This window comes from Dipodomys merriami, unplaced genomic scaffold (assembly GCF_024711535.1).
Source record: "Dipodomys merriami isolate MVZ:Mamm:240054 unplaced genomic scaffold, mDipMer1.0.p SCAF_8, whole genome shotgun sequence".
NCBI classification, from domain to species: Eukaryota; Metazoa; Chordata; class Mammalia; order Rodentia; family Heteromyidae; genus Dipodomys; species Dipodomys merriami.
Window position 1 is genome coordinate 28513215 of NW_027206401.1, and position 288358 is coordinate 28801572.

At 37.8% G+C, this 288358-nt stretch overlaps 4 protein-coding genes, 1 long non-coding RNA gene and 1 other non-coding gene across 17 annotated transcripts; 2 read left to right on the plus strand and 4 right to left on the minus strand.

Moving 5' to 3' along the window:
- Nucleotides 1–2451: 2451 nt before the first annotated feature.
- Nucleotides 2452–43901, minus strand: Trmt11 (tRNA methyltransferase 11 homolog). 3 transcript variants are annotated; one of them, XM_070010848.1, is made up of 13 exons: nt 43801–43901; nt 41391–41456; nt 38850–38923; nt 36434–36515; nt 36250–36342; nt 35859–35993; nt 34760–34916; nt 28796–28876; nt 25569–25733; nt 22892–22964; nt 22644–22775; nt 16449–16569; nt 2452–2895 (listed from the first exon to the last, which is right to left on the minus strand). In XM_070010848.1, the coding sequence occupies exons 1-13, from the start codon at nt 43870–43872 to the stop codon at nt 2764–2766; spliced, it is 1383 nt and encodes a 460-aa protein (XP_069866949.1). In that variant the 5' UTR covers nt 43873–43901; the 3' UTR covers nt 2452–2763. The 3 variants fall into 3 exon arrangements, with proteins under 3 accessions (XP_069866949.1, XP_069866950.1, XP_069866951.1); XM_070010850.1 differs by lacking the exon at nt 16449–16569 and having other exon boundaries at nt 2775–2895; nt 43801–43872; XM_070010849.1 differs by lacking the exons at nt 38850–38923; nt 43801–43901.
- A 2985-nt stretch (nt 43902–46886) lies between these two features.
- Hint3 (histidine triad nucleotide binding protein 3) lies at nt 46887–57627 on the minus strand. The gene is made up of 5 exons (XM_070010794.1): nt 57281–57627; nt 55176–55293; nt 54548–54617; nt 51448–51574; nt 46887–49611 (listed from the first exon to the last, which is right to left on the minus strand). The coding sequence occupies exons 1-5, from the start codon at nt 57479–57481 to the stop codon at nt 49579–49581; spliced, it is 549 nt and encodes a 182-aa protein (XP_069866895.1). The 5' UTR covers nt 57482–57627; the 3' UTR covers nt 46887–49578.
- A 115-nt stretch (nt 57628–57742) lies between these two features.
- LOC138819336 (uncharacterized) lies at nt 57743–78111 on the plus strand. Of its 3 annotated transcripts, none has more exons than XR_011369404.1 (7): nt 57743–57891; nt 59329–59424; nt 59968–60053; nt 61043–61103; nt 72883–72966; nt 77343–77371; nt 78029–78111. It is a non-coding gene; the product is annotated as an uncharacterized lncRNA (long non-coding RNA). The 3 variants fall into 3 exon arrangements; XR_011369405.1 differs by lacking the exon at nt 57743–57891 and adding an exon at nt 57907–58137; XR_011369406.1 differs by lacking the exon at nt 59968–60053.
- On the minus strand, nt 73128–196157 carry Ncoa7 (nuclear receptor coactivator 7). Of its 6 annotated transcripts, none has more exons than XM_070010788.1 (16): nt 195736–196157; nt 170634–170747; nt 134771–134991; nt 118531–118610; nt 116073–116180; nt 113420–113533; nt 112716–112841; nt 112164–112348; nt 108788–109839; nt 107388–107556; nt 89213–89360; nt 79679–79804; nt 77999–78151; nt 75985–76080; nt 75540–75613; nt 73128–75180 (listed from the first exon to the last, which is right to left on the minus strand). In XM_070010788.1, the coding sequence occupies exons 2-16, from the start codon at nt 170681–170683 to the stop codon at nt 75045–75047; spliced, it is 2838 nt and encodes a 945-aa protein (XP_069866889.1). In that variant the 5' UTR covers nt 170684–170747; nt 195736–196157; the 3' UTR covers nt 73128–75044. The 6 variants fall into 6 exon arrangements, with proteins under 6 accessions (XP_069866889.1, XP_069866891.1, XP_069866893.1 ...); XM_070010790.1 differs by lacking the exon at nt 195736–196157 and adding an exon at nt 195026–195368; XM_070010792.1 differs by lacking the exon at nt 195736–196157 and adding an exon at nt 195022–195367 and having other exon boundaries at nt 108788–109806.
- Nucleotides 196158–207758: 11601 nt separating this feature from the next.
- Trnae-cuc (transfer RNA glutamic acid (anticodon CUC)) lies at nt 207759–207830 on the plus strand. Its single transcript has one exon. It is a non-coding gene; the product is annotated as a tRNA-Glu (tRNA).
- Nucleotides 207831–222769: 14939 nt separating this feature from the next.
- Hey2 (hes related family bHLH transcription factor with YRPW motif 2) lies at nt 222770–233990 on the minus strand. Of its 3 annotated transcripts, XM_070010124.1 has the most exons (6): nt 233948–233990; nt 233641–233750; nt 231591–231669; nt 231377–231460; nt 228930–229011; nt 222770–223598 (listed from the first exon to the last, which is right to left on the minus strand). In XM_070010124.1, exons 2-6 carry the CDS (start codon nt 233721–233723, stop codon nt 222910–222912), a joined length of 1017 nt encoding a protein of 338 aa, XP_069866225.1. In that variant the 5' UTR covers nt 233724–233750; nt 233948–233990; the 3' UTR covers nt 222770–222909. The 3 variants fall into 3 exon arrangements, with proteins under 3 accessions (XP_069866225.1, XP_069866224.1, XP_069866227.1); XM_070010123.1 differs by lacking the exon at nt 233948–233990 and having other exon boundaries at nt 233641–233921; XM_070010126.1 differs by lacking the exons at nt 233641–233750; nt 233948–233990 and adding an exon at nt 232689–233228.
- Between the last annotated feature and the right edge of the window lie 54368 nt (nt 233991–288358).

Consider the following 288358-nt stretch of genomic DNA (forward strand, 5'->3'; position numbering starts at 1 on the left):
GCAAGGCAAGCGCTCTACCACTGAGCCACCTTCCCAGCCCCCCACTGAACATTCTTGAAGGGCAATTAAGATGGTAGAGAAAGATCACTTCCTGAAAAACTGACCTTCAGTTTTTAAGAAACATTATGTTTATTCCATATCTCTCTGGATAAGCAATATTCGGTAATATTTCCTGCATATTGTTAGCAATTCATCTAACAGCAGACAACTCAGGCATTTTACTAAAGAGGCAGATTGGCATCTAGAAAATTCAACCTTAACATCTAATCTTCTTGTGTTTAAAAAAGTCAAACCTGTTTCCTTCATAAAACATTATCTTTTAAGCCATTTCCATGTTTCAAATTTCCATAGCATGTTTTCTAAAGAAAGAAACACACTCACTACAATACATCTATTGATGTTAGCTCATATCCTATTTCCTCTACCAAACTTGAAACAAGGGTTTTTTGTTTGTTTTAAAGCTGGAACTACCCCTTGTTTTCAAGATGAAGAGAATCTCATATTTGAGGGTTGTTTTTTTAAACAAAGAAATAATGGTAACACTTTCCTCCCAGAACTTCAACAGTTTGTTTTATTGCTTCATTCTTATATTTAAGCGGTCATAAGGAAGTTGGTGGTGAGCTGGCTCAAAGCTGGGTCACGCTGGGCAGGAAGTGGCTGAGAACATTTTAGCAGATTTTGAACTTTTTTAATCTGCTTGCCACTTTGGCTAAACATATCCAAGACCACCTACTCCACTTTTTCCTCCTAGCTATCACAGCAAAAAAAGAGTGCTCAGCAGAATGGACAGGAAGGAGGTACTTCTGATGTACTACCACCGAGGTAACTGTCTTGGTTTTATGGCTCTATAATGTATGCCAGAGACAAAATTATACATTCTGTCATATTATAAACATTAAATAGGCCAATCCACAGACCACCTAGAGCTCCCTCACAGATTACAGCATGAATTTAAAGTACAGGACAATGTGAAATGCAGACATCTTGCAAGGTGGAGTGCCTGCTAGTAACTGCAAATACAGAGAGGTCACATGGAAACTACAGCAATCCTGGAAATGACCGCTTGTCACTTACCCAGAAAACAAAACGGCCACTGTGCCATAAAATAAGAATCTCTCTTTTCAGAATAAAAGAGCCTTGAGACTTATATTCTAAACTCAAAATTGGTTGAAAGTAATTGAATTTCTCTCTCATTTCTGAGTATCAAACTTTTAAAAAAATACACGGATTCACACTCTGAATATGGTAATATTTCAGGAATATGAACCTTAACTCATTGACAAATATGAAAATAAAGCCACAACAGGATGAATTTTAAGAGACAAATTACTATTAATAAAAATAATTTGAGGGTTTTAATACATTGGGTAATATCTAAAAACAAAGTGACTAAAATTAATGTTGCAAATTTCCAGAACATTACTTGGACTAATTTATCTAACAATCCAAAAAGTAGCTAAGTGAAAAAATTTCATATTCCGATTGAGTCAGCTATAGCACTTTATACTTACCCCCCCATTATAACCCCCCAAAAAAGTTAAATAGGATGGTTTATAAGAGAAATATTGAAAATAAATCATCTTTGGATACTTTTAGATTTTTCCCCAGTGTACCACAAATCACATCCAGAAACCCAAACAAAACTTAATCACTGAAATGTTTGAGATCTGCTGCTGAAATCTAGAGCTGCAAGAGAAGAAAAGGAGAAAGAAGCAGATAGTCTGACCTCTCATTGCTGGAGCTCTGCAGCCATGTAAGTTAATATTGTGAGTTCATAAAAATCACCAGTAACACTAAAATAATAATAATAACATAAATAAAAATAGGCTTTGGTTAGGGAAAGAGGATCCGTTTACTGCCGCCCTGCTGAGGTACATTTGACCACCGAAGGCAGAAAGCTATTAGCATCCAGAATTAATGGGTATAGTGGTTTTCAAACAAGATATTTCCATGATGGACACAATGTAGACTCAGCAAAGTTTCTCCTTCAAGAAAAATACAGCTTGTATTTCAAAGAACACTGATTAGGCTTAATACCATTAGGGAACCATCAAGGATTTGTGCTGTTGTTACTGCTTTTAACTATGTGACTTACTAAACCAAAAATTGAGGGTAGTTAACTTGACCGACAGTCAAGATTTAGGAATGCAAGAGCAAATCCAAGGTACAGATGAGCTTCAGATGTACTCAGGCCTCAAGGAGTTTAGAATCTTTTGAGATTGTCAGGTCCTAGCTTTTCTTAGCATCACCATCGTCACTGTTAGTACTTGTCTGGAACAAACTGGACAAATATTCATTTACCTCATTACACCTCCCCAGAGGAAAAGAACTAAATACTACATGATTTTAGAAACTCTCTGTGAAGTTTATTGGTAGCAGTGCAAATCAATTGTAAGTAAAAACAAATTTAACAAATAAATAAATAAATTCTTAACTACTATTAATTGCCCATAACATATCTGGTAGATATGAGTCAATATATTCTTTGTACACTAATTGTAAAAAATACACTGTTGAGTCAATTTCCAATAACACTTGAAAGTACAAATATAAGTTAAATAAGTTTTAAAAGACCTTACAACACATGCAACAAAAGTCTATAGAACAAAGATAATTATTAAATTCTCTATTTAATTTGTAATATTTTGTTCCCTATAAAAAATTTCAAACAGCCCATGTATCTATATTATACACAAATACCCATAACCAGAGTTCTTTCCCATCATATGTGCAATCCTTCTTCATTGCTCAAAATCTTAATTTTTATTCCTGATTGGATTTTTCTTCCTTGGCAATTCTTTTTGTTACTCCACTGAAATATTTCTCACGGAAGGAATTATGGCCTTGGTAGAGTAGAAAATGATCATTTAGCAGATGTGCATACTGGTCCTGGTTCTAGTTGGTAGGAAAACAAAATATAAAGATGTTTAAGTTACTTCTTTTGTTAGCCTGCAATCAAAATAGCCGTTTTCTCTAAGAAAGTTACATTCTGATATACATTTGATCTTCATTATTACCTGAATTGGAAATACATAACTATTTTATATGTGTATCATACTTGGATGTTCAAAGTGTCTTCATTTGCTTCATCTCACTAAATCCTTACAATAATACTATGCATAGATAACTATTCAGATATATTTATAAGATATCTCTTTGTTGCTTTGTATGTCCCTCCCCTACGGTATAACCCCTGTTTTCACTGTATTTGATGTTGGTATAATTTGTGGAGGGGAAGGGAAAAAACAAATTGTTTAAATAGGGATACAGGTGGACCCATTGCAACAATGAGATGTACAAGACATTATGTCGAAAAATGAACTTTACAACTTTGGCTGGGGTGGTGGGGGGAGGGAGGGAAGGGATGGTAGGGGAAACAGAGGAGGAGGCAACAATGCTTGATAAGAAATATACTCATTACCTTGCTCAAGTAATTGTAACCCCTCTGTACAGTATTTTCACTATATATATATATATATAAATATATATATATATATTTTCACTATATATATATATATATATATATATATATATAGTGAACTGTAACAACTTCACTGTACACCAAATTTATCTGAGACTAAAGATGTGAATGATCAAACCAAGAAGCTTCTACCTAGTCAAGGTAAAGGTAATATACAAAATTTATGTCATTTGTTTTATGTCATATAACCACGTACAACTTTTCAGGGCTATATCCATCTTCTGTTAATGTAATAGAGGATTTCCAGAACAGTAGAAGACAGAGACTAAAGAAGAGACAGATATGCTTTTAGACTTTCAGACCAACACTGGCTGGTGCTCAGATTCACTCTCAATGGACTCGGAATAAGTCAGTCTTGGTTAGAATGTTAAAAATAGTTTGGCTTAGAAAACTGAGGGAAGAAAACATGAGTGGCAAGACACACTGAGATATCAACTTCTCATCCAAATTCAAAATCCATTTCAAACTGAAAAAAAAATCTGATTAGAAATAAAATCTTATTTTTTGATGTTTGTGTAAATGTGATTCTGAAGAAAGACATAAAGACTCCTGGGAAGTATGATGCCTAGTTTTTTAATCCTAATTTCAGTATCAAAATGGTAGACAAAAATAATAAAATAATCTTACATATTTCTTTATTCCTATGTAAAATGGGTATCTTCATTCTTCCCTTAACCTTAATCAAATCCTATGCTTAGATCAAACAATGTTGACTCAATTGTTCATCAAGAAACTATTTTTGTAGCACTTATTTCTTAATTATATATAAAACACTTATTAAAAATAATTGCTGGAGATCTAGCTTAATAGTGGAGTATTGGTCTAGCTGCACAAGTCCCAGGGTTAGATACTTTGTAAAATCAAAACCAAAGCAAAACCAAGTAAAACATAATCTGGGCTGGAGAGGTGGCTGAGCACTGGCTTAGCATGTGTGAGGCCCAGTTTTGATCTCTAGCAATGCAACAAATAGATAAATAGATAAAAACAAATACCTGGATTTCTTGATATATCAAAAATAAACAGGTGGCTACTTAAATTCTATGCACTAAGTATGCTACAGTTCCAATTCCTGCAAGCACATGAAATCATGCCAGATGACTGATGTTAGGCTACATAAAGTTTAACCTGTAGAAATCCAATGAATGACTAGTAAATGAAAAGTAATTTACATCTCCTAGGTATTTATCATGGGTCCCAAAGCATACTAAACACTTTATACATACTATCTAATAAAACTATTACCTCTAAATTATATACACACTCTCATCACTATTTTGCCTATGAAGAATTATTTACAAGTACAGGCTTACACTACAAAGCTGGAAGTAGCAGAGCTAGGGTTTGGACACAAATCTGTTTAATGACAGATTAACAAGAGAGGTGTTTCCCAACTTAGGAAGCAGCGATAGCTCTGGAAATAAACAGGTAATAAAGCACCAGCAAAAACAAAAAGAACAAGGAATATAAATATCATGTTAGAGAAGGAGTAAATAGCAGTCCTGACATCAAAAATAAATAAGTAAAACATTTAAGACCTATGCAAATGGTTAACAAAAAAATCATTATCTATCACATTCTTTCACTGAATAGCTTAAGACCTCTCAGCTCCCTCAGAATACAGTCCAGGCAAAATACGCTGTGCTCAGTAGCACAGACACAGTGGCAAAGTCATACATATTACTGATGACTTGGAACAGTGTGACCTGAGAGAATCTCATTTTCTTCTCTCTGGAAGAAAATGCATATGAAGTGTGTTTGGGCTCTGTAATGAAATGTTTCCTTCTACAAGACCAATTGTTCCCTGATTGTGAAACAGTACATTCATAACAGAAAATCCTAGAAAATCCCAAAGCTCCAAATCCCTTGTATAGCCAAGGAACTGGTTGGAACCATTCTACCACCTACAGTTAAGTGATGCTTCAGGATAAACCAGATATGCCAGAGACTTCAGCTACTCTGTTCAACTAGGTGGAAAGGTTCCAGTTCATAAAATGGTCCTCAGGAAACATTTGGTGTGTCTTTGATCACATTCATGCTCTCAAACATGTAAGTATATAGCTACAAACAACACACATTTAAGATGCACTCAGTTCTATGAACTGAGTGCTACATGTAGTACTCAGAATTTATGTTATCAGAAAGCTAAAGAAAATGGCAAATTCAATTTTTTTTTTCTTTTGCTCTCTCTACCTATCTTCGGTTCACTTCCACAAGACCCACACTTTGGACGATGATGGTAAACTCTACAGATGCTTCGTCACCTTTCATCACTCTTCTCTAGTCACATTCCCTCCCCCTCTCCACCAGAAATATCTGTAGTTTTAAAATTCTGTATCTCAAAGGCCAAAAGTATTTACTTAAAAAAAGAACAGCATAAAGTTGTCATGTCGAAAACGAGCTTTACAACGTTGGTGCGGGGGGGGGGGGGGGGGGGAGGGGGTAAGGGGGGCGGATTGGGTGGGGGGGTGGGGGGGGAGGTGGGAAGGGATGTGAAGGGTAAACAAAGGAGGAGGCTGCAATGCTTGATAAGAAATGTACGCATTATCCTGCCCATGTAATTATAATCCCTCTGTACAGTATGTTCACAAATAAAATTAAATTAAAAAAAAAAAGAACAGCATAGTCAAGCAATATAGTGTTTCATCCTCCCTTCACTCAAGCATGCCTGGCGTTTCTGAATTTGCTTTCTCTAATATTTCTGAGTCTGTCTACCACTATCAATTCTAGTTTTATTTATATATCATAAAACCTGAGTTTCACACATTTTTAGTAAACAAAAAATGCTTGATTTAAAATAAAGCCAAACAAGAAGTAGAACATGTCAAAAGAGAAAACTATGGCGGTAAAAGATTAAAAACTGGTATACCTTTCCTAAATTTCAGGACTATAGTAGTAATAAAGGAGACAAAAAAAATGTTGATTGATTATACTATTGCCTATCATCCTTCTTTAACCAGAAATTAAGTTGCTATAGGAAAATCTGTCCTAGCTACGAATTACTACATAATGGGTAGAATAGCATTTCATCGTTGAAGAACGCCAGTAACTATAAATATTACAAGAATATACACAAGTTTTAATCCAAGCACTAGTAGCTAATGCTGATAATCCTATTCAGGTGGCTGAGATCTGAGGATCACAGTTCTAAGCCAAACTGGGAAGGAAAGTCCATGAGACTCTTACTTCCAATTAACCACCAAAAAGCCAGAAGGAGAGCTGTGATCCAAGTGGTAGAGCACTAGCCTTGAGCAAAAAAATCTCAGGCATAGTGCTCAAGCTCTGAGTTCAAGCAAGCCCCAGGAGTAGTACAAAAAATTACACACGCATGTACACAGAAAATGTATGCATATATAGAAGTATATACATTTACATGTATGTGTATATGCGCACACGTTTTGATTCAAAAGAGAAATATATTTGCTTTCAACTATGTGATTCACATAAGTTAATTATTTAATTTAAGCATCTTTCATAGCACATTATCTAAATTTTGCAGATGGAGAAACAAAGGTTCAAAGAGTTTAAATTATCTGCCGCAAGTCACACATCTAGTATGCAGCACTGTCAGAACTGTGGCCTAAATCAGACTTCAAAAGCTCATGCTTTTTTCATTATCTTTCTCTCATTTTTAAAGCACAAATGACATTAAACAGTGGCTAAAGAGTTAATGTTCCATACAGAAGATTAGTGGGTCCTTCAAAATAGAGTTTGACATTTAGAGGACATTGCTCACTGAACAGTAACATTATGGAAGAACATATTTCAGATCTAAACCTCTAGACAGAACCTCTTAACCACTGTCCCACCCAACCAATTTCCTGTCCTATCAGTACTGCTAATTCTAAACATAAACCACTTTAGGAATTCTAACACACCCGCCAAAGAATCCAAAGGAAGCTTCACAAATCAGTAGTTCACTTTTATGTGCACACCACCCTCTGCTGGCTGAAGCAAAGCAGACCACTGCCATGTGTCACAACAGTCACAGCACTGTCTCCTTAGCTGTTTTTCAGTCCCACCTGCTGTAACCATCTTGAATCGCACAACCTCCACATAACCAGGACAGCTTTTTTCTCAGGCACCATCAGCATTTATTCATGCCACTTAAGTTCTAAAGAATGATGCACAAATAAACAAATATATTCACCTTGGTGATTCTAAAGGGTATATCACTCATCTGTGTCCAACTTCTAGAACAAGACAAGTACATAAACAAGTACATAAAAAATTGCCTATATTCAAGTTAATCACACATGCATACACACTTTAATTTTTTTCTGAGACAAGATCTCTCTCTATAACACAAACTGGCCTTGAATTCATATAATGTCTTTTTGCCACTTGTGCCTAAGTGCTGGGATTACAGGTAGTCCTTACTTTGTATAATTGCATTTATAAATGCAGCACCAAAAAGAATGAAAAGGAAAGTACTTCAGCCATTTGTAATTTCATAAGCTTTAAAGGGGAATAAATCCTCAAGAAAAGAAAGAAAAATGTATGCTTGTAGTAACATTGAAACTGACATTTTAGTGGCACTAATGACACTGAACTGTACAATGAGAAGTGCTTCTCAAACTATGTAGGGTAAATTACTCAGACTATAAAGGAATTAACAATTCACTGAACAATCCATGTAGGGAAAACTATCTCCTCTATTACTGACTTCTCTCAGAAACATGCCACCACAACCTCCCTGTTAAATAAGGGGAAATGATAGGATTTCCACAGTAAGTTAGGTAGTTGCTTTTTTGTTGTTTGATCCTTATGGGAAATGAGGCCTAAGGAATCACAGGACTGACATGGTTTCATGAAATGGGTGCTGGTGGCTCATGCCTGTAATTCTAACCACTCAGAAGGCTAAAATCCAAACATCAAGGATCAAAACCAGCCTGAACAGATAAATCCAAAAGACACTTATTTCAATTAAACAGAAAAAAAAAAAAGCCAGAAGTGGTGGTACAGCTCAAGTGGTAGAGTACTACCCTAGAGCAAAAAAGCCAAGCAAAGGCATGAAAGATCTGAGTTCAAACCCCAGGACTAGCATCAAACATAATAATAATGGGCCAGGTACTAGTGACTCATGACTATAATCCTAGCTACTCGGGAGGCTGAGATCTGAGGATCACAGTTCAAAGCCAGTTTGGTCAGGAAAGTCAGTGAGTTTTTTTCCTCTAGTTAACCACCAAAATGCCAAAACTGGAGCTGTGGCTTAAGTAACAGAATGCTAACATTGAATAATAAAGCTCAAGGACAGCTCCCAGGGACAGGCCCTGAATTTAAGCCCCAGGATCATCAAAAATAATAATAATAATTACCATTATAAATTATAAATTATAAATGGTTTTGTGTACAACTCCTTAAGGTGTAATATTAGGGTAATGACAAAATTTCATGTATTTCAAATTTCTGGCTAGTAATAATTATCTCATCTAATTATTCCTCCAATAGATAGTTTAAATACTGTTGACTACGGTTGCTTTTATTGTAGAAGGCCCCAAAACAATAGTTGCACAATTATTATTCACTTCTTAGATATTTACGTACTGGTAAGCACGAGTCAAGGGGGGTGAGCTCACAGCACTTGTTTACTGGTGGGAAATACAAAACACTATATATCAAAACACAACCAGCCCAACCACGCTTACTTCAGTACTATTCACCAGAGCCAAAGTATGAAATCAACACAGATGCCCTTCAACAGACAAATGGATCAAAAAATGTGGTACATATAATGGACTTTTACTCATGTATTAGAAAAAATGATATTGTACCATTTGTAAAGAAATGGAAAGATTTGGATAAAAGTTTGTTAAGTGAAGTCAGGTCCACAGAGACCAAGATCCATGTTTTCCCTTGTATGTGGAAGCTAGATTTAATTTATGAAACTGCTATGTAAGGTCCTTCAACACTGGGCATCCCTTTAGTTTTCCAGGTCATCTCCAGCTGTTCATCTCCCAGATGATCAGGATTCTAGTAATGCTGAAATATCCAGAGTTCCCCATATGTCCCACAACTCTTTTCTTTCTCTGTACCATGCTTAATAACTTCCCTATAAAATAACCCACCTCTTTTGCCTCAAGTACCAAGAGCTTTTTCATATTCATGCAACAAATCACTACAAAACCCTACACATTGTGATGGAGTGTTCTGGGTGATCTATGAAGGAATGGTCTGAGTATTTCTCTTGATGTACAAGTTCTCTAATGGCAAGAACCAAGCCTTGTCAGTTTAGCCTCAAAAGTTAATAAAAAATGGTCTCAAATATGTAAGTGGAGAAAGCCATGGCTTTTCCCTTGCGTAACATGAAACCTAGTCAAGGAACGAGAAATGTACAAAAATGGGAAAAATATATAGCTATAGTGTTGTTAAAATGACTTTTTTTTCTTCTCACTTCTCAGAACATCTTTTCTCATTTCATCCGTCTTTTAAATCTTACAATCCCTGTTTATCCACTCTCAACAAAACTTACAGTAATCAGATACAAACATTCCCAGCCATCTCCCCATTCCAGCATCCATCCCACTTATCTAATTCTAGAACTTCCTCTGTTACCACTGCACACCCACATTCTGAATATAGCCAAAAGTCTACCTCATTGTCTTTCACTACCAAGACTTAATTTTATAGAATCCCTTAGCTAAGTATGAACTTACAAAATTACTGTTCTGTACCAATAAGAGATCTACATTTAACAAAAGAAAACATGGCTTCTATTTAATTGGAGGACAGGTTTAAGTTGTGTAAGTTGTTCTTTTCTCACTGACAGGTCCTCATAGATTTCTTCTACCTCGCTACCATTAACCTATTTATATTCCATAACCTATTTATATTCCATCTGAGTGGAAATGGCTTCACAAAACTTATTCCATGGTAAATCACAACCTTAGTGAAAGCACCTCACTGAGTGTGCTCATCTCTCTCGTCATCAAAAAGACTTTAGGATTCATGGAACATATTTAAGCTCTGATACACATACTTAAAGTAGGAGGACAAAGGTAAAAAGACGGAAGAGAAGAACAGCAGGTTGATACCGTTTCTTCTAATCAGAAAGACAGTGAAATAAAAGGTAAATGACAGTGCTGAATATAAAGGGCCTCAGTTCAGCTTCAGGGTAATAACCCATGTCCTGTGTTTGCTTAAAAATCCTACTCTCCTTATCAAAGCTTCCCACTGTTCTACATCTGGTACTGAGCAGTAGCTATAGAAACCACTTGTGCTGAAGTTATATAACTACAAATACCCTTGGGCTATTCCCAACCCAGGACTGGTAGGTCAAAAGTCTGGCAACCAAACCATCAAGAAAAGGCTATCTCATGATTCTTTTATTTTTTGGTTAATCGTGGGTCTTGAATTCAGGGCCTGGGCACTGCCCTGAGCTTTTGTGCTCAAGACTAGAGCTCTACCACTTTGAACCACAGCATCACTTCTTACACCATTGTTCTTAATGGAAGCAAAGTAAGGGTTGAAATCTTCACCAAGTTACTTATATTTTTTTCTGCCCTTTAAAATATTTTATTACTCTGTAAAATATTAAGTCAACAAAAATATTTGAATGCATATTAAAATTTTGATATCTAGTCTGAAAGTAACAATTTATAATTAAACTTTGACAAAGAGCACTCAGCACACAATTTTGTTCTAAGTCTAAAGAGAACATTTTGATATTTATGCTTTTCATGATAATATTGAAGTGTTAGCATTTTCTACATGCTATTTGTTAAAATGGATGGCTTTATAAAAGTCAAAACTCAATCTGAAATATTAAGAGAATGGAGCCATCATAGTAGATAAAACTTTGATAGTTACCTGTTAATTATTGTATCTCTTATTTAATTAAAACTACCCCAAATCTTGCTTACCTTCTTAAGCAGTAAAGGATGAATAATAGATGAGAACATACATAGGTATATACACTCACACATCTTCTGCTTTCATTTGGAAACTATTCCTTTCATAACTCACTTTACAAGTTTTCTAAAATGTACTAAAAGAAAAAACAGTATGTAAGGGCTGGGAAGGTGGCTCAGTGGTAGAGCGCTTGCCTTGCATGCATGAGGCCCGGGTTAGATTCCCCAGCACCACATACACAAAAAGAAAAAAGCCAGAAGTGGTGCTGTGGCTCAAGTGATAGAGCACTAGCCTTGAGCTGAAGAGCGGATAGCGCCCAGGCCCAGAGTTCAGGCCCCACGACCGGACCCCCCAAAAAACAAACAAACAAAAAAACAATATGTAAATGTATTTTTAAAAGATGCAAAACTATTTTGCTTAGGGAGAAATTTAATAGTGACAATATTATAAATGAAAGTAAAAAATGATTAACACAAAAGTCAGAATAATATTTAAACCTTTGTGATCACAGATGACCACACAATGGGGTTGTTTCTAGGGTACTGCATTACTGTGTAATTTTATCTGGTGGTTGTTACACAGATGTTCACTTTATATTATTCATTTACCTGTGCATTTGCATTTGGGTTAGAATCTCAGAAGATCAAGCAATAAGATACAAGTACATGCTTGAATTTGAAAACACTCAAAAAAAAAACTCTCAAGTTAGCCAGGCACCAATGGCTCATGCCTATAATCCTAGTTACTCAGGAGGCTGAGATATGTGGATGGCAGTTCAAAGCCAGCCGTGGCAGGAAAGTCCGTGCGACTCTTATCTCCAATAAACTACTCAGAAAAAGTTGGAAGTAGAGCAAGTGATAAAGCACTAGCTTTGAGCAAAAGCAGCTCTGGCAAAGGAGGAGGTTAACAAAGCTCGATAGGAAATGTACTCATTACCTTACTCATGTAACTATAAGCCCTCTGTACAGTATCTTTACAATAAAAAATATATATGAAAAAAATTAAAAAAGAAAAAAAGAAGAAGCTCTGGGACAGTGTCCAGGCACAGAGTTCAAGCCCCAGGACTGGCACCAAAAATAAGTCAAGTCACATATCTATATGAGAAAAAAGAAAAAAAGAAAAAAAGAAAGAAGTAGAACAGATACTCCAGAAAATTATATTGATTCCACACTAAAATTTCCCACTTCTCTAACCAATCCATTCTTCAGAATTCCCTGAGTATATTTATATTTTATAACTGTTCTATGCCTAAGAATCTGTTACAATAAGTTTTAAAACTATTTTATTATCAATGCTTAAAAATATAAGTGTTAGAGCTGGAGCCATATTTCTCTCTGCTGTCAAAGAACTGCTATTCCCACAAACAATATAGTTACAATGAAAAAGCATCCATCATCTACTACATGACCCAGATACCTTCACCCTTTCCTGTAGTTGCAGATTTTCCTTTCTCTTGATCCACCAGAAACAGTAATATAGTTTGAAAAAAAATAATTTTGTTACAAAAGTACAAAATGAAAAAATGAGGACTCTTCAAGACCTAAACTTAAGAAAAAGTAGCATTAGCAGCAAAAGCAAATTCATTTGGAACTAAGCAGATTTTAAGAATCTGAAAAGTGTACTCAGGCAGCAGCACCACAGTTGCCATCAACTTCCAAATTCCTCAGAAGGAAAAATATATACGAAATACAAGTTTCCTTCTGACTTCTTATGCATTTTTTAAGGTTCTTTATTGCTAGGCACCAGTGGCTTACTCCTGTAACCCTAGCTACACAGAAGACAGAGATTCGAAAATCAGTTAGAAGCCAGCCCAGCAGGGAAGTCCATGAGATTCTTATCTCCAATAACCACCAACAAGCCAGAAATAGGGGTGTGGCTCAAGTGGTGTCATACTAGCCTTGAGCAAAAACGCTTAGAGAGAACATCTAGGCCTTCAGCAGAAAAGCCCCAGGACTAGCATTAAAACAAAGTTCTCTACAATTCTCACTTGAATGATGTTAATGAGTATTGTAGACCTACACTGGATTTATGTTCAGTTACTATGTTCCCATATAGTATCCTCTTGCCTTATGTTTCTCATCACTAAATAAATTATCATCTATATCCTACCAAAAACATTAGCTTCATAATTCAACCTAATCATTACCTTTTCATAGATCTACTCAAAGAGAAATATAGTCCTTAGAAAATATAGGCAAAAATAAAAAATAAAAAAAAATTTCAGAAGCAAAAGACAATCAGAAGAAACTATTTCCAAAGCATAGCTAGAATAATGTCTAATGAAAATAGGTGAAAGTATTAAGTCAGTAAAACACAAGTTTATGATAGAAACAATATAATTAAAAAATGTAACCCTATGCTCATAAAGAATCATTTCTCCACTTTATGTCACCCTTAAATCATTTTATCAGGGTCCATACTCTACCCTCCTCAGTTGAGTATTGGATTGTTTTCCCTTTGCATCTTTATTTTTATTTATTCATTTTTGGTGCTAGTCCTGGGGCTTAAAGTCAGGGCTTGGGCCCAAGCTTCTTTGCTCAAAGCTAGTGATTTACCAAGTGACTTCTCTACTACTAGCTTTTTGGTGCTTAATTGGAGATAAGAGTCTCAGGGACTTTCCTATCCAGGCTGGCTTCAAACCACGATCTTCAGATCCCAGCCTCCTGGGTAGGTAGAATTACAGGCATGAGCCACTAACACATAACAAGTTCAATATTTTTTTATTTTTTTTATTCAAAAACCCTCAATTCTAGAATACTCATACTCATTAATGTATTCATCACCTCCATGATACTAGATACTTTTATTCAAACCAAAATAAAAAATGAATGAACTTTCATCACCTGCCACTATAAGAGGATTAAAGTCCAGGCTAGCTAGGAAATATGAGACACTATCTGAAAAAATAACTAAAGCAAAAACAGCTGGAGGTGTGGCTTATGTGGTAGAGTGCCTGCCAAGCAAGCTACCATCACATTGATTAGAGAGGACAGGAGAGAGGAAAGAAAGGAGAAGGGAGAAAGGAGAGAAGGAAAAGAGGAGAAAAAACAGTAATGTACTAATTAAGAATATTTACTTTTTACTTACTTATATAATTTTGCAGTGCTAGGGATTGATTAGACCTAGGGCTTTGAACATGATACCTAACCATATTACCACCAAACTATATCGCCAGACTATAGAATATATAACTTTAAACACTGGCATATTCTGAAGGTGGAATGTTTTGGTAGAGAGAGAAGAGGCAATATGATAAGAAAAAAGATACTGAGGACTGAGAAAGTGGCTCAGTGGTAGAGTTCTTGCCTAGCACGCATGAAGCCCTGGGTTTGATTCCTCAGTACTACATAAACAGAAAAAGCTGCGAGTGGTGGTGTGGCTCAAGTGGTAGAGTGTTAGCTTTGAGCAAAAGAAGCTCAGGGACAGTGCCAAGGCCCTGAGCTCAAGCCCCAGGACTGGCAAAAAGAAAAAAAGGCACTGAATTTGAAGTACAAAGCAGTTTTGCTTTCAACTCTGCTTGCCATTTACTATTTAAATAACTGGGATGGGTAAAGGCCACTTGCTTAACTCAAAAATGGGGGAAAAAGTTTGTAAATAATTAAGACCTCTTGGAGTGTTACTTTTCCTTTATTTAGTTTCCAGAATATATCAGTGGAAACAATGACAAAAATAATCTGGCTTGTCTTGCCACTGTGGACATCCACAATGTGAACATGGTTGTCAGAATTCACTTCTTCACTATTGCAAAAATACATCCAACAATGTGAAGATGAAGAGACTGTATAAAATATCCATATTCTCTAGATACTTTTTTCCTAACTTATGCTTATGTTTTAAAGGGGGGGGGGACAGAAGATACTTGGTAACAATATATATCATGTAGACTAGTTAACCTAACAAGCAACAAATTGAAAGTGAAAAAAGACAATGTACAAAAGTATAAAAATCTGAAACTAATAGTCTTCCATTGCCACGGTCAGCAATACTGAACAAATCTATGAGTAATCTGTTAGCAGTGTGTAAGTGCTGTTTGACAGTGTCATGTCATTACCTGCACTGTAAAGAATTGCAATGCTACATATTTATCTCCCTATAAACAGGGGGGAGAAATAAAGTAATCAATTAACAAATAAACATGGTTAATAGGATCAGCCACAGCAAATTTCACAGCAGTTCAAACTACTTAATGTTTCTTACAAAGTAATACCATTTCCAAAAATCACTTGGACAATATACTTTTTCTTTTTTTTTTTAAAGTAAAATAAAAAAAAGAAAACCCAACAAAACCAAGACTACCTTTCCAGGTTTAAAAATACCTACAAGGAAAACTATTATTTATCATGCTAATGTAGAATGAAAACTCACAAAAGCTTATTTTTCCTCAACTTGAAAATCAATTTGCTTACAAAAATATCATATGTTTGAAAGAAAAATACTACACTTTCTTAAAAATTAGAAGCAAATGGGGAATTAGTCCATAATAAATCTTAACCTTTAAAAACATTTCCATTAAAGTAGAAATGACTACCCAGGTGTGGCTTATGCCTACAATCCTGGCTACTCAAGAGACTGGGATCTGCAGGATTACAGTTCAAAGGCATTGTTGGCAAAAAAAAATCTAAGAGACTATGTCTCCAAAATAACTATCAAATGAAACAGGCTGGAGGTATGACTCAAGTGGTAGAACATCAGTTGAGCAAACAAACGCAACAAAGAGTGGAAGGCACCAAGTTCAAACCTTAGTACCATCAAAAAAAGAAAGCTGATTTAATATTTGCTGTTATTAACTATAACATCATTTCATTGTCTTTGCCTAATTCTTTGGAATACTGCTTAAAGAAGCATGCTTGTGGCTGGTGGTCAGCAGTGGGTTACATATGTAATGCCAGCACTCAGATGATTCAGGCAAAAAGATCTCAAGTTCAAGGCTAGCCTGAGTTAATCACTGAGTTTCAGGCTAGCCTGAGCTATACATAGATTGCCTCAAAATAAATTTAAAAAATAAAAATAAATTGACAAACTGAAGTATTAATATTTCCACACTCCACTACAGAAAAAAATAGAAAAATTTAGTTTTGATTCTTCCAGAATTTATTCTAAAAACACTTGAGCAATTTACCTCAAATTTCATCACCTTCTCCATTGTGATCAAGCGTCTTGATGTGTGACTGGAAAGCTTTTGCTCGCAGTTACTAATGAGTTTCAGACAAGGGTGCCAGGGCACCATCTCTTCAGTGTATCTGGAAAAAGTAGAACTGGGCGTCACCAACATTCTCATGTACAGACACACAGGAGCAGAGGGCTAGCCAGTGATGATGCACATAATCCATAAATAGCCTACCTATATTTCAAAGGCAAAGTATTTTAATATTCTCATATTTTAAAAAATGAAATTTTTAACCTTGTAAACCACAAAAATACAAGATTCTACCCTGAAGGATCCCAAAAGAGCAATGGTACATTCTACAAGATTCATGCCCCTTTCAATTACATCTTGAAACTTGCATTAAATGTGTAAGTACAGAACTAAAGTTATTCACACAACTATTCAATTATAAAACAACCACTAGAGATTATATCCACTGTCCTTTCACATCAACCAGGAAGTATACGGAAGCTGTATGGAGACAGCTGCAGTCTTAACACAAGTACCACATGATGGAGACAAAGACACCTAGAAACAGAAGATTCAGGCTCATCAGTTAAGAACCTGGTGTCTTGGCAGAAGTCATAGGTGACAGACATTAGGGAAATGGCTCTGATGCAGAATGCAGAAGAGAAGGGAAGGGGCTCGCTCGATATGGGTACCTGTAGAACATTGTTTTAATTTTCCTTTGTAAATCTTTGTCTTTCTGGATGGGCATTTTTTTTGTGGGTCATTTTAAAGTTCTGTTCCAAAATGGGGAGAATGCTGATGAAAAACCACAGGGAGGCTAGCTGTTCTAGGTTTTTGTTTTTGTTTTTATAAAATTTGGGATTGAACCCAGGGCTTTGTGCATGCTAGCCAAGAACTCTACCATTTGAGCTACACTTCCAACCGAAACTGGCTGTTCTATTGTGTCACCAATGTGTTTACCGCCATTCCTACTGACTTTCCTAGGTCTCTCTGACCTTCAGAAGCTCTTCTTCACTACCTTAGCCACATACTCAGAACTTTCACCACTCACTTACCAATGTTCATACTACACTTCACTGGATTATCAGTGGAAGGAATTCTCTTGAAGTCTTTCTCTGCTTCCTTCCTTACAGTTTTCCAACAAGCAATAGCCACTTAGGCTTTCCCTCCTCTAATAATTGTGTAATGTACATTACATAGTTAGAAATATATTTCTTATAAAAATAGTTGACATTTAATTTGGATTTTTTTGTATCATGAATTTGTAACATGAAGGTGCATATATTACACCATGATAAATACTAAAATAAAAAATGGAAACAGAGAAGACACAGCTTTGACTTTAAGCTTGGAAAGAGCAAAATCTGTGAATGCTGAAACAATGCTTGTCAACGTTAGAAATGCACCGTGGGTGATGAAAGAGAAACAGAGTCTCACTACACGCTGTAGTCCTGACTAGCTTTAAATTTGCAATACTCTGGACTATATATATATATATATATATATATATATATATATATATATATATATATATATATATATATATATATATATATAATGTAGATAATATAATATACATATTGTGTATAATATAATATATATAATGTATATAATATATTATATATAATGTATATAATATATATTTTATATATGTAAAGTACCTTATATATAAGTGCCTTTTATAAGTATATCCTATACACAAGTCGAGTAATGAGTATATTTCTTTTTGAACAGTGTCACCCCTTTTAAAGAAAAAAAAATCTCCTAATGAGTCTGATGTATTTTTATTAAAATATCACTTAAGCAAAAAGATATAAATTCCTTCTACATTGATATCCTTTGCAAAAATAAAAAAATTAAAAGCACAAAATCACTATGTTAAATAACATTATGATATGAATGTGGCCTGTGCTCCTGCTCTTCCTTCCCCCACCCTTCTTTCCTTCCTCACTCACTCCCTTTCTCCCTTTCTCTCTTTCTTTCTTTCTTCTGGTCCTAGGATTTAATAAACTCAGGGCCTGGACATTGTCTCTGACCTTTTTTATGCAAGGCTAGTCTCTACCACTTGAGCCATAGCTCCACTTCTGGATTTTTGATGGTTAATGGGAGGTAAGAGTCTTGTTGGCTTTCCTGCTTGGGCTGACTTCAAATCATGACCCTCATATCTCAGTCTGAGTAGCTAGAATCATAGGCGTGAACAGCCAGCACACAGCTTGGGCCTTCTTTACCTTTTCCTTTTGTACCCCTGGGTGAACATGAACCACAGCATTTGATTAAATAACATATTATCATATTCTAACATATTAGAACATCTTTTTCGTCTGCTCCAGTTTTAAGCATAAAGACACATCATGTGGACTGTCATCACCACTAAGAAACTTGTAATTACTAATGTATTATAATCTCTCTGTATCGACAGAAGATTGATTCTAGGACCCCCCCCCCCATCCCTGAAAGATACAATAATACAAAGATGAACTAAAATGGTAAGGTGTTTGCACATAACCTATGCACAATCTTCTGGATTCTTTAGACCTCCTATAGATTATTTATAATACCTAACACAATGAACATATAACAAATATGGTTGCTATGCTGTACTGTATAAATAGTGGCAAGAAAAAATATCTCAGATCAGTACAGATACAACATTCTCAGGCCTAACTATATTTCCAACCCCACAGATAGGGAAGGACTACTCTACAGTAACAAGTCATAACTTAACAATGTTCCTCTAAATTACTATAAAAAAAATCAAAAAAATCTTAAAATAGTATTTAAAAATTCCTTACTGTGTATTTACTTACAGATCATACCGATGGGGTATTTGCAACCTGTTAGAAGCTATAAATCCATATTATGCCTGGACTATTATGGTATTATCTTAATTCTCTATTTTTATTACTGCTTCCCTAAGTTACCTACTTAAAACTAACATCAGCCAAAACAGGCAAATCTAGAGATGGATCAGTGATTGCCCAAGGCAGAAGAAACGATGACTGCTAATATCTACAGAGCTTCTTTGGGGGTGATGAAAATATTCAGAATTAAATAGTGTTGATGGTTGCACAACTTTGTGAATATAATAAAATTCATGGAGAAGGGGAAATTTCAAGGAATATAAATTGTATCCATCTTTTTGCTTATTTGGTATTTGTTTGTGATATCTCACTATCTACTCTAGGATGGCCCTATGTATCCCAGGCTAATCTCAAACTCAAAATTCTCCTTCCTCAGCCTCCTGAATGCTAGAATTAATGGTATGCACCACTATAATTTGTCTCTTAACTTATTTTTAAAGCAAAAATAACCATAGAGGCCTCTAGCTTTTCATTAAATCAATACAGGTAGTCACACATTTTCCTTTGAACTTTCATGTAATTACTTCCTAAATGACATTTGTCATTTGAGAAACAGATTCTAGGCTGATTGGAACACTTACTGAAAATGGTTTAAGTAATCACTCCTTCCTATTTCCTAGATAGGAGATGGAAAATGTTTTCTTCACTGATCTGAGACATGATCTTCCTACTATGGGGCATGTTACTAGGCACTCTGGTCATGTATTTTAAATTTTCAAATTGGATAATTATGGGGCACAATGTTATGTTTTGATGTATGCAAGTCATTACTTTTACCAATGCTAGCAGTTGTGTTGCCATTAAAGGTCATCTTTCACAAATAAACAGTTTCTAATCAGCTTGAGAGCTATTTGTATGTCATGAAGTCAGGTACCATCGCTCCATGACATAAAACTTGAGCACACAGCTATACACACTCATATCACATGCATGAACCAACTTTTGTCTCTAAGGACAGAACCTAAATGTTCAGAGTTATTTGCAAGGAGACTTACAAAGTCTCTTGAAATGTCTGTAAGAACTACTATAGAGCATGGGGAAAGGACTGATTACCTCTCCTGAGAAGTGGCAGAAAAAGTGCCAAGAGTGATAAGAATTATGCCAGTCCTTGGAAATGATTAGAAATGTACTAGATGAATTAAAAAAGAAAGGCTGAGAAACAGAATAAACAAAGTGGGACAATATAAAGGATACCAAGTATTTTGATAGTGGAAAAAAATCAGACACACTACAAAGTCTAAACTACAAGAACAGAGAAGTTTATAGGTACTTGTTTCTTCACTGTGATTTAAATATCAATGAGAAAATCCTTTAACAATTATCAGCTCTCACCATTTCTCAACTACAACTGAGCTTTTATCTAATTGTGCTTTTAAAAATGTCCTGAGATTAGATTAACTATAGTGGCACTTGATTATAATGTGCAATTATTTTTTAACTTGCATCAATTAACAGGATATGAAGCTGTATTAAGGTACAATTTAAATCAAAATTTTTAATTCTTAAGTTAACAAAATCTACTTTTCCAGTTCAACCTAAGTAAATCCTACACTATTTAACTCAGAAGCAAGAATACCATTTCAAACTTTTGCAGATGATTTTACCCTTAAATTCTTCTCCATATCATGAAGTTGTTTCATTTTGTTTTTGCTTTGAGACAGGATCTCAAGATGTAACCCTGGACAAGCTTAAACCCTTCCTCAGTTTCCTGAGTGCTGGGATCAAAGGCAAGGACTACCAAACCCAGCCTGACACTGTTAATTTAAAAAGAAAAATTTAGGATGGTATACACTGAAAGTGAGTTAAAGGAAAAAGCAGTGGCCGTTGGTTTGTACCTATTATAGTCAGAAGAGAGAAATATAAGGAAGAAGAGATAGCAAACAAATACTAGTTGTGAAGCAGCATTTGGGGAAAAAAAAATGGTGGGTAGAGGACTACAATATGACGAATAGAAAAGGTTCTGTAGATATTAAAACATTTTAGAATACATTTTGTCTAGGATAGCAATTGGTGGGGGCGTTTTCATAGAAATGAACATATATGTGCCTTTCTAAAAATATTAGTAAAATCTCGCCTATCATTTCACACGTCAGTTATGATATCTATCAAACAAGCTGTTGAATTACATGAACATAGCATAAGAAATAAAGAAACAAATTAGCGAAAGCTGGATAGTTTTTAATTTTAGATGAGTCATTTCAGTCTTTGAAATTTATTTTCCTCATTTCCAAAATAAAGGGTTAAAATGAAATTTTCACTGGCAACAAAACTATATTGCCAATGCTGATAAACAAATACATGACTACAGGTAAGCCAGTCATTTCTGAAACAGTTTGTAAAAACAAAAACCACACAGCTTCCAAATGCTGAAGGACCACTCACCACTATAAAAAACGCAGACAATACATCACTGTCCTAAAATGCTTTTGAGCAAGTATAAACAGAAAATGCAGGAATTAACTTGAAAAAAATTTCCAAGACAAATTGAAGAAATTATGTTTGAACTCGATGCTATCTTTACATATCTTGTTCAAGTATTTTATCCTTGACTGCCGATGTACATACCCATTTATTGCTTAACAGTTGCTGAGTCATAAAACTCAAACCAATGTTTGAACTGAATAGGACTTTCATATACCCATAGTTTTTAATTTGGTCTTAGCTTTAAAAAAAAAAGATTTACTGCATTCAAGGTAATTACAATCCCTTACATGCAAACAATATGTATGAAAGTTAGCATTACAAGTAGCTATACACAAAGCCCTCAGCTAAGTTGCTGAAAATTACTTATGTTTGAGATAGGCAGAATAACTACTGAACAACTAGAATATACTAGGCTCTGAACTAAGATTGGGTACAACAAGGGTTGGCAAACTTTTCATGTGAAGAACCAGAGGGTGAATAGTTTAAATTTTTGTGAAATATATATATATATATATATATATATATATATACACATATATATATGTGTGTGTGTGTGTATATATATATATATATATATGTATATATATTCCTGTTATATATTCCTCTGTATAATATGCTTTGGACAACCTTTTAAAAATGTAAAAAGTAATCTTAATTCAAGGACTTTACCAAAACAAGTTAAGAACCATACTTGGCTCACAAGCTAAGATCTGATAATCCCCAAAATAAACATAAATGATATAAAGACCTTTGATAAAAAGGTCAAAACAATTGAGTCAATAAGAGGAAGGAGACTGTTTTTAACATATATGTAAGTAAACAAATGTTATCAATATATATTAAGTACAAAAATAACAATAAAATTAGAGATAAAAATCAGGATGACATTGAAGGAAAAATTAAGATCACGTACTCTGGTGTATACACTGGTAACCAATAGACTAGTCTTCCCCCTAATACAAGGGTCTCAGCGGCAAAGTTCAATAGGTCAAAAAACATATCACTCAGGTGATAACTCAAGGAAACAGGAACGTGGCTTTCTGGACTAATAGAGAAGACAACATTTCAAAATCAGTGAAAATTTTAAGACTGCTTAAGTCAATTAAAAATAAGAAATATGCTCCTCAAAGTAGATTCTTGTCATACTTTCATTTCTCTTACCACTTTTCCATCCCCTTTGGTATTTCTTTCTGTGAACCTGTTCTTCTTGTAGATTCTCGGATACCATATGGAGCTAGACAGAAAACACAATACAGACAGATGAAAGTAACCAAATTTCTAATGAGGGAGCAGATAAACATCATGTAACTCCATATGTGACACCCAGAAGACACAATACTATCCATCTCTACATAACTTCAACTAAGCATACATAACATAAAATGTCTCATAAGCAGGAACTGTATTCTTCAAAAATGTCAATGTCCTAAAAGATAAATTAAGTTTGTGGATGTATTTTAAGGAAGGCCCAAAAGAGGGGCTGGGAAGGTGGCTCAGTGGTAGGGTGCTTGCCTTGCATGCATGAGGCCCTCAAAGTGATTCCTCAGTACCACATAAGCAGAAAAAGCCTCAAGTGGGGTTGAGGCTCAAGTGGTAGAGAGCTAGTCCACAGCTGAAGAGCTGAGGGACAGAGTCCAGGCCCAGAGTTCAGGCCGCCCAAAAGATATTATTACTAAATACAGGACCTGACTCTGGAGTGGATTTTGTACTGAATTAAAAAAAAAAAGTAATATAGACTATTGAAAAGTAATCTAACAAAACTAGATGACAAACTGTAGATTAAAATATTATATCCACTTACTGAATTAGTAATGCACTTTGGCTCTCTAAAATGTTATTCCTGTTCTTAAGAAATACACACTAAAATTATAGGGGGAAAGTACTACAATGTGCTTAACTCACTCTCAATAGAGGGCTGAAATAAAAGGTTTTAACTTTGCCATTATTTAGAGATTTAGTGTCAAATTCTATAGAAAAGGCGGGTCTATTCTTACAGACCACTGCAAAAGCCCAAGACCTCATACAGCATGGAAAAGTAAGTTGTCATGTACTTTTCTGAAGCTTATTGGGTTTACAAGCTCAGTGGTTCAAAAAAAAGCCAAATTTTTTCAAGTCTTTAACAGAGATGCCAGTGAAAATAGGCACTACAAAACCACAAAAGCTCCAGCACTGTTCTTTCTGTTAAGGATCGTTTTTGCTATTCGGGGTTTTTTATTGTTCCATATGAATTTTTAGATTGCCTCTTCTATTTCCTTGAAGAATGAGGTTGGAATATTGATAAGTATCACACTGAATTTGTAGATAGCCTGGAGAAGTATTGCCATTTTCATGATGTTGATCCTTCCAATACAAAAGCATGGGAGGTTTTGCCCCTTTCTAAGTTCTGTTTTGATTTCCTTTTTCAGGTTTTTAAAGTTTTCATCATAGAGGTCCTTCACTTCTTTGGTTAATTTAATTCCTAGGTATTTTATTTTTTGTGAGGCTATTACGAATGGAGTTGCTTTCCTGATTTCAGCCATACTTTTCTCATTGTTGGCATACAGAAAAGCCATTTATTATTGAGGATTAATTTTATACTCTGCTACTTTGCCAAAGTTTTGAATTACCTTGAAAGTAGTATGGAGGTTCCTCAAAAGACTCCACATAAAGCTCCCCTATGATCCAGCAATCTCACTTGTGGGCATTCACCCAAATGATCACAAACAAGACCATACTAAAGCTACCAGCACAACTATGTTTATTGCAGCATTATTTACCATAGCTAAGATATGGAACCAACCCAGATGCCCCTCAGTAGATGAATGGATCAAGAAAATGTGGTAAATATACACAATGGAATTCTATGCCTCCATCAGAAAGAATGATATTGCCCCATTTGTTAGGAAATGGAAAGACTTGGAAAAAATTATATTAAGTGAAGTAAGCCAGGCCCAAAGAAACATAAGTCCCATGGTTTCCCTTATTTGCAATAACTGGTATGTGTCTGAGACAAGCAGAAATGGTCAGATAAGTTGATGATAGGCAAAATGCACCCCAAGATAAGGATTCTAAGGACTCAAATGTTTTTTCTTGCTTGCTTTTGTTTCTAACATATGTATAAGATGATTTTTTTATTGCTTTGTATGTCCCTCCCCCACAGTATAACCCCTGTTTTCACTGTATTTGATGTTGGTATAATTTGTGGAGGGGAAGGGAAAAATCAAATTGGTTAAGCAGGGATACAGGTGGACCCATTGCAACAATGAGATGTACAAGACGTTATGTCGAAAAATGAACTTTACAACTTTGGCTTGGGGGGGAGTGGGGTTGGTGGATGGGAAGGGATGGGAAGAGGAAACAAAGGAGGAGGCAACAATGCTTGAAAAGAAATGTATTCATTACCTTGCCCATGTAATTGTAACCCCTCTGTACAGTATTTTCACAATAAAAAAAAAAAACACAAAAGCTTGCATCTGGAAAAATGTGTGGTATCTGAAACTCTTGAGATTTGATACCATAATTATAAATGACACTGTAGTGCTCGTTGGTATACTAGTAACTAACTGTAGTCAATATAAAAGCAAATATGCATCTCAAAAGATAGCATGAAATGAAAAGAGGGTGGCAAATTAATATATAAGGACATAAATACAAATAGATAATATATGTTAAAAAATAAAGCATACATTCTACTTAAATTAATAACTTGCCTCACATTCATAATTTCCTCCTTTTTACTAAGTGAAGGAGTTGAGAATAAAAGGAATACATACATATACTCTAAGACAGTCTGTATGTGAAATATAAATGACTTCAGAAAACTAATCCCATTCCTACTTTTGTATAAAAATAAACTTACGATCAGTAATAATTGCATCAAAATATGCAAACTTTCTCCAGGAAGGTTTAGCTGCATCTGAAACCAGGACATCAAGGTAATACTTCTCTAAACCATATTGACGAAGGTTTGCCCTGATATTTTCATCTGGTCCTCTCCATTTCTGGTTTTTCCTACTAGCCTTTCCTAAAGAGCAAGAAAAAGCAAGGCAGAGTATTAGATCAGTCAGAACATTTTTATTTCTTGTTGTTTGTCTAAACATAGAGCTTTAATTCACTAAACCCATTTTCATTCACATAAAATTTGCTTTTACTTAAAAGCTTAATTTTGTGAATAAAACAAAATATTTTAAAATTTTTTAACTGCAAAAACAGTTTTAAACATGAAATGTACCGATGTCTAATTGATCTCGTTCCGTCACTTTTCAAGTAAAAGTGTCCTAAAATATTCAATACTTCCTAAGTATAAAGTATTTACTAGGTGAGCAGAACATGGCCTTTTCCTGCAGCAATAAACAGTCCCATGAAGAGAGAGGACTGGATCAGATATATGAAACAGAAATGAAGAAAGCTAACTTGGGAAACATAGCAGCTGTGACCATGAAGAATGCAGGCAAAATGGAAACATTACTGATGAAAAGTGGGGGTTGAGAGATGGCTGAAAAAGTTCAAAGCTTGCAGCTTAGGAGACATAAGTGGAACCCATGATTAGATCAGAGAAACCAGAAGGAAAAACAAGCTTAGGCAAACAGCTTGAGATAATCATTATATACCTTTAGGTACTTTCAGAATGCTCAGATATTCAGCTAAAAGAGATAGAAAATCAGTAAGCTCTGAAGTCTGGAACATATACACAGAGTGATATCAGTTTATAAACAAGTTAAATGTGTAAGAATAAGTGACATTTTTTTTTCTTGACCTAGATGTGAATTACATAAGAACATATTCTATAGTTATTCTTATACATTGATATACTCTTGTATTATGACCTATTTGATGATAAAAACAAAACTTGAAAATCAAAAGAAGAATGATATGACTGAATTGCACATGCAGTCTGATAGGAAGAGGGGGCAAAGACAGATGACTGGAGAGGAGCAGTATGTAAACAGAGATCAAAGGAAATCATAAGTCTTAAGGAGACAAGAGATAAAACAGAAAAGTAAAAGCACCACTTGATGAAACATTGTCTAGGGAACCAAGGTTTATGAAGGTCAATAACTGTTTTCAGCAGAACAGTAGTCATAGAAGCTAGAAACTAATGGTTGAAAGAGAATGAGAAAAAAAAGAGAAATACTAAATATTCAGGAAGCATTTTGGCAAGAGAGGAAAACAAAGGGATAACTAACAGAGCCCTGTAAGATTAATAGAAAAGGCCCTGATCTTCCAAAGTGGAAGAAATATAAAAACATTAGAACATTAGAACACAGGAAGAACTGAGAACTTACTAGGAATACATTGGATATAGTCTGAAGAAATGATCCTAAATCTGAATCCAACCCTTACAGACGGCCTTACAGCAAATAAGCTGCATCTACTAAAAACAGACCTACCCTAACATACTGCATGCAAACACTATCCATCCCTTTCTGGTGAGCCTACTTATGTATACTGTTACAAATATTAACTCATTTTTCCTCCAAATTTCTTAAGGTCAAGGTGAGAAAAAAGGTCACCAGTACAAGTATTGAGTGAAGAATGATTCAAGCAGCAGGCATCAGTGGCTCACGCCTGTAATCCTAGCTATTCAGAAAGCTGAAAACTGAGAATCACAGTTCAAAGACAGCCCAAGCAGGAAAGTCTGTGAGATTCTTAGCTCTAAAGTACCAAAAAGCCAGAAATGGTGCTGTGGCTCAAAGTGATAGAGCACTACTCTTGAGCAAAAAGCTCAGGACAGTGCCTAGGACTAGCACCAAAAAAAAAAAAGGATTTAAGCTACAATATAAAGGAAAAATCTTGGTATTTTGATACGTTTCAGATAAAATGAAATATATAACTTAACTCAATTCCATCACTAGTGAAATCTTTGTAATTTTAAACATTTACTGCAATTGCCTCAAAAGCAAAATAGCTTCTTTCTTATCTCAAGTGAATCTCAGTTAAATTTACTGTCATCTAAAGCATTTCAAAGATGTGTTGGTCGGTTACAAAAATGAAAACTTCTGTTACTTGTCTAGCATGTAGTAATCCAATATGCACTCAGTGTAGGATGACTGACTAAATGGATGATGATAATCTTAAACATACCTTGCCTACTTCATAAAAACAAAACATTTCTTACTACTACTGTAAATAGCTCTGGGACATGGAGGGACTTTTTGTTACTCATACTTGTGTTTTCCCAAATCATTTTGCACCCAGTAGGTGTGGAATGCAGATATTTAATAAAATTTTACTGTAAAAAAAGGAAAACTATATTTACTGTATAGTAAATTTGTGTTTTAAACACTGAAATATCATAGAGAACAAGTTTATGATTTTTATGAATAGTATTTATTGTAATTGTGTTTTTAATATATATTTTAATTGTAAAGATATTGTACAGAAGAGTTACAGATACATGAGCAAGGATGAGTCCATTTCCTATCGAACATCGTTACCCTCTCCTTTGTTTTTCCCCTCCTATCCCTTTCCTCTCCACGTCCCCGACTCCCCTCCACCCCCCCAGCAAACTTGTAAAGTTCATTTTCAACATCATTTGTACATCTCATTGTTACAATGGGTCATCCTCTATCCTCATTTCATTGTTGGTGGGAGTGTAAACTTGTTCAACCACTTTGGAAAGCAGTATGGAGGTTCCTCAAAAGACTCCACATAAAGCTCCTCTATGATCCATCTGGGTATTTACCCAAATGATCACAAACAAGACCATACTAAAGCTACCAGCACAACTATGCTTACTGCAGCATTATTCATCATAGGTAAGCTATGGAACCAACCCAGATGTCCCTCAGTAGATGAATGGATCAAGAAAATGTGGTAAATATACACAATGGAATTCTATGCCTCCATCAGAAAGAATGACCTTGCCCCACTTGTTAGGAAATGGAAAGACTTGGAAAAAATTATATCAAGTGAAGTAAGCCAGGCCCAAAGAAACATAGGTCCCATGGTTTCTCTTATTTTCAATGATTAGTATATGTCTAGGACAAGCAGAAGTGGTCAAAAGCTATGTACAATTTTATGATTTTTAAAGGCGCATTTGATTCAAAAGTAAAAACTGTACCACTGTCTGCAAGTTCTACTCACCCAAGCCATGAACAGTGTTGTAGTCTATGTCTGTCCCATATACATATGCACCAAAATGAGCAGAAGCTATCAGAAGGCCACCTGAAACATCACACAATTATCATTCTGTTAACCAGAAAAGTAACACACTATTGCTTCTTTCCCAATTAAATGATCCAGAGTCTTAAACACTAGCTTCGGGCAGAGCACCCCAAAACAACACCAGTCCCAGCTATACCTTTGTAAGCTTTAAAATAAGAAAGAAGGAATAACCCCCTAAGCTCAACTCACCAAACTGGCTACAAATCAGTCTATTCTAGCACTGCTACTTCACACACACCACATAGAGAACATTAGCTTTTTTTGTTCAAAATAATGTATATTTAGGCATTTTTATTTTATTTTGAGGTTTATGTAAAAGTACCTTTTTTGCTTCCTTCTTTAAAATAAGCATATAAAGCTACTTATACAAAGAGCTATAAATAAGTAAATTTTGATACTTGAGCTCAATTCCCACTAAATCAGTGTTTCAAATAACAAAAGACACCGTAATTCATATGTAGAATACCAGTTCTACAAGTTAATACATGTTCTATTTTTAAATATTTTTATATGGTGAAACAACCAAGTAATTATCTTTGGTAGAAACTAAAATACAAACTTTTAAATAACTATTATCAAACATGTTTTATCATTTGTAAGCATAGAATAAAAACAAATGTCCTAAGACAACTTGACCAATCTTAAATAATTTGACAGATAAAACCAATTCAATCACAAAGTCATAATTTTTAAATGAAATCCAAAGAAATACAATCACAAGGTTAAAATTTTTTTAATGACTGCACTTTTCATTCATATTTTTATTCATTCAAATTAAAATGCTTTTTATTGCTTGAGCAAATCCTAACTAGCTCAATATACAAAGTTCTGTCATCTAGTTGAAGTCAGAAATGTATTTTTAGACTACCGATCTGCATAGATGTGGACAAAGGACAAGGGGTTCTTTTCTTACATCTTTTTGAAATTTAACCTCAGCAGTCCTAAGATGGGTAGTGTGCCTCCGGAGGGTCAACATCTACACATGAGTCATGTTCCTTTCATAGCTACTTAAAGCACCGTCTGGTAATGGTACTTAGAATTACTTTGTTCATAAAAATAATGCAGACTAGTTTTGATGAGAGCCCTTAAGGAAGAGAAATGGAGAACTAAAAGTAGAGCAGAAACCAAAACAGGTTCCTCTCCACCTACTGAGTGCAATCATGTGATCTCATGATTCATAATTCGGGAAGGAGCTATAGATGATGACTTGGAATACTCACAAAGTCATTTCACCCAAATCAGGAATTACTACAATTCTGCCAATTAAGGCAGATACTCACCTAGAAGAACTAGTTGTCAAGGGGAACAGATAAGCTTTCCTGTGCTTCCTTAAACAGAACCTTATCCATTTGGTTACAGTGAGTTTTGAGAAGACCCAATTTACAGTACACTGCTGAAAGGAGACGAATAATCTGTTAGACTACATCTGTTAGTTAACTTTGTGCCTTTTAAGCTTTTAATTTAAGATAAATTGTAATAAATTGGCTTCTCTGAACTAGTAACTGTGAACTCACTGTTAATCATTTAGTAGTTCTTTAAGTTGAAACATTTTTGCATTTCCTTATACCTCAGTTAGAGTTTTCTTAGAAGCTTTTTGGTAGAAAAAGGGACAATAAAACAAGAGGGTGAGATGTTGAGGAGGCAAGTAATGGGTCTCATCATTTCTTCTTATGTTATCAAAAGTAAAAATACCTCATAAGTGATGTAGACTAGCAACTCGTTTCAATAGCTCATTACTTAAAGTGGAATGGAACCATTTTTAGGTTAGGGGAATATCTTATTAGCAAAAAAAAAAATCGGGTAAGTGGACTTTATTTCATGACAAAGAAATTAATTCATGATTTTTATCTTTAGAGAATTAAACAGAAAGATTCAGGAACAGAGGAATACAAAAACTTGCGGACACAAAATGAAGCAGATAATGTTACAAAGACCTACTGAGACACACTAGCCTCTTGTCTTTCCTGTAGTCTGATACAGGACTAAGCCAGTTTCTAACACCTGAGTCCTGTGGCTGTCTATCCATTTTGCAATGACAAAATTCAGAAGGAACTATAAACTCTTTTCCTTATACCTATGAGTCATTTAGAGGTCAAGAAGGCCAAGAAATATGTATTAGTATCCTGAGTATATTCTCATTACTAGAAGAACTGACTTCCTTAAGAGATAAGAAGGACTCAAACCTGTAGCATTAGAGCCTTATGCTACTTAAAACAAAGAAATATTCATTTATGATTTTAAGCCTCAATTTCCTTGTTGCTACACCAGCTGCAAATTATAAGTATTTTTTAAAATTAGCCAAAAAGGAAATTAGAAAATCAGTTCACGGTTTAATTTTTAATCATCATCATTTAGTATTAGCTGTACCTTAGTCTTTTACCAAATAGGAATCTAAGTGCTGAACAAAATAATAGTAAATGATAACTATTGTTTATGAAATGTCTATCATCCTAAAAATGCCAACATCCTAGGAATATTATCTAATTATCTACCTTATTTAATCTTCATAATCATCACAACTGCCAGCTTAAAAAAGATGGAATTGAAATCCAGACAAGTAAAGAATCTTGCCCAAAGTTAAGTATTAGGTGTATGTAAATATGTCAAACCTTATCCTGTGTGATCTTTCTTTATATTATGCTAACTCTTTTGAAGTCAGCACCAACTGTGGTAAGAATTCATTAGCTTGCTTCTGTACTTTGGATATTAAATAACTTCCCCCTACCTGCAATGTGTTAAAGCTTTGTGTCCGCAGGTTGGTGCTAAAACTCTAAGACAGCAAAACCTATAGGAGGTGAGGCTTAGCTAGAGGTCATTGGATCATTGTGGGGTATGATCTTGAAGGGGACTGGGAAACTCTAGCCCTTTCTTCTTTCTCTTCTTCCTAGCTATGAGATGAGCAGTTTGCTCTACCATGTGCTCTGCACACTGCCCTCTGGCACCCAACAAGAAGCAAACAGCAATGTATCCATCTGATTATGGACTGAAACTATGAGCCAAAATAAATCTTGTCTCTTTATAAGTTAATTATCTCAGGTACTCTGTTACAGTGAGAAAAGGCTTACTAACATACCAATTCGATAAACAATAGCAGATTTGATACTAAACAACCTGAAATAAGTAAAACAATAAGTTAGTAACTGTGTATAGCATATCAAGTCTTGTACCATATCACAGAAGGACTAGGCCATTATAGGTATTCTGTACATTCATGATGATTATGTCTTTAGCTATTCTCATATCAGAATAGTAGCATGTTCTAACTGCTGAGAGCTGACCCAATGGTATATATCTTTCCTGTTTGAAAAATGGAGGCATACATTATTTTTAAAAAAAATTACAAGACTGAAATGAGAATATGTTTGCTAAAACATATTTCTGAGGCTCATAATGTCATTCTAAAAACACAGTAGCAAATTAAAAGAAAAAGCAGAGGTATTGAGTCAGGGGATGATTTCTAATTTATTCTATAACCAGAAAATCACAAGCATTGAGTAACCCATGGGTACAACTGAGAGACTGCATACATTTCAACTTTGTACCATCAAGGTAGAAAAGGGATGCCAGGAGCTGATGGCTCACGCCTGTAATACTAGCTTCTTAGGAGGCTGAGATCTGAGGATCATTGTTCGAAGCCAGCCCGGACACAAAAGTCCATGAGACTCTTATCTCCAATTAACCACGAGAAAATCAAAAGACCTCAGGGACAGCACCCAGGCCCCAAGTTCAAGCCTCATGACTTGAGAAAAAAAAAGAAAGATAGTAAAAAGGAATAGCTATATTTGAACTTAAAAAATTCTTTAAAAATAAAATAAAAAGTAAAAACATCATCAAATATTTTATGATAACCTATGGCCATGAAGGAGGGCAGAGAGATATTTATTTCTCTAATCCTTCAGAAGGTACTATCTGTTTGTGTTTGTATGTGTTTGTATCAGTTTCTTAACAGAAAAACTAAGACTCCACCAGAAAACAGTGAAGATGGGGGGTGAGGGGATAGGAAGAGTGACTCTCTTTTCAGTGCACCTTATTATACAGTTCTACCTTATCGAAGCAGTTAACGTTCTATATACTTAAAAACAGAATAAAACAAAAACAGGCAGGAGATTAATAACCTAAAACTAACACCTAAGAGCAAACTGAAACAAATGATCCAACTAAATTTTAAATGAAGAAGAAAAAAAAAAAAAAACAAGAACAGTATTTAGCTTTATAGTTCCTTAGGGTAGATAGTGGAAAACATATTTTGAATTCTGCTTTTTATTTTTGATGGCACAGACAGAAATTCTGCAACTATTTCAGATATATTAGAGAATAGCAGAGAAGTGCTAGTGTGGACAGCAGCCAGGGTTCTTCCTATAGTAGCAGGTACATACAAATATGGGAATGGGGAAAACAAAAAAAGACATTAAGGATCAATATACTTACTAATATTGCAAGCTACACTATAGCTATGTGGAAGCATACATCTATATTTTAAGTAATTTTTGTTGAGATATTTGAGAATGGTACAGGAAAATAATGCTATGTATATGAACAAAACTAGAATAATGAGAAGCAAATGAAGCCAAATGTTAAAAACAGCTTACAGTGGCTTAGACTATATGTGCGCTCTTTCTTCTACTTTCATTCTTATAACTGTTCTATAAGTTTGATGTTATTTCCAACAGAAAACTTAAAATATGGGAGCGAAGACAACACTTAGAGTAATAAAGACAGAAGAAAAAACAAAAACAAAAACAGCATGCTGAGGGTGGGAAATACGGAGATACTAGTAGAGTAAGGTACAGAGACCCCCTACTAAGGAGCTAATTCAACAACCAATACTGAAAATTTTCACACTGGTTAGAAATCTCTTGATGAGAAATAATTTCTTCCTAGTCATCTATGGTCACATTATGATATAAGGGTTGGCAGAAAAAGACCTAGTACGAAAAGAAGCAACACTAAAAAGAGGTTAAGAGTGTGAGTTCTAGTTTGACTACATAAGTTTCAACCTTTGAAATACATATATTGTGCCCCTTGGCCATATCACTTAAGCTCCCTCTCCTCCTTCAGAACATTTTAATAAGTATCTCCATATTAGCTGTCCCAAGAGTTAAGTTAGAGAGTAACAGAGTATACAGCCTAAATTATGATAAATTTGCCATTCCACAAATACTAGCATCGTATCCTCATTGCTCAGAGAAAGATGGCTAGAGGGGGAGAAACATTAACAATTCACTGAATCACCTGGGGTCAGTCAGAACAAACTAAGTATGAGTACTTCTTAAATATGGATAACACCAAGCAGGGAAAACTCTTCAGAGTCAGATGAAGAATGCTTGAAATTCAACATCTTATATACAAACATATTAATCCAATGCAGGCAGAGCCCAGATCATGTTCACAGAAGGAAAGCTCCGGTCCACTAATAACAGAGTCCATTTATTTCCAGACTTAGTTATAAATTCCCAAAATTAAATCAAAGATAAACTGTTTTAACTATTCTCCATCCAAATATATGGTTAGTGTCTTTCTTTCTTAATCTTTTCACTCAACTCTTTATTTCTTCCAAGGCTTTTCCTATTTTAATAACTTCTAAGGCTTTTACAACATTCCTACAAAGTATGCTCCTGAAAGTTTTCTGCTGTAAAAATTATCCTGATGCTCCCTCTAGTGGCTTGCATGGCATAAGACCTATAAGACCTACAAAATTCTAATCAGCATCATCTTTGAAGTAGCAAAAGTGTTTACACACTGGCTATTATACATGTATGAGATTACCTCTTAGTTACTAACCAGTGACAAAAGATGATTCAGTCCACCTAATCTATCACCAAAATATTAACTACTATACACAAGTGAAATCTCTACTATAGTCTAATAATGAATATAAAATACCTGTTCCAACAAATGGATCAAAGACAATGTCATTTTCTTTCACTTTTCCATGGTTGACCATGATGAATGATAAACCAGCATCCATGCTTGTATTTCCAATAAAATGTCTCTTTTTGACACTATATGACTCAATCAGCTCTCTCTGTCCATCCGCAATCTAGACCAAAGATATTTTTCACATTAGTGCAACCACATAAAATAGATTTAAAATAACTGTTCACAACAAAACTACAGCATTGTGCTGGTAAGAACTTCTTTTTAACTTACTACTGCTCTAAATTTCTTCCTTTAAAATAATGTGGTTAAGACAATTATGGATACTTTTTTCTTGCCAGGGATTGACTATAAGCTTTCCCCACCTATTGTTTCCTAATAACAACAATCAACAAGATTAAGTCTCACATTTCACTCACCCACTTACAGCTTCAGGAAAATGAGAACTATTCTGCAGTAATCCCATTTGTTTTCAGGATGGAAGACCTAGACTTGGGATCTAAAGCCTTGATCATAGCACTCTGCCTTCCTCTGCTTTATTTTGAAAAGACAGTCTAGATTTTCTGGGTAAACTGCCCTTTAAATCTTCTCTTAATATTACCATTTAACCTTCTTTCTAGGTTTTACATCTGTAAGACTCATACTTCACAGGAACCTGTGGAAAATGACAATCACATGTTTTTCATTGATTGGAATCCATACAAGAATTTCAAAATTTTAGCTCCTTTAAAATCATACATATAAAACATTTAATTTTGTTATTTTATTTCACTTTTTATTTTATTCTGTTCTATTTTACAACTCTGAAGACTAAGCCTAGAGCCTCATGCATGTTAGGCAATTGCTGTACCACTGAGCTATTTGGCTTCTTTTCTCCTGGACTGAGGCTTGAACTGAAGGTCTCACATACTTGTTCAGCATTTTCACTCACAGCTCAAGCTCTATACTTGAGCCACACCCCCAGTTCCAGCTTTTTGCTGATTAATTAGAGAAAAAGAATCTCCAGGAATTCTTTTACCCAGGCTAGATAGGAGCCACCAGTGTCCAATCACATTTAGCTTTTAAAGGAACAAAATGAGATAGGGTAGAAATAACACTTGCTTACCCATCTACCAAAATAAATATTATGTGGATTCTCGGGTATGCAATTTGGGTCCAAACCATAGTCCTCTAAAACAGAGAAGATATGTTGTGGTTTCTTTAAGTCTACTTTTCCTTCAAATGGCAGAAATTCAAGTGCCTAAAAAAATAAAAATAAAAATCATTCTAATGTCCTATGAAAATTTACAAGAAAAATAGTGTTTTATCTAACAATACCTACCATGTACACCTGGTGTCAGCATTAAGTAAAATAAAACATGCAAGTGCTTAGTACAAAATATACATACTTCACAGACATTTCATATTCTCGTATTTTGATAAAGTATTCTGCTAAATCAATAATATCTAGACTACATAAAATCTGTAATTTTTTTGGTTTTGCTAAATTCACTTACATCTATTCTTTTGATTTTTTCTTCTTGTGTCAATGTTTTATTGAATGTGTGAATCTTTATCTTATACGTAGAATCTGAATGTAGATATGGAACCTAAAACAGAAATAGGTTAAGTTTTTTAACCTTAGGAATTCTACAGAATCTACACATTTATGCCCATATAAAACCACATTTCACTACACACCATCTTATCCACAGGGTAATTTTTAAGAGACGTATACAGCTCCTCGGGAGATTTTCCATGGCCCCACAGTTCAAAAATAGACCTAGGAAATAAATAATTGGAACCTCAGTAAAGAAGTTAGTTTGGGCAGTAATATATAACAATTATTTTACTAGCTCATCATGCTTACTTAACTAAACAATTATTACTATGTTTCTAAGCTGTAAGTGAAAAATACATATCCTGGAAACAAATATAACAAGTCCCAGCTACACAAAGAAGTTGACTCATAAAAGAGGGACATTCAATATAAAATTGCTAGGGAATAAGCCCAAGGTAGATAGGCCCATCACTGTATTTTTGCACTAGATTAAATGTAAAATCACAAGGTGTTTTAGTAAAATGGATGAAAAGTTACAAAGAAGTCCAATTTTTCCTCATAAGACAAAAAGGAACCATAAAAATGGCACAATTAACATTTATTATTATTTGCTAATACTTATTAAGTAACAAAATATTGAGATCTCTAACAAAGGTAGGTACCTAGAGACTCAATTCTCAGTTTCTATTCTATCATGAAAAATTCTCAATTTAATGTTGGAAATCTATGCAAATATAATCTTGAAAGTGAATTCCCCTTTTTCTTTTTTTTTTATTGTGAAAATACTGTACAGAGGGGTTACAATTACATGGGCAAGATACCCTCCTCCTTTGTTTGCCCTTCCCATTCTCCCCCTTCCCCCCCTTCCTGCCCCCCCCCGCCCCTTTTTCTTACTATTGTGGGACAAAGACCTCCATAGTTGTACTACATTGTTGTTCCTTTGTTGTATATATTTTAGATAGGCCTTACTATGTAGCCCATGTGGGCTACAGTCCTCTTGCCTCCACACAAGTGCTGAGATTATGGGTGTTCACTATCGTGTGATACTATGTTTTTTGGGGTTTGTTTTTTTTTTTTTGGTCCATCATGGGGCTTCAACTCAGGGTCTGGGCTATCTCTGAGCTCTTTTGCTCAAGGCTAGTACTCTACCAATTACAGTTAGAGCTCCACTTCTGTTTTTTTGAGTGGTTAATTGGAGGTATGAGTCTCACAGGGACTTTTCTACTATGATCCTCTGATCTCAGCCTCCTGAATAGCTGGGATTACAGGTATAAGCCCCTGGTATCAGCAATAATACTATTCTTACTTAGAAATTCTTCATGTATGCCTCAGCAAGACAAGTTACAATAAAGACATACAACAAGAAATCATTATACATGACATAATATTATGCAATTATTAATTCTACTGATCATCAAATATATGACTCAGAAGCCATGAGCTTTAAAAGGACGTAACATATGTGAAAATGGAACCAAATATATTGAGATGATGGATGGGACTGGGACAGATGGGATCAGAAAGATGGAAGGGGTGACACTGATCAAGATGTATTGTACACATAAAATGACATGTTGAATTGAAACTCCTTTGTACAACTACTTTAGGATAATTTAATTTTTAAGTATAAAGATAGTGATTTTTTCTTTGTACTCATATAACTATTTTAAGCCTAACAAGCCTTATCTTTGGAATCACCTCATAGAACATATAAGACATAATAGTAATTAATTATTCAAAGGATATTTTTTAATTACATTCTAGGGATTGAACTCAGTTCTATTTGCTAGGCATGCACTCTACCACTTATGCCCTATCATCAGTCCTCTAGTCATTCTTATGTAATAAACAGACCCATTAACAAAACTCCATTTAAGAGGTAAGATGTGAGGTGGTAGCCAATTTAATAGCATTGTAAACCATTTTAATAAAAGTAGATATATACAAATTCCTACTTGCATTGTATTATTCAACACACTCTAAAGAAAAGGTTTTTAACCATCTGCCAACAGGTTCAGGAAAAAAATAAAAGCAAATATTGATCAAAGAAACAATTTTGAAGGAACAAACAATAGATGTCAATGACAAAATCTAGAATAATGAGAAACTTGATTAATTTATACTATGAATTATCACTGGAATTTATTTCTCTAGCAAAAAAAAATTGAATGTACTCATGGCAGTCGTTGCATTTGTCATCTTACAGTTTACCAATCTGCTCACCCAACTAAAAATGATATTTTTATTCCTTTGGTTACAATTAAATTTAGCAACTAGCCTATGTAAAAATATATTATATATATATATATCATAGTATAATCCTGTTTAAAAGTTCTGAAGACGAGTTTCTACATTTCCCCTCTCACTCTGTTTCAGTACTTAACCCTCCTCCTTTCCCTATCCACAGGAAAGGCATGGGATTGAAAGCTAAACTTATTCCTCTCCATAATCATCCTTTTTACATTGTACTGTATGGGGAAAAAAAAAATTGGGCACAGTAGTTACATGAAGTATGGTATACAAACATGCAGGAGAACATGGTGTAGTTTTTCTTACTTGGCACACACTGTCCGTTTCATTAAATTTCTTGCAATATCTTCAGAGGGAATGTTAAGAATCCAAAATGGAGACTGAAAGAAATAACAACTTCTTTACTTCTTAACAGCTATAAACTTGATATGCTTTGATTCAAGAAGTCAACAGGAAAAAGTCCTATTTTTCTACCTTCATGTAATACTTGATCTGATTCTAATCAAAATTGCAATCATGGACAGTAAAAAGGTAAATTATTTTAATAGGATAATATACTGCAATGTAAGAACCTTTTTTTTTTTTTTGGGTCGGCCATGGGGCTTGAACTCTGAGCTTGGGTGCTGTCCCTGTGCTCTTCAGCTCAAGGAGAGTGCTCTACCGCTTGAGCCACAGCACCACTTCCGGTTTTCTAGTGGAAATAAGTGTCCCACGGACTTTCCTGCCTGGGCTGGCTTTGAACCACGATCCTCAGATCTCAGCCTCCTGAGTAGCTAGGATTACAGGCGTGAGCCACCAGCACCCGGCTTGTAAGAACCCTTTTAAAAATAACTCTATAAGTAAAAATCCTAATAAATTAATTTAAACTTATTTAATCTTAAGGATAGTTTTGTGTGCTGTTAAAAGCTTGGCTACAGAATTAATGAACATTATGCTGCATAGTACAGTTGTAGAATTTTTTTTATCATTGGGAATCATTTCTGACAATGTAGTTGTTTTATTTTCTATTTCTATACTGGTCCTAGGGCTTGAACTCAGGGCCTGGGTATTTGAGCTTTTTTTTTTTTTTTGTAGTTTGTTGGAGAAAAGAGTGTCACAAACTTTCCAGTCCAGGCTAACTTTCACATTCCTCAGATCTCAGCCTCCTGAGTAGCTAGGATTACAGGCATGAGCCACTGGACCTAGCTTATTTTTAACTTCTAAGAAATACATGCCTTAAATTATTAAATGGTCTCTTTTTGTGGTTTGTTTGCTTGCTTATTCTTGGTTTAATTTGGATTTGCTTTTTTGAGAAATAGTCTCTCACTATGTAACCCAATTAACATAGTTTGAAATCACACCTCCTGAGTGCTAGGACTAGAGTTATGTAGCCTTTTCTAGTTCTGGCCACCTGAAAGGTATGTAAGAGGCCTAAGAAACAGAAAGTCATGAGGTCTATTACTATCATTAATTTTTATTATCATTTTGTCTAAGAACAAAAAAGTTCCAGGTGGATTAGGAAGAGTTTCTCAATCATGTTGTCTCAAGATCCAAGAGAATAAGAACTGGAGAGAACTACCCTGAAAACCCCTGCCAAAAAACACAGCCAAGCAAAGGAGTATCTCCACCTCAGCTCATCATCTCATCCACTTATATCTCACTTTTTTCAATAAGGAAGACACTCAGAAATAAAACTGTAACACCAGGGGACTTAAAATTTAGAACTTTAATTAATCTCTGTCATACCTCATCTTTCTTCTTTCAGTATTTACTCTAGCTACAGAAAAAAATAGTAATAATCCAAACAGAAGAAAATGATCACTTTAGTAGTATTTAATTACAAAAAATGTTAATGTAACTTGAATTAAATGAAAAATCAGATAAATTTTATAGATCTAAATATGTAGCCATGTTAGTGATGAAGGCACATGTGCCTATATTAATACTATCAAATGAAAACTGTATATTGCAGAAGTTCACAGTAACTCGTGTTACAACTCACAAAGAATGAAGTACATGACAATGACTAAAAGACAGCAATACCCCCAAAACTATGAGTCATGTCAAAGAGGAAGACATATGAATTTCATTTTCTATTTTCCAAATTTATCTAAAACACTAACAACCTATAATACAAAACAGTAGAAAGCTCATAAATTCACAACCTTACATAATGCATAATTTTAGATTTTTTTTTTTGTAGGTCATGGGGCTTGAACTCTGGGCCTGGGTGTTATACCTCAGCTCTTCAGCTCAAGGCGAGCACTCTACCACTTGAGCCACAGCAACACTTCCAATTTTCTGAATGGTTTATTAGAGATAAGAGTCTCACGAACTTTCCTGCCAGGGCTGGCTTTGAACCACAATCCTCAGATCTCAGCCTCCTAAGTAGCTAGAATTAGAGGTGTGAGCCACAGACACCCAGCATAATTTTAGATTTTTAAAATGAGTCCCAATATAAACCTAAAATTCACCTAAATTCTAATTCTGAACGTAACTCATTAGTGATTGTCCCTTTTTATCTATGAAAGGATATACATTACTGTGTAACTGTTGAATGAGAAATTAATACTGCTCGTTTTGTAGCTTAATTGTAGAGCACTTGCCTAGAATGTATGATGCCCTAGACTTGACCCCAGCAATGAAAAAATAGAAAATAAGAAAGGAATAAATAAATAAATAAATAAGTAAATAAAATGGAAGTAAATCTAAGCTACTTCCCAAAGCCAAAATATTTTCCAAAATAACTTTTTTATTCAATGCCTTTACAGATACAAATAATCCGCCAAACACTAATTTAGGTTTTACAGTTCTCATTAAATCTATTTATAAGTAGACTACATGTGCTCTAATAAAAATTTACCTCACCTTTCCATAAGTTTCCTGAGTATTGGTGAACTGGCCTCCAAAAAGAGAAAGCAAAGACTTTATTTCCTGTGTTGAAAATATGATAGAACATATTATAAACACGAATTCAATATGTTAAGAGCAATAGGTTGAATATAATTAATATCAATCTAATATATATTGACACTGGTATCTACCCAAGGCATTTAGGTTTCAAATCAGGTTCAGAAGTCATTTTATAGTCACAATAATGGTTAAGTAATTTCCGAAAACCTTTAAATAAGAGGGTTGACTTAAAAAAATAAAAAAAAAAGACTCCATAAGTAAATAATCTTCACTTCGAAAAGGACAAAAGAACAGATTACAGACATTATGATTAGTAAACTTGATAATTAACAAAAATAAAATGAAATAGTAAACATGATTTGAGGACATTTAGAAAGGAATCATTACCATAGAGACATTAAGCACAAGTACATCAAGTTAACCTTTCTTCATCCTGCAACTAGAAGGAAAGCTAACTCAACAGGTACTTTAAGTGCACCAGGATTGCAAAGCTGAAATCGAATCAGTGTATTTTTTCCTTAAAGTCAATCATGAAATACTAAAAACATGAGATGACTATACAAAAATACAATTTGTACCACTAAAATTGTCTCCCTAAAAAACATAAACCAAGTAGAATACCATTCCTCTGTACAGGTCTGTGGAACAAGTAACCTAATGCGAACTAAGTATCCCCAGGGCTGGCTGCTAACCATCAAGGAGACTTTATTTACTCCAAGCCCACTGTGAGCCACAGCAACCACGAGAGAGAGTACACTCATGCTACTAAGTTCCCCACTCCAAGATAAAAAAGAATAAGCACCCAACACCACTATTTTTCCTTGGACTACACATCCAATCATACCTTATATTAGAAAGATTTGAATTCAGTTCAACTACACAGACAGTATAGTTATTATCAGTAAATTAGTGAAGATAGCCCAAAGGATAATTTTCAATACAAACTTGAATAGTAGACATTAGGAGACAAATTAATTTTCAGATCAAGAAAATCAACTCCTTTGTAAGTTTTCTCATGTGTAAATAAAAATTACACCTATGTTATGAAGTTAAGATATCTATACAAAATACACAGTCTCAGGCTATTCATTTAAAGAAATCAAGTTGATGAAGAGTAATACCATCCCTCAAGTCCAGTGGCTGGAAAAATCCAGGAAGGCCAACAGAATCATACTTAAAAGAAAAAATAAGGCGGGATTCCTTTTTAAAAAAAAAAAAAATTTCTAAATAAGGTTTTTATTGTGAAAATACTGTATAGTGGGGTTACAGTTACATGAGCAAGGTAATGGCTATATTTCTTATCCAGCATTGTTGCCTCCTCCTTTGTTTTTCCCCTACCAACCTGTCCCTCCCACCTCCTCAACTACACCTCCCACCCCCGCCTAAATTGCAAAGTTCGTTTTCCGACATAACGTCTTGTACATCTCATTGTTGCAATGGGTCCACCTGTATCCCTATTGTCAGACTCAGTGACTAACACTTCAGCTACTCATGAGGCTGAGATCCAGAGGACCATAGATAGTTGTGGGGCAGCCTGGGCAGAAAATTCTGTGAAATCCCATTTCCAAAATAACCAGTGAAAAAAACAAGGCTAGAGGCATGCCTCATGTGGTACACCTGTCAAGTAAACAAGCCAAGTTCAAACCCCAGCACAGTCAAAAAAAAAAAAAAAAACAACTAAAACTAATACATTTGGCACTTATTCAAAAACTAAACCCAGGATCCGGATGCCCATGGCTCACACCTGTAATCCTAGCCAGGAAAAGCTGAAGATTACCCCCCCCCCCCATGCGGGAGGGCGGGGGGGGGGCGGTATAAGAAAAGTTCCACACATTCCATTACAGACATTCTGAAAATGTCACTTGAATAAGGGCACTTCTCGAGTTTTCTACCATCTGAATAACATCGCCCCCCCAGCACCCCACCGAGCTTGGACTGTAAATTCTGACCCTTAAGTCCTGACGCAGAGCACTCCTGTAGGACACCTCCATCCTCCCCGGGCCGCGGCAGGCACCGGCGGGAGGGAGGGGCCCGCACGGTCACCTTCCCAGGGCCGCTAGCAGGGACTCGCGCCGATCAATCAATCGGGTCTCGGTCTCCCCGCACACACCCTCCGCCCAGTCCAGACCCCTCATCTAGTGGTCCAAGGGCGGGGACGGGGGGGGGGGGATAAACGTGTGTATGTGTGTGTGTGTGCGTGTGTGCGTGTGCGCGTGTGTGCGTGTGCGCGTGTGTGTGATCCGATCAAACCAGCGGGGACCCCCAGAACGGCCGTGTATTCGGAGAAGGCAGGTGGAATGCACCCATGACTCCACCCACCCGGCCCGAGGATGACCTCTCGGGTTGGGGAGAGTGCCTCACTCACCGGCAGCCGGAACTCCAGGTGCTCCTGGGCCATGAGCAGAAGATACCTGTTCAGGTGGCAGGATGGCGCCATTGCAGCTGCCAGGGAAGCGCATGCGCGGCGCCCGAGCGGCCCCACCCCTTTTCCCCGCGCTCCGAGTCGTTTCCGGCTGAGGCGGAACCCGGAGAGCCGGAACCGGAAGCTCGGCGAGGCGGGTGGTCCTGGCTTTAGGTGTGCTGGGCGCCGGGCCTCGTTTCTCCAGCCCGGTTAGACGATGGGAGGAGATGGGTTGTTTTAAGAGTAGGTTGGCGGGCTGGGAAGGTGGCTCAAGGGTCGAGTGCTTGCCTAGCCTGGGTTCGATTCCTCAGCACCACTTAAGCGGAAGAAGTCCGAAGTGGCGCTGTGGCTCAAATGATGGAGCGCCCGCCCGAGAAGCCCTCTTCCCAGGGGTATTCCCGACTCTCCTGTGGAGTTGGCTCTTCCACATCTCTTTCACAACTGGACCAAAACGTCAGCTTCTCACCTACCGACTCCTATCCGCATCCTGGGACTCTAGGGCTGACTCGCCTGCACCGTTTAACATGTATATACTTTTTTCATTTTTCTGAAAACCTTACAATGGCATGCGCCTTATGTGGTTGACACACTGGGTCCAAGCGCAGGAAAGAAAGCCGCGAAGGCTAATGAATTATCTTGAGGGTAAAAGGTGAGGTTATTAAAAAAAAAAATTTAACTGCATAACCAACTCACAGTCATTTCTTTCTCACTGTTAAGTTTCAAAACTACCACTGAAGAACTGTGATGGAGGCTGTGTTAGCAATGGGAGGCATATCCAAGGCAAGAGTGTAAAGCCGGATTTGGAATTCCTTACCCAAAAGACCACCAGAGACTGTCACCAATGTAAAAGCAAAGAAGTCTTTATTGCAAGCTTGAGCTTTGCATACATCATAACTTCTTCTAACAAATAACTACAAACTATGGGAAAATCCTCAAACAACTCTATAGTATGATTGGCGCACTACAAAGCGGGAAAGGACCAGAAACAAGTTGTTGGTTAGAGCAAGAGGGCTGACTTAAACTGGTTGGCTTGCACCACAGGGGAGTCTCAAGAGGCTAGGTGCTAAACTGCAGGGTGTCTGGTTTAGATAAGGGTCACCAGACCCTAAGAAGGGCTGTTCAGGAATTTCAGATATTGTAATTCCAGGCATTGGGGCTGAAGTGGGTAAAGGGTTAAGTTGCAGAACTGAGATGGGGGTCTTAAGTGAAATGGAGTTGCTTAGGTTACTCAAGAGAGCATGAGTGTAAGAAAAGGCAGAGAGACACTAGGTTGTGAGAGAATTAACTGATTTTGGTTCAGGTCCTGTCAAGGTGAGACCCTAGTGTCAAACTTTGTATATCTGAGGTTAAACTGCTTTAAGAGTTTGTAGGCCTAAAAGAACACTCAGGCACATCACATTTTATTAATGCAAATATGTTGAGCACACACTAAACAGCAGCACACATAAAAGCAGAGAGATCAGGAGGAAGCTGCTGTTATTGACAAGAAATAACTTGGCAAGATGATAGTAAGTGGTGAGAGGTTCACATTCTGATTATCTTTTGAACAAACTGCCAAAAGTTACATATGAAGTGTGAGAGGCAAAAGTCAAAGATGCTGCCACAATTTTTGGCCCAAGCAACTGACTAGAGCAGCCATTAACAAAGTTGTTGGGAAAACAAAATGGGCTGAAAGAGGAACATTTTAAGCTTAAGATGCACTGTAATACCGTAACTTCTTAGTGGTATCTGGCTTATGTATTGTGTGATTCCTAATCATGGATCCATTTCTTACAAGATTTTAAGCAACTAATCATAAAATGAGGATCTGATTCTCCAGAATCAGAGGTGGTCTTAAGTATTTTTGAGTCAGAGATTTTTTAAACATTTGTATTTCTACAGTAATCAAAAAGTATCATCTTCATTGTAGTGAATTTGAATACATGTATAGAACATATAATAAAAAATAGCCAAAAAATAAAAATTAAAAAAAGAAAAATAGCCATCAACAATTGTTATACATTAATTCTGACATAAAAATCTAGAAGCAATGACTGTTAAAATAATAAAGACTGCCTCTGGATTCTTTTTATAAAAGAAGAGCTGTATCTCCATCTCTTAATAGTGAACCTTTTACAAAATGTGTTGTCAATTTGTCAAGGACTTTTAAAAAAAATTTTATTATGAAAATACCGTATAGAGGAGTTACAATTACATGGGCAAGATAATGAGTACATTTCTTATCAAGCATTGTTGCTTCCTCCTTTGTTTCCCCATCCTATCCCTTCACATATCCCCCACCCAAAGTTGTAAAGTTCATTTTTCAACATAACAACTTGTACATCTCATTGTTGCAATGGGTCCACCTGTATCCTTATTAAAACGATTTGTTTTTTCCCTTCCCCTTCACAAATTATACCAACATCAAATACAGTGGAAAGCAGGGGTCATATCGTGGGGGAAATCATATAAGAAATCATCTTAGAAGTGGTGCTGTGGCTCAAGCGATAAAGCGCTCGCCTTGAGCTGAAGAGCACAAGGACAGCGCCCAAGCCCAGAGTTCAAGCCCCACGACAAAAAAAAAAAAAAAAAATCATCTTATAAATATGGACTTTTTTTTTAACTATGTAGTACTACAGCTTGAGCTTGGTGACCTACTCTAGCTCTCACTCTACACCTAAGGCACACTTCCATCCAGGCTTTTAGTTAGTGAACAACATTCTGCCTAGACTGGCTTCAAACAGCTATCTTCTGGATTTCAGCCGCCTGAGTAGCTAGAATTACAGGCATGAACCACTAGTGTCTGGTGTGTGTGTGTGTGTGTGTGTGTGTGTGTGTGTGTGTGTGTGTGTGTGTGTGTGTGTGTGTGTGTGTGTGTGTGTGTGTGTGTGTGTGTGTGTGTGTGTGTGTGTGTGTGTGTCTGTGACTAGAGTTTGAACTCAGGGCCTCACATCTACTCTGGCTCAGCTGGGGCTCTACCCATGTAAGCCACATAGCTCTTTAAACACCTTTTGTACAAACCTGGTTTTAGTGATTTTAATAAAAGAGTCCAGAGACAAATTTAAGACAGTATTCTTTCATTTTTATTTTATTTTAGTATAAGTAGGCACAGATGAAAGAGTTCATTATAGTAATTTTACAGTTTCAGAATTGTACACATGCAAATTGTCAAAAGATGCACAAATAATGCACTCAATACTATTTTGGACATTCCAATGACAAGTTATGAATTAGCTTTGCTTTAAACTAATGTTACAGATAAGGAATTGCCAAAACAGACTGCCAACAAAAAAGGTTAACTGAATTTTAATTGCAGTGATTTGCAGTAATTTTGTAAAAATGTGTTTAACAAGGGTTTTTCCAACATGAAAAAATTATGTATAAACCTATCTACAGTAAATCAACTAATCCCATTTTCAACGATTAATAAGGCATTTGAAATTCCTTAAATATCTTCCATTTTTATTGTCATAACATTGCCAATTATATCACTGCACATTCACATAGTAAAATATTCTAAGGTGCATATGATGAAGATTCTTTCCTTGAAGCTGGTCATATTTTAACTCAGTTATAGAAAATTACAGTGACTCGTTTATCTTAGTGCTGACTGAGCTATTTTAGAAAGCAATGCTAAAAAGTCTATCATCTAAATTTGAGAGCCATAACAACTACTTGTAAATATCTCTTCCCACCTCAGGGAAATACCCTAAGATTTGGACATCCACATCATTTGTAAAGTAATAATAGAGGCAGAACATATGGAAGGTACATATGTAATACTCAGCCTAAATTGCCACTGTCTACTTGCCTAACAGTCTTGAATATTCAACTCTACTTCCAGCTATTCTCAGAAGTTGTGCTCCTCCACCACCTTTTCAGAACATTACTGTACTCGACACACTAAATTAGCACTTCACAAATTTCTACTCATTGATTTTGTGTGGTGTGACCTATGTAGACTTAGCAATCGTTATTTCCTGATCCTGGCAGTGTCTGGTACAGGTTAAGTGCTCAAGAAATGTTTGCTGAGTGAATAATGAATAAACTAAACTAAATTGATTCTGTATGCCTATAAATATTTCAGAAAGTAGTTCATTATTTGGAAGTATGTATAATATCATATGCAAACAAGGAATGCAAACTTGTAATCTCAGCCTATTTCCAAAAAGCACTCATCTTTCTGATCATTCCTACTTGTATTCATGGCACTATTACACACTGGTATGATACAGGATTAGCTTTAAGTATCTACTTTTCATTCACATTCATTATTGTGACTGTAGATTAGCACCAAAAGACAATTTCTAGGGATACATGCTTCATAACATGGCACATCAGTTCAAGCCCCACAACCAACAAAAAAAAATGACACATCAATAATATTAATTTTAGGTTATTAAATTTTCTTATCTAAGTCTAGAACTATTCAAGGTCAGAGATTTTCATAATCAAAGTTAGATCTAACCACTTTTTATTCTTAATTCTGTTTGGTGCAAAAAATATGCTGTGAGGCAAGAATTTCTGCCAGTCTTACTATATTAATAAAACCATCTTATGCTTTTTTTTCTTCTTTATGTTTTTACAGGTAAAATTCCATTTCAGAATTCTGTTAGCAAAATTGCTGCATATTGAAATTTTCTGTCAGAAATTATAACATAATAGTGATCTCTTATCTAAGGTATCACTTTCTGTGGTTTGCCTTTCCAGTCTGTGGCCAACTGAAAATATTATACTAAAATTCCTGAAATAATTCAAGCATCTTAAATTCCGTGCAATTCTAAGCAGCATTATAAAAGCTTACTATCTTACTCCATCCCACCTGGGATGTGAGTTGACACAGTACACATTATCCACCTGTCAGTTATCAAATGGTCATAGTATACTTATTAAGCTTTATTTTATTAATAATAGCCCTAAAGTACAACAGTGATGTTGGTATTATTACAGCATTTGTGTTACAATTGTACATATTATTATTATTAATATCCTATTATATTTAATTTATAAATGATACTTTCATCATAGATGGATGAGGACAAAATAGAGTATATAAAGGATTTACTATTCGCCTGGGTTTCATACATTCTGAGTCTTGGGAACATCATATCCTGATGGGTAATGAAGTGTGTGTGTGTACCTGCACTTTCAGACCAATTCATTAAAAAAGATACACAAATTGAAAAATACCATCTGAAAATGAGTAAGATGTAATCTATACATAATTGCTTCATCAGCAAGATCAGACATTACTAAGTACTAATACTTAGTATTTATAAATTTATATTATTTAGTATTTGCTTAGTTTTATTACTAAGTATTTGTTTTAAAATTTTATGTGGAAAAACTATAGATTAACAAGAAATAGCTCCTTTCTTTTGCACCTTTTCAGTAATAAAAATTCTAATGAAGTACTTCATTTACCAGCTTCCTCATCATAATAAATCACTTTCAATACTACTGAAAAGTGAGATTGAACTTTTAAGATACATGGAGCCTATCTCCACTGATGAAATTTCTTTTAAATAGAAATTTAGCTACATATTATCATAAACCCTTACAAAAATAACCATCAAAACAAAATCAGTGACAAAGTATTCATATAACAATTTTAACAAATTGTTCAAAAATGATGTTAAGACTCCTCAGTAACAGTCTTTCATAAAGACCAATAAATCTTAAAATTACAATTAAATTTCAAAAGGACCAAAATATTGGTTCATATTGAGCCAAGGTTAGGAAAATCTTCCACTGTTGATATTTTCATTTTCTTAGTTTTTCAATCAAATAATCCGCCTGTAATTTTAAGAAAACACACAAACATATGTTTTTATTCTAGATGCTACTGCCGCTATCCAATAATTTTGTTGGCATCCCTATTATAGTAAGGATTCCAGAAGAACATGGTAATACATATTCTGTACATAAAAATATCTTATAGAGAAAATCATGATGGGTCACACCTGTAATCCTAGTAAGGAGGCTGAAATTGCAGGATTGCAGTTCAAGGCTAGCCAAGGTAATAACTTCACAAGATCCCTCTTAATCAATAAAAAGCTAGATATGGTAAAATGTACAGCTAGATATGAAAATAGGATTACAATCCATAACTGCCTGAGCATAAACACAAGACACTACTCAAAAAATTACTACAAGCACAAAGGCCTAGGATTGTGGATCAAGTGGTAGAGCACCTGCCTAGAAAGTACAAGGCCTTGACTTTAATAACCCTCTAACTCTCAGTATCACTTTAAAAAGGTGAAAATAAAAAAACCTAAATTTTATTGACTACAGTAAAGATACTCTACATTTAATACTGATAGACTGTAAGCTAATTACATACTTAGAAATTTCAATGCAGCAAAGAAAACAAACATAATAGTAATGTTTTAGAAAGTAAACTAGGAAACTTAAACACGTATCACTAAATGAAAGAAGCCAATGTGAAAAGGCTATATACTATATGATCCCAACTACAAAGACATTCAGAAAAGGACATAAACTACAGAGACAGGAATATAATCACTGGCTACCAGGGCCTAGAAGAGGATGGGATGAACAGGCAGAACACAGAGGACTTTTAGAGCAGTAAAACTATTTAGGACACCGCAGTGGGAGAGACACATCTTTATACATTTGTCAAACCCACAGAATATATAACCCCAAGAGTGAACTTTAAAATATACTGTGAACTTTAGGTGAGATGATTGCAAGCGTCCAACTGTGGTGAAGGTGTAACAATGGAGAAGACTATGCAGGCAGGGGATTCATGAAACCTTATACTCTGCATTCAATTTTGCAGAGAACCTAAACCTTCTCTAAAACATAAAATCTATTTTTTAATTAATGTCTTTGAGTTACATCATTTCAGAAAGCTTTTTATAATCATCTTTTATAAGCTGAAAAACGAAGAGATTTTAGAATAAATTTTGGTATCTTTATGTTTTCAGCCTGGTATATTATTGGCAATGTTCTAGATTTAAGAGTTCAGATAATCAAAATGACCCATTAACAGATCATATATTTAAAAAACAATTTTTTTTTGGCCAGTCCTGGGGCTTGAGCTGAGAGCCCTGAGCCTCTCTATACTTAAGGCTCATGCTCTACCACTTAAGCCACAGTGCCACTTCCAGCATTTTTGAGTAGTTTATTGGAGATAAGAGTCTCATAGATTTTCCGGCCTGGGCTGGCTTATTACTATTATCCTCAAATCTCAGCCTCCTGATTAGCTAGGATTACAGGTATGAGCCACCAGCACCCAGCTGATAATATATTTTTAAATCAATAAAAATTTAAAGAAATTCACATTGTCTTTTAGGAGGTGACATAATAAGACTCTGTGGACTCTCTCTCTAAAAAAAAAAGAAACAAATATTGTCTATGGATGTAACTCAGTTGTAGGTTCTTTGTCTAGCATACATAAAAACCTGGGTTTTAGTCCTAGAACAGAAAAAAAGTTCAGTGTGTTTGTCTATATAGGTACAGATATGTAGTAGGTATGTAAATCAGTATATTAAAGCAAGTGGTCACACCTATAAGAATCATAAATACCTAGTGTTGACAACAAATGAAAAAACTACAACCAAAAGCACAAATACATTGGCATGCTGCTGATATAACAATAACACTTACTGTGATAAACCAATAGGAATTTGCTCTATAAATCAACTTTGACAGGAAGCCAAATTGCTTGACTGGCGCCAGAACATGAAGATGTAGGTGAGATATAGTGCAGAATGGTGGTACATGGAATCCCATCCTAAAACAGAAAGGTAAGAAATGACTGACAAATCAGTTTTATAATAGTTTAAAAGTACTTTTCAGGTTATATCATGTAACTATCAAAGATATCCAAAACAGATTACCTCACGTAGCCAGATTATTATTCATAGATCTTTTACTATTTTTCTTTTAAATATTTCAGAATATTAGACCATTCCTCTTCTTTTCGTGTTGAAATTCCCAGTAATAGAAACTATGTAGGAGGATCTTAACAACATATTATGCTTCAGTATAGCTTCCATGAATTCTGATGTGACATTATTTTCTAGTCACTGTAGCCTTTAACATAGTAAGCTTTAATTGTACTAAGATATGCTCCTGCAGTGAGTCTTAAAAAAAATTCACTGGATAGTCATTAAGTAGCATTCCATTATTACAAAGCGTAGCCAGTAGATGGCATACTTTCATCTTTAATGAAGTGCTCAATCTTTTCAGTAGTAAAAATCAATCATATTACCATTTTAAAAAAACCTATCATCACCTAATTTTCTTTACTACTAAGTTAGATAGTAATTATTTATAATTGCTTTGTAAGACACTTATAGACACTTTATAAAACACTTTTAATAGAAAAACAATAAACATTTTAAACCTGATTTATCTTCCTAAAATTCAGTTTACAGTTTTGCAAGTCTGTTTATGATGAGTGGAGCAAAACATATCTGTAATAATAAAACCTTGAAAAATCTACATTAAAACCTAGAAATATTTGCCTGATCAAACCATAAATGTCTGGGAGTGTGGGAAGAAGTCACAGAAGAACTAGAGAATAGCTGCAATTCCCTGGGCCTAACAATGTAGATTCAGATATGAAGAACATACTGAAAAGCTCCTCCTATTACCTAATAGAACAGACTATGAAACAAGAATCATAAGAAATGTAAGCAAGTGATCTGGAAGTTAGGAGAAACTCAATGGTCCACTCAACATTTTCATTTTAAAGATAGGAAAGCAAAGATAAAATGTTTAAGAATTAGGTGTAGTTGTTAAAATCTATAGTCCCAGCTACTGCTGGGGGAATTATAGGGCACTGATTGAGAAGGACTACTGATTGAGTCCAAGAGTTCTCAGGCAATAACAATATCCTATCCAAAAAAAAGTTTTTAAGACCCTGATTCCAATTAATAAGTGACAGAGCTAGGAAGGAAACTCGGGGCTCTTGATTTTCCAATGTGAGTTCTAATAAACACTCTGTGACTAAAAAAGATTGTTGTGCTTCAAGTCAAAAGGTCTCAAATACTATGTTCCTTGTCATAAAACTTGAATAATGCATTAACAGTTTTAAGAAGATTTTCACACATTTATATGTTACAGATAGGTAGGGCATGTATTATCTTAGAGAGGCAAAATAACTTGTCCAAAGCCATTTCATTAATATATATGTTTATATTACTAGAGATTTTTAGAAGATGTTTAGACATGATAGAAAGAAGTGTTATTAAATTCATACTACCAAAGAACTATGTTCTTACATTCAGGAAAAAGTACAAACTATGCAACCATAGCTAGTGCCAAATACAGTATACAAGTGATGCGTGTGTATACATGTGTGCATGTATATGTATGTGTATGTGTGTGTGTGTTGGTTCTATAGCATGAACTCAGGGCCTGGGCAATGTCCCTAAGCAATTCTGATGAAGGCTATACAGAGTGTTTTACCACTTGATCCACAGCCATATTTCCAAACTTTTTGGTAGTTAATTGGAACTAAGAATCTCAGAGACTTACCTGCCCAGGGTGGCTTTGAGCCATGACCCTCACTTCTCTGCTTCCTAAATACCTAGGATTACAGGCGTGAGCCACCAGAGTCCAGCTGTTAATAATCTTCTTTATTTTTGTATATTTTTATCTTTATTTTTGTCAGTCATAGGGCTTGAACTCAAAGCCTGGATGTACCCCTAAGCTCTTTTTGCTCAAGGCTAGTGCTGTACCACTTTAAGCCATACTGCCACTTCCAGTTTTCTGGTGGTTAACTGAAGATTGAGCCAGCTTTGAACTGTGGTCCTCAGATCCCAGCCTCCTAAGTAGCTAGGATTACAGGCATAAACCACTGGCACCTGGCTTAATAATCTTTTTTAAAGAAAGATATCTATATTAATTAAACAGCTAATTGAACATCACATGCTTTTTCTCAAACTTTAATTTCATGCTACAAGTCTTGACTTTTTTTTTTTTTTTGCCAGTCCTGGGCTTGAATAATGGGCCTGAGTGCTGTCCCTGAGCTTCTTTTGTTCAAGGCTAATGTTCTACCACTTGAGCCACAGAGCCAATTCTGTTTTATTTGAGTAGTTTATTGGAATGTGTGTATATATATATATATATACACATTGTATATATGTATATATACATTGTATATACAGTATATCAAATAGAATATATTATATATATTCAGATGTGGGGCTTGAACTCTGGGCCTGGACACTCTTCAATTCAAGGCTAGCGCTCTACCACTTGAGCCACAGTGCCACTTCCAGTTTTCTGAGTGTTTTTTTGGAGATGAGTCTTATGCACTTTCCTGCCAGGGCTGGCTTTGAACTGCGATCCTCAGATCTCAGCCTCCTAAGTAGATAGGATACAGGCATGAGCCACCAATGCCCGACTTGGATAATATATTTTTAAATCAATAAAAGTTTTTAAAAGTTCACATTACAAACAACTTATATGGTTAAACATGTAGAATTAAAAAAAAAAGAGTATCAATAGCTATTTTACCTACTGATTGCATACATACACACAAACACACACACACACACACACACACACACTTGCCCATCTAAATTATAAGTGGGAATTTTTGGAAGTTGTATGAAGTTATACTACCAATGAACTATAATCTTACTTTCAGAAAAAATTATCAACTTTGCTATGACTGCTTCCCTTCTCAATGTAAATTAACATTTCAAAAATCAATAATGTGTATTATTATTTTCTTTCCAGAACATACACATACCTCACATCTGTAAAGTCAGTGAAATTATTCCTTTCAAGAATGGTTTTTCCAACAGCTACCATGCTCTCAACTATAAAACAGGAAAGAAAAAACATTATATTGCGGGAGATATAAAGGTCACTAAATTCCTATTGTGGTTTTTAAGATCAAAAGTCATGTAAAATGGGTAAATATTTAAACCATAGGTTACTGGAAAGTCTGCTAATCAACAACTGAAATGAAGATTAAAATTGAGCAACGTCACAAAATGCTACACATACAAGGCCATTTTGGACAGCTATTGAGAAGATTTGTCAAGCGGCTATTTAAGACACCTGATACCAATGATTCTAGTCAGGAGACTAGCTCAACAAAAAAATAGTTTGAATTAAGAAAACAGTATGTTCACTGCAGTAAGATTCCTAACAGTCAGGAGAGGAGGTTGGTCCAACAACATAAAATTTTAGTTAGATACAATAAGTTAATAAATATCTTACTTTCTTTATTCTTATGTATACTTCATATTTTTTCTAATGGAAAGTTTGGTAAAAAAAATAATCCACCAGATTTTTTTCCTTTTAATCATCAGTGCCATTGCTGATGCAATTCAGGATGGCTTAATAATAAAATAATACTGCCATCATCTTACCCAGTTCTATTTGATCTCTGTTTAGATCTTTGCAACTTCCAATATGCTTCTTTGGTACCACAAGATAATGATGAGTTGTTGCTGGTTTGATATCTTTAAAGCAAACTAGATCTTCATTCTAAAGAGAAAAGGATGTCAGTAAAATTTTAAAAGTTAGGGTTTTGTAAAGCTCTCTTGCCTGATCTAAGTATCAGAGATCTTTGAAAGGGTATTGGTTTCTAGGTTCTAGCCCCTTCTGAACATCTTAGGATTATATATGAATTTCAAAATCAATCCTTAGTTTCTGTCATTAGATGCTCATTTCTTCCAAAGAACAGAAAGCATCTTCTTATATAAGTCTATTTCAAAAAGTAACTAAGAATAAAGTTCATTAAAACTTCATTACCAACAATCAAAGAGGTTTACATCTCATTTTACATTTTCCAATCCCTATTTAAAGATTACCTCACTCTTTGTATGTACTTTTAAAGGCCTTGCAGTAATTTCACAACAAATTACTAAATTCCTTTTTCCTTTAACTCTAGCAAGACTACCATTTAACACATACTTATACAATATTATCTTTTTAAACATTTTAAAGCAATTACATATACTTTTGCTTTATGTATATTTGCCCCTTTCTAGTATTAGGAATACTGAAAAGCTTAAACAGACTCCAGCTTACTGTAATAATTTATGACACCAATCCACATGTGTGGCATCCATTTTCTGGTTGGTAGTAGTCCACACAGGAAAAAGAAAAGGACAGAGAAAAGATAATGTTTCAGCCTATTAACACACTGGAGTTTCAGGTTTTCCAAGAGAAAAGTATATCTTCCTTAAATGACATTAATCAGTATTCTATATAATAATATAGAGTCAAAATTAAATTCAGTGTCAGAAAGCATACTTTCTCTCAGCCAAATATCTTGAGTACAGATGAATATCTTGAGTGCAGATGAATTCCCCTATATTCAAATTAGAAATGACGTTGGAGGCTACTATTTTCCACCACTGCTACAAAATACCACATATAATCAACTGAAAAGGATTTTGCAATTGCAAAATCAAATTCTGATAACCACCATGGTTTAGGACAGTTCACAGTGGGCAAGCTCAAAGGAATTTAATTTTGCTTGTATGCTGGTACTTGGTTTGAACTCTGGGCCTGAGTGCTGTCCCTTAGAGTTTTCAATAAAGGTTGTCACTCTACTTCTTTAGGTAGAATGCCATGCCACCTTTCGCTGATTAACTGGAGATAAGAGGCTGATGGACTTTTCTGTCCAGGCTGGCTACACCCGTTATCCTCAAATCAGCCTCCCGAGTACCTAGGATTACAGGCAAGAGCCACTGTACCCCAAGACTTGATTTATTTTTTAATTTATTAGAACTATACTATCTCTGGAGTTGATTCTCTCAGAAGGTGGTTCCTTTAAAAAACAGGTACAACCATGTGTATGTGTGCCAGATATGTATTTTTGAATATCTGGACAGTCTTCCAATCTGAAAATTTCCACATATCCCAGCTAACACTTCAGTGGAAATCAGAGGCTGGTAAGTAACAGTTCAACTTCAAACCCACTCCTTTCTTCCACCCACTCCAGATGTACTCCCAACTATCTGCTTTCACAATTACTACGATTTACACAGTTTTCTTCCTGGAATCAGTGTGTGCAGAATTTAAAATCACTATAAAGGAGAAAGAAATTGTAAAAAGAGTGAGAGAACACAAATAATAAAATGCTACTTCATGCCTTGGTATACCTTCAAAAGTGGCACAAGTATTTGACTCTAATATTTACCTTTTCTTCTTTCCAAGAGAGAGGAGACACCCCTGTCTTCCAAGTGAAGTCAGTGTCCCTTACCCATCACACACACACACACACACACACACACACACACACACACACACACACACACACACACGCCCTTCCTCCCTCCCCAGAGCCAAGTGAAGTCAGTGTCCCTTACCCATCACACACACACACACACACACACACACACACACACACACACACACACACACACACACACACACACACACACACACACACACGCGCGCGCGCGCGCGCGCCCTTCCTCCCTCCCCAGAGCCCCAGCCCGCCCTCGCGGCTGTCGCCGCCCACCTCGCAGGGCAGGAGCTCCGTGGGTTCCTGCCGCCGGGCGATCCGACAGAACACACAGTTGCCGTCGTAGTCCCCGGTGTCCGGTGATTTCGCGGCAGCGCCGGAGTTCTCCGTGGACGCCGCCACCGCAGGCCCGGCAGGAGCCACCTCCTTAGGGCTGGGAGCTGACTCCAAGCCGGGGCTCACCTGCTCCTCCGCCATGGCACCTGCCCCTGCCGCCCAGGCCCGGATTCTCCAGGACTACTGGGCCTGCGCGGGGCCCGCCGTCCGCACCGCCTCCGTGTCACCTCGAGGAGTCGCCCCCCGCCTGGTGGCGCTGGGGCACGCAGAAAAGGGAGCGCGCTGGCCACCCTGAGCGCCGGAAGAGGGCGGGCGGGCGACGGGTTCGCGGCCGGCGAAGCCCGCGGCCGCCAGGGGGTGAGCGAGAGCGCTCACCAGCGACCGCCCCAAGCGTCTGGTCGGTAGTGACGCACAGCATGCGTCCGCGCTTCGTGATGATATCACCGCGGCGCGGTAACTGATTGGCTGCCCCGTGTGAGTTCGGTAGTTCGGGAACAGACTTCGTCCGGAAGTGCGCACCGTGGTGTGTACGCGAGCCGAGCCATTTACCCGTGAGTGTGCCGATCATTTCCCCCACGGATGGCTTTTCAATAAGCCAACTGTAGATCTACTTGAGAACTAGCTGTTGATCATTTGAAATCCCATCTGTGAAGCTTTAAAACAAGTTATTTGTCTTCCTGTGAAGAGGCTTGCTCTTTCTTCACCTGGTAAATGACTACAGCAATGATGCCCTATGCAGGACTGTGTTGCATGAACAGTCAGATATCAGAGTATCACCTTGTTTGAATATAGAAGGTGTAAGTATTGTTATTAGTAACAAACACGAAGAGCCAAGGAACATCGTTTCCCCATCACTGGCCTATTTCTCTATTCTTTGCAAAGAAATTCCTCAAAAGTATTCTCTGTACTCCGTACTCCCTCAAACGGTCTCCCCTCACTCACCCCAACATGGTAGGTCACTTTTCAGTCTTCATCTTGGTAGTTGACAGTTGTTACTCACTTTCCTTTGTAAACCTTTTTTCTCTTGGTTTCCAAGAAATCAAACTTTTGGAACTCTACCTGATTGGCTCGGTTCATCCTCAGTCTCCTGTGCTGCTGCTGCTTCTTCCAAACCTGTTCATGTTGACAGCTTTGGTAACCAAGTTAGCTTTTCACTTAGGCTCATTCCTGTGGTCATCTCATGCAGTCCAACACAAAGTATTTTACAACACCCAAATGAAAATATGAGGCATAGACTTCAAACTCTAGGCCTGAATATTCAACTGCCTGCTCAACCAGCTCATGCATTTGTATAGCAGATGTTACATTGTTGAAGCTGAGTTCCTCTCCCCTGTCCTCAATAAAATCCACTAAAACCTTAGTTTAAGGACACTCTCTTCTGCTAAATGATTGGGATAAAAAATATTGAAATCCGGGGCTGGAAAGGTGGCTCAGTGGTAGAGCTCTTGCCTTGCATGCATGAGGCCCTGGGTTTGATTCCTCAGCACCACATAACAAAAAGAAAAAAGCTGGAAGTGGCGCTGTGGCTCAAGTGGTAGAGCGCTAGCCTTGACCTGAAGAGCTGAGGGACAGCGCCCAGGCCCAGAGTTCAGGCCCCACGACCAGACCCCCCCCCAAAAATATTGAAATCCTACCTTCTCATATCCAACATATCTAGAAATAAAATGCATCAAGAATCCTGTGTTAATGCAACTTATTATCTGTGCCTGAACCACATTACCCCTCACCTGAATTATTTTAGTGATCTTCTAAGTTCACCATTCTTGTTATTGTCAAATCTCAACATGACACAGTGGTCTCTAAGCCTGATCATGTCACCCTTCAGCTCAATATCCTCCAATGGCTTCCTGTCCCACAGAAGAATAAAAGTTAAAAGTTCCTGTCTGAGAGGGCCTATGAGTCTCTACATTCTATATCATAGATAGCAATTTCCGCCAATATTTCAATCACTTCTGCTCCAACCATACTGCATTCTATTATTTGTATAGACCAGGCATGCTCCTGAATTTTGGCTCCTGCACTGGCTGTGCTGCTGCTTCAGACACTTTACTCTTGAGTCTCGCCCTTTTTCAAGATTGTCAAAGGTAAACACATATAGATATGAGTTAAAGCTATTCAAGCAGATTTTGTTGAGTAATTACTAAAAGTAGGGTAGAATTACCTGAATTCTGACTTGTGCCTAGGAGACTAGGTGAAACTTAATGGTGATGTGAAAACTCAAGTACTCAGAGAAGTGAAACATTACACCAAGTTGTTAAGTAAAAATGGGACTAGGCTGTGTCTACCAGTTGCCACTTATGAAAATTAGGCTCTCTCCTCTTACTGAGTTTGGGAGATGAGGCCCTGTCTACCTAATGATTATATTTCAGAGGAATAACTTCCAAGTCCTTGAGAAAATACTTCAGAGTTATAGGAAATACAGATTCACTAATGGGCTTTTTCAAAGGGGCCTTTTTTCACAAACGGTATAAGAAAAACCTGTTGAAGGGTGTTGGCTAGAACAAACAGTAAGTTCTAGTAGCACTAGATACTAAATTAGCATCTGCAGTAGGGGGCAGTTGCTCTAGAATTGCCTTGGAGATATGTTTGCATACTTCTGTATAAGAGTTTGATTTCTCTGACTACAGGGTTTGTATAGAGTCATTATGGGCCAAGAATTCTACAGTTTTTGATGCTATGCTGTAATATTTCTTCCTCAAGGAAGTCAACTATGGTGAGCATGGAAAACCTACCCTCTCACTTTTATACCTGGTATCCTTCTCCCCTTTGCCTTATTTTATATTTTTTCCGTTGTTATGCTGCTGTGTTCCCCTAAAACCCTAGCATATTACAGAATTGGTCCCCAGCTTGTGGTGCTGTTGAGAGATGAATGGATCATGATGGCACTAGCTTCACAAACATTAATCCTTTCTGTTAATTTCTGGTTTGTCTCTCTTTTTGATCAGTAGATTAACTCATTGAGGAGTTCATAGTTGAATGGGCCATTAGTTAGTAAGGCCTGGCTAGAGGACTTAAGTAGGTCACTGGAGGGATGATGTTAAAGGGTATTTATCTCCATTTTTCTCTTTCATTCTGTGCTCCCAGCCACCATGAGGTTAGCAGTTTCCTCAGCCATGGTGTTTCTGCTTTGCAACTGGCCTAAAAGCAATGCGGCCAGTGACCCTGAACTAAACCCTTTGAAGTCATGACACAAAATAAACATCTCCTGTTCAAATTGTTCTCTCGGGCATTTTGCCAAAGTGACAAAAAGCTGAGCAACACACGTGCATTTTCTTCTACATATTTAAATCTAACAGTTACTATTATATAATAATATCCATTATATTAAATACTACACATTAAACTTAGTATGCTAGTTCACTACCATCTGTTTCATTCTCATTGAATATAATCTTCATTATTATCTTTTGTGCCTGCTTTGTTCATCAGTGTATGATACGTACCTATGCATGGAATATGAGATTCAGATTCACTAGATGCAGAGTTCTGTTGGTCTTGTAGGTTTGGGGCTGGAAATTGGAAAACTCCAGCATTTAACTATGGAAATATGCATTTGACAACTCCAACTTCATCTGATGACATGGACTGAATGAGCAGCCTCTACCTAGCAAGACCCTGTACAGAGGGAAATGAAAGCATAGTGAAACCAATGTTATTCAAGGCTTTGCAATGGTTTGATTGTGGTTTCAATGTGTCTTTCAGATTGACCCTCATTGTGACAGTGTTTAAAGGTGGCAGAATCTTTAAGAAATGAGGTCCCATGGTAATGGAATCACTGGGGGAACTCACTCACAGAGAGACGTAGTGTCATTCTCATAGGGTCCCAATTAGTTCCCAAATGACTGAATTGCTATAAAAAGAGCAAACCTTTCTTACTGCGCCTTTCTTACTTCCTACCTCCTATGTGATCACTCTTACACATGTTGTCACAATTGTAATACTATATGCCCTGAGGCCCTCTTCAGAAATGAGAAGATGCTGGTGCCATCCTCTTGAAACCCCAGAACTGTGAACTAATAAATCTCTTTTCTTTATAAGATAACTACCCTTGGGTAGTTTGTTATGCCAAAAATAATGACTACAACATACTTCAGAAAGAGTTCGTATCACCTCTAGTCACATGTTATTGTCCAAAGCAATTTACAGAGCCAACCCTGACATCAGACCAAAAGGTTAAATGTAATGCTGGCTCTGAAAAAAAGAGAATAAACATCTTTAGCAAAAAAGTTTATTATGGATGCCTATATGACAGCTCAGTAGCAATTTCATAAGTATTGAGTGTCTGACCCTGAGGTTTCATAATTCTAAAATGGAGATACAAATTTTAGAATGGTCAGTGTAAACTATTTACAACCTTAAAATAAGATCATCAAGGGAATAAGCATATATAGAAAGGAGAAAAGTTCCAAGTCTGAACTGGGCTCACCCAAATGTTTTCAAATCAGGGAAACAGTCAAAGAAACGGTCAGAGAAATGGTCAAATGTGAATGACGAGTATCCTGTAACAATGAAGAAAGAACCAGATCTAGAGGCAAAGCAGAAAGTTTCAAGTAAAAGAGAATGCTCAAGTAATAGGATGAGAAACAAGAAGACTGGGACTTGAGGGCCAGTGGAGGGCACTGCAAAGATAATTAATACAGCTACCATCACGGTTGTGCTGGTGGCTTTCTTATGGCCTTGTGTCTGTTGGTAATTAATACTGCTACCATCCCGGTTGTGCTGGTGGCTTTCTTATGGTCTTGTGTCTGTTGGTAATTAATACTGCTACCATCACGGGTGTGCTGGTGGCTTTCTTATGGCCTTGTGTCTGTTGGATAAATGTCCAGGAGTGGAATTGCTGGGTTGTAGAGTGGTCTCTAATGGATAGTTGGTAAAAAAAAAAATCTTCTCCCATTCTGACGGCTTTCTATGTAGCTTGTTAGCTATGTCCTTTGCATGTAGAAACTTAGGTTTGATGCAATCCCATTTATCAAGTTTTTCTTTGATATTTTTTCCTGTTTGTGGAATTTCGTTCAGAACATTTCTACCTGTGCTCAGGAGCCCTATGTTTCCCCTACCCCTTCCTGCAATTGGTTTGTGGCTCCCAGTCTTACATTGAAGTCTTTGGTTCATTTTGAATTGATCAAATAGAAATCAGGAAAGCAACCCCCCATTTGCAATAGCCAAAATAAAACAAAAATCCTGAGAATTAACAGCCAAAGATTTGAGATGTGAAGGAAATCTATAGTGAAAACTTTTTAAAAATGAGAAAGGAAATTGAAGAAGATTTAAGGAAATGAAAAGGCTTTCCATGATTCTGCATTGGAAGAATTAACATTATGAAAATGGGAATAATGCCAAAGCAACTTACAAATTCAATGCAATACCTAGCAAAACCCCAAAAACATTCTTCAACAAGATAGAGAAAGAAATCCAAAAATTCATATGGCATAATAAAAGACTCAAAATAGTAAAAGCAGTCCTTGGCAAGTAGAACAGTGTTGGAGGAACAACAATACCAAACTTCAGACTGTACTAAAAGCCATAGTAATGAAAACTTCTTGTTACTGGCACAAAAATAGGCCTGAGGATTAATGGAACACAATAGAAGACCCAGAAACAAACTCACATACCTGTAGCCATCCAATCTTCTATATTGGAGCCAAAAATCATCTGCTGGAAGATAGCCTCTTCATCAAATGATGCTGGCAAAACTCGATATCCACATGCAGAAAACTTAAGCTAAAGTCCCCATATATCACTTTGCACTAATCCACCAGCCATATTTTTTCCACCATTTTTCTGATTCCATCTTTATCATATACATGCATAGTTTACAATATTTATTTTCTAATGCTTTCATTAAGATATTCCTGAGCTGTTAAAATTAGTCCATTATCATGTGCATTTAGCATTTTTATACTTGTGACAGACTTCTTAGATGTTCCTTGTATGTGTTCCTGCAAATAGGACATGGCCTTTTTTACTGTAACATTCAACTTAGCATCTGGCACACAGCAGGGAACAAAAAAATACTAATTTCTTAGATGAATGGATTTGTATCTTATACACATTTAGCAAATGCGAATTTTCTCAATGGCATCGCTACTTGGATTGTAATCTTTAGTTAAGCTTGCCTTTTACAGATTCTCATTTCTCTCCTTGGAACCAAATGTACAGTCTTGTTATTTAGACTGCTTTAGTGATCAGCTAATATTAGTCTTCTGGATAGAGCTGTTGTTGGCAAACTGCCCAAAACTGAAGAGGTTACCTTGGAATAGGGACCCAGCCAAATTAGCACCAAGTGTTTCTCAATAGCCTCCTAGAGCATGTTATCTGAGAGAGAAGTGCTTTCTAAGCACTCAAAATAGATTCCATACCATAAAATAAATGACCCGTCTATATAAAATAACATTGAAAAAACTATAAATGCCAAAAATCACATTGAAAGACAAATGACAATTTTGTATTTTCAGCATTCATGAGAAATAGGATTCATAATCCTAATATAGGAAGAATTTCTTAAAGTAGAACACATTGAAACCCCCAGTAAAAACAGAAACAAAAACAAAACAATCAACCAAGCCATTGAGCCAGCTTTAGTGGGGGCATGTCTGTTATCCCAGCCTTGGGGAAGGCCAAGGTAGGTGGATTGTAAATTTAGGCTACATAGCAAAAATCACATCACAAATACAAATAACAGCAACAAGAAAAAAATAAAATTAAGCAATAATATGAGAGTAATCTATAAAAGAAAATTTAGACAACAGATATATAAGAAATGTTTTCAACTTTATGACAAATCACATCACATAACAATGTTATGACAGGTTTCACTATCAAACTGACAGATTCCTTTACATAATAGCACTCAGTACTGATAGAATGAAGGTAATAAAAACTTACATACAGAATTAAAATGATATATTCTTGATGACATCATAGAAGACTTGAGGAGTGAGGATCGGGGAAGATGGGTTATGAGAAGCTCAGAGCTCTATGAGAGAGTTGGAAAGGAAGGGCAGCCTGGGATTCTGACGTTTTCTGTGTAGCTGAAGTGAGTAAGGATAAAAGACATAACAAGAAAATTGAAGCAATCAGAAGAGAACAAACACTTTTCAAAATGATGACTCATAAGCTTGGCCTTCCTGACTGTTTTCAAATATAAACAGTCTGTGTTCACATCGAAGTTAATTCCTCCACTTGCATGCTAGATCCTGCCCTCTCCTGCCTACTCAAGAACACCACTGCAAAATCCCCTTGTTATGTCACCAGTCTTATTCCCTTTACTTCATCTTATTATCTACTTGCAAACATGCTATCATTTCCCTAGCTTAAAAAAAAAAGACAATGAGTCAAGCGGAAAAGGTCAGATAATGTGATGTCAGGAAAATGAGCCCTTAGATATGTATTTTAATGTTTTTTTTTCTTTCATGCATGTGTTTCTAACGCATTTATAAGATTATCTCTTTGTTGCTTTGTATGTCCCTCCCCCACAGTATAACCCCTGCTTTCACTATATTTGATGTCAGTATAACTTGTGGAGGAGATGGGGAAAAACCAGTTGTTTAAGGATACAGGTGGACCTGTTGCAACAATGAGAAGTACAAGTTGTCATGTCCAAAACGAGCTTTACAACGTCGGTGGGGGGGGTGGGGGAAGGGGGGAGGAAGAGAAAGATTGGGATTGGGGGGGAGGGGGGAGGATGGGAAGGGATGTGAAGGGTAAACCAAAGGAGGAGGCTGCAATGCATGGTAAGAAATGTACGCATTATCCTGCCCATGTAATTGTAACCCCTCTGTACAGTATGTTCACAAATAAAATAAAATTTTAAAAAAAGACAAAAAAGCTTTTTCTGCACCTACTTTCTCCACCTATTCTATGTATTTCTCTTTGCAGAACATTTCCTTGTAAGAAGAGTCCCTATTACCTCTCCCCAGATTCTTTCCTTAGTTCTCTGGGGTTTTTTTTGTTTTTTGTTTTTGTCAGCCATGGGACTTGAACTCAGGGCCTGGGTGATGTCCCTGGGCACCTTTGCTCAAGGCTAACACTCTACCACTTTGAGCCACAGCACCAGTTTTGGTTTTCTGGTGGTTAATTGGAGATAAGCGTCTCATGGACTTTCCTACATGGGTTGGCTCTGAATGGCGATTCTCAGGTATCATCCTCCTGAATAGGTGTGAGTCACCAGCATTTGGTGCTCAACCCAAACTAACTTTTACCCCATCAAAACTTCTCTTGGAGATGACAAATGAGCACATTGCCAAATTCAGTGACCAATTCTTAGTCCCTTCTTTATTGACCAATCAGCATTTGACACTTTTTATTATTTCCTGTCCCCTTGAAATAATTTGATCATTTTTTTTCAAATCGTGTTATCCTTTTGATTTTCTTTTCTTCCTAAGTTCTTTCTCCATTTTTCATTAGTTTTTCCCCTCTAAACTATTACGTGTTGGACTGTTCCAGAATTTCATCCTTAGTCTTCTCTATACAATTTCTCTTACCTTTTTCAGTCAAAGCTGTCACTCTACTATTTGAACCAAACCTTCACATCTGGATTTTTTTGCTGGTTTGTTAGAGATAAGAGTGTCTTAGATTATGTTCCCAGGATGGCTTCAAACTGAGAATCTCAGATCTCAGCATCCTAAGTAGTTAGGATCACAGGTGTGAGCCACCAACACCTAGTTTGGTTTTTTTCCACATTCAAAGTAGAAATGACATAAACACAGACACAGAGACCTACTTTGGCTTATATTTAGTAAACTTTCTGCTGTTTCACCATAGTCTGAGGAATATTAGATTTTTTTCCCAAGGTGAAAATAAAACAAGCATGAACACATTTCTTCCTGAATAAGTACAACAATAAGGAAGGAACTATTTAAGGCAGTGCTATTGCTTGATACTAAGTACTGTGTGTATATTGGGTCTTATCTGTAGGGATGAGTGTAAAATGTCTGAGTAAAGGGAGGAAATCAAATGCTTATAGGCAAAAAAAGAGAGAAATTTCCAGTTTCTGATTACAGAGCTACTTTGTAAATATTGGCAGGTGGCCTCAAGTTCCAACAGGAAAGTTTTGACTCAGTGTCCTTAAGTGGATGCTATGTAAAGCATTGGTAATGGAGAGAATAACAAAACATCCTTTCTTATACAACTTCCCCATTTTTTGCCTTTTCCCTGATAAATTGTTTTACTTGTCTCTAGAATATAATGCAAGTATTCTGCCTTTTTATATTCCTTTTATTTAAAGGCATGTCTTCAAACAAGCAAACATCGAAAGTAATTCTTTTTTTTAGGTTTATAAATTATTTTTTATTTTTTATTGTGAACATACTGTACAGAGGGGTTACAATTACATGGGCAAGATAATGAGTATATTTCTTATCAAGCATTGTAGCCTCCTCCTTTGTTTACCCTTCACATCCCTTCCCAGCCTCCCCCCACTCCCCACCCAATCCTCCCCCCCACCAAAGTTGTAAAGTTCGTTTTCAACATGACAACTTATACGTCTCATTGTTGCAATGGGTGAAAGTAATTCTTTAAAAAAAACATTATTATTATTATTATTATTATTATTATTATTATCTTTAAGTAGCTGTACAAAGAAGTTCCCATTCTACAAAACAGTATATGAATACAAGGTGTCTGAAAACATTGTCATCCATCTCTCCTAATCCATCCCTTCTCCCACTTTTTTTAAAAAAAATTTTTTTTTAAAAATTTTTAAAAAATTTCACAGTATTGTAGAATAGTGATGCTTATTTAAAGTCACAAACACATTTTAACCTCACAAAGCAAATTATCATTATCATGGTCTATAAAGTTTGTGAATTATATGGGCTTTGACAATACAAATTATTTCTTTCACATCAGGCGATGTTTACATTTCTTGGCTTTTGCTTAGTGTAGGCTGTTCCCTCCTTCCCTCTCATTTCTCCCTTCCCATCACTGTCTTTGGTTGCTTACTTCTTTTTCTTCTATGTCCAGTGCAGCTGATGGACCCCTTTGTTGTATGTTGTTTCATTTCCCACTTATTCTGTTCCTCCTCCTGGCTTCCCTCTGTTGACTGCATATATCTACCATATATATGGTCAGAACATGGAGTCATTTAGTGATGATATGACAAAATGAGTAGCTGTCCTTTGTTTCTTAAGTCCTGTTTACTTTATCATATCTTCTTGCATTTTGGCTTCAGCATCCACATATTAGAGAGACCATGTGCTGTTTGTCTCCTTGTTCTTGGATTACCTCACTCAAAATAATTTGAGTTCCATCCATTTCTCTGCAAATGCTATTATTTTGTCCTTTCTAATGGCTGCATAATATTCCATTGTGTATAAGTACCACAATTTTTGGATCCACTCATCAGTAGTGGGACATCTGGGTTGTTTCCAAATCTTGGCTATTGTGAACAGTGCTACAATAAAAATGGAGGTGCATGTGTCTTTGTATACTGGTTTCTGTTGTTCAGGGTAGATCCCTAGGTGAAAGCAATTCTTTTTTCAAATAAAATCAGGACCAAGGGTATACCTGAATTTTATAGGCTCAGTAAAGAGTTCAGTATAATCAAATTTGGATGGGACTAAGAGTTCAGTATAATCAAATTTGGATGGGACTAACAATATAATAATTCCAACTCACTCTTTCTCTTATATAGTTCTCTAAAGCATTTTATATGGATACACTAATTTGATTTTCATAAAAAATGAGAATACTGTTACTCCCAATTTAGAAACAGAAAAATGTGACACAGGATAAATCAGCTTCATTTGGATAATTTAGATGATGAGGAGTCTGTCTGTCTACCCACACAGATTAGCAGAGAGTTTACTTCCCATATCTCCAAAAGTAACAGGAATCTGCTACTGTATAAGTTAGCACACCTCCCACGTTAGTTGTCTTATTAAATTCACACTGGCATATACTTTCTCATACTCTCAAGGCCAGTAAATCTCTATTCACTTTGGTTCTTACTGGTCCCTTCAAAGTAATACAGTGGGTGCAAAGTAATGCATGAGTTCACATCTCTGTGAGTGGGAAAAAAATCATGGTTAAGAAATGAAAATACCTAAAGCAGTTAAGGAGAGCACAGGAGATGTTTGTGTAGACTACAGAATTCAGAGATGGTAAGATTTCTGAACAAGCTCAGTTTATGGACATAAGCTTCAAGAAGGAAAGGTGGTGTCTACTACTACCACTATTTTGGGTGTGCTTAGATCAAAGTCACAGAGCATGTTTGAAAAGTTAAAATGTCAAACAGGACTACCTTTAAGCATGTCCAACTCTCATCATAAAGTTTAAGGTAAAAGGAAATGAAAGAACACACTTTGAAGGTGTGTTAACCGGTGTTTTGCCCCTAAGGTTGCTTAGCTTGCTTAGGGGTTAGTGAACATATCTAACTTAAGTCTAAACTTCCCTTTGCTTCTCTTTTTCTCAAACTTTTTTTCTGCTAACCTCCTTTGGAACTCTTTCCACTGTAAAACCACATTTTCATTGTAAAGAGTTATCAACATCCTCCTCTTCCTCCTCCGCCTCTTCCTCCTCCTCCTTCTCACATAACCATACATTTATTTTCCTGCTTTACCTGAAATTTGCCTTTTCTCTGAGAACATCATCACTATATGTTGAAGCCTGACAAACAAAAACTGCTTGTTTTTCCCACATCTCAACATACTGAGAGAGATTTGGAAGCAAGGTTGTTATTTTCCTAGCTTCTCTGTTCCAGCTCCAGGTGATTTCATTCCCACATAGGCAAATCCCAATGCCCTGCTTGCTTTTTGGAGCATCATTCTGTAGCATGAAGCATAGTGCCAATATGCACTAACTTTTAAATCATTCTCTGGGGTCCAAATCTTCAGCACCTGACTCTTACCACCATCTTACACAGGCCTAGGACTCCCACTCTCTCAAACATCAGAGTTCTAACACCCTTTGCCGACATGCTTTTCTGATACAATTCATTCTTTTGGCAAATTCCTCATGTTAAGCCACCAAGATTCTTCATAAACCTGAAATTAAGTGACCTTTTACACTTGTACCTGTACTAGCACGTTTATACTCATTAAGTTCCTAGTAACTTTTAAATTCAGTTTTATTTATTAACTTACTTTAGCATTAGTTATGGAGTGGTAGGATTTCATAATTACATTTCTACATAGTTTCCTAGTAATTTCTGATTTTTATCTTTCAACATTTTCAGTTACCCCATTGTCATATTTTTTCCTACCTAGCACACTCAAAGAGCCACCAATTCCTTGAATTGCTTCTGGGAACTCCCCAACCAACTTGTTCTTTACTGTGGTTATGCCTGTGGGTTAACACTGTGGAAAAAGGAATTGGCTTATCTCGATTTTATGCTTTAAGAAAGAAACCATTTTGTAGTGATTCCACCTCATTAAAAAAATAATAGTCATATCTGTCTAGAGATTATCACAAGTTAATATGAAGACTGGCAATATATGTAAAGTGCTTAGAATATCATGCAGTCCCTAAGTACTCAGAAAATATTCCAGTTGCTCTACATGAGGCTGTTGTTTTTTTGCCAGTCCTGGGGCTTGAACTCAAGGCCTGGGCACTATACCTGAGCTTCTTTTGCTCAAGGCTAGCACTCTACTACTTGAGCCACAGTTCTGCTTCCAGCTTTTTCTGTTTATGTGGTACTAAGGAATTGAACCCAAGGCTTTATGCATGCTAGGTGATTACTCTGCCACTAAGCTACATTCCCAGCCCCTTCATGCTGTTTTATTACTTATTTTTATGCTGGTACTGGGGCTTTGACTCAGAGCCTCATTTGCTTAGTTTTTCTATTCATGGCTGTTGCTCTACCACTTGAGCCACAGCTCTACTTTTAGCTTTTTGCTGGCTAGTTGGAGATAAGAGTCTCTCAGATTTGTCTGCTTGAAATGGCCCCAAACAAAGCTGATCATATCTCATCTTCCTGGATAGTTAGGATTATAGTCACAAGTCACCAGTATCCAGCATGATGCTACTTCTTAAAAATAAATCATATAACCAAATAAGTGAATATACTTGTCCATTCTGTAAAGCTAAACCACATTGACCAACTCATTTCATATTTCTTTCCTTACTATAATCACTTTAAGGGAGACAAGACAATACCTTTGTAGAGCCTGAGATCATCTGATATCATGTTAACTATTTCTCCTCTTCAGTTTATAAATAGGATTGATACATTGACTACTGTCTTTTATTGTCCAGAATAGCAAGAATATCATGTGACTGTTTTCAAGCACACAGACAGGACTAGGAGTATGGCTCAATTGGTATTGTCTTTGCCTAGCAAATATGAGACCCTGAGTTCAATCGATAGCATAGCCAAAAACACTAGTAATAATAATAGATCTAAAATTAGGCAGAAGAGAGTAAAAGTAGCAATTCACAGAAGGAGAAAATATGAATGACTAAGAAACATATTTAAAAATGTTCACCTTCACCAGTATTCAAGGGAAGGCCAAAACTAAGAAGTCGTATAGTATCATGAGTGAGATATTTTGGTGCAATTACTTTTGCAAAACATTGTGGTAACATAAGTTAAAACAGCCAGTCACAAAACTATAAGTAACCCTAACCAAGATCCACTTACTTTAGGCTTCCAGTAGTTGGAAGAGACAACAGGCACACATCCATCATGTCCAGATTCCCTCTGTGGAGATGGTCTTGTAGATTTTTCTTTCTGTGCTGGCCTGGAACCTTGATCCTCCCAATGCCAGTTTTCCATGTGGCCCTTGTGTATGAGAAAATAAAAGCACTGCTGCAGAAAAGAAAAGTTACCCCATGGCTCTGGATTGCTTTTCATTGCAACAAGACGATACTGAAAACTTTCTGTATGTGCAGGTGGGTTCTCTGAGTATACATGTGACAAGTGGGTATCTAGCTGGTTAACTTGGCGAGGATAGATATGACTTCCTTACAGAGCTGGAATCTCCAGAATAGGAACAAAATTTGTGTAATGGTTATACAAGGAAAACTTTCTCTGAGACAAGGGGTTACACTTGTCTAAACATGGGCCTTGGATTATATCAGTAATCCTGTAGTAACAAATCAGTATTAATCACTATCAAAGACTCTCAGGCAACTCATCTTTTTGGTTTGCTCACTAAATAGTGGGAAAGGAGGACACACTAAAACCTTAGAAGTGCCAAGCTCCAGGAAGGTCAATAATGGCAGACAAATCAAAGTGCCTGAAACTGAAGTTGTCTTCTACTGAGGAACTCAGAGCTGGAAGAAGTTAAGTCTTGGCATTAACATCTTGACTTAAGGTTGTACAGTTTAATATGTGGCCACTGATTGTCACATGTAGTTACTCAAATTTAAAATGCAGTCACCCAAGGCACATTTTAAGTGGCCAACATATTTATTTGCTAATTTGTGGCTACCATTAAGTACAGTGAAATTAGTGTAAAACTTCCATCATCACAGAATGTTCTACTGGGAAGTGCTCATCGAAAAGGTAAATAAAAGACTTGAAATGTGTCTATTAAGAAGCACTATTGTTATATCTTGATTGACCAGATCAAGAAAGCCCTAAATCTGATACTGAATCAATAGAGATTCTGAAATTGGTTAGGGAATGAGACCTTAGGATTTGGTGTAAATTGTAGGGTTTAATTTTTTCAGTAATGGTGGATCTTCTATTAGGAGGTCACTATGGACAGTGGAGATGAAAAGGATATAGTGCTCAGGGCTAAAGATTCCTATAGATGAGAAAGAAAATCTGCTCCTACTGGGCATCAGGAAGTGGTCACAGATACTTCCGATATTATATAGGGGCAAGTGTCCTTATCTTGAGTTTTCTAGAACTTCCCTGGGCTCCTGACCTCTTTATCTTTTTCTATCTGGCTAAACTGCTGTTTGTGTTAGTTATTTTGAGAATGACATTGATCTGGGAACCACTTTCTGCTTTACTGGATTCTCAATGCAAAAAGCAGAATAGTTCTTTTCTTTGTCTTCTCTAAAACTTAGGAATCAAGAGATCAAACTAAGAACATATTTCACATTGGTTTATGGTCTCCCTGGTAATCTGTAGCATGGGAATGAATCCAAATCATTTTCAACACAGTCTGAACAAACATTTGGTTGCTTTCCCCCACCCCTGATTTTTGATAGGAACTTAAAGGAGTGAGGGATTAAGAAACAATGAAGATCACCTGGCACCTTGATCTGTAGGAGCTAGGTGACAGAAAGTTATCCCAGGGGAAAACAGCCCTCAAGGAAATTGGGAAATAGGTTGAGACAGAAGTAAAAAGGTTAGTATTCATAAAATAGCTAGAAAGATTAAGAACAAAGATGAAACTGGGAGATAAATCTAAACGCTGTCTTTAGCAACTATTACAGGAGCAGTTTCCAGAAACTGACAAGAGAATAGGAAGGTGACTTCAGAGAATGAAGAGAGAGTTTCTGGAGCAGCAAGGAAAACTTAAGCATTGGACTTAGTTTAGTCCTGGGTAGTTCATCACTGTCTCATACAAGTAAAAAGCCCCTCATCTTGGCATGCCTTGTCATACTGTGGCTCATATAACATTTTGCTATTTTTTCATATAAAAAAGGTTTTATGGCAGCCCTGGCTGAAGCAAGACCCGCCGCTCAGATAATCAATCAGCATTTTCAACAGTGAAGCATTTTAAATGAAGGTATGTATATTGTTTGTTTTAAATGTTATAGAATGCTTAACAGACCACATAAGAGTGTAAACATAACTCACAGCAAGCTTTGTCTGGCACAAAGCTTCAATGATTCTGAGGTACACTTGTGCCCAATAAATACATGATAAATGAATCCTTGGAAAAGAGAATCACACTGAATGCGTAATTTCCTTTATTGAAAATATTGGGATAGCACTGCATTACATATAGTCAATATCCATAAATGAAGGGTCACACATTTCTGTTGGACAATACTGTTTTAAATAGAGAACAAAGCATCTGGATATACTCTCATGAGTATAGTATCATAGACTCAACTAGATAAGAGTAAGCTATATGCAAAAGAAATGACCATTTTGTTCATTAATAGCATATGGTTACAAATGGCATAAATGGTAAACATGATCAAGAGATTTCTGGTATCTCCATCAACTCATTTTTTGAATGGCTAGATTAAGGTTAAATTGCCAATATGTTGTTAACCAAAAAAGGATGTTAATTCTCAAAAGGAGAATGTAAGAAAAGTATGTCTGGGCTACAGATTTAAAATTTTATAGCAATGGGAGTGTAGTATAATAATTGTTGATCTGTCAATTGGTTTGTTCTCTTACAAATAGTTTAAAATAGGAAAGTAATCTAAAAGAAATATTCTATGAGTATTTTCTTTTTAAAAATAGAGGTGTAAATGGTCTTCGTTATTAACTTTCCTTTCAAAGATCACTGGGGAAATAATTTGTGATGACTACCAGCTTTGGCTATTATTTAACTTTTTTCTATTAGCAGTCTTTGGCTTTTATAAAAGTCTGACAATTACTGATATTTGTTAAGTTTTCAACAAGGTTTTATTATTTTTTTAACAGAAGATGTTTTATGGTGTAAAACTGGGTTGATATTTGAAAAAAATAGATTTCATTTTGTTCCAATTTGGGATAGAATGTATTTCTTTGCACTGATTTGTCTCAAAGAAGATTCTAGAAACCCAGAAAATTGGCCTAATTTGACATTTATCATTTCAATTTAAAAATGGAGAAATTAAAATACTTAGTTCCTTTTAAGACAGGCCTTCCTACTAATATAACTGCTCGAGGGAAGTTGTGTGCCAAAAAAAAAAAAACCATGAAAATTAAGGTTTTGTTATTAACACACATGATTTCATAAAAAGTGAAACATTTTCCTTTCAGAAGCAGGGCCTGTTCATAAAGGTTTCCATTTCTATAAATACCAGTTTATGATGTGAAAGATAAATGGTATATTCTTCCTTGCACAAATATGTTCAGTGTACCTCTTAATGACTAAACAAGAGAAGCTGGCCTATCAGAGCCAAATCAATAAACATTGATAATGAGCTATATCTATATCTATATGTGTATATATATATATATATATGTGTGTATATAGATATAGATATATTTACTTCCAAAAACCTATCACCCTAAACAATCAGGGCAAAGAAAATTCAATAGAAAACTGTGTAAATCAAGGATTTGTTCCCAAAACATAGCACAAAATTTTTTATTTCAAGATTTGACACATTAAAAGAAAAAAAAACCTACCAACACATTTCTAGCAACATACTAGAAATAATAAATAAAACAGATTTAAAAAAATCATACATTCCCTTTAAGTGCTATGTCCTTTCAATTTTTCTGAGACCAACCTTTTCGTGGCAAACAATAGCTGTACATTTTGGTAATGAAAATGATGCTGATAAATACACAAGGCATGTATATATTTCCACAGTATCTTTTTTTTCACAGTTACCAAAAATAAAAATTGCATTCACCTTATACAGCTATAAACATTCTGAATCTTCACAATATGGGGTCAAAAGAAGTGGAAAGTACAGTCTTTCGACAATCTGGACTTCCAATTCCTTTCTTCAGTGTCTGCCCTCCACATGTAGCTTTCGGAATCTTTCTGCGATGTGATCATGCTCGAAGATGATGGCAGAAAGCAAGCGCTGTGATAGGATGGGACACTTGCTGTGGGGCTTCGTCTTCAGCCAGCTTTAGGAGGGCCGAGCCAACCCAGTCTATTTAATGATATATTTTAAGGCAGTCTGAATTTCACTCGAATGTCCATACCTCTAGGTCCTGAACTATGAAGTCTTCCTTTTTGGAAAGAATATCATTATTAAAAGTGCTGCATGAGTTGCTTCGACCATGGTATAAATCAGCATCTAGCCACAAACCAAATCGTCCCCTAAAAACAAGAAAAAAATGGTTAAATACTTACAACCTCTGAGGGACATCCTTTTGTCTTCCACTGTCATATCTTCTTTCCTTTATGTCACAGACAAACCTCAAAAGTGCTTGCCCAATAAAGAGCATTATTTCTTGCATTTCACTTAAATGACCTACTTTTCCTAAAGATAGTAGTCTCTAACATAGGCACAGGAATAATTTTATCTTTGATTTCTTAGGGTCAAGTGTTAGTTCACTATCCTAATAATTCTATGTACACAGACTAACTGAAGTCAACTATCATTAACGTTTTAATTACCTTGGGTTAAAATAGACATTTTCTCAGGTTAAATGGCAAAAGAGCAACAAAAGTCTTACCCTCCACCGCCAAGTTCTAAAGAACTTATGTCTCCATTGATGAAATATGAGTTTTCTCCACTCCACTTAAAAACCTAGAAACACAAAACAGTGCACAGACATTTCAATCTGGAGAATTAACAAATAGGCCATCTTAGAACTGTTGTATGGAAGGGAACCACCTTTTTCTCTGAGGAAGCTCCTGACTCTCAATCTTAGCCCATACCAGAATGAGATTGCCAAGGGGTAGTAATGTGGGAAAGACCTTTCAGTGATGTCTGACTCTCATCGGCATCCTCTTTCTAAATCCCACGCTAAGCAACTCCTAAGTGGAGACCCTAAACATTTTGTGTGCTATGGTCATATAGAACTGATCCAATCTGGAATAAATGTAGATGAGGTGATAGCATTATTCCTTGTCCAGTATCTGGACATCCTATCCTTGTTCCTTCTCCCAGCTGGGTACCTTGAAATGTGGGCTAAATGTGTAGAGGAATGTTTCGCCTGTGCCATAGTAGTGATCGCTGAACTTGAAAGGATGAGTTGCATATGCTCCAAAAATCTGTTAAAAGAAAAAAAATGTTAAATACTTCCAAACTTTTCAAAGCTTCCCATCGAAAGGCTTTCTTAAATATTTTTGACAGTCTTATTCAGAGACCTCACTGGACCTCTTTTGGCAGACACTATTGATAAATTGAAACTCTCTCTGTGTGTATGTGTGTGTGTGCATGTGAGTATGTGAGTGTGTGTGTGTGTGTGTATGTGTGTGCGTGTGCCAGTTCAGAGGCTTGAAACCAGGGCCTAGGCCCCATCTCTGAGCATTTTTGTTCAAGGGTAGTATTTACCACTTGAGCTACAGCTCTTATTTGGGCATTTTGGTAGTTAATTGACCCTGCCTGGGTTGGCTTTAACTCTGAACCTCAGATCTCAGCCTCCTGCATATGTAGGATTAAGGTGAAAGCCACTGGCACCACTGGAACTCTTAAGTGGAAAGAAACAAGCACCAAACCAATCAACAAAATGTCTCCAGCTCTAATTGGAACCCAAATGGTCAAGCTTCAAGTATATGGAATATCCATCAGAGAAGCTCTGAGAACTTGTTTGCTAAAGGCAATAATTTGTACCAACTTAAAAGTCCATCATGGACATAGGTTTCTTTTGCAACACATTGAAACATTGAAAGACAAGAAGATGCACTTATACAAGGAAATGGCAGCTTGGGAGAACAGTTATATCTCATTGTTTTGTAAGGACAATCATAGGGAAACACTTCCTCAAAGAAAATAAATTTTTCTCCATTCTGATTTGTAACAAGGAAATATCAATGTTTACCAAAATTATAATCTAAATATGACCGATTAGCATATCTGACTTTTAATAAAAAAGTAACTTCAATATTACAAGCTTTTAAATACGATCTTGTTGTGGTTTAAACTAAGGGTTCTTGACTTTTTCTTGATAGGAGGTGGAAAGAGAACCAAGTTATACAAAGAGTAGTGTTTTTAGAACATCAAGGGCCACTGCCTCAGCTTCCTGTCCTGTTCAGATCACAGTCAGTATTTGCAGGGGTGAAACTTGGCTGGGGTGAGCATATACATTTTGAAAATGTGCCTTCATGAGTCATATGCCTTCTGTTCCAAATCCCACTTCAGAAACGTGGCTTTAAATGGAGGCTGTTTGATATAGCTCACATTTTTCTCAAAATTAATTCTAACCATTTATTTTCATAGTTCCTGATACCAAACTTTTCTCTAGAACTGCTAACAATAAAGAAAAAAAGAAAAACTAACAAAACATCAACGTTTCTTTTTCTCTCTTCTATAGATCTTTTGATCAAAACTGAAATAAAACAGGTAGGTATCTACTTTTGAAAGCACGATACTAAAATATGGCAAGAAGGATAATGACCATTGGTAGAAGATGTATCTCTTCCAGATGAATCCATAGGAAAAACTACTTAGATTCTGTATATAATAGTATTTTCTCAGCTAAGCTTTTTTTAAGCTATCATGGAAAGAATCAAAGAATGGATGATACTAGAGAATTATTGTTAGTGTGTTAGGTCCACAGCACTATGATTCTGCACAAAATGTCTATTATCATTTCTTCTATCAATTTACTTATGGAAGAGGCATTAAGCCTATATATACAATGAAATTGTTTAATCTACACTGGATCTCTTAAACATGGACAGACATGAGATGTTGAGGACCTGCACCAAGAGAGAATACACATAACCAAGTGGTAACTTGTGGGAAATAGGTAGAAGAGAAATGATATAGCAACTGGAATTTACCTCAAAATACCATAGCAAAAAAAAAAAAATGCAGTGATAGACAAGATGAAGTAAATGTGGCAGAATCAGCTAGTTCTGGAATCTAGACAACCAGAGTTCATCGCATTACTGTTTTTAATCTACAGTTGAGTAGATTTAAAAATAACTTTTAGAACATGTTCTCCAAGAGAGGAACAGGCCTCACCTGATTATCCATATCTTTGATGACCAACAGGACAGGACTGTCCAAAGATGCTGATTTCCGGTAGAGAGTTTTCAAGCTGGTTCCATGCTCTATTGTGCTGTAGGCCAGTCTCCATGGATACCCCTGCACCCTTGCTGGAAGGCGTCGGGCCAGCTGCCAATCGAAAGAAGGAGATGTAAATAGATAGCTTAACTGCAATCATCATTAACTGGTGGCATAAAAACGGGCCTATGGCTCAGATTCAAAATCATATATAGTCCTCCTCCATACCCCCGTCAAGTATTTATCACCATAAACTGAGTAAGAGAAGGGAAAAACCAATGCTTGAGAATGTTCACATTGGTAATGGTGCTGCCCAAAGCCTGCCTCCCCCACACTGGGCTTATCTTTGGGCTTCTGTGAATTGTACAGTCAGTCATGAGTTGATTTTCAATGGATATATATTCTGAAAAAATGTGGTATCAGATAATGTGGTTATATGAATGTCACAGGTGTACCAATGCAAACTAAGGTGCCCATAATGTAACTAATCTTAAAAAAAAATGTATCCTTCCTTTTTTTGGGGGGGTGATAATGGGGTTTAGACTCAGGGCCTCAAGCTTCAAAACAGAAGTGCTCTACCACTTGAGCCATGACTTCAGTCTAAGGAATGTAATGACACCATATACACAATCCTTCACTAACCAAAATATCATATGCAGCCTGTGACTATACATTTGAAGATAAAGATCAAGTGAAAGTCCTATGAATTAGACACATATACTTCTTCATATTTAATCCGACTTTTGCCAAACACTTCACATTATTTCAATTCTTTCTCACTTTATAGGTTCAAAGGTGCTAGTGACAACTACAGCTTCCCACAGAACAAAAAAAAATATTTTTGGTAAGAAATCAGACTATCTTGAATTTGTCATCTATAGCTATAATTAGCTTAAACTTAGCTGTCATAAATAGCAATAATTTATATCACTTCAAAAATATTATCAGAGGAAGCTATGAGGGGCTAAGTCTTCAGAGTGCTTAAAGTCAGCTATAGCCACTGACAGCATGGATCCTATTTCAATAGCCATATGGTCAAGCCATTTTACCTTCCTGGGTCTTCCCTTACTCATTTGTAAATTGAGGCAGAACCTGATTGTTTTTAGGTTTCTGAAATTCAGATTTCTAAGCTAATTAATATAAGAAGTACAAAAACTTCTTACTAGGGTTCAGATATAATCACATGCTACTTCAAGTTTATTTGAGAGATTTTCAGAAGATATAAGGTACACAAAGAAAATAACAAACAAAAAAAAAGGAAGACTCTTCCTTCCTTTTCTTTTTAGACAAGGTTTCCCTATGTAACTAAGGCTTGAACTTGCCTTGCCACTCTACTGCCTCAGAATCTTGAGGGCTAAGATTATAGATATGCACCATCATCTTTTTCTTCTTTTAAGAAATGGCTTTTTCTTTAGGTTTCTGGATAGATGATACCGTTTGATCAATTCCTCCTATTTCCATGAGAGCTGGTGTAACAGTTCAGAATCAGAGGAGAGATGCCCTTGATTAGGTGACCATGTTCTTCCTTTCTAATCTAGCTCACCTTTTACCTTGAGTGACAAGAGAAAATTGAGGCAAGGATGGGGAACACTTTGTAAGGGCAGGAAGACACCCGTGCTAAGACACAGGAAAACCCACCTGCTCTATGTGCATGTTTTCCAGGAGTGCACTGTGGGGCTGCAGGATTGGCAGCCCCTCATCATCCTCCTCCTCATAGTAACTGCACGTGCTCTTCCTGCGCTTTGCCTCTTCCACAGTGATGATCTAGGGTGAGGTAATGAACAATCCAGGACAAACGATAAGGTTTGCTTTTCCTCAATTACTACAAAATCCACCTCAGTGGTAGGAGATAAATCAAGCAAGACTTTGGAAAAAGCTAAAAAAAAATTTTAAACCATAAAAAATGGAGAATTTAACACATGACAGCCAAGGCATTGAATGTGCATGAATTAAAGTCACCAGTTTTCCAGTTTTGCTATTGCTGCTGATTGCTCCATCCTTGCACGAGAACTGTTTATAACTCCACAAGCAATTTATACCCTTGCAAATGCTCTAAATTATTCTCCTTTAGCCCACATCTAAATTTGAGTTGTCAAGGAAGTAATCAGAGATTGCTTGGTAAGTCTTTATAAATAGGGAGTTTAGAATGATATAGTTTTTAATCAAGGTTTCTGGTGTTTTCTCCTAAGGTTGTGTACTTAGAAACTAAATCTAATAGAAATAATGATTGATAACAGCTACCAGGAGTAATAACAGGAGAAGGAAGCTTTAAATTATGACTGGATAGCTATTCTTTATATATGATTCCGAAATAGCCAAAGTATTCTCTCTAGGCTGACAGACATTAAATTGTACATAATATTTATCATTTAACTGCAGCTATGTTAAAAAACCAACAAAATCTTCAGCTTAAAATCCATTTTTGGATCTTTAAGAGACTCTAAATATATCACTGAACTGCTTTGAAATTTTGCTATGTAAGGCAACTAATTACACCAAAATCACTGGGAACCATTACTAATGACTTCTACAACACATAGAAAAAAAACATATTTAAGTTACAATTAGTGAAAACTATTAGATAAATGCATTAGTTAATTACCAAGAACACACTGACACATAAAAAGAACCTATTGCCACCTGAGCCAGATTACTGATAGGGAAATCAGCAAGCTTATAAACTTTGCCCTCTTCTGATGGAGAACTTACAGAGAGAGAGAAAAACTTGAAGAATCACAAATCTAGCTTTTAAATGTATTAAATAAAGTCACATGTGTTTGGCAAACTCTACACATGCTAAAGGACAAAATGAAGCTGAGAAAGAAAGAAAGAAAGGAAGAAAGCAAGCAAGCACCCGAATTTACAATTCTAGTTCCAAAAGGAAGGGGCAACCACATTATATCCATCTCCAGAATGAATACACTAATCTGCTCTGGTTGAAATGTTAGCACAGTTCAGTCCAATTAGAACGAATTTCAAAACATATGGAGTGCCAGCTTGCTGAGCCTTCACTGCACCTTATCATCCCTGGGGACACACTCCAACATACCTTCACAAAAGGCTCTTGGTCAGGTCTGGCACAATAGAGAATCTGAGTGTCCAATGGTAGTCTTTGGCCTCTCATTTCGACCGGAGAGAAGTGTCGGCTTACTGGCTCACTCTCTAATGAGGAACAGGTTTCTGCTCTAGCTGCTGCTCCCCACACCACAGTCACTTGCAGCCACGCTGAGCTACAACTGCTTTTCAGTATCTCGCTTCCTGCATGATTGAGTTTCTGTTTCCCTCAGGAGGGAGGTTTGGTTCAGCATTTCTACAGGAACACGCCCAAATTAGGATTTAGAGCCAACACACTTCCTGTCAAACACAGCCTCTCCTCGGGCTGTAAAATGACACTTTCACCTTTGCCAGGGTAGTTTCCTAAGAGTACAATAAAACCCTATTGTTTGAGGGTTTTGCTCCCCCCACACTTGTGCTTTTCCTCATAACTGCCCTCTGGGCAACTTCGCTTGTCTCACCATGCCTTTTCGCTTTGCTTCCAGTACCTTCTCTTCCCCCTTCTCCCATCCTCCCCCCTTGTAAGAATTTTTACTATTCTCTTTAAGTAGTTGTACAAAAGGGTTGTATTTAACACGTCAATTCATGAGTATAATCCATCTTGATCAATGTCACCTCTTCTATCGCAATTTCCTCAAATTACCTGGCTCAATTTCACATATGTATACTTAATATTACGGTTGTATTTGCCCACCAGTACTCTTTCCATGTGTCTATCTCCCTCCACTTAATCCCTAACCCACTCTAAAGATTAAAAAAAAAATGTTTCAGCTTCCTAGTATTCATTTTGTTAAACTGTAAGTTAACTGTTCAAAGGAGTTACTCCATTGGGATCCTCTACGTATACCATAATTTAAAGCTGAAGCTCCATTTCAAAATGCTTCTTCTGTGCCTGGCATGTGTTTGACTCTTAAGCCAAGACTGAACACAGACTTTAGGTGAGGGAGGTTCATCACAGTGAACGCTTTCAATATCAATCAGAATTACTGACTGAGGGACATAAAAGGGTAGGAGAACATCTGGTTATATGTCATACTAGATGCATCTTGCAAAAACAGCTGCCCAAGTAATATTTCTCTCTTCACATTTTAAAATTAGCCTTGGCAAATAATGAACATGATGAGCCCTCCTTGCCTCCTCAGATCAGATGTCAGTATGCTGGGAAGAAACGGAGATCCTCCGTGCTGGATCAATTTTCACCCATCTCCCTGGAATTCTTTTAGATCTCAGTGTCATTTCCTTCTCAGCACCATGCCGGAGATCACAGAAATTGCATAGCCAGCATGGTAAGTTACAAAGTGGTCTCTGGCAGACTCAGTCATCAGTCATAGATCTGCCAGAACTGAACCTCCTGGCAGGAGCCTGGGGCAGAATCACTGGCATTCTTTGTCAAGAAAAAGCATAAACAGTACACTATATGATAGTGAGTACCAAGTGCTTTGCCAGGGATACTGGGACACAAAGCAGGCCACAGTCTCCCATGGCTGACAGGGTAACAGTACAGAGAAACCAGAAATAAGTGAATATCGTTCCAGGTGATACAAGTGCTGAAAACTCCAGAAGCACAAAAGAGGTTGGGGACAGCTGGGGTGTGCCAAGATGGCTTGTTCAGGGAGAAGAGGGTGGCTGGAATTGTAAGGAGGGAATGGGAAGTGGGGAGATGTGTGATATGGAGGGCATAGCAAGAATTCAGAGGTAGATTCTAGGGTTGATATGGCTGGAAAATAGAGAGGAAAGGAAGAGAAATGAGACAGGGGGATAAGATCTGTTGAAGGACAAGTTGAGCTGTTGGCGATTCACGCTGGTAACCTTAGATACTCTAGAGCTAGTCTTGGAGGATCAAGGTTTGAAGCCTGTTCAGGCAGAAAAGTCCACAAGATTCCACTTCCAATTAGCAGCAAAATGCTGGACTGGAGTTGTGGCTGAAGTGGTAAAGCACCAGCCATGAGCAAGAAAGTAGAGCAAGCATGAGGCTCTGAGCTCAAACCCCAGTATTAGGGGGAAAAAATCTGTTGAAGGAGTAAGAGAAGAGGACTAGAACTTGTCTAATTGGTCACAATGTCTAAAATGCATCTGTTCTTCAAAATTATCTGAGATGGGTACTTTGGAAAATACAAATTCCATCATTCCTCCTACACACCTGCTGAATTAATCTCTTCTGATAAGAATCAAGTATTCAGTTTGAAAAATAAATCAATTGGCTATTCTAACAAATGAACTAGGTAGGTAATTACTATAGTCAAGGGATAAGGGTACTAAGGGCATTAAGCATGAAAATATATGAGTATACTTATATATTTAAATGATAAATTAGATAGAATAATTTCTGAGAAATTATTCAATAGTGTGGGAGATAAATACTATTAAATTATCACGTATCAAACATCAAAAGAAAATCAACTATAGACTGAGCACAGTTTAATTTGAGATTATAGGACCACCTATAATAAAACCACTGGAAGTAAAGCTAGGAGTGGTGTCACATGCCTATAACCCTAGCATTTAGGAGGCAGAAGTAGAAAGATTGCAGGTATGAGGCTAGCCCACGCAAAGAGAGCGGTGTTATTTCAAAAACAAAATGCAAAATAAAGGGCTGTGAGTGTGGCTTATATTGAGAAGGTTTTCCCAATCAAGCATGAAACACTTGGTTCAATCCTTTGTACTGAAAAAAAATGGAAAAATTAAATAAAATCCATAAATAAAAATGAAAAGAGCATAGTAGTATCTGTTAAAAATAGAAGAGATAGAACTGGGGACATGGCAAGTGGTAGAGTACCTGCCTAACAAGTGTGAGGCCCTGAGCTCAATCCCTAGCAACTCTCTCTCTCTCTCTCTCTCTCTCTCTCTCTCTCTCTCTCTCTCTCTCTCTCTCTCTCTCTCTTTCTCTCTCTCTCTCTCTCTCTCTCTCTCTCTCTCTCTCTCTCTCTCTCTCTCTCTCTCTCTCTCTCTCTCTCTCTCTCTCTCTCTCACACACACACACACACACACAAACAAGGAGCTAAAGAATTACTCGATTTAATTAGCAAGCATTCAGACAGTATGACAGAGCTATTAAGACCCTCTAGGAAAATTAGTCAGTGGAAATGAGCAGCCTGAAGAAAAAAACACGAGTGACTAATACACACACACACACACACACACACACACACACACACACACACACACACACACACGTATATATTTACAATCATTCTGTCCTCAAGGATATAAAAACTAGTCAAGGATATAAAAATTAAGTTATCACATTTTCACTTCAAACATTTCACTTAGCAAACATTTTTAGGGTGGATGAGGGGAATTGTAATGATAACACTTACTGTCAGCAGAAACATAGTGAGAAGGTTTTCCCTCACATTACTGCTGAATTAAGCTGCTATTATACTAGAAACTTGGAGCCTTAAAACACTCATTTCCAGGGGACTAATGGAATAAAAGAGATTGTAGATCATTTCATCCCCGAGAAAAGTGTGAATCCACTTAATGATTCAAAGCAAGCCATTGTTAAATAAACTAAAATAAAAATACAAGGCAATCATGAAAAAAATCCTTAAAATGATACAATCCTCAAAACATATCAGTTATCATAAAGCCAGGTACACAACACAGAGCATAATCTCATTTTATAAAAATAAAAAGAAAGATATATTCTCTCAACATCTAGAAAGCATCCTAAAACAAAATAGAAGCTGGGTGTCTGTGGCTCACACTTATGATACTAGCTACTTAGGAGGCTGAGATCTAAGAGCTGAAATTTCAAGCCATCCCCTATAGAAAAGTTCCTGAGATTCTAAAATAGAAATAAACCCATAAAGAGAAGAAAGTTATTCTAGGCAAAGCTTCACCTACAAAAGATAGAAAAATCAGAGGGAGGGAGGGAAAGTAGGAGAAAATGAGGGAGGAGGTAACATTATTTGACAAGAAATGCACTCATTCATTACTTATGTAACTGTAACTGTTTTGTACATCATCTTTACAATAAAATAAAATACAATTTTGGGGGCGGGGGCTTCGGTTGTGGGGCCTGAACTCTGGGCCTGGGCGCTGCCCCTCAGCTCTTCACTTCAAGGCTAGTACTCTACCACTTGAGCCAGCACCACTTTTGGTTTTTTTCTGCTTATGTGGTGCTGAAGAATTGAAACCAGGGCCTCATGCATGCAAGACAAGAGCTCTACCACTGAGCTACCTTCCCAGCCCCCAAATAAAATTTTTTTTTAAAGCAGAAAATACTGTAATGCTGAGATCACTCAAGCATGCCAGTGGGTGGAGCTTGCTTCTACCTGGGTGTGGACAGCATTTCCCACTCACAGCACTTTTGGACTCTGCCTTCCATGTGGAAGGAAAGCAGAGATAAGTGGCCTAACCAGTCCAGTCACCTCTTTCCAGATATCTTTCCCTATATAACTAGTATTGGTACTTTTCTCCCACATTATAAACCTTGGCAAGAGCACCAGGAACTTAGAAAAGGTCAACTCACTGATTCTTCCTTCTGAACTCTTCTCATCTACAAGCCCAGACACTACCTTCCAGAAGGCTTTGCCTTCTTTCTTTTTCATCTTCCTGGCTGGCCCTGAGAAGGTCTTGGGTAGACTTCTGGATTCTCTCTAGATCCTGAAGAAGACCTTCTCACTCTGCCCTTACATTGGTGTGTATGGCCCTCATCTCCCACAGAAATTGTCATAGCAAAATATGATTCAAAAGGCTGCTTTGACTGAAGATATTGAGGCCTTGTCAGGTAACAATTAAATCCTCCATGGGTCTAAATTGTTTTTTCTAGAATTTTGTATTGGGGTAAAAGTCACATCTCTGTTAAAAAAGACACTTTCCCTGGCTTGGATTTCTCAGTGTTCATATTTCATGAGAGGATCTTGGGCAGGAATATCTAGGTGAGGACAGGAGTTAACATTCTGGTGTCCCTTAGTCAGTCATGTAACCTTTGCCTGAGGGCCCAAAGGGGCCCATCATGAGCTGTGGAATACCATATCTTGGGAGAGAGGGGTACATGGACATGCATACAGAATGATGGTGGAAATTGGGGGGTCCATGGAGACTGTAGAGGTGATTTCAATAGCGATTGGAGAAACTGGACTGCAACATGGTAAGAAATAAAGAGTAGCTGAGAAAATGAAGATAATTAATATGCTTCCATTTTTTAATCAAGAATTTTGATGGTGATAGAAAAGAAGGTAGGAAACAACTTGGAAAAATCAGGTAATTTTAGGGAATGGGTAGGATTGCAGTGGATGAGGGAGAATGATAGGAGGGGTGAAAGAGATGAAGTTGCCTTGTACTCATAAACTGAGAGGCTGAATTGAAATCCCTTTGTACAATTACTTAAGGATAAATAGATAAATAAATAAACAAACAATATTTAACATGAAAGTAGAAAGAGAGCCACTTGGGAACAGGATGGCACCATCAGGTAAGGTGAGTGGCAAGAGTGGATAATGAAGGCAGTGAGTATGATCCAAGTGTATTGTGTACATGTATGAAAGCCATCCTGAAATACATTACTTTGTACAATAAAAGAAAGAAGAAAGGAAAAAGGGGAGAAAATTATTAAATCACCCTCAAGAAACATAAGGAACCATCAAGGAAGAGAAAGTAGTGACATATGTAAGGATAGTAAAAAATGACAGAACAATAGTCAGCCTTTGTGAGGAGAAAGATACTCTTTCCCAGAGCCAAAAATAAATGGTATGATAATAGGTGAATTAAGAAGTGGAAAAAAATCATATTAAATGAAGTGATCCAGAACCAAAGAAATATAGGTCCCATGGTTTCCCTCATTTGCAATAATTACTATATATCTAGAATAATTTTATCAGATGAGCAGAAAAGCTCAAAAGCTATGTACAGATGACCATATAAGATGATGCTAAGCAAAATGAACCTCAAGATATGGACACAAGTCTTTCTTTGCTGTTGTTATTTTTAATGAACTATGTGATTTTTTTTGTTTCCTTTGTATGTTCTTCTCCCTATGGTATATCTCTTGTTGTCAATTTACATGATTTGGTACCCTGCATCTTGTATATACATTTATCTAATTTGGGGAGGGGTTGGGAAATACCAAAACACTGAAACAAGGACACAAAATGGCCCATTGCAACAATGTCACCCACAAGACACTATGTTGGAAATGAACTTTTCAACTTCAGGGTTGGGGGTGGGAGTGAGAGAGGTGGGGGAGGGTAGGAATAGTAGGAGAACAACAAAGGAGGGGGTACAAATGCTCAACAAGAAAAGTACGCATTGCCTTACTCATGTAACTGAAACCCCTCTGTACATCATCTTTACAATAAAATAAAATTTTAAAAAATAAGTGTAGATGAGAAAATTTGTCCAATGGCCTCCTCTTGCAATGTGAAAAAAAAAGGTCAATCTTTGAAATTCACTGAGGCTGAAGTGTGCCAGAGAGCTTTAAACGTGTGTAAGAGATTAGAAAAGGGAGGTAACTTAAGAGGTATGAAAAGGGAAATTTTTTTACCGTTCTGGGGCTTGAACTTAGGGCCTGGGCTCTGTCCCTGAGCTTCGTTTGCTCAAGGTTAGCCCTTTGCCACTTGAGCCACAGTGACACTTCTGCCTTTTTCTGTTTTTGTGGTACAGAGGAATCGAACCCAGGACTTCATGCATGCTAGGCAAGTACTCTACTAAGCGACATTCCCAACCCAAAAAGGGATTTCTAATCATGTGTGAGGATCCAGATGAATTAAGAAATCATGTGAATATGATGGTACAAGTTATTGTGTGTTGCTGTTTTGCTTTTTGGAATGGGCTCTAGCTATATTTTTAGGTTGGTCTCAAAGTCATGGGACCAAACAGTCCTTCTTCTTCAGTCTCCTGAATAGCTATGACCACAGGCATACATGTTGCAATGCTTACCTTTGGTTGACATGTTTTCTATGGTAATGAATGGCCTCCTGGGAGCAGAGAAAGTATGAATGGGTGCTTTCCCAGGGCAGCAAGCAGCTAGATGGGTACTGGTAGATGGAAGAAAGACTGAGCATCTTATGTATCCTAAGAAGGGTCTTCATGAATTTATCTGCTATCCATGTAAGCTTGGAGATAAAGGCTTGAAGAGTATAGGAAAGAAACAGACCTCAAAGGAGGCATGGAATCAACACTAAAGGCAGTTGTGGGAAGGAAGAACAGGCTCATTAGCAGGAGATAATAAGCCTATCTCTTGGTTTTGGAGCCTTATTAAACAGTGTTTATCTCACCAAATTCATTGTTGCAAGGCCCTGTCTCAATAGAGTACTTAATATATGCTTGTCTGATTGGTGAAAGTTAACTTGAGGTTAGGAAATTGTAGGTTGCTATATAAGTAAATCTAACTCACCATGCCACCCCCATCCATTTTTGTACAGCACACAAGGTAAGAAAAAATTAAAATATACTTTTAATAGTTGGGAAAAAAATTCCAAAGGAATAATGCTTTATTTTTATTGGCATGCTGGGATTTGCTCTTGTTGGCAAGTACTCTATCATTTGAGCCACAACTCCAGTCCTCTCCTTCCAATCCTTCCTTCCTTCCTTTTTTTTCCCCCCCTGCCTAGGCCAGACTCTCAAGCAGCTGCATTATACTATGCCTGGCTTTCTTTGAAATTCAGCCCCACTAGCTTATTCTTAACTAGTCTGGCTACAAACTACAACTCTACTATGTCTCTCTTCTGGGTCGCTGGGATTATGATTGTGAACCACACCCAGCTCCAAGAATAATGTTTTGTAACACAAAGTAACTTATGAATGGAACAAACCCATGCCCATTCACTTATGTGTTGTCTATAGTTGCTTTAACTCTACAATAACAGAGGTGAGTAGTTGTTGTGGAGAAGATCTGACCTGCTAAGTCAAGAACATTATGATCTTGCCCTTACAGAAAAGTTTGCTGATTTACTATAACCACTGGATCCTTTGAGTGAGATCAGAATGAATGGCACACACATATGTATGGATACTCAAAACCACTATCAAACAAAATGAAGTTACTTTCCCAGGCAATTTTGCAGGTGCATAAGATCATTATCAGCCAGTTATTAGAATCTGGATACAAGGCCATTTCTGCTGTGTCTTGTATTTTAGGACCCACAACAGCCTCCCCTCTGCTCCAATGCTCACCTCCCAGCTCTTGGTTGTTGGCTCACTGAAGAAATTGTCGATCATATTCAGTTCCTCCTTTTCTACCACCACAAAGCCTTGCTCTTTCGCATCTTTCCCATAGACATCAGGAGACCACTGAACAAAGAAGGTGTACAAATGATCCACCCTGAAAAAGCAAGTTCAAGAGAGCAGTTAGCACCAAGTTCCCTTTCCTAACATGCACCACTAACAAGTGATCTGGGTCCATAACAGCACCTGTATCCACCTTGGCAAATTTATTTTATAATGAGGAAATTTCTCCTGTCAAGATCTGTCTATGAATAGCTTCCAAATTTTAGAAAATGAGAACTGATAAATGAAAGCACAGGCCCCTAGGCACTGGGAAACTGTTAGTCCTATCTGAGGGAAAGATCAAGAAATGGGAAATAAAACGGAAAAACACAATGAAAAATTTAGATGTGTTTTCTCTTCATTGTTTTCCTTTACTGGACATTGAAAAACAAATACAGATTATATGCTTCAGCTGGGCACAAAGATGAACTACAATCCAAAAGGAGTTTACAGCTTTAAAATTACAGCAAGCTTGTTTATTAAAGAAAAAAAGATAAGCAAGGTTGTTATGAAACCTCTATACAATCTATGATCCTGGTAATAGAATACACTAGTCATCCTTTCAAAATCAGTTTGTCACAGCTAATCTTAAGTTATAAAATCATGCTCTTTGGTCCTGAAATCCCTTTTCTGGGAACTAATCTTGAAGACATAATTCAAAAGATGCTACAAGGCATAGTACTATTATATAATAACTAAATAAAATATTTCTGGAAACTAACTAAAAAGTGTCAGTAACAATACTAGCTCTTATTTCCATATTAGAAAGAGACCTAATTTTATTGACATAGAAATGTGCTGGACCTTCAAATTCTCTTGTCTCCATATCTAGGCTATGGAGGTTCTGTGGTTTAATCAACAGAGGAAATGGCTGACCAGAGAGTTGGAAACCTCTATTCCTATTCGCTGGTGCCTGTCCCCAGGTATGACAGTCACAAGCACTCTGACCTTTCTTTACCGAAAACATCATAGCAGGGCAAAGGGAAATAGGTAGGATCACATGATTCTTGAAGTCTCTTGTTTCTAAAAATAATAATTCTTGTTGTGGCTACTATTTGTACCAATGTTAAACTTACTAATTTTTAATAGTATATAAAATATTATAACTATTAATGAGAACCAAAAATTCTGATATACCAATGGAGCAAAGTGTTTGTAGCTTTCCACATTTCTATCTGTTCTTGACTATTTTCACATTACTTACACAAAATTATCAGAAAGCTAAGGCATAATTGTGTTACATACAGCAATATATAATACTCACTTACCTCACTGCTAGTCTTTGTACTCCTCCTTAATGTCTACATTCTAATGAAGTAATAAGTCCTTTTATGACATCAGGATATTTAGCTTGTAGATTTCTTAGACTACATGAATAATGTTACAAGAACATGTCAATCTATGCCTTGTAGCATCTTTTGAATTATGTCTTCAAGATTAGTTCCCAGAAAAGGGATTTCAGGACCAAAGGGCATGATTTTATAACTTAAGATTAACTGTGACAAACTAATTTTGAATGGATGACTAGTATACTCCAACACCAGAATCATAGATTGTATAGAGGTTTCATAGCAATCTTGCTTATCTTTTTTTATTTAATAAACAAGCTTGCTGTTATTTTTTTAACCTGGGTCAGTTTGTATTTCCTTGAAGTTAAACATTTTCAATGGATGCTTCCTGGTTGGAGCCATTCCTTTGTAGATTTTTCTATCTGTGATTTGTGGTATCAATGTTTCCTTTTTCAATTTGTGTGAGCTTTCATGAAATGTAACTATTAACTACAATCACATATTCTTTGAAGCTACTGCTTCCCTTTCCTACTCTTCATAGAACAGAACCACTGGTCTTTATATTTTTTAAAAGGATATTTCCTTTTAGTTTTCTCCTTCAATACAACATACAAAGTTGTTATCCAAGAAAAGCTGTGTACCAAAGTTGCTATATATTACCATTCTATTAAAAATTTATATTCATATTGATACACTATGATTGAACAGAGATTTGCTGATTATGGTGATTATAGTTAAACTTGGTTGAACATGGCATACCATTTTGGTCAAAACTAGCCTCAATGTTTCTGTGTAATTTATTTTTTTTTCTTTTGAGGTACTCAAGCACCTTATACTTTTAAACTCAGAGCCTTATCCTTGCTAGGCTAGTACTCTACTGCTGAACTATGTCTCTAGTCCTAGGTTTATTTTCTTTGTTAGTTGTGGGGCTTGAACTCTGGGTCTCTGGGTGCTGTCCCTCAGCTCTTCAGTTCAAGGCTAACCCTCTACCACTTCAGCCACAGCGTCACTTGGAGATAAGAGTCTCATGGACTTTCCAGCCTGGGCTGGCTTTGAACCTTGATCCTCAGATCTCAGACCCCTGAGTAGCTAGGATTACAGGTGTGAGCCACCAGCACCCAGCTTCCAGCCCTCCTTTTTACTGGGTATTTTTAGAGTAAGGTCTTACCCTCCTTATATACACATGCCTTAGCCATGATCTGTATACATAAGGCTTCCTGTAGATGCTCGGGTAACAGGCACATACTACTGAATTCAGCTATGGGTTGAGATGGGGTCTCAAAAACTATGCTGCTTGGGTTGGCCTTGAACAGCAACCCTCTTGATCTCAGCCTAGCTAGGATTACACGGATCAACCAACTAAACCTAGTTTTGTTAAAGTAATTTCTAAAAATATTTAAATCACAAAGTGTTAGTAAAACAGTTTACACTCTGTAATCTCTGTGTGAGGGGTTGGGTGGGGGTGAGGGTTATTCAACCACATGGAGGCCTGAACAGAAAAAGACTTAGGTCCCTAAAGGAAGAAGGAATTTTGCCTTTAGACCCTCTTCAGACTTGATACCGCAACAACTCTTCTCAGGTCTCAAATCAACTAGCTTACCCTGAAATTTTAGTTCTTTCTAGACCCACAATCACATGAGCTACTTCCTATTGGTTTTGTTTCTTTCAGAGGAAAACAATAAAAGACTAGGTAAGGCACTGATCAAAATGCTTACCTCTGGGGAATGGAGTAAGATAAAGACAGTCTCTATCACATATACTTTTAAATTAATTTTAGAATAGGTAGTATATTTAAGGACTCAAATCTCTCTCTCTCTCTCTCTCTCTCTCTCTCTCTCTCTCTCTCTCTCTCTCTCTCTCTCTCTCTCTCTCTCTCTGTCTGTCTCTCTCTCTCTCTCTCCTATCTCTACTTATCTAGATGTTGCTGACAGTCTTGGGGCTTGAACTCAGGGCATGGTACTGTCTCTGAGCTTTTCTTGCTCAAGGGTAGTGGTCTACATGCCACTTGAGCCACAACTCCACTTCTAGCATTTTTATGTGTTTTATTAGTGATAAGTCTCATTTTTTCCTTTTTCCTTTTTTGCTCATTGTGGGGCTTGAACTCAAGATGGAGATAAAAGTCTCACAGACTTTCCTGCCCAGGCTGGCTTTGAACTGTGATCCTCAGACTGCTGCCTCCTGAGTAGCTAGGATTATAGATATGAGCCACTGGTGCCCAGCTCAAAAAATATTATAAAAGCATATAGGGAAAAATGTTCTTACCCATTTTGCAAAAAAAGATGACTATTATGTGTACTTTGTGGTATTATTTACACAGGTATAAACATGAATGTATAACTTTTCCCCTTTAGTCTTTTATTATCCACCAGTATACTGTCTCTTAACAAAGTATCTTCGATACAGTTCCATAGCAGTATATAGATGGTTTCCTCATTCTATTTTTATAGCCACCTGGTACTTTACCAGGTGAATTTACTGTAGGTTATATCATCATTCTCTGTAGTAACACATAGGTTGTTTCTGGGATTATGGTGTAATAAATAATTCTGTGATGAACTGACTTTGGATGTGTCATTTTGCACATAAACAGGTAGATCTATAGAATACACCCCCCAAACTGGGATTGTGAAGCTCAAAGAAACAATCTCATACCATTATAATTATACAATTATGTAAACAGGCATATTTTAACTAATTTCTCAGTATAAGGATGATCTTTGCCCCCTATTAGTAATTAACTGAGAAAACAAAGTAAATCACTACCCCAGAGAGGTTTAATAAGTACACAGCTTTAACTCTTATTATTCTCAATAATTAATATTTACTCCACTTGCTAATGAGTATTTTGGAGCAGAATTGAGAATTAAATATATGTCCCTCTAAAGTTTGGAATGGGAGACTTTATTTTTATTTGCTTATTTTTATAAAATTAAAAAATTAAATGATATGAAAAACATGAAGATGTAAATACTCATGGAATATTATGTTACTTTTTTATACAGGTATACATAATATATAGATATATGATGTTGAATTAGCGTAAGCAGACCTATGTTCTCAAACATGTCTCATATCTTTAAGGCAAAAGTATTCAAAGCCTTTCTTCTAGCTTTTTTGAGATATACAGTAGATAATTGTTATCTGCAGTCACAACATTCACGACATAAATATTAACATTAGGAAAATTCAAATGTGAAAAACAATGGCTTCCTATTCTAGCTTACTTATGGAAAGAGAAAAGACACTATTTGCATTCTAACCTGCTGCGATTGACAAGCCTCTGTACTGCTAGAAGCCTGCCTGCTATTCACAGCTAGGCTCTGATGTTTTCTTTTTTTCTTTTTTTTTTTTTTTGGGTCCGGTCGTGGGGCCTGAACTCTGGGCCTGGGCGCTGTCCCTCAGCTCTTCAGCTCAAGGCTAGCGCTCTACCACTTGAGCCACAGCACCATTTCTGGCTTTTTTCTTTTTGCTTATGTGGTGCTTAGGAATCGAACCCAGGGCCTCAGGTATGCAAGGCAAGCGCTCTACCACTGAGCCACCTTCCCAGCCCCGGCTCTGATGTTTTCTGTTGGACATAAATAATTTCATGGAACACAAATGTCAGAAGAGGCCAACCTTTGACAATGATGAATCAAGATGAAAACAAGACCAGTCTTGTGAACACAGATAAAACCACAAACACTATCCAGCTACAATAATGAGCAAACATCCCCCCTCATCTGAGTATTATGAATGACTACATCATTCATCTTACTAGTCTTTCTCTCTCTGGATAGCCAACTCCAGAATTATCCATCTTGCCAAACAATATACCAGCTAGGGCAAAGTGCTCCCCTACATCATCAAACCTAACTCCTGTAACTTCTTTCTCTCCTATCTTCTCTTCTTTTAGAGATGAGAATCCTACGATGTCCTGCAGTCTGGCCTGAAACTCACACACTATGTAACCAAGATCACTAGTGATTTTCCTCTCAGCTCCCTAGATTACAGGCATGTAGCACTATAATCAGTTCATATAACTCCTTGCTAACACTACTGATTCCTCTCACTCTTACCCTAGTGTTGAGTATTAACCAAGAACAGGCTAGGCAAGGGTTCTACTACTTATATATACCCTTACCCCTTACTAATTTCTTACTGAGCGGGCCATGGTTTTCTAAGATGGCATTTTCCTCACTGACTGACACAATCCAACTAAAATTAAATTTCAGTGTGCCCATGGTGGTCTTTGGCTGGAAGACCCAGCTCTTTAATAATCATTCCTGGGAATCTACATGTGTCTGAGCCTCTGCCTTGGAGAAGCTTATTTTCTGGAATATGAGTGCTGGTGGGGTTGATGGATATTGTTTAATTTAACTGACTTTCCTTAGTCATAAAGAAATGAGGGCTCTGGGGAAAACCAACCATATCATAGGCAGGACTAGACCTCCTAGGATTGTCAATCAGGATTCTTTTGACCAGAATACAAAATTCTCTCCTCACCCCACAATGATTTCTGAACCATTTCCAGGTTATTTCCTATTGATGACACAAGGTATCTTTCATTACTTTTGGGCCCATTGCCCATGATACATTACTCACTTGAACTCCTAACATTTTACTCTCAAAGGGAAGTCATCACTCAGGATTAACATAAAGGAACAAACATTTTGAGAAACGTTAAAAGCTTGTGTTATCTTACAGTCTTGTGCATGTCTGCAAGAGAATGAGAATGACTCACAGATTTGGAGTTAGATTTCAATCTTTCTTACAAATCATAGGAAAATGTCAATTGTAAAAAAAAATACATGAGTCAATACAGATTTAACAGAAAGATGCTATCTTACTAACTGTCCCTTTCTGGTGACAAACATATTAAGTGCTCAGGGACACAATTTGATCTGTCCTGTTTAAATCTACTGATGTAAAATAAGAACATAATTGGATGTTTCCTGCTTTATGAAGATAACTAACTCCTATAACACAAAGGAAAGGCAGATGGGGTAGAAGGTGAGAGAATGATTTGTATGAGGTCTAGATGAGTTCCTAACAAGGAATCTAATGTTAATACCTCTCTTTGGAAGTTCAATATTACTAGAATTTCACTGATAAATTCCAGTTGTCCTAAGAAAGGTAAGCCCGCTATGGTAAAGGATAATATCCCTTTCTCTGCCCATCATTCCTAAGTGGAAATTTTCCAAGGGAGTGGAAGAAGTTGCTCGGGTCTGGTCATAATTGTTGTCAGAGCTAAATTTGGTCATGGTATGCTGTTAATGCTGCAATTTAGACTGAGCTTCCTGATACTTGGGCATACTATGGAAGGAAATGGCTACATATGTATGTGTGTATTTCTTGGGAGCAATAACAAGTGGAGGTGGGGTTAAATGGTTAATTTTGGTATAAAACACTGTTTGCCAAATGTCAGTCTCTATAGTAGGGATAGCTCAGCCTTTGCAACAATCTGGGATGATCAGGTAAGAGAATTTATTACAGGTTCCTTTGGGGACCTGTTTTCAGTGAGTGGTAAATCAAATCCTTGTTTGCACCTAAAGTGCCTACTCTGCAGGTCAAAGAGCAGCCAGGGCCCATTAAACAGTGACTGAACACTGCTTCTTGTGCTTAGTCAGTCTCTAGAAAAGGGAAAAGACATTCTCATACCATACAATAGAGGTTCACCATCATAAAAATATTACCACTAAATACAAAAACAGCCTCTGCTTTAACCAATGCTAATAAAATATAAAGCTACCTTTAAAGAAAATCACAGAGACATTGGTAGCTGATATCTGTAACCTTAGCTACTCAGGAGTCTGAGATCTGAGGATCAGGGTTTGAGGCCAGCCCAGACAGGAAAGTCCATGAGACTTTCATCTCCAATTAACTACCAGAAAGCCAGAAGGAGAATTGTGGTGCAAATGGCAGAATGTCAGCCTGAATCAGAAAAGCTCATAGACATACCCAGGCCCTGAGTTCAAGCCCTAGTACTGCCAAAAACAATTAAAAAGAAAAGTAAAGCTGGATAAAACTTAAGGTTTCAAACCGTAATGGCTCTATGGGACAATAATTATCAGACCCAATGTAAAGATCAGAAACTGAGATACTGAGGTCTTGGGATATCAAATGTATGCCATATCCCTTGAAATGTTCGAGTCAGGTTAAGCTGTCTTTAAAAAACATGTTGGCAACTGCGGGGGGAGAAGTATATTTTTGTATCTGTCCATTTCTAGAGGTCTTACATCTTAGGATGAGCCAATTGCTTCCTTGACTTTGAGTTTTACTCACGAAGCCTATATACTTCTTAGCAACATGTTCCAACTGGCCCTTAGAGCGCATGTCCAGTGCTCATTCTTGCATCTTGTAGGCTCACAGCACTGTCCTTCAATCCCTGGAACTATTCAGTCAGCACTCTGCTCCATGCTTAGAGAGAGAATGGCTTTCCTCCTCTCGTGGGCAGAAGGTTCTGTTTCATCCACTATCAGAGCTGTCCCTTGTCTGGGAAGCCTCAGGTTCCGATTTCAGAGAAATCACAAGGCAGATTTTACAATAGGTCACCTTGACAGGAAATATTCATGTCATTTTTTTTCTTAAACACTCCTGGCACTAACACACCAAGGTTTCTTTCAACACTACCATCTTACACAATATTCCCTCATTTCTCTGAGAATGAAGGCAGAAGAAACAAAGAATTGAAACGATCTGTTCCATAAGAGAAAATCAGAATTCATTTGGATTGTAGTTTCTTAAAGTCAAAGGTCCCTTGGGAACCAAATGGAAGGAATAAGTGTCTCTCTTTCCAACTCTACTCTGGCTCAATTCTCTACCCTTGTTTATACTATTGTACTATTTAACTGGGGAGGAAGAGGCTCTAACTGCCCTTAAGTTTACTTTGCCAAATTCTTGAAAGGATTGTTTCGGTTCTTTGGCTAAAGGGATTTTCCTAGTTGGTAGTTTCCAGCTTTCTAAAAACGTCAGGTTCTGGAGAAAGACCTGAATAAAAAACCTTCAGCTTTTGAAATTCCCCCTTCTGCCTTTTGGCATATCTTGCCTATTCCTTCCTTCTGACTAGATCTGTTGCGCTCCTGTCTTGACCTCTCTTGCTTTCTCCAACCATTTGACCCCTGCAGGCTTAAGAACTTTCAGGCCCATCTTTTCTCACCCTCACTGGTACCCCACAGGCAGCCTATGGCTTGGATTGCTCTATGACTGCCCTTCCCAAAATACTCCAATGAAAACAGACAGGATCATTTTTCTACCTCCTCTTTTGGGGTGATTTTGTTGGGTGTTTATCCACTTCTATGAATCCACCACAAAGCCAAGACACCTAACTCGGGCTGGAAAAGTCTCTGTGTATTCCCAGTCATTAGTAGCTCCTCTAATTCTACAGAACACCCTCCTCTCTTACCTAGCTTCACCCTTCTCTCTGTACTGTGGATAATCCTATTCCTTGGCAATTTTCCATTATTCTTACCTGGCTCTTCCATCCTTTCCCTCTTTTTGTCATCATCATCTTGATATAGAAATCTGCTTATATGTCCCCATCCTTAAGTTTCTAGAGTTTTGTTCCTTTCTAAAGTCCCTTCTATTCTTAACTTTTTCTTCAGAGTATAACATTTGGGCTAGCATATTTTCTAACTCCTTTTCATTCCTGAATTATTCTGTTCTGATTTTATTAACCTTTAGTATATGCCCTTTGTTAAATAAAACCTGGCTCAGATACTGTCTGGAGGAGGCAGTTTTTATTTTTTTTTAATTTTAATTTTAATTTTTTGTGAACACACTGTACAGAGGGGTTACAATTACATGGGCAGGTTAATGTACATTTCTTAGCAAGCCTTGCAGACTCCTCCTTTGTTTACCCTTCACATCCCTTCCCAGCCTCCCCCCCCCACCCCCCCACCCAATCCTCCCCGATTCACCCCCCCCGCCCCCCCTCCCCCGCACAAACATTGTAAAGCTCATTTTCCACATGACAACTTGTACTTCTCATTGTTGTAACAGGTACACCTGTATCCTTAAATGACTTGTTTTTCCCCATCTCCTCTACAAGTTATACTGACATCAAATATAGTAAAAGCAGGGGTTATACTGTGGGGGAGGGACATACAAAGCTACAAAGAGATAATCTTATAAATGCATTAGAAACAAATGCATGAAAGGAAAAAAAACATTAAAATACATATCTAAGGATTCATTTTCCTAACATCACATTATCTGACCTTTTCCGCTTGACTCATACATATACTAGATATTGCAAATAAGGGAAACCATGGGACCTATGTTTCTTTGGGCTTGGCTTACTTCACTTAATATAATTTTGTCCAAGTTTTTCCATTTCCTAACAAATGGGGCAATGTCATTCTTTCTGATGGAGGCATAGAATTCCATTGTGTATATATACCACATTTTCTTGATCCATTCCTCTACTGAGGGGCATCTGGGCTGGTTCCATATCTTAGCTATGGTAAATAATGCTGCAATAAACATAGTTGTGCTGGTAGCTTTAGTGTGGTCTTGTTTGTAAACATTTGGGTAAATGCCCAAAAGTGGGATTGCTGGAGGAGGCAGTTTTTAAAATCTTGTTTTTTCCTTCAACATTTTAGTAAAACTGATTTTCTCTAGTCACCAATTATTCAAATCAACAGTATCTCTACTATCAATCTTGACCATAAAAAGCCAGTTGATGGCTTTAAAAAATTCCCTTAGTGATTCACTTTGTAGTCTCAGATGAATCAGCTGCCTCAGCACTGTCCAATGTCTCTGTCAGAGCCAGAACTGAACAATTTCAGTAATTACCACCACCCAGACTGCTAAATGGTCCTGAACAATGGGTGCTATAATGTGTTAGCAGAAATCTAGGTCAAGTACTTGGCTCTAGGAAAGGCTAATCTTTAAGGAGGAAGTAGCCAAGGAGGTCAAGAAAAATTACAGAGTGGTAAAAATGATCTTATAAAATACACATCTGATCACTTCACTAAACTGCATAAAACCCTTCCAAAGTCCCCCCATAGGGGGGACTCTGCAGAACCAACTGAGAGCTTTGTTTTGTTTTGTACCCCTTGTTCCAGCCACATGCTCCACCATATTGGTTCAGCAGCCATTCCGTCTTTGTCCTCACCTACTGCCTCAGTAAGAGTGATGAGAAGGTAAGCCTTGCAGAGACAAGTCTAAGGCTGGGTTATGGGAAAGATTTTTATAGCCTTGGTCAAACTACATGTGGAAGGAGAGGAAGAGTCCATTACAATGGGAAGGGGAAATGGCATTTAGTGTATGGATAAACTCATTTATTTTTATTATAATCCCAAATTATCATTCCTATTTAATGGATGAAGATACTGATACACTGCACGATCAGCTGACCCTAGGTTACAAAAGAACACCAAATATAGACCCACAATCAGCAACAGGTCAGTTCATAGTCTTAACTAATACACTTTGACATTTCCTTTGTGGTCAGGCCATCTGTAGTTTTATTAGTTCCTAGTACCCTGTCTCTGACAAGGCAGTATAGTAAAGGATAGAAAACCTGATGGGACATCAAGGAGCTGATCTTTGGAACAAAGTTTCACTCTACCATTCATACCTAAGGAATATGCACTTTAGGTATGATGACAATCTATTTTCTTGAACAAGAGTGACAACTATTTATGGTGAGATTTACTTTATTGTTAGATGGCTTTCTCATTCCATCCTTCCCTCTTTATGGTACCATAAAGTCTCAAATCCCTGGGCCCAGTGTTTCCTCTACCTCAGCCACTCAAGTAGTTTTGATTATATAGGCATTCACCACTGCATAGTTCTCCTACTATAAAAACAAAAGAAAACAAACAAAACCCAAAACACAGAGGTAAATGGTTTTTTTTTTAGGAACATGATTCTAGGTCAAAGACATTAGTTCTGAAACTGGCTCTAGATGCATGGTTTGAGAAGTTCTTCAAACTCTCTGAGCTTCTAACATGAAGTAAGAAAACCTAGTTCCCTTATTGGTGTCAAGAATTTTAAGTGTGAAGTTGATTGTGCTTTTAGACATTTCTTGTGCCTAGATCCTTTCTTCTGATGCCACATAAACCAATAAACCTGACCAAAGTAACTCACAGGCAGTTCAGTCACTGCTCTCTTACTAAAGGCCATTTGAATGCTAGGGAAAGAAACTGGGACTACAAGCAGCAAAATATAATTCATAAACTACTCAACTTAAAAGTCAGAAGTGAGAGGGGCTGTAGGTATAGCTCAGTGCTTAAGCAAATGCACAGCATGCATAGGTCCAGAGTTCAAACGACAGCACCAAACAAACACAGATAATTATAAGTTCGAAGTGGTAAATAATTTAATAGCTATCATACTAAAACATCTTTTGGAGTATATTATGACAAAGACAAACAGGAAATTGATTGGAAAATGGGTACTAAAAGAGAATTTACAGGGCGGGGAAGAAGAGAGGAAGAAAAAACTGTAGCTTAGAAAGTTGAGGTACATGTGCTCATAAATGAGCTGTTCACTGTACTGTCGATTATAAATTATTCAAATGCACTTTAGTCTAAATCTTCCAGAGGCTCCATTCTACACAGAACACCAGGATCCCAGTAAGATAAAGCATTCCTCACCACAGAGTTTGTTGCTGGAAAAATACTACCGTGGCCCAATCAGAAGTCCTTAGTAGACAATGATAATTTTCCTTGTTCTGTAAGGTCCATTTTAGTCTGAATATTCTACAGCTCCAATTTAGAGCAGAGGTTAGTAGTGGTCTGGTATTTTCTTCATTTTTTTAAAAGGTGCAGTCTGTCTATCAAAGGAAAACTTTATTTACCTTCTTTGTATCCACTGTAAAACCATGTGACTGCATTGTACACAGTAATGTTCTCCACATCCATGGGGCATATGACCTAAGACCTAATTTATGTTAGGCTCAGTAAGCAATTGACAATAATAACTAGTAAATATTATATTTTATACCAGTGTATTATAATAAAAATTACATGAATGTGCTCTCCCTTTCTGTTTCAAAATGCCTTATTATGCTCTACTGAGGCTTCTTCTTCTTATGATGTGAAATGATACAAAGTCTAGGTCATGAGACACAGTGAGATGAATGGCATGGGTGTTTCAATGTAACACAGGCTACCAGGTAAGGGTTACTGGAATGCAGGAACTGAGACACTGTAACAGTCAATCTGATAACTCAGACAACAATTAAGTAATCAAGAGGTGGAAGGTAGAACATACACAAATATGCTAGGAAAAAGAATGACTCGTGTTCCAGCCAGGAGAAGCAGGGGGCAGCAGATTTCCTTACACTACTCAGAACTACATGCAATTTAAATTTGAATGGTTTATTTCTGGAGTTTTTCCATTTAATAGCTAAGAATCACAGTTGACCACAGTTAACAAACGTTGGTACGTAAAAATATAAAGGAATATTACAATACTTGCAATTTGGTAAATGTTCTCCCTATACATACAAAGGAAAGAGTCAGAGGAAAGAGAAAAAAACAAGCTTAATATGTGATGGAGTAGACATATTAGTAGCTTGACTGAAGTATATATTTACAAGGTACACAAAGGTGAAATCAGCATGCTGCACATCTGAAAGATTGACAATTTTTAATGCTTGATTCAACAAACCTGGGGAAAAATACACTATATTCTTCTGCTTTACCAAAATAGAAGCAAAGGTCTTTGAGACTTACTACTTAAAACAAAAGTGTATTTATATAAAAAGAAGCCCCTCAAAAATAAGAAAAACCTCAAAGTTTATATTAAATCAATGATGGAGCCCTCAGGTTGCATTCTATAACCTAGACTTAGACTATGTTCATTGGCTAGGGAGATCTGACACACATAATCCACATTTCAGCTTCTTTTGAAAAGAGACAGAAAGATGGTGCAACAAGATTTACAAACATCAGGTTCACATTTCCATCCAGGTACAGAGATTGACAAGAGCTGATGAGAACTGTGTTCAGTATGGCACAGAGGCTCAAGTGCAACCTGTCAGTATGAAGTGATCATGTCTACCAAATGACTCTTGGCAAATTCTACAGACACTTTTCCTTGTCACAACTGGAGGAGCTATTGGTGGCTACTGGGTAGAAGCCACAGGTATTGGACAACTCACTCCCAACAACAAAGAACATGCAATCAGAAATGTCCACAGTACCAAGGTTGAGAAATCCTATACTGGTTAAACACTGCTAATCTGAAAATTTTGAAATGTGACACTTTTTGAATGTCATGTCAGGACTTTAAAAGTTTTGGATTTCAAGTATTGCATTTCACATTTCAGATTCTTGGATTAAGTATATTCATCTTGTAAAGTCTAGACAAAATATTTCAAAATCCAAAAAGCCCTGAAATCTAAAACACTCCTGATCCCAAACATTTCAGACAATTGGTTTCCCATCTGTACTAGAGTGTTAAAATAGAGTGGAATTATACATTGTTGTCATGGTTAAATTAGCCTTAAGAATGAGAGGAGGAAAAGACAGAACTCTGTAAGCTGAATTCTGGAAACTCTGTAACTCTCTCAAGCATCCTTCTATCATACTTCTTCCAGCAGATGCTACAATAAAGCCAGGAGGATTTAGACTGATAAGCACTTAATCTTGAGTGAACCTGAGTATGCTTCAAGTAGTGATGTGCAGTTGTTCAAGAAGAAATTGCCAGCTTATCTGGATTTATAATGCATTTAAACAGTTTTTAATTATTTCCAATTTGTGGAATCTGGAACTTAATAAGAACTGCTGGAGGAAACAAACAGCATGACAAACAAAAGAGATCAGCATAGACTTCCCCTGCCCTCTACCCTCTCCATTTTTCTTACTTGTAAACTATCCATTCAATCAGAGTCAAGTAAGCCATGGCACACATTGTAAAGGAAAGAGAGGATGTGGTTGAGTTAAATTTCCTCAGAATAATACTAAAGAAGGAGAACACAAACATGTTTTTCAAAAAAGTAGAGAGGAAGAGCAAAACATATATTTGTTAAGTTCTGTCAACATCAAGGTACAATTTTTCTTGTGACAAGGAGCTTTGATGTATTAAATGTACCTCAAAGAGCATCTGTCACTTCTGTATGGCTAATAGGAAGGTATTTTACACCAGGAAAGGAGCCACTTCTAGGGGGCTTTCACCCTTCAGCTGAACCTCCTACAGATCCATGGATTCAGTCCATAGTAGAGCAAGTAGGAGAGTTTTGTGTGCTATAGCAAAGGAATCCAGAAAATGTCATTAGTATAAGAAAAGAATTACAGGCCACATCTTATTTTCCCCTTAAAGACTTCTCTTGAGCCTTCAGTTCTGAAGAATTTCACAAACTGGAATAAAAAATTGAATTTAATCAGGCCCAGAGGTCAACCCCCATGACGGACAAAAAAATGAATTTAAATCTATTCTATCTATTCTATCTAATCTATTCTACTTGGAAGTCTTGGTGTGAATTAACTACAGGATTGCTCCATCTATCCCCTCTCAAACTAACATGTGGGTTACTGTAAGGAAAGGTGACATGGAAATACAAAAGGAAACAATTATACCCAAAGTTTCATAACATCTGTACACACACACACACACACACACACACACACACACACACACACACACACACACACACACACACACACAAATCTATCATCGTTAACAGAGCACAATGTATTGCCTCCAACAATTTGGTTAATAACTAGTCAAGAATGAAAACTATGTCTCAAAGACAAAAATGTTAAGAACACTATAAAATACCATATAATAGAATTCAACAAATGACCTACTTTAAAAAGCACTAAAAACAACTTCTTATGTAAGAGGTCAAAGATAAGTCCTAGTTCAGCAGTAAGATTTCATCTGGATTAGACAATGACAGTAAAACAATTTACATGTGTAGGATTGCTAACAATTATTCTACAGAATCTTTTGAATTAAAGACAATACATTGGAAAACAAATCCACCATTTGCTAATATTATAAACAATCCATTTTCTAAGGAAAAGGGAATACATACAACAAGCCATTTTTTATCATGGAGGATGAAAGTCACCCAACCACAATGTGGCTATAAGTTTTCAGTGCTGTTTTTCTTACCTATAAACCTAAATCTAAGGTATTGTCTAGTTGTACAATTCCAGTTATAGTATTCCAATCTTAACAGGACTTCAGAAATTTATATTGCTTCTCTTGAAATATTTTTTAAAAATAACAAAAGATACACATCTCTCTTCCTTATTACTAGATTAAAATTTCAGTGAGTTAGTGTGGGGACTGCAGGTACAGGTACATAAATGAAAAACAAATCATGTTTTATGTCCAGATTGATGTAGGTAGGTATCTAAGAGAAGGAAATCCATTACCATTAATAAATTCAATTATTTCCTTATTAAACCATAATTAAAACAAGCCATGATAATTCCTGAGAGTTATCATTCTGGGTAGTATCACCAGAGGGTATGCCCTTGGCTTAGAATTTAACCTTGCTTTGAGAGAATTCATATGGGAAAACTTGATAGTGAGTTTGCTCCTGGAAATGAAAACAGATGACTTGTAAAGAAAAGGAAAAATTAGTGGGTTTCATAGTCAAAATTAATTCTGAGTCCTTTGTAAAAGTATTTTTAATTCTACTATATATTCAAAAGGAAAATGAATTATTTTCTCAAAAAAGTATTTCCTAGTTATTTTTTCTAAAAGAATATTTCCTAATTATTATCCTCTGTGTGTGTGTGTGTGTGTGTGTGTGTGTGTGTGTGTGTGTGTGTGTGTGTGTGTGTGTGTGTGTGTGTGTGTGTGTGTGTGTGTGTGTGTGGTAGGACTTGAACTCAGGTCCTGGGCTTTGTCCCTGAGCATTTCTTGTTCATTGTTCAAAGCTAAGCATTCCACTGCTGAGCCATAGCTCCACATCTGGCTTTTTGGCAGTTAACTAGAGATAAGAATCTCAGGAACTTCCCTGCTTGGGATAGCTTCAAACATAATCATAATCATAATTCTTAGATCTCTGCTTCCTGGGCCACTAGCGCTTGTCCCTAATATATTTTTATGGTACAGGTATTCTCTAGATGCAGGACTATCCAAAGCTGTTGCATAATCAAAAAAGTATTTTCTTCGGTCAATCAAAACTTACCAATCTCTTTGTTTGTACTCCTTGTTTATTACAGCACTACTCATAATAGCCAAGGTGTTAGATGAGTTCCCGTTCTCAATAAAAGATGCATTGGTAAAGATAATGTGGTATATACACACAATGTAATATTACTCAGCCATAAAAGGAATCTTGCCACTTCCAACCACAAATAATCCCAGAGGATGTTATAATAAGGGAGGGAGACAGAAAATCAATTATTGCATATATTGTGTGTTCTTTGTATATTCTGTATACACATATATAGAATATGTTATATACATATACATTGTATATTCTCATTCATATGTGGAAGTTAAAAAGGTTGATCTCATAGAAGAAAAGAATCAAATTGTAAAAAGAAAAGAGTAAAAATTAAAACTGAGTAAATGTCATAGAAGAAAAGAGTAAAAGGCTGGGAAGTGAGTTTAGCTAGTGAGAGATCTGTTAACATGTCTATCATTACATCCAGATAGAAGTAAGTCCTGTTCTATAGTACAATAGGTTAAATAAAAACAATAACTGTATATTTCAAAATGCCTAGAAAGGATTTTGAATGCTCTCAACATAGGGAAATAAGAAATAGTTGAGCTGATAGTTATATTAATCACTCTGAATTGATCATTGCACATTGTTTTCATGTACAGAAATACTACACTGTACTTCATTAGTATGTACAATTATTACAATAAAAAATAAGCTAGGAGGCTACAATGCTTGATAAGAAATGTACTCATTATCTTGTCCATGTAATTGTAACCCCTCTGTACAGTATTTTCACAATAAAAAATAACATAAAATGAAAAATAAGCTAAAATCAATATAATTCTCTCTAAAAGTATATAAGCCCCCAACCTCCCCAGGGTGTAACATGCCACATTTTTACTTTTTTTTTTGCCAGTCCTGGGACTTGAATTCAGGGTCTGGGTACTAACCCTGAGCTTCTTTTGATCAAGGCTAGCACTCTACCACTTGAGCCACAGCACCATTTTTTGCTTTTTCTGTGTATGTGGTACTGAGGAATTAAACCCAGGGTATCATACGTGCTAGGCAAGCACTCTACCACTAGACCACATTCCCAGCTTATATGCCACATTTTTCACCCTGCTGAGTCACAGATGCTACTCATAAGGTCAAAGAGACTTTAGTTTCCTATTATTATAAGCACTTTAAAAATTACAATCAATCATGCCTCTGTAGTCTGTTCTGATTTATCTCACTTTGGAACGGCTCCACAATGTTCCTTTATTCTTAACAGAAGAGTACCTCCTATTGCTGGCATCTGAAAATATCTAAATCTTTCATTTAAAAAGCAATTGGGCAACAAGAGAATGGTTCAGAAGACTGTACTGTGAATTTTTTATTTGCTATATCACAAAGTAATACAATATCCACCCAGAATGTTTGTGTTTAAGATTAAAATTAAATATTTTAAGGTAACTAATATCCAAATGCAACTTTAATTCAGCTAGGCAGCAGATATTCTCTTTTTTTTCTTTTTTTGCCAGTCCTGGGCTTGAACTCTGGACTTGGCTCTGTCCCTCAGCTCTACAGCCCAAAGCTAGCGCTCTACCACTTGTGCCACAGTGCCACTCCTGGCTTTTTCTGCTTATGTGGTGCTGAGGAATTGAACCCAGGGCCTCATGCATGCAAGGCAAGCACTCTACCACTGAGCCAACTTCCCAGCCCCAGATATTCTCTTTTAGCCGACACTCACCTCTCCCGAGGAACAGCAAACCAGTACTCTGGCTGCTTTCTTCGTTTACCATATTGCTGGGCCATGGTGGCAGTTGGAGTAGCAAAGGATTTCCTCATTGGTTTCCCAACTTTGATGCACAAAAACATGGGTGGGGTCTTGCTCTTTTCTTCTTTCGAGGGAAGTATATCTGAAGCATATGAACATTCTTCCTCAGTAACAACAGCATGAGCGACATTGGAAATTTCAACTCACAAAGAATAAAAGCTAGCCTTTCCCAGGGATAGACAGTCCAAAACTACAGAGCAACATCCTTTGGCTACATTACTAATAACTTTTTTAGACCTTCTTTAGCACAGTAGAAAAAAAGATTTGGTTATTTCCAATTGGTCTATATGTCATGTAACACACGAGATACAACATACTAGAAATAAGCAGAAAAATCAATACAACAGCAATAAGGTGGAAATCAGACAATTCACAAGTACATATTAAAAGAACAGCAACCAGGACCCCTAAACACCATAATCAAATTTAGTTTAGAACTGAAAAATTTCAAAAGCAATTGATATTTCTTTTGACTTAGTAATACACAAAAAAAGGCCTGTTAGGGGTAAACGCACTGTATTAAATATGTAAGGTCTTATCTACGTGGGTTTGATTACAGAAACTAATAAAGCATTCTCTAAATAATGAAAAAAAAAAGGCCTGTTAGGGGGGCTCATGCCTAGAAGCCTAGTTGCTTGGGAGGCAGAGATGGGAAAAATCAGTTGAAGGTCAACTCAAGCAAAAAACCAACAGAACCACACCTCAACCAACAAACTAGACACAGTAGTAAACATTTGTAATTACAGCTACTTGGAGGCACAGATGAAATCACAATAAGTAAAGTTCCTATCTAAAAAAATAAATAAAGCAATAAAAAAGGCTAGGTGTGGGGACTTGTAGTAGAGTATCTGCCTAATAAGCATGAGCTCATACTCTAGTATGAGCTTGAAAGATTAAAAAAAAAAAAGTCAGGACTAAAGGTATGGCTCAAGTGGAAGAACTTCTATCTAACAAGCATAAGGTCCTGAGTTCAAACCCTAGGTCCACCAAAAGAAGAAGAGAGAGAGAGAGAGAGAGAGAGAGAGAGGAGGAGGAGGAGGAGGAGGAGGAGGAGGAGGAGGAGGAGGAGGAGGAAGAGAAATAACTTCTGAAATAGCTGTATTTTATAATTCAAGTTCTGAGTTTTATAACTCAATTCTGTATTTTATTATTCTGTATTTTATAATTACCATAAAAGTTCCAGAATAGATACATTCTATAAATTTGTATCCTATTGAGTGAGAAAACATTGTTCTCAAATAATTATACTACTTTTATTATTACATGTGCAAGTTCTAGAAGCGTGAATCTAAAAATATTAAAGGACAGCTTACCTTCAATGGGAACCTGAATTCTCTTTAACAGCCACAACTGAATCTCAGATTTATTATCCATTTGGGCACCTTGGCAACTTTTATCCAGAGCAGATTCCAAAAACGGATCTAGAGACTCTTTATCTTTGATCACATTGTCTTCTGTGTCCTTGTCCAATCTGAGTGGCAGGGGTTCTCTTTCTTTCAGGCAGGCCTTTTCTGTTTTTTTATTGCCCTCAGTTGGCGAATCTCTTGCCTGGAGAAGAGAACTGCTCAGGGTGATGTCTATTCCCACTGGTTCCACACCTTTGCCATCACTTAATTCTTCCTTTTGAACATTTTCGGGTAACTGGGACCCTTCTCTACTCTTGTTTAGATAATATTCAATGAGCTTAACTTTATCTAGATCTTCATGTATGTTCAGTGGTTTTTCTACCTGGCTTTCTGGGGATCCAGACTGCTTGTCCACTTCTGGCATTATGTCTTGCTTCTCACAGGTTTCTATGTCTAAGGTCCCCTTCAATTCAGCATCACTCTCTGTTCCTGAAAAGTCCAGGGATGACTGTAACTGTGGTTCTACAGCCGAATTGATTACTTGTGTTGGTTCAGACTTCTGCTTTTCTGGGTCAACTGCAAGGAGTTTCTTTGAAGTGCCTCTTTTGCTCATTCCACTCTCAGTTTGGGAAGAAAGCTCTTCCAAGTCTACAAAGTCATCATCTTCCCCCAAAAGGGAGTTTTCTTTGGGTGCAGAATCAAATGCGGTATGTGTGTCTGAAGGTGGCTTACTGAGCTGAGTCACTAGGGGAGATCCACTCCTCGTCTCCCTAGAGGGTTCCCGTTTCTTTAATTTCCCTGAGAGAGGGCTGCTTGAGGGCTTTGTGTGGGAGTGTTCTGTGGACTCCTCCAAAGAGCCTGCGGATCTGGAATCTGAAGCAATGGTTCTCTCTCCATTCTGCTGTCGTTTTTCCCTATTGATGGATTTGAACTTACTGAATGGGTTGATATCTTTTTCTGAAGCTAGGTCTTCCCATTCTCCAGGCCTGTACAGAGGACAAAGATCCTGAGGTAGGTCACTGTTGGGGCAAAAACGGTGGGTGCACATGGAATGTTAAAATAAAATAAAAAACAAGATGGAGGAAAGGCAAAAGCAAAACAAAACAAAAGTACACAACAACTTAAAGTTATGTTATAATGACTTAAGAATAAAAAATGATATCTAAAGGTTGAATTAAAGATGAAACATAAATCAATTAAAGGAAATGGCAAATGAACAAACCAGGTGAACTGCATATTCTACTAGAAGCACATGAGTGGAGATCTGGACATGACATATGAACATGCAGATGTTACCCAGAAGACTTTTCAATATGAGACAATAATGTTTCTGATTTTTATGAAGGAAAGGATAAAGGAGAGGAAATATATCAGTTCATTAAGTATTCAAAACTCTGCCCTTTTATAAATTATTGTATAAGCCAACCATATTAATTCTTAAAGACTACATAACTACTTATCTGTTGTCTACAATTGACTTACTTTTAGCTATATTTTTGGTTTCCTGGCTTAAAACTGGATGCTTACAGTTAGGATAAAAAGCCCCCTATTCCCAACAGAGATGAGAGAATTAGCTTTTAAGGAAATTTTTAGGGAAAAGTAAATCTTAAAAAGCTCTTACCTATGATAATGAGTTTAAATTTTTTAAACTTAAAAAAATTTTATAACAATACCACTTTGACAATTGATTTATCACTTTCTTACTAGGAGACAATCAATCATTTTTCCTTAGTAACACAGATGTGAATTATGTGTTGCTATAAACACACCTTTCCAAGTTCCAAATAAAATGGTCAAAATAAATTGTCAAGAACATACATGTTTTAAACCATGATTGGAAGTATCAGGAGTAACCCTGCGTTTTCATTTACCGTTGGCTGGTTCAGAGAGATATAAGATCACCTTTGAAATATAACAACTCAATTTCATAAACCATTTTATTTTCTATTCAGATCAGATTATTTTCAAGAACTATGTTATTATTCTGACTATAAAATAAATGATCATGGCAAAACAATGAACCATCAGGCAGTTTCTCATGTCAGTTATTTCAGGTGCATAGAACATCTAAGATTTTTCCAATATTAAGTAAAAATCTATGCAATTGATAGACTCTCATACGGGCCTTAAAGTACTTCTTTAAAATTATCACTCATTGTTGTTCAACCAATACTCACTGAGCCATATTCCAAAATACCATTGTGACTAAGTATTTCTCCAAAGGTGTTTCATATCAAAATGTTCTGCCTAGCCGGGCCCCCGGTGGCTCACACCTGTAATCCTAGCTACTCAGGAGGCTGAGATCTGAGGATCACGGTTCAAAGCCAGCCCGGGCAGGAAAGTTGGTGAGACTCTTATCTCCAATAAACCACTCAGAAAAGGGGAAGTGGTGCTGTGGCTCAAGCGGTAGACCTCTCACCTTGAGCTGAAGAGCTGAGGGACAGTACCCAGGCCCAGAGTTCAAGCCCCATGACTGACAAAAAAAAAAGAAAAAAGAAAATGTTCTGCCTGACCCTGCACATCCCAGAGATTGAAAAGATGCTTTGGCTCTAGAGTCAAATAACTTAGTCCCATGGAGCAAAATCTCTATATTGGAATTAAAATGTAATTTGGTATACTCAAGGCTTTCAGAGTTCTGCTTCATAGCCTTCATTAATAAGCAAAGCTGTCTTCCACGAGCACCTGAGAGCCCCTTTCTCACTGCTTCCTCCATGATGGAGCCTGACCCTACAAAGAATGCATTCTTCACAGTTAGTTGTTATTAGCCTTCTCGGTTAACTTGTCTACCTCTCCTTTTTTGTTCAGCTACCTAATCCATGTTGCCAGTTCCCTAATTGGGACTCATTTAGCCAACTGCTTTTTCTGCATTGCAGCTGCCAGGCACTGCTAGGGCAAAGTACAGAGTTAATGTCAGCTGGTGCAATGTTTACTAATTTTTTTTACACTTAGCAAAGTACCTAATGATGATCAATACTCTCTTCAGTTGGTCTGTTCCTACTGATTGTGGCAGCTAGAGTCACAAAATATTCCATGCATAAAAAAATACAAAACCTAAAGGTGAGAACAGGGATTTTACACACACTATCTCTCAAAATTTCTATGCGCTGCAATTCATTTCTCCCATAACTTTCTTTCCTGTTCAGCTTTTTTTAAATCATTGACGCTATCATTTCTACTGCTCATTTTTTTATTTTTAACTTTACTACACAAAATTTCTGCCTTGAAATCCATATCCCAAAGAATCCCTTGGCTCCTACAAATGTCCTCACTTTTAAATCTAACTTAATTCTCTCAACAGCTCCTCGTTTCTCATTAAAAACAAAAGAAAAGGAATAGCTCTTACGATGGCAAGGCATCTTTGATTTTCATGTGGGAGATGTCATTGTAGAGGGCAATGGAAACAACCTCTTCCATGGGGCAGATGAGGCCATACTCCTCACACCCATTTTCAATAACCAGGGGATCAGACTTGTGAGGATCAAACATGATGTTGTTAGGAGTGACAATCATGACACCCCCAACCACACCCTGCAGAAGAAACAGATAGGACAGAATTACTCCAGGCATAAAAACTTTCTGCTACGACCACAAAGGCATTAATTAATTCATATTGCTACTTCCATGGCTTTGTGAATCATGGTATCCTATGTGATAATCACTTTCTATGAAAGCGGAACAAGCTGAAAGAATGCCATGCTAGGTGCTGGGTTCTGGATGGTAAACAGAGTAAACCCACTTGTCTTATTTCTGGGGTGGCCTAGAATCTCAATTCTCTCTCAATCTAAGCCTCCCACATGTACAAATATTTTAACATAGCCTTTTATTTAGTAATGTATAACCTTGTTTAGTTTTCCATGAATTTCATCAGGGGGAAACAAATAATACTGCCATATACCTTTCCATCAGTGAAGTATCGACAATTCATTTTTAGAAATTTAACCACTCCTGGCTCATCTTCTTCAGAAGTAGATGATAATACTCTTTCAATGGGTTTTAAGGCCTTTCTTGCTAAGTCAGCATCCTTTTGAAAGCAAAAAAAAAATTCCAGAACTAAATAAAAGCACATTTTAAAAACAAATTTGGATGTATAAAACAAGCCACACAAATTCCCCTGTATGTACACTATTTCTATTTAACTTAAACATTAAAAAGGCATATCTTCTTTTTCCTTTGAAACTAGCAAAAATATAGTAATAGGCATCTAAATAAAATAGTTCCTTTTAAGAAAAGCATTTATGTGTGAACCCATGAAACTAGTTCACTAAATGCTTTAAAAAATAACCTGAATGAAAGAATCATGTTAGGTTCCTGATTCAGATTCTCAATAAAAAGGAGTACAAATGATCTATCCACACGAGTGGAAGTTAACTTCATATGTTTGTATAAAGCATGCATTTTTACCTTTGAGAACTTACCTACAAACAGGCAAGTTTTAGAGAGGGTACATTTTTTTAAACTAATGATAACTTGCCTAACTAGCCCCTTCAAGGCAGAATTTCAGGTGTGTAATCTTGTAAAGGAAAACATTGCATTCTTCAATTTACAATCAATCTCACAGTGAAAATGAACTTTAGTGAATGAAGTGAGTAACATACATACAGGCAGCTTATCGTATTCTGCATCTGATGATGAAGGAGAGACAGTAGCACCAGGACTGGATGATGATAGCCTTAAGGTACTGGAAGGAAAGTTGGCATCTGGCACAAAAAGAACCTGGGAATGGGAAAGAGGGACTGAGCAGACAAGTAGACAAGCCCCTACCTTGTTTTCAGAGAGGTTACCCTGCACACACCACCGTGCTTGCTGCATGATGAAGACCTAGTTGGCCTTCATGGAATTCATATATAGCATGAAGCCCCTCATTTGTAAACAATATCAACAATAGTGCACAGGGTACTGAACATAACTCTAAACAGTGAAGGAGATCACAAAAGAGGAGAATAGGAGAGTGAATATTATTGGCAAGCTATGTGAAGCAATAAGGTTCAAGTGAAGCTTTAAATCAATAAGAACTAGATAGGCAGGAGAGAAGAGCCTTTCAGGAATGAGGATGAATACAAGGTTGAAGGTCTGTAGCCTGCAATCCTTGAGGCCACAAATGTTTCTGATTCACAATTTTTGACTTTGGAATATTTACACAGACTTTACCCACTGAGCACTCCTAATATGGAAGTGCTTCAAATGCATCAAACTATTTCAGATGTTACAGCATTTCAGATTTCATATTTTTTGACTTGTAGATTATGCTGCAGATGATAAGCGCGCGACAGATGGGAATAAAGGAGCGAGATGCAGGCACAGTTCTAAATGTAATAATTGTGTCAGGTAAAAAAGGAACAAATCTAGGGTTGCTACTTCTAGCAGGCCTTCAGCCTCAAATTAGTAAGGTATTTGGATGATGAACTAGACAAAGTAATAACTATAATAATTCTTTCTCTTCCACTTGTGTCTGGTTTATATAAAACTACTCCTGGAAGTTGTATAAAGTCTCCTTTTGAAAAATATACTAGTTTCCAAAATACTATTAGGATATTGCCTTACAATGTTCTTTTAATTAGACTAATACACTTTTGACATACATCAAATATTATCTTAAAATGATGTTTAATGTTATAAAAGTGAATTCAGAGTTTTTCATGAAACAATTGATCTCAAACCAATACTGCTCTTTTAGTATCTCCCCAGTTTCCAGTGAAATCTCTAGTTTAACGTTAGTTATTTAAACCCCATTCAAGCAGATTATCAAGCCAATCTCTAGAAAGAATCTCAAATTTTCTGTGACCAGAGCAAACTAATCCATAGCTTTGATTTATAAAATCTATTGAGATGCAAGATACTTACCCATCCAGGTACCAAAATGAAGTATTTAAAAGTCCTTAAAAACAAAAAGTTATCTACAGGTTTAAAGTTTTAAAGCCCTTCAACCTATTTACACTTCTCGATTCCTTGTCTTTGCCAGAAATAACAGGAAAAAAATCCAGTATATTTGGGTCTAGAACAATTATTAGCAGTATATAAGCTCCATTAGTTCTTTTAGTACAGAGGCTAAAAAGGATACATGAGAACTTGTTGGCCAACTTCTCATATTAGGAAACTGAGATCCAAAAAGACAAGTGAGCTTCCATTTCTAGTGGGGATTTCTTTGTTTTGTTTTTTTCAATAACCAGCATAGTAAACATTTCAAAATAGTCCTTTTCATGTGTTAGCTACTGGCCTTGTTGGTTCAGTATGAATCAACTATTTTGTTTATTGCCATACTATAATAATCACCCCCCAAAGTATTTAATATAATCTCTAGCTGGATTAAATAAATACTTGCTCAGACTCGCTGCTGTGGGTCCACTATACCAAATTATAAATAGGCCTAACAATGAAGACATTAACACCTATTTCATGGAGATAAAATGTATACATTTTTGAAAGGTTTTAGTTAAGATTTTTCTCTCTAACTATCAAGTAATGAAGTATACTAATTTCTCCTTTTCATGAGACCTTAAATATGATAAACACTAAGTGGCCAATTTGTGGCACTGCTATCTTCACATGCTATTCTTAAAAGAAATGCACAAGACAGTATCATCAATGGGACCTAAATATGACCAAGGCAGCCATGCACTTCTACGGATGAGACTGTATATTTGTCTTCAGTTAAGTGATCTGAATGACTAAGACATTTAAATTTACGGACTGGATAAAATTTTAGAATAAAAATTCTAAAATGTCTTATTACGTAAAAGCTACTCAAACGTTTTACTCAAAGTAAAGTATTAATTGTATTGTTTGTCAATTTCATTCCACTGAACAAATCTGGTACTAAAAACTTACAATAAAACTGGGGTAGTTAGTTTTTGATTAAGACAAGGATGGCATTTTCTTTTCCTAATTTAAAATACAATGAACGACTGTAAGTCACTTCAGAGGAGTAGGCTAAACTGTAACTTACAGTTCCAAACTGACTTTTGTAAGAATATCTGTGTCATAAATAAACTATAGGAAATACCTTCAATTAAGTTAATAGTAGTGATAATGAACTGTGTTAATCATTTGTGAAGTATTAATCTCTCAACAGTTTACAACTACTAAGAGGATTTTGCAATTCTTGGCTCTAAGGGAAATAAAAGATGGAATCAACATACATTCTCACTGATAATAAAACTATAATGCTAATAGTAAGGCATTAGCAGGCATTTTATATGACAACAAAAGATAAATGCAAAATGTCTAAGGTAATATTAACCAGGAAAGTAGTTACCTGGCCTGGAACAATAGTATGTGTGAAAAGTTTATTCAATTCCACTAATTTGTTTGGAGTGATGTTAAACTTCAGTGCTATGGAGTTTAGTGTGTCCTGACTTCCGGCCTAGAACAATCAAACAAACAAGATTTAGTACATAAAGCAGAAAAATATCCTCTTTCCAGGAAATATTAATCTATCACAATACAAGTGAATGAATAGTTCCATCCACATCACATGTACTATGCAAAAGAGGGAGTAAGCTTTTAGTTCTTAATAAAACCATATAAAAGAAGTCTTCAATACAATTCATTTCTGGGCTCCCTCATCTTCAAATTTTACTGTCTGTTAGTAGATGTCTAATTTTCCCTTTGGAACAACTCTAAATAGAAACAGATATAACACCCTTTCCACCCACAGGGAAACAGAGCTACAATTTTTCTCTACAATTTTTCTATCCATTTTCCTTCACTTCATTATACAATCAATACTGCCCAATGGTTTGTTCTTCAGTGTTCCCTGTGCTCAGAAGTGCAAGACACAGATACTACTTAAGTCATTAACAAGTAAATACAGGAGAGGGCAAGTCCTTCTGAAAGAAATTCATATTTGCTATCCAACATTGTTCTCTGTATCTAGGTCCTGGTGGCTCATGTCTATAATCCTTGCTACTCAGAAGACTGAAGATCTGAAGACTGAGGTGAAACTGTGGGACTCTTATCTTCAATTAACCAGCAAAAAGCTGTAACTGGAGGTCTGACTAAGTGAGAGAGCATTAGCTTTGAGTATAAAAGCCAAGAGAGAGAAAGAGAGAGAGGCTCTGACTTCAAGCCCCAGTACCATAATTTAAAAAATTATGTTCTCTGTCATCAAAATATTAAGTGTCTATGGACACATTATATTCCATGGATATACTTCCACTTCCTTCTATACTTGAAGAGAATTACGAAGAGAGGTAAGTAAGAAGAAACTTCACAGTAAAAAGGCTCAACCCAGGGCTGGGAATATGGCTTTGTGGTAGAGTGTTTGCTTAACATGCATGAAGCCCTGGGTTTTATTCCTCAGTACTACATAAACAGAAAATGCCAGAAGTAGCTCAAGTGGTAGAGTGCTAGCCTTGAGCAAAAGAAGCTCAGGGACAGTGCCCAGGCCATGAGTTCAACCCCCAGGACTGGGGGGAAAACACAGACACAAAAAAAAACAAAACCTAAACAACAACAGAAGGCTCAAGTCACATCCATCTTCAGGATGATCTAGAGTCTCACAGGATGGAATGTAGGATAGAAGTCACTGTGAAGAGTGAGCTCCCATCTCTGGCCCTAGGTTGAAACTATTGGCTGACCCTGTATGCAGAACTGGCTCTAGCATCTAGGCCTTGACTGTGTAGAGATTTGAGGAGATAGATGAAGGAGAATGTAGACTGATTGAAGGTAGAGATATTAGAACAGAATTATAAACCCACTATCCTCAGACTCAAAATGACAACAGCACTTCATTTCTTCTTAGAAGTTAAAGGGACTATTCAGCAACATTATTTCATAGAGAATTAAACAATAAAACTATGATCTATCACTCAGTAGTCACTTTATGCAAAGTCTAGGATAAATAAGATATCCTGGATTCCAGGAGCCCTTGTTATAATGAGAAAGGTAAGTACAGAACACACAGTATGTGGTTCTTGTAATGGATGCATATATACAGCACTCTTATTTATTTAACAGTCTGGAGCTCTATACCTAAGAAGATGCCAGAGGTATAGTAAGAAAGTAGTCACTTTCTTTCTTTTTTTTTTTTGTTGGTCGTGGAGCTTGAACTCTGGGCTTGGGCACTGTCCCTGCGCTCTTCAGCTCAAGGCCAGCGCTCTACCGCTTGAGCCACAGCGCCACTTCCAGTTTTCTAGTGGTTTACTGGAGATAAGAGTCTCATGGACTTTCCTGCCTGGGCTGGCTTTGAACCACGATCCTCAGATCTCAGCCTCCTGAGTAGCTAGGATGACAGGTGTGAGCCACCAGTGCCCAGATCAGTAGTTACTTTCATATTAAAGTCATAGTCATCAGTTGATTTGGAAGCCCTAGCAGAGGAGCAGAGTTACTAGGACACCCTTGAAAGAAAATGTCTTCTCTATTAAGAAAGATCATCTTCTTCAACCCAGCTTCAGATAAGGGAAGTGGACACTTGTCTAGCCAGCCAGAACAATCCACACATTACACACTATTAGACTATTAGTGATCAGTGCAGTGTGTTTGTGTGCCAGATCATCCTCCTATCCATCCTTTGAAGTTGTTGGTTAATGAAAGTTTTCCCAGAGAGAAGACATAAAGAGAAAAGAAATGGCTTAGAACAGGTCTTAAAAGTCTTCATTATTTGATGGGTACACAAGAACAATAGAGCTACCAGGCAAAGTTAAGTCAAGGAGAAGCATTCTGCTTACATGATGTAGTATTAACAACATTCATAAAATCTTGTTTATACTTACAGTGTATTCCATGGTACCATGGGGCTTCTGAACCACCATCTTCTTCTCTTTTTTGTCATGTGTTTTGTTTTGATTGTCATCTGAAGAATAAATTTTATGTAAATGAACAATTTCATTTTCAGCAAATGAAGACAAAGTCTAATATCAAACGAACAAAATAGTATTAATAGAAAAATGGACTAATGACAAAAACAGAGTAATAACTAAAGCATGACTACCAGAATAAATTATTAATGTTAACTGTAATTCAATAGTATAAACAATGAGTTGATACCATGTCCTTATTAAAATAATAGTTTAAATGTTAACATGCATTAATGAAGTTACAGAAAATATGAATAAGCACTATATAAATGATGCATAATTTAAATTTGTTTAGTTCAACCTGTTAGAGAAAATATAGCTCGACATATTAATCTAGATATCAAAAACCATATGAATGGGTTGGAGATGTGGCTCAAGTGATAGAACACCTGCCCTGAGTTCAAACTCCAGAATGGGGAGAGATTAGGAGAGGTGAAAGAAAACCATGGAGATATGCTAGAATGGATAAAAAAATTAAGTAACAAGAAGACTATCAAATTGAATTAAAGTAAAACAAAGGTGCTCCAACTTGAATATGAACAGAAAATTGCAAATTAAAATCACCTAGTAATCTGACAAAATCAGAAAGCTGGGTATTTTAATGCTGATAGTGTGAACTGCTACTAGGAATGCAAAATGATTCAGTCATTCAAGAAGAGAAAATCTATACAGCCTGTGTATCTTTGAGCAGTTTAACTCACCGTTACACATCCTCATGAGGATGGTATTCATTTTACACTTAAGTCATTGTCTTGTACAATGTCATCACCATATCCTCTACACCATGAGGGAGAGATAGACTATAAGTAAAATATGGTAGCTTTGCTTTGGGATTCCAGGAAACAATTAGAAATAACAAGCTTGTGAGACACAACATCAGTGTAAATCGTGAAAAACAGAATGAGATGTGCAAAACAGTATTATTTCTGTCTAGCTAAAATTGACATGAATAAGACAGACAACCTTTTTAAGGACACAAAAATAAAAGCCTATCACTTTCAGAGCAAAACTATGGAATGGGAGGGAAATGGACCTGTGTAGGGGTGAGAATAAAAGGAAGCTAATGAATAAGAAACTAGGAGCTCAGCTTAAACCAGTGAAGACATACCACGATCGGACAAGGGGCACAAAGAGAGGGAAAGGGGGTGGGGGGAAAATTGAGACATAGAGAGACACAGAAAGAGAGGAAATGAAAGATAAGAAGAAACATGAACGTAGTTCATTTCAGAAAGGATTCATCTGGCTTTTAAATATTGCCTTTACATTACTTAAAAATAAAGAAGAAATGATAAAGAAGCTGCAGGAAGAGTACATTCTAGTCATCTGTTCAGATCAGATACTTTTACACAACCAAAGAAACCCTGAAAGTTCTTTGAGAGTTTCTCTACCTATTGGGAGCCACATCTAAATTAGGTTAGGAATTGGCCTAATGATAAGTTTTAGATCTCCAGATAAGATTCTACACAATCCGTGTTCAAAAACTCCAACTGGAACATTGTATAGATCTTATAATAGATACAGAAACTGTACAGCCTCGTTCTTGATAGGTAAACAATAAAATCTGAACAGCACTCTTCCTTTCAAGGATCATGATAATGCAGCATTTGTTTTCACTGTTTACATGGAAGATGGGATACCCCAGGCTGACATTCCCAGACACTTTCTTCCAAAAGTTCTTGTTGGCTTTAATTAAAGGCTATTCATTTCTTTTGGTATCTCATGGTACTTTCTATGTGTATAGTTGGCCATCTTAAGTTCTATGCTCAGAAAAGCCTTTTTATATAGGTGATTCCTATTGTCAGATACCAAGCCATGTGTCTTTATTCTTATCTGTGGCAGCTGTTTGGCCCACACTTTTCCATAAACTATGTAGTTATCTCTGGTGCCAATGGGAAGTGCTACTATAAGCTACTCATTTGTAAGTGTTTAATTATATCCAGGTACCAAAAAAAAACCCAGCAAATACAAAACATGTTGTTTCATTTTTCAGGATGATGTTGATAGCAACAGCTCTTCTTAACCGAGCTAAGTACAAAATTAAATTAATTAATTTCCAATGGCACAGATGAATAGGCTAGAAAAATAGAAAACATGGATGTAAATATTGCTTAAAAGCCTTCTCTCTATGATCTAAGATTTTGACATTGTTGAAGTAAAGACCAAGATGTCCCCATCTTTTATGCTCTTGGGCTGTAACATGAGCCCCAGGATATAAGGTTGAATAAACTTCCCAAAACAGATCAATGAGCCTGACATACTTGATTGTGGGCAATAATTTTCACTGAGATAACACCCCATTGGGCAAATCATCTGCACCTGTCAAACCCACAAATGAGCACTGTGTTTTGCAGTTGACTAAACAGAGAAAACAGAAAGTTATGGCCAGATTCTGAGGATCAAACTTAATTACCTCAGTATCACTGTACAACAAAGTAAACTGTCATAGTGCTTCCTAAATCTTTATTGCAATGAGCTGTAAAGATGGACAGCTATGTAATTCCATGGCTGAAATCCTTTACATCTTTTCCAACATAGGTTCTATAGCACATAAAAAAGCCCTGGAGAGATGTATGGCCCTGAAAGAATTAGAGGCCTGAGCAGTCTCAAGAAGACTGCTTGGCTGCATTTCAAGATGGGGCTCCAAATCCAATCGGGTTGAGGACCCACTACTGACACTAAAGATACAACTGTCTCCAATGACAGGAGGTCATCACTTCCAGCCTCTGGCCTCTCACAGCCCTTTCTTTATACTTCGTCATCTTCCCACTGCTTTCCAGAACTTAAAAGTAAATGATGCAGAAGACTCGAAGCCAGAGGGGAAAGCTGGCTACTAAAGTGTTGCTCAAAAACTACTCAGAACAAAGCAACTGAGCCTCTCACCTGCCTCATGTATGAAATGAAATCCTGAGAGTTAGTAATTTCCCAAGTCCAATAAGGTACTACTTGAACAAATAAATTGCTCCTACAGCAATGAAATACTGGTCCTTTAGACTAGCCCTGAAGTGGGAAATGGAATTGAGAATAGAAACGAAGTGTGTGTAATGACCTCATGTCAGATGGACCTTGGTACCCTGCCCACAAGTTCTACAACTTCCCTTTCCACCCAGAAACCAGCCAAGATCACCCAGAACTCAAAGTTCTTGGCTCTTGAAACTGACCAGATGACATATACACGTTTATTGAAGAAAGATTTTTCTCTCCCAGGCACTGGGCTAAAAATAGATGATATATAAGCAGTATGGTTTCTGGCTGTAAAGAAATCCTTTGTAATGGTAAGCTTGAATCTTGGATAAGGATACAACTTCCAAGGGTAAGTTGTGAGAGGATATCTGAGGTTTGAGAATAAAAACTAAGAAGGTTGAGCAAGTGAGACCTCACCTCAAAAAAAGTTAAGTGAGAGCTCATCTCAAAAAAGCAAGGCACTAGTAGCTCGCACGTGTAATCCTAACTACTCAGGAGGCTGAGATAAGAGGATCACGGTTCAAAGCCAGCCCAGACAGGAAAGTCTGTGAGACTCTTATCTACAATAAATAACCAGAAAAGCCAGACCTGAAGCTGTGGCTCAAGTGGTAGAGTGCTTTGAAACAAAGTGCTTTGAAAACAAAGCTCAGGAATAGCTCCCAGGTCTGAAGAGAGAAGGAGGGGAAGAGAAGGGACACGAGAGGGAGGGAAGGAGAGGGGAGGTACGGAGAGGGGAGAGAGGGGGGGAGAGAGAAAGACAGACAGAGAGAGAGAGAGAGAGAGAGAGAGAGAGAGAGAGAGAGAGAGAGAGAGAGAGAGAGAGAGAGAAACTAGGGATATATTTCAAGTGGTAAAGCATTGTATAGCACTTGCCCTGGATTCAATTACCAGTACTGCAAAAATAAAGTCTTAAGTACTAAAAGGAAAGTAATGAAGTTTTGATTATTAGTAGATAAAACTGTCTACCTAACACTACCACACATAGTTAAAAAATCATAAAATTGTTCAGCAAACTAATGGAAGCTTAGATAAAAGCAGACATAAAATTCTCTCACATAGGAAATCTTACAGGCCTTCCTTTGATTATCATGCAAACTTGGGTAAGTGACTTAGATAAGAGTCTACTAATGTACAAAAATAGAGAGCTGACTGGACTCTCAAAGTATATTTACCATGAAGATTAGGCAAGGCAATTCAGAAGAGTGAAATACAATGAGAGAAGATAAGGGGTTAAGAAGACAAGGATTACCATTAAATGAAATTGGGTGACCTGCTTTCACTATATTTGATGTTGGTATAATTTGTGGAGGAGATGGGGAAAAACAAGTTGTTTAAGGATACAGGTGGACCCGATGCAACTATGAGAAGTACAAGTTGTCATGTCAAAAACGAACTTTACAACTTTGGTGTGTGTGGGGCGGGGGAGAGAATGGGTGGGGAGGCAGGGGGAGGCTGGGAAGGGATGTGAAGGGTAAACAAAGGAGGAGGCTGCAATGCTTGATAAGAAATGTACTCATTATCTTGCCCATGTAATTGTAACCCCTCTCTACAGTATGTTCACAAAAAAGAATAAAAAAATTTAAAAAAAAGAAATTGGGTGAACATCTGAAGAAAAATTTCTATCCCTCTGGAATTCATACAGAGAGGTTGGGTGCTATGGCATGTACCTGCAGTCCTAACTACTCAGGAGGTTGAGGCCAGAGGATCACTTGAGGTCAGAAGTCACCCTGGGAACACAATGAGACTGTTGCTTTTAGAGTAAAAAAAAGTATAATAAAATCTAAAGCCATACGTTTCTCTGAACAAAATATAGGATTATTTACATAGTGAGATAACACTTTCTCCAGGTGATATAAATTTCTCAAAATATTGCCCAGACTGTAAGACACACATATATAATTAAAATGTTTAATGTTAGTTAGCATCTGAAGAGCCACTTCTAGAAAACCTAGAACGAAAATGAAAAACAAAGGCAGGTCAAGGAAGAATGAACTCATATTTTATCATCCGACACAAATGGGGGTGCTATGTAGTACACATTGCTTCTGTTCTTTCAAGCATGTCACTAACAATGCATTTTCATGCTATTTGATATTACTTAATATTATTACTATTTGACAAAAAAATTAGTCGTTCTAAACTAAATTATACAATTCAAGCGCTTCAAGAGCAGGAAGTTGTTTGTCTTATGGAAAATTTTACAGGGAGCAGATCCTCCTGTACCTCTGGGATCAATGACCTAAACCAGAGGCCTGTTAGCTTATTCTGAGAGTAATTGTTGTTTTGTTAACATTTGATGTGTTAGCCATAAGACCTGCAAGTGTTTTGAACATGATTATACATATGACCAGGTCTAGTAGTAATCCGAGTAGTAGTAGGAATAATAGCTAATCCCCTTAAGTAGTTAAACTTCAACTTATCATCATTCAAATTATAGCTCAAGTGAAAAGGAAACTCTCTTTATAGTTACTTCTTCTACATTAAGAAACAACAATGTTCGTGGAGAAATGTGAGAGAATGCTTAAAGTTTTACTTAAAGTTTGCTTTATTGTCCTTTCAGAAAGGAGAATGTTGCCCAAGGCTTCATTTAAGCATTGGTGCCAAAGAGGGCTGGGCTGGGCATAAATCCCTGCTCCACACTGACCAGTAGTAGATTTGTCAAATTACTCAGCTGCTCTGTTTTTGTAAAATAGGCTGATACTTCCTGTCATAGATCATGAGTCAAGAGGAAGTAAAGCATCATGCCCAACGGGACACTCATCTAACAGATGTGCCTTCTCTTCCTCATACCTGACGTTGCTTCTCCTCCCTTTCCAACCTCTTCAAAGTGCTTTTCAAAATCTCCTTTTCTCCTGATAAGTGGATCAAGGACTTTATTGGGTACATGTAAACTTTAGAAGAAAATATAAGAAATAAAAAGGGAACTCTACATGAACCAAAATTGTATAGAGCTACTTGGGCTTGATCCATTTGGGCTGCTAGTTGGTAATTTATAAACAATGGATATTCATCTCCCAGAGTTCTGGAGAGTAGAAGATGCAAGATCAAGCTGCTAGAAAATTAGTCTGCTAAGACTCCTGGTGGTGCACATAAGCTGTCTCCTCTCATGGTAGAAGGAAATGGTGTCTCATTTATAAGGGCACTAATCCAACCATAAGGGCTCCATGGTCAGAGCCTACTGACATCCCAAAAGCCAGGTTTCCTACCACTACCTTAAGTTGAACACTTCAACATATGAACTGGAATGAGGACCACAAATCAGTCATTTGAAAAAACATGAACATGATGAAAACAACAAATTACCCATGTTACCTCTGTTCAGAAAGATCCAATAACTTGACAATGTTTACATTATAAACTTACTTCCAGCTTTGGTCCTCTATGCTATTGTTAATTTGTATATGAATGAATTTTTAAATAACCATGGAATCATAATATATAGCTACTATCATTCTACTTTTCCAATGTAATAATATCTTGTGAAAACTTGCCATGTCATGAGCTGCTCTTCAAGATCATATTACAATAGGATTCTGTGATTTCTTTATCTGTCATGTACATTATTTTTAGTTTCCTATTATTTTAAACAATGTAATGTTTGTAGGTAAATCTTTTAGCATGCTTGTGACTGTTGGTGAGAGTGAACTTCTACAGAAAGAATTGAGAGCTCATGCCTGTAATCTTCGGTACTACAAAAGCTGAGATCTGAGAACCTTGGCTCAAAACCAGCCTAGGCAGAAAAGTCCATGAGACTTCTACCTCCAATTAACCAGCAAAAAGCTGAAAGAGAGCCAGGCGTGGATAGCTCAAGACTGTAATCCTAGCTACTCAGGAGGCTGAGATCTGCAGATCGTGGTTCAAAGCCAGCCCAAGCAGGAAAGTGCATGAGACTCTTATCTCCAATAAACCACTATAAAAACGGAAATGGTGCTGTGGCTCAAGCAGTAGAGCACTCGCCTTGAGCTAAAGAGCTGAGGAAATGTGCCCAAGCCCAGAGTTCAAGCCCCATGACCTACCAAAAAAAAAAAAAAAGCTGAAAGGGCAGGTACGGCTCAGTTGGTAGAGCATCAGCAAAAAGCCAGAGCTGGAGGCCTTGATTCAAGCTCCAGTATCAGAAGGAAGGAAAGAAGGAAGGGAGGAAGGGAGGGAGGGAGGGAGGGAGGGACAGTAGAAGCTGTTGAGCCAAAGATTATCTTAAAAAAGGAAGTTCTTGATAAAAACAGCCAACTGCACTCTAAAAAGCTTTAGCCACATTACACTCCACCATGAATGTATTTGCTGTGGTTTGAATATCTATGGGTCCCCAAATTCACATGCTGAAATTCTCTCTCCCAACACTATGGTATTAAGAGATGGAAACTTGTGGTATTAAGAGATGGAAACTTGGGGAGGTATCCAGATAGAGCCCTCAAGAATAAGCTTAATGCTTTTTTTTTTTATTGTGAAAACACCATACAGAGGGGTTATAATTACATGGACAAGATAATAAGTACATTTCTTATCAAGCATTGTTGCCTCCTCCTTTGTTTCCCCTTCCCATCCCTTCCCACCTTCTCCTCATCCTCCTCCCCCCCCCCCAGTTGTAAAGTTCGTTTTTCAACATAACAACTTATACATCTCATTGTTGCAATGGGTCCACCTGTATCCCTATTTAAACAATTTGTTTTTGCCCTTCCACTCCACAAATTATACCAACATCAAATACAGTGAGAGCAGGTGTTATACCATGGGGGAAGGACATACAAAGCAACAAAGAAATATATAAATATGTTAGAAACAATCGCAAGAAAGAAAAAACATTTGAGTCCTTATCTTGGGGTTCATTTCACCTAACATCAACTTATCTGACCTTTTCTGCTTGTCTCAGACATATACTAGTTATTGCAAATAAGGGAAACCATGGGACCTATGTTTCTTTGGGCCTGGCTTACTTCACTTAATATAATTTTTTCCAAGTCTTTCCATTTCCTAACAAATGGGGCAATGTCATTCTTTCTGATGGAGGCATAGAATTCCATTGTGTATATCTACCACATTTTCTTGATCCATTCATCGACTGAGGGGCATCTGGGTTGGTTCCATATCTTAGCTATGGTAAATAATGGTGAGATAAACATAGTTGTGCTGGTAGCTTTAGTATGGTCTTGTTTGTGAATATTTGGGTAAATGCCTAAAAGTGGGATTGCTGGATCATAGGGGAGCTCTATGTAGAGTCTTTTGAGGAACCTCCATACTACTTTCCAAAGTGGTTGAACAAGTTTACACTCCCAAAAGAGCACCAAGGCTGGGACATGGACCAAGTGGCAGAGCAAGCACAAGGCCCTGAGTTCAAACCCCAATACTACCTCCCCTCACATACACACACAAAAGAGAGTCTCAAAAGAGACGTTTGCTCACCTCTTCCTATATGAGGTTACAGTGACCAGACTGGTCTCTGAGGAAATAGGTCACAACAAGATCTGAATTAACCAAGACTTTGGTCTGGGACTTTTCAGCTACCAAAACTGTAAGAAATTTGTGTTGCTTATTAAGCTACTGTATGGTAGTCTGCTATAGCAGCTCAAGTTGATTGAGATACAATTGGGGTAGCTTACCCTTGTACCATTATCTAGCTCATTTCTAATTTGGGTTTTTTAAGTTTCGATTATCACTGACCATAAGCTCTTGTCTAAAAGATTTAGGGACTTCTCTTGCAGTGAGATTTTTTTTCCATAATACGTACAAGTGATTTAAAAAAGCATGATGCAAGAACCACGTATATCATGCACACCATTGTGCTTAAAATGGGACTAATCTCTGAGCTTATGATCACAAGTAAAATTGGTTTAAGACAGAGCCACTTGGCTCGGTGACTGCATTATTTACTTCAATAATAACAACAGGTTATGACATATGGGGGTTAAAGGCAATACTAGGAACAGGGAAGTTTTCCTTGAGCCAAAGCTGATATAGTCACAGACCGGTCTACTCGGAGGTGTTTGCTTTCAGGGCTACTTCCTTGTAGACATTCATACTCCCTACCCATTAGAATTTCTAAGGAAATATAACTCCAGATTCTAAATCCCCTTTCCCCTAATGATTTTTCTATACAACAAGCATTTACCACATTGCTGATATTTTAGACTTTCTTAAGTGAGACAGTTATTGCCCACAAGGTTGTTGGAAATGTCAATGATAGTAATGGTAAAACATTGGAGAGAAAACATGCAACTGGAGCCCCAAGAATGGCCCCTGGTATAGAATCCTGGCTAGTGGTAGCTTAAGAGGTTCCCCAGTCCTGAGAATTTCTCCTTCCTCTGTGAGGCTATCTACTTGCCAACTTCTTAGAATATAGAAACAAGAAAATTGGGTTTTTCAGATTATAAAGTATTTATGATTGCTGTGGAGCAGGACAGTGTTCAACATGAGAGGATAGAAGGTGAAAAATCTGAGCTCCTCCTAGTCATGATTCTGATTGCTGGTTTTCTTTCTCTTCCTACTCGGTATTTGTTAGTCTGAGAAGTGTAAAACTACTTAATTACTATATCATGGGTTTTATGGATCGAATGCATTTTACAGTTATGCTTATAATCAAATTCTAGAGAGTTATATATTGTTAATGTGTCTCTACCAACTATTCTTCCTTCAGGTATAGATTTTGGCGTGCCTCAGATATGAACACCTCTATCACTCAGTAAATCTGTTTCAGGAAATCTATGAAACAAATACTGCTTTCCCTGAGTCTTTGTATCTCTGAGAATTTGTTCTTGTCTGTAAGCTTGAAAAACAACATTTACTTCCTAATCCTTAAGATATTAAGTGCTCTGAAACTCACTGCTGTGCCTAACTCTCTTCTTCACCCTTTTGTAGGTAATTTTTAACAAGTTTTTTTAAAACTCTTTACTATTCACCCATGACCTATAAACATTTGCTAAATGTACCTAAGTACAGTTTTCTTCTCATTTCTACCCTAGAGACAGCAAGATCTTTAGATTTCTACACTAGGTATGAGTTTCAACTACTTGAAAGCATTCTTATTCTTGTTACATCATACGAGCTTTGTTGACCACTTCTAGTTCCACATTTCATTCTCTTCCTCTGTAACTGTCTACTTTCTTCTTACCCTTAGCCACATTCCTATACATTCTGGGGGAAATGTCAGGTTTGTCCTAATCACTATCAAATTATTCATGGTATGGTGTCAAAAATATTGTCCCAAGAAACACAGACCTATTTCTATCTTAATAATCTTAATGTCTTTTATGCTCAATTCTTTGAGTCCATTTTGCTTGATTAGGTTATTGTTGATGTAGTAGACTGACCTGAGGGCCTTGTATGTGCCCAGGACTTGCTTTACCACTGAGATACACTTACAGTGTACCTATGTTCTTGACATGCTCTTTTCACATGGAAGTTCATTTTAATCCCTTATTCTTTGATTTTGAGATATAGATATAGATATAGATACAGATTTTTTTGTAGGTTCTGGGCGCTGTCCCGGAGCCTTTGTGTTCAAAGCTCTGCCACTTGAGCCACAGTACCACTTCTAACTTTTTCTGAGAAGTTTATTGGAGATAAGAGTATCATGGACTTTCCTTCCCAGGTTGGCATTGAATAGCAATCCTCAGATCTCATCCTCCTGAGTAGCTAGGATTACAGGCATGAGTCACCAGCACCTGGCTAGCAATCATTATTTTTAATAACATTATTTATCTACTTGTGTTTGGAACTAAATACATCAAAATAACACAGCTGTGGCTTTTTAGCTCACTCTGTGAAACAAAAAGGAAAATGACAGACATGAAACTTCACACATGTGGCTTAAAAAAACCCAATAGGAAAAGTAATTATGTACAGAAAGTGAAAATAATTTAGTCACTGGCTACTTTCATATTTTCATGAAAAACAAAAATCCATGGTAAGATCAAAGTAGAGAATTTTATTTTCCATGTTTTTCTTGTTGAGTTTCTTTTGAATTCAGGAAGAAAAACTATAATTCGAAATGGTTAATGTGGTAACTATAAATTTGTTACTAAAAAGTTAAACTCATCTGGGTACGGTGGCATACACATATAAATCTCAGCAATCAGGAAGCTAAAGCAGGAAGATCATAAATTTGAGGCTAGCCTGGGCTGCACAGTAGAGGAAAGGGAAAGGGAAAGGGAAAGGGAAAGGAAAAGGAAAGGAAAGCAAAGCAAAGCAAAGCAAAGCAAAGCAAAGGAAAAAGGAAAAGAAAAGGAGGAAAGGAAAAGAGGAAGTGGCACTGTGGTTAAAGTGGTAGAGCACTAGCCTTGAGCTGAAGAGCTGAGGGACAGCGCCCAGGCCCAGAGTTCAACCACAACCAACCAAAAAGAAAAAAAAAGAAAAAAGAAAAAGAAAGGAAAGGAAGGGAAAAGGAAGGGAAAGGGGAAAGGTAAAGAAAGGGGAAAGGTAAAGAAAGGGGAAAGGAAAGGAAAGGTAAAGAAAGGGGAAAGGAAAGGAAAGGAAGGGAAAAGGAAGGGAAAAGGGAAAGGTAAAGAAAGGGGAAAGGTAAAGAAAGGTAAAGAAAGGGGAAAGGTAAGGTAAGGTAAGGTAGGGTAGGGTAGGGTAGGGTAGGGTAGGGTAGGGTAAGGTAAGGTAAGGTAAAAGGTAAGGTAGGGTAAGGTAAAAGGTAAGGTAGGGTAAGGTAAGGTAAGGTAAAAGGTAAGGTAAGGTAAGGTAAAAGGTAAGGTAAGGTAAGGTAAAAGGTAAGGTAAGGTAAGGTAAAAGGTAAGGTAGGGTAAGGTAAGGTAAGGTAAAAGGTAAGGTAGGGTAAGGTAAGGTAAGGTAAAAGGTAAGGTAGGGTAAGGTAAGGTAAGGTAGGGTAAGGTAAGGTAAGGTAGGGTAAGGTAAGGTAAGGTAGGGTAAGGTAGGGTAAGGTAAGGTAAGGTAGGGTAAGGTAAGGTAAGGTAGGGTAGGGTAAGGTAAGGTAGGGTAGGGTAAGGTAGGGAAGGGAAGGGGAGGGGAGGGGAGGGGAGGGGAGGGGAGGGGAAGGGGAAGGGGAAGGGGAAGGGGAAGGGGAAGGGGAAGGGGAGGGAAGGGAAAGGGGGAGGGAAAGGGGGAGGGAAAGGGAAAGGGAAAGGGAAAGGGAAAGGGAAAGGGAAAGGGAAGGGAAGGGAAGGGAAGGGAAGGGAAGGGAAGGGAAGGGAAGGGGAAGGGAAGGGAAGGGAAAGGGAAGGGAAGGGAAAGGGAAGGGAAGGGAAAGGGAAGGGAAGGGAAAGGGAAGGGAAGGGAAAGGGAAGGGAAGGGAAGGGAAAGGAAAGGAAAGGAAAGGAAAGGAAAGGGGAAAGGGGGGAAAAGGGGAAAGGGGGGAAAAGGGGAAAGGGAGGAAAAGGGGAAAGGGAGGAAAAAGGGGAAAGGGAGGCAAAAGGGGAAAGGGGAAAGGAAGGGAAAGGGAAGGGGAAAGGGAAGGGAAAAGGGAAGGGAGGGAGGGGAAGGGAAGGGAAGGGAAGGGAAGGGAAGGGAAGGGAAGGGAAGGGAAGGGAAGGGAAGGGAAGGGAAGGGAAGGGAAGGGAAGGGAAGGGAAGGGAAGGGAAGGGAAGGGAAGGGAAGGGAAGGGAAGGGAAGGGAAGGGAAGGGGAAAGAAAAGTCATAGGAGGGGAAGGAAAATAAATATATAATGTATTTTATTCCAATTTGGTTTGCCTCCTCTATTTCTAAGTTTTCCCCATCTCTTTCCAATTTTATATCTTCATAGCTATGTTTCAAATAAAGAATTTCTCTACATTGAAACATTATCCACATTCACAATATCCATTCCTCTCTCATCTTAGGTGCAAGCTGTGCGCTATTCAAGATTAAAGGTGATTACAAAATTGTTCATTCCTTTAACATAAAAGTATCTTGTGATATAATTTCTGACAATGTACTATATTTTGGTACTATAAGTCATCCTTTGATATATTTACAGACATTGCAATGTAGTAATGCCAAATATAACTTAATAGTTGATTTTGAAAATTATATTGACACTTTATCACCAAAGAATTCTTCAAGGGTTCATACAAATAATAAATGAAAAAGGAGACCTATATACATAGCAAATACAAATGCAAACAATGAGCATTGAGTTCGCTTGTTCTAGAAGCTTTTTGTGATGTTTACTGTGTGCCAGGTGCTGTGGCAAGTGCTAGATCTAGATTTATCCAATGCCATCTGCTTGGATGTAATTTACTCCACTTCCTCTTTCCTACTCTGCTCAAAAACAAAACAAAACATTCATAGAGTCATTACCATGTTGTTATAATGAGCAACTCTATTGACTCAGTCTCTCCGTAGCATTATCAACATCTTAACTTCTAAGTTCTTGAAGTGTTAAGGGATAGCCATGAATTATTGCCCGAAGCTTAAGTGAGGCACAGATAAACATAGTGCAACATGAAAAACACTGTTGATCAAAATACGCTTCTTTTAACTAAGAAGGTAATGTTATAGATGTGGAATGGTTATCTGTGAAAGCAATTACTTTCATGTATATTTTTATAGGAACTTGGTATTTGTCCAATGTTCTTTTTACAAAGCTCCTGCTTTTACTCTACTATCTTATTCGGTTATATTTTATTGTTAGCATTTAAAACGAATTATACAATAACTAATATGCAAAAAATTAAGAAAATTCCCTTGTAATTTTTATACCCAGGGAAACAATTACCAATATATTGCTATATGCCTGTCTCATCTGTATTCCTGTATACACAATTCCCATTTATTGGCCATTAATTTTTCTTTTTACTCTCTGGACTACAGGATCACTTCTTTTACTGCTTTCACTTCATACTTCATAGGCCTTAGCCTTGAAATTAAGGTGCTAAATTCATTTAGCACCTCAACAACACTTCTGAACACTAATTCCACTGAGTTTTCTAACTTGCCAGTTCTTTTTTTGTGTGTGTGTGGATCGTGGGGCCTGAACTTTGGGCCTGGGCGCTGTCCCTCAACTCTTCAGCGCAAGGCTAGCGCTCTACCACTTGAGCCAAAGTGCCACTTCCGGCTTTCTTGGCTTATGTGGTGCTAAGGAATTGAACCCAGGGCCTTATGCATGTGAAGCAAGCACTCTATCACTGAGCCACCTTTCCAGCCCCTAATTTGCCAGTCCTTGACTGTTCCTTTTCTTCTTCACACCACACTAATCAGCACATACCTGTTTCTATGAGCAAAATCTCTCCACAATGTATCCTGTCCCTATGCCCAGCTTTACACTAGCATACCAACTAACCCTTGATTTGAGGTCTAATGCTCCACCTAGTGGTATACAGGCACAGCCTGGGATGATTCAGGGAAATCAGCAAGTCAGAACCATTGAAGTCAGTTATAGACAAATATGGAAAAGGCTAAGAAGCCTTGGAATGTAGTGGTCCACTAAGAGGCTCAACCCCAGCACTGAATTCTCCTCCTAAGGAAATAGCCCAAAACTCCAAGCCAGTAACTATCATCATCCTTGAGAAAGGACGACAAGTCATCATGGCATGTCTTTACTTATTGCTATCACAAGATAAATTTGACCCAATGACCAGACTATTAACTATATCCTTCTTGAATTTTCATAAAATGTAAACAAATCAAAACAGAGTGTTTGTTTGCTGATGTATTGCTTCTTCCACCCCGTGCCCTCTTAATGAACACCTGTCATGCTATAGAATTACAGTGTTTAATTGACCTTGGCCAGTAAACTGGGAATGAGATTACTCCATGAAAACAATAAAGAAGGAAATCTAACCTAACCAGGGACAGACAGGGCTTCCCCACACACACACAAAAACCTACTAAGCTGATATTTTTGAAGTCAGGCAAAGATGAAGGGCATTATTTTAGACTCAGTAATACAAAGACAAGTGAATATACCTCCATTAAAAAGATAATCTACTACAACAAGGAATTATATGCACATCAAGATATAAAATGCAATTTTCCTTAAATCTTCCCCTCTTTGGGGGGAATAAAAAATAATACCAATATGTTACATTTTAAGAGGAAGATTGAAAATCACATAAAAATGTTCTTCAATAGGCTGTCAGCTATAGTTCTTAATGACATGTTTGATGTGAAAAGCACCAACTCAGCTCTGTAGTATGCTACATAATCAGGTTAGCCAAGAGTACTGCTCTGAACCACATGCTTTTGGCTTCATATTTCTCATCTGGCTCTGTTGGAGCAATACCACCCATGAAACAATTATTACTACCTCAATGACAACTCGTTTTTCCTTTGATGAGCACTGTTAGAAAATTACATTACACATGGAAACATGTATGTATGTCCCTGAAACTTTGGTGTTAAGGAGAACCAAGGTTAGAGCCATCCTGACAGGTCTCCTTACTGTTTTGCAAGACCATACAGCTCACATACTGTATATACATTTCTCAGAGCTCTCTCTCAGTTGTCTCTTTGCAAAGGAATCTTGAGCATCCACAAGCCATATTATCTTGACAGCAAGTTCTGACTCCTAGTTTCCTTTCTTTGCATGTGACTGAATAGTAGGTATGAGATAAGTGATCCACATAAAGCTACATAGATACCACTGCTGCCAACGCAGTGTCAGGCACTACTCTGAGATCCCATGTAGCACTGTGGACCTATTCTAATTCCTTTAACTGAAATGCCCAAGTTCTATTTGTTCGTTTTTTAAGTTGACAGATGCTACACCTTGTTTCCTCCATTTGCTATTGCTTCACTGATGGCAAAAATAGTGCAAGATTTTCTATCAATATTTTTATGAATATGCCAACACATATGAAGAAGACAAATATTTCTCCTATAAAGTAACTATTAATTTGATAAATGCTTACTATTATAAAATAGGTGATGGTCACAGTACTAGATGCTAAAAATATAAAGTTGAATGGAACACAACATGATTTCACTGTTATCCTTCTAAAAATGTAGTATATAAAACAAGAGTCTGGGGTATGGGACTACTGCTTATCTGCTGATACTATTATAATTGTGCTCATTTATGGTCTAAAAATTGTGTGGTTTGTTTGCTTCTTTTTTTTTTTTTTTTTTTTTTTTTTTTTGGACAGAGTCTTACCAGTAGTCGGTATGGTTACATACGCCTATATTTCCAGAATTTGAGGTTTGGTGGGTTAATGTATTTGAGTCCAGTAGTAGTAGTGGTACAGTGGTACATGCAACTTTACCAGCTTAAAATTATGACAGATTTTTAAATTGAAAATACTCCAACAGAGCCATCAATACTCACCAATACTGTAATATCTCTTTAGTTCTGTGCGTCTGATTTCCTTTAACTGGTTGTTTTTTCTCTTCTTTTTCTCATCAGCAATACATTCCTCTTCCACAGCAATGTTACACTTGTCTTGTTCTAAAATAACTGAATTTGTATCTTCTTTCCCAAGATGAGTTCTTGTGGTTACTGCTGAGGTTGTTTCTGCATTTTGTTTGGCTTGTTTTTTCTTTTTCAATCTAGAAGTGTGAAAAAATATTAGAGACATGTTTAGAAGAAACCCTATTAATTTCATGCTATCGGGCTTTGAGAATTAATCATGTGGATAGAAAGCAGTTCTCTTAAAAGATTTTTAACTATATTCTCCTGGCATTTATTTTATTTTCTAAGCACTTAAAAAATTTTACTTGGAGACCTTTGTCCTTCCCTTAATCATATATTCACAATACTGTATCTCCGAAGAATATCGGGAAATGTTGCACAACTCAGAGAAAAAGGAGATTCTCTTATTGGCTATTAAATACTGAATTTTTTTTTTTAATTGTTGGTTGTGGGGCTTGGACTCTGGGCCTGGGCACTGTCCCTGAGCTCTTCAGCTGAAAGTGAGTGCTCTACCACTTGAGCTACAGTGCCACTTCCGATTTTCTGGTAAATTGGAGATAAGAGTCTCAAGGACATTCCTGGCCCAGCTGGTTTGAACTGCGATCCTCAGATTTCAGCCTCCTGAGTAGCTAGGATTACATGTGTGAGCCACCAGTAGCAATATTGAATGTTTTTTGAAAAATCAAGACATACAGTAACTCCACTATATATCCATGTTTGCATGGTACATATATTTTAAAACAGTACTTGTGGTACTTTTGAATTATGGACAAATGCATATGTAAAAACAGGTTTTACAATTGCCTCCTTACTTGCTCAGTACCAAGGTTTGCATGGTGTGAACTGGTTCAGGTCTGAATAACTTTTGTACTGTTCTAGTATGATAACAGGCCTAAAGGGTTACACTTTCTGACATAGGAAATGTCAATTTGTACTTGTCGTTATAACTAATAATAATACAGCCCTCTGAAACCTTAGTAAATGTATTTGATGATTCCAATTCTTTACACCTCAGGCAAGATATATGAGATCAAACTTATCAGAATTTGTTGACAACCAATCATTTGAAATCTTTTCAAGCTAATATATTACTCTGTAATTAACTGATGTTTTACATTGTGTTTATTAGTTCTTCTTGAGAAAGCTTTTGCTTTGTCAGAGTGAGCCTTGGTCTCTTATCCATGCAACATTTTCTTTATCATAACCCTTATGTCTAGATAGAAAAGTATCTAGGTACAGTTCGCTTCCTCTTACATATTCTAAAGGTCTTTGCCTTCTTCTTATTAAATATTTTATTGTTATTATAAAAGTGATGTACAGAGAGGTTATCGTTTTAAGAGTCAGGTAATGAATACATTTCTTTTTGTACAATGTCGCCCCTTCCTTTTCACCCTCTTCCAGTTTTTCCCTCCTGTCCCTGCCCACAAGTTGTATAGTTCATTTTCAACATAGTGTCTACCCAGTACCACTGCTGCATATCTTTGCCTTCTTGAGCCTCCAGAAAACTTGATATTGGGCAATGGATAAAGAAATATGTGGGCAGAAAAACAACTGTAGATTAGTACAGAGATAAAGTGTGATTTTATGCTGCTTTGTTCTATGATGAACAGTTGAGGAAGATCTGCCCCTGTGGCTTTGTTCTGACTTCAGGATAAAGACCTAACTCCCTGAGCATTCTTTGTACATTAAATGTGACAACTGTAGTGCCTTAGCTATCCAGTCTCTTATTGAAATTAGTTATTATATGGTAACATATAACACAAAGCACACAAAATACTAAAATATCCCCCTAACAATAAGCATATAATGACATGAAAACTAAGACAAGTATCATTAAAAACAGTGGGGATAAAGGTAGCAAACTTCAACCACCAACTGAATATAATGAGTAGGATATTACTCACTGGCCAATGAGAAGTCAGGCTACTAGATTCTCATTGGCTGCTAAAGGAATATAGAGGCTGAGATAAGACAGCTGGGGAAAAAAATCACAGATGAGTAGATGTCTCCTCTCTCAGCTGTCTTATTATGTTTACTTACTTTTTAAAATAAAAACCTACAAAATCAGAAACCAAACAAAATTAGAGACTCATAAAAAAGAATCATGTTCAAAAAGCACGTTTCAGTTTTCTACCATGAGATTTTAAACTGTTTTTCTCACAAAAGAGTAGGTGGTTCTTCTCAAAGTGGGATCTCATTGTGCTTAAAATAAGGTAATTTTTCTGCCTATCAACTCACTATATGAGGCTTGCATTAATGTGCAATAACCTAGATACTAGAGATTATAGGAAGATGTATCTCTGCACCAAGCCGATCGATCGCTTCATCCAGAATGCTAGCTATGGGCAGGCCGATCCTATTGTTATATTCGTTGATCAAAAATATGTTTGAAAAGAATCTTTTTTAATCATTCACAAAATGATTTTTCTAGGGGAAAGAACTAAAAAAAAAGTGAGCTCTGTAGCTAGTAACCTGAGATATGCTTGCTGCTTTTCAATCTCAATTTTTTTCTACTTAAAAGTTCATTTGAATGTCCTCATTTCACTGTCCTCAGGACAATTAAATTCAATCAGATCTAGAGCATGTGTTTTGATGAACAGCAGCACTGTTTGGGGCCATCTCATTAGAGGCTGATCGACTCCTATTTTGCCTTGTCAACACAGAGCCAAAGATAGTGTTACCTTGAGAAGTAGATCTGTAGCTTGAGTGGTAGATCATCAGCCTTGAGCCATAAAGCTAAGGCACAGCATGAGGCCCTGAGTTCAAGCACAGGTACTGGAGCATACAGCAATGGCATACACACACACACACACACACACACACACACACACACACACACACACACACACACACACACACACACACTAATTATTATTATTATAATAATTAAAACAAATGCAGAAAGGTGTTCTGGTGAAGAAGAGAAAGCACTGGATGTTAAAGAAAAACAAACCAGAAAATGGCAATACTTGTTTAATGGAAGATGCAAATACAATTTAATTGTAATTCTACAATCGGTTGCATCTTTTGTTCTGACTAGGGTCTTCCTGAACACGTGTTTTTCGAGAAGTTACCAACAGAAATGGGGTTTTCTGATCTTGCAACTGGGAGTCACTGGTTTCTGGCAAGCCTTCAGTAAAACCCTCCCTTCCATATAAAGAAATATGTTTTTAATATTTGAGAAAGTACCAAGCTCATGAGTATAATAGTATAGTTAGTGATTTGTAAACATGTCTTTTTTTAGAGCTTTTGTCTTTTAGACCTCCTCTTTTGTTTCTCAAGTTAGTATGGCAATTTATCATCCCAAGGAGACTTGTGGCTAAATAAAGGTAAACTAGAAAATAAGGCCTTGCAGAAAAATGAGCTACCCCAGCCCCCATCTAAGTTTTATTTAATGATCCAATATATACTTATTTATACTATGTACTAAAAAATGGTAAATCAAGTTAAACAGAGAAGTGGCTGAAGAATATTGAAATGTATTTGACATTTGATAGCTGTGGGTCTAAGTTTTTGTTTTTGTTTTTGTTTTGCCAGTTGTAGGGCTTGAACTCAAGACCTGGGTACTGTCCCTGGGCCTCTTTGTGCTCAAGGTTAGCACTCTACCACATGAACCACAGAACCACTTCTGGGTTTTGTGAGTAGTTTATAGGAGATCACTCTTGTGGGGACTATTTCTGCCTGGGCTGGCTTCAAACCGTGATCCTTAGATCTCAGCCTCCTGAGTATCAGCTAGGACTACAGGCATGACGTACAGGTACCTGACAAAAACTTGTGGATTTTTTTTTGTTTTTTTGTTTTGGTTTTCTTTTTGTTTTCTTTTTGCCAGTCCTGGGGCTTAAACTCAGGGCCTGGGCACTGTCCCTGAGTGTCTTTTCTAGTGCTATACTTGAGCCACAGTGCCACTTCTGTCGTTTTCAGATTTTATTAAACCTTATTTTTTTTAGGCTACATTTATTTTCTTTTGAACTAAGTGGCAATTACCTAATCCAAGTGTTTTCAACTCTACCCTGCTAGTCCTAGCTGTGTATTTCACTCAAATTCTCAAATTCATCTTGGTTTCTGCTCCAATTGGTCATATCAGACAAGTCTCTCTTTGCTTCGTCTACTTTTTACAATATGATTATTTTATTATTAAATGTTTCATTATGAAATGGTGCATGTTAACACTGGAACATTTTTAAAACTGCAGAAAAGTCAAAAGAATAAGGCATAAGTTCAATCACTGTGCAGGAAGGTAATAAGCCAGAATCAAGTGACACAACATATTAGACCTTCCTCAAGGGCAGAAGAATGAAATGATGATTCTGAACTTATTCATGTCTTCTCATAATGAACTATTAAATAAAGAACTTCTTTATTTGGAATCACTTGGCTTTTTTTTACATTAAAATAGTGCTGGCACTACACAATACAGATAAACCTCATTCTTCTCCTGGCATACTGCAGAGAGATGAGAAACGAGTAAATAAAATGATACTGCTAAAGAAATCATTTTCATTGCTGAATGAAGACTGTTTTTAGGTGGTTTTTTTTTTTTTTTTTGGAAGCTTCTTTTCCTTTACTAAAGGAAATGAGGGGTTTTTTGTTTTGTTTTGTTTTGACACTGGCATTAATCAAAGGCAGAGCCCTGAGCAAATTTGTCTCTGGGTTTCTTTTGAGCCCTTTCCCCAGCATACTGAAACCACCGTAAAACAACACAAAAGTCATCAGGCCTTGAAGCTTGTTTTTTCTAGCACTCTAGTGAAAGCTGGGGGCAGGGATTCATTTTGTTAAATGTTGTATTTCCAAAATCTAATCAAGGCATACATTAGGTACTAGGTTGGTAACTTGCTGAATGAGTAAACAGACAAATGATCTGATGTTCAGACTGCATTGAGATCTGCTCCCCCATCAACCCGCCTTTCCCAGCTTGCTCTGACTAGCAGCAGGTTCTCAAAAAGAAACTCCCATCTTATGCAGGTACACCATTTGAAAATAGAAAACACTAGCTGTGTGTAATTTAATACATAAAGCAGCTAGGCTGTAGATGTAGCTCAGTGTCCCAGCACTAGCCTAGGATGTACAAGGTCCTGCCTAGGTCACCTGCCCCATAATACATACACAAAAATGGATTCAACTATAGACTTCCTCCATCAATACTAAATCAATGGTTCTATATGACTCTTAATATTACAATTTGAGGTTCATATGTTTCTGAAAAAAATTGTTATAAATATGCATCTAGCCCTGAATTATGGTAACCCCTATCCAGTCATTCAGCTACGGTCCTTAAATTTAGAATTAAATTAAAATTTAAAATCCAGTTGCAAGAGCTCAATGGATTTATGATGATGGGTAAACTATGGTTTGTCTAGAAGACACACACACACACACACACACACACACACACACACACACACAATCAATATAGTCAACCTTTAGAAAGTTATTAACTGGGGTTAGGGAAAAGAGACAAAAAAATTTTCATCACGTATTTTTATTTTTGTTCTTAAATTGTATACCATGTGTAATAGGTATTAAAAATGTTCAGTATTTAATTTTTGAAGAGTTCTTCCTACTATAAGAATATTTTAGCATACTAATTTTGTCTAAAAAATATGAGTTTTACTTTTTCAAAGAGCTTATTCTAAAAAGCTGGAAAGAAATTTCTTTTAACAGCAATGAGGAGTCCTCTATGTAAGCAGGAGCCACACTATCCTCACAGAAGTCCTGGGAGGTAGGGAAATTTATCTGCCTGTTACAGATAAGAGGAAGCGTCAGAAAACTGGGCCTATTTCCCAAGGCCACAAGGAGGAGTACAGTAGTAGAGCAGGAATTCACAAACCAAAACTGGAGCCAATTGCTACAAGACTACCTAGACTACATCTCCCAAGGTGTTTATGGCATATATGTTTATTTTGACTTTAATTAAATCCACTGGACTGAGGAAATTCTATGAACAACTTAGGAGAGAATAGCCAACAGTCTACAGAGTACAAACTCATACTTGAAAGCAGATTTAGGTTCTGGCCTTGGCTCTCTCAGAAAGCAGCTCTGTGACCTTCTTTGGAAACGTGATAAACTCTAAACTCAGGCTTTAAAGTAAACAAAAGCAAGAGGTCCAAATTAATGTGAAGGCTCTATCTGGCTCTAACAGTTCATACTTGGCTGAGAAGATTAGGAAGTGTGCTAACATTGTTTTGACATTCAAAAAAATATTTTTAAGCTCCAAACTAAACCTTCCCTAGAGTCTTTTATTTCCTTGTGATTTCCTAGAAGTCTCAATTTAGGTTACCCTACCCTCCCATTATAGCTCCTAGACTTGAAAAAGTGGAGATTAAAACACAACACTATTCATATATAAAGACTACCAGAAAACAAATAAAACTAGAAATAAAAAATAAACAAACAAAAATCAAACCAACAAAATCTCCACTCCTCTATAATGTGGGGCAAACAGCTCCAAAAAAGAAAATAGAAAAATGTCAACACTATATCCACAAAAATAGTAGAGTCCTTTCGAACACACATTTTCTCTTAAAACTACTTCTTTAGATAAAGAATACTAATATTCAAGACTTATATCTAACATTATTTCATGAAATAACATACTGAATGCTATTCTAGTATAATTCCATTTGTATGAAAATGAACAAAATAAAGCACAGAAAGATTTCCCTAAACACTATGCAGGAAAATAGTTGTTCAGTGGGAGAACTTTCGTATTTATGTAATTTGGTGTCGATTTTTTTGGTACAGCAAATGTCTAATCACTTTTATAAAAAATGGTTATGAGCACCTATGGAGACTTTTTCTTCTGAGTCCAGCTATTGCAATGAATTTCTGGACAGCATCTTCACCCATTCACCTCCTTTTTGAAGTCAGACAGAGTAGATCTATCCCCCTCAGGACATCTTCCTTTGGTTCCTGTTTCTCTGCAGATCTGGCTGCAATCCTGTCTTTTTACTGTTCTGACCTTCAGAGTCTAGGTTGTTTTTTCCTGGTTTCTAACCTTGACTCTGCCACTTCTAGACTTAGGGAAACTGTGCTACAATGCAAGAAGCTCAGCACTGGGGAGAAACTCGGAATACTTTTTGTTCCTTAGATGCCCATTCTTTGCATATTACTAAATATAAACTTTAGAATCCTGGGCTTTGAAATAAAAAAAACCTAAACACTTGGATGGGCTTTTGTGATGATTAAAATAGTTCAGCAAAGGTTTGTTTCACTATTAATCATGACCTGTGCTTACTTCTCAAGAAGAGCTCACAAGTAATAAAAATGCTTTTAATCTCATTTGGATAGTCCTAAGGGTTAAAGGAAGTGAAAAAAACATACAGTACAACATAATACACAACAAAAAAGTAATAAGTAGTAATAGGCATCTAAATAAAAGTTTCTTTTAAGAAAAGCATTTATGAATGAACCCACGAAACTAGTTCACTAAATGCCTTCAAAAATAACCTGAATGAAGAATCATGTTAGGTCCTGATTCAGATTCTCAATAAAAAGGAGTACAAATGATCTATCCACATGAGTGGAAGTTAGCTTCATATTTTTGTATAAAGCATGCATTTTTAACTTTGAGAACTTACCTACAAACAGGCAAGTTTTAGAGAGGGTACATTTTTTTAAACTAATAATAACTTGCCTAACTAGCCCCTTCAAGGCAGAATTTCAGGTGTGTAATCTTGTAAAAGAAAAACTGCATTCTTCAATTTGCAATCAATCTCACAGTGAAAATGAACTTTAGTGAATGAAGTGAATAACATACATACAGGCAGCTTATCATATTCTGCATTTGATGATGAAGGAGAGACAGTAGCACCAGGACTGGATGATGATAGCCTTAAGGTACTGGAAGGAAAGTTGGCATCTGGCACAAAAAGAACCTGGGAATGGGCTTGGGTGGACTTTTGTGATGATTAAAATAGTTCAGCAAAGGTCTGTTTCACTATTAAACATGACCTGTGCTTACTTCTCAAAAAGAGCTCACAACTAATAAAGATGCTTTTAATCTCATTTGGATAGTCCTAAGGGTTTAAGGAAGTGAAAAAAACATAAAGTACAACATAATACACAACAAAAAAGACTAAACAAAAGTCAATATAGGTTTACATTCTTTCTCTCACTCCAACTATTGACCTAATTTTGCTATTAATACAGTCACCCACACAGAACTATTTGTTACTTCTGGATGAGCATCACTTTATATATTCAAGTTCATTTTGTGACTTCATAGAGGGTCAGTTTTCAGTTTCACTACAAATCACAAATTGTGGCATATGCCGATTAAAACAAAAAGGCAGAAGGAGAACCGAACTTTTCAAAGAAATAAACATCATTGGTGAAAATCTTCTCTTGGGATCATGGTCAATATAAAAACAAAAAAAAATTAACACTAATCACTGGGAAACGATGGAGATATTTTAGAGTTACTCTTTGAAATGTGTCTACTTCCCCCTAAGTAGTAACCAGGCCCTACCCCAAATCTGAAATTCATAACCTCATGAAAATATTCTTCCTTCACAGAACCATGACCACTTGAAAAAGAGATCCTTTGAGCAGAGTGTGGTGGTAAATGCCTATAATCCTAGTACACAAGAAGCTGAGCCAGGAGATCTGTGAGGGCAAGATAGTGAAGAACTGTCTCAACAACAGCAAAAGCAAGAGTGGAGAACAGAGGGGATTCCTTCGGCTTCCTGTTCAAAGACTAGTGAAATCTCCTTAGATGGGCACACATAGAGTTCCCTTGTCCTCAGGGAACAGCTACATTCTAATAAAGATCAATAAATAAGATAGCAATCAGGGCAAGCCACCAAAACCCCAATTTCCCTTTCCTAGGACTTCCTTGTGTTATTAAAGCAGTGGTGGGTCAGCAGATCTAAAAGGACTCATAACCACAGTGCAGGTGCCAGAAACAGTGAACCATTCTCACTGAAAGGAGCCCTATGGAGATCTCACACATGATACATAGCGATCCTTCCAAGTCCCCCCATGCTAGGATTTCAAGGACAATGCTGCTAAATGGATGTACACTGGTAGAATGTTTGCCTTGTATTTGTGACAAATGACAGGTTTTTTGTTGCATATACAAGTTACCCCTGTGAGAGAGTGGTTCCCTTTTTTAAAAAGTCAAGATGCTGGGTTACAGACTGATAAAGTTCTGTAGAAACAGATGGACCAGACAATGGTATTTAACTTAGGACAGGTTTACATCCTGAAAAGCCCATCCTAAATCAAAACTACTCTAAGTCCGAACTGTAATAACCCAAATAAACCCATCATAACGTTGAAAAATCATCAAGTTGAACTAATCAAAGATCTATATGTGTCAGTTATAAACTGCAGATGAGAATCAGACAAGGAAACTTACTTTCAGTGATAAAATAATTGTGTTGAGGTAAGAGTAATCTGTAGCAGGCATGAGTGGTTCACAACCGTAATCCTAGTTTCTTAGGAAACTGAGATCTGCAGATTGTGGTTCAAAGCCAGCTTGGGCATGAAAGTTAGATTCTTATCTGTAATCTAAAGGGCAAAGCCCAGGCCCTGAGTTAAAAAACCTCAGTACTAGCATGTACTAGACCCCAACATGAATAACCTGCCAAGTTCTGTGAATATATTATTTAAATGCTAGGGATTTTACTGCTTTCCATTTAAGAATAAGCTGTTAAATACCAGCAACACAGAAGTTAATCAAAAATCAGAACATAGATATCTGTGAAACTTTTTGAAGTTACTTATTCTCTTTTGTTTTAAAGTGGCATTGTACATTTGACTTATTTCACTTAATATACTTAAAATAACTAGCTGTATTAAATCCTTATGGGTACTATACAAACTGCCACATACTTCATGACCTAAAACAACACACATTTATTCTCTTACTGTTCTGGAAGTCAGAACTCTGAAATTAGTTACATCAGGCGGTACTCCTCACCCCCAACAACCCCAAGACAGCTTGTACAATTGTTTTCCAGCTTGTACAACTGTGTCCCTGTAGCCTCTTCAACTTCATATCCAGCAGCACAGCATCTGGCTTTCTCCATGCAGTCACATTTCCATGTCCCTTAAGTGTCTCTTACAGAGAGATATTTAATAGTGTAATGAAAGACCCACTCACATAATCTTCCCATTTCAAGATCCTTAGCTTAGTCATATATTCAAGGTCTTTTCTACCATGAGGCAGAACATTCTTCTTCTCAGGGATTGAGATTTGGATGTCCTTGGGGATTATTATGCAGCCTGTCATACTGGCTAATTTAGCTTGTGAGTTCTAATTGTAAATGGAGCATCAACCTCATTGTCTTAGTCAATATCCAAGTCATTCCTATGTCTACACGTGTAGTCTCTATGCTTCTTGAAAAAGTTCACTGCTAGCAGTGACTCTATATTAATATATATATATATTAGAATATTCATGACTTCTCTGAAACCTCAAGCTTACTTATATGAGCTTTCAGTTTATGTCACTTGCAGGGAAATGGTTGGACCTAGAAAAAAATCATATTAAGTGAGGAAAGACAAGCTCAGAGAGACAAAAGACACGTTTTCTCTCAGGGACATAATAAATTATATAGGACACTAGGCATTCACATACAGTGAAACCAAAGGAGGATATTCTTAGGAGAGTAACACAAAGTCACAATGCCTATGTACCTCTGATCATATAAAATAATAGTTATCAAAACAAACTCCAGGAAATGGAAAAAAGAGGATTTTTTTATTTCTCTTTGCTGTTGTGTTTGTTCATTTATCTATCCTTTAGGGGTCCACTCAGAAATATACTCATTACCTGACTTACGAAACGGTAACCCCTCTGTACATAAACTTTATAATAACAAAAATATTTATTTATAAAAATAAAGTTTCAATAATTTTATAATCATACAGTGTTTTAGGGGAGATTTGGTATTAAAAACTGAATTACATATTCTGAATTCTAGGGAAAAAACTACCACAGTACTTAAAATTAAAAAATAGTTATTATGTTTCTTCTTGTTGGTCCAGGGGCTTGAACTCAGGGCATGGGTTCTGTTTCTGAGCCCTTTTCCTCAAGACTAGCACTCCACTATTTGAGGCTGGCTCCACTTCCAGTTTTCTGGTGGTTAACTGGAGATAAGAGTCCTATGGACTTTCCTGGGCAGGCTGGCTTTGAACCTGAATCCTCAGATCTCAGTCTCCTGGGTAGCTGGGATTACGGGTATGAGTCACCAAGACCCAGAAATACTTTTTAAAAATTTAAACAATAAAACAATTAGCTGAACTGATATCCCAATGATCTTTGCCATCTTATTTTCTGAGATATATTCTGTAAATTATACAGTCCCAAGGAGGAAAGATCATGAAAGGTTATCTCAGCAAATCATGGATTCAATGATTGACTTTGTATTTACACTCTTAAAACATTCCACTGGGGGGTAGGGATGCAGTGCCTTCGTATACAGCTTACCTAGCATGTGCAAGGCCCTGAGTTCCAGCTTTAACACTGAAAAACAAATCATTAAAATATTCCATAGTTTAGGAATTTATTGAGACTCCATACACATCATTCTAATTTTTTTTAAGCTTTAAGCATAGTGTTTAACACTACACAAAACTGTAGGAAAATCTTCCTAGTTTTCCTATAAGCTAATGTTCTATGATTTGGGACCAAGTTCTAAATTTGAATCAGTACATCCCTTACTATAACAGTGGACCAGGGGAGGGGTCTGCTCTAGCTCCAGAAATACAATACTTAGCACAGCTCTGTTAAGTGAAAGCACAGAATCCCTGCTTCTCTGGCTGCCCTGAAGTTGGGCTGGCTTTAAGAACTGACACATGATCTAAGCTGGACCAATCATTGGGTCTCAGGACTTGAGGGACTTACTGGCAAATATACTCCTGCTGCTTGTCCTTGCACTAGAGAGGCTGTGAGTTGGCAGCATTTGTTTATCAAGGAAAGCCTAAGAAGCCAAAAGAATAGGAGGGCTGAGAGGCAAAAAAACTGAGTCATGATGACATTTTTGAGCTGCCAATCCAGGCACCAGTAGGGACAAATCTAATCCAGATTTCTAACTGGATGTGAATCAGTAATTCTCAAATGTCTTCCCTTTCTCCTACTTTGAGCTGGGTATTTTTTGTTGTTGTTATTGTTACTTGTCCCCCAGACAGGGGAGAGTCTTTTCTATTGTGGACATTTTCCTAAGAGTAAAGTCATTCCATGTGAATGATCCTAAAATGTGGATCAAATGAGTTGGTGTTGCCTGCAGATTGGAAGCTTGTGCTCTTCATCACATGACAATGAAATAGAAGCTGAGTGTATCTTGACACTAGAATATGACTCAAAGGCTGCAATGAGAGACTAAATAGGATTTTTTGGACTCTAGAGTAAGATGTTACTTTAGTCTTCAATGAGAACTTGCAAAGAGAAAAGTGTGATTTGTAATTGGTCTGTTGGAAGAAGCACAAGATGAAAATATAACCCTGCTAAGACAAAACTCTTTACATTAGTTAAATAACAACCTCCAGGATTCAGTAACTCAGCTCTACCAAGAAGTTTGGATAATTTTTAAAGCACTTACTAATCCCAAAAAAAATTGAGCAATTGTGTTTAATGAGAAATAAATTTAAGTCATATAGAAATTGGTTATTCTGGGCTGGGAAGGTGGCTCAGTGGTAGAGCGCTTGCCTTGCAAGCCTGAGGCCCTGGGTTCGATTCCTTAGCACCATATAAGCAAAAAGAAAAAATGCTGGAAGTGGTGCTGTGGCTCAAGTGGTAGAGTGCTAGCCTTGAGCTGAAGAGCTGAGGGACAGCGCCCAGGCCCAGAGTTCAGGCCCCATAACCGGACCCAAAAAAAAAAAAAAAAAAAAAAAGAAATTGGTTATTCTGATAAAAAAAAATCTTTAGGCATTCTTTATTAAAAGTGCTAGGGTGTTTTGGGTTTGTTTTTTTTTTTTTTTTTTTTTGGTTTTTGTTTGTTTGCTTTTTAGTGCTGGGGATTACACCCAGGGCCTCATATCAGCACTCTTCACTCAAAGAATTCCTTTAGAATTACTGAGGATAAACTATATTACAATCTATTATATATATATATATATATATATATATATATATAGTACATATCACATATCACTTTTTAATCACTTTAGTTTTCTCTACTGATGAGACACAAATAAGTGATACTGTGTGTGTGTGTGTGTGTGTGTGTGTGTGTGTGTGTGTGTATGTGTGTGTGTGTGTGAATGTATACTAGTTCTGGCTTAAATTCAGGCCTCTTGCTCTTGCTTAGTTTTATTGTTTTGTTTTGTTTTTTATTCAAGGCTGGAGCTCTGCCATTTGAGCCAAACCCTAATTCTAATAAGTGACTTTTAAGAGTTTTATACAATAAAAAAACAAATTTAATGTTTAAAAAATCCCACTCACATTTCTTTAAATACTCTCCCACTGTGTATCTAAGTATATTTTAATTTTAAAGCTTTATCTTTCTTGATAATCCTACAAAATGCTTTTGCATGCATTGTGGGTTTTAAATAGCAAAAAGACTTACACTTTAGCACAGAGGAGACAACACTGTTGATTGAGCTTTACATAAACTAGGAACTACTGAATAATTGGTTCACAGAAAGTAGTTTAAGGAAAGAGCTGGGTGAGAGAGTATAAGGAAGCTTGGAGTTTGGAGACAAGTATTAAAGCTGCATCTGAACAGATACTAGTAGCTCAGTTTTACAATTGCAGCTACCCAGGAAGCTGAGATCTGAGGACAGCAGTTCAAAAGCAGCCCAGGAAGGAAAAATCTGTGAGACTCTTACCTCCACTTAGCCACACAAAAAAAAGCCAGAAATGGAGCTGTGGCTCCAGTGATAGAGCACTTGCCTTGAACCAAAAAAATAAAAATAAAAGCTCAGGGACACACACACACACACACACACACACACACACACACACACACACACACACACTCACACACTCACACACACACACACACACCGCTACATATGTCCACCAAGCAAAGCTCAGGGACACACACACACACACACACACACACACACACACACACACACACACACACACACACACACACACACACACACACACACACCGCTACATATGTCCACCAAGCATCCTTATATTAGGGGGGCATGTTTATTTGGGGTAGCATAAACATGGGAAGTGGTGAAGCCCCTAAAGTACCTCTTACTTCTACTCTGACCATTCCTACTTACTGTTGTTCTAAGAGTTTTAAATTTCTCCCTACGAGAAACCCTAGGTCTCCTTGGCTCAGGTCGAAATTTTCTGAATAGAGACCCGGAAGCACAACAAATCAAAGAAAGGTTGGACAAATGGGATTGCATAAGATTGCAGAGCTTCTGCAGGGCAAATGACATAGCTGGCAAGATCAATAGAAAGCCCACCGATTGGGAGAAGATCTTTACTAGCCATACAACGGACAAGGGTCTCATATCTAAAATATACTTGGAACTCAAAAAATTAAACCACCCAACAACAAATCCTCAAAGAAACAACTGCCCAATAAATAAGTGGGCGAAAGACTTAAAGAGAAGCTTCTCTGAAGAAGAAAGAAGGATGGCCAATAGACACATGAAGAAATGTTCAACATCCCTAGCCATAAAAGAAATGCAAATCAAAACAACATTGAGATATCACCTCACTCCAGTTAGAACAGCAAAAATCAAGAACTCTAACAACAACAGATGCTGGAGGGGATGTGGACAGAAAGGAACCTTACTTCATTGTTGGTGGGAATGTAAACTTGTTCAACCACTTTGGAAAGCAGTATGGAGGTTCCTCAAAAGACTTCACATAGATCTCCCCTATGATCCAGCAATCGCACTTTTGGGCATCTACCCAAATGTTTACAAACAAGACCACACTAAAGCTACCAGCACAACTATGTTTATTGCAGCATTATTTACCATAGCTAAGATATGGAACCAACCCAGATGCCCCTCAGTCGATGAATGGATCAAGAAAATGTGGTATATATACACAATGGAATTCTATGCCTCCATCAGAAAGAATGACATTTCCCCATTTGTTAGGAAATGGAAAGGTTTGGAAAAAATTATATTAAGTGAAGTAAGCCAGGCCCAAAGAAGCATAGGTCCCATGGTTTCCCTTATTTACAATATCTAGTATAGGTATGAGTCAAGCGGAAAAGGTCAGATAATGTGATGTTAGGAAAATGAACCCTTAAATATGTATTTTAATGTTTTCGTTTCTTTCATGCATGTGTTTCTAATGCATTTATAAGATTATTTCTTTGTTGCTTTGTATGTCCCTCCCCCACAGTGTAACCCCCGCTTTCACTATATTTGATGTCAGTATAACATGTGGAGGAGATGGGGACAAACAAGTCGTTTAAGGATTCAGGTGGACCTGTTGCAACAATGAGAAGTACAAAATGTCATGTCAAAACCAGCTTTACAATGTTGGTGTGGGGGGGGAGGGGGGTATAATTGGGTGGGGGGAGGGGGGTAAAATTGGGTGGGGGGAGGGGGGAGGCGGGGAAGGGAAGTGAAGGGTAAACAAAGGAGGAGGCTGCAATGCTTGGTAAGAAATGTATGCATTATCCTGCCCATGTAATTGTAGCCCCTCTGTACAGTATGTTCTCAAATAAAATAAAATACAATTTAAAAAAAAAAAAATTTCTCCCTACGTAACTAACTTGTGATATGATCTTTATGCTTAAGACATTAATAATAATAAACTACTTAAAGTAATACATTTCTTAGTTCCTATTTATTATTATTTCTTAATTTCTCTATCATGAGGTTAAACTACACAAATCAGTCAACATGTAAGACTGCAAACAAATTGTGAAATTTTTCGGGCCAAGTTTCAATCCAAGGTAACACAGACTAGACCCAAAATTTTATTTCCAAAATGAAATATCTCCTTCACAAAGCACAATTTAGAACACATGCTTAATGAAAACAAAAAAAAATGAACAAGTGAAAATTACTCTAAGTTTCAGAGAAAAACTGAAACCAGTAACAGATTCTGGTGGGTGAAATGTGTAGCCAGACAGACCCAGGAGCCATACTGTGCTGCTATATAGAATTTCAAGTAGCCCAGCATATTTGAAACAAGCTATTGAGATCAAGTGATCCCTTAGTGTTTTTGCCATTCTAGGTGTGAATCTTGTGGACTTGGGTCTTCAATAATGTTTTCCTTTTATCTTCTAGTAAACTATTTTCACTAGGAATCCAGAGGAAGATACGGAAGTGTTCACTGATGTGAAATAATTCAATCAAATGCTAGGTTTCTGACAGAGAGTATAAGGGATCTCTGTGCTCCAGTCACATGCAAACCCCATGCATTTCCTTCCACATGTCATGCATCTACAATCTCCCTTCTGCCTGATGTTCCCCTTCCTTCATGGCAAACTTTTATACACATCTGAAGACAGTTCAATATCATTTCATGATACTAAGGATCTGCCGAACAGTCACTTCTTCAGATTACCCTTATGGCAATCATCTTCATTTCAGTACTTATCTGCATGTGCCTATTTTGTAGATATCTTTTATTTTCAACCACAAATTCCTCAGTAGGAATCCTGAGTTAAGAGGTGGATGAGCACAATCTCATGTGACACAAGAAGAATGGCATGTTCTTCCAAAACCAATTTGGCCAACTCTATCACAAATGAGTCTATTCAAGACAAGGCTGAAGGCAAGAAACAAATATGGCCCAGTAAAGTCAAATTTAATGGACACTAAGGCATGCAATTGAATACAAAAGAAAGCAAAAAGCAGATAACAGGACCTGTAAGAACTATCGTGAAAAACTGAAGCTCAGAATGAATAGATGTCTGTAAACAATGCAAAAGAAAAGTAAATAGAAATGTTTACAAATGTCAAAGAAGCAAGAATCATTCATTAGGTCTACTGCCTATACAAATTGGATAAGCATAATTTAAGGAAGTAGATGTAATTTTTCAACTCCAATACTGTTTTACAGTATTATCTAAGAAAATGAATTAAAAACTAAAATGGGCCAAATGCTGTTGGCTCACACCTGTAATCTTAGCTACACAGGAGGCTGAGATCTAAGGATTAAGGATCATGGTTCAGAGACTCTTATCTTTAATTGACCACCAGAAAACAAGAAGCAGCACTGTGGCTCACAGTGGTAGAGCCCTAGTCTTGAGTGAAAAAAGCTCAGGGACCGCACCCAGGCCCTAAGTTCAAGCCCCATGATTGACAAAAAAAAAAAAAAAAAATCAAAACTTAGAAAAGAGACAGTTCACAGAGAACATGACATTGTCTTTAAACACATTAGGGTAACAAAATATAAAGTGGGAATTGACTTAGTAACTTAGTATTTGTAGATCCTAAGTAAACAGGAATAAGTATAAAGACAGGAAGGAAATAATTTATAACTAAAATTGAAAACACAACCTGTTAAAGAGAATGTTTCAAATAAGAAACCACATGCATCAGGAATCTACCAGACATCCAAATCAAGGAAATTCAAGTTCTGGCTGCAAATAGCCTAATGTTAGACCCTAGAGAAATTTCAGCCCTAACATGACTTCTAAGTTTAGAACTATAAGTTCAAATTCTAAAATTTCTAAATTAATGTTTTCATTTAAGATATTCTGATGGAAACTTCCTATAATTGAACAGAACAGTCCTACTTATTTTTATGCTATATCTGGATGGTACTATGGCTATAGTAGTCAAGAATAAAGACACTGGAAGTAAACAGAAAGTAGGAAGAGACCTTGGCTCCATTGTTTGCTAGCTAGCTAGTACATTCAGGACTCCAAACCTGTTCCTTGCCTGTCAAAATGAGGAAGTATTATCAACTACTCCATGGAGTTGTTCTGAGGATACGAAGTTGTCACCTTTGTACAGCTCCTGACATAGGGTGAGGAAGAAGTAAAAGAGAATCCACAGGGCCATGGGTAAATGCAAAGAAAAACTTCAACATGTTACCGAACCAAGAAGATCACACTATAGGACACCTCATGGGGCTCTTCCCTTGTTTTATTGCTTTGCTAATATCCCTGCTGTGACATTACAAGGGGTCAGTCTTCAGGCTGATCTCCCTGAGGGATCCTTCTTTGATGACCTGCCCCATTAGCCCAGAAGCTTGCTCTAATAGCTCTTACTCATCTACATCTTTAAAAATACTCTTCCTTAACCCCTTACCTTCCAATCACAGCATGGCCTAAAGTTTTGCTTCCCTTTCTAGCCAAATTCCCAAAAGAACTGTCTGGAAAAGTGGACTACACTCTTACTTTCTAACCCCTGTGTATCAAACTGGACAATCTCTCTGTCTCTCTGTCTCTCTGTCTCTCTCTTTTTCCTCCCCCCATGCTGTGATCAACTCCCCCAGGGTGCTAAGCAGGTGATCTACCACATCCCCAGTCTTCAACCCTTAGTCCTAATGTTAATTTATTTCAAAGCTGCTTTCAAGCTAGTCTTTCCCTCTTGGAAATGTTCTTTCCTGGCTCCTGGCTCCTGTGATTCCTCCTCTGATGGCACTAGCCTCTGAACACTGGAGTTTCCCCATGCTGTCCCCCACTCCTTAGGTACTGTTCACTTTTCACCTTACATCCTCCCTAAGTGATCACATCCTTTCCCATGGCTGGGCCAAAAACTATCTCAGCCCAAACCCATCATGTGTTCACTCCAGACTCATACACCCAACTGTGCAATTCTTCCAGATGTTTCCTAATATCTCAAACTCCAATTTTTGTGATTCCCTTTTATTTTTCTAGTTTCTTCTGTTCATTAATGTCACCTCCATTCATCTTTTGCTTGATACCAGTTGCCAACAAGGCCCTGCACAAGTGCCTAGCCTACCTCTTCCCCTTTCTTTGTGGGTCTCCTTTAAAATCACACTGGCGGCTTGAAGTTCCAAGAAACCTGCCAAGCATTTTGTCACTTTAAGGACTTTTCACCTAAGTGTTTCCTCTACCCAGAAAGTCCCCTCCCCCACTTCTCTATCCACAGTCCTTCTTTAAACACATGTTACCTACTCAGCTCCAGTTCATACCAAGATCAATAAACAGTAATGACATTAATGGCATATCATGACCCTGGGCAGAGTGTCACATGACACTGAAATGCAATTTTTCTTCATCAGTCTTCTTTGATCATTAGTCTTGTCTAAAATTCAGCTACTGGGCTGGGAATGTGGCTTAGTGGTAGAGTGCTTGTGTGGTACTAAGGAATTGAACCCAGGGTTTCATGAAAAAGCCAGAAATGGCACTGTGGCTCAAGTGGTAGAGTGCTAGCCTTGAGCAAAAGAAGCCTAGAGACAGTGCCCAAGCCCTGAATTCAAGCTCCAGGACTGGCAAAAAATAAAATAAAATAAAATAAAATAAAAAATAAAAAATATTAAACTACTGCCCTTGCAATTCTCTTCTATAATTTCTTGCACTCTCCCAGGACTGCAAGTTAATTGGCTTATACATTTGTTTTTCATTGTTTAAGGTCTCTATGAAAAGCACTCTTCAGAAAGGAGCATGCTTGCTTTGTTTACCAGTCTACCCACTGGGCATAACAGGTGCAGGCACTTAAGGTCTGTCTAAGGATACAAGCAATATCTACCTTACTTCCTCCAACATAAGAATACCACATTTTAAAGTGTTGAAGATAAGAGCTGAAAGTGTGGAGCAAGCACCAGACAGCCTTCCCAGAAAGCTCAAGGCCCAGTTTTAACCTCCATGCTCCCAAGGTGGAAAAGAAAAATCAAAGACAAACATTATGATGGTTCATGCCTGTAATCCTAGCTATTCAGGAGGCTAAGATCTCAGGATCCCAGTTTGAAGCAAGCCCAAGAAGATAAATCAGAGACTCTTATCTACAATTAACCAGCAAAACGCCTTTGTAAAGGTGTCTCTCAAGTGACAGAATGTCTGCTTTGAGAAAAAAAAAAAAAAAAAAAAAAGCTAAGCAAGACCTTGAAGCCCTGAGTTCAAGCCTTAGAGGCCCAGAATTTAAGCCCTAGTAAGGGCACTTGCACGAATGTGCCAGTACATGCACATGTAAACACACACACTGGAGAGGAGAAAGGAGAGGGGAGGGGGAAAGGGAGTGGGGAGAGGGGAGAGAGGACAGGAAAAGGGAGAAGAAAGGAGGAGAAAAAACACTATTACCGTAATAAAGTCTTCATTTGTTTGAGTCAAAGAGCTGGGGTCTTAGATAACTTGTTAATTCAGATAATATGAAAACTAAAATGGCTATGTATCCAATTGAGAGAAAAGCTTTCCCACGTAATATAAATTTAAAAAAAGGAGGATGAAGGTATGAATTACAATTATTGGGTTCATAACTTGACACTTTAAATTATCTGGAAGACTGAGGTTTTTTTTCTAAATTGCAGTTAAATATAATATAAAATGTTCCTGTTTCTAAGTAACTTTTATACTTTAAAAATCCATACATTGTTGCTGATGGCTCATATCTGTAATCCTAGCTACTCAGAAACCTGAGATCTGAGGCTCATGGTTCAAAAGCAGCCCAAGTAGGAAAGTCCCCTGGTAGGGAATCTGTGAGAGACTCTTATGTCCAATAAACCACCGTCAAAAAAGTCGAGTTATGGCTCATGTGGTAGAGTACTAGTCTTAACAAAAGAGCTTAGAGACAACATCCAGGCTCTGGGTTCAAGCTCCAGGACAAGGGCCAAAAAGAAACAAACAAGCAAAAATACAATCTTATAAAAATAATATATATTGCATGTATATCTATGTTTTTAACTCATTTTTACCTAAAATATGTCTACTTTCATAAAAGAAAAATTATCTGTATCTTACATACTGAGAGTTGTGGTTTAAAATAATTAATGTCATTTTCTAGTTAAAACAGTGATTTAGTACAGTCAAAAAGAACTGTCATTCCCTTTTAAAGGGGAGTGGGGGTTGACTAAAGCCATTCATATGGAGATTCCCTGGTCCCCAAGGACCTGGCCAACATTGGCTCCAATTACATTCTCGAAATGAAATAACCAAATTACCATTTAGCTTTCCACCAGGCTAACAAAATCAATCAGAAATATCAAAATTCATCTGCTTTATATTATATATTTCAACTTCTAACACAAAACCTCTCCTAGCTCTAAACTGTAAAATGCATGCACCATAGTTGCCATCATCAGTATAAGTATTCTTACATATACAGTGGAATGGTTAATGGCTTAGTTCAAATCATGCATAACTGTGATCAGATTTAAGTTAGCCCATCTATTCCAAAGAGGATCCATTTTAATTCCAATCTGTCCTGTACAACAGATGTGGTCTTAAAAATATATGTGTAGATTCTATCTTTTCAAATACAACAAAGAGTGAATTAGAAATACAATTAAGAATTTGTTTTGTGTTTTTGTGCTTTTAATTTGGGAAGGAATATTTGAAATGATGTAGCCTCATTTTACCTGTTTTCATAGTTCAAATGATCACATTTTGCCCACTTAAATCTACCAACTATTCCATGAATACAGTTATAAAAATCATTAAAAACAAACAAAAAGCTTTCTTTATGCCAGCACTAGAACTAGGGCTGTTGCTTACCTTTTTTAGTGAAGGCTAATGTTCTACCACTTAAGCCACAGCTCCACCTCTAGTTTTTATCACAGACTTTTCAGCCTGGGCTGGCTGCGAACCTCGATTCTCAGATCTCAGCCTCCTTAATAGCTAGGGTTATATATATAAGCCACCAGCAATCTAAAATTTTTATTGCTGTAATCTGTAATACTTATTCTAATTCTCTTACTCTTCTATATTTAAATTTACTTCACGCTTACCATTCTTCACACCTAAACAATTCTATCTCACAGCCATGGAAATACATTTCTCACTTCAGATCATGAAATCCCCACCTCAAAGTCATCTCAATTTTTCAAATGAAAATCATAATGAGAAAGTTACTGAAGAAAGATCCTCTTCTTACCCTTGGCCACTTTCTGTCTCAGCAGCTACTAGAGCTTGTTTTGCCCTGAGTTTCTTTTACTCAAGGCTAGTGTTCTACCATTTGAGCCACAACTCCCACTTCTGGCTCTCTGAACCCTGCTGTGAACCCTGATCCTCACATCTCAGCCTCCTGAGTAGCTAGGATTACAGATGTGAGCCACCAGTGCCCAGCTCTCTAAAGATTTTTTTTTTATAGCATATATTAGTCGAACAGTGTGTTTCAATGTCATTTCTACATGGACATATTAACCATATTCACCCTTATTCACCCTCTCCCCTCTTGTTGGTACCTGCCTCCTGGTGATTCATATTTTTTAGTGTATATTAATACAAAGGTGTTTCACCATGGTAATTCATACATGCATATTTAGTCAGATTTACCTCAATTGCTCTCCCTACTCGCCCTTAATGTTCAGTAGCTTTCAGTGGGTCTGCTTCAATGATTGTCATAGACATCATGTGCTTTAGTATTATCCATCCCTCTTCCTCTTCAAACAGTCCCACAGTTGTGTTCACATCCTAACCATGGTGCAAACTGCACTTGCAGTTGTAATCCAAGGAAAAGGTTAGCAAACAGGTATAACCAAACACCCAACTACCCAAGCACCATATTAACACTTTTACAACAGATGTACACAACGGAGAACTTCAGCTGTTTAAGAGCTTTCAGCTCTGAATAGATACAAAAAGGGACCATAGGGGAAGATTCTTGTCATACTGAAAAAGTATACAGTCAGCAAACTGCTGAGCCTTTTTTTTTTTTTGATTGGTAGTGGTATGTAAGCATTTTCCAAGTTTCCTTGATAGACTGGAGATTTCCCTACTTTGTTCCAGAATTTCTAAGAAAATCTTTGTATGAAAAAGCAGAAGATACCGGTTGGGGTCTTAAATATCGTTTATTATTAAATATCATTTTATTCATTAGATCATTTCTACTTATCCTTTTACTGAGACCGCACATGGTTCTATAAATTCAATGCAATATGACTTAGTGAAGAGAGCAGCATGACTACGTGTGGACCGAGAGTTCAGACATAGCTGGGCTGGAACATAGTTGTGCCACACTCTGTAGTTATGTGACCTTGGGCAAGTTGCACAATAGCTATAAGGCTTAGCATCTCTTTCAATAATTAGGATGATAACAGGAACTTACTTCATGGGGTCATTAAGAAATTACAAGACCATACAAAGCAGTCTCTGCTACAGAGTAAATGTAACTATATTCACAGTGGGTGGCTGGTAGGTGCAGAACATGGAGCTCTATCAATACAACAATGAAAGAACCACAATACATAATAATAGATAAACGAGACAGGGCAGATATGAGTGCTACTGAGTAGGTTCCAAGACAGGCTATAGGAAGGGTCCTGAGAGAAGGCACAAGAAACATTTATACATACTCTGTGACCAGCAGCACATCTAATTCTGTGGTGGTGGTGGTGGTAGTGGTGGTGATGGTGGAAAAATTGTGGGGACGGTGCCACAACTGAAGATGGGTTAGACAGTGAAGTTCACATTATTGTACATGAGGACGAGCCTGGGAAGGGCAGTTTTTCTGAAGGCAAAGTTCTGAGAAGGCAAAGTATAAGGCAGGTATACAAGAATCAAAGTAAGAGATAAAGACAGAAAGGTAGGACTGAGGGCTGGGAAGTTGGCTCAGTGGTAGAGCGCTTGTCTTGCATGCCTGAGGCCCTGGGTTTGATTCCTCAACACCACATAAGCAAAAAGAAAAAAAGCCAGAAGTGGTGCTGTGGCTCAAGTGGTAGAGCACTAACCTTGAGCTGAAGAGCTGAAGGACAGCGCTCAGGCCCAGAGTTCAGGCCCCACGACCGGACCCAAAAAAAAAAAAGAAAGGGTAGGACTGAATTAAACTGTGCCGAAGCTCAAACAACAAAAGAAAGAAGATGGAACAACGAGGTGACACAGCTGAGGTCTGCCCAACAATGCTAATCTAGTAAGATTAATGGGATGAAATGCAATTAGCACTTGACTCATGAGGATGGGGAAATAAAGGTTGTTTATCAGAGTTTAGATCCATTTTTAAGGGAAAAAGAAAGAAAAACTTCTGTAAGTGGGCATGGTAATGTATACCTGTAATCCCAGCACTCAGAAGTAAAGCAGGAGGATCACAAGTTTGAAGCCAGTATAGACTGTCCAAAAACAACAACAACAGAAACAAAAACAAAAACAAAATCCAGTCAGGTACCAGTGACTCAGGACTATAATCCTATCTACTCAGGAGACTGAGATCTAAGGATGGTAGCCTGAGCAGGAAATTCCATGGGACTCTTATCTTCAATTAACCACCAAAAAAGCAGAAGTGAAGCAGGAACTCAAGTGACAGAGGACTATCCTTGAATAAAAAAGCTCAAGGACAGTTCTGAAGCCTTGAGTTCAAGCCCCAGGACCAGCACACAAAAAAACCCATAGCACCATATTTAAATCCAGAGTCAAGAGCAGTTCATCTTAAGTCTTCCTCAACTGTCACGACAGCACTAAAAAGAGATGTATTGGGAGTGGGGTTGGAGAGAGTGCAGTTTAGATCACTTTTCTTCCCTTAGAACCTTAGCAGCTGGAACTACAGGTGTGAACTACTGTGCCCAGCTCATTGTACTTACTTTCCAAAGTATTTTAATTCATTTCATTTTCATTCAACCCTCCCAACGACCTTACACAGTAGATAGTATTATTATTATTATGTCCATTTTAGAGAAAAGAGAAACTATATCCAAGTCTCCACAGCTAGTAAGTAGAACTATAGAAAAGAAACCTATGGGATGCCCTAAGGCAAAAGTTACCCAATCTTCATGATGACAATAGTTTCACATGTAAGTTTTGTTAGGTCACTTTATTGGTCTTGTTCCAGGATCTGGGGTATCCAGATAAGACTGGGATTTCAGATTAAGCAGAACACATTTGCCATTAAACCCTGATAACAGTTTAATATGGACCCATGATACTTGTGGAGAGAATAATTTTTTTTTTACTTTTAAATAGAACCAATTTTAATAAAATCCCATAATTAAAATTCAAAGCAAAATAAACATACCACTTTTAGGTACATAATTTTAGGTATATATTTTTCAAAGACGTAATTCAAGAAAATAAAACCTGATATTCTAAATAAATGCCTTTTAGCCATTAAGTTATGGTGTTCAAAGGATCTAATTATTTAAGTCTTCAGGGTTCATCCACCTTCTTACATATGTCCCTCTTTGGGCTGCTTTGTAACCCATCAGACTTTTTTGGGGGGGGGGATTTTATCTCAACTTTTTTTTCTTTTTCTTTTTCTTTTCTTTTCTTTTATTTTTTTGTGAACATACTGTACAGAGGGGTTACAATTACATGGGCAAGATAATGAGTACATTTCTTATCAAGCATTGCAGCCTCCTCTTTTGTTTACCCTTCACATCCCTTCCCAGCCTTCCCCCCCCCCCCCCGGGAATAATATTTATTGGTCAGGTACTGTTTTACATGGCTGCCTTTACAAATGGTTAATGTGTGTTAGAAGAACAATTTTCAAAGAAATTAATTTTTTTTTAATTTATTTATTTTTTGGGTCCGGTCGTGGGGCCTGAACTCTGGGCCTGGGCACTGGGCACCCTCAGCTCCTCAGCTCAAGGCTAGCACTCTACCACTTGAGCCACAGTGCCACTTCTGTCTTTTTTCTTTTTGCTTATGTGGTGCTGAGGAATCGAACCCAGGGCCTCAGGCATGCAAGGCAAGCACTCTACCACTGAGCCACCTTCCCAGCCCAAGAAATTAATTTTGAATGATAAAAAGGTGACCTGAATCTCAGTATATTAGCCACAGGGAAAAAATCCTTTAAAACAGTACATCATTTTTGTCATAAACACACTATAAAAATAACTTTGACTTTTGACTCATTAGATACATATTTATAAACATTTTTTAAATTTTCCATGAATCATTATTTACTCTAACTGATATGTTCTACTTCAGTCTAGCATAACGTGTGTAAGCTGTTCTGTTTCATTCCATTAAGTCAATTAAAAACTGCAAAATGAGCTGAATAGACATCTCAAAGACTAGCAAATACACAAATTGCTCAGTGACATTAATCACCAGGGATATATAGATATAGATATAGATATATAGATATTCCACAATAAACTTATTTGTACAGCTATTATTAGAACAACAAAGAATACCAAATACAGCGAGTATATGGAGAAAGGACTATACTGTAGGAGGAAATGAAAACTAGTACAGCCATTGTGGCAAACTGTATGGAAGTTTCATAAACATCTAAGTATAGAACTACCATATGATTCAGCTCTCCCACTTGAGAAGATAGATCCAGAATAGAGCAAAGAGATACCTGTGTTTACATGTCATTAGTAGCACTATTCACAATACTCAAATAGAATCAACTAAAGTGCTCATTAATGCATAAATAGATAAGCTATGGTATATTTGCATAATTGAGTAGTATCTAGCCATAAAAAAAGAAAGTAGTGGCTGGGAAGGTGGCTCAGTGGTAGAGTGCTTGCCTTGCATGCATGAGGCCCTGGGTTCGATTCCTCAGCACCACATAAGCAAAAAGAAAAAAGCTGGAAGTGGCGCTGTGGCTCAAGTGGTAGAGCACTAGCCATGAGCTGAAGAGCTGAGGGACAGCACCCAGGCCCAGAGTTCAGGCCCATGAGCGGACCCAAAAAAAAAAAAAAAAAAGAAAAAAGAAAAGAAAAGAGGCTGGATGCTGGTAGCTCACGCCTGTAATTCTAGCTACTCAAGAGGCTGAGATCTGAGGACCACAGTTCATAGCCAGCCAGGGCAGAAAAGTCTGTGAGACTCTGATTTCCAATAAACCACTAGAAAACCAGAAGCAGTGCTGTGGCTCAAGGGTAGAGCACTCGCCTTGATCTGCAGAGCACTGGGGACAGCGCCCAAGCCCAGAGCTCAGGCCCCATGACCAACAACAACAAAAAAAAAAGGAATGGAAATGCCACTATTTCTAGCATGATGGATGAGTTTGGAAGGTATTTTGTCCTGTGAAATAAGCAAAGAGATAGAGAATATGCTCACTTATCAATGTGGAAGCTAAAAGTTGATCACATAGAAGAAAAGTACAATGGTTACTAGAGGCTGGGAAGGGTAGCAAGGTAGGAAAAGGATGGTTAATTGATATAGGGATGCAGCTGGATAGGAAGACGAACTTTTAATGTCCTGCAATACAGGAAACAGCTGATCCCAATAAATTACATACTTCAAAATGACTAGTAGGATTTCAAATGCTTCCACACAAATAAATGATAAATGTTGGAGGTGACAGATATACTAGTTACTGAAATGCTAATTATACACTGTGTGAATGTTGTGAAGTATCATAATGAATCCCCCATAAATATGTACAAGTATATGTAAATTAAAAATGTAAAATGCCAATTCCAACCACTACCCAGATTTCATGACTCTTCAAGAGGATTGTAACCTACCGCTTAAAAGCTGTGTTGCACTTGGAATTCACTCAAGTAACTCAGCCTGCTCCTTAAAATTGAAGAAAAAAGCAAGGAGTCTAAACTGTTAATGGCTAAGTGTTGATAAGCCCTTTTGGTAATCACTAGAAAAAGTTAATGATTTCCTGGAAACATTAGCAGATCACACTTGACCATAGATGTTTTTTCCCAGTAAGGAACAGCAAGTAAAAAGTAAATGTTCCCTTAAGATCAGCCTGCTCTGAACTCAATAAGAAAATAGGAAACATAAGACTTCAACACTGCAGCTCATGCAAAAAAATTTAATTGGAAATTAGTAATGCTATTAAGTAAGGCACAGAGGCACTAGCAGCTTCTCATAGGAAATGTTTGTGAACTATCCTTAATTTTTTAGCCTGATAAAACTGCAGAGTACTGATAAATATGCTAGTGATAAAAAATTAGGAATTGAAAACCATTTATATCCTTTAAAGAAGATATTTTGAATACTCTGTCCTTCATTTGGTTACCAAAATATTTAGTAATTGCTGCATGCCACTCATTATTTAATAGGTACGTGGAAAGCCTCTGAACAATTACAGAGTCCTCACAGCCAGATGGCCTTTAGAGAGAGGTCTGATTTGCAAATCATAAATCAGCGATGCAGATCTTGCTAGAGAATCCTTAGGCAGAGCACTGGACACTAAAGTCCTCTCAAACTGCTTCTCAGAAATTTGAATTAAATATGGTTTCCAGTAAAGACAACTAAAGCATTCTACTTTCAGATTTATACAAATTATTTTCCTATTAAGCATGCTGTGACATTAACAGTATGTTCTAACCCACATTTAGACTAGTTAAAAAATACTATGTATAAGAGAAAGAGACAGCATGGCATGAAGGATAACAATAAGACACACACCTCTAATCCTTGCTGCCTAGGAGGCTGAGATCTGAGGATCATGGTTCAAATCCAGAGCAAACAGGAAAGTTTCTGAGATTCTTATCTCCAATTAACCACCAAAAACTAGAAGTCGAGCTGTGACTCAATGGTAGGCTGCTAGCATTGAGCAAAAAGGGCTGAGGGACAGAACCCATGCTGAGTTCAAGCCCCAAGGCCAGCATGTACATGTGCATGCACACACAATCACACACACACACAAATTAGACCTACAGACACAGCAGAGGGGGAGTAACAACACACCTCTTAAAAGCCAAGTGATTTAATCTCCTGAGCAACAGATTCATCACCTGCCCTTAATATCTGGCTACTCCTGAGATCATTGAGAGTTAAAGTAAAGGTATCTGTGAAACACTTTTAAATGCTGTTGTGATTTTCCAGTTCTGGGGTTTGAACTCAAGTCTTCTTGCTAGGCATGTATTCTATCACTTAAGCCATGGCCCCAGCCTCAATGATCACCTTTTGTAGAATCGATAAACATAGTGAAATTGTCAGGATAAAATGAACAAATATTAGGAAGGCATAGAGTTCACATTGGTCATATAATTAAAACTATTCTGTTTGTTTTTCATGTAGTCACTCAATGAAAACCTGAGAAAGGATCCAACAAGTGGTAGATTCTCCTTAAGTTTCAGAAACACTTGAGGCATTTGAATCTTGCTTGGTCAGCAAGAAATACAAAACAATCTACAGATTGTTAACTAAAGAAAGGACAAGAGTTCACATGACACCCCCCCACTCAGGAGGTTATTCACTTTTGTCATAGGCAAACCACAAATAGATGGCTCTTTCTGGGGTTCAAAGATTGTCTCCTTGGGGCTGGAGCGGGAGAGCATGCCCAAGTCCTCCCCTAGTGGCACACGGCACAGCTAGCCATTCACGTGACTACCATTGGTTCTGAGGTGGCACAGTCAATAGGGAAAATGTAGGCTTTCTATCCACCATCTTTCTGCATTCATTTCTATGATAGGAAACTATCTACCTTACATAGAAATGCAGAATCCTGACTCACAAAGGTAGAATGTATAGACTGCATGCTTCCTATTGCCATGGTTGGTTAATATTCTGACGAAAACAATATTGAGGATGGCTGAAGGTGATAAGATGTCTGTGGGTTGCTTTTGAAAAGGTCACTTACAAATGTTTATCTCTGGATCCTAGAATGGATTTCTCCAAATGAATTTACAACTGGGTGACCAAAGACATCTAATCCACCCACACTGTGAGGAGTAGCAGATTGGGAAACCTGTGTTACCTCTGCAGGACCCGTTTTACCACAAAGGTGCCAAGTGGCCTCAGGCAATGTTGCAGAACATAAGCTCCGGATTGGCAAAGAACAGCGCTGGGCTCAAACCCTGCATTGCTGCCTGTGGGATAATGTCAGTGAGATGATCAACCACCTTCCACTCTAAATGCCCACAACAGTCAAATCATTTCCCATCATGAAAATTCTTCTATCCAGGTGTGGTGTGAAGATACAGTAATCCAGATCAGTTTCCATAATCTTTTTTTCCATATCAAGAACACATAATGTGAAAACTAAACCCTGACGTATGATGCTGATCACAGTTCAAGTCAGAGGTCAGGTCTCTGGCCACTGGGGCAATCTATCTGGCCACTGGAGGGATCTATCTCTGTAGCAGACATGAGAGTCTATCAAGCAATACTTTGGTGAGGCTCTGCTTACCAATTCATAAAGACAGTGCCCTAATGTGGGGCTAGCACATTGTTAACCCTTTTGCCTTGTGGTTTTAGGGTCCAACTGTTAAATAAATGGGTACCTTAGATTTCCAAAGGCCCTCTGTAATTCCAGTGCCTACTTGTGCTCATAGTGAGTTGTCTTTAGGAAACTGTCTGGTTTCAATCTTGCTTACTGTAATTGCTCTTACTACCAGGTCTGAACAAAAGAACGAGACCATAGGCTGGAAGTGGGTTGTCAAGATAAGGATTGGTTGTGTATAAAAGTGCAGGTAGGAGCAAGGCACCAGGAGCCAGGCACCGGTGGCTCACGCCTGTGATCCTAGCTGCTCAGGAGGCTGAGATCTGAGGATCACAGTTCAAAGCCAGCCCAGGCAGGAAAGTCTGTGAGACTCTTATCTCCAATTAAAACCACTAGCAAACCGGAAGGGGCACTGTGGCTCAAGCAGTAGAGCACTGGCCTGGAGCTGAAGAGCGCAGAGACAGTGCCCAAGCCCCGAGTTCAAGCCCCATGACCCACAAAAAAAGAAAAAAATGCAGGTGGGAGCAGAAGAAAGGTCAGGAATGAGCTGTGTGAGTACTCCCTGTGCTCAACACTTCTTCTATCTCCATGGCTACCTTGGTTTCATTTTGTTTTAATGAGAAAGCAACACATTTGGCATGCATGTTTTATTAAGAAGTGTGTTCAAATAGCCATCTCTACATGCTCTTCCCTAAAGAAGCAAACAAAGGGCAAACTAGCCAGCTCTGGACCCCTTGATGTTCCCCTTGGCCTTCCTCTCTTTCTTCTCAGCTGGGTGGCTTGCTTCTTTAAGATCATCTTGATTGTGGGTTATTACTAGGTACATTTCATAACTGAAGAAATGTAGAGTTAAAGGAATCTAGAAAACATAGCCAAAGTTGTACACCAGAGCTTTTTTTTTTTTTGTCTGTCATGGGACCTGAACTCTGGGCCTGGGTGCTGTCCCTCAGGTCTTCAGCTCAAGGCTAGTGCTCTACCACTTGAGCCACAGTGCCACTTTCAGGCTTTTTTTGTTTATGCAGTGCTGAGGAATCGAACCCAGGGCCTCAGGCATGCAAGGTAAGCACTGTACCACTAAGCCACCTTCCCAGCCCACCAGAGGTAATTTTTAACATGAATGCTCTATTGGTGGGTGAGAGGTTCAGCTTGAAATGGCCAGGGTACAGGATGGGTTGGAGGTATCTTGGAAGTGGATGGGAGCTTAGGTATACCCAAATTCTGCTTCCTTAACTACTTGCTGACAGAGGTGGAAGGGATGTGATTGCTCCGTACCTGGTGGGAAGAGAGGACAGCATGTGGGAGAGGCAGTTCATAACCAGGTGGGGACAGCAGGCCTAGGGAAGTAGGGCTACCCCGAATAGTGCATTCTCCTGAGGAGTCTACTAACAGGCCCTCCTAGACCAGATTAGAGGTAAAAAGCAGTTTGATTAACTGTAAATGTAACTTTGATCTCCTCAATTAACCTCTGATCCTGAAAAATGTTTCCAGAAAACATTCCAAGCACACATGACAAGCTAGGTTGTAGCTCTGTGGTATGATGTGGCACATGCAGTACATGTGTCTGTGCTTAGTATGTAAGAGGCTTTAGGCTCCATCACTAGCACACCCACCCACACACATACACAGACAGACACACACACACACAGACATACACATTATAAACAGACCATATAAAAATCTCAGAGGCGGGGACTGGGAAGGTGGCTCAGTGGTAGAGTGCTTGCCTTGCATGCATGAGGCCCTGGGTTCGATTCCTCAGCACCACATACACAGAAAAAGCTGGAAGTGGGTGCTTTGGCTCAAGTGGTAGATTGCTAGCCTTGAGCTGAAGAGCTCAGAACAGTGCCCAGGCCCAGAGTTCTAGCTCCACAACCAGCAGAAAAAAAAAAAGAAAGAAAAAAATCGCAGAGGCCACATAATATATGTGGAAGGAGCCCTGTTTAGCAGTAATAAAATAATGAATGCATTCTACTACAAAGGGAAGGAAAGAGAGGAAGGAACAGGAGCCAAATGAGCAATGCCCCCCCCCAGAGGATAGTGACTTTTGTAGAGTACAATTGCCACAAAGAGTATAATTTGCTTTAGTAATATGGTTTTTCATTTGGTTTCCAAGACTTGTCAGAGAATTAGGGAGTAATACACATACATTTAACATACTAATTTTGTATACACGATTTCTTTGCAAAAGCATGGACAAATGTCATATGAATCACTCTGTTGACCTAAAAAGTGCTACCAAACTATACTGATCACACCATATCAGAAGACCCTGGAGTGATCTAAACTAGATCTACCTGGTAGTAAGACCAATCCATTCTTCTATTTAGAGTTGCACATATATCATAAGTAAAGATGCATCACAAGTAAGAAAAGACTAGAAGACCCTCAAATTCTGAATTCCAATTTAAAATTATTAAAGCAAGATACTTTTGTCTTTTTTTTCTATTTTCTGGAGGCAAGGTCTTATAATATAGCAAAAGCTGGCCTAGAACTTACCATGTAACCCAAGTTAGGCTAGACTCTCAATCTTCCTGCCCCAGCCCCCCAAGGGCTGAGCTTTCAGATTTCTACCCCTTCATTTCATTTTTGGTGGTGATACTGAAGTTTGAACAGGAGACATTCTTTTCTTTGGTCAATTGTGGGGCATGAACTCAGGGCCTAGGCGCGTCCATGAGCTTTTCTGCTCAAAGGCAGCACTCTATCACTTTGTGCCATAGCTCCACTTCCAGTTTTCTGGGGATGATTGGATATAAGGGTCTTAATGACTTTTACTGTCCCAGCTGGCTTCAAACCAAAATCCTCTGATCTTAGCCTCCTGAGTAGCTAGGATTACAAGCATGAGCCATCAGTGCCTGGCTGAGACCCTGTATTTCTGAGGCAAGTATTCTACCACTTGAGCCAGTCCTCCAATCATTTTTGTTTTGGTTCTTTTTCAGATCTGCCGTGGGCAAGCCAGAAACACTGTCCTACTAGCTAAACTTCCTGAGGCAATTAGATAGGATGTAAACTATAATGTTCTGCTTGTTTCTTGGGATGTCACCCTAGCACAGAGTGACCAAGAACTATAACCTCCACCTCCCAAACTAAATTACAGACATGAATCACTGCACCTTGCCTAAAGCAAGGTCTTTTAAATTTAGCTGTGTTTTCCTAGAGGAGAGAGGAGGCAGGGAGATCCCACAAAGTTTTGATAAAAAGATTATTTACCAAACACATTCGTTCAATGTTTATGAAACCACATGATAAGATAGCACACAATGAACACATTGACTGTTTAACTGCTGTGAAGAAAAGAAAAACCAAGGGAAGGAGAACCGGTTTGAAAGCAATTTTAGGATTTCAGATACATAACTTTGGTGGCTGGCCAAATACCAGGGAGAATTTTCCTTCCAATTTCCTTTGAACAGCAGTAGAGATTTATGTAAGGCAGTGTAATTTAGTTGAGGAAAAACCGTGATTATGTCAGTTTGGCCTTACCCTTGGACTGACTTTACATTCTCTTGAGAGTTTGCTTGGCCTGCCCTGAAGTACTCAGTTCCAGAAAAAAATCTGCCCTATGCTATTAGAGTTTTTCAAGTACATTCCATCGGTAATTCTGGTGGTTCACCAGGAGGCACTTGAAAAGATTAACACTTCGGTTGTCTCCTTTGTTTTTTATTTTGAACTTTTGTGTTGTTTGTTTTTTGGTACTTTTAGTTTGTTTTGTTTTGATCACTGCACAGCTAAACTACAGTCTGCCTGCCTGCCTGTCTCATATGCACTCTCTTATTTGCTCATGACAAAACATACTGACTGTTTTAATGGCACTAATAATTTTGTTGTCCTTGTTCTACTGTCCCTGTGTTTCCAAGGTCACACTTAATGATTTTTTAATGTTTTTCTTTTCATTGTTAGAATATTTTTCTGAAAAGCCTGGGAAGAAGGACAAATTTTATTATTTCTGAGTTGAAAAAAAACTATGGTATTTTTCAAGAACAGTATTAGTTTGCATTCTAGTTAAAGGGGTTCCCTTTTACATTAGAGGCAAGAAATTCACATTGAGCAAGTTGTTCATGAGCCGATGGTTACCCTTACTATTATAATCATAAATTCACTTTCAGATTTAGATCAGAAGACACTATGGCTTTTAAATGTCAATATGTAGGGCTTGTACAGGCTAAAAAGAAGGCAGAAAGAAATAATCCTTAACTTAAATTCACATCTTATACCAGAAAAACTCAAAATAATCTGGAGACATATAAAGTGAAATAATAAAAAAAAAAACCTTTAGAAAAAACACACAAATGTTATAATTTGATGTCAAAAGCACAGTTCTTAAAAGGAGAAAATGACAAATTAAACCATATCAAAATTTAAAACTTTTTGCTCTGTAAAAGACACTGTCAAAAGGAGGGGAAAACAAGCTACATACTGGCACAAAATACCTGCAAACCAGCTATTAATCATTTATGAGGACTATCAGTCCTTATGAGGATTAATAGCTGGTAATGTACAAAGGACTCTCAAAATTCAACAGTAAGAAAACTATTTACTCTAAATTCCCTATTTTTCTAATGTCGCATCCATTATTATATACCTGACTTCTTTTCCCAACTTTGTTACTTTCTGTTGTCCTAACAGCAGGGGACATTTCACTGCAATGAGTAGTTTTAACTCTTGCTTTTCAGAAATCCTCATTTATAATTGTGATTTCTAACTGGAACATGTCCTTGGGAGATAGCTCTATAATTGGATCCTGACTCTTTGCTACATAAATGGACAAAGTACTTCCAATCTTAGTTACCTTATTGATAAGTTAAGGATAAAACCTCCTGTTTCACAGGCTTATTTTGAAGATACTTACACACAGTAAGCCCTTAAATTTTTTTCTTCTTTTTCTCATTAAAAACCTAAAATGCAGCTTGATTTTGGGATAAATACCTTGACCAAAAAAAAAAAAAAATCTTTGGTTTTAGTTCCAAGGCTTCTTTCTATTTGGAAAACAGGAAATACATCTCTAAGGAGTATAGACTGTGGGTTAAAGTGAGGCTTGAAAATTGTGGATGAAGTGAGACTAAATTTAGTTCTTAAGAATTTCAATTTAGGAGAACACAATGATTATTTTAAGCCCATGTTCTCTAAGTCTGGGAAGCATAGCATAGCATTCATTATGATAAACCAATGATAATCATATTGATATTTAACTGCATATAGTAAGCCAAGGCAATCAAATACTAGGAAATAAATGTATATGTTTTAGACAAGCTCAAGACTTAAAGAAAAAACACTTTTGAATCAAATGATGCTGTTTCACGCATTTCACCTCCCTTCAGAAATACTTTTTAAGAAATGAACTCCCCCCCCCCCAAAAAATGAACTCCCCACAAGGTGATAAGCTTGAATGTGTCAGAGATTTTCAGTTATAGGTCAGCTAATTAAGCTACTGAATGGTAGAATCTAAACATCTATGATTTGAATTTCAAGGTAAGCGCTGAACATGGATCTCAGAGCTATGTGCAGGTCAGTCATGACAGTTGGGTTCTCTGGGCAATACTAACCTGAAAAAACTGACAAAGATGGAGAGCGGAGAAGCAAGTGTTATTCCTCTCATATTAATGTTTAAAAGCACAAGGGAAAGTATACTTAACTTTTGCTGGTTACTTGCTCTACTTATGAACAGTCATAAAACACAAAGTACCAAGGAATACTTGAAGACAAACTCCTCTCAAATATTCTTTTTAAACCATGGATATAAGTTTGCAGAATGAATGCTTACCTAGCAAAATAGCTTTGTTTTCGTTCCTTCTTCTCCTCCTTGGTATCCATAATACACAACCAAAAGTGCAAAGTATTTGGAAAAGTTCTTCTTTTTAATCAATGACTCATAGCCCTGTAATTAAAAAATAAGAAAGCAACTATAAGTGAACAAGTTTATAATGGCCAACATGAAGAAGAAAGCAGAGTAGAGTTACAGGACCCAAAACAAATGAAAGATAAACTTTAACCAGGAAACACAGTCACATGAGTCCAATACAAAATGTAAATGCTCCCTGGAAGGGGTAGTACAGGGAGGCAAATCACAAAACTACAATTGGAATTAAACCACAAGTCAGAATGTTGATGGAAAACCAATCCAAAGGACTTTCCTCAAAATTAACACTTATTTCAAAATGGACCCAAGAAAATTTATACTGACTTTGGGAAATTATAGGCTAACTCTGTAGATGCTACTTACTTTTTAAAATAATAAACTCATCATCACTCTTTCCAAGTAACTAATAATGAACATGTCTCATAGACAATTACGTGGCATGGCTCTCTTAGGTGTTTGACAAGAATAATAAAAATAAAAATCACTTTGGTGATCTTTTGTATTTTGGATTAACACCCCAGCCAGAACATTCCATTTGAGCAAATGTAGAAACGAAAGGACAAGGATCAGGAAACCACTCTCCTTCCGGGTGTGTTCTCAATGCCCTGCTTCCTCTCTCCACTGATCTCCTCACATACGCTTACTAGCCAAGATTTCAACCATTAATGAATGCTGTTCCAGCTCCAAATTCCTTATACACCACTCTCATTGTGTCTACTTATTGCCTGCTTCAATCTAAATTTCCTGCAGAATGTTTATACTCCTGTACCCATCCTTTCCCTTGAAACAAAAGCATTTTCACAAATCGAATTTTAGTATTTTTAAGGTGGCAAAGAACATTCATGGATCAAAATTATTTCCTGAATTCATTAAACAATGTAATCCTAATACATAGTGCATGAAAAGTACTGTGATAAGTACCAGAGCTGCAGGATAATGGGACATGATATTTGGTCTAATGGAATTTATTGTCCTGTGAGAGAGACACAGGATTTCAAGGTAATGAGATAAGGGCTGTGCTGGAGGAGACACAGAATGCCACTGGAGTCTCCAGGAGGAACAATTAGCTCAATGGAGACATTCAACTACGTACATATTTCAAAATACCATGCTATACATAACAAAAATACATAATTTTTACCTGTCAACTAAAAAAGTAAACTTTTAAGAAAGAATACTTAGTCATAATACTCAATGCTACCTTCTCTCATCCACCAAGCTTATGAATATGGGCTTCCCAAGTAAAGATCCAGCTTGATCAAAAGCAAAGAGATACAAGAGTTCCCCATTGCTCCTGATGAAGTGTGAATCAAAGGCATGGTGTGAGCTGAAGACAAAGGCTCAGAAAGGAACAAAGCCATAGAAGAGCTTGTATGTCTGCTAAACAGCTAAAACTTAGACATTATCTCCCACTGACCAATCCTACACTGCAGCTTGTTTGTCGTCACTAAATGAGGATGCTGGACCAACAGCAGCACTTGCAAACAGTCACTACCAAATCTGGCAGAGCCAGTTGTGAGATAAAACCAATTTTCTCATCCCTCACACACACACACACATACACACACACACACACACACACACACACACACACACACACACATACATATGGAAATCATCAAAGGGTTTCATAGGAGGGATTATGACATAATCATAATATAAAGAATTCAGTTGGTAGGATCAAGAAAGTAGTCTCATGAGAAGTTATAGTAAATTACTTAAGGCTCCAACCTCAGAACCAAGAGATAACACAGAGAGGTATGAGTGCAGGAAGTATTTAGAAGGCAAATAGATTATTTCATAAAAACAACATAGGAGGAATGAAAACCACCCTCCAAGATTCTGCAGTGACAAGGCAGATTATGACAGCAAAGATACCATGAAATAGCATGAAGAGGGCAGACTGAGCATGCAATAGAGGAGAAGACGGAGATCAGAAATCAGTTGTGGACATGTTATCCTTGTGGTGCTCATTCAAAGTTAAAATTCAGCAGACATTTTATAACATCAAAAATTCAGAAGCCAGGTGTTTGTGGCTCATGCCTGTAATCTTAGCAACCTGGGAGGCTGAGATCTAAGGACTAAGGTTCAAAGCCAGCCTGGGCAAGGGCAGCCGGCCATGAGACTCTTATCTCTAATTAACTACCAGAAAGTGGAGCTATTACTCAAAGCGGTAAGAGTACAAACCTTGAGCAAAAGTTACTCAGTGACATTACTCAGGACCTGAGTTCAAGCCCTATGACCAACAAAATAATGATACTAATAACAACAACAATAATAATAATCTGAGAGAATAAGGAGAGCTAGAGAGAAATTAGAAATTATCAGCATATGGTTGTAGTTAGAAAGAAAAGGAAAAAAAATAACATGATGATAAGATCACTTTGAATGCTTGACAACTACCCATAAGGCCCTGCATAGAAACAATGGAAGACACAGTAACAACACAGGCTTGTTCACAAATAATACGGGCTCAGCCCTCAAGGAGTTTATGACCCAGTGGGGAAAAGACACAGCAGATAAACTCTAAGATAGTAACTGGGAACTGGACAATGAATAACAGCAAAAATCTAGAACACAGGAGGTTCAAATTTAATTGAGATGTGTAATGAAACAAAATTTTCAGGGCAATTAGGGTTTCAATATGTAATGAAGAGAGAGAAAAAGAATTCCATAAAGATGGATTATCTAAAAGAGCAGGGCATAGTCAGACCAGCAAGACAGTGGCTACTGGTACAACCACAGAGATACAGGACTAGAGATAGAGAATTAGACATAAAGGTTAGCCACAAACCTGTAAGGGGAATAACCATACAATGATTCAGGAACCTTTATTTCTAAGAAGCTGAAACAGAAATGCCAATTCATTTCCCTAATTCAACAGTACTAGCTACACTGGAACTAGCTACACTGAACCCATTTGGGGGCACATTCTTGTCTTTCCACAGAAGGCAATTGAAGATGGGTTAGAAAAGTAATGGGGCCAAGTTTACAATGTCCAGTACCTCAGCATAGACCCTGTGGGTGGGAGCAAACGGAGGTAAAGTCATTGAGGAGTCATTGAAGATCTCCAACAGCACTGATCAATGGAGGAGTAGGAGTAGAAGCCAACCAAAAATGAATTGAGGTAGGTAATATTCATTCAAGGGTCTGAGTGATGAAAGAAGAAAAAGGAAAGATCATGGCTGAGTGTCCTCCTCTCCTGAGTCCCATCATTGTTTGGATGCACTGACCTCCTCAACTCTGGATCAATTAGAAATATCTTTCCCCAAACCTGACATCATTTGCTGTTCCCTCTCTTCCCTAATTCTACTTGACAACACCCCCCCTGACCAATTGTGTACTCTCTCTCTCTCCCTCTCTCCTTTTTCCACTTGATATCTATACTTACTGAGAAGTACTTAATAGTGCCTTGTGAAACAATGCCTGCTCACTTAACTTCCTCAACTCTAAGAATAAGTTGCCCTCAAGGCAAACACCCCCATGTTTCATATGCTCCTTGTACTTTCCTAAACACCTGGCACCACGCCACTGGTACCACAGTATATAAAAAATCCACATCAAAGCTAAACAAAGAGTTAAATTAAACCAGACTTGGGGATAAAGTCAGTTATAGGACAGACCAATACAAATTGAAGGACTCCTCTGAATGAAGAAGTATCTGAACACACAGGATATTGCCTTTGCCAGACTCTCCCAGATTTCTGAAAGGATTAGAATCCACATCTCTCTGCCCTGCTGTGGGCCAAGTGGTTTCTTTTGAAGTTTCTCTCCTGTGTGATACAAATGATCTGTTTATTAGGTTTCTCCTCATGAATAAAAATGAAGTCATAACAACCTAATTGGATTTTTTTATATTGCAAGCTGAGCCAGAAACTAATGTTTGATTCCAGGAAAAAAATATTGACAGAAAGGAACAAAAGAAAAAAGAGTAAATGATCCAAGAACTGACATCTGGTGCTGCTGTGTCTATTTAGAACTCATCGGGCTTTTTTAAATATATATATTCTTTTAGATAAATTTTTTTAAAAACATGGTAATCTTTCACTTCCTTTCTGTGTAACTTTTTTAATTCCTTAAACAAGACAAATGTAGTCCTTGCAGCCAGAAACACACCAGTAGATTAAACAGAAGTAGGTAGGTAGAGGGTGCTATAAAAATGATTTGCACAGAACAGAACACCATACAGCAGCCTTCATGCTTCAGTGCAGAACCAAAGCTCTTTAAATCAATTTCTAATGGGAACTACATTTTCCATTGTAAGTGGTTATAATGGGCTCTTAAAAGCCTTCAGTTCATTTAATGTTGACTTTTCCACACATCAATTTACTCTAGACTCATCCAAACAGTAACTTAGAGGAGTTTCCTGCATTGATGGTGTATATAGACCAAAAGGAATTGTATAAGGGAACACAGGATGGATCTGTCTAAACATTCCTTTTTGCAACCTTAAATCAGAATAGTCAATTAAATCTAAATTCAGATAGTTATTGGGCAGCCAGGTAATGGTGTCTCATAAATAATCCTAGTTACTTAGGAGGCCAAGATATGAGAATTGAGGTTAGAAGTTAGTCAAGGTAGACAAATCTAAGAGACCCTTATTTCTAATTAACCAGCATAAGTGAAAATGGAGATATGACTCAAGGGGCAAGGTGCTAGCCATGAGCCAAAAAGCTGAGCAAGGTCCAGAGTTCAAGCTCTAGTACTAGCACAAAAAAAAAAAAAAAAAGAAAAGAAAAGAAATAAAAGGCACATGAGAATGGGCCTCCCCTATAAGACATGTATTTTGTATTAAAATGGAAGTGTTTTCTTTTTGAGAACACAGCACTGTTTTAAGTGAATTTGAGCAGAGAACTATCAGAGACCTCCTTACTGCATCAAACCAGTATGAACTATGCAGAACAAGGAAGGGCCTGAACTCCACAGCTCCCTGAACTTACTTCTAACCTGTCAGGGCTAATCTAGGGTATCTATCAGCTGTTTTCCCAATAACATATTTCCTACAAAACAAATCAATGACAGGAACACACATTGAAGCTTTATTGTTCTAAGTTTGGCCAGTTGCTCCACTCACCAAAACGTACCTTTTTTATGCAGACATTTCCTCCTAGAAAAAACACATTTTACCCAAATGTGACACGTGTTCATTATCTCAAAGCAACAATGTCATCTAAACCAAAAAAAGATAGTCAAATTCCACTGTTAACTAAGGTCAGAAATTTGAATACTTTAACAAGAAAACCTGGAAACAAAGATACAGAACTAAACATAAATGTTAGCCACAAACCTTCCTGCAAAGGGAACAACTAGTAGGTAATGTCACCCAAATACATAATGTGTCACAAAAACTTAAAGTTGCAACGACAAAACTCAAATGTAATGGCAGGGAAAGAGCCAAAAAGGGAGATGCAAAGCAAAGTGATAACCAAGGAAAGCTACCAGTCCACTACTGAGAAAATGAGATGAGATCTATGAATGGTAAAATTAGCAAAGAACTTGATGAGGTAGTCATCTTTTCTCTACTTAAGAGTCCTTAACTGGACCTGTAAATAATTAAGCTAATAATGTGAGTTTAAGTGGACTGTTTTTTTTCTAACTGAAGAGATGTGAAAAATTCCATCAAAGCTCCTAAATAGTCTATGTCTGGCCCACTCAGATCAGAACATGTAAACGGACATGCAAATACATGTGAAATAAAAGAACTGGAAACTGCCAAATCTGTGAGACATGTCATAAGCCTGAAAATGAGCAAATACACTGAAAAGTTTCAGCAGAAGTTAAAAGGGGATTGTGGAGCAAATCATACAGAGAAATGATCACTGAGTGCAGTTAGTAAGGACCTAGTATAGAAAATAGTGAATCCTGAGAGCCAGGATATGCTTTGAATACCAACCATCCAGAACAACAAGGCAGATTCCTTTCTGAAACATCTACCATGGACCAAGAATCCCACGGCAAATACAAAGGAAGGACAGCTCAAGAAGAACTGGCAGCTGCAACAACACCCTCAGCTGGTAAAGGAGAAATGGTGAGGGCTCTGATACTGCCAGATACAGAGAATCACAGAATATAGAAGAGGAGCACCTGACTCTACCTTGAAGAAAAAGGAAAGGAGTGTCAGGGACAAATCACAGATGACGCCAGTACTGAGCTATGAAGGTAGAGCAGGCATCTCCAGATGGTGAGTGCAGAAAGGCCAAGCAGTGGGAAGGGAATGTATGGTGTTCATGGAATCCTGGCCTGGTATAGCTGGAGGGGCAGGGCTGGTGGAAGAGAGGATGCTGGCATAATCAACCTACAATGATCTAACTTCCTTCTGTGACATAGCTTCTATTCCAGGGGATTGGTTAAAAGAAGGAAGTATAACTGCACTTAAAAGACATTGGGTCAGTTTCTTTTGAGCTGTTATGGACAAGTTGGAGATCTGCGGGCTGCATGTGTAGTAGATGTTTTCATAATTAGATGGATTAGGAAAATCATTGACCATACCAAAGGGTATGTGCTGACTCACCGACTAACCTCAGCTTGCAGCTGGAGGCCGATCCCAACCTTTGACCTGCCTGAAGGAATGTTAGTAGCAAAATGCAGTATTCTTTCAGAAGCCACCAAATGTGCCCTTCTTGAATGAAAAGATAGATGCCCTTAGAAACATTTTGGAAAGATACAGAGCACCCAGGTTAGAACGCTGGGATGTGGAAAGACCCCAAATGTATGCAGAAGGGAGTAAACTATTAGGAAGAAAATTTATTCCATAGGAATCTGGGGTTTTACTGATGAGGGGTTAAGGAAAGAGAGAGGTAGAGCTCAGTGTTCATACAAGTGAAGATGAATTATGGTTTTAGATGTTACTAAGATCCATATATCTAGTGTTGTGATTCAACTGTGAACTACACACACACACACACACACACACACACACACACACACACACACACACACACACACACACACACACACACACACACACACACACACACACACACACACACACACACACAAAACCCACCATAAATGCAATCAACCAGAATTTAAAAAAATGGAATTCCTTGCTAGCACTTTTCAGTATTAGACTGTGTCAGGGTTGCAGTTAGATCCAAGTCTCACATTACTGGAGAAATACTGAGTGATAAGGTAAACCAGAACTGTTAAATGACATGCAATTAAATTTTTAGCCAGGTAAGGGTTTTGTACTCCTAACTACTCAAGAGGCTGATATCTGGAGAATTATGCTTTAAGGCTAGCTCTGGCACAGAATTTTGCTACATTGCATTTCAAAAATAACCTGCAAAAAGCAAAGCTAGAGACATGGTGCAAGTGGTAGAGTTCTAGCTAGCAAGTTCAAGGCCTCACAAACAAACCTCAGTACAGAAAAAAAAAAACCTATATTTAGTAAAAAGAATGGATAGATCTTCAAAAGACAAAGGAGTCTCCATTAGACAAGGAACAGTTCTCAACCTCATAAAAATCAACACCTTCACCTAAATGGTTTATTATACGGCTTTTATAGTATTGAAATGAAATTCACAGACAGTATAATCTTCTTACACAATTTTATAAATTCAATAAAATGCCCCCCAAAAAAATCTGATAACAAGTATTTCAAAAGGTCTAAAATTATTGGGCTTTAAATATGAATGAAGTGTCCAAAAGGATTTTGAAACAGGTATTTCAGTAACTAAATCCTCAGGCACAAATTCATGTAAAGACATGAACTTGTACTTGCTTCTACAGGACCACCTTAGCGATCAGAGAAATTAGATCAGAAACCATTTTACTATATACAACAAGTACAGGAAACTGAAGGCACTGAGGGGTAGGGATGAATAGGGTAGATGGAAGCAAATCGGGACTGGTGTGGAATACTGTGATAAAAGCTAGTACTGTAAATAATAACCAGATATTCCCATAAACGATCATTTGAAACAAATCTCTTTATTTTTGGTAGACTGCCCTAATAATTGTCATAAGATCCTATAGAAGAAATCAACTTCCTGATTATAAGGGACAGTTCTTTATGTTCTTCATGTTTGCCACACACTGTAGAACATTAGGCACCCCTGCTTCCCCCAAGAAAATACCAGTAAGTGTCCTGTTGTAAACTGTGCTCCAGATATGTTCTAGGGGATGGGCAGGGTACTCTATCCATTGAGAACCACTATTAAGAGACAAAGTCAAACCATATGGATGGACTAATATTTTCCATTAATTACTAAGCTTTTTAATTCAAAAATTAAAATTCAGGGCTGGGAAGGTAGCTCAGTGGTAGAGTGCTTGCCTCACGTGCATGAGGTTCGATTCCATAGCACTACATACACAGAAAAAGCCAGAAGTGGCACTGTACCTCAAGCGCTAGAGCACTAGACTTGAGCTGAAGAGCTGAGAGACAATGCCCAGGCCCAGAGTTCAAACCCCAAGACTGACAAAAAAGAAATTAAAATTCACCAAGGCTGAGATTTTATAAACTCTAATCACCTCTTTTCAATATGGCATGCATTTTCGGAATAACACAGAACCACTTTTGTTACTAAGACAAAGCAACAGTTTAAAACAAGACAGGCCTGGTCAGAATCCAAATTCTACCACCCACAAGATGTACTGTATAGCCTTGGGCAAGTTGCCCAATTTCTCTAACCCTTATCTGGAAGAGAACTGTAATAGAGATTGCATGTGTCTAACAGGTGGCTCTCAAGAAATGTCTCTGGAATCTGGTACACTGTGAAACTGAAAATCCTATTATCTTATTCATTCATTTCAGTGAATTCCAGTATTTCATGAAATATCACTTTCAACAATGTCTGAAGAACTGGATTCAAATTTGTCCCAAATAGGAAAAACCATATGGAGCCGGGTGCCAGTGGCTCACGCCTGTAAGCCTAGCTACACAGGAGGTTGAGATCTGAGGATCATAGTTCAACACCAGCCCAGGCAGGAAAGTCCTTGTGACTCTTAATATAAAACCACTAGAAAACCAGAAGCGGTGCTATAGCTCAAGCAGTAGAGCCCTCGCCTTGAGCTGAAGAGCGCAGGGATAGTGCCCAAGCCCAGAGTTCAAGCCCCATGACTGACAAAAAAACAAAAAACAAAAAATCTATATTTGAATAGTAACAATATGCTCCCAAGGTTTTGTGCCATGGCAAGAAGTTAATATTCTCAGTCCTTGCAGATAATATGAAGTTCAGAAAGATTAAACAACTTATTCAAGGTCAAACTACCACAACAGTCAGACCCAGACTGATCAGCTCATGTCTGAGCCTAAAGAGAGAATCTCTAATGTGATGACCTCTGCAGTAATAAGCCTGCTAGAGATTTTCACATCAACTTCCTGGTTCTTCCTGGATTTCACCACAGCTAAACCCAACAAGGGGCTGAACAGCAATCTTCTGGCCAATTGTCCTTGAGGATGTGAATGCTGACCTGTTTTCCTGTTACTTATAGCCGCATATTTCTAAATGTACTGCAGTGAATTTGTCATCAAATATATCTTGCTGAGATTAGATGAAGAGCTATATGGAAAGTCGCTCTCATAATAATTCATTAAATTAATTACCTCTTCAATGTTAAGAACAGAAGTAATGAAATGTCTTCGATTATGCTAGCAGTATTTCTCTTTAGCAGCTGGAAAATTCCTTTGTATTGTTCCAAAATGTAATTGTCTGCCAATCTAATTATTTCTCCACAGAAAACAGATCGGTAAATATAGAAAATCAGAATGTGTAATATTGATCTTTTTTTAAAAATTGATTTTAAACTACAAAAGTCATTTTTAAGCCCTAGGATTGTAGCTCTTTTTTAGAACAAAAAAGTATGGTCCTACAAAAATTCTATAAATTGTTTTAATATGTTAAATGTATCATCTGACGCTCAGAAGATACAAGTCAGGCTTAGCTACTTTCTTTTTGGGTTTTTTTAGGCTTAGCTACTTTCTATCTGCACACATAGGATAGCAGGATAAATCTGCACTAAATCATGAAGTTATTACAGGTACTGAGAGCAGAAAGGAGTGTATTGTGCTGACTTCAGCTCCTAACCCTAAGAGAAAACTCCTTTAACTTATCATCAGTCACTAATACCTCCTGAATGCACATAATTGGCCCTCATGTGAGAAGTGGGAAAAAAAAAATCACCCACAATGGTATTTTCCTCTACTGATTCTCCAAGATTTGATCATATTAGATTCTTTCCAAGATAAATCTAAAGGTGATAAGGCCTAAATATCAATTAATAAGCAGGTGAAATGCAGAATTTTATTCTCAGTTCTGGAATTCTTTATTTACTATAATAACTTTCATTACTTTATTATGACTGATTTCCTAAAATCACAGACATTTTCTAGCCCAGCCCCAAAAGAAATAAGCTCCACCATCTTCTGCAGTCACTGCACTGTTAGAGAACTCTACAAAGCTTTGCAGAGAATGGGTGCTAATGTGCACTGCTAGCTGGTGCCCAATGCACAGAGCCAGTGCCACCACCCAGCATAGGTCCTTGTCTTAAACCATGCCACAACTCTTTCTATTCCAGAAGTAAGTATGAATAGTGCTACTACTATTACTGTTACTGCTGCTACTACTATTACCGTTACTGCTACTATTATTATTACTGCTTGGTGTGATGGTAGCGATGATGGGTCTAAATCAAAAGTTAACTGATGAAAGAAATAAACCACAATATATTTTAATGGCCAAACTGCTCAAATAAATGCCTTTCTAAAAGGAAAACCCATATAACATATGATCTGCAAACATTAGTTTACAAAAATTAAATGTAAGTTCTAAGACCATCAATAAGTGGTTCACCTAAACGGGTAAACTGTCAATTCATAAAGGAAAAGGCAGCGTGCTTCTTTGTTCTTTGTGGATAAGGTCTGCAATCAAATGGATTTTCAAAATACAGTGGCATACTCTTAGAAAACTGTAAAAGAAAAAATAAAGAAGGAGCTTTCTTCTTACTGTGCTTTCTGCATATTTATTCGCAGGAAGCATGTAAGCAGCAAAACGCAAAAGGAAACGATTTAATGCCCGTAACACATTTATCAGTCATTTCTTCCATTTACTGAGCATTTATTAAATAATCAATTTTATGCCTGGCACTAAATTATTTATGTAAACTCTCTACATACAGAAAGGACTCAATATTCCTAAATAAACTTCCATTTTTGAAAAGGGATGCAAGAATTACATAAAACAAAACAATCAGGGGAAATGATATGAAAATTCAAACCAAATGAGATGCATCACGTACAGCGCAAACTCAATGGAAAGTTAAGAAGAGGATCAGGTTGTTCAGAAAGGTCTCAGAAGGATGGCTCCCAAGCAACCATTTGTGGTTCTATGTCAATAATGCTATTCAAATCAACAATTACATTTGTAAACTGCCAATGATTTTATCCTGGTTTTTCCTGTATCAGAACGCACTCAGGAGAACAGAAACTCTCCTGGCTTCTGTCTCAGCCGCTTTGAGTGACAACAGAGAGGCACTCTTTGCTTTGCTCAGCAAAGTATAAATTGTGATAACTACACTAATGTGGGCTCCAAAACAAGTGTCTGTCTACAAGGCATGGAATATGCCAAGTGTGACTATAAACCAGAAATGTGAAGTACTCTGAGCTCTTCTTGAAGAAAATTGGGTATTCAACTATAATTTTTCAGGAGGCTAGGACAATAAGTGCCAAAAAGTTAAGATTCTTTTTCTTAAACATTGCTTGATATAGAAGTTTTTATAGCACCAGAAAGAAAAATGGCTCTTTGGTCACACTGGGTTACTACTGTTTTCAACCATGTATGCCATCACCACCACAACAAAATTAGAATTAAACAATAATCCTTGCCTTGGCTATGTAACTTCAGAGCTTTACACTAGAACAGAGACTATGCCTGCATCCTCATCCAATGTGCTATGGGACTTGTTTTGTTCAATAGACCATGAACATTTTTAGTGTTACACATTTTGACAGGAGGCACTAAGAGACAGTGGACATTTGCTTCTCTCTGTCAGAAGAGTCTGCTCTTGATAGCTGCCTTCCCTTCTTCAGCTTGGCTCCCAGCCTCAGCCTTGCTGCTGGAGTCCAGCTCAGCCCTGCCCAGTACAACACTGCCAAACCCAGCCAGGAGCAGCCAAACCGCAGACAACCTGCAGGTCCATGAACAGGAGATGAATATTTGTGGATTTAAGCCACTGAGGTTTGGAAGCTATTATACAGCAAGAGAAAAACAAAAAGACTTAAGTACATGCTTAGGAACATCTGGATCCACAAGTAACTTTATGGGAATTTTTCAACTACAAGAATTAAAACTACATTAAAGCACATAATACTATCTAAATCCTCCAACACCAAGGCCTAGAGTCAGAAGCAGCCAGCAGACAGTCCAAGAAGCTTCCTTTCTTTCCACTTGTCATTTACCCTATAGCTAATCTAATCTATCTCATGCTGTGTTGGCATATTTATCTATAGACTTTAATGTTATTTCTTGCTTATGAGTTAAACTGTGTTACTCCAAAAAACATAGGTTAAAGTCATCATGAGGAGTAACTCCCAGAATGTGGCTTTATTTGGGTCATTGTAGCAAATGGAATCAACTCAGATGAGGTCATACTGGAATGTGTCGGTCCCTAACCCAAGATGATGTTCACACAGAGGTACACACAGAGAGAATGCTAGGTGAAGACTAATAACATGATATACCAGCAAGTCATGAACACCACACACTGCCAACAAAGCAGAGGAAACGGCCTGCAGGAGTTCCTCTAGAGGTTTCAGAGGAATCACAGCCTACTTTTAACTTTGGACAGAGTCCCTATAACTGTGAGATAATAAATTCATATATATTGTTTTCAGCTGCATAAACCCCTGCCCCCTTTGGAAAGCACTAGTCAAGACTATGTGAAAACATGTCCTGAGTTTCAGTCTTTTCTAGGAAATGTAAGATCTATGAAATTCTAACATACTTATGAATGTCTGACACATTCATGAAATTGTTTAGCTCAAACAAACAACTCTGATGACAGAGTTGTCCTTCGACTAGGATTCACTTGTGTATTACTAGACTCACCACAAGGGTACTTGTTAACTGTGGTGTTTTCTGTAGTTTTTAGATTTTAGGAAGGAAAAATCTATTATCAGATCTTCAGGCTAATCTCTCTAAGACAGGACAAACGATGTAACATTCTAATCTTGAAAATAAGTAAAGAGAAGTCTGTGAAAAGAAGATAAAACTAAAAACCTATACTACTAAGAATGCCAACATAATGTTCTATTTTTCTGTTTTATGAGCATCATAGATAATGCTATTCTAGAAAAACAAAGGACATATATTAACATGAAACACAACCTATATAAGCTTACCAAAGGAACTAAGCAATAAAGCAAGTCAATATTAGTTCATTTATTAGGATACATATCTTAGTGTTCATGAAATTAAGTTATTAATAGTGTTCCATAAAATTAAGTTATCAAGTGGTATAGAAGACTGACCTTAAAGGAAGAAATATAAGAGTTAATTTCAGATAGGAAGGGCAGCAGAAAGAAGCAGAAATTGCTCTCCTGTTCATACAAGAAAGTACAAATCCCACTCATGGAGGATTACAAAGAATGCTAATTTCCCTAGAATGCCAACTTCATGCAGGGTGGGTGTGGGAGACACTGATAAATGTGGAGAGGATATGGTCCCATCATTGCCTAAGCAGTTTTCTCTGAGAAAGGTGCCAACACTGGAAGCTCACAGACTGTCTCCCTCAGGCTACTTCATTCTTCAAGAGGGACTGAGGAAGTAGCTCCATAGTAGAGGCTTATCTATCTAGCCTCTACTATTGGGTTCCTTCCCTCGCCCTTCCCTCAACCCCCAGATAGAAAAACACACAGACAGACAGACAGACAGACACACACACACACACACACACACACACACACACACACACACACACACACACACACAGTTTGAGACAAATCTATACATAAAGCAAGTTTGATGCAATAAAATGCCCAGCAGATGATGTGTGGGTGAAGAAAGTGTGGAAGTGAGAGTTTAGCAGCTCTGAAATGAGGAAGAGAAAGTAAAACACTTCAGCACATGCTTAAGGCAAATCAAGAATAGAATAATTCAATGATACATAATTTGCAAAAATTTTAACAAGCACCATTGTAATATATGAATAAAAAGATGTGAAAATATACAAATCATTTCTGTGTTGCTGTCAACTGGAAAACAGTCACTTTTTTATTTTTCTACTATGCAGACAAACACCTTAAAGACAGATTATGATCCCTGCTCATTACCATACCAGGTGCCCTATAAAGATCAGGGACTTACTGCTGAATGTTCAGTTTGATATTTAACTCTATTATGAACATCTCCCATGTGGTTAAATATTTTTTCAAACCGCTTTTTTTTTTCCAGCAGAAAGAGGTTTGAACTCAGGAATCTGTACTTGCTAAGCACATGGTCTACCACCTGAGCTATGGCCCTAGCCTTTTTGCTTTAGTTTTTCAGATAGAGTCTTAAACTTTTGGTCTGTTGCCTGACCTCTGACTATAATCTTCCTACCTACAATTCCCAACTCCCAAAGCTGGGACTACATACATGCCCCACCATAACCTTTTCAAGTTTGTTGAAAAGGAGATCTCTGTAACTTTTTGCTAATCTTCATAAATATCTGGAACTATAGGGATATGTATTACCATGTCTGCTTCAAAGTTACCTAAATGGATAAATATTTTACCATATATATGCACAATAATTTTAAAAATGGCTCAATTATTATTTTTTTTTGCCAGTCCTGGGGCTTGAACCAGGACCTGGGCACTCCCTCAGCTCTTCAGCTCAAGGCTAGAGCTCTATCACTCCAGCCACAGTGCCTCTTCCGGCTTTTTCACTTATATAGTTCTGAGGAATCGAACCCAGGGCTTCATGCATGCAAGGCAAGTGCTCTACCACTGAGCCACCTTCCCAGCCCTCAATTATTATTTTTAAGAATATTTACAATAATACCCACGAAGATAACTGACACAGAATTGCTTACTGTATGCTAAGTAGACTTCCAAGTATTTCATTTAATGCAATTTACGTAACGCTTTGTAGGTATAGGAGATAGGTCTTACTGTCTTCATTTGACAAAGGATAAAAATCCAAGTATGGAGAAATCAATTTCCTAAGTTCGTTATTTATTTAAGTGGTAAATACTGTCTTGGAATTCCATGCTAGGTAACTAAGTTGAGCATCCTTACTCTTAACCCTTCTGCCTCACAGAGATAAGTTGCTCAGTGCTGAACATCAGCTTCATCTCTGTTTCCTTAGGATATAGTCAGAACAAAATCATTGGTGCCAAGGGAATGTATGAGCCAAACTGCCTTCCATCTAAAACACAATAACATACCCTCTGACCATCTGTGGGATCTGACACCACCTCACCCTTGCCAGAATTGTTACTAACTTTTTAAATCTAATTATAATAATCTGCATTTCCTTGATGCAATACAGTCAATATTTTGTCATGTCTTGGCTATCTAAAACTCCTGTTTTGTGAATTTTTCCAGTTAAAGTAGGCCAGGCGCTGGTGGCTCATGCCTATAATTCTAACTATTCAGGAGGCTAAGATCTGAGAATTGTGATTAAAGCCAGTTTGGCTAGGAAAAGTCAATGATACTCATCTCCAATCAAGCCCCAAAAGAGCTGGAAGTGGGCTGTGGTTCAAATGGTAGAATGCTAGCCTTGAGCAAAAAAGTTCAGGGGTAGTGCACAGGCCATGAGTTCAAAACCCAGGACTAGCATTGGAAAAAAAAAAAGGCAATCAATTTGAAATTATTTCAGAAGGCTCTGTGATTTAAAATACTAAAGTGTACTACTGACTATCTGTTCCAGTAGGATCTGGATATGGGCAATATCTCAAGGCAATCATCAGAACTAGAGACAAGGGCTCAGTTGAGACCATGGAACTGAGCAGGCCTCAGTTCCAATCACCTGAAATTGTGATTATAACATCCTGTACAGGCTACCCTGACCCAATGTCTAGAATTTGTATCTCTACTGTTGAAGGAGCACTCAATTCCTAGTATCAAGTTGGTAAATCTCATGTTTGCACAGTGAGAACAGAATCACAGAAGAGGGATGAACCTACACAGCTAGCTCATGGTTTATCCCTGATGGGATCTCAAGTGTTTTTAGCATCAACTAGTTACAAGATGTTTCTTTCATTTTGACATGTTCCACATATATATATATATATATATATATATATATATATATATAATGTATCTTGATCAGACTCGCCCCTTCCATCACTCTCCCTCCCCAACTAATCTCAACAAGCATCATTACTCCATTTTTTATACATACACAACATATTGACTTTCTCCCTACTCAATCTCCCCCTTCCCATAGACACACTAGACAGGATACTGTTTCATGTGTTGTCATTCAGTTTTTAAATGTTGCACACATACACAGATATGTATGCCAGTATATATGTATATACACATACACACATATGTATGCCTATATATGTATATACACATATGCCTGTATATATGTATATATACATACACATATGTATGCCTGTATATATGTATATACACACACAAGGGGGATGCTGGTACAGGGGGGCTTGAACCTCTAGCTTGTTTGGCTCTCTTGCTCATGGGTGGTACTCTACCACTGGGCCTATGCCTCCAGTCCAGCATTTTACCAGCTATTTTCCAGATGAAGCCTGTCTAAGCTTGCTTCAAACTGTGACCTTCTTGATCCTAGCCAAGGGGAGATATCTATATAGACAGCTGAATAACTAGCATTACAGGTGTGAGCTACTGGTGCCCCGCTCATACACTGTATTTAAATCAGATTGACATGACACCCTCAGTTACTCTCACTTTCCTATCCTCCCTATCCTTAGTGTTCAATATCTTTTAGTGAGTTTCACTTTGCTATATTCATAGATGGAACTGTATTTTGGCTTTGTTCACCCTCTATTACTCTCTCCACATCCACTCAAACTCCTTCAAAGAGTTATACATGTGTGCTATTTTTGTTGTGTGAGACATACCTGCTTAGTGATGGGAATATCTGGTTTGTCAGGAACTGCATCTACCAAATCCTTACTCATGGAGCCTTCCACTATGAGTTCATAGAATCTCAACTAAGGGAGTTCCTTAGAGGTGACACTAGCATTCAGTGTGGCTTGCAAACAAAAACTGGTGGAGTACAAAGTATTCAAGTAGAAGGAAGAGAGGCATGCTGTAATTCTAGCTACTCAGGAGGCTGAGATCTAACAATTGAGGTTTCAATCCAGCCTTGGCAGAAAAATCCAAGAGATTCTTATCTCCAATTAGCCAGCAAAAAGCCAAAAGTACAAGCATGGCTCCAGTGGCAGCACACCAGTTTTGAGAAAAAAAAAAAAAAAAAAGAAGAAAAAGCCAAGTGAGAACATAAGGCCTTGAATTCAAGCCTGGTATCAGTGAGCATGCATGCATGTATGCACACACAGAAACATAAAAGACCAAGAATAAGTACACATGTACAGGAAGAATCAATCAGCTTTAACAGAGGTTGTGGTCCAAAGATGAGGCAGATGGCAGGTGTGGTAAGTGGTGACACCTTGAACCTTTTTCAGACCTCTAAAATGTCCATGAAATGGAAGGAGGAGGTCAGCTAACAATCACTGTGGTCAAGCCACAGCAGGGAAGGGACAGGGACAGGAGCTGCGTCTCTCAGAACCCAAGAGAGCAGAAAAAGATGCATGTAGGACACCAGCAACAGCCTAGAAGACTAGAAGCAGGGAGTCTAGAAGGAGGCTGGCTGAAATCTAGGTGAAAGCATGGTGTGGAGTGTCTTCCTAAACCTCTGAGGAGCCAGACAAAGGCAGTGCAAGTGGATGACTGAAATAGGGAAGTAAAAAAGGACTAGGCTCTGGGCTCACATTTCCCTGTAGATGCATACAATGTCAGAGAACATCCTCAGTTGCCTGAGAGCATCGGCTACCTGGGGGTAGGGAAGCAAGGGGCTGGTAGGAAAGGATGAGAGGCAGTTTTTTATGGTATCCCCATTTATACCTTTTAAGCAATGGGGAAATACTGCCTATTCTAAAAAGTACACATTAGAGAACAATAAAGGTGATCAGAAGGAGAAGCTTCTATGTGACAGCCTGCCCACTTCTCTTCTAATTCCCTTTATGTCTAAAGTTGTACTTTTTAATTCAGATTATTTTTAAGTCAAAGATTCCCAGAGTACACCAATGACTAGATGTCAAGAATGATCAGGCTCTCTGTTGACATAGGTAAACATACCAAACTTAATTTGGTGTCACATAGTGGTAAACAACTATTTACCTGGCAAAACTGAACCAATCTAATTACTATAGTTGTTAAAGCAGCAGAACAAAGCGTACCTGGCCAAGTAACTCTGAAGCTAAATATTTTGAACACTATGGCAAATAAAAGAGAATCAGAGCTGCTATCTGATTTCTTAAAACAAGAACAAGAGCCAGAAAACAATGGCTCACACCTATAATCCTAGCTACTCGGGAGACAGAAATTTGGAAGATCACAGTTTGAGGTCAGTCTGAGCAAAATGTTAGCAAGACCCCATCTCAACAAATAAGGTTGGTATGATGGTCCATGCCTATAATACTAGCTAGGTAGGAGGACTGCACCTCTCTTACCTAGGCCAGCCCAGGCAAAAAGCATGAGACATTGTCTGAAAAAACAACAAAGCAAAAATGTACTCATTACCTACTCATATAACTATAACCCCTTCTCTACAGTATTTTTACAATAAAAGGGGGGGGGAGGTGGCCAGAGGTATAGTTCAAGAGATAGAGTGCTTGCCTAGCAAGTCTGAAGCCCTGAATTTAAACCTCAATACCACCAAAAACAAGAACAAAAAAAAAAAATAAAAACAAAGATGAATCATAGGACTTATTGATGTGAAGGTCAACAGGGCAATTGAGTGTGGTGAGCAGAAAACTAGTTTAGATTAACCCTTTTACTAAAAGCAACTATTTAAGAATTATACAGAAGCTCCTGTTTAGCCTGATAAAGCCGCTAGCACAGGTACTACAGAAACAAGTGACTTAAGTTGAATATCTTTATCAACTTCCAGCTAGCAAGTGAGCAGAAAATTAACAGTTTTAAAAAAATCAACCCTTGTACAGATAATCAATGATAACTAAAAAATATGAAAACAAAACAATGGAATTTAGTTTTCAAAATCGCATGTCTGTTCAGCTATACACATAGCAGCTTCTAATGTACTTGTTCAAAACTTGCTTAACATAACTAATGAGAGATGTTCAGTAAAATCATAGATCAATTCTGTAATGTTTCCATTTATTTGATTTTATGTTTTCTAGTCTCCTGTTCTACAAAGGATGAGTCATCTTCAAATAGTATAATTCAGTAAAATGAAGAAGATCAGATAAATACCAGAACTAAGAAAAGTAAGGTAAAATAGAAACTAAAGAACAAGGAAAAAGTAAGATCACTGATATTAGGTTATGGAGTTGTCTTTGTTTTTAACATGGTTATTATAACTGAGTTGCAAGTTTGACTCTTCATTTCCTACTTTCCAAAATAGAAAGGGAAATGGGTGGGAGGGGAAAGAGAGAATGCTGAAAGGGGTAACATTGGTCAAGACACATTGTATTCATAAGCTGCTTTCTTGAATGACCAAAAACATTACCACGTAAAAAAAGAAATGTAATCCGTTATATAGCTGCCAGATTGCATGATGGGGGAAAATAGACATTTATAAATTGTTCTTAAGAAGTATGTGTTTTCAATGGAATTCTATGCCTCCATCAGAAAGAATGACATTGCCCCATTTGTTAGGAAATGGAAAAACTTGGAAAAAATTATATTAAGTGAAGTAAGCCAGGCCCAAAGAAACATAGGTCCCATGGTTTCCCTTAGTTGTAATATCTAGTATATGTATGAGTCAAGCGGAAAAGATCAGATAATGTGATGTCAGGAAAATGAACGCTTAGATATGTATTTTAATGTTTTTTTCTTTCATGCATGTGTTTCTAACACATTTATAAGATTATCTCTTTGTTGCTTTGTATGTCCCTTCCCCCACAGTATAACCCCTGCTTTCACTATATTTGATGTCAGTATAACTTGTGGAGGAGATGGGGAAAAACCAGTTGTTTAAGGATACAGGTAGACCTGTTGCAACAATGAGAAATACAAGTTGTCAGGTCCAAAACGAGCTTTACAATGTCGGGGGGGGGGGCCAGAAGGGGGGGAAGGAGAAGGATTGGGATTGGGGGGGAGGGGGGAGGCTGGGAAGGGATGTGAAGGGTAAACAAAGGAGGAGGCTGCAATGCTTGGTAAGAAATGTACACATTATCCTGCCCATGTAATTGTAACTCCTCTGTACAGTATGTTCACAAATAAAATTAAATTAAATTAAAAAAAAAGAAGTATGTGTTTTACTCCTTGGCATCTGGAATGAAACAGATTTTCTGGCATGGACTCAAACCAGAGTTATATGTACAAAGGAACATGGTCTGAATTGCATGTGAAAAGATGCTATATTAACAGAATCCTCCAATGTAAAAAACAATGTGTGCAAAGTTAAGATAGCCAGGTGGGTGTTCCTGTAATCCCAGCTACTCAGATGGCTGAGATCTGAAGATCAAGGTTTGAAGTCAGCCAGGGCAGGGAAGTGTGTGAGGTTTATCTCCAATTGACTGGGGGAAAAAGCCAGTAGAAGAGGTGTGGTTCAAGTGGTAGATCACAGCTTTGAGCGGAGAAGCTGAGTAAGAAGCTCTGCTGTGTTCAGAGTAGCAGCATAAGGCATGACTGTGGTTTAGCTATCCTCTGTTAGAAGATCAAAGTTACTCCTGATCAAAGTTACAGACAATGCACAGGCATAAAGGATTTTTTCACCTGATCAGGGGGAACCAGTATACCACAACTATTCTTCAACCATAAGGGTACTTCTGTGTAGTTTTTCCACAACCCATAGCAATTTTGATTGCAGGATATGTAAACTGAAAGGATCCTGTTCAGAGAAAACTTTTTGCTGAAATTTTAAAAGGACAAAAATGAGATTTAGCAAAGATAGGAGACCGGTTTCTAAAATAAACACTTGAGGAAAATGCAGAGACGGCATAGAGAAATTCAGGGGTAAGACATGGTGCTTTAGGAGGTGGGGCTGACGGTAAGTTACGAAGATCTCGTTAGCACAGTGCATTTGTGTGCTGGACTCTCAAGAAAAGAAAAAAGATACTGCCTCTTCCATTGGGTACTTAGAAAAGAGTCTTGTTTGACTGTGATTCCAAAGCCCAAAGTTACAACACATTGTTAAATACTCAAGTTATATTTGTTAAACAAACAGTTTTTATAAGTAACAAAGTAAAAAATGCATTATAACCACAGGAGACTGTTCTTTTTTAAATTAAATCAATTATCTGCTCAGTACCCTATATTACAAATAAAGATTTGCAAAATGTCATTTTTTGTCATATGGCAGAACTGGCTTTGTTTTAACAAAGCATAGCAAATTAGATTTTCTCTACTAAGTACCTTCCTGGGGATCCCCTAGTCTTACTAGTTTTAACATAAAAGTATTATTTCCTCTCTTGTTTGGAAGAATCTAACAAGGTTAGAGAAGCAATATTAGTAAACTCTGATTTATCATACTGTGTGAAAATAAGTTTTGGGGGGTAAACATGTAGTGAAGATACTAAGATGTACTAAAATGACAAAGAGAAAATAAAATGAGACCACTCTCGGATAATTGTGTTAGGCAGAGACTGAAAAGAATTTAATGGTAACCCATAAAATTTATGAGCTAGGAAAACACAAACAAAATCAACACAGGAAATAGCACAGTGCAAGGACAAAACAAATAAACTGTGCTAGATATCCTTGCTATTTTTTTTGGTGTTTTTCAAAATAACATTTTAAAGCAGAGAGGCAATGGATCTTCCAAACACTTCATTTCACAATCAGCCTGGCTGTCAAACCTGTTAACTGATAACACTTATAATACTGATGAAAACAGCTAAAATTTTACATCTAGGATTAGAGATGTGGCTCAGTGGTAAAGAATTTGTCATGCACCATGGGTCCAATCCTCAAATAAAAAATGTACCACTATCTTATGTACGTCTACCTCTTTAGGAATCCCAGAGACTTCTAAATGTCTTATTTTCCGTTTACCTTCAATAAAGTGCGTTACAATTATATCAAACCACAACTCATTCTGAAACAAATTAATATCCTACTTATTAACTAAATTACGGTTCCCTCTGAATAACTTATGGGTTTTCTTTAAAATGTAAATTATATATTTTTTGGTTTTTCTTAGCCTAGGCTCATTTATTAATTTGTTCATTCTACAAATACCTTTCCATATCGGAGATGCTAAGAACATAATGGTAAACAACACAGACAATTGTGTTAGGTAAATTTGGAGGTAATAATCTTGTATGGCCAATTCCAGACATACATTCTTTACGTAACTAACATGTCCCCATGTACTGTTTAAATTGGGTTTGAGGGTTGTAACTGAAACAAGCTTTATTAGTGAGTCAGGAAATTTGGGGACATGAACCTAAGAGTGAGGAAGTGCTTCCTCTATTTAATAATGCATCACAGGCTAGCATGTGGTCCTAAAAATGTCCGATTTCAAATAACCTCGTAAGCCTATATACATAAAGAAGTGATTCCTTAAATCCAGATACATTTTGCTTGTCCCAGAACAAAAATATAGTGATTCCAAATTTTTTGATGAAGCTCAAAACACAGTTCTTTCATTCAACATCATATGTAAGAAGCATCTATTAGAGACCAGATAGGGGATTACAGGATAGAGGAGAGAGAAAAAGCAAACAAACAAAAAACTTAGATTCCCTCCTCTTGGTGAGAATTTATATTTGATTCCGTTTGTCAAATTTCTACACCTAAATATTTGGATATAAAATTGGAGCTTCCAATGACCCATTTTCCTAAAGTCTAAAAACGGGACTCCTTCATATAAATTAAAAATATAATAACAAAACGATAGCCTGGGAAGACATTATTTTGCTGCAAGCTCTAATATATGATTTTTACATCTAAGAGCGGAGGCCAATGGCTCGTGCCTGTAAGCCTAGCTACTCAGAAGACTGAGGTCTGAGAATCAAGGTTTGAAGCCAGCCGTGGCAGGAAAATCGATTAGATGCTCATCTCCAATTAACCATCAAAAAGCTGGAAATGAAACTCTGGCTCAAGTGGCAGAGTGCTAGCCTTGAGAGGAAAAGCTAAAGTACACCTCTCAGGCCCGGAATTCAAGCCCTGGTGCAAGCACCATTAAAAAAAAAAAAAAAAAAAAAAAAAGAGGGGTGGGGTACAGAGTAGGGTGGAGGGAAGCCAAGAGAGAAAGGAGGGAGGGAGAAAGGGAGGAGAGAAAGAACAGGAATTTTGCATCAAGAGAAGGAAAACAGTCGCCACCCATTTCTATGTATTTGCGTGCATAACACTGAATTCTTCAATTAGAGTCTTGTATGACTGCGATTCCAAAGCTATTTCTCAGATACAAGCCGTGACCGGGAGTTGGAAGTTGGGCTGAGCACAAGGCTGCCTCTGCCGGCAGAGCCGCTGCTTCCTGGCAGCCGAATCTCAACTCTGACACCTGTATCAAACTTGTCACTCATTAAACCCATCCCTTCGCGATAAGCAGGAGGCTTATCCTAAATCCGCAGCGCAGGAATACCCTGACCTCATCCACCTCCAGAAGAAGAAGAAAGAAAAAAAAAAAATCAAACAGCTGGCTTTTGCTGAGGACCTTCCCTAAACCGCCCCAGAGGGTGGACGGTGAGGGTCCATTTTATCACCCAACCAGCTGTGAAATTGACCAATAAACCCACCACCACTTCCACAAAGCCCTCTCCCACAACCCCTGGCTCGCCTACGTGTTTTGGCTAAAAAGACAGGAAGAAGACATCTGCCGATCCACTTTTGTTGTTGTTGTGGTTGTTTAATGCAATGACATTTTTCTACCTGTGCTACAGACAAATCCAACGGTCTTCTCCTCTCTCCCACCCCCACCTACTCTCCTCCCCCCCCCCGCCCCCGCCCGCGCCCCACGGATCCCCAGGGTCCAGCTCTCGCGCGCCCCCGTCCCCACCTCAAGAGCTCCAGAAGAGGGATTCAGGTTAATCAAGGGGCTGCACCCAGCGCCATTTGCACACCTCAGGGCACTCCACCCAGCCCTGGCTGGAGGCAAGTTTGGCGCGTCCTGGCCCTTACCCCCAGCCTCTCCCCAGCCGCAGCATCCGCTGCCCGGGGCCGCCCGGGCCCGGCCCCGCCTCACCCACCTACCTACAGGGCGGGGGCGCCAGCTCTGCGGGTCCCGGAGGAGGGGGTCGCGCGCGCGCATCCCCGAGAGCGGGGGCCTGTGCCGCGGGGCGTACGGGAGCGCATCCTCCGGGGTGGGCGGAAGGACGGGAGGACCGCGCGCTGACGCGAGCCAGAGAAAGAGGAGGAGGAGGAGGAGGAAGGCACACCGGGCGCGTGCCCGCGGAGCCGCAGTTCTGCGCCGGTGGGAGCCGCGGCTGCCGGGAGCCGCCGGGCCTTTCCCACGCGCGCGCGCGGCGCCTCACCGTCCCTGCGGCCGCGCCCGCGTTCACAGCCTCGGCCGCGACCAGCTCCGGGCCCGCGCCGGGGACGGGGAGGTGCGGGCGGCGCGACGCGGGGCCGACGCCCACTCCTAGCTCCGCCCGTCCCGCGGTACGCTGTGCGCCCCTCCGCGGTGGCGAGCGCCGGGCAGCCTGGCCACTGGGCTTGGTGGCTCGCCCTGCGGCTGCGGCTGCGACATCTTCCCTTCCTCTGCGACCTCCGCCCGGGAGGAAGGACGACCCAGGCCACCCCTCCGGGTGGCGACAGCGTCCGCTGCTCCAGCCCGGACCCAGCGGCTCCGCCCGCGAGAGCTGCGCGCGCGGCCTCCGCAGGCCTAGGCCCGTGGTGACGCCGGCCGAGCGCGGACGCGGTGCCGGCCCGCGGGCCGACACTGGAACCTGAATGGGGTCTGCTTACCTCGCCCGAGGCTCCATCCCCTGCAGCTAGCCAGCTTCGGGCCCTAAGCTTGGAGGGATGTCAGGCTTCAGAGCACTGTTGGGGGCAGAGTGGCTGCTGGAGCCTTAAAAGTCCTCTGACTTTTTCCTTCCAGCTCAGAGACCTTGGGCCACAATCAGTCAATCCTCCTGTCTTTTCCAGAGTTGCATTTAGCCCAGAGACCCACCATCTCCTCCCCTCTTCCGTCCTGGGCACAGCATCGTCGTGGATGCTGCCAGATTGCAACCTTTACAGCAATAGCAATGTAGCAGTTGGGCCTTCCAGCTAGCTCTTGGCAGAGATCCGAGAGAACCTGGTGGAAGGGTTTGCATCAGCATCAGGGCCTTGCCTCTGAACATCCCGTCCGCATTGGATGCTGTTCCCTCTACAATCCCGTGACTGCCCTGCAAGATGACTAACAGGATCTGGCCCTGCCTTTCACCCCTTCACCCTGACACACCGAAGAAAAAAAGCTCAAGGAAGACCCTGCGGCTGGTCTGATAACACTGGTGTGCCAGAGGCCATCCACACAGACCTAGTAGATTGCTGCCTGCCCTGGGTAACTGATGCATGTCTAGTTGCCCCAGCCTTTCAGGAGGGTGGAGCATTTAACAGTAATGACTTTGGGATTTCAGTTGCAAGTGGTGGTGATGTTTACGTGGTCTTGGAAATGTGGACTCAATCTCCCAGTGCTTCACTTAAACATGTACGGTTTTCAACATCAGGTTTACAACTTTCTGGCTTGACTATGAAGAGATTTTTTTTTGTGTATGATGAAGAGATTTTTTTTCCTCTTGCAGGCATTGGGGGAGAGGTGTGTGTGTGAGAGTATGTGTGTGTCTGTGTGCGTGTAAATAATTTAGCATTTGGCCAAAGGAAATAATACCTAAAGAGCCAATTTCATTGTGTTCAAAGGAAAAGCATCTCCCGAGATAGCTCTGTTCTCACAATACTTGGTCAGTGCACTTCTATGACTGAAATCTGAGCCAGCTTTAAAAAAGTCAGGCAAGCCGGTGGCTCATGCCTGTAATCCTAGCAACTCAGGAGGCTGAGATCTGAGGATCGAGGTTCAAAGCTAGCCCGGGCAAGAAAGTCTGTGAAACTCTTAGCTCCAATAAACCACCAGAAAACCGGAGGTGGCACTGTGGCTCAAGTGGCTGAGCACTCGCCTTGAGCTGAAGAGCTGAGGGACAGTGCCCAGGCCCAGAGTTCAAGCCCCACGACTGACCAAACCACACAAGAAGGCCAAATTAGGATAAAATACTGATTCCATTTTATTTTTGTTTTTGTTTGGGAACTGAATCCCTTTAAGCAAATTGGAGGTTGGCTGTGCAGCAGTTACAGGAGCAGTACCCTGGGCAGGAAAAACAGCACATGGCAGACTGCTTCCTGGAAACAGCTGGCAGATCTAAAGCCCCAGTCCACATTCATGTTATTCTGTCCCAATTCATAATTACTTAATTATAAGAATGTATATAAAATGTATAACTACAGAATAGAGTCACTTGGGAGAAGAATTTGGCCTTTTTTTACACTATATATCTTAAATTCAGTTTCTGCAGGAAATGTCCACCATCTTGTGATTCTTTGCTGTTCTCATCCTTTCAACATCAACAGCACCCTTTGGCTTCTTTCTATGCACTTCCCATTTTGCTAAGAAGAAAATTAAGCAGTAATCTTTTGTAGAAAAATAGTAGCTAAGTGTGTGTTTTAATAAAATGGCAGCCTTTCAAAACATTGAGACTCAAATGTGACTGTCTTCACTCTTCATGACTCTTCTAGGGTGAACTGATAAGTCACATACTAGACATTAGAAGAAATAAAACCATTTCCATGCCCTCTAGATCCAATATTGGCCCCACTAGCCACATGTAGACATTTAAATACAATTTAAATTGCAGTTCTTCAGTCTCCTGGTCATGTTTTATTCCTAAGGAGACACACACATAAAGCTGTGACTATCCTTTTGTGTGGCACATGAGATAAAATTTGCAGTATTAGAGAAGGTTCTTTTAAAATAGAAGGTCAGATTTTAATTGGTAAATAAGGCGTGCATAAAGTAACTTGGGAAACCTTAGTATACTGATATCAAACTTTCACTAGTCAACTCATGTTCTACCTTTAGATTACAGCTCCAGCACATGCTGACATTGGACAGAATACTTCATCAGATGCTTTATCCTTAAGTGGGGAGGTGATAACAGTGCCAGCTTCACAGGATGGAAATAGAGATAAATGAATGCACCATGAATGGTGCTTAAAGTTCATAATGCCTCCAATGGAAGGAAGCTACTACTATAAAAATGAATAGTTATGTAACACTCGTTTTTACAAATTATCTTCCTAGTACCTCTCATTATGGAGGTTTTTTGTTAAATATGAATACTGACATTTCTTTCTATGATACATGGTCTTTTCATGATGAGACTTTGAGACTGATACAGAGAAACAGATCTGTTCAGTTTTTTTTTTTCCCCCAGGCCATCACTGGGTTACAGGGAAGGAACTGGAAGAGTGGGAAGCTGCTGGATCTCCGTGTTCTCTTAATAGGCCTTCAGGGGATCTGGGTGGGCCCAGAGAGCACCACTAAATAATAACAACTGTAAAACAAGACTTTTCTTATCTAAGGAAATTTCTGTTTTAAAGAGGTATGGCTAGTATTTCTTTTTTAAAACACAATATTGGCAATGTCTCCTGGAACTGAAATTCCAAGGTTATTGGCAAATGCTACTTTTAACATTTCCCAAACAAAAGGCTCCCTGGATAAGTCATGAACAAACTATTACTAAAATTGCTTTCAAAATTATATTAAGTGAAGTAAATACAACCCAGAGAAACAAAAATTGCATGTATTCCTCATTTGTGGTAGCTAGAATTTGCCTATAAATCTGTAAGTAAACACGTTTAGTTATATGCAAGTGGCTACAAATGTATTAACTGAAATATGGTGGACTCTAAGGAGAACTCAAATAAGCTAACTCCTTGGAAAGACAAAGTCAAGGCCCAACAAAATAAGCACCAGGAAACCCTGTACTTGCAAGAAGGGGTGGGGCCAAAGGGAGAGGGATAGACAAATGAAGGAGATGCAGGGAAGAATTCATTGTATATACTACAAAATTTCAAAAAGGAAGTAAGAGGTGGGTCAAAGGGGGTGAGAGCGTTGAAGGGGTGACACAGAATAAGATGCATTGAATTCATAAACTGCTTTGTTAACTATGTAAAAATAATTTAATAAACAAAATTAAGTTGCTTTCGTAAATTTCTGTGCAGATTGAGTGGAAACTTGTACATTGGAAGAAGAATTTGGAATATCCGCAAAAGAAAGTTCACTTTATCCTCTTGATTCTAGCCCACAGAGAAAGATACCCTTTTATGACCCTTACTCAGGCTGGTTGAGACCCAGGTTGTAAATGATGCTAATAGTATCTATGGAGAGATATGGAGGCATCCTGCATCTAAAAAGGTGGAAAGAGTTCATTGTTTAATAGCATTGAAGGCAGTGGTTCATATCCCCTAACTGGGGTCATCATTGGTTTGTTTGGTTCATCAAGATACCAGCTTTAAGTTTTGAAAAGCATATAAAAGAGTCTTTTTGTGAGGTTAGGAAGGTGGCTCAGTGGTAGAGTGCTTGCCTTGCATATATGAGGCCCTGGGTTTGATTCCTCAGCACCATATAAGCAGAAAAGGCCAGAAGTGGTACTGTGGCTCAAGTGGTAGAGCACTAGCCTTAAACTGAAGAGCTGAGGGACAATGCCCATGTCCAGAGTTCAAGTCCCATGACCAAGAAGAAAAAAGAAGAAAAAAAAGGGTCCTTTTGTGGATGAAAGTTCATTGCTTTTCTTACTTACCTTGTTTGAAGTCTAAAGGAGGTAGAAATCACATTGTCATTCAAAAGGAGGAGTCTGCCAAAGTGTATCGAAAAAGAAATACACAAAGAAATGGATTGCCCAGCCTACACATTGAATTCAGGCTGATTACTTAGGGTAATAAAATTTTTTTTATTTATACTAATTTCTTAAATGGCTGCTTTGTTACAGTTTTCTTAATTCTTATTTTTTTGTTATTAGTTGTCTTATTTCTCCTTGAAGCCATGTGCTTCATAGCTTGATAATTCATCATATGCCTTTTTTATATTCTCTGGGAAACATTCAGATAAGCTAGTGCCAAGCCATCATAATTTGCAACCCTAAAAGGAATCTCGAAACTCAAAGAGACATTAAGTATTGTTCGCTGTTTGGAATTATGGGATGAAAAAAATTCATGGTAAATATTCTAAAAGGGAGCTCTTCAAAGAGAATAATTACAGATTCATAAAGGAGTGGACAATTCAACAGAAGACCTATGTGTCACCCCCATTTTCCTCAGTGGTGACATCTTGCATAACTATATTACAGTATCAAAACCAGAAAGTCAACACTACTGCAATTGCAAGAGTATATCCAGATTATATCAGTTGTGTATACACTGGTAAATATGTGTGTTTGTGTGCGCGTGTATGGTGTGTGCTGTGCAATTTTATTACATGCATTGAATCTTGTGCCAGATTACAATAAGATGAAGGACTTCTTCATCACTACAAGACTCCCATGAGCCATCCCTTTGTTCTCTACCATCCCTTCCTTCCCACCTCTACAACTTCACGCCCCTCCCCGCCCCCGACCTAAATTGTAAAGTTCATTTTTTAACATAGTGTCTTGTACATTTCAGTGTTTCAATGGGTCCACCTGTATCCCTATTTAAACATTTTGTTTTTTCCCTTTCCCTCCCCAAAGTATACCAACATCAAATACAGTGAAAGCAGGGTTATACCGTGGGGGAGGCACATGCAAAGCAACAAAGAAATCACATGGTTGAGCCATGCCTTCTTAGTCACTCTTTCTTGGTGACATCACCATATCCCTAACTCCTGACAAGCATTGTATCTCTTACTGTGTCTATGGTTTCAACAAGGCTTTATAAAGAGAAATACATGATTTATAACATTTTGGATTGGATTTTTTCACAGTGTGATTCCCTTTATACCCACCTAATTGTGTCTGTAGGGTCACTCCCATTTATTGATAAATATTCCACACTATATATGTACCACTTTATCAATTCATCCATTTCAAGACATTTCAGCTGTTTGCAGTTTGGGGCTATTAGAAATAAAGCTACTGCTATGAAAACTCCTGTTAGGTTTTTTTTTTTTTTTTCTGAACATACCCAATCCCTCCCTCCCCCCAAAAATGACTAAATCAAAAAAGGGCTGAGGGCTGGGAAGGTGGCTCAGTGGTAGAGTGCATGAGGCCCTGGCTTCGATTCATCAGCACCACATAAACAGAAAAAGCTGGAAGTGGCGCTGTGGCCCAAGTGGAAGAACGCTAGCCTTGAGCTGAAGAGCTGAGGGACAGCACCCAGGCCCAGAGTTCAAGCCTCATGACCAACCAAAAAAAGGGCGGGGGGAGCTGAATGTGTGGCTGAAATGGTAGAGGACTTGCACACTAAATTCAAATCCCAATAACAACGAAGCAGGGGCATGATTTTCCTTAGAACAGTGCTTTTTTTTTTTTTTTTTTTTTTATTCTTCTCTGTGTATAAGGGAGAAAAGACAAATTTTAAAAATTTTAAAATTTTAGTAAACAAATTTTAAGCTATAAGTGATACATTTATTCTACTATGTTATACTTGCTTGGTTACCTGAGCACCACCAGATTAAGCTTTACAGAGATCCTGTTTTTTTTCACGTTTGTGCATAGATTAAACAAGTATCTGTCAAATGCATGTGCACATTAGTGAACAAAACCATTCATGAGTCAGACTGAAATCAAAGTGAAAGATAAAATATCAATAAATTGTAGCAACAGCTGAGTTTTAATTGACTGTCGGGATTTTTTCCCCACTTGATAATGAACAGCATTTTTAAAATTAGGAATTGATATTTTTTAAGGTAGGGTCACTTGTGGGAAAAAATGTACGCTATGTGTCCAGGGTTATTCGTTGTACTTTGTACTTTTTGTAACAGCAAAAGATTACAAACAATCTGTAATTAGATTTAGAACTGCTTTAATATTTATGCAATAGAATACCTTGCAGCTACAAGAAAAATGAGAGAATGTTACATTTTAAAAAATCCTTAAAAACATACTGATTTTAAAACTTTGAAAAAATTAGGCATAGCATGCTATTTGCTTGTGTAAAAATACAAAAGGAAATTTTAAAAAATAGATAGGCAGAGACATATTAATTCTCCCTAAGTTATTTTATGAAGTACAGAATGTACCTGAACTCTGTTATGTCAGAAGGTAGAGTGTTGCTCAACTCCTATGGGGGCATGCCAACAGTGCAAAGGAGCCAACTTGGAGTGACTACCTCTGTCCAAAGTTGGGACAATGTAAGCATTAAATAATGGCAGCAGTAGAAACAATAGAGCTGAATGTGTGGCTGAAATGGTAGAGGACTTGCACACTAAATTCAAATCCCAATAACAACGAAGCAGGGGCATAAAACAATAAAAATTCATGCCAACAGAACAAAGTGAGTCCAAACATATAAAAATTAAATAAGGAATAAAAATTTAGGGGAAGTTCTTTACAGAAGGATTAAAAAAATTAAAATGCCACCATTTTTGCAAACACTGTAATTCTGAAAAAGATCACCAGTAGAAGCTAAAACTGCTGTTACTCATTAATTTCAAGTGTTATAACAATGATGGAGAAACATGGAAGACATCCCAGCCACACAGTTCCCTAGATTTTTTTTTTTGTGTGAAAGTACCATACAGAGAAGTTACAATTACATGAGCAAGGTAATGAGTACATTTCTTAACAAGCATTGTTGCCTCCTCTTTTGTTTCCCCTTCCCATCCCTTCTTACCACCCCCCCCCACCCGCCAAAGTTGTAAAGTTCATTTTCGACATAATGTCTTGTACATCTCATTGTTGCAATGGGTCCATGTTTTTTCCCTTCCCTCCCAAATTATACCAACATCAAATAACAGTGAAAACAGGGGTTATACCATGGGGGAGGGACATACAAAGCAACAAAGAAATATCTTATACATATGTTAGAAACAACAGCAAGAAAGAAAAAACATTTGAGTCCTTATCTTGGGGTTTATTTCACCTAACATCAACTTATCTAACCGTTTCTGGTTGTCTCAGACATACACTAGTTATTGCAAATAGTTCACTAGTACTTTTATAGGAAAATCACCACACTACTCATGTCAAAAAACAACACAAAGTTAAACTGGGCACTAGTGGGTCACTCCTGTAATCCCAGCTACTCAGGAGGCTGAGATATGAGGATCATGGTTCTTTTTTTTTTGTACATTTTTTATTGTAAAAATACTGTACAGAGGGGTTATGGTTTTTCTCTTCCCCTCCCCTTGTATATACAAGATGCAGGGCATGGACATCAAATACAGTGAAAACAGGGGTTATACCATGGGCGAGGAACATACAAAGAAACAAAAAAATCACATGGTACATTATAAATACGTTAGAAACAATAGCAATAAAGAAAAAAATATTTGTGTGCCTATCTTGGGGTTCATTTCACTTAACATCATCTTACACGGTCATGTGTACATAGCTTTTGACCTTTTCTACTTGTCCTACACATGCACTAGTTATTGCAAATAAGAGAAACCATGGGACCTATGTTTCTTTGGGCCTGGCTTACTTCACTTCATATCATTTCTTTTTTTTTTTTTTTTTTTTTTTTGTCGGTCGTGGGGCTTGAACTCTGGGCCTGGGCACTGTCCCTCAGCTCTTCAGCTCAAGGCGAGCGCTCTACCACTTGAGCTACAGCGCCACTTCCGGTTTTCTGGTGGTTTATTGGAGATAGGAGTCTCACGGTCTCTCCTGCCCGGGCTGGCTTTGAACCGCGATCCTCAGATCTCAGCCTCCTGAGTAGCTAGGATTACAGGCGTGAGCCAACAGCGCCCAGCACTTCATATCATTTCTAAGCCAACCCAGGTAGGAAAGTCTGTGAGACTCTTATCTCCAATAAATCACAGAAGGAGAGAGAAGTAAAGCCGTGGCTCAAGTGGTAGAGTGCTGGCCCTGAGCAAAAGGAGCTCAAGGCTAGCGCCCTGGCCCAGAGTTCAAGCCCCAGGACCCGGAAAAACATTAAAAATGATTGTAATGGTATAGTTCAGTAGGAGGCATGGCTCACATAGTAGATCCCAGTAAGGTCATAAAATGATGTTAATAATAATTCTGTAGTTCAGGCTGGGTTAAGATCAAGATGTTGGCAGAACAGCACTCTGCCTGGAGACTCTGTAGGAGTATCCATCCCTGAGTTTTCCTGCATCTGAAAATCTCTTGAATTCCTTGGCTTATGGGTCCCTTTCTCCACTTGCCTGGTTTTTATTTTTTGCTTTTAAATTATACTAATTGTATAATTAATCAAATTTACTCCTCTATTAAAAAGAATAGATCTAAATATTTATTCTTATATCTCCCCTTAAAAAACTAATGAGTTCCATTATTCTAATTTTTATATATTTATCTAAAGTTCTTTGACCCAGACAAGTGGGGTCATTCATGTAATCCTAGCTGCTTGTGAAGCTGAGAAGGGCAGGATTGCAGTTCAGCAAAACATTTCACAAGACCCCATCTCAATTGAATAACTAGACAAAGTGGCATGTCTGTCATCTCACCTGTGGCTAGGAGTGCAAATTAAGAGGATACATGTGCATGTATGTATCTAAACAAGACCATATCTCAAAAAGAAAGAAAGAACTGTAACCCCTCTGTACATCACCTTTACAATTAACTTTAAAAAAAGAAACAGGAAGGAAGGAAGGAAGGAAGGAAGGAAGGAAGGAAGGAAGGAAGGAAGGAAGGAAGGAAGGAAGGAAGGAAGGAAGGAAAGAAGGAAGGAAGGAAGGAAAGAAGGAAGGAAGGAAGGAAGAGGAGGAGGGAGGGAGGGAAGGAGGGCGGGAGGAAGAAGGAGGGAAGGAGGGAGGGAGGAGAGAGGAAGGGAGGGAGGGAGGGAGGAAGGGAGGAAGGAGGAAGGGACAGTCAAAATGATCAGGAGGTGTGGCTGAACAGGTATGGCCTATCTACTGTTAAGCTCCAATACTGCCCCCTCCAAAATAAAGTACTCTGAAGGTACAGTCTCCTGACACTCTCTTGTTTCTCTTCCCCCTCCTGTTGATCCCAACCACCCAAACAATCACTTGTACACTGTCTTTTTTTCCACATAGGAGAGAAAACATGTAGTATGTGTCTTTCTGTCCCCCCCTTTCACTTAAAAAGCCAGAAAAGTCTACTTGGTGTCTTTTGTATATCATTCTGCCTCTGGCTCTTCTTCCTCTTTTACTTTTAGGGAAACTTGGGGGGTGATTTTTGGATCCATTCAGACAATCCAGGATAATGTTTTCCATCACAGGCTCATTAAGTGAATCTCACACGGTAAAGTTGTTTGGGCTAAGTAATCTGCTCTGGAGAATTCTGGAGAGTGGATGCCATTCATCATGGTAGATAAAGAGATCTAAAATATGATCATGTGAATTCTGATAAGATACACTGGTAGGATACACATAGATACACATAGGATAGTTCTCCTGCCAAAATAAATACACAACTAACTTGAGAGCCTTTCTGAAACAATCACTTTCCTCTTATCAAAAAGGTTCGAGTGAGGGTAAAAAAGACCATTGAGGAAACCACTCATATTCAAGAAAAGAGACTATAAAGCAAAGTAACTAGACAATGTATAATCTACTTAGACCCTGAGTAAAAGGAAATGAAACTCTAAAAGATGTGATTAGGGCAATTAGAAAATGTACTACTGACTATATAAAATAAATAACAATATTTTATTATATTTAAATTTCCTGAATATGATCCTGTATTGCTTGTTTTTAGGAGGCTTACAATAAAGCACTCAGAAATAAAGTATCTTGATGATGCCACTAACTTCAATTTTCCCAGGAAACAATCAGGAGAAAGTAATACTCGAATAATACTTGAATCTAGATTTGTACTATAAAATAAAACATAATATGAGCTACACATATAATTGAAACTATTCTAGTAGCTACATGAAAATAGTTAAAGATGAAGTTACTTGTTACCATTTATGTAACACAATGTATCCTGTGATTATCATCTTAAAATATAATCAATATAAAAAGTACTGAGATACCTTACGTTGATTTTGCATAGTAAGGTCTGAAAATACAGTGAATATTCAATACTAAGCGTACATCTAAATTAGTAATTATCACTTTTCTATGCCTAACAGCCACAGGTTACTAAAGCTTCTAACTTAGCATGTGTCTAGATGAAATGTGTATGGGGTGTTCATTGTCCTATACTTGCAATTTTTAATAGGGCTTATGGTTCAAACTAAAATCTTCAAGTCAGATGGAACAGTGGCTCAAGTGGTTGAGCACCAACCTTAAATAAAAAGCTAAGGGACAGCATCCAAGCACTGAATTCAAGCCTTACTGCCAGTACAAAAAATAGACAGATAGATAGACAGAGGAGAAGACATAGACATTTACATATAGAATTTCTCCTATAGAAGAAACAGCTAACAGTGTTTACTGTTCAGTAATAAGAAACAGTGGATAAGAGTGAGGAGTGTTTGCAGCGGCTCCTTTTGTACCTAGGTGTGCAATATTGTGATTAAGCGTATTAAATGTAACCAAAAGTCCAAACATAATATCTGCTTTATCGTTTTGTTGAAAACCAGATATTCTGATGCTTGTCTGGTTACCTTGCAATTTATAGGTCAGAGCTCCATCTACTGAACTCGATGTGAACAAGAGTATTTCCCATCTAAAATAGATGTTTTAGCCTTGGCAACTTCTTTTAGTCTTCTAGTCTGTTATATTAGTAAGTAATTTTAGACAAAGTATATCTCACCTCGCGTTGCTGAACACAAGAAAGCTATCAACATTGAAGCGGCTCACCTACTTTTGTTAGTAATGGATAAGGCCGTAACCCACGTGGGCGCCGGCTGCCGTTCTGAGCAAGTTCCTTACAAATTTTCATGTCCTCCTTCTCCTTTTGCAGCACAAGGTGACATATTTATTTCCTGTCCTCCCCCCGCCCCCCCACCTAGTAACTTCTGGCATTTCCAAACCCAAGCGAGTTTCCAGCCAGTGACTGTTTTCTCTTTTCATGAGAGTTCTTAATCGAGGCTGGACTGTAAACTTTCCTGAACTCCTTTGGAAATTACATCTCCTTGTGGTGCCTAGGATTTTATGCAGACAAGGGAAGCGATTGCCCAGATAGCAGACTCTGGAGAAACGTGAACTAACACTGGGGTTGAAGAGGTCGCTTGCCTTCCCGCGCCGAGAGCCAGGTCTGCCCTGGGCATTCTGCCTTCTCAGCCTGAAGGTGGCCAGTAAGCGGTTAAAACGGCCTGTGCGCGTGCGCGTGCGCACACGCATCCGCCAGCCTAGGGACTGTGTGTGTGTGTGTGAGTGTGTGTGTGTAGATGTACAATCGGGACGGTGTGTGTGTGTGTGTGTGTGTGTGTGTGTGTGTTCCCCTGCCCTAGATTATCCGCATTTCGGAACTGCGAGTTGTGTGCGTGTTCGGCCTCCTCCCATGATCTTCACGCTGACATCTGCCCAGCAAACAGCACTCTGCCTGCCAGTAGATTTACCGAAATGTTTGTGCCATTTAACACCGCTTCGCAGGAAAAAAAGACAGGTTAGATTTGGAGTAAACGTGGCTGAGACGGCCAAGAATAAAGAAGGTTCCGGAGAGCTGGATAACCACACTTACCTAGGCAAGGAGAGCTCCGAATGAGGTAGTTAGAATGAGAATTTTAGGGCGTCTTTTTCAGCCCAGCAATCTCAGGAGGAGGGGAGGGGTCTACCTTAGAAGTCACCTTGAAGTTACTTGGGAGCGGGTGGAAATGTGCCCAGTTTGGGAGCTAAAAATTCTGAATGGGAGAGAGCAAAGGGGACCGACCATAAAGTGCCCTCTACTGGTAGAAATTGTGTATCTTCTTTTTAAACAATGAAGGATAGCAGAAGAGGAGTTTAGCAGAGCTCCCTGGTGGTCTAGTGGTTAGGATTCGGCGCTCTCACCGCCGCGGCCCGGGTTCGATTCCCGGTCAGGGAAGACTTCTTTTTCCTTCCACGTTATGGTGTGAGGACACTTTTTTAAATCTTTCTTTCTTTCTTTCTTTCTTTCTTTCTTTCTTTCTTTCTTTCTTTCTTTCTTTCTTTCTTTCTTTCTTTCTTTCTTTCTTTCTTTCTTTCTTTCTTTCTTTCTTTCTTTCTTTCTTTGCAATGGTTGCCTTTTTTGATCGATAATAAAAAGCTCCATTGTTTTTCAAAAAATATTATTCAAACTAAAAAGATTAGATTATAGATATTGACAATTAAAATCCAACAATACAAACAACACGAAGGTTCCTGATTCTGAAAGGAAGCACAAGCTCATAACTTTTTCCAACAATCACTAAATTAAAAAAAAAAAAAAAAAACTTTGAGAAGAATATGGATGTATTTACCAGCAGGATTATTTTCCCCCAAAACTCCTTTATCTAATCTTGAGTATGACTAATAAAGAAAGGAGATAATTTTAGGAGACATTATACTCATTTTATTTCATACTTAGAGCCAATTTATAGTTCTAAAATATATATTTAAAAATACCTTAAAAGTATATATTAAGGTTGAACTGGGTGCTGATGGCTTATGCCTGTAATCCTAGCAACTCAGGAGACAGATCTGATGGTAATGAATGGTTCCAGGACATTCCGGGAAGGAAAGTCCTTGAGACTAATTGATCACAGAAAAAGCTGGTAGTAGTGCTATGGCTCAAATGGTAGAGCACTAGTCTTGAGTGAAAAGGAGCTCAGTAACAGTGCCCAGGACCAGAGTTTTGAGCCCCCCAAAAAGTTGAACTATATTCTTTATTGATCTAAAATCTTTTTTTGAGAAATGTGAAATAGCTAACTTGTTACATTTTCTTTTTTAAAAAAATCCACGTTAATTATTTTGTCTAAGTTTTAAAGTTTTTCTCTGATAAATTCATACAAATATAGTAAGTTTCTTTCATACAAAGTGGCAGTTCTTAGTATATGAGCCATACAGTCTTCCCTGCAGGATGCATTTAAATATATGATTGGGAGTTTTTATCTTTCAGGGCAAGGTGTACCTTGGGCTATTCCCCAGAAGAAAATATGGAACTGTTAGAATCAAGGAGAATAAAAAGTGTTATGGTATAGATATTACGTTTTTTAATCCTAAAAATTTTGATACTTGGTGAAGTGTTAAGGATTTGTTTTGTTTCCATTTCATTTAAAAAATCTGAATGGTAACTAGTATAAAAATAGACTGAAAGCATGATTTCTACTAAAATGGTTTGTTTTGTTTTCCTTTTAGTTATGCTGACTGTTCATTAGTATTCCATGATGTGCACTGTCATAGGTATCCTGGGGTTTAGAAAAGATGGGGTTGATCTTGGTGATTTCAGAAATCTCACTTCCCTCAAGATTTAAGGCATATGTATGTTATTATTGCCAGTAATAATAAATAATAAGTATAATAGACACTTCCCATTGTTTATGTGATATGAGTGATATTTTAAATAATAACAGTACAGCTGGGTGCTGATGGCTCACGCCTGTAATCCTAGCTACTCAGGAGGCTGAGATCTGAAGATTACGGTTCAAAGTCAGCCTGGGCAGGAAAGTCCATGAGACTCTTATCTCCATTAAAACACCAGAAAACTGGAAGTGATACTGTGGCTTAGGTGGTAGAGCACTAGTGTTGAGCTGAAGAGCTGAGAGACAGCGCCCAGGCCCAGAGTTCAAGCCTCACACCAGACAAATATACGTCATCATCATCATTATCATCACCATCATCATGACAGTACTGTATATGGTAAAGAAAGGGAGAAGGAAACAGGCATCTTTTGAATCAGTTGAAAACTGATTCATAAACTGAATGTTTCATTTCCAGGATGACTGTATTCACTAGAGTTCTACAGATAGACGGACAGACAGATAGATATCTAGATAAAGACATATATATATATATATATATATAAAGATAAAGACAGACATATAGATATTGACATATATAGATAAGATAGGATTTATTGTGAAATGAGATTTATTTTATTCACTTGATTATAGAGACTGAGAAACCCCATAATAGTCCATCTATAAGCTGGACAGTAGTGTGGCTTAATATCAAGTCTGAAAGCCTCGGAAGCTCATCGTGCAATTCTCAGTCTAAGGCTAAAGGCTGAGAAAGTGGAGGTCATTTATGTAAGTCCTGGAATGCCAAGGCTGGAGTGTCTGGATTTGCAATGTCTAAAATCAGTGTCCCAGTTCTGGGAAGGAGAGAAAGGTCTTGGTGGTTAGTTTTAGGTGTCATCTTCATTGAATTAAGGGCTACCTGGAGAACTGGGTTTGTCTATGGAGTGTTTGCAGAGGAGATGACCTAGTAAATCTGTGAAGTGGTTGGACTCATTATGGGCATGGACCATCCAATCAGCTGGGGGCATGCTCCCATTTGTGCTCAATGTGATTATTAAAGTTAAGGTGGCATAAAAAGTGTTGATAGGGAGGGTGAAACAGGGAAGCAGAGTGGGAAGAGAAGATATATTTATTCACTTTGCGCTTTCCAGAGTCAGCACAGCCAAATAGTGATTAGACATATGAGAGAGCTTGGGTGATAGATTAGGGTTGAAAGTATAGCTTTTGATGCTATTAGCCTAGAAGTTTTAGAAGATTTAGGATCTTGCAAAAGGAAAGTATATGCAGGAGTATGGGGGAGGGAAGAACTTCCCTTAGCATTTAGCCTAGAGCTTGACATTTTCATGTACTCACCCACACCTTAAACATATATTAATTTGGCATCAATATAATATTTAAATGAGATAAAAATAAAAAGAAATAAATAACAATGTTTGAGCTAAATTTTTAGGATAACAACACACCAGAAATATTTAACTGGGAAAAATTCCATTCTCCTGTATAATAATAGTTTATGATGGTATTTTTCTGAAGAAAGTTCCTGTAGGTTGAAAATGGCCAATGTGAAAATAAACCACGAGATGGCGTCCTGGTCTCATGTGTCTCATTCTATTCCTTTTTTTTTTTTTTTTTAATTTAATTTTATTTTATTTGTGGACATACTGTACAGAGGAGTTACAATTACGTGGGCAGGATAATGCGTACATTTCTTACCAAGCATTGCAGCCTCCTCCTTTGTTTGCCCTTGAAATCTGTTTACTTTGGAAATGTTGAATGTAGTCAAAAAAGCTATGTCTCTTTGCCATGCAGAAGCTCTGCAATTTCATGCAATCCCATTTGTCCAACCTTTCTTTGATTTGTTGTGTTTCTGGGTCTCTATAAAGAAAATTTCGGCCTGTGCCAAGGAGACCTAGGGTTTCTCCTATTCCATCCTGTAATGTTTTCAGACTATCTGCTTTGACTCCGAGGTCTTTGATCCATTTGGAGTTGATTCTGGTGCAGGGTGATATATAAGGATCTAGCTTTAGTTTTCTACAAGTAGTTAACCAGTTTTTCCAGCACCATTTACTGAAGAGGCTGTCTTTCTTCCATTCAATTTTTTTAGCTTCCTTATCAAAGATTAGATGGCTATAGGTCTGTAGGTTCATTTCTGGAGTTTCAATTCTATTCCATTGGTCCTGAGGTCTGTTCTTGTGCCAGTACCAAGCTGTTTTGATTACTATGGCTTTGTAGTAGAGCTTGAAATTTGGTATTGATATTCCTCCAGTACTGTTCTTTCTGTTAAGGATCATTTTTGCTATTTGGGGTCTTTTATTGTTCCATATGAATGATCAATAGAAAGCCCACGGATTGGGAGAAGATCTTCACTAGCCATACAACAGACAAGGGTCTCATATCTAAAATATACCTGGAACTCAAAAAATTAAATCTCCCAACAACAAATCCTCAAAGAAACAACTACCCAATAAATAAGTGGGCTAAAGACTTAAAGAGAAGCTTCTCTGAAGAGGAAAGAAGGATGGCCAATAGACACATGAAGAAATGCTCAACCTCCCTAGCCACAAAAGAAATGCAAATCAAAGCAACATTAACATACCACCTCACCCCAGTTAGAATGGCTATAATCAAGAACTCTAATAACAACAGATGTTGGAGGGGATGTGGACTGAAGGGAACCCTACTGCATTGTTGGTGGGAGTGTAAACTTGTTCAACCACTTTGGAAAGCAGTATGGAGGTTCCTCAAAAGACTCCACATAGAGCTCTCCTATGACCCAGCAATGCCACTTTTGGGCATTTACCCAAATGATCACAAACAATACCATACTAAATCTACCAGCACAACTATGTTTATTGCAGCATTATCTACCATAGCTAAGATATGGAACCAACCCAGATGCCCCTCAGTAGATGAATGGATCAAGAAAAAGGGGTATATATACACAATGGAATTCTATGCCTCCATCAGAAAGAATGACATTGCCCCATTTGTTAGGAAATGGAAAGACTTGGAAAAAATTATATTAAGTGAAGTAAGCCAGGCCCAAAGAAACATAGGTCCCATGGTTTCCCTTATTTGCAATAGCTAGTATATGTCTGAGACAAGCAGAAAAGGTCAGATAAGTTTATATTAGGTGAAATGAACCCCAAGATAAGTATTCAAATGTTTTTTCTTTCATGCGATTGTTTCTAACATATTTATAAGATGATTTCTTTGTTGCTTTGTATGTCCTTCCCCCATGGTATAACACCTGCTCTCACTGTATTTGATGTTGGTATAATTTGTGGAGTGGAAGGGCAAAAACAAATTGTTTAAATAGGGATACAGGTGGACCCATTGCAACAATGAGATGTACAAGTCATTATGTAAAAAAATGAACTTTACAACTTTGGCCAGGGGTGGAGGGGCTAAGAGATGGGAAGGGATGGGAAGGGGAAACAAAGGAGGAGGCAACAATGCTTGATAAGAAATGTACTCATTACCGTGCCCATGTAATTGTAACCTCTCTATACGGTATTTTCACAATAAAAAAAAACAACTATGTCTCTATAGAGAAGAGCATTTTTTTCTTTAGTGTTTTTCCTCTCATTTAATTAATTGTGCATACATTTACATGTATATATTCTGTACTATCAGATTAAATTTTGGGGAAACCATTCAAAAGTACATTGGTCAAGCATGACATTCACCCATTCAGTCCTCCTCCAGTCAGCTACACATTCACATATTCATTCCTTTAGTCAATGTCCACGGAACTTCTCTGTTCTTGGGGCTGGGAAGGTGGCTCAGTGGTAGAGTGCTTGCCTTGCATTCATGAGGCCCTGGGTTCGATTCCTCAGCGCCACATAAGCAAAAAGAAAAAAGCCAGAAGTGGCGCTGTGGCTCAAGTGGTAGAGCGCTAGCCTTGAGCTGAAGAGCTGAGGGACAGCACCCAGGCCCAGAGTTCAGGCCCCACAACCGGACCCAAAAAAAGAGAACTTCTCTGTTCTGTACAAGGTAAAGAGCAAAGAGGCCTTGGAGACTCATTTGCAAGTAGTGGAGACAGGCATTAATGTAATTTTTTTTAGCTTCACTTGCATTTTATTTATTGTCAAGGTGATGTACGGAGGGGTCACAGTTACATAAGTAAGGTAATAAGTACATTTCTTGTCAAACATGTAAACCTTGACTGAAAAAGTTTTGTGAAGGAAAAAAGATGTCATGGTGCTTCAAAGATGTCACGGTGAAGTTTGTTTGTTTGTTTTTATTGTGAAAATACTGTACAGAAGGGTTACAATTACATGGCAAGATAATGAGTACATTTCTTATCAAGCTCATGGTGAAGTTTTGAACCAGTTTGTGACATCAGAGGAGGACTCTATCTGATTGAGAAAATGAGGATGAATTACTGAGGATAACAAGAAAGAAAGACTATTCTAAGGAGAATGAACATGGGCGTGCCTCATAGCAGAGCATGGAGCATACAGGAGCTGAAAGCAAGCTAGGAGGCCTGGATGGCAAGTCACAGGCAGAAGGGAAAGAGATGAAAAGTGGTGAAGGAAACAGAGGAGGATGTAATCAGACAATTTTGTAATCAGAAGATTTTGTAATCAGAACATTTTATTTTCCTACTGAAATCAGCAGGGAGCCACAAAGAGAAGACAGCAACGACAGCACAAAGCTCAAGACCAGGCACTAGAGACCCAGTGCTAAGTAGTGGCACAATGCTGTTGTCTTGTGTGTAATTAGCTTTTTGGTAATGTAGGCCATCATTTCAAACCAGGAAGATGATGTGAATCTCAGTAGTGCTCAATAAGTTTTTTTTTTAAATTAAGGAAACATAACCCCAATAATATTTATTTTGAATTAAATTAAAAGTCATTGTTTTGAAGGCAAGAAATATAAAGTATGCTTTCTTTCCTTCCTTCCTTCCTTCCTTCCTTCCTTCCTTCCTTCCTTCCTTCCTTCCTTCCTTCCTCCTCTTCCACCACTTTCTCCTCTACCACCTCCTCCTCTGTCATGGTGGTCTCCTCCTCCTCCTCCTCCTCCTCCTCCTCCTCCTCCTCCTCCTCCTCCTTCTCCTCCTCCCTCCTCCTCCTCCTCCTCCTCCTCCCTCCTCCTCCCTCCTCCTCCTCCTCCTCCTCCTCCTCCTCCTCCTCCTCCTCCTCCTCCTCCTCCTCCTCCTCCTCCTCCTCCTCCTCCTCCTCCTCCTCCTCCTCCTCCTCCTCCTCCTCCTCCTCTTCTTCTTCTTCTTCTTCTTCTTCTTCTTCTTCTTCTTCTTCTTCTTCTTCTTCTTCTTCTTCTTCTTCTGGTATCTACTAGGATTTGAACTCATTGCTTACTCCCTTACTAGGCAGTCTCACTACCACTTAGCAACATCTCTAGGTATCGTGCATATGCATGTTAGTCCTGGGCCTCGAATTCAGGACCTGGGCTGTATCCCTGAGCTTTTTTGCTCAAAGCTAGCACTCAACCACTGGAGCTACAGCTCTAGTTCCCTTTGGTTTTCTTTTTGTTTGTTTGTTTTGTTTTGTTTTGTTTTATTTTGTAATTAAACATAAAAGTCTCACAGAGCTCCCTACTTGGGCTGGCTTTGAACTGTGAGCCTCATATCTCAGCCTCTGTGTAGTTAGGATTACAGGTATGAGCCTATAATCAAAGCACAGTATCTTAGCAAAGAAATGGATCTAATGAACTCAGCCACAGCATAATGATAACTGCTGGCACCCAGAATGCAAAGGATATGAAAGAATATATTCACGTATAATCATTGATACCATTGTGGGAAAGATTACCTAAATTGGGGTCTTAGTTTTGTTCATCTACAAGTGCAAGGTCTGGCCCAGTTTATGTTCTTCTAACCGATTCTGTGAATCTGTGGATTAATTCATTAAAAGCAAAAATGAACTGTTGCTATTTTAATGTTAAGGGAGAAGTTGATAAAGATGTATGCATGGGAAAATAGAAAGTTGTGCATAAAACCAAATGTGTCTTATTTTGGACTTTAGCACATTTTGATTATTTGAACTTGAATCAAGCTGCTCTACCATTTATTGACATACACTGTTTGCCAGGTTTCATCAACATTTTCTCATTCAATCCTTAGAAAAATCTTTGTGATATAGATTCTTAAAAAAAATCTACTTCACTTAAAAAAGAACCTACTAAAACAGAACAAAACAGAACAAAAACAAAGGTTGTGCACATTTCGTGATTTGTCTGAAGTTGCTTAGTTGATATATTTTAATGTACTCAGATCTGTCTGAATTCATGGCCTCTCTTTTTATATTCTTTAGTATAATGGTCTTTATAATAGTAAATTTAATACTAAATACAAGCTTTTATACTATCCAGTAACTAAAGATTAAGATTTCTTTAAGAAATGACATGATTATTGGTGAAAGTAAGTTCACTAGAATTACAAGGGTTAATTTCAAGTTTTTCTTCAAAGGGTCTGTTAACTGCCAAGCATTTCAGTAAATAAGCCCAATTTAAGCAAAACTGATTAATAGACTTGATGAAAGTAATTAAACATGCATTCTCCTAGATATGATTGTGAAGTACACTATCTAAGCACACAAGTGCCTTGCTAATGTGTCTTTCCTGTATCAGCACGTAGAAAGTTTACTTACAGACTTTTAAATTCAGTGTTACATATTTCAAAAGAACAATTGCACAAATAACTTTCACCACTTCTCTCACTAGGTCATATCCTGAAAACAATTTGTGAACTCACTGCTCCTTTTGTTTCAAAATCCTGATACCCGGAGCAAACAGACTGCCTGCTGGATATTGGCGCTTGAGGAAGTGGCTAGTGCATTTCTATTGAGTTATTGCGCCTATGTTGTTTTGTCTGTGGCTCCCTCTCTTGGGAATGCTTGGGGTTTGTAAATCACATCAAAGGGGTAGCTCTGGGGTGAGAACTAATCCATGTGGACCCGATAATTCATGCTTTTCATTCTGGGACCCGTTCCCATGATAGTCCTGGGCAGGAGACACTTCGTGATTCTTCAGCACATATGCCACAAGTCTGTTCAACAACTCAGCAATGGTAGACTCATGGATCTCTTTTGATGGACACAATTCCGTCGCCCCTCCTTCCCACCAGCCTCCTTCTGGGAGCAGCAAAGATGTGTGTCGCCATAGGCAACACTTATCCGTTTGTTCATGAGGCTGGCCATACCCTCATCTGATGGTAATGGTATCACTACACCCGATCATCTGCATTAGGTAACGCCTGTTCTTCTGCAAGCAGAAAGATGCCGAAATAATACAATAAATTTAACAGGGGCAATAGAGGCAAAAAAAAAAAAAAAAAAGCGTGGCTGGCTTAGTTCCCACATAGGAGTGCCTTGCGGCTCTGAACAAGGAATGTGATCTCGGAATATCATAAGGTCTGGGTGTCTCTATGTTTTGTCTTCCAAGCTGTGAAACTATCTCTATCATCTTTCCAGATCCCCAAAGAAGCCTAATTTAAGCAGCAGGACAAACTATCCAGGGTGAAAACAGAGGCAGAATCCTAGCTCAGGATAATGTCTAAAAAACAGCAAAGTAGTTACCAAAGGCCCTCATTCATCATGTTGTTTTACTGACAAAAAAAAAAAAAAAAATCTTAAGGGTCTCTGTAATTAGGGAAAAAAAATTAAAAGAAGTGTTGAGAGATCTAGGAAGCAGGGTTGTACAGTATAGTAAATAATATTCAGCTTGATAACTTATAATCAGGAAATGAAGGATTAACTCGATGCTCAGTTGCTTTAGGAACATACGAACATTTAACATTTAGCACCACCACACTTACACAAAGTGAGACCTAGCTATTTTTTTTTACAAAACATTTTTTCTTCAGCATGAGAAAATATGATTCTGTTTACACTATAATGAAAGCATTAGACTATTACCATATAAAGTTCAAAGAAGACACTGTAAAGCCATCGAAATTCATCTTCTTTCTATGCCTTAAGAAAGGTATACATACATCTAAGGTGTATGTGCATATACCATTTCACATACAATTATGTCTTCACTCCCATAGCATGAAGAATGACAACAGGAAACAAAACACTTGGTTTGTAAAAGGCTGAGAACATAGGATCATATAAAAATGTGTCTAGGCATAAGAATTTGGAAGAACTATGTCCTATTGTTAACAACTATTGAAAACATTCTAAACTCTAGGCTAAAAAGTTTAGGTTAGTTTAAGCCTTCCTGATAATAAGAATTGCTAAGATGAATGGGTTACTGGAAAGGTCATTACAAGCCAAATGAAGAATGGTTCTGTATGACATGATGGACCAGGAATGTATAAACAGGCAGAACAATCCAACAGTTTCCTTTAAAAAAATCTTATTGTTTATAGTCAATGGAAGAATGGGGATGACTTTCAAACTCAATTTGCTGAGCACCTTGCCTTCATTGTTTTTGCCTGACCTTTGTCAATGGTCGTGAGATTTTTAGAGTATCCATTGATAACCCTTACAGAGGGTAAATTCACTTTAGGTCTGACCTTCTTGAACTAGACACTTGCCAAAAGAATTTCTCCTCTAGGTTGTATTTTAGAATAAAATACACCCTTTCATCTACTAAAAGGTGAAGGAAGTCATGGTGGTTTTCTGCTACTACTGCAGACAAATGACTTAATGATGCAAAAGGAACAGGAAAGATAATCCCAAAGGCTTCATTAAGATTAAGGATTCTTATGCATTTTTTTTCACTAGTCTAAAGTGATCTCCAGCTGGTTAAAATCTGGTGGAAACCTCAATGAGCCTGAATCTAAAACATGGTATATAAAGCACTGTCTGGGGATCAAAAATTGGTCATCACACAGGCCTGAGTTGAGTCCCACGGCAACCTGCAAGTTATGGTGATGAAAAATTATCCTCTTGATTTCCAGTTCCTAATATGTAAGTCAGTACAATAACAGGACAGTTCCAAAGTTTAAATGATGACATATTTCAAACACTTAGTCTACAGCTTAGGACCACATTTGATACTTTTTTCTCTAGCCTTGTGTCTTAGAATGGGTATTGGTTCTGATGGTTCTAATACAGGACCAGATTCCCCACTGCTCTCATCCTTTCCTTTCCCTCTGAAGTTAGACAGTGAGGGGTCCTGGGAAAAGGCAGCACCTAGTGCCTAGAGAACTATTGTCCATATGCTCTGGTACTTTACACCAGATTGTCTAAGCTTGGGCACTTTTTCTTCTTCTTAAACATTTCTCATTGAAGTTCAAAGACTTATCCTTCCCAAGAATTTGAGCCATAGTCACAGTTTATGATGTCATGTTTGTTGTAATGCTTTGTTGTAGTGGGTGAAATATTCCCAACCTTGGCCATTGCTCAGATGTTCAAGAATTATAAGAGGAAGTCAAGCTCCACTCTTCTGTAAAACATAGCAGAGTACCTAGAAGTAGTCCCACTGGGAAATTAAAACATGTAAAGCTAAAAGAATACCTCTATCTTTAGATCATTAAGTGATTTGAGTAGGACTTTATCCCCCAAAGATACTTTCAAGGTTAAAAAAACAACAACAAATAAAAAACTACCTACATTTTAATCCATGTTATAACTCTAGCCATGGACTTTTAAATTTTACTCATCATTTTCATGTCCTGGTAATTGGACTGTATTATGATCAAGGTGTAAAGTTATGGTTTAGTGGTTCTTTTTCCTCAAAAAGTTAATCTTAAAACAAGAGTATATCCTGAAACTGGTGGAGTCTTAGACTTATGGGACTATGAAATTCTAAAGTCTGATTACTTTGTGATCATGTCATCTAAAATATTGATGGGCAAAAAAACATATATATACATATATATACATATATATATATATATATAGGTATGAGGTAATCCAAAAGACTTCATTAAAATTATAATACATTTACATATGAGGAAAAGAACCACTGATCATTCATATCTGGACATTTTTGTTTCAGTGTGATTTTTAAAAAAGGTCTCTAACATTTCAAATATGATAGGAATTAACTATATTTGTAATAGCAAAAGTTCCCCCAAAAAGAAAAAAAAATCCCTTTACTGTGGTCTGGGATTTGAACTCAGGGCTTTCTACTTGCTTAGCAGGTGCTCTACCATTTAAGCCACATCTCTAAGACTTTTTGCTCTCTTTTTTTGTTTGTTTTGTTTTGGGTCATGGGGCCTGGGCACTGAGCTGTTTTGTTGCAAGGCTTCTGCTCCTCCACGTTGAGCCACAGCAACACTTCTGATTTGCTGGTGGTTAATTGTAGAGAGGAGTCTCGTGGAATTTTCCTGCTGGAGCTGGTCATGATCCTAAGATTGCAGCCTCCTGAGTAGCTGGGATTATAGACGTGAGCCTCCAGTGCCCTGCTCTGTTTTTTTGTTTTGTTTTCTTTTGTTTGTTTTGTTTTGTTTTGTTTTTGAGATAAGGTCTTCTTGTTGCTTGGGACACCCTGGACCACACTATTATGCATCCCAGTGTAGCTGGAATGTGAGGTGTGTGTATCTGTATCTAGCTGTTGGTTGAGATGGGATCTCATGAGCTTTTTCTCCCCATTGAATTGGTCTCAAGCCATAATCCTATGGATCTCAGCCTCTGAGCAGCTACAATTACAGGCATAAGCCACTACACCCAACTTCAGGAACTCCTTCAGTTACTTTCATCATGTCTCCTTCTTTTGAGGGTTCCTGTGACTGGCTAGTGCAGCAGTAATAACTGTCCCGGCTAGAGGGTAGGATTGTACTTCTATATTCCATACGTTCCTACACACCACTCAACACACCTGATATATATAGGACGGTGCTGGGTACACCTCCATTATTCAATAAACACCCCCTGAATTACTGATATGAAATAGAAAACAGTTCTAACTGCCTCCCCCTATCCCCTCTACTGATTGGAAAATCTTGAATTCTAAAATTGTTTCCTCTTTCCTTTCATCCTACCAAAAACCTTTTGAGTTAATTTTGAGTAAAATTAAATTACCAATAAATCAAACCCTAAGGGCTCTTTTTCTCAGAAACACTATAAAAGGCCAGATATTATATGTAATAAACTTGAAAGCGACCACACCTAATGGTGATAGATTGCTTCACAAACACACATGGATTATAAATGGTAACTGAAATGCCAAGTTAATACAAACAATGAAGTGTGACTAAAAAGCTGATAATATAAAAACATTGATCACAGGATAATTTATCTAAAACTACTGAAATTACTGACAGTGATTATCTTTAGAACTCTGACTTATCAACTTCTTGGCAAGTTGGCTTACAAATATTTTAATCCTTTTAAACTGGAAAACAATAACTGGGGATAGAAATGTAAAAAAGCAAAGATATGTGAGAAAGTGATTTATCTTAACATGACTAATCTTAATTTTTAACAAAAAAATCCCTTCTGATCTCTGCAGTTTACATTTGCAAAAAACAAAGTCCTTTGAACCTTGACATTACAACAGGCAGATAATCACCTATTAGATCTTAAAGTAAAAATTATTTGTATGTCAATTATTGGCAAACTATGATTAAAAGACAAACTCCATTAATTATTAAATCCACCTTATTTGCTACCTAATTCCATCAGAACTACTTAAAGACATTAGAAACACAGTGCATATTATAGACAGGAAGAATAAAATAATTTTGTCTTTCTTTTTGTAAAACTTGTCTATAAACTGAAAAACATAATCAAACCCAAAGTACCATAAAAGCTCTTTGCTTTTTTTCCTTTGAGTATATTAATATACTCAATTTTCTTTTTCACATTGAAGACAGGAAATTTTTATTAAGGTACATGGGATTTACCACCAGGATTCCTACATATGGCAGTCATATACCTAAGTAATATTTTACAAATATTTCACGTTTTCAAGTTACAAAAGGGATGACACATTTTAGCTTAGTATCTATATTTAGTAGCTACTGATTTGGAACTCTTATATTTGTACCTTTCCAATAATCATGTTTAAGATTAAAAGGCAATGCTGGCATGGTAGTGGATGCTTGTAATCTCAGCACTTTGGAGGCTGAAGAAATAGAATTAGGAGGCTGAAGCCAATCTGAGCTAAATAGTGAGTTCCACACCATTTTGGGACACATAGGACTTTCTGAATAAATAAATAAATAAGTAAGCAAAGGAAACTTGCCTCCATGTTACCTTTCTATGTTTAACTGATTTATAAACTCATGCAAGTAAGCTCATTCAAATAAAGTGAATTCTATCAGATTATGTGAAGACTGACATTAAAACCCATGCTTAATTTGTTAGTAAGGAGACCTTACTGGAAATGTACATCAACTTTCCACTCTGGAAAAGCAACTCAGCAACAGAAAGAGTCAAAAAGGATTTCATTTAATTAGTGGTATGTAGAAGTTTGCATAGAAAATGGTTACAAGATAATGCAAAAAAAACTAGATATAGCATTTTAAAAACAAATATTTAGAAGTATAATTTTGCATAATGTTAAACATTCTCATGTTTATTGCTTTCTCCACACAGCGGAGAAATGAAGTGCATTATAATACATGCCATGTCTTTATCTTTCAAATATAAAAACCCACGTGTTCAATTTCAATGTATTAAGAGATTATTCTGTCATTAAACATTTTTTTAAAAAAAACACCATTTATGTAGCACTAGACTAGGCATGGACCAAAATAATTTATGTACATTCTGCTGCATACATTCATCTTGATTTGGGATCAAACGCTGTCACTAACTTGATCAGGAACACTGAAAAATTGTGGCTTTTTTCTTCCCAATGCTCTCTCCTTGCCTCAATACTCCCAGAAATGCAAGATTTCCCCAAAAAAGAGAATAGATATTACATGTTACCAGAAGAAAATGAAGAGGATAAATATATTAAAAATAGTCCAAATGAAACAATAAATTACTCCAAACTCTTACACGCTGAGAAGTTTCCAAGTTGGCATGAACTGACCTTTGGTGGGCACACAGTAGGCAACTGCTTTTGGGCTCATTATACAAACGGTCAGATGGATATAAAGAAGCACCATAATTTGAACCATCCAACAACAACAACAAAAAAGTGCCTGAGGGCTTATAGGCAAAGTAGAAATGCTCATTAATCTGGGTACTGAGAGAAATTATTGCTTCATTGCTTACACCAATGCAGTGTTAAATGTCCCTGCTTGACAACACAGTATACAGAAAATAAACTAAGATCAAACTAAGTCTTTCAACTTGGGAATTATTTCAGCACTCTTCTCGAACAATATAATCTCTGGTTTCAACAGAGTCTTCTATCCTGGCAATCAGATTATATGCAACCTAATCTAAGACTTCTGTCCCTTTCCTCTATGCTCATTTTGACTTGTGCAATGGCACATATCCAGAAGAAAAACCTTTTTTAGCTCAGCACTTAGAAAACAGAATTTTTTCCCCCTTCTAGTTGTAAGAGACTTCAGTCATAGCATTTTTCTTTCCCAACCCAGATGTATGGACATACTGCTGGATTGTACGTACAGTCTACACATTCCCGGGAAACTTAGATGGAAACAAGTGTTAAATTTTGAGAGAGAGAGAGAGAGAGAGAGAGAGGGGGGGGGGAGGGAGGGAGGAGGGAGGGAGGGAATAACACCACATTTCCATTTGTGAGGGTTTGTGACTCAGCTTTACTGTTCCTTTGTAGATCGGTAGGCATCTGTATGGCTATCTTCAGGGTGCAGAGGTTTGAAGCTGACTCTGAAATGAAGGACATTCAGTTACTATTTGCAAGTTCCAGGATAACTTAAAAGGCTCCAACTTCTGTCCCCCAGGGTCGGTAAGGTTTGCTGTTTGTTCCACCGCTGGTCTGCTGCGGACTGGAGGCGGCGGACACGGTTAAGGGCGGGCTGATGGCCGTGGCCGCCGCCACGGCGGCCGCTGCGTTCGGGGGCAGCATGGGGAACGCCCCTGCGAAGGACAGCGGGAAAGTGTGTGCGGCCGCGGTGGCCGCGGCAGCGGCGGCGTGCACGGTGGCAGAGAGGGACAGGAGGGAGGTGGACAGAGGGGGCACGCACGGGGCGACGCTGCCCGTGGATGGCATCCTAAGCGCAGAATCTGCATGGGCGAACGTGGCCGTGAGAAGAGCAGAGCCGTGGGCAGGAGGCACTTCGGAAGTCGTGGAGAGGCGACAAGGGGTTGACTCCGAGGCATGGAGTCCGTTGGGTTGGAGCAGGGCTGCAGGAAGGTGGTGGAAGGCAGCGGCCCAGTGATGAGGATGCAGCGGGTGATGGTGGTGATGGGCCATGGAGGATGTCATTGCCGCTGCCTCCCGCTGGGAGGCGCAAGTGCTGAGATGAGAGACGAGGCGCACGCGCAGTGGATCAGAGGAGTCCAGGCCCTCCACGGAGCTCAGGTACCTGGCCACTTCTGTTAAGCACTCCCGGAATCCAATGCTCATGAAGTCCATGGCCAGAGCATGGGCGTCAAAGTAGCCTAAACAGGGTTTGAGAGGAGTGGAGGAAAGGAGAGAGAGTGAAAGGGAGAAAATTATACAGTTCTAAAGAATAACGACTCACTGAAGCGCCACTCTGCCCTTCAGAAAGAATGGTTTTAACTTTTGCACATGAAGGTGTACTTCGCACGGTAAGTGTATCCTTTGTAACCTGAATGTGCAACAACTTGGCAACACATTATTTACAGTTGTCCTTGTGATGAAGTATCACCGCAGAGAAACCGACAATCCTATTGCAAATACTTGCAGGGAAAAAGAAAAATATCATGACGAGTATTGTGGGATAATGACTTTCCCTGGTAAACTTTTTCACAAAAAAAAAAATAGAAAAACTCTCACACAGCTGGATATTAGACAGCTTACTTGAAATATTCTGAACTCTTTTCGAATTATAGCAGAGATATAAAGTATAACTTAGCAGATGGAGGACTTTGCCCAGAAATGTGCTAGAATCCAAATATATTCATAAGTGTCTCTTGACTCACAATGTTTTTCTTCAGCAACAAAGTGAAAACATCTTGCCACTACTTTTATGAAATAAAAGTATGTATATATAACATGTAATATTATAACATACATAATATATGTGTGTATATATATATATATATATATATATATCCCTTCATTACCTAGTTTTCATTTTTCTGGCATCCAATCAAAGGACAAAAAGTACATCAATTGTATCTGTATATACAAATGAAAATCATCTATCTATGATTACCATAAAAATGATGAGATCTGGATCACCTTTATCAAAATTCCAGTTTATTCAGAGATAACAGAATAGAAAATAGGAATAGCTGATACTTATAGTACCAATAAAGAACATACTAATAGATAATTGGGTAAATGGCATCCTCTTTGAATGAGTGACCCCTAGTATGTGCAAATCCTTTCCAGATTCTTTCTCATTTGCAAGCATTTAAAAAATTCCATTTAAAATATTTTATTATCTTTAAATGGTTGTAGAAAGGAGTTGCCACATAAAGCAATTTATGAATACAATTCATCTTGATCAATGTCACCTCCTTCAATAGAAAGTTCTTTTCTTCTTCTTCTTCTGTTGATCTTAAACTCAGGTCCTGGGCGCTGTCCCTGAGCTTTGTCACTCAAGGCTAGCACTCTATATCTTTGAGCCACAGCTCCACTTCCAGTGTTCTGGTGGTTAAATGGAGATAAGAGTTTCACCGACATTCCTAGCTAAGCTGGCTTTGAACTGTGATCCTCAGACCTCAGCCTCTTCAATAGCTAGAATTACAGGCATGAGCCACCAGCGCCTTACAACAGTAAGTTCTTTATAAGTAATCATCTTTTTTTTTTTTTTTTTTAAGTTCTGGGATTTGAACTCAAGGCCACATATTTTCTAGGTAGGGACTCGGTCACTAAATGATATCCCCTGCACCCTTTTACAAGTGGCTATTTTAAAATATAATTGTATTATTATTATTAAGGTATTGAACAGTGGGGTTATTATTTCCTAAGTCAGGTAATGAGTACATTTCTTTTTGGACAATGTCACCCCTTTCACTATCTCCCAGTTTCTACCTCAAAAAGCTACTTTTTCAGAAAGGATCTTGTTTCTTGCCTGGGCGTGTGCATGGACCAGTCTGCTTTGCTTTGTGGCTGGGATGACATGTATGTACCACCCCAGCTTCTTTTTATTTAGATGAAGCCTCACAGCGTTTTGTGCCTTGGCTGTCCTGGAACCACAATTCTTCCAATTTCTGCCTATAGGATGAAAGGTATACACCATCACATCCAGTTAATGGTTGAAAACTTGTGCCTGAACTTGCCTTGACATGTTACTTTTCCATTCTCACCTCCTGAGTAGGTAAGAGTTCTCACCTCCTGAGTAGTTAGTTACTAGCATGAGCCACTGATTGGTACCTGTATTAAGTAATCTTTGATTAAAAATTTATTCATGGGGTGGGGGGAGGGAGGATGGGAAGGATGGGAAGGGGAAACAAAGGAGGAGGCTACAATGCTTGATAAGAAATGTACTCATTATCTTGCCCAAGTAATTGTAACCCCTCTGTACAGTATTTTCACAATAAAAAATTATTCATTTCCCAGGTTTATATATACATGAATGAGAAATAGCATGTTCAATAAGGTTATTTTCATCTAAGGTATTTACTATACTTTTTATTTTTATTTTTTGCCTATCAGAGTATTGCCTATTTTCTTTATCTCTACTAAAATTAGATGATTTTAATCTATAATCAAAGCTTATTGAAAAAACACCCATGACATAAATTTAAAATCCTAACACTACAACAGAATTCTGGATGTTGAGAGAAAGTTATTTAGGGCAAATATATCCATCACTAAAACAGAAACAACAGCACCAAGTTGATTCAAGGAAACATCTTGAAAGTTAGAATATCAAAGCAAAACTAAGTTATCATCTTAGGACATGAGCATAGTAAGCAAAGCCCCTAGGATCAGGAGGAAACACTATTCCTGAAGATGAGACCATCATGAAATGATTTTCATCATGGAATGATTTTGGTTCTTAGGATTCTGAGTAGGGGCTTTACAGGCTTCTGACTTCTATAGGAGGAAGAGAAGATGCTGGGCACTAGTATCTCATGCCTGTAATCCTAATGACTAAGGAGGCTAAGAACTGAGATTGCAATTTGAAGCCATCCTGGACAGGAAAGTCCAGGACACTCTCATCTCCAATTAACCAGCAGAAAACCAGAAATGGCACTGTGGCTCAAAGTGGTAGAGCGCTCACCTTGAATGAAAGAGCTCAAGGCCAGGCTGCAGGCCCCTACAAACAAGAACAGCAGCAGCAACAACCACACAAAAGAGCAAGAAGGAGGGAGTTGATAATTAGAGAAGTCAAAGACCAGAAATCCAGAGGGATTTGAAAATGTACATTTCTTTACCAAATCTCTAGAAATGACTGCAGTATTAGAATAAGAATGTAAAGAATGAACCAACAGAATTGGCACATCAGGAGAAACTACAGATGTTCATTATTGGTCATGAGATAAGTAACATTTGTAGTTTGCCAGATAAATTACTATACATGGCTGAGAATTTGGATGCATCTGAAGGAATATAAATTGTGTAATCTGTAGCCTACTGTTGAATGCAGAGGGGAATATGGTGAGCAGCTGTCTCCTGTGAGTGGATCTTGGATCAACAATAATATGTGTCCACACCCACTTCCTCTGTTCCAGCATGGTTTGAAGAGCTTTTAAGTAACCCACAACAACCTGTGATGTGGACACTATTACTGTCCTTATTTTACAGATGATGAAACAGGCCTAGAGAGGGCTAGTAGGTTAGCTGAGGTTACAGAGCTAATCAATGATACAGCCCCAAAGTCACAATCAAACTTCCATTCAGAGTTCATAGCTCATGGTGCCAGATTAGGCAGCAGTTGGGATTCTTGACCATATGAGCCCAAACTGCCAAATCCCTTCTTCAAGGCCTCCACATTCTTCTGTGTGATGACTTCTCTAATGACCTGGCGCATGCAAGGAAATGTCTGCTCACAAACAATTCTGGGATGAATTTTGGGACTGATCAAGAAGCCAAGAATAGCAACCAAGATGAAATCCAGTTTTTATTATAAAGCCAAAGAACATTGCTTACTCTTTGGAAATACAACTCACATCAAATATTTGAAACCCTGATAACAATTCTCAGTCTCATGGTTCACAGTGCTAAGTGTGGTAGAGCTAGGACACAATGTTTGCTATACCACAGCTATTCAAGTTTTCTCACACTCTTAGGTAGCAGATGTTGAGATAGATTCACTGTGTTGAAATGGCTTTGCGGGCTCATTCTGCTAGTTTAATCCTCAGAGGGCCACAGGCTATTTCTGTTTTTGGTCAAAGATAGTGGCCAGGCTGAGCTGGATCCTAGAGTTTGCATTTATATTCTATGCTAGTCTTTGTTCTCAGGAAAATATGACTTGAGGTATTTCAGACCAAATGAGCTTCCTACTCAATAATTACCCCATCACTTGACACAGAGAGAAAATGGTTAAAGTCAGGGCTGAGGTCCCAAGACTCCTCACTGTTCTAAAAAGTGACTTCTTTCCAATGCCCTGTTATACCCTGATCTAGTGATCCATCGGTGAGTAGTAAAAGGCTCATGTTGACCAGAGGAAGCCTCCATTATATCACTGTACACCTCCTAACTTCTTGGCATACCTTCTCTTTATTCAGTTGTTAAATATACTGAGTAGCACTCAGCTGAATTAAGTATCAATAGCTGTCTTGCTATAAATAGCTATAAAAGGGGAAAAAGTCAAGTGAAATATGAATGAATGAACATTACACCTTTTAGTATCTCAAGTATATTTTTACTGTAGGATGAGGGTCCCTCCCTGATCCATGGAAAATTCCCTAGAGTACTATCGAGTAGAGATGACATCTTCTTTAAGGCACTGGAGCTATGGTACCTATTCTGTCTCCTCTCAAATATAACCCATCTGTCCAGTTAATGGTATCTAGTTCAGAGATTCATTATTTGAACTTTAAATGTTGTATTTGGTATAAAGCCAAAACCAACTAATCTCTGAAAACAACTACAAACATCATTCTGGAGTTAACTTCCTTTATAGTTGCTAAATTATTTGAGTCTCAGCCTTATTTGGTGAGAGAGAGACAGACAGAGACAAAGAGAGAGACAGACAAGAGACAGAGTCAGAGAGAAAGAGAGAAAGAGAAAGAGAGAGAGGAGGCACGGAGAGTCTAACAACCTCCTGTTTATGTTTGGATGTTTGTATATTTGTTTTTTCTTTCTGTACAGATTCCAGCATGTGCTTCTCAAATCCCAAACAAATCTTTGACCATGCTGCAGTGAATGAAGCCTCACTCCCTCAGTATTATGAAAGCAAACACAAGCCCAGGGTCAAGTGCTTCTTTTGTTCCAGAAGTTCTTTCCCACGAGTTCAATCCTGCCATTAGCATTGATTTCCACGGCTTTAATCTGGGGCCGCCTATTTTAGCTTGTTAGAAAACTGTTCAACTATGACTTCCATACAACATTAGAGGGAAAGATGAAAAGAGAAAGGTAGAAAGGGGTAAAAAAAAAAAAAAAAAAAAAACCACGGGGCAGGAGGGAGGGGTGAAGTCTGGAAATGTGGCTTAGTGGTAAAGTGCTTACCTAGCATGTATGAAGCCCTGGGTTCAACTCCTCAGTACAACATACACAGAAAAAGCCAGAAGTGGTGCTGTGGCTCAAGTGGTACCCTTCAGTGAAAGAAGCTCAGGGACAGTGCCCAGGCCCTGAGTTCAAGCCCCAGGACTGGAAAAAAAACCCCACACAAAATGAAGCCACCTACTTACCTTTACCTCCTGTTGCTTGAAGCATTTTCAAATGATCCACTGTCATCTGCAGTATTTCAGCTTTTTCTAGCTTCGCAGAGCCCTTCAGAAACAAATAATGTCTCATAAATTCTACAGAAACTACCTTGGAAAATTATATTTGGTATTTAGAATTTAGTATTATTGTTTCCATTTTTCCTCTCATTACAAGACTCTAAGGTTAATTCCTTCACAGAAAAATCTAAATTCTGTCCAGACTTCCATGAGAGTACTAATTATCATCCTATTACAATGAATGACAGACATTTCTCATCTGAACCTAAATACCAAAAAGAAAGACATAAAATGTTATTTGTAAAATAATAATTACATTTCTAGTATCATTTCACAAAACCCATTCTAGTCATAAATTCTCAAACTGTGTTCCATCTGTCTTAGTTATATAGGGATATTCAGGAATCACAATGTTGAAGTCTAGATGAGTTGAATAGTTTTAACTCTGGAAGATAGGCAGTAGTAATTTTAGCAAATTACTATTAAAAGTAGGTTATTCAAAAATAGTAAGTTCTAATAAACTTTTAGAGTAATTCATAAAATATCACCACAAACCAGAACTCAAAAGAGAAAAAGAAAAAAACCTAATACTTTCAAGGTTACCAGCAGGTGTCACTGTGAATGCCAAGATCTCACTCAGAGAAAAAAATAAGGAAATGATTTACAGCTTATTTAATAAGCAGTCCCAAAGCTTAAGTATTTCTGAAGCTTTACAAATAATTCTTAATAAAATAGTCTTGCAAATATACTTTTATTGTCACTCTTTTTTAAAATAAGGCAACCTCTTAAAACCATTTTAAACACAAATCCAACGCTTACAACTGTCTGTGAGGCCTATGGTGGCTTCTAATTTCCTGAAAGAGCTACATAATCACACCCACCCTCCACAAAAAAGTTTTAGAAAAATATTCTAAAGTTTATTCTAGGTCTCTATTCTATGCTTTGTTTGTCTTTTGAAAATTATTAGCACCCAGGATATGGGAAGTGTGTCAGCTATTTAACTGTTCTAAAAAAACACTCTCCTAATCTATTGTAAATGGGCCAGCTTGCTAGGGTAGGTAGCCAAACTCTGCAAAAGGGAAAGCTTGTGTTTATGCTAAATGACTGCCAAAAAACTCAAGTTTGCTCTTAAGGTTTGTTTTAAGTCAATATTTAAGGAAAAAAAGTCTACCAAAACAACAACAACAAAATTGCCAAACTGCTTCTCCTAACTGCAAACATTTCATGACTCAGATGTAAGAGAAAAAAAAAAAAAAGAAAACCACAAAACATAGATTACTGACATTTTCATTTGGAACTAATTGTCATTGAAGCTTCTACAAATCAAAAGGATAATTTCCATTATATTTAGGTTATCAGAGACAGTCTCAGCATATCACTTAGTTATCCTTTTTATCTTAAAAATACATAATTAAAAGCATATTGTATCCTATGCCTTTGTCACTGTTCAGCATTTCCGTGAAAATGTGTGAGTTAGTTCCAGTGAAAGTGACTAGTAACTAAAACTGCAGTTTCTGGACAATCTCCAGAGGCTTTGTAGGCCTTGTTTTATACTGTTAGCAGATTCACGAAGTAAACAAAAAGAATATACAAATAACTGTGGTCTTGTACCCTATTTGGAATTCAATTGGAAATATTTTTAACAAGGATATATTACCGTATCCTTTGAAAGATACTTTTAGAATTTTCTCTCATTAGCCACTGTGGCAGGATTAGAGCACAAATTTTCTAAAACTCCAAAGCAGATAGAAAAATTTATCTTTTTACTTGTCTTAAATATGCGGAATCAACTCCTGCACCTTGTAAAGAAATACATGAACTCTGAAAATTGCCACTTGATTTTTCTACGTGATTTGATTCTTACCAAACTTCTCAAATTACAATCCAGAGCTTAAAAATGAAAGTAAGGAGCTTGGTAAATAAATTTTATTAATGCTATCATTTAGGAAAGAGAACAAGAGAAGTTATGTTCTTGGATTTGACTTTTTTTAAAATTAGATTATTTTTTAAAAACAGTGAGAAAAAAATTTCTCATGTGTGTGTGTGTGTGTGTATATATATATATATATATATATATATATATATATATATATATATATGAAGACTGCTACATACAGTGCAGTTTTAAATAAAACCACTACTGGTATTCATAGAAAGAACAGAGAAAGCATGAACACTGTTACCCTTAAGGGAGAAATAAGCTAAAGAATGGAAATGTTTTTCAGCTCCATGATGGATTATGTTTTTAATAGTTTTGCCACAACAAAGCATTTTATTGAAATAGCTGCTCTGTGCCAGATCAGGGCACATACACCATTATTTTAATGAGCTCTAACAAGAAACCGCATTCCCAGATGAGAGAATCAGATTCTTTGAGCTTTTTAGGGGGTGGGGAGAGAGGGGGAGAAGCTTACTTGTTTTTCAAAAGCCGTTGGCACCAGTCGTCTCAACTCAGATAAACTGTTATTTATCCGATCCCGACGCCTTTTCTCTATAATCTATTCCAAAGAGAGCAAAACAACAGAAGTTTATGAATATGTAAATGAAGAAATTACATACAATAGCAAAACACAACAATTACACATTACGCTGGATTGCATGAAATAGAAAGGGAGAAAAATCACATACCCCTCTTCTCTTCTTTCTTGCCATAATTTGAGATGTTGTTGTTGGAGAATTCGATCTAATCACAGAGCTAGTACTTTGCCTATGAAATAGGAAGAGTTGGTCAGGTGTTGTATTAATATAATAATTGTTTCTTTTGGTTATTTCATTTCACTCATTAAATATCCAGGGTGATTGTACCTTTGTTGTCTATGCTATCTTAGTCTTAGTTTCCTTCCTTTGTTCTTAACATAGTTCACTGCCTGTCAGCCTTTTTTTTTTCAGGTAGGAATTATGCTGGTTAAAAGAAAAATTTAGTGGGCATCTAGATATCCATTCTATTGCCCAAAGTTTTCCAGTGAAATAATTACGGGCAGTCGGGGTGGAAGTCAGCTATTAATATTTCCTATTTCCACTCATGTATCTTTCATAAAAGTCAACTACTCTAATAGCATCCTTCCTCCTCCTGCTGTCACGCATGCTGAACAAAAGCAGTATCACTTAAAAAAACAAGGATCATATAAAACATCAGCAACAAATAGTCATGCTATGTGAAACTGATGTCCCGAGATGAAGCCTTTAAAACAAACAGAAATGATCATACCAGTTCAAAACTTCTGTTACATATTACAAAAGGGGGGAAAGGATAAATTGGACTGTTTGTACACTCAAAGATTATCCTAAGATTCTGTCAATGGTACAGAAGCTTAATATCTGTCATAGTACAGAAATGAAAACTACATGATTGGTACCATGTACATGCTTTACTTTGAAAATGAAACTGTGGTATCTCTCAGCCTTCACACTAAACTTATCTTTCTAGAAGCAGAAAGCGATCTTGAATTTCATTAATGGAAATGGTACTTTCATATTAAAAGTTCAATCAAATTATTATTTGCTCACATCAGTTTACACTTCTTTCTAGTTTGGATCTATTTCCCTTGGTAATTCAAGGATAACATGCCTCCTTATGGTTTCAAATTCTCCAAGTCCTGTTATTTGTTCCCTTTCATTGTAGGAATGTTGCACACACCAGGTTCCTATTACCTCACCTTCTCACTTCTGGATCTTGTTTCTGAACAACTATCCCCTCCATTCTCACCCCTTCCCTACTGGTTTCACCTTTCAACTGATATCTTCCGTTCTTCAGACCTTTTTATTTTTTTTTCTTTTTTTTAAGACGACATAACAGTTCAATTCCTTTATAAGAGGACTTTGGTGACTTTCCTCTTGATGTTTCTGGATGGTTTGTACGTGTTAGATTTAAGAACATGCAAGGAAACTGGTTTCCCAAACGCAGGAAGAATTTCGCTCTTTGAATGACAGCTGCAGATCAATAATTAAGGTGCTCCTGGGATGCCAATTAGAAGCAATTATCATTTGACCCGCCTTGCCTCTAAAATGCCTCAGTAATCTCCCTCTGTCACCGAAGGTCTGGCTTCTGTAATCACAACGCCGATCTTTTCCAGACTTAAGAACAAACCACCCAAAAGAAACGATGCTCGCCCCAGCCGCACATCTGTCACTCAGGCACGCGGCTGAGCCCTAATCACAGACGGTGAAACCTGCACGGCTCAACCCACTTGGCGCAGACCGCTTGGGATTCTCCAAAACTCAAGTCGTGTCCTTAGCCTCTCTACAAATAAAAGCTCAACCCAGGGCTTCTTTTCTTTCCTCCTGACCTACTTTGGAAGTGCCCCCAAATCCAGCGGCTGCGGCTTCTCCAGTCTCTGGGACGCACCTCCTACCCGCGCGCCGCGCCCCTCGCCGACAGCCGGGGACCCTGCGTCGCCAGCTCCCCGAACGCTCCCTTTCGGCGGGTCGGGTCCCTGTTCCCCTCCGCCCCACCCCGAAGGCGAGCACCCACCTCCGTCGCCACACCCCAACTCTCCCCCCGCCCCCAGCACCTTCAACGCAGAGCTTCTCCAGTCCAACTTTCTCCTCCTCTGCTGCAGGAAGTTGCAAAAAAATAAATAAACAGGGACCCTGGGAATGTCCTAGGAGCCGCGGGATCCCAGGGCTCCCCGAAACCCTCCAGCGCCGGGCATCTCCGGCCCAACCCGCGCGCGCTCACCCCGAGTAATTGTTCTCGCTTCCCACGTCGATCGTCTCGTCCATGTCGCTCTCGGAGGTCGTCTCCTCGCAAGGGCGCTTCATCGCGGCGGAGACGGCCGGAGGTGCAGCCTGGAGGCAGCCGCCGACGCTGAGGCTGAGCGGGGCGCCGTGCCCTCCCCGCCCGCCCCCTCCCTGGCAGGCGCGGCTCCCGCGGCGGCGCGGACGGCTACTCCAAGCTCTCTTTCCCACGCCGCGACCCAGCTCTGCCGCAAGAGCCGGCGCCGGCCACGCCCCCCTCTTCGCGGGCGGGGGACCCCTTCGCTCACCGCGCGCTAGTCTCCGCCACCAGTTTGGCACCGCCTCCTCGGGGGCCGGCGTGGTCTGTGATTGGCTGAAGCAGAGGGGCGGGGCAGAGTCCACCAATGTCCGCCACGAGGCTCCGAGAAAGGCGTGGGAAATGCGGCCGGGCACCTGGGACTGGGAGCGGCTCACCGACCGTGAAGAGGCAGCGGCGGCGAGCGGGCGGCGCGGGTTTCCCGGCACCAGCTCGTGAAGCGCGCGGGCGCGAACGGGGGCGGGCGGGCGGGAGAGGGGCGGGCTCTGGGCTTGGGATTGGGTCTCTTCTGCACACCCGGTGGTCTCGCCCCGGGAGATTCAGTCCTGTGTTTAAAGAACAACCCCAGGCGCGTGGCTGAACGCGACCGGGCGCGTGTGACGTCGGGAGGCGCCGCGGTTTAACCGGACCGCCCCGCGCGGTGGTCCCACGTCTGCACCAAATCCCAATGACTGGCTGGCCCGATTATTCACGTGTATCCCCTGGGGTTTGTTGTTGTTGTTTGAATAAACCTTAAATCGAAGTTGATTTTCCCACTGGCCACGCTTGGGGCTACTTCGCGTCGCGTCTGAGTTGTGATTTAATGTTTCCCACGTGGTCTTACACTGGATGGCGATCGCAGGAGTCTGCGAGGTCGGCCAGATGAGATCGGTCACTTGCGACAACTCCCTTGCTTCTGGATCGCGGGTGCGTCTGTTCCGATGGTGGGAAGGGCTCCGCGCCAGGCAGCCGCGATTTCGGAACACAGTTCCCGGAGGTTTTCCAGTTCGTGTGGCTCGGGCTTGGGTTATCCGAATAAATGTCTCTAGTTCTCCCCCATCCCGGCTCTTGGCAGTCGCCGCCGCTAGGGACGGGAAGATGTCGTGCATGAGAACTGAATGTGTACAGTACTAATTCCTGCGCGGTAGTTCACGGTGCGTTGGGGACGCGGTGGGTCGCGGACGCGTCTGGCCGGGTTCACGAGCCGACGTCGGAGCTGCTCTTTTCCACGTCCTCTGGGATTTCTGCAGAGGCCGCACCGATGCGTTTCCACCCGGACAGGAAGTGAGAAAGGTCGAGCCGGGGGGAGCCCGGGGGAGCCGGGGTCCGCTTTCCCGCCCAGGCGTTGCAGTATTGGCGCGTTGGTTGGGGTCCAACCCCAGACTCCACGTGTTGCACGTGGACAGCTCGGTGCTTGGGATGGGGTGGTGTGTGTGGGGGGGGGCTTTGCAGAAGAGGCGTCCATCAATCGTCACAACGCCCCGCCGCGGGCGCCTGCGAGTCTTCCTGGACGATGCGCCTACGACAGCTTCCCTTTCAAACTCGGGTCTCTCCTGGCGCTCTACTCCAGTGGAAAAGAGGCGACTGATGGCAACCACAGGACCCGGGCGCGGACTGGGCCAAGGGAGAGGGGGGAAAAGGCGTCGGGGGTTAGCGCACCTAAAAAGACAAACAAACCCCTTCCTCGGACGCCCTGGTCTCTCCCTTTTTCCATGGGCACCGCGATGCCTTCAATTACCGTGTGAACAGAAATCCGAAACTTTCTATCCCCACTTCTGAAACGTAACCCCCAGGCAAATCACACAGTCGGCAGGGACCGGGGTGGGGCCTGGAGAGGCCTGGCGGGGCCTGGCGGGGCGGGCTGGGGTCAGTACTGGACCGCAAACTGCAGGTGGTTGTGGCTCTCCACCTTCGCGATCAGCCTCCGAGCCGGTGCCTCGCCAACGCCGGACGCCCAGCCTCTGCCGCGCCCCAGCGCTGGTGACCACTGGGGAGCTCGGCGCCCTCCGCCCGCGCAAAGCCCGCGGCCGGCACGACGCGGCCGGCTCCGGGTCCCCCGCAGTCCGGCTGAGGGTGAGCTCCGAGTCCTCCGGTTCCACGCCTGACTTCCCCGGCGCGGGCTCAACCTTCGCAACCCAACGAGGGCTGGCCGGGATCTCCCCCTCCTCAAAAGCCAAAGTCCACATGTGCAACTAACGTTTGCCACGGGAGCAAATTAGCGGGCGCTTCCATATGCCCTAGGCAAAACCTGAAATCATCGTGGCAATACAACCCAAAACAAAACCCCACCAACCCAAGACTCCCCCCGCCCCGTCACTGAACTTGTGTGTTTAATTATACTGTTTGTAAAAATCTGCAGCGGGAAAATGGTGTGTTGGCAATAAAGTAGCAACTGGTTAAAGTTTTTCCGTCTCTGTCTTTGAAGACTTAACCGCTGTACAGTGTGTCATAAAGAAAAATGTAGCAGAGGCGTTCGAAAGCACACACGAGTTTAATGTCAGTTTAGAGAAAGTAGAGACTGTGTGTGTGTGTGTGTGTGTGCGCGCGCGCGCGCGTGTGTGCGTGTGTGTGTTTAGAACAGGATTTGGTACATTTTGGGTCTGTTAAAGAATGCATATGGCAAAACATACTATTATGAACAGTTTCAAAACAATATGTTCATTTATCTTTATTCCCTGAAGGATTCCGTGTGCCTACCGGGAGGCGAGGCACTCTGCCTATCTTGGGTCTGTGTCTGGATAAGGAAGCAAAAGAGAGACATTTTTAAAGCTCCCTAACTTGTCCCTCTGCTTACTTAAAAATGGTTACTTAAAAATGGTGGGTGGTAGAAGGGGAAGTTGGAGAGGTGTTTCAGCCTGGGGAAAAAAATAGAGCAGGGGTGGGGGGGGGATGGAGGACTTAAAGAATTAGAGGACCATGGGATTTGAAAACTCATTCCCCTTGGGCCCCTAGGCGACAATCTTTTCAGAGAAAGTTGATGGAAGGTTTAACTCAGGACCATTGCAAAAGAAAAGACATCCACACGCAAAGCAAACTGCTGTTCTTTGTTTTTGGAAGATTTGAACAATGAAATAATTAGGCCGATAGAGAAGAGTGGGGTAGGGAGGAGGGGGGTGGGGGCGGAGAGGATCGACTTAAAAAGGAAATGCCATTGAGAAAGAAAGGCTAGGAGGACTGATCTAAAAAGAGGAGGGAAAAACCCCGTCTAAGTTACCTCCTAGGCGTTTTATGCTTGCATACTTTATTTAGCTCTCTTAGCGGCTTGAGATCTGGAGAGGTCTGGAAATGACAGATTCAATGGTTTGGGTATTTTCCTCACAGGACTCTCCTTATCTGGTCATTACAGTTAATTTTCCCACCTATATTGGTTAAGTCTGGCCACCTTGACTAAGTCTTGTCCCACAAAATTTTGAGTTTTGTTAGACAAACTAAAGTACTGATTGCTTGGCTGAGATTCTAAAATTTCCCTTGCAGCATTTTGGAAATACATGGAGATACTTTTCTTTAAAAAGTAATTCTTGATCTGTTTCTTTCTGCATGTTCTAGAGCCCTCTAGTTTTCTTACCATCTGTTGGCACACTTTGACTTATTGTTTCCGTGTCTTTACAATTATTTAGAAAATATGTGCTGCTCCAGCTTAGAAAGTAATCAAGCCAGGGTAATACTACGTTTAAGTGTTTAAATTTATTTTTTTCAGTGAAATAAGTGCACTTCTATTATTTAGAGACCTTGAGATTAGTTTTGAGCAGTCTAAATGAACATATTTCCAATTGAGAAGGAAGTCTAATAATTTGCCCCCTTTGAGATGTAATTATTTACCCTAGCTTTTTCTGGCCAAGGAAAGACAATCTGATTGTTCTGATAAATGCTAGTCTATTTGCAGTTGCAGGTAATAAGCCCATGTGTACGTGTGGGCAGGCTTATTAGACTGTCTTTGCTGAGTACAAAGCTATTGTGAGCCCTCAAGGCACTAAGATGTGAGAGAATGCTGCTCCTTGGGAATGGAGGCCAAAGGCAAGAACCTTGTAAATTTCAAATCAGGGTGGCTGCAGGCAGGCTAATCCAGGGTCACTATATGACTCAAATGAGTAAGCCAGTAAAGTAAAACAAATCTGACAAACAGGGAAGATTTAGACCTACCAACCTGAATCTAAAAGACAGTTGCTGTTCACATTCACAAATTATTCTTGTCTGGTCAGCCATACAATGTGCTTATTTCTTGGCTACTTATGTGTTACATCATCAACTCCAAGGGAGAAAGTCTTAACATTCAAAACTCTTTTTTTTTTTCTAAAAGTAGCTTTGTCTGAGTTGATCTCTGGGGCAGTTTATTTAGATGCTTTATTTTGGCATTATTAATGTTCTGTACTTAACATATTCCCAAGGATGAAATCTGGTTTTATTGCAGGACCCGGGAGAAGAGGGTTGTACCACAAGGAACTAGTTTTCCATACCCAAGTAAGCAACAGCCAGAGATATCAACACTCATTGAATTAACTGAAGTCTTCATGGGGGGTTAAATTGATGTTGACAGGCTTTCTTTTAAGGGACGTTCTTAAATTTCCATATTTTTGAAGTTAGTTTGTATGGCAGTTGTCCCCCTCCCTCTTTTAAGGATACAGTGAAATACATTCACTGCTTTCATGAAAATGATCTTTTAACTAACTATATCTTACAATGCCTGGCATATGGTGGTTTGGAATGAATTTTATGATAAAAATGAATGAACACCCTCTTCATTTCCATAAATATAGTTTAGATACATTGTCAAAATAAAATAGAATTAAACAGCCTAAACTAAAAGGTCATGAAAATGTGCAAATAATTTATTTAAATATTAACAGGAAATCATTTACTTTGAATGGGCCTTTAGTTCAGCTCTGATCTTCCTGGAGGCCGATGCAAATTTTCTGTTTTTTACAGTATGAAAAGTGAAAGCACATAGTTCTCAAAAATAAATAAATAAATAAAAAGAAAAAAAGGAAAGCCTTTACCCAGACACTAAATTCGACAAGGCTTGTATTGATTGACTTGGTCACAGATTGTATAAGTTTATTTTAATTATCTGAAATAATTAGTTTCTTGGTCTAAAATGCTCTTTCAACCATCACGATTAAGTATAACATTGCAGGATGCATAAATGAAGACAGTAGTTTATCTATCTCCTTGCAGCCAAATAAGATATCCCCTAAGCTGTCAAGATTAATTAAGTAACATTAATGTGACCAGAGTTTCACAGTATCCCCAAAGCGTAGATTCTCCATTAAAAAGTTTCTGCTTTCAGTTTCAGAGAGAAGAAAAATTAAATCAAAGGATCCAGATCTGCTTGGATGTCATTACTTGATGAAAGTAAAAGAAACAGAGAGGGTCTTGATATGTTTGAAATATCAAGTGCTATGGAAAGCTTTAAAGTATTTTCCTAGAGGATGCAAGTGAACATGTATATTTAACACTTTCATGAACATTTTAGAGATAGACACATTTATATCTAATTTTTAAAAATTTAAATTGTTAGATGTTTTTCTAAAAAAATTCAAACTTTAAATGTTGTAAATAAGAATTTGTTAATTTTAGTTTTACTCTGGAAAAAATACAAGCTATTTTTGGACTTTTATATAGTGTAAACCTATTCCAATATACACATTACAAAAAGATAGAAAAATAGCAAGTTTATTTTGCTTCTTAGTGCTAAATTTATTCTTCCACATAAAAGTTTGATTAGTTCTTGGTAGCTATTGGTTGAAAGGCAAAGCACAAAAGTTATGTTTCTTTCTGGGTTTAGAATTCAAAATAATTTAATGACAATGTGTTGGGAATATTGGAATAAGTACATTTTAGACTTACATTTTGTCTCCATAGCTCATCTCATTTCTACAGAATAAATCAAGAACATAATGGTTTGGTGAAGAATCACAATATTCATCTGATCAATTCACTCATTGGAAACAGAATGTCATGCAATTTAACAGAGAGCAACCAACCTCAGCTGCAGCATAGAGAAGGGCAATGTACTATGTTTTATGTAAGAAAGGCACATTGTGTGTCTCCATGACACTTTCAACCTAGGTCATTTTTGAATTATGAATCAAAACACAGAGCACTGCAGGATTAACTTGTCAAGGCTGGCAATCAGGATTTTCCTAGAATAACGTTTAAGAAGCATGGATATAGAACAGAAAATGTGAATAGAAAATAAAGCACACATATAAATGATACATGTGGGCATATATGTATAAATCCATCTACACTTAGAAGTACTAATATATAGATATACACAAAAGGCACAGAATGGATATAGATTGTGATAGTGACATGACTTAGTTGTATAGAAAGACTGTGGTGCAAAGTGCATTATTCCAGAAGCCACATTTTGAAAGACTGGAATACTGAAGTCTTATACAAATAGCAGGCTGCAGGCAACCAGTTGTTACAAAGGCCTGCAGCCCCCAAATACATATAACACAGCTACGAAACAGGCTACAGAGAAAGAAACAAAACAATACTAACAAACCAAATCAGCTCTGATGGAGAGCTGAATTGGGACACCATGATGACCAGAGACGCCAGGAGACAGGACACAGGACACAATCAAGGAGACACACTCCGCAGGTAATAGCGGCACGTGGCCTGGTGGGGGGAGGGGGCTAAACAGAGTCTGAGCAGGGGGCAGGTCCACAAGAAATTCCTATTCCCAGGCACTGGACGGACAGATTCGGTAACCTATCAACCAAGTGCCTGCCCCTGCCTCCAGGGATCTGGGCACGCCAATCACCTGAGCTGTGGGGGTATTTCCTTCCTCCAGCATGAAGACAAGATGCAAGACCCATCATGTGGCCAGATCCACCATGTGGCCAATATGGCGCCGGCAGGACCTGACCTCCTTACTTCCAACTGTGCTGAAGAGTAAAGCAGCGGCCAAAGTATTTTCATGTTGAAGGACCATTTACTTCGGACCCAGTTTTACTTAGATATTACATCTACTGGGATGTCCTTACATTGTTCTTAAACACAATGGGAAGTGAATATATAACTCATTATCTACCTCTTGGTGCTAATATGTGGTTACAAGGAAAAGTGGCATTTAAGCAGGACCTTTGAAGATGTTTAGAATAGCTACATAGACCTTAGAAAGGGACTGGAAAATATTGGACTCTCTTCACAAGGGCTGATGGGTATATAGTAATTCTTAGAGAAAGATGAGGATCCTTGGTTGCAGTTAAGGAAGAAAAAAACAAGTTGGAGGGCAGAGACTTTCCTTGAGAAAATGAGTTGGTCTGTAGATGAATCATGAAGAAATGGTCATCTTCTTAAAGTCATTTGAGAGCCACTGGAGATTTAAGAGTAAAGTAATAAGTTTAGAGATAAAATTCTTTAAGTACACTTTTTTAGTAAGTCATTTTTTTTCTTGTTCTAGTTTGTTCTTACATCAAATTGAAATCATTGCAGTAGGAGAAGGATATCTAGATAAATTGTCTTGGGAAATAAAGTTTTGACATTGTTTGTTTCTCAGTGTAAGTTATTCAGCCAGTAGAAGAAACTATAATTTAGATCTTGAATAACAAAGGCTCAAGCGTTTAGAGCATGGTTTCCAGATTGTGGTGCTCTTGGGAGATTGGTTCCTTTAAAAGGTGGAGCCTTGGGAAGAAAGTTAGATCTTGGTGGCTGGGAGTGGGAGGGATATTAGAACACATCCACATGCCTTGAGAGGAATATTGAAACTTCAGTGTCCCTGGCTCTCTTAAGGTGAACAGGTCTCCATTGTACACTCACACCAAGATGAGCTGTGCCACCACAGATCAGAGTTCCCGGTTAGGCCACCACAGGCAGAACCATCTAAAACTAAGTTAGAATAAACCATTTCTACCTTACAAGTTGTAAATGTCAGTGGTTTGTTCCAGTGAGGGAAAGATGACTGACAGAGAAGAGCATTATCAGGTAGGACTGTGGGTTCAATAGTTTTTTGGAAGCTCATTGTTTTTAATTAGTTTCTTTGGGTTTACTTAATATGAACCATTTTATTTTAATGAAAAGAACAACATTCACTGCCTATTAGTACTGGAGTTCTAACATAGCATAGCTATGCCAGGACTTGCGCATCGGTTTTTACAGATTTGTTTTGTCATGTCCTAATTAAAACCAGAAGGCAGTTATACTCCAATGATGAAGAGAACTTTCTAAAGTGGGATTTTCAGCTTCATTGACTTCAAAGTAACACATAGTAAAGGAACACTGCTAGCTATCTCTGGATTTGTTCAGATTAAATACTTTTTCAATGGAAGTTTGGGCCATGATTGTTTCTTGTTACTTTCTTGCTGAAAGAAAGGTGACTGTTATCTTTCTATGGGGACTCATAAATAATCATTTAATGAGATTCACATTTTAAGCTCTTTTGACATTTTCTAACAAATTACTTGTCATTTTAGTTAGATCAATTTATATTTCTGTTAGCAATATGGCAAGTACTCTTCTCACTGAGTCATTCATCCTAGCTAGTCCAATAGTTGACAGGTCAGTCATTTTAATTTTAGTTTTCAGAATTAATGTTAGTTTTTTCATAGTCTTATGGCTTATTTGTAATCTGTACACTACTGGTATGCTCAATTTTTCTCTTGCAGTCCTTGTCTTTTAAAAATTGATGTGTAGGGCTGGGAAGGTGGCTCGGTGGTAGAGTGCTTGCCTTGCATGCATGAGGCCCTGGGTTTGATTCCTCGGCACAACATAAGCAGAAAAGGCTGGAAGTGGCACTGTAGCTCAAGTGGTAGAGTGCTAGCCTTGAGCTGAAGAGCTGAGGGATAGCGCCCAGGCCCAGAGTTCAGGCCCCACAAATGGCAAAAATAAATAAATAAATAAATTGATGTGTAAATGCTTAATTTAAATCAGTCACTTAATCTTTGTTATGTATCAGTATCATGAATATAGATAAATGTTTATTTTAGTTGATAATTTTCATTTTTAATTTTCTTTTATTTTTTATCCTAAACATAAAAAAATGATCCCTACCCCCACCCCAGTCCTGGAGCTTGAACTCAGGGCTTAGGCACTGTCCCTGAGCTTCTTTTGCTCAAGGCTAATACTCTACCATTTGAGCCACAGTGCCACTTCCAGCCTTTTCTGTTTATGTGGTACTGAGGAATCAAACCCAGGGATTCATGCATGCTAGTCAAGAACTCTACCATTAAACCACATTCCCAGACCTACAAAATGATTTTTAAAAATTAAGACTTATTAGCTTTTCAAGGGATTTCAGTGTCATTTCTCTGTATCTATACAATGAATGGACTCATCAAATTTTCTCTTTCATGTTCCTCCTCCCCTTTCTTAAGACAGTTTTCAACAGGTTTCATTGTTCTTTTCATACATTCATAAAAAGTACCTCAAGCAAATCCATATCCATTTAAACTCACTGTTGACCTTCCCACCTTTCTCTTATACCTACCCCTTAGCATAGCTTGTTTTACTTTCCTGTGGTTGAATTGTTTCTACTTATAAGAACTGTACAAAGGAGTTCCATCATGGTAACACACACACACACACACACACACACACACACACACACACACACACACACACACACACACATATACTATAATTTTGCCAGATTAACGTTGTCATTTGTTCTATCTTTCCTGGCCCCATTTACCTGTTGTTGCTCAATAGCTCTCAGTGAGTTTCCTTCTGCTATCATCACATATGGTCAATACACCATATATTTCAATAGTATCTATCCTTCATGAATCTCTTTCCTTTTGTCTCTTCTCTCCTATTCTTCCCAAACAGTGTTCCTGTTACATTCATGTTGTGTGTGTGTGTGTGTGTGTGTGTGTGTGTGTGTGTGTGCGCGCGCGCGTGTGCGTGCATACATGTATCTGTATGTCTTTAAAGTTGAAGAGTATTTTTAGTTTGGCTTAACTCACTCAACATAATGCTCCCCAGCTTCATTAGTGGGGCATTTTCTTTTAAATCTTGTCACTTTTTGTACATGCATATGCAAACATTTTGCTTTTTAGCCTATTAGATTTTTTTTAAAAAATGTTTTGGTTTTATTAGTACTTCACTTGAACTCAGGCCTTTAGTTTGCTCAGTTGCTTACTTGGATTGCATCTTCCACTTGAATCATGCCTCCAGTTCAGCTTTTGTTGCTTTTTTGGAGATGGAGTTTTACAGATTTTTCTGTAAAACTGACTTCAAACCTTGAGCCACATGATCCTACAATTCTAGAATTACAAGAATGAGCCATAGGTACTGGCATACTTTATCACTTTAAAAATCTTTTCCATTTAGAAAACTCTTTACACTAGAATTTATTATTGTACATTTTGTACATTGGAGTGATTTTCAGTCTATTCTTTCAACGAAAAATTAACTGTGTATCTACAATATAACATGCAACATGCTTTTGCTTGGTGAATGATTGGTCTACAACATAGGCAGAATTCTTGACCTGGAGAAGTAGCTGCTGGCTCAAAGGATTCATTAAGTGGTTCCTTAATTATCAATGCTAATACTTTTTCACAGGCTAAATTAAGTAATCCCTTTGTTACATATCAAATATACATGCATAATTGAATCTACTTATACACTCTCTATTTGAGTTGTTTATTTTTTCCTTTGTATCTTTCAGCATCACACTTCTTTGTGAAAACCAAGTTCATTTTAGAACCAAGTTCTCATGTTGACTGCAGTAAATGTCACCTTAAAACATTCTTGTTTTCCCCGCCCCCAAATATTTTCTTTATTTCCATTGAGGAATCCATTGGTTTTCTTTCTTTTGGGAATTCTTAATAAGTTAATGACATAAGTGGCTCCAGTGACGGGAGAAGGAGGAAAATGGTTTGATTTGTTTGTATGATTTGCAGAGGGTAGGTGTGAATCATGCACTATTTGAAAAAAGGTATTTCCTGCGAACAGCCACAGTTCTGAGATGGAAAAGAAAAATGTAGTCTGGAATGAATGTAATAAGTTAATGGGTATTCCAAGAATAATTTATTTGGGAAAATCAGTTATGTCTCTTTGGATCTTTGTACAAAGTAATTATGAAATTGTAGAAGAAGGAAGCTTTTTGTTCCAGTCTGTATGTATAGCAGATAGAGGATTAACTCAGGTTAAATTCTTGGCTCTGTTAGTAAGCTTGTGTTACCTAAGCTATAATGGTTATTCTGTTACTTTCCCTTTTTTAAGTTCAAGTAAGTTAAATGTGAAACTTCTAACGGTATATAGTTTTACTGTATATACACAAAAAGATTACAGTAGATTCACCTTCTTCTTTTCTTTCTAAATAACAACAAAACTTATCTGTTGGTAAGAAAGAGTTTGTAGTAACAAATCCTAATTCTGCCTGAATTAATGACTTAAAAAAGATACTGTCTCAATTTTTCATAATGCCTTAATTTTCCTATGTCTAATTTTCATTTCCTATTTTACTAAACTATGGTGCTTCCATAGAGTTTTGGACTATTTTACTATAGAACACACTGTAAGCAGGATGCAATTAACATCATCTGTGGTCTATAAAATACTGCAGGTGCATTCTTATTGGTTGATAGGAGACATGCTTATATAGTCTACATTGCCCAGTACTAAATAAAAGTGGTCTTATCTGTCATTTCTTTCACTTTCCCTAAGTAAAAGGAAGCCAAGGAAACTTAGTGTCAACAATCTTTTCCTCTTTAAAGGCATCTTTCAGATGAGGATATAATAGCCCCTTACAAACATTCATTATATAAACTTTACACACTGTTGCTTTGTGAGGGTCAAAATGATCATTTGAGCTGAGGTTGGCCATGGCAGAATGAAAATGTGACAAGTGGGAAGTGGATCATAATGTGCTTTCATTGTTAACACAAAGTCAGCTGTGTGGCTGGCTGGTCCTGTGAGTACTTCTGCTAGGATTTCTCAAATGCATGCTATTCTTTGTTATATCAAAAACTGTGTAGGAACTTCTTCAATTCTTAAGATATCAATTTTTTATCATTGTCAACATTGTTTGCTTATTTTTGAATAATTTACTTTATTGTTAGTATAAAGGTGATGCATAGAGTGATTACAATTACACAAATCATGTAATGAGATATTAAGTTTTATAATTTTTTTTTGGTAGGTCGTGGGGCTTGAACTCTGGGCTTAGGTGCTGTCCCTGCACTCTTCAGCTCAAGGTAAGCGCTCTACCCCTTGAGCCACAGCACCACTCCCGGTGTTCTAGTTTTTTTTTTTTTTTTTTTAAATTGGAGATAAGAGTCTCATGGACCTTGTTGCCGGGCTGGCTTTGAACTGCGATCCTCACATCTCAGCCTCCTGAGTAGCTAGGATTACAGGTGTGAGCTACCGGCGCTTGGCTAAGTTTTATAATTTTTAAAATTAACTATGCATACTGTATATTCAGTTCCACTGTGAAGAATGAACATGAGGAGCTCACTATTGTGTAATGAAGAAACAATCCTTGTTAAGTACCTATATTAAATAATGAACAAAAGAGACTTGGGAGCTATTCATCACAGTATATCGAGTGACTTTGTAGAGAATTGATCCTCAAAGTAAATACAATAGTATAGCAACAACCTAAAATTTATATGACACTATTGCTACTATATGTATATAAATGTCAAAAATTTTATTTCATTTTATTTTGATCATGGTTCCTAATCTGAAATTCTATAACACTAGTGATTCAGAAAGATAATACTATTTTGGAAAAATATCAATTACTTCTAAATACCTAATATAAATCATATGCATATTATTTATCCAAATCTTTACTTACGCTCTTTGGTTAATTGTAAATAACATATGTATTTATTTATTTCATAATGATACTAAAACATTGATAAAAATGTCAACTATCTTCAATGGTTTAGCTTTGGTCATTTTTTTTTTTTACCTTATAGGATTTTAAAAATGTATGTATTTAACAGTCTTTAAAATGGGGAAACAAAGTGAAAACTTTTTAATTTTTGACTAATAGACATATAATTTACAAGTAGAATTAGTTTAGAGAAACAAAAAGGAGGTCTTTGGGAAGTCCAGGACTTACCATCATATCTGGTGCACATAAGTGCTCAATTAATATTTGCTAAATGATCCAGAACCATTATCAAGAACTACTTTCCTTGGCTAAAATACTTGCTTATATGCTCCATTGACTGTTTCTGATAGATTCATGGCTTAAGTTTTTTTTTTCTGTAATTTAAAATGGATTGATTCCTTCTCTCAAGTCTAATTTCATAGTTACACTTGTCTATCCTAAGAGCTGCAGTGAATAATAAGATTTACCTGCAGTAGACACTATCTTCCTATTATCCTTTCTTCAATGTTCTTCTTTCCTTGTTGTACTCACAGGTCTTGCTTTGTTTTTGTTCTTGGAGTTCTAGGGATAGACCGATGCCTTTTGCTTACTAAGCAAATGCTCTGTCACAGAGCTGCATCCCCAGCCCCACAGTTTCTTTTGACGTGACACCCATCCCCATTGTATAGTAGTCATTAGTGTAGGTAGGATTGGACTGACCCCATCCTTGGGGCAGATGCTGAAGTGGTTCTAACCAAACAATCAAACCATCCCCCTCCTGCTTGTTATGGCTCATGATCACGTATGTGGCAGTTCCAGGCCACTAGAATTGTCTCATCAGTGAGCAAATGCAGAGCAGGGAGGAAGGACACGTGAAACCCACCTTCCTGGGAGACTCCTTTTGGAAGCGGAGGAAAGGCTGAGCGTGACATACACCAATGAGCAAAATCCAGAAAACTAGAAAAACAATATGAGGTCACTGCCCGAACGCAAGTCCTACCACAGGAATTTATTGGTATGTGAGCCCTAATGTCATTCTGTGTAAGCGAGTTAGTATTTGACATCCAGTTCCTCATGAGGGAAAAAAAAATTTTTTTTTTTACTGATTTTAAAGATCACTAGAGTTTCTAAAGAATATTTTTATTAGCTTTTCATTTTTACAGAGAGGCATGGCTAATATCAAATTCTCAGTCTAAAGACTTAGCGTATCTTAAGTAACAAAGTCACTAGAAATCCAAGTAGATGTGTATAAGAAACTTGTAAATGCTGCCCATTTTTTTTTCAAAGGCATCCATACCATTATGGGCTTTTGCATAGTGTAATCACTTCTTTTATATTTACATAACCTAATGGTAATAATCACACCTTCTAAACACTGTTTATCGCCATGGAGGTTAGAAAAATCTTATCACATTAACAAAGTCCATTTAGGAAATTTCTGCAAGGCTGGCGGTTTTTCTTTTCTTAATTTCCTCCCAACAAGTCTATTACTATTCTGCCTTGATTTCTATCATTGTTCATTTCCAAGCCTCCTCAGCTCAAACTTTCTGTGAAGAGTCATCTAAAACGGAGAGTACATTGGGAATTCTGCTTCTCGTGGCCAGTTCTATCACAAGAGGGATCAAAGGGGGTTTTGTTCTGTTTCTGTAATCAGCTATTTATTTGAGAGGGCAGATTCATAAGGGTTGGAATTATGATTAGATGTGCATACAAGGCAAGCAGCTACATGGCATTTTAATTACCTCTCCACTCCAGTGGAAAAAAACTTGAGGCACAAAAAGATGTCTAAGGTTAAATTCAGTTTGATTCTCTTTACACAGCAAATAATTTGACTATCACCTTTCTTCACGGGCGTTTTCTTCTTCTCTCCCTCACACCTCTGGCTTCAATCTATTTGTGTCCTTGATCATTTGATTTATTTCCAAAATACATACTTTCTGCTTATGTTAAGACGACTTCTGTTCCAGTTTTCTTTTTTTTTTTTTTTGTCGATCGTGGGGCTTGAACTCTGGGCCTGGGCTCTCTCCCTCAGCTCTTCAGCTCAAAGCGAGGGCTCTACCACTTGAGCCACAGAGCCACTTCCTGTTAAGACGACTTCTGTTTGACAAATTCTTCTTCCTGCTGGACTCTGTATGACATAATAATGATACACGGAGTGGATGCCTATCTTTGGAATCAACCAGTTGTAGTATCTTGTTTAATTTGAATTGATTTATTGAAATCTTCAATTTACTGACCTTAATAAATCCAAATATTTGACCCCTTATAGTGACTTTATGATTTAGCGAGCTTGCAAATGAGCTCTTAGAATTTTTCTCTTCCCTCTTGTTGTGAGGTGACAACCTTAAAGGAAGGGAAATGGATACATCTAGAGATTTATTGATACTTTTAGAAAAGTCAACCTTTAATGTCTAGGGTTAATGTATATTAGACTTAAGTTCCCATACTTTCAATGTATACACCTCTAATTTTGAAAGCCAAGCAAAAAACTCCAACTTTAAGCCTTAATACCAATACTCTCTCTCTCTCTCTCTCTCATACACACACACACAGAGCATAAAAGATTTGGAAGAAATCAGCAGAGATCTTATAGCTGTCAAGATTGTATTTAAAAATTCCATTCTTAGGAAGAGAAAGAGAATTGGAGAGGAAGAAGGACCTCAGGCAGTCTACACTGCTTTTCTGTAAAGATTAGAAAAAGATCAGATTACAAATTTTTTGATATTTTTATTGTGAAGGTTATGTATAGTTACATAAGCCAGGCAATGAGTACATTTCTTTTTGAACAGTGTCACTTCTTCCCTCGTTTTCTCCTAGTTTTTCCTCTCGCAGCCTCTCTCCCCTAGACGCTATATAGTTCATTTTCAATATAGCGTCTATCACTGCTGTGTTTGTTCACCCTTTGTCCCATCATTTCTGTGCTGTCCTTTACACTCTCTCAAAATGATAAGCTTCCACAAAGACAAAAGGTACAGGAATCAAACACAGTGACAAAAGAGAAAAAAATACCAAAACAAAAACAGAAAGCAGAGTAACACAAACACCCTCCTGTTTCCATTTCTTGGAGTTCATTTCGATAAACAAAAGCTCAGATTTTCGTGGAGGAATTAAAATAAGGCATTCTCATGGATCTTTTACGGGAACAGAAGCTTAGAAAGTTGACAGCACATTTGTACAATGATAAAGGTCCCTCTTTCGTCCAGTAGTCTTGGTACTCTGCCAAGCGTCTTGACTTTTCCTCATTCCAGCCCTCCATTTTTCCAAGCAAACACCTTTGTGCTGTGTTCAAACTGTATGAGGCATGCTTCCTTGTCCATTCCTAAGGAGCAAGGTCCTCTGTCTATCTATCCAATGTAGGTGAACTTGGTAGGGCAGAAACAGGACTCTAGGAGGTAGCAAGATTGTGACTACTTCTACATCCTCAAGAAGGGGTGTTGACAAGGTGCAGAAAAGATGCCAGTGATATGTGTCTAGGCTCACTGGGCCTTTGACTCGATCTCAGAATTTCCTCTAGCTTGGCTTGAATGGGATTGATTGGGGAAGGACATAGAGGAAGCAGAGAAGGGCCATACTTGGGGAAAGGAGGAATAGCAAGGACTTGTAATAATCCTAACATAGTGAATGGATTGTGGGACACCAGCACTGATATGGACAAAAACCAGGATGATTGTCCCCTTTTCTTCATCCTGGTTTAAAATATATATGCACTATTTTTTTTCTCTTATAGCCTTTTTTATACTTATAAGCAACTCTAGGGATGAAACTTTTCTCATCACAGAAAACAGGACATTAAATAGGATACAACTTCATTATTTTATAAAGGTTATATTTCTTGCACATCTATGCTGTGAACCAAGATTCACATTACATGACTACTGTAATATTAATAAAATAGTTTGTTGATATATTGAAAAAATCTCCCAACTTCTTTCAAAGAATCCTTCATGTGACACAATATAGTATTCTAACTTTTTGATGGCTGTTTGTTTCAGTTGTAATAGTTGTTTAGTTCTTACAAATGTTACTGCAGCAAAGAGTAGCCTTTTATTGAAACAACTGTTATTACCACCATTTCTTTGTGCCTAGATGCCATATATCAAGAGAATTAAACTCCATCCATGTACACACACACACACACACACACACACACACACACACACACACACACACACCAACATGACAAATCACATGCTAGAATTCAGGCTCAATATTTTAGCACTATTTTCATGATGAAATAACAAAATAACATATGGTAAATCTCAATTTTGAGAAAGTGGAGACAGTGTGGAAAGAAAGAGGTAAGGGGCTAGAGGTCTGCTTTCATGGTCTGCTTTCTCTGAATCTAATGCTTACCTTTCCCCAGCCTCTGCTTGAATCAGTTCCAAGGCCCAGGGCTAGTCAGGAACAGAATAGGCAAGATTTAAGACTGGGATCTGGCAAAGGCAGTTGGCTTAGGTGTACTTTATGGCTGTTTTTTGATTCGTGCTTCTGTGATTTATTGTCAACTACTGGAAGGTAAGTTGTATTCTCCTTTGTTTTTCCCTGATACGGTATATAACTCAAAGACAGCACTTACCATATTGTTCTTTCCTGAAGATATTGTTGCAAAGGAGGAACATTTCCTTATTTAACTTTGAAATGTATAGAACTTACCTATAAAACTGGACAAATACTACTTCCACAAACTCTTTGAGCACATGACTCACACAAAACTTACATATAGTGAATATCAGTTCATCTTCAAGTATATAGATAGTTTAAAATGTATATGCACTATTTTTTTTCTCTTATAGCCTTTTTAATACTGATTATGTGGATCTCTTAGTGTTCTTCTTTGGTTTGACCACTTCTCCTTATTTATGTATTTTTTTTAAATTTTATTTTCTTATAAAGATGTTGTACAGAGAGGTTACAGCTACATCAGTAAGGTAATGAGTACATTTCTTGTCAGGCATGTTACCCCCTCCTTTGTTTTTCTCCCACTATCCCTTCCTTCCTCTACTTCTCCCAGGTTCATTTCCAACATAGTGTCTTGTGAGTATCATTGTTGCAATGGGTCATCCTGTCTTATTCAGATGTCCATAACATATTCCTGCAGCTAGCCTTGGTAGATGATATAATGAAAGCTACCTGTTACTGTGTGTGAAGATAGAGTTGGTAAATATTGAATGAAAATGAAAATATGTCTGCCTTCTATTAAATTAAAGTAACTTAAAATATGTCTGAGAAGACAAAATTCCAATATTTCAACTAAAACTTACCAGGGTAAGTAAATCTAAGACCCCACAAATGGAATAGAAAATGGAGTAAATGGAGATCATGTGGTAACTGCCCCCCAAGACAGAGGGGAGATCAACCACATGGGGTAGTACATTTTTTCCCTCTTAAAGTTTTTACTTTGGCATAATTTCAGACTTAAAGTTGAAAGAATTTAGAGGGTGCTCATATACTTTTCTCCCAAATTCTCATAAAAAAGCAACACTAAACTGAAAGCTGAGTACATGATGCTGTCTACCTTTAATTATTTCAAATGTATATACTAGAATCGAGAATCTTTAAAAAAATACTATGTGAAAAGTTTGTTTACAAATACTGATGCATCAATGTGCCACATAACTATTATCTAATATAATAGTTACCTATCTAATATAAACATATATTTTAAATTGTTTCAATTATCTTATTTATAGAAAATAAACAAAGGCAACCAAAGCTGTTTCAGTTTCAGGTTTTTGGAACACTTAGAATTTGGAAGTATTGTGTCAAGTCATCCTCAGTTTGAGCTTCCCAGGACCTAGGCTGTGCATTTTGGGTAGGAATAGCACAGAAGTCCTTATAGGCTTCATGTGAGAAGCCACATGTCAAATGTGTACCATCACTGATGATGGCTGACCAGTTGGCTAAGGTGGTATGTGTCAGGTTTGTTTCACTAAAAATTTATTAGTAATTTTTCATTGTAACTAGTAAATATTTTGTGGGAATAAAACATTGAATCTATGTACATATCCTATTAGTCATCAAACTATATTAGGCTAGATTAGTGTCCATTAATGATTTTTCTTTCTTAAGCATATTAACATGGTTCCATAAGCCAAGATTTTACAAAAGAGGTATTGTCTTTTTCTGATTCAATTTCATTCAATTATTTTATTTTTTCTTTATGCAAAAATTAGTAGATACTAGCTTTTCTTTTTTTTCTCAAATGAAAATTGCTTATTATATATATGCTTTGCTTTTTTTCCATTTAACAATATATCCTAGCGGTTGTTCCATATTGCTGGATAAACTCCTTACTCATTCTTTGTTTTAGCTACATAGTTCTCCACAGTATGAACATACTATAGTTTACTCAATTATTCTTCCTTAAATGAGTACTTACGTGGTGACCAATATTTTAAAACTATCACCAATGCTCATGTGCAGATACATTTTATGTATTGTTAGAAGTGTATTCAGGATAAAATTAAAATTAAGTGAATGATTTATCAAATATTAAAATTAAGAATCTCCAACCATGAAGATTTTGTACATACCAACCAGGAATTTATACTTTTGCCAAGTGATAGGTGAAAAATATCATCTCAATATAATTTTAACTAATATTTATAGATCTTGTTATAAATGAAATTGATTACATTTTCATATTATAGAGTATCTTTGTATTTTCTGCCCTTGACTATATATTTATGCATACATGTGTGTATCCGTACATATTTGAAAAACATAAGTTGCAAGTATTGTTTCCTAGTTCTTTGATTGTCTTAATCTAGATTTTAAATATTTGGTTATTTTGCTGTGTTATTTTATTTTTTAAATTACATTATGATGTTCCCCAATATTTTATTGTGTCTGAATTTTGAGACCTAGTTAGAAAGCCTTTGCCTACATGCATGTTAAAAAGGATTCAAAATTTCTGTTAGTACTTCCACAATTCCATTGTTTACATCTAGATGACTAATTATTTTGGAATTTACTTTTATAGCATAACGTACATATTTGATTTTTTATTATTTTTCTAAATAGACGGTTGTTCTATTTAAGTCTAAAGTTGCTCCAGATTTTTGAGATGTACTTTCCTATATACTATTTTTTCAGCCCATCTCTGGTGATTCTGTTTTAATAGAACAATAATTCTGGAAAACACTGAATAAGTGGAAGGGTGACCAAGTCTACGTTGAGATGACTGTAGATTTTAGAGCCATTGATCCTTGGAAGTGAGGAAAAATGGAGACAAGAGGAGAGGAGGGGAGAATCTGTACCTTAGTTAAAAAGCTATCTAAAGCAGGAAGTCCCATCAAAGATACTGTTCTTATATTTAGAGCTGAGTTTGGGAAGGCAGGGAAGAGAATGAAAATAAGAGCTGGTTTTTCCACTTAGAGGGGTGGTTGATTTACTTGACCTTAAAGGTCTCCTCCATGGACTTTTATGGTTCTATGAATCATCCTCTGACTCAGGCCAAGCTAGTGATGAAATAGTGGAGAGGTGTGGAGGTCAGAGGTGAGTTGGAGGTGTGGTGAGTGGGCGAGAACAAGGGTTAGAGGGGAGACATTTCAAATGACAGAACACAGAATCAGGAAATACATTTTTTCCTCTTTCAAAACCTAGCTTTACAGATGGGAAAGCAAAGATGAGTGTGAAAGGAAAGAAATATGGGGTGCATAGGAAATGGTATGAGAAAGTACGGGTTGGTATGGTGAAGGATGAGTTCAAGTTGCTTGAACTCATCCTGGCTGTAAGATGACAGCTAGTGTTATGTGCCACTGTTTTAGTAGTAAGGACATTGCCATTGTGGACATTGCCATTAAGTGAGTGATTTTGCCAGTTTATCTGCTTGGTATGCATACCTCAAAAAGAAAAACTACCTTGAACTGGACACTATAATATAAAAGCTGCAAAATTCTCTGAGGAGAAAAACACTATATATAGTGCTTTTTAATATTGTGTTTATATATTTAGTATATATATATATATATATATTTACTATATATATACACGTCTGTTAGTTATGAAGCTTGAACTCAGTGCCTGGGCACTGATGCTAGTCTTACTGCTAAGCTAGTGCTCTACTGCTTAAGCCCCAGCACCACTTCCAGTTTTTTTTAAATTTAATTTTTAGTTTTTGTCACTTCCAGTTTTTGAGTGGTTAATTGGAAATAAGAAACTTATGGGGACTTTTCTGCTTGGGCTGGCTTTGAACCATGACCCTCAGATTGCAGCCTCCTGACTAGCTAGGATTTCAGATGAGAGCCACTGGTGCCCAGCAATCCTATGTTTTGAAATAATTTTTGAGTGCAGTCTTAGGAGAGATATGTTAAAGGAGAAATAAACTTCTCCTCCATGGGAAGATGTTTGTACAGACTTAAAAGTAGTTTGCAGGAAATTGTTATTATTTTGGTAGGGAGAGGTTGAGTTTGCTAATCTTTGCATTTGGCAGAGGATGTACCCTGTTGATTTTGTCTTAAATACTCTGACAATGATAGAGAAAATAAGAAGATCTGGTAGTAAAAATGTGAGGGGCATTTTGGTTACTTAAAGGGGGATGTCCTGTTTGTTATTATAAAAATGACTAATAGAAAAACTCACTGTAGAGTCTAAACTTCCTTGCTGCCATGATGGGCTCTTCCTGTCTCCATACAGGAAAAAATTTGATTGGGAAAACTCATGTGCAAGCAGAGTCATGAGTAAGGAAATAACGTTCACCTTCAAATGACCTCTGTGGTTTCCTTGCCCTCCTGTGTTTAGTGAACTTGGTTTCATTTTACTGAAATTTTGAATGACTAAACTGTAAAAAGCAAGACAGCCAGCTACTGTTCCAACCTGCTGTGCCCCATGGAGCTCTTCCATTCTGAATGAGCCAAGAGAATAGCCTTCATTTGCCTTTGACTCTTAGTTTTCATGTCTTTTAGGGACATGCACTAATTTGTTGAAAACCTACTCTGAACCCAGTACTTGAGGAATTCTTTTGGGCTTGGATGGAGCTTAGTGGTTAGTCTGCTTGAGGTCCTGGGTTCCATCTGCAATACCCCCAGAAATAATTTAAAAGGATACTTTTCAGTAGTAGTCTATTTGTATATTTTATTGTTGTCCATACAGATGCTCCAACAGAGCAGAAACTTTGTTTACTCTTTTATTCCTGTGCTAAAACAGAGCCTGCCACACATTACAGACTTAATATTTGTTTATATGAAGAAACAAATGTGTCATGAGTGGATGGAAATGGACATAAAGATGAATAAGACAGAGCGTCTGACCCTCAAGGATTTCACACTGGTGGATGAGGATGGCAACAGACACAAAGACAAATTATTATAAGTTATTTCATTATTATTATAATTTTTATAATTATTATAATTATAATCTTTCAGTAGTTGTATAACTTGTCAGCTTATAGCACAATTCCTCCTGATCAGTGTCACCCCTTTCATCATTTCCCCCGATCTCTGCGACCCTACCCATCTCCTCAAGTAATTGTAAATGAATTCAGTAGCTCAAGTGACCCATTTTCCATCTTGTATTTGGTGAATATGATGGAAAAATACGACACAGATCTGACTGTATTATTAGTAGCTAAGTAGAATTCTATTTTATTAACTTTTTCTTGTCTTCTCTCATATTTTGCTGATCTGATATTTAGCACTGAGACAGGGCTAGGCCTGCTCAACAGTAGAAGTATGAACTTATTAATAAAAAGGTTATGAAGAGCTCCACTTCATGGTATTCATTAACAAATATTTTCTGATTTGAATGCAAGCAATACTCAGAAAACCTCCTGAAATCATTACAGTTGTTGTGTCCTTTTTATAGGTTTAGAAGCTGAGACACAGAGAAGTCAACTGATTTGCCAGTGACACACTGCTAGGAACGGATGGGACTATAACTGAATCCAGGCATTTGATCTTGGTGACATCTTATAAGTGTTCTAATGCTTCCTCTCCATTTCCCACCAGAAAATACTTTCAGGACTTTCTTAACACAGAGTATACATGTCTATTAATTTTTTTTTGCCAGTCCTGGGGCTTGAACTCAGAGTCTAGGCACTGTTCCTGAGCTTCTTTGTGTTCAAGGCTACCACTCTACCAGTTGAGCCACAGTGCCACTTCTGGCTTTTTCTGTTCATGTGGTACTGAAGAACGAACCCAGGGCATGTATTCTTGGCAAGCACTCTACCAGCTTTATTAAATTTAACATGCAATTTGTCTAGGGGATATTTACAAGATAAGAAGCATTAAGACAAAATAATAAATCTCTAAGGCAGATTCCTGTAGCTCATGACTATAATCCTAGTTGGTAGGCTGAAATCAGGAAGGTCACAGTTCTGGGTCAGCTCAGGGAGAAGTCTATGAGACTTCATCACACTAGAAGAAGCTGGATGTGGTGGTACACACCTGCCATCTCAACTCTGGTAGGAAGACTAAAACAGAAGAAGTAAGGTCCAGACATGAGCCTCAGAAGAAAGTGAGACTCAGTCTCACTATTAACCAGTTCAAATAAGGGATGAAAAGCATGGTGGTAGAGCACCAGTATCATTTTCTCTGTTACTTAGAATGCAGAACGATAGGCAGTCTTAAGCAGGAAGCCCAGGGATGGCACAGCACAAACTAGGCTTTCTTTGTAAGACAAGATGTCAGGAACCCATTGCTCAACTTCAGACTCTCACTGACTTGCAATCCCAGATTTAAAAAATATCCATTACATGTGACCTTGTTGTAAGATGAGGGCACACCCTGCATTGTGAATCTCAGAGCAGATGTGGGGTTAGATCCTGTAGGTTCACTTATTGCTTCCAAGTGCCTCAAGGGAATTTACATTCAATCCTCAATGAAGAAAGGGAAATGAGTTCAGTTTTCTCCTCATCAGGAAGTTTTCTCTGTGTTTGGATGAATACAGTTTAATAATGTGAGTCATCTCTTAAAACAGCTCACAGTGGGTTCAGATGCTTTGGGGCTTTTCCTTTATTCAAACTCAGGGTCACTATGCTCTTTGCTGACAGTTTAATGTATAATCAGAAAAATTCAGTTTTTCTTGGTCCAGTTCCAAACCACAGATCTTTCTTTTTCTCCTTCATTTCTGTCCACTCTACTGTTTCCTCTCTGGGAATTGCAGGGAGGACAAGACAATTTGTAGACAACAAGATTCTGTTTATTAATCATAATGATTAACTGGCCAAGTTTGGGAAGGCTACCATTGAGTCAAAAGCTACATCCCAGAGGTCTCCCAAGTGAGAAATTGCAGAAGATGTCAGGTGTTTTTGAGTGGTGTCATTTGGTTTTATGAAATTTCCTATGAGTAATACAACAAGTTTAAGTCAGGTGTCTTTTGTACAGAATAATTTTCATTTTCTTTCATTTTTAGAGTCCGAAGAGCAGGAATCACCTTGTTTTAATTGTTGTATGAAGCCCATGCACCATTAACTGAATAATAACATGTTATATATCACTCAGAGATTATTAAGATTTTAATGTTCAAAGCCATAGAATTTTAAGAGGCCACTCTCTCTAGCTCTTAGCAAGGAAGAAGCCATTGTATAATTTATCCCTTTCATAAACATCTGCTCACCATGTTGAAGTAGTAGTGAAGGAAGACCTGTCCCTGTCAGCATGGAACCTAAAATCTGGAGAGAATTCAGACCCTGAACAGGTAAGGACACATCAGTTAGTATAGAAGAATTTTATTTAATAAGATTACAATTATTAGTAGTGGCCAAGGATATAAAGGCAGAGAGGAAAATTTTAATCTGTGTTGCAGCCAATGGTGATCGAAGGCAGCCCCTAAAGGGATTGGAGAAAAAAATAGTAATTATTATGAAGATTTCTCTTGTTTTTTATACTTGAGTATCACAAATACTTCCGTCTCAAAAGGAAACAATGGCTTTTCGCTTTGGTTCAGAGCACAACTATTTAATCTGGTTGCTGCTGGAATAGACTAAAGACTCATAGTAGGCAGGGAGAGAATGTTGACACAGTTTATTTTTGCTTACACAGATTTAAAACACTGACTTCTTTTTAGTGTCTCTCTGAAGGTATTTTGTTTAAAAACATTAATAAATAAGAACAATAGAAATGCCAAGAAAAGAGACACTCACTATCTGAATATCAGATAGTGAGTTAGATATCAGGTATCAGTTAGATCTGCCAGAGTCTGTAATAGCATATGGAAGGGGCTATAAGAAACTCTGTTTCTTGACATCATTTCAAACTGGAGTGACTGATCTGATAGTGAAATGAAAGAAGGCAGAGCTTTGACTAACAAAAGCAATGAAGGAAAGATAGTGAAGATTATCTCTCTTTAAATTTCTTTGTCTATACTTTTTTGCTTATACATTTCATGGTAGACTATTGCCAACATAGTAAGGATGAAAACATCTAGTTCAGTTGTTTCTGGTGAATATATTCTCATAAACCATAGTATACTAGTAAAAAGCAAGAAATTTCAAAATTATTATATGACAATAAAATTATAGTGAGACATAAACTTACACTGAACATATGGAACAGATTCCCCAGAATAAAAGACAACACCGGGTATGTTTTCAGAATGTTTTAATTTGAGAAGTTGTTGACTGGATGAAGGTCTTGCTTTGCTCTCTTAATAGAAACACTCAGAGGTAACCCCACGAATCCAACTATAACATTGAAGGTCAACTCTTTCCTTATCCCCCTAATCTCATCCATTGCCAGCATCTGATATTATTTTGGATATTCAAATGGGGATGCAAAGTACAGATTCACTATATTTCTTACTTTCCAGAGGTTTTGCATTTACAGCCAAATGAGTAGATTGTTCTGTGTGTTCTTCTCACTTACATGTTAGAAAAATATAGGTCTTTCCTTGCAGGGAAGACCTTGATGAGCTTGATAGTTGTTTTCACCTTTTAAGAAGTTTAGATTCATTATTATCAACATAACGAACATAAGAACACATTTGATTCTATATCGTGAATGCTGAATAAGAATAATTTGTTGTTGTTTGAATTCTTTACTGGAAGGAAAAGTAAAAACCTGACAGACAGCTGAATAATGTAAATGTAGAGTATAGTCCCATTAATGAGTGGAAGTTTTAACATTAGAGCAATTTGGAAGTGATCTAATTTTCCTAAATAATCAGATGTTTCTGAGGTAGTACATCAGAGAGTGCACTACAGCAAGACAGGGTGGATGGGAAGGAGGGAAGGAGAGAGGGAAAAGGAGAGAGAAAGAAGTTGAGGAAGAATGAGAGAGTATTCTCTCTCTTCCTGACTCTCAGGTAGGAGGCTTTGAGGCAGGGAACAGCTGGCACCTAAGCAGTAATACCTAGCAGGTCTTTCCGGCACAGGTCAGCAGGCCTAGCTTCTGGGACGCCAATGGATCCGAAGACAGCCAAGGTGAGTCATGGAAAGAAGACAGAAATGATTTGTTCTCCAAATCCTTTTGAACTCTTGCTCTGTGGGTGGGCCAGGGCTTGCAGGTGTCTGTAGTCAGGAGAGACAGGGCCTCACTGAGATCAGCTTTCAGTTAGCTGCTATCTTCACCCCTTGTCTCAAACTATTCAACCAATATTGCATCTTTAATGCTTAAGCTCTGGGGCAGGTGGCTATTGTAAGGCTACTAATTAGATAAAGGGACTGATTTGTGCCAGGATGCAGATAATGCATGGAATGGTGCCAAGACCCAGAGCTCAGGAGTTTATGACCCCCAGCTACCATGACAACCATGCCTATTCAGTAAGAGAAGGGTTTTTGTTGTGAGGTAGGAAGCAGCACATAGGCAGAGCATCAGTTTTTGTGTGACTTGAAACTAAAAACCAAAAATGGAAGTGAAGGGTAAGAAGGCAGACTTACACTAAGTTTTCTATGTATAGAAACACGTAGATTGTGCCATGAGTTCCTTCTATTTATATGTTAGTCAAAACAGAGCCTGATGCAAGAAGATTCACAAGTACATGTTTCCTTCCATAAGAAGGCTGTAGGGTGTTGGTAGGGAAATGTAATAATACTTGGAACTTAGAGTATGAAGACTTCGTGTTCCCATCAACCATTGTGAAAGACTGCCCAACACAGAGACAATAGACAGAGTCCTTAGAAAAGGCTGCATAAGCTATACACAAAATGTGGTTCTGGACTTGCTCTAACACAGTATAAAAGCAAACACTGATATAATCAATTCTGTCCCTAAAAAAGCTCCAAAATACTAAAAGAGCATAACAAAATCCTGGAGGCCAAAGTATAGTATTGGCTAGTGTTCTTAAGCAAATGAAAGATTATCGCACATTCCAAGAAGCAAGAAAACAATACCCATAAATATGAGGAAAATAAATTGCTAAAAATCTGAAAATACTTCCAAACTCAGAAATGAACCAGATATTAGACTTAGCAGATAAAAGATAAAGGAAAATAGGAAAGCAATAAGGAAATAGAAAATACTATTGTGGATATACTAGAGTTGAAAGATAAAAAAATTGAACAGCAAATACAATGGAAATGAATAATATGACATAGATATAAAATAAAAGATTCATATACTGGGACAAGCAGAAAAGGTCAAAATCTATGTACATATGATCAGTTAAGATGATATTAAGTGCAATGAACTCCAAGATAGGGACACAAATAGTTTTTTTCTTTCTTGCTATTGTTCCTAACATTATTTATAATATACCATGTGATTTTTTTTGTTTCTTTGTATGTTCCTCCCCCACGGAATAACCCCTGTTTTCGCTGTATTTGATGTTGGTGTCCTGCATTTTGTATATACACTTCTCTAGCTTGGGGAAGGGAAGGAAAAAATGCTTAAATAGGGATACAAGTTGACCCATTGTAACATTGAGATGTACAAGACACTACATTGAAAAATGAACTTTACAATTTAGGTGTGTGGGGGGAGAGGGAAGGGGAGGGAGTGTAGTTGTGGAGGACAGAGGGAAGGGATGGTAAGGGAAAAACAAAGGAGGAGGTAACAATGCTTGATAGGAAATACACTCATTACCTTGTTCATGTAACTGTAACCCCTCTGTACAGTATTTTTACAATAAAAAAATTAAAAATTCAAGTAATGAGCAAAATCAGCAAAAAAATGGCATGACAGAAAATTAGCTTAAAAGATAATTTATTGCTGAAAATTCTCTAAATTTGATCCAATATTATAAATCCATAGATTTAAGAAGGACAGTAAATCTTAAGTAGAAGAAATACAAAATAAATCATACTAGGTTACATTTCAATCATTAAAATTCATAAAAATCAGCAATAAAGAGAAAGATCAGAACAGATAATGGAAGATGAATAAACACTTGTTAAACACAAAGATGCCAACACAAAGATGGCAGCTGATTTGTTACAGTAAATAATGCAAGCTAGAAAACAATGGAACACCATCTTTAAATCTTAAGTAAAAATGAGTCAACCTAGATCATTTGAAAATAATGATAATAATGCCTTTTGTTTCAGACAAATGAATGATAAATGCATTTACTAATAGCAGATGTACATTGCAAGTAATAATAAAGAAAGTCCTTTAGGTAGAGGAAAAATGATACCAGAGTAAAACCTGATGTACATATGAGTAATATAATGATACTATTTGTTTAATTTAAAACTCTTAAATATGTGCTGGCTCTTGCTTGTAATACTAGCTACTCAGGAGGCTGACAACTGGAGGACTGTGGCTTGAAGCCAGTCCAGGCAGAAAAGTTGGCAAGACTCCATTTGTAAATTAACCAGCAAAAGGCCAGGCATGGCTTAAGTGGTAGAGTGTCAATCATGAACAAACAAGACAGGCAAGTATGACACCCTTGAGTTCAAGCCTCTGTACTGGCAAAGCAAAACAAAAACAAACTCTTGGCAAGAAAATGCACTTTTATATGACTGTAGTGATTAAAATGACAAGTCTAAATGTGTTTGAGATGGACCATTGAGGAAGCATGCAGTATTTCACTGTGAGGTTAAATAATAATTTGCTACTTACTATTTACATTGTTGCCCTATTTTCACTTTAGTAAATACCGTTAAACTGAATTTTAATTTGCCATTAAATTTTGGTTTATAGAGGCATTATTATATTGATTAAATATTGACTGAAATATGAACATTTTATGTTGTCGTATATTCTGAACATTATTTTATATTGTGAACATTTATATTGTTTGAAATAGATTAAAAATATGAGCATTTAAAAATTTGTAATGATTTAAAGCAAAACAACTTACTATAAATGGAGCTTCTGAAAGAGCAAAATGAAAACAAAGTACAGTGGGTGAGGGGAAAGGAATATTTGCCATTGTAAAATTCTTACAATAGTTTATGAAGTGACTCATAGTTTTAGAACTAGAGTTTTAGATACACATTGCAAGGCCAAGTTTGGTGTCTCATGTCTAAAATCCCAGTTACTTAGGATGCAGAAATTGAGACGATTGCAGCCTAGGCAAAAATTTTGCATGATGGTGTATGTCTTCAATCCTAGCCATGCAGAAGGCCATAGGTAGGGTCACCACTTCAAGCCAGTCTAGAGCAAAAATGCAAGACCTTATTAAAAATAGTTAAGGCACAGAGGGCTAGGAACGTGGCTCAAGTGGAAGAGTACTTGCCTAGCAAATGCAACTCCCTAAATTCAAAGTCTACAGTAGCCTCCAAAAATAAAACAGATATAAAGAAGTACAGTTAGTAAACCCATTTTAAAGATAAAATGGAATAAAATAACCTTCAACAAATCTAAAAGGAGACAGGCAAAAAATCTGATGAGGAAAAAAAAACTGTTTCTGTTAAACAAATATAAATATAAATAGTGAGTTACATATTATTTAAAAACTTTTTTCTAATAGTCACATAAAGGGTAAAATATAGAATTAACTTAATCATTTTAAACCATTTAATAGTTCATTTGATTTAACCCCAAACACTTAAAGTCAATATAGAAATTAGAATTGATATCTTTTTTTTTAAGTATCAGACTAAGTGCATTTTATACTTAAAGTATATTGCAGTTTTTTTCAATTGCTCATTAGCTTCTTGGAACTAGAGACTACTAAATTGTACAGTGCTAACTGAAACATGATCATTACAAGTCCGTTTGTTACATTGCATTAAAACAACTATATGCTACTTATAGGAAGCCCATTTTATGACACAGATGTGACGAAAGTAAAACGGTATAAAAGATATGCTATGTAGACTCTACTGACAGAAGATTGAAGTTGCCAAGTGAATATCAAAGTAGAACTCAGTAGGAATACACTAGAGTATATGAGGAATAATCAGGGACATTTCATAATGATAAAGGAGTAAATTTATTAAGACAATTTAAGCTTAAATGTTAATGAATCCTGAGTTTCAAAATAGATGAAAAGATACCTAATAAAAATGAAAGAACTAGACAAACCAATCATTGTAGTTGGATAGTTCTCATAGCCGTCTTTGTTGGTAGACAGAAACATCATTGAGAGAAATAAGACTAAATAGCACCATTTGCTCAATTGACTGGCGTTTCTCAGAACAGTTCACTCAACAACGGCAGAATAAATATTCTTTTCAAATACATACACATCTAGCCCTTTTTTTATTTTGAGCTCATTTTTCATCCAGGATCTCAGGTTTTTTACTTAAGCCAATCTTGAACCTTAATCCTTTCTACCTATGCCTGGAATGAGATTACTGATATAAACCACCATGTCTGGTTTTCTTGTTTGAGTTAGGGTCTTGCTAACTTTTTGCCAGAGCAGTCCTAGAACTTCAGTCCTCTTCATTTCTACCTTCCAAGTGGCTTGAATTAAGCCATTATGCCTTGATTATGTCTACATATTCTTATTGAATTGATTATTCTAACTCATTTAGCCTTTCTTCTAGTGCTAGATTTTCAGATTTCTTTCAGGCTTTGCTAGCATAAAAACATTATAATATATTCTCACAGGTATATAAATTTTTTGCTTGTTCATACATATAATAAATTGCTCATCACATGCTTATGGGGTCACTGTTTACATGTAAATTAAAATTTTTGATGGTGATATACATGTGTTCAAAAAGCTTTTCTAAACCTTATATGTTGACTTTGATAGTACATATTTTCTTATCTCCACTGATTTTAGGAATTATAAACTTTCTAGTCCTCATCTATATGAAAGGTAAAACAATACAACCTTCCTGGTTCTGCAAAACTGTGGTATTTCTCTTGCATCTCTACAGAACATTGGATGTTAGAACTAAACTTAGATGTCTCTTGTATCTCTAACAACTGATGAAGATGTGTTAGGCTGCTGAGAGAAATAAACTTTCTTTTTCTTTTCTCAAGGAATCATTCTCTTTCCTTTCAGGATCACAAGGCAGTATGTTTCCTATATAGCTCTCCATACTAGATCTTAGAGAAGTAGAATATATCCACGTGCCTCTTGGAGATCATGAATTTAGTCTCTTCTTTTAGATGCTTTTGCTCTCCCAGCGTTCCCTTCCCCCCTGGGTATTTAATCATGTAGACGACAAACCAGCATTACATGTGATTCTCCTAGTAAGGCCATATGGTTTCCCTGAATGGGGATAGATGGAGGAATTTATTGACTTTGATCATTGTACTATAACAAATACAATTATGGCATGGGAAATTTCCTACTAGAGTTCAAGAGAAAATGGAGTAACCCCCTCCCTTGGATGATTTGTGCGTCTGAATGAATCAGGAGCTTTCCGTAGACCCCATCCTCTTCCATATGTAATCATGTAGATGATGTGCCATATGCATCCCTGGTGAAAGATACCCCCTTTCCCACTGCCAATCAAATAACCACTCCTTTGTAATGGAGGGAATGATCTAGCAGTTGAAGTGTTGACTTTGAAACACTTTGATTTGGTGGCATCTTTCAAAGTTTCATCAGGATTGACTTAGTCCTTCATTCTGGAAATATCACAACCACATGGTACCCTAAGCTATTACAGAGGGCTGCTTTTGTAAGAAACCCAAAATGCAGAGGCCCCATCTTCTCTGCTGATCATGACCATATAGCCTAAGAATCTAAAATTCTGACCTTAGGTATGCCTCGCAGGTTTTGGAATTTTAAACAGGGAATGAAAGCTGAACACCAAGTTCAATTGTTTGGAATTGTACTTCATGAATTTTTTCATATAATGAGCATTTTTATTCTCTCGTAGTACCTAGGAACCAATGGGTCTCTTTGTTTAACTCTACTTGAGTGTTACTTTCTGAAACCCTAGAATAAGAAACCCTTTTCAGAACTTTGAATTCTTACAAAAGGGATAAGAGAACACTCACACTCAGAATTCCTTCCTGATGCAATGTTTCCAGTGGAGGGAATTGTCAGTTTGATGCTTCTCCCTTTGCCTGGGCTCTCTGAGGACAGTCACTCTCCCTATGGTGACCTCTAGTTTTGGTTAAATAATAATAAAATAATGGCAGAAATCTCCCAAGCCAACAAACAATGTCCTACGTCATAGCATGATATCTGAGGCAGATGTGTAGATGTAGGAGCAAAGAACCTCAGAAGGGTCTCTGGTGTACAGGAAAAGCCTTTGGATGTGCACACAGCCTGCTGTTTTCACCTCTTGGTGGCAAATGGATCAAGCTTGTTTTCACACTTGATGATGTCCCATGGTCATGCTGTCCACCAGTAGGCCAATTCCCCAAGACTAACAAGTTATGCTTCATATAGACCTGAATTAAAAAACCTTTAAATCCAACAAAAGGATAGCAGCAAAGAAGGACTTTTCTTTCAGGCTTGATGGAAATGGCAGCAGTTTTGTGTCTCATGGCATCTCTGAAGCTTCACTCCCTCTTGTTCCCGGTAGCCTAGCACCTTCAAAACTGGAGAGTTGTTTCACCTCTCTTGTGCATTCCCTCTTGGAGATGGCTACCATCCTGGCCTTCTGGGTTCTGGGAAGTTTCTCGTCTGTTTTCTATCTTGTGCTCTTGTCTGGTGAGTCTGTGGTAGAACCTCCCAGTCTTTGGAACAGATAAGTGTCTCTTCAGCAGCTGATCTCTATTAAACAATGCATGCTTTTTCCTTTTATTTTTTTCTAACATCTTTTCTAACATCTTTGCCAGTGGTGCTGGTCCCTCTCATTCAAACTCCATTAAGGAATGGGATCCTTGTGAATTTTCCTTATAACACAGCCGTAGGTCTCAAGAAGGGCCCTTTCTCCACATCAATCACCATCTGTTGAGAGTCCTGGGCAGACCATTTTAATTGACCAGAACCAAATCTACTTGTTCGATCACGGAAACTGAAGGCTATTAGATTAGTTTTCCTTTGCTCACTTTGCAGAATTAAAGATCAAACATGCAAGCACACTGTTACTAAAATGTAATAAGCCAAGTAATTTCAAGAGCTTTCTGGATGGAAGTTCAGACATCATGACGAAAATGTTTTCAGTGCTAATGGAGGGTTCTATGGAACTTTTATCTTTCTCTCACATTACTGACATTGACAAAGCATGAACAGATGGCCAAAAGCTTTATTTAACTGAATTTATATAGGCAGACTAATTTTCAAGGTAGTTTGACTAAGCAATATTCTTATCTGTGAAATGGGGCTAATATGACTCATATCTTCGACACCTTGTGAAGCTTTAATGGAATAATCCATACACTAGGAGCATTATGTGTCAAGAATGTAAATGTTAGCCAAAACAGTCTCCTTAGTATAAAAAATATGCAGGATATATCCTTAGTTAAATGCACCAAAATAATTTAATAGAAACTGGGAGCGCAGATCATTAGCAGAGTGGTTGGCGCTGAGTTCAGTCCTCAGTACCATAACAAAGGACAACAAAAGAAAAACTCCAAGACTAGGTAAAATGTAAACTTTGGGAGGGCTAGGTGAGAATGTTGAAAGGGATGACATCGATCAAGTGCATTGTGTTCATAAACTGCTGTGGGGAATGGCAACTCTTTTGTACAACTTAAAGATAATAAAAATATTTTAAAAAATCCTAAGCATGGATAAATCAAATAGCTAAAGAAAAAACTGAAAAATTACATATGGGAACATCATAGTTTTATAGTTTCTATTGGTGGATTGTGTCATGCTGCAGCTAGCATAAACATTCTCCTCTTTCCCTTCCCCCACTCCTTGCATCAGGCTTGATGCAATGTGTCTAGTGTTAAATTTGTCAAGGAAAATCAGAGGAACACATGTGACTGGTTTAGCTTTTCATGCCTTCTGCACATATAATGCTCAGAACCCTACTCAATTTTGCTGAGATTTTCCCTTTTTCTCTGGAGTATTCACTAAAACAAGAGCTTTTAAGGGACAGAGATTATGTCTTTTATATTATCATTATCATTATCATTATTATTGTTGCTATTTTGTACTGGTCCTGGACATTGAACTCAGGGCCTGGGTGCTTTTCCTGAGCTTTAGTGTTCAAAGCTAACACTCACCACATGAACCATAGCTCTACCTATGGCTTTTTGGTGGTTAATTGGAGATAAGAGTACCACAGACTTTCCTGTATGAGCTGGCTTCAAACCACAGCCCTCAGATTTCAGTCTCTTGAGGCATGAGCCACCAGTACTTGACTTTATGTATTATTTTTAAGTACTGAGACTGAGATCTTCATATCATGAGTACTTTCCCTAGCAGTGCAATGAGATGCCTAAATGTACACAACTGGATGAATGTGTATTGTGCTAGCTTATTGTTGTACCTAGCTATTATTCAGTATCTATAATAATAACAAAATGCTAAAAATAGACTACAAAACTAAAAGAACTAAAAATAAACCTTGCTAATGACATCAAAGACCTCTATAAAGAAAACTATAAAACCTTGAAGGAGGAGTTGGGGAGGTGGGGAGGAAAGAGATGGTAGGGGATAAACAAAGGAGGAGGTAACAATGCTCGATAGGAAATGTACTCATTACCTTACTCAAGTTACTATAACCCCTCTATACACTATTTTCACAATAAAAACCATAAAAAAGAATACCAAAAAACCCTTGAAGGAAGGAAGTTGAAAAAGATGGTAAGGTCTCCCTTGTTCGTGGATAAGCAAAGTTAATATTGTGTGAATGGCTGTGCTACCAAAATCATACACATTGCATACAATCGCCATCAAAATTCCAATGTCATTTTTCAGAGGAAGAAAAATGGATGCTAAATTTCATATGGTAGAATAAAAGACCCTGAGCAGTCAAAGCAAACCTGAGCAAAAAGAGCAATGCTGAAGGTATCACAATAAGTGACTTTAGAGTCATGTCTGGGGAAGGGTGTGTATGTGTGTGTGTGTGGTGGGGGAGGCCAGACTCCAGTGGCTAAAGCCTGTAATCCTAGCTCCTCAGGAGGCTGAGAGCTGAGGATTGTGATTCAAAGCCAGCCTGGGCAGGAAAGTTTGTGAGACTCTTATCTCCATTTAATGTTCAAAAAACCAAAAGTGGTGCCGTGGTCCAAAGTATAAAGTGCTACCCATGAGAGAAAAAGCTCAGGGAGAGCGTACCAGACCCCGAGTTCAAGCCCCAAGACCAACAAAAGAACAAGAAATTCCCCACCCCCAAGAGTAGACATAGATCAGTAGGGAGAATAGAAGATCCAAAAATAAGTCCACACAGCCATACTATTTGATTTTTGACAAAAGGTGCCAAAAATATATGTTGGAAATAGTTATCCTCAGTAATAAATTGTATTGGGTAAACTATCCACAAGTAGAAGACTGAAACCATCCCATCTCTCTATAAATGGATCAGAGATTTAAAAGTAAGTCCTGAAACTTGTAAACTACTAGTGGAAACACTTTGGGAAAACCCTTAAAATATAGGAGTAGGTAATAAATTTCTGCATAGGACTTCAATTGCTCAGGAAATCAAAGCAAGAATTGAAAAATAGGATTGTTATCAAATGAAAAAGCTTCTGCCCCATAAAGGAATCAATTACCAGAACTAAGTTACAGCCTTCAGACTGGGTGCAATCTTTGTTAATTCTTCACTGACTAATGATATCCAGAATATGTAAAAGACTAAAAAATTCAGTAGTAAAAGAACAAACAATCCAATGAACAATTAGGCAAAGAAATTGAAAAGACAGTTTTTTTTAAGACTAAGTACTAATGGCTAATAAATGCATGAAGAAATGTTTGACATCTGTAGCAACAAAAGGAATGCCAACCCAAATTTCACTAAGATTCTGTTTCACCCTCATCAGAATTGTAAGAACACAAACACAACAAATGCTGGAGAAGTTGAGAGGAAAAGAGAATCTCCATATATTGTTGGTGGGATTATAAATTAATATAATCACCATTGAAATGAATATGGACTTTCCTCAAAAAACTAAATGCAGAGCTCCTTCACAATCCTGCAGTAGCACTCCTGAGCATATATCCAATGGAACTAAGTCAAAATACAGTATAGATAGTGGCAGGCCCATATTTGTATCACTGCTCACAGCTACTTATCTATTAAGTGGTGAAGAGATAAAGAAAATGTGGTATATGTCCATAATGGAGTATTATTCAAGTATAAAGAAGAACAAAGTTGTGCCATCTATAGTAAAACAGATGGAACTGAAATCATCATGTTAAGTGAAATAAACCAGATTGAGAAAGATAAATATATATGATATTCCCTCTCATCTACAGAATCTAGACCTAAAAGAAAAAGAAAAACAGATTATGATGAATGTAAAATGAGGTGACTGCGGGTGGAAACAAGTGAAAGTGGGGAGGGAGGGTGGAGGCTGAATGTGATGAGATTACTTCATATGTGGCTATGAAAATGGAATATGAAACCCATTAACATTTGTGAAGTGGGCAATGGGAGAATAGGAAAGGATAGTAGAGAGGTACATTTGGTCAAATTTTCATGTATGGAAACATAGTGAAAGCAGTTTTTGTAACGGATACATGCTGTTCAAGTGGTTGAAATGGTGGAAACAAAACAAAATAAAAACTCCCCAAACAAACCAATAAGGAGGTGGATGGAAGTGGAGGTGGAAAGATGAATCAGCAGGCGAGAGAGAAGGTTAACAAGCCAGCTCACTAGAGGACTGTGCAGCCTGTGGTAAGAAACCAGAAGTCTTCAGGAGAGAAAAGCCAATTTGGGCAGTGGCCCATGGAGTGGTTCATACAATATTGGTGCAAAGAAATAGAAGTGGAGAGAAAATGAGGAAATTATTTAATATTTTAGTTCCAGTGCTTGTGTGGATTTGTGTTGGTGGGGTAGAAATCAAGTGACTAAGTGGTTTTTCTTATTCCTTTTGTGTTTGACTATATATAGATTCTATGGAGCACTGTAAAGATTTATACTGAGATGAAGTCTTGGGTATGCATTGCTAAGATTAATTAAAAAAAAAAGGTGCTGCCAAGATTGTAAAGCCAACATTGTGAAAATAATTAAGTATTGCCAATATTGTGATTGTGATAATGAGACTTTCCAACTAAATTATTTTCCTACTTCCCAACTAGAATCATTATCCCACCTTATTTTTATTCTCTTGTGCATCTTCATCAATTTTAGTGTGATTTCTGCACTGCTAGTAATAAATATCATGCTTACTTTTGGCAAACTCCATGGCTAGCAAAAACTTTGCAGCTTAGGATATGGTTAATCTTGCTTCTATGAGCTTGAGGCTTCATTTCAAGAGATGTGTGAACAGAACTGTGTGGCCACAATCTATCTTTAGCTTCCCTAAAAGTCTGTAGAGTCCCTGTCTAGGAAGTGATCCAGAAGTATCTTGATTAAATTGTGGAAAATATTTAGTATACTTGATGTGGGCCAGCAAGTTAGACTGAGTTATAGGCTAGATTTTATTGTCTAGCAAGAAACAGTAGAGGAGTGAATTGCTCGGTCTTTTGCTTCTTACTTTGCCCTTGCCATGAACTTGGCTATACCTAGCTCCAGCTCTTAGGAGCAGGTCAGAGCAGATTCTTACAAGATAGGAACTGTATGTCTGCTGTTGACACAAAATAAAGAGTAGCGACTTTTTCAGAAGGTAGTCAAGAAACACAAATGCAGATGAAAGTCTGGGCTGCCTTGGCCAGGCATCCTCAACTTTTTTTGTATGATTTTTATTGTAAAAATGCTGTACAGAGGGGTTACAGTTACATGAGCAAGGCAATGAGTACATTTCCTATCGAGCATTGTTGCCTCCTCCTTTGTTTTCCCCTTACAACCCCTTCCTTCCCACCTCCACATTACCCCCCCCCACCCTGCACTGAAGTTGTAAAGTTCATTTTCAACATAGTGTTTTGTACATCTTATTATTACAATGGGTCAACCTGCATCCTTAAATAAGCATTTTGTTTTTTCCCTTCCCCTCCCCGAATTAGAGAAGTATATATACAAGATGCAGGGTACTGACATCAAATACAGTGAAAACAGGGGTTATACCATGGGGAAGGAACAAACAAACAAACAAACAAAAAAGACTTGGAAAAAATTATATTAAGTGAAGTAAGCCAAGCCAAAAGAAACATAGGTCCCTTGGTTTCCCTTATCTGCAATAACTAGTACACGTATAAGACAAGCAGAAAAGGCCAAAAGCTATGTACATATGACCATATAAGATGATAATAAGCAAAATGAACCCCAAGATAGGGACAAAAATGTCTTTTTTCTTTCTTGCTGTTGTTTCTAACATATTTATAATGCATCCTCAACTTTTGATAAAAGGAGATGATACAATGGCATCTCTCATACAAAGATAGAAAGTCCTCAATGTGAATCTGTATCTTGAGTCTTAGCTATTGCTTTCTGGTTTGGGTACGGTTATCATGCTGAGATTCTCCTAATCACCATTTTTCTTGGGAGCTCCTTCAATTTTATCCTATTCCTTTCATTCTGTAGATTTTGAAGTTGGGCTTTCTGTATACAATTATTGTTCTTTTATATCATCAATAATCATTTAGGTGAGCCCACATATTTCTCACCTTTGATAGTCTTTATTCCTTTCTGTGTCTTCATCTTTCTATCTGGGATTAACATCTTTTGTGTGAAGAGCAATCTTCAGAACTCTAAGGTCATATCTGCTAGTGATAAATTCTTCTGGATTTGTTATTATTATTAAAAAATCTTTTATCTTTATTCAAATTATGAGTGAAAAATACCAAAAGTTTTTCATATGGAAATGTATTAATCTTCACCCAACTTTCTTTCAGTGTTGTTGTTTGGATATTTGGTCTTGTATGAATGTGCTTCTTAGTTAATTCATATTCAGCCATCTGGCTACACTGAACCTGAGAACTTCAGCATCTTACCACTTCCCTATTTTGAACCCCCTTTCTCCATTGGTTTTCCCAGTTATATATAGTAAATAAGCCTCTTGACCCTTAGATGTTCTTGGTTCTCTTTTGCCTACTATCTCATCATACATTCTCATCTTTATTGGCCATGAATTACTTCTTCAGACTGTAGTTGGAGTGTGTGTGTGTGTGTGTGTGTGTGTGTGCGCGCGCGCGTGTGTGTGTGTGTGTGTGTGTGTGTGAAGCATTTGGCTTCCTCATTGACTGTTACCCAAGTTCTCTTCTAGCTTTCTTGCATTGCCACTCTGGCTAAACCTTCCTCCACATTTGAGCTGAAACCCAACTCCAAATGCAAGTCTCAACATAAACATATTCAACCTTGTTTAAGAAGATAAAGATTTTATCTGAAATATTTAAGTAATTTCCTGCATCTTGGAATGCAATAAAATATTTTATAAGTTAGAAATCTCACTAAAGGGAAATAAAAATTATCAGACAATCAGATATAATTAAACCTTGCAAATATATTGAGCCACTTTAACAGGAGAGTGATTTAGGAGAAATGTGTCACTAAGTATTTTTCATTAGTACAAGTGAAATAAAATATAGCTTAAAATGGATATCGTTCAAAGTCGTTTATAAAAGTAAGTTTTATTATAGATATGTTTGACAATGCTTTTAAACAAAAGCAAATTCCTTCTGAGAAAAGCATGCTATCAAGAAAACACCTTTAAAAATTTATTTATTTATTTATTGGTATTATAAAGGTGATGTATAGAGAGGTTACAGTTATATATGTCAGGTAATAAGTACATTTCTTTTTGAATAATGTCATCTCTTCCCTCACTTTATCCCAATTTTCCTCCCATCCTCACCCACAAGTTGTACAGTTCATTCTCAACACAGTATGTAGTAACTAGAAAAAAAACCTTTACAACAGGCTAGTGATAAATGATTCAAACTCAAATCATGACTCAGATTTTCTGTGTGTTTGCAGAAATTATCTTAGTGGCTGAGATCTCATTTTGACCAGGTATGAAATGGGGAGACTAATGGTTACAAAGTTTTATGGTAATTTGACATAGGGAGGAGCTGGTAAAGTACAAAGAATACATTTGACTTATTTGTGTAAATCTGATCGGGAATTTTGTGCTCCTTTTTCTGTCTTGTAAAGAAAGTAACATCTGCCCATTTCATCCTGTTGTGATGAGCTATAAGAAGGATGTGGAAGTTGGTTCTCAATTTCCTCTTCTTTTGGTGTGTTTAAACCAGACTTTAGTGTTATTGCCCTGTTGTCATTGTGGTTTCTTTTCCTCTCCGTCAACAGCATTCATGGGAAGGGCTTTCTCCAAGATTAAACATTTGCCTCATTGATGGAATTTCTGACTTTTCATCCGACAAAATCTTCCCAGACAGCCTGCTTGGAGTGATTCTTTTTTTCCAACTAAAAACAGGATGATGCCCTAACACATCACCACTTTCCGAATCTTGACATAGATTCAGCAGCTGTTGTAAAGTATGAGGATGAAATTGTGATATGGAGAGGAAGATGGAACAGAATAGAAAGGGACTTCTTTCTACTTGTATGAAAGAGGAATCCTTTTGATTCCACAGTGTCGGATGAGACGTAAAAATGGCGACAGTGGTTGTTAAGCGTAGAGCTGTTGAGGAAAATGGGTGTGCTTGGGTTATTTCTCTAGTCAGGGAAGTGGCTCCACTTGCAGAAACAGGAGATGGTCTGTGCACTCGTGAGGTTAGTACTGCAGCTGGGAGCTGGATCTGTGGGCTCGGTGGAATGTGCAGAATGCGTTTGATCAGTTTCCCCACTTAGGGTCGAAGAAAGGAGCATAAAAAGAATGTGGTCAGAATAGGCTGAAAGGACTAGTTAAGATGTGGGGGATGAATCTTAGCTCGAATTTAGTATTCTAGAGAATTGCCCTCTTGAAATCTTGTAGAAAAAATGTGACTTTTTAATATTTTTTTAAATGAAAAATCCTCAGTTTATGTTAGTTACCTCTGCAAGCATTTGTAAAATTATTATTTACTTCCCTCACAACACCTCCAGGAATTACACACTAGCTCCTGAGGCTATTGGGAATACTATACAGACACAAGTATAATGATGGTATTAATGATCCTATTACATTCTTGACAATCCAAGAGATGTTAGTAAAAAAATTGACCGTGAAAACGAGGGTTGAAAACCTAATTTATTCTTTGGAAAAACTTTGGTAAGAGTCTGTTTATAAAGTTTATTGCTTTTATGCTTCGTTCCTCATGAGTTCAAGAACTTCACAGACATTTTCCCTCCCAAGATTCCCAGGCAATAACATATCCTGATGCCAAGAGAATCTTAGACTCATTAGTCTAAAGTCACTTCGTGTGTTGGCATAAAAGACAGAGACAAAACCAGCCCTGACCTCAATCACTGTGAAAATAACTATCACAGTCCTTCTAAAACACAGAGACAATGATACCAGATATTTTTACAAATAATATAAAGGCAGAGATACAGATGGGTAGTTTTATTTCAAAGGGACAGAGCTTCTTTTGTTGGACAACATAAACCCAATTTTTTTAAACTATTTCTGTCCTAGCTGTGCTGGTGCTGGGTGAGTTGTTGAGTTTTCTGTGGGTTGGTTTACTTATTCAAAGATGATCTTGGCTCTGATTCATCTATCTGTCTGGGAAAGATTATTTTTAGAATTAAAGGAGATAGTCTAGAAACCCAAGTGATACACAAACAAGAAGTATTTGGCATTGTCACCACACCAATAGGAACAACATGAATGATCTCTTCAGAATAAATATGTATGATAATATGCTGTAAATGAGGTTTGTCAAGTAAATAAGAAATCAAAATTCTTGAGCAGTTTTTATACATTGAGAAACTGAGGCTGAGAGCACATAAATAGCTTGGCTGGCTATGATTTGTTTATGAGATGGTACCCTGGTATTACTTTTTCTGATCTATCTTCCCGCACTAAATTCTTAGGTTTATCTACAGTAGCTGATGCAGAATGAAACAGGATTGCTATAGGTATGTTGTACCTATCAGTAAGACTTTTAAAAGGTTTTGAAATTATCTTCAAATTTGTTTTTGAAGTTTTGTTCTTGGAGAAATACATCACCCACAAATATGAGCAAACAAATCTTTAGTGTAAATTATTATTTGCATGTCAAGAATTTGTGGAAAGTTCATAGAGTGCCCCAAGCTCCATCCAATTTTGTTTTCCATTGCAATATTTCCCTAGAATTCTAAAATATTTTCCTAAAATTGTCAGTGCAATTATAGAATAATTGCAAAGATAGATTATTTCAAACTTTCCTCTTCTACTTTCTTCCTAACTAGAGAGAGTTTACAGAATGAGTAATAAGTATCAAGCAAATAATTATCCCCATTACAATGAAAAAAATCATGGGCACAAAATTAATTTAACAATACAGTGTCATTGTTTTAAAATATTGATGTAGCATTAGAAGATAATAGCATAAAGTTACAATGCACAACTTATAAATGTAATCAATTCACATTCATTAGGATCAAGATCACACAATTTTTAAAAATTTTCAATGACTTTTAAATGCATAGAATTTTGAGAGAAATAAATGGTTTCTATCTACTTCTGGACAAACTGGAAAATCAAATGTAATTGAAACTTTCAGAAATGTTCACTTTCAGGTCCATTCTAAACTTAAAGGAACCATTTACAGATTAAACCTATCATTGATAAATATTCCTTATTAAACTGTTAAATTTATATTTCATTTAGCTCAGTTCATCGAACATACTGTAAGGATGACTCTATCCTATTCCAACTATTTTAAGGAACTGTTTTTTCCCCCAAAACTTAACATCATGTAACATTGGAAAATTTAAATAATAATAAAGAGGCAAAAATACTTACCTAAATTGAAGAGATGTCAGAATGTGTACACACAATAAAATTAATGCCCTATTCAGTTAAATATAATTCAGGTTTTTTTGACTACTGAATAGAAATAATAACCAAAAAATCTTGACCTTATAAGAAATTGAAGGAGGAGGGAGGGAAGGGGAGAATGAGAGAGGGACAGAGAGAGAGGGGGGAGAGAGAATCAGAGCAACAGAACACAATCAAGCCAGAAATATAGGGATTTTTTAATATAAAGTATGAGGAAAGACATGCAATATGACATGAATAGCCATCTCTATATTATCCAGTGTATTGCTTCTTGGATCAACAATATCCTTTGGTATGGTAAGAACAAGAAAAAGATGAGCCCACTAATGTTTTTGTCTGTTCTGTCATTAAAATCATTATTTAAGAGCTTAGTCTGTGACTTATGTGCTAAGTTGAGTAATCGGTTGGCTCCTCTTTTTCTTTATAATTGGCCTTCACCTTGATCTAGGTAATCAGGGCTGGGCCACAATAGAGTCAGCTGGTCATTAGCTGTGGCAGTAGCTGTAGGGTATCTAGGTAGGCATTACCAGTTATTCTCTAGTTGATGAGGTCACTTTTATAAATGTAAAAGCAATGGTGAAGTGGATAGTAGCAACAGCTTAGCTTTAATATATACCCCTGGGTTTCTTAGATAGTTGACAGGATCAGATTCCAGAAATAACAGATATAAACTAACAATAAAAAGGAAGGATATAATATCCTGGCTAAATACAGCTCCAATACTCCATTTTATAGCTAGAGAGTGTTCTGTATCATCAAGGAGTTCTTTGATGTTTGTTTAAAAAAAATGAAATCATAGTCAGTGTTTGAGGCACTTGTTCCCTGAGTCAATTTAAGTCAGACTTGAAGTTTTCTCTTTCCTCCATCTTAGTTAATTCTCCATCAAATCTTTGGTCAGGGTAGAACTGATTTTGAAATAGGATGGACTATGGCATATTGAATTTGCCTAAGAAAGTCAAAGCCAAGCATGCAATCCATACTTGTAAGTTACAATATACCAAGATCTCATATTTGGCATATTTGTAAGGTAACAACATGCACATCACTTACGAAGAGTCAAATGTTAAGAAAAATAAGCAGTTTAATTACTTCTATAAGTAATGACCACCAGTCTATATCAGATACTGTCACCTCATTTTGAATTAGTGATTCTCATGAAGATTCCACAATAGAGAATATTGAAGAACACAGAAACTAGGTCACCAAGGCTTCTTCTTGATGGTCTCTAGAAAGTATGCCTATCACCACAAACATCGATGCTACACATACTTTTTCCACCTTTTCGAGAAGACATGTATCAGTAATTTATGGACTATAGGTGTGTTGAGTAGTGCTCTTGGCAAATGTCCTTGAGGAATAAAGAGAGTGGGCTGTGCAAAGAAACTGAATTGTGTTTGTGCAAAACAAGTCTTGACTACTTCTACTGTGATTTCTGGAGCTAGGGTGAAGCTTAAGGTCAGTTCTACATTGGGGCGAGGGAATCAGCTACAAAGAAATGTTTTTTAATCTTGTTAGGTAGATAGAAAAACAGGCTGAAGGTAGTGATGTAACTGCCCAAATTCACAGTGTCTACGTGGAACAGCTGGGGCTATTCCTGCTGTGGGCTGACTCCCAACCATGACCTGCCAGTTGATACATCACTCCTGGCAGAAGGATGTAACATATGGTCTCGCACTGAACACTGACCTAATGAGCAAAATAAATATACCTCTGAGGTTCTTTAAAGCTAAGATGTGTTTATCATTGGGTCTTAACAGAATAGAAAGCAGCATATACTTTGTTCAAATTTTCTTAAACCAATAACATTTTCAAATTTGTCATTAATTTTTTTCATTTATACCATAATGGCCATCTTAGAATCACTCTTCTTAGTAGATTTTGTTAGTTGACCGTTTCTTAAATATAGCTGAGAAAAACTTCTCAATGTACTAAATACCCTCCCTTGAATTAATTTATGCCCAAATAACTAATGTTGCATAATTTTTTTTTAGTCCTGAGAGTTCTCCACCTAATCTGTGAAAGAGCTTTGTGGGTTCAGGTAATGTAGTCTGAGTATGAAGGCTGGGCCTGTACAACATGTTAAGAGATTAGCCTAAGGTAGCAAAAAGACATGCATTCACCTTTCCCCGACCTGCCTTTCTGTATGTCTTTCATATATGCTTCATCTCAGTGCACACTCTACCTTGGCTCTGAATTTGGGAAATAACATAGTGTACCATTAAGTCAAAGGAAGAACCAGGTCCTGTGTGTTTTCATTGTCAAAACAGGTTAAATCACTAAAGAGAAGGATTGGAATTCTGATCCCCTAGAGCACCTATGGAAAAGAAATTGCTCAGGAAAGATATTATGGGTTCCATAGAACTCACTATCTGTTTTCTTTGGATGCATTCTCGTATCAGTGAATGTAACATGTGCTTGAGTAGCACATTAGAACTAACAGAAAATATAGACCCTACCACTTGTGAGAAGCATTAAAGGGGTATGAGTTTATTCCAATGCTTCCCCAAATGGGAACTTTTATTTTAGTCATTGGAAGCTTTCTTGATTATTATTATTTGAAGGGGATCCAGCTAAAACAGAATTTGCTTGGATTCTTGGGTCAAATCTTTCACTTCTGGTGGCAGAAAATAAACTACATAAAAGGGCTATGTGTATTTTCTTAACTTTTTTTTTTCCTTTTTGGTCATTCAGCCAGAGTGAGGTCCTGGAAAATATTCTCCATATGCTTGTGGGGAAGGACAAGAAAGAGAGAGAGAGAGAGAGAGAGAGAGAGAGAGATAGAGAGAGAGAGAGAGAGAGAGAGAGAGAGAGAGAGAGAGAGAGAGAGAGAGAGAGAGAGAGAGAGAGAGAGTAGAAAAGAAGAGGAGAGGAAGAAAGATGGAGGGAAAAAGGAAGGATAGAAGAGAGGAAAGGAGGGAGGAAGGAAGAGGCAGAGAGAGACAGAAAAAGAGAGAGACAGAGAGAGCGAGCGAGAGCGAGAGAGCGCTGGTTGAATATGTTAAATAATTGTAGGTGATTGTTGCTTGCTAAATACACAGAATCTGCTGTTGGGAAGAGCTTTAAGATTGGAATCTGGCTTATCCTATGGGTATAACATAGTGACAATTGGGAGATATCTTTGAAGACAATATTCATGTTACAATATGCCTATGGCAGGACTCAGTCACAAGGCTGCAATACACGTTACATAGATCTGTTTTTATGGTAGAATCAAGGCAGTGCCCCATTTGCTGTGGAAAATGATCAAATACGTGTTGCTGCCCATAATAAAGGTAAACTATTGGAATATAAGGACAGGAAAGAAAAAGTGACTGATATCTTTCTGCAAGATAACTTGAGGTTACAACTAAATCAATTTTTAGTGGTGTTTAAAACATTCATAGAGGTAAAAAAAATAGTTTTAGCCTGGTGCCCATGACTCATGCCTGTAATCCTAGCTACTCAGGAGGCTGAGACCTGAGGATCATGGTTCAAAGCCAGCCCAGGCAGGAAAGTCTGTGAACCTCTTATCTCTAATAAACCACTCAGAAAACCAGAAGTGGTGCTGTGCCTCAAGTGGTAGGGTGTTAGCCTTGAGCTGAAGAGCTGAGGGACCTCGCCCAGGCCCAGAGTTCAAGCCCTACAACAGACAAAAAGAAAAAAAAACTGAGTATTGATTTTTTAAAAAGCAGGTAACTTATTGGTATAAAATGTCAGCATTAGAAACCTTATCATTTTATTAGATCATTGGCTTCAGGGCCACAGAAAATATTTAGGACTAAATCAAATGATTGCGTTGTAGGCAGTAATAATGTAAACCTTAAGTTAATCCCTAAACTTGATTGAGCAACTGTTTCCAGGAATCTACCAAAGTAAATGAAATATACTTGAAAATAATCATTGTAATAAATGTGTTAGAAACTTGTTCATATAGGTAAAAGCAGAATAGGGATGATGAACATTTACATTTTATAAGGCATGCTTTTCTCTTTATAATGAAAAAATATTATATTTTGAGCTTCTATATATCAATGTATAAAGATATTTATAAACTATTAAGTCTAAACAGAAAACTATGAACTGTAGATATCTCAATTGTATTTAAGGGCTGGAAGGACCTTTATAGTAGCTATGTCAAAATTGTTATTATAGGTAATTTTTATTGTTCTTTAATTTTCTTTAATATTTTGTAATGACTTCATGCAATTGCATAGTTTGAAAAGAAAATTAAATGGATGAGATACAGTTGACATTTTACAAACTGGGTACTTTTTTGGTTTGTTTGTTTTTGGTTTGAGAGTTTTTGCTATATATTCCATGCTGGCCTTGACCTCAAAATCTTCTTGCTTAGGCCTGTCTACTACTGGGCTTATAGAAATTATAAAAGTGCATTAAATAGGTGATATTTTTGCTTTTATTTTCTGCCTCATCTGATGACACTTATGTGAAATACATTGCTGTGTTGCAGTGACTTTTATCATAATACTCAGTCTTGCTTTTCATATTTCCCTCAGAAGGACCAGGTAAATCGAGAATGCAATTATCATAGTTTGCTCCAGAATTCCAAAGTACATGTTTTATAAGTACAGAATACCAATCTTATAATTTAAAATAAGGCAATCACAGTTTAAAGACCTGCTTGCTGCTTACTCCAGAGTTATGGAAAGTTATCATACTTTTGTCCCCTCTTGATCTGTTATGCTTGTGATCTTCAGCTATCCCTTAGATTCAGCAATGTCAAAAGATCTATTGAGACCCACAAAGGAGAACCGAGGTTTATCTTGTTGGCTGACAGGGAAGTATAGGCCAGATGGCCTGGCCACGGAAGACTATAGGTGTCTAGCTTTTGGGCAAGGCTCGGGAAACCATGTTGGCTACATGACAGAGTTGAAGAAGGCCAAATCACAGTCTGCTGCTGCCTCTGTTATGGATACGTAGCCTGTTGTTGCTGGAAGCAAAGGCTGCCACAGGCGTTTCATGGAAGCTGATCAGGCAGGAGGCAAGGATGTTGAACTCTCTCCTTAGGGAAGGCTTCATTTCATCACTCGGAACGCAGACAAGCTGGTGCAAAAGGAAACCCACACCTAGTAACTGATACACAGAAATGCGTCCTGCTGGGAGATCTGAACAACATGGAGAGAAGAAACTTTGCATTCCATTAACTCTAAGCAGGATGTGAGGGATTATAGGGGGTTGGAATGGGCAGCACTGAGACTCAAAATTATATAGGAGTCTTCAAGAGAGATTCACCTTTTGAATGTATGTCTAATAGTGAATCCTCTAGAGTAACGTTTTTTGAGAGTATAATAAAACTGTCTCTAGGAAAATAAAACCTTGTGAGTAGATGGTGAGATTTTGTGGTACCCTAATTCAATGTTAATGCCCTCCCCATCAACCCTGGCAACTCAAATTTTCTTAATGCTATATTCCTTTCATGTAAACTCCACTCTTTATTTTTATATATCTTATTCCAGGAGTAACTTTACTTTGATTACCCTTGATAGAGTTGCAAGATCTAGATTCCATTTTAAATTCCTTCACAGATTAGTTTTATAAACTTGAGTGGAACTCTAATTTCTCGACACTCAATTTTATTGTTTGTAAATGGAAATTGCAATCTGATACAGAGCTAACTATTCAGTCAGGAAGAGTGGAAATGAGGACTAATACTTGTTCAGCCTCTATGTGCTGGACCCTGTGACTTAGAAAGCAGTTTAGCATGAGCCCAAACGAAACTTACAATCTGGAGTCTGGCATGCCTGATGACCTGACAAGATGAACCCACTGGAAGTGTGAAGAAACAGAGGAACATTCTCAACGAGTATTTATGTGAAGGGAAGACTAAATTTAACAGACAAGGTTGGTTCTATAATGTGTTATTAGTAAAGCATAGTATTTTTGCTTATGACATTTATGAATTATCTTCCCATGGATTAATGTCTGAAATCTATGAATAAGTGGGAGTATATGTGGAAAACAAAAAGACTTTCTGAAGTAAAATTCTTTATTGAAGGGAAGCACAGACTACACCGCTTCCACATGTTTTAGTGCAAAATCTAACTCAAGCAGAATAAAGGATACATTTTCACTTTGGAGACATATATGCAAGATGCTCACCATCAGTTCCTTCTGTTTCTGTATGCTGTTTCTCTATTGGCAGGTAAAATATATTTCATCCATTCCCTTAAAACTAGACTGACTTTAATGACTTCTTCATTAACAGAATGTGGTACAGGTTATATTCAGGATATAGGTGGCCAGTTATAAGAAGCTTGAAGCTTCCACTTGAGTCCCTTGGGATGATTTTTTTCAAAGTTAGTGTACCCTATAATAAATTCAACTGTCTTAAGATCTCTACTAATAAAAAGTCCACACTATATAGATAATCTCTAGGAGATGAGATATTATATGAAATAACACAGAGATCAAACAGCACTAAGGCACTAGACATTTAAGCAAAGAATCATCTAGAAAAGGGTTCTTAATTCCTAGCTATCTCATGGCAATGTTATGGAGATCTAAGGGGAGCCATTTAACCAACTTGTCCCCATATGAACAATGTAATAATGATAAAGGTTGTTTTTAATTCCTAAGGAACTAAAAGGAAAGGAATACCATTTATGAGTGGGGTCTTCAAGTGCCCTAGAAATTATATTTGAGGAATATTTCTATAAAATAAGGAGTTTTTTTTGCCAGTTTTGTTGTTTGTTTTATTTTGTTTGTTTATTTTTGTTGTCTCTGAGGTTCTTTTTTTTTTCAAGGCTACCACTTGAGCCACAGTGCCACTGCCTGCTTTTATGGGTAGTTTTATTTTTTAAATTGGAGATAAAAGTCTCATGGACTTTCCTGGCCAGGCTGGCTTCAAACTGCAATCCTTAGATCTAAGTAGTTAGGATTATAGGCGTGAACCACCAGCACATACCATAAAGCAAAAATTTTTAATAAATATTTTTATTGTAAAGATACTGTACAGAGGGGTTACAGTTATATGAGTAAGGTAATGAGTACATTTCCTCTAGAGCATTATTACCCCCTCCTTTGTTTTGACCTTACCATCCCTTCCTTCCCCACCTCCCCAATTCCTCCCTCTTGTATCTCTATATTCTTGTTTCAGTGTTTTGTTATTTCCCTTCCCTTCCCCAAATTAGAAAAATGTATATACAAGATGCAGGGCACTGGAATCCAATTCAGTGAAAACAGGGTTTATACCAAGGGGGAAGATCATACAAAAGAAACAAAAAAATCACACAGTACATTATAAGTACATTAAAAACAACAGAAACAAAGATAAAACCTCTGTGTTACCATCTTGGTATCATGTCACTTGGTATCATCTTATATGATCATATGTACATAGTTTCTGACCTTTTCTGCTTGTCCTAGACATATACTAGTTATTGCAAATAAGGGAAACCATGGGACCTATGTTTCTTTGGGCCTGGCTTATTTCACTTAGTATAATTTTTCCAAGTCTTTCCGTTTCCTGACAAATGGGGTAATGTCATTCTTTCTTATGGAGGCATAGAATTCCATAACATATATATATATATATATATATATATATATATATATATATATATCTCACATTTTCTTAATCCATTCATCTACTGAGGGGCATCTGGGTTGGTTCCATATCTTAGCTATGGAGAATAATGCTGTGATAAACATAGTTGTGCGGGTGGCTTTAGTATGGCCTTGTTTGTGATCATTTGGGTAAATGCCCAAAAGTGGGATTGCTGGGTCATAGGGGAGTTCTATGTGAAGTCTTTTGAGGAACCTCCATACTGCTTTCCAAAGTGGTTGAACAAGTTCACACTCCCACCAACAATACAGTAGGGTTCCCTTCTGCCTACATCCCCTCCAACATCTGCTGTTATTAGATTTCTTGATTATAGCCACTCTAAAAGCAAATTTTAAAAGCTGTTTCTGTGAAATTGTATAAGAAGTCATGGGCAGGAGTTGGGGGATTGAGCACAGATGCGGAAAAAAGCTAGTCAACTGTTGTTCAATCAGTTATGAACTCTTGGCTTCCATGGGAAGAAATGTTAAAATTAAGTCATGGGGGTAAGTGGTATCTTGGTAGGTTGATAAGTAAGTTTCTTAGACCTCTTTAGTCAGAGTTCAAGAAGGCTCAGAGAGAGCCTGGCTCCTTCAAATCCAGAACTAGCCTTGTTGTTGTGAGTAATTTTGGAATGGGGCTGGATTGGACAGGCTTCCGAGTTTGGACATAATGACACTATGGTTCAATAGACAAGCTCTTTATAAGCCTATTACTTATTTTATTTGCTCAGAATAAATGCTTTACTATGTAAAACTTTACCATCTAAAGCATTTACTAGGTAGTCAACTCTGGCAACTCAGCTGACTGGGAGTTCTCTTTCTAAGGTAGTTAAAAAGAAAAACTATATGGCTTCAAACTCACTTCATATTTGTTGAATCTGGTTTTGAATTTGTTTTCCTATTCTAGTCTCCCAAGTACTGGTATTACAGGCTTGTGCCACAGTGTCCAATTTTAAACTAGTCATTTTACACTGTGTCAAAGGATATGTCCCTGCCCTGTTTTCCTGTTCAAGAATTGAAGTAATAAGGAAGCGATCATTTACTTTCAGTGTTCAAATCACAAAGGACTCCATGTCCTGATGTTCATTTGAAGCAGACACATCGTAGATGGAGAGATACATTTATGTTAGAGACCATGGAGTAGTTATCACAACCTTTTCTAAATTACAGGTTTATGTCAGTTAGTTTATTCAAGAAAACCTTCCCCTGCTAGCTAGTTTAAATGTATAGACTTAGTATTCCTGAAAGAGGAAACCTTTGCGCAGTCAGTGGACCCAAGAGGTAATTACTCATTTATTCATTGAGGTGCTTTACCCTTGAACATTTATATGTTCAATTATTTTCTTCTTATTATCCATGGAAGTAATCACTGTTTCTGGGATAGTCCATGTATGAGATTTTTCTGGGATTTCAAGTTTTGAAAATGCCCTTGCAATAACTTCAAAATAATGTATTATAAGCTCTAAGTTCTCTGTTAGGGAGTAGAAATGTGTCAGGTCAATCAGATTTATTTTTTGCTTGCTGGACTTGTGGCTTGAACTCAGGGCATAAGCACTGACCCTGAGCCTCTTCGTGCTCAAGGCTAGCAATCTACCACTTGAGGCACAGCACCACTTCCAGCTTTTTCTGAGTGGTTTATTGGAGGTAAGAGTCTCACGATCTTTTCTATCTGGTTTCTCAGATCTCAGCCTTCTGAGTAACTAGGATTACACAGGTGAGCTACTGGCACCCAGCCAAGTCAATCAGATCCTTGCAGGATTCATTATGCAACTACATTGTGGTCCATCCTGTATATTCTACTGTCAATTGGAGGTAACTCTATAGCAGGCGTTTGTCTATAATGAAGGAGGAGGAAATCAAATGGAACAACAACTTCCTGACAGGTCTAGTTCTCTTCCTCATTGAGATGTTCTTTTGATACTTAAATCTAGAAGGGAAAAATGAGTTTTAACCTTCATGAGCAAGCATCAGCTAAGGAGACATCTGAAACTTGTGTGGCCTTGATTTTGAGGCTTAAGAGAAACTAAGGAAATTAATAAGAGAATCTAATCCTTGTCAGCGAAGTTCATTAACAATCACTGTAGAAAAGACTAGATTTTTCTCCATTTTTCTAATATCCCTGCAGTTAGTTCTTAGACCCAGAGCAAACGGGTCTTTGTGACACTGTCTGAATCATAGCGCTTCATCTTTGAGATGCATCGTCATAAATGGGAGAGATAGCTGGTCAGTTCTGCATGCTCAATGTAAAATGAAAACAAAGCATGCGTTCTGCTCTCACACGCTGGAGGTTTGAGGCTTCAAAAACAAATAAAAAATATCTTCACTAGGACATGGTGAGAGCGAGGCTTCATACCATGGGGAGATGGACAAGAACATGGCTGTATCGATGTTTTGGGGCTTGGGCAGAAAGGAGATACAGAAAATGAAGTATCCACATTTAAGCATACTTTGCAAGCATGATCAATGACTTGAATCTCAGATGGATGTCTCTCTTTGATCTTGTGTAGCTCATTGCCAGCACTTTGAGGTTATTTCTTCAAAAATCCTAGTAAAGAAAATAAGAAACCAGTAACTTAGGAGAGAATGTTAGGAGGAATGTTGAGTGTTCAACAACTCTGAATTAGCCCAGAGTCTGGTGAGTGAAGATATATACACACTTCACTTCTTGTAACTGAAATTTCTTCTTCTAGCATACTTAAAACAAAAGAGGAAAAACAAGCATTATTTTTGGAAGGAAAGGATGAACGGTGATAGGAAATAAGGAAGGGAAGGGAAAATAAAACTATAATTTAAAACATACAATCTGAGGGTATGTAGGCATTTTATTGAGATCTATCCATGTTGCAAAGAGAAAGAGTGGGACTAAAGCTTGCTGCCCACACCATCCTTTGAAAATGGTTTACCTCATTTTACTATCTCCTAGATGCATAGTTAGAAAGTTTTATGCCATCCTTTCAGAGTAGCAATTTGCTTGTTAGGGGTGGAGCAGGGGAAACAAGGACTTCAGACTGAGCACCTGTCTTTATAAGCAAGACCCCTTTGTTACTGGGAACCTATGAAGAAGAACAGGAAGTGAAGGAGTGAAAGGAGCCAGCTTCCCTTCCACTTTCATTCCTGTACCAGGGCTATTTGTTAAAGCCCTGTGGGGAAATACATCCCTGTCAAGTGTTGCATCCACTGTAAGGATGAATAGAGGGTTTTGTCTCATAGGATGTCAGCCCAGCACCTTCTATCAGAATTAAGTTCACTCGGAAACTTAAAGCAAAGCACCTTCTACAACTTTTCCTACATCCCTAAGGGATCAGATTACTGTAATCGAAGTAGTTCCAGGTAGAACAGGCCTTGCAGGTTATCTGGCCCATCCTCTGTTAGGGCTGCGTTTCTTCCTTCAGCAGGGCTGCTACTGTTTGGCTCTGTCCGGTTTCCAGTGTCCTAGGTGAGGGAGCTTCCCATCAGTCCTCCGGGAGTCCATTCTCGAATCCAGCATTCATCTCTGCCAGGAAGTCTCTGATTCTCATCTTGAGTTTTCCCTTCCTCAGCCATATCCTATTACAGCCAGGCACAACGTTTGTACCAAGCCTTCTCTCCATTTTCAATGGCTGCATGTGGTTTCCTGCCCTCATGGACTGCTTGTATTAAAGCCTATTTTATGTCATTCACTCTACACAACCTGCCCTCTGTTCTGCACATGGCAAAGGTTATTTCTCCTTACCATATTTTATTTGCATCTTTCTGCATATATGAGCACAGGGCAGATGGCTGCAACTTCAAAGCCAAGTTGGATGTTACTAACAATTTCTTTTTGGTAGCTTTGTAATTCCCTCCTCTGCCCCCTGCAACTGTAATTATAAAGCATATTTCAATAGATTTATTCTTCGTAGGCCAGCTTTGTGATACTTTTGATGAAAAATTAGTGCTAGATAATACACGGGTCAGGGACCCAACCTCATGTCTTCTCATTCCCCATCCTCTGCTCATTCCTGTAACATGTGTTCTCTAATGGGTCAAATTAAAGGCTTTAAATGAGACAACCTATTTAAAAGTGAATGGAGTGTGATACATCTTGTAATGGTGGTGATGTGGATGAAGAACCTGAAAGGGGCTGACTTTGAATGAAAAATGGAGCTTCAGAGAGTCCTGATTTTCATGTTGGAGCAGCAAGCAGTCTCTCCATCAACATATTTTTAAGGAGTATTTCAAGCTGAAGTCAAAAGGAGTTTGTAGCCAGGAGCCAGAG

Bases quoted from the DNA above. Each gene is read 5' to 3' on its own strand.
- Trmt11 (XM_070010848.1), bottom strand. From the start codon at position 43,872: ATGGCGCCATCCTGCCACCTGAACAGGTATCTTCTGCTCATGGCCCAG. The intron at 38,924-41,390 runs GTGAGGTAAATT...TATTTCTTTCAG, and splicing joins CTCAGGAAACTTATGGAAAG to TCTCCATTTTGGATTCTTAA. The intron at 34,917-35,858 runs GTAAGCAAGTGT...TCTTTGGTCTAG, and splicing joins ATATTTATTTTGGTAGATGG to ATTGCGGATGGACAGAGAGA.
- Hint3 (XM_070010794.1), bottom strand. From the start codon at position 57,481: ATGGCGGAGGAGCAGGTGAGCCCCGGCTTGGAGTCAGCTCCCAGCCCT. The intron at 54,618-55,175 runs GTAAGATGATGG...CCTGTTTTATAG, and splicing joins CAGAGATCAAATAGAACTGG to TTGAGAGCATGGTAGCTGTT. The intron at 49,612-51,447 runs GTAAGTGTTATT...TTAAAATTACAG, and splicing joins ATTCCTATTGGTTTATCACA to GCGGATTATTTGATTGAAAA.
- Ncoa7 (XM_070010788.1), bottom strand. From the start codon at position 170,683: ATGGATACCAAGGAGGAGAAGAAGGAACGAAAACAAAGCTATTTTGCT. The intron at 112,349-112,715 runs GTATATGGCAGT...TTTCTTCTGCAG, and splicing joins GATACTTCACTGATGGAAAG to GGTGTGGTTGGGGGTGTCAT. The intron at 75,181-75,539 runs GTAAGACTTTTG...TCTTGTTTTTAG, and splicing joins TTAGAACTTGGCGGTGGAGG to GGGACGATTTGGTTTGTGGC.
- Hey2 (XM_070010124.1), bottom strand. From the start codon at position 233,723: ATGAAGCGCCCTTGCGAGGAGACGACCTCCGAGAGCGACATGGACGAG. The intron at 231,670-233,640 runs GTGAGCGCGCGC...CCTATTTCATAG, and splicing joins AGCGAGAACAATTACTCGGG to GCAAAGTACTAGCTCTGTGA. The intron at 229,012-231,376 runs GTAAGCTTCTCC...TTGTTTCTGAAG, and splicing joins CAACGGCTTTTGAAAAACAA to GGCTCTGCGAAGCTAGAAAA.